Source organism: Bos taurus, chromosome 12 (assembly GCF_002263795.3).
Source record: "Bos taurus isolate L1 Dominette 01449 registration number 42190680 breed Hereford chromosome 12, ARS-UCD2.0, whole genome shotgun sequence".
In the NCBI taxonomy this organism is placed as follows: Eukaryota; Metazoa; Chordata; class Mammalia; order Artiodactyla; family Bovidae; genus Bos; species Bos taurus.
In genome coordinates, this window is record NC_037339.1 from 71,906,213 (window position 1) to 72,151,502 (window position 245,290).

Sequence of the window (245,290 nt, forward strand, 5' to 3'; positions counted from 1 at the left end):
GGAGTGGAGAAGTGAGACAGAGAAGGGAAGGAAGCCAATAAAAGTGTGTTAACAAGCAAGTTACTGCTCAGGCAACTAGACTCCTTCATGCTGGGTCACCCTGGGAGACAGAATTATTCCAACTGAAAGGCAAGGGCACTAGGGCATTTATCTACCAAGTCCCCATCCATCTCTGAAGTGAAGTAAAGTGAAAGTTGCTCAGTCGTGTCTGACACTTTGTGACCACAGAATTCTCTAAGCCTGAGTACTGGAATGGGTAGCCTTTCCCTTCTCCAGGGGATCTTCCCAACCCAGGGATCGAACCCAGCTCTGCCGCATTGTGGGCAGATTCTTTACCAGCTGAGCCACAAGGGGAGCCCAAGAACACTGGTGTGAGTAGCCTATCCCTTCTCCAGTGGATCTTCCCAACCCAGGAATCGAACCAGGGTCTCCTGCACTGCAGGAGGATTCTTTACCAACTGAGCTATCAGGGAAGCCCTCCATCCATCTCTGGCTGAGGTTGAATCTAGGGGTTTGACCTTCCTTGCATATGACCCCAATGTTCTTCCACAGCCAGGAAATGGTCCTTCAGCAGAGAGTTGCTGATAAGGAGTGAGCTGCTTTAATTCTGAAGGAGTGTCAGAAGACACAAGTTGGAAAATGACAGCTTCTGCTCCAGCAGGTCACACCATCCAAGAAGGGATGTTATTAGCCTCAGGAACCCTGGAGACTTGATTCTAATAAGAATCTCCTTTACACCACTCATCCTACTCACTTAGGTATCCCTTACTCCTGGATCAGTCTTGCCCACAGTGAAAAAAAGAAAGTGTAGTCACTCAGTTGTGTCCACCTCTTTGCAATCCCATGGACTGTAGCCCGTCAGGCTCCTCTGTTCATGGAATTGTCCAGGCAAGAATACTGGAGTGGGTTGCCATTTCCTTCTTCAGGGGATCTTTCCAACATAGGATTGCCACACAGTAGGTATTTAATAAATAGCTGTTGACTGGATGACTTTCCCTGAGTACCTGCTATATTCTTTCAGGCCTCTTCATGTAAATGGGGCATGTGGCTACCAGCAGTTACAGGCCATACCCTTATCAGTTCCTCATCAGGAAAGTGAGGTTTTTCCAGAAATAAATTAAAACAACAACAACAAAAAACCACCACCAAATCAACATTGTCAGGGAATAAAGTCAGTTGGCCTGGGCCATGAGGTTATCTCTGGGCCACGCCCTTTGGACACAGACTTGGCTAGATTTGAGTTTGGTGCCCACTCCTGAAGTTACAGAGGTGGATGTATTACTAAAAGGTGGGGTGACAAAGAAATTGTCACCATATTCAGAACGGTAGGTACGCACTGGAGAATGTTTAAATTGTGAATGCCATCCGTCTAAATGCCTTGGTACTGCTCTTATACCTACTGCAGATTTTACACTTGATGCTTTGACTTTTTGATAAGATCCTGAAGATCATTTAATAATTTATAGTTTGCACAGTCACAATTTGTGTCATGTGTCCCTGAGGTTTTTTTCATAATGAATCATCAAGTTCAACAAGATTGAATCTCCTTAGATGTTGTCTCATTATCCTCACCAGAGCCAATGGCTGGCTTCATTAACTCAGCATAATATTTTCGATGTTCATCCATGTTGCAGCATGCATCAGTATATCTACCATTCCAAATACGATTTCATTTTTTTCATGTAATACATTTCATTTATCTATTCATCAGCTGATGTACACTTGATGTGCCTTGCCCACAACACACTTTTTGGTTTTTATGAATATTGCTTATCTGACATTTATATCTAAGTTTTCTTGTCAACAGATGTTTTCATTTATCTTGCATTGATACCTAGGAGAACTGTTGAAATATATGGTAACTTTGCAGCTGTATCATTTTACATTACCACAAGCAATGAATGAGGATTCCAGTTTCTCTACATTCTCTTCAACACGTGTTATTGTCTTTTTAATTGTAGTACTGAACCATTTAAGATCAATAAACAAGTGTGGATAGAGGCCTTATGACATCTTCCCCATGTTTCTAAGTTCCATGCTTGGCCTAGTGGTCTTGCACCTAGCAGGCATTTGCTAAACATTTTTTAATGAATGAAAAAAAAAAGAAACAAATCCCAAATCTTTTGTTTGTATGTTGCCTCAGTTTTAGGTTTTACAAAATGTGTTCACAATATCTGAGCCTCAGGATGACCCTTCAGGTCTTAGGAAGAGTGGGTATTTCCCATTTTAGACCTGAGAAGGTTGGGTAAAAAGTGAAGAAGCATCAAGATCACTGGTCCCCTGGCTTCATATCCAGCCTTCTTTATACAATTCAACACTGATTTTCAATATTTATTTCTTCTAAGCACCTATTGGTTAATGTTTGGAAAAGAACACTAAGAAGTTTCAAAAAATCTTAGGCTAAAAAAAAAGTAAGATAGCAGAAACTGAAGGGAATGAATGTATCTGGCAGTTTAGAGATGGCTAGTTATAGTTCTAAGATAGCAGTAGGGACTGGAGAGCATAGTATGGGCCGTCTGAAAAGGGAATTCTCTAGATTTCCAACTTTAGCAAGCAATGTCTTTATCTTTGAAGTAGCTCTAGTAGCATTAGCCAGATTCATCAAGAAACAAAGGGGGAAAAATCAAATCAATAAAATTAGAAATGAAAATGGAGAGATCACAACAGACAACACAGAAATACAAAGGATCATAAGAGACTACTATCAGCAATTGTATGCCAATAAGTTGGACAACTTGGAAGAAATGGACAAATTCTTAGAAAAGTACAACTTTCCAAAAGTGAACAAGGAAGAAACAGAAAATCTTAACAGATCCATCACGTGTACAGAAATTGAAACTGTAATCAGAAATCTTCCAGCAAACAAAAGCCCAGGTCCAGACAGCTTCACAGCTGAATTCTACCAAAACTTTAGAGAAGAGCTAACACCTATCCTACTCAAACTTTTCCAGAAAATTGTAAAGGAAGGTAAACTTCCAAACTCATTCTATGAGGCCACCATCACCCTAATACCAAAATCTGATAAAGATGCTACAAAAAAAGAAAACTACAGGCCAATATCACTGATGAACATTGGTGCAAAAATCCTTAACAAAATCCTAGCAATCAGAATCTAACAACACATTAAAAAGATCATACATCATGACCAAGTGGGCTTTATCCCAAATCAATCAATGTAATACACCACGTTAAAAAATTGAAAAATAAAAGCCATAAGATTATGTCAATAGATGCAGAGAAAGCCTTTGACAAAGTTCAACATCCACTTACAATAAAAACTCTCAAGAAAGCAGGAACAGAAGGAACATACCTTAACATAATAAAAGCTATATATGACAAACCCACAGCAAACATTATCCTCAATGATGAAAAATTGAAAGCATTTCCCCTAAAATCAGGAACAAGACAAGGGTGCCCACTTTCACCATTACTATTCAACATAATTTGACAAGTTTTGGCCATAGCCATCAGAGCAGAAAAAGAAATAAAAAGAATCCAGATTGCAAAAGAGGAAGTAAAACTCTCACTGTTTGTTTGCAGATGACATGATGATCTACATAGGAAAATCCTAAAGACTCCACCAGAAAATTACTAGAGCTAATCAATGAATATAGTAAAGTAGCAGGATATAAAATCAAAACACAGAAATCCCTTGCATTCCTATACACTAATAATGAGAAAAGAGAAAGAGAAATTAAGGAAACGATTCCATTGCAACAAAAAGAATAAAATATTTAGGAATATATCTACCTAAAGAAACAAAAGACCTATATATGCTGCTGCTGCGGCTAAGCTGCTTCAGTCATGTCCGACTCTCTTCGACTCCACAGATGGCAGCCCACCAGGCTCCCACATCCCTGGGATTCTCCAGGCAGAAACACTGGAGTGGGTTGCAATTTCCTTCTCCAATGAATGAAAGTGAAGGTGCTCAGTCGTGTCCGACTCTTAGCGACCCCATGGACTGCAGCCTACCAGACTCCTCCATCCATAGGATTTTCCAGGCAAGAGTACTGGAGTGGGGTGGCATTGCCTTCTCCTATATATATAAAACTATAAAACACTGATGAAAGAAATCAAAGAGGGCACTAATAGATGGAGAAATATACTGTGTTCATGGATCGGAAGAATCAATATAGTGAAAATGAGTATACTACCCAAAGCAATCTATAGATTCAATGCAATCCCTATCAAGCTACCAATGGTATTTTTCACAGAGCTAGAACAAATAATTTCACAATTTGTATGGAAATACAAAAAACCTTGAATACCCAAAGCAATCTTGAGAAAGAAGAATGGAACTGGAGGAATCAACCTGCCTGACTTCAGGCTCTACTACAAAGCCACAGTTATCAAGACAGTATGGTATTGGCACAAAGACAGAAGTATAGAACAATGGAACAAAATAGAAAGCTCAGAGATAAATCCACACACCTATGGACACCTTATCTTTGACAAAGGAGGCAAGAATATACAATGGAGAAAAGACAATCTCTTTAACAAGTGGTGCTGGGAAAACTGGTCAACCACTTGTAAAAGAATGAACCTAGAACACTTTATAACACCATACACAAAAATAAACTCAAAATGGATTAAAGATCTAAACATAAGACCAGAAACTATAAAACTTCTAGAGGAGAACATAGGCAAAATACTCCCTGATATAAATCACAGCAGGATCCTCTATGATCCAACTCCCAGAATATTGAAAATAAAAGCAAAAACAAATGCGACCTAATTAAAATTAAAAGCTTCTGCACAACAAAGGAAACTATAAGCAAGGTGAAAAGACAGCCTTCAAAATGGGAAAAAAAATAATAGCAAATGAAGCAACTGACAAAGAATTAATCTCAAAAATATACAAACAACTCCTGCAGCTCAATTCCAGAAAAATAAACTACTCAATCAAAAAACTCAATCAAAGAACTAAACAGATATTTCTCCAAAGAAGACATACTGATGGCTAAGAAACACATGAAAAGATGCTCAACATCACTCATTATCAGAGAAATGCAAATCAAAACCACAATGAGGTACCATTTCACGCCAGTCAGAATGGCTGCTATCCAAAAGTCTGCAAGCAATAAATGCTGGAAAGGGTGTGGAGAAAAGGGAACCCTCTTACACTGTTGGTGGGAATGCAAACTAGTACAGCCACTATGGAGAACAGAGTGGAGATTCCTTTAAAAACTGGAAATAGAACTGCCATACGACCCAGTAATCCCACTGCTTGGCATACACACTGATGTATGTGTGTATGCATATGTATGTATGTGAATACATACATTTTGTATTGAAGAATTGAAAGAGACACATGTACCCCAATGTTCATCGCAGCAATGTTTATAATAGCCAGGACATGGAAACAACCTAGATGTCCATCAGCAGACTAGTGGATAAGAAAGCTGTGGTACATATACACAATGGAGTATTACTCAGCTATTAAAAAGAATATATTTGAATCAGTTCTAATGAGGTGGATGAAACTGGAGGCTATTATACAGAGTGAAGTAAGCCAGAAAGAAAAACACCAATACAGTATACTAATGCATATATATGGAATTTAGAAAGATGGTAATAATAACCCTGTATGTGAGACAGCAAAAGAGACACAGATGTATAGAACAGTCTTTTCAAGTCTATGGGAAAGGGTGAGGGTGTGATGATTTGGGAGAATGTCATTGAAATATGTATAATATCATATGTGAAATGAATCACATGATATAGGATGCTCAGGACTGGTGCACTGGGATGACCCAGCGGGATGGTATGGAGAGGAAGGTGGGAGGGGGGTTCAGGATGGGGAACATGTGTACACCCGTGGCGGATTCATGTTGATATATGGCAAAACCAATATAATATTGTAAAGTGATTAGCCTCCAATTAAAATAAATAAATTTATATTTAAAAGAATAAAATAAAGGGCCAAAACTGTGTGAAAGTCATTCAGTTGTGTCCACTCTTTGTGACCTCATGGACTATACAGTCCATGGAATTCTCCAGACCAGAATACTGGAGTGGGTAGCCTTTCCCTTCTCCAGGGGATCTTCCCAACCCAGGAATTGAACCCAGGTCTCTCGCATTGCAAACAGATTCTTCTCCAGCTGAGCCACAGGGGAAGCCCTTGGGGGAAAAAAAAATCAAACTATATTTGTTAATTTGAAGGGAAAATGAGGGGTAGGGAATGGAGAAAGCATAAACACTAAGTAGCCATTACAAAAAATTAAGAAAACTAAATGCATTGATATAATCTGAGATATAATAATAAATGAAAACATCAAGGAACAACTATCATTTATGTTTAAAAAGAGGGAGACCACATATGCCCAAGTTTCTTCACTAATGCACAGAACATGTCAAGAGGGCAGTCAGAGATGGAGCTGGAGCTCCACCTGGGGGAGGAGTTGTGTGATGACCAGAGTGGGAGAGCAACTTGCAATTTATCAAATGTTAAACCATTATTATTATCCCCATTTTTAAAGAAACTGTCAAAACTATAAATATTGACCTTTGAAAAATTTAAATTGGTATAAAAGTTAATTAAAAATAAAATGAACAGCCAAACTAAAAAAAAAAAAAAAGAAACTTTTAAGAAAAAATTTTGGAGTTTTGTAGCATTAGGTATGGGCTTCCCTGATAGCTCAGACAGTAAAGAATCTGCCTGCAATGTGGGAGACCTCGGTTCAAACCCTGGACTGGGATGATCCCCTGGAGGGGGAGGGCATGGCAACCCACCCCAGTATTCTTGCCTGGAGAATCCCATGGACGGAGGAGTCTGGCGGGCTATGGTCCATAGGGTCACAAAGAGTCAGACACAACTGAGCAACTAAGCACAGCACAGCATCAGGTATATCATTTGTTTAAAAACTGACAATTAAAAATATATTTTAATTATTTTGGGTTTCTAAAGCTTAGAAGAACTATGGGTACATTTTTTTTATTATTGGGAGGTAAGGGTTCAATGTAAGCATTTATAAAATGATCCCACCTTTATATTATACTCTACATTTGCACACAATATAAGTACTTATGAAAAGTTCAGGACACAGACTTCACTGCCCCTAAATCTAGGTTTGAACTCCGACTCTGCCAACTCTTCAGCCAGTTCTGTGACCCTGGACAGTGTCCTACCCTGTTAACAGTGGTAGGTACTGCTCTTCATTTCTAAGGAAGAGGAGTAAGATGAAAGAGTGACAGAGGGAACTTGGGATACATTATTAGATACATCTTTCATACAGAAGTACTTAGATACTGGGACATCTTTTCTTTAAGAGATGTTTTAAATACTACATAAGTAGTTTTATTCTACTCACAAGTGAAAATCTGGGAAATGCAGAAAAGTATGAGCAAAGAAAAGGCACCCACCATTTAATGCCCAGAGATAAAGTTATGACAGGAAACCTCACCACATACAAGTAGAAGTCTCATCCCTCCCCAAGCCACGCATCTCAAGGGGCAGGAACACCAGACTTTCCTTCCCTCCATCCCCCATCAGTCCCATTCCCACATTGTTCCAGAAAAACATCACAGGAAGGAAGCTGCACAGCAATGGCCAAGGTCCTTAAGCCAGACCTCAGTTACCACATCTGTACAATAGGACACCACCACCTGACCACTGTTAGAAGCCATGTGACCTGAATGCTACTCATCTAGCACAGTTCTGTGGTCACCCTAGCGTGAAAGAGCAGATAAAACCAAGGAGGGTCTTGGAATGCAGGAACAGAAAAACCAGACCCTTTTCGTCTTTCCCTCACCCATGTTGTGACTATTAACAGATTTCAGGTCCTCCTGAGCAGTATAACCTGTCTCCCCTCCTACCCCATATAGGGAGAAGGTATTTGCCTTACTTTTCCCCCCAACCCAATATACCTGCCTCATCCAATCAGCAAATGACCCACATAACCCCTATCCCATTCCTTGTATCCTGGGTATAAAAATGGATCAAGGACACCTGTTCAGCATTGGCTCTCTCTAAGGACGCCAGCCCACTGTGATGGCAGTGACTCACCACTCCCCCACTCAAATAAACTTTATTCTCCTTTCAGTCTGCCTCGTGTCTGGAAATTCTTTTCCAACCCACACTGGGACCACAACAGTCCTCACACATGTACAGGGCTTAGTGCTTTCACACATCTCATCTCTGCGGAAATGCTTTGCAAACCATCAGACTCCATTCAGAACACAGTGTTAAGGTATTGTGAATTTCTGATTTGTCCTGATGAAAACTGCATTTTCCACAAAGTAGAAGCAGCATGTGGAGGCAAATCACCTCATTCTGAACAACAACAACAACAAAAAACTAGGGAGAAGGTGACAGTATCACAAAGTAGTTTTCTTTACATACTAGAAAACAGAAGTGACCTACACTTGACCTTCAAGATATTCCCTAGACCCAAAATATTCCATAATTTTCCCCACAAACTCTCAAAACTCCTAGATGTTCCCTGAGAGCCCTTGAATCACAAATGTACTGAGCACCAATCAGAATGAAGTATAAGGGGTGTACAAAAGGTGAGTGTTCCGTGTTCCATGGGAATCTGAACCTACAGTCCAAGTGTGTGCTAAATCCAATCTGAAATCTCTCAGGCACATGAGTATTTACACATCCTACACCCCTCTCACAGCACTGCTGCAGATTCTCAGCAGACCTGCCTTTAATCTGCAACGTGTTGTTAAGACCCAGTCATGAAGCTTTGTCTCTAGAGGCTTCTGACTGAAAAGGGCACAGAGTGCTTGTTACTAGACCCCTGGTGGAGATTGTAAGGAGTGAAACCTGGAGAAAAACTTTCATTACAAGTTCCTGCAGCTCACCTGTCTTGCTCTTTCAGTGAGGGCGGTGGCCTCGCTCTTGTCTAACTCTTGCACCATCTTGTGAAATAGTCTGTCTCTATTTTGCACCAAAACATACGGCTCATCATATTCTTCCAGGCTCTCTGAATCCAAAACCTGTTAATTAGCAGAAAGAAACCCATTGACACACAATGTTTCTCAGTAACAAAACTCAGACAATATTTCTGAAAGGGGTAGGGCAGGGAGAATAAAATCTACTGGGTTTTAGACCTAGTAACTTTTAAATGGTTTGATTTTACCCTTTTTGACTAGGCAGATAGAGGCCTAAGTTGACCTTTTATTATTATAGTGTTATAGGAAAGGAAGACAATGAAAGTTTTAGACTCTGATTATGGACACTGAGCTGTCTGTGGCATTTAGATTTTTGCCAAGGGCATTTGGGGTTGTTACAATTAATTAGTGCTTTTAGCTCTCAGATTTTGAGCTTTGAAGCCTATGTATACAGACATTCAAAGTTGGGAAATCACTTTATTCAAGAAAATCAAATTCAATACACCTAAAAATTAGGGCTTCACTGGTAGCTCAACTGGTAAAGAATCCATCTGCATTGCAGGAAACCCTGGTTCAATTCCTGGGTTAGAAAGATCTGCTAGAAAAGGGATAGGCTACCCACTCCAGTATTCTTAGGCTTCCCTGGTGGCTCAGCCAGTAAAGAATCCACCTGCAATGTGGGAGATCTGGGTTCTATCCCTGACTGGGATGATCCCCTGGAGAAGGGAATGGTTGGCTACCCACTCCAGTATTCTGGCCTGGAGAATTCAGTGGCATGGACTATACAGTCCATGGGGTCATAGAAGAGTTGGACACAACTGAGTGACTTTCACTTTCAAAAATTAGATTCATGTCATACAGTGACCTGTATGACAGTGACCTGATAGCAAATGAATTGTTAAGTTGTTTTGACAGCATACATGCATATTTGGGGAAAAAATAGTGCTTCTGAATTTCTTTGGCATCCTGGAATATGTCAGTTGCTAAGAGGGCTTTCCCAGTGGCTTAATCAGGAAAGAATGCACCTGCAATGCAGGAGATGAGGGTTTGATCCCTGGGTTGGGAAGATCCTCTGGAGTAGGGTATGGCAACCCACTCCAATATTCTTGCCTGGAGAATCCCACAGACAGAGGAGCTTAGAGGGCTACAGTCTATGAGGTCACAAAGAGTCGGACATGACTGAAGCGACTTAGCACGCATGTAATAGGGGACCAAATCTCTTGCTGGAGAGGTTAAGGTGCTTCTTGAAGTTGATGTGGTTGTTCTTTATTTACGTGTGTGTGTGTGTGTGTGTGTGTGTGTATGTTTTGTTCTGAGAGTGAAATGCTGGCAAAAGAGCTGCTACATAAGTAGCTTGAACAGGACTGTGTAGCACAGAAGGAATCTGTAGAAATTCAATTTTTCTCTGTAAATAAGACTAAAGAAGTAAGAAATTGAGCTCCAAATTCTACAGATCATGGTGTGCACAGCACAGCAGAGTAGCTGAATCTGAATGCTGAAAATCTGAATCCATTTTCAAAAATTACCTTTCTTTGCTTCTTTCCCTTTCTTCAACTGCTTACCTTCCAAGCGCTTTTATACACAGTAAGATATTGTGTATCTAAGGCAATACACTAAAACTCTAAACAGGACACAGGTCATTTTTCCACATCTAGGTATTGCAGTTAATTTTATCCATGGTATTTAATTGAAAACATTTATTAAGTCTCACAAAGCCATCATCATGTTCCTCTTTTGTTTACTACTGTGAATTACTTCCAGCGGGTGGCTTTCTCAAAAGAGTTTAACAATAATTGAATCTATCACATCTACATGATAATTAAAATGTCCTATGATTTGGCATGCCTGTCTAGATGCCCCAAGGGCTTCTCAGGTGATCTAGTGGTAAAGAACCTGGCTGCCAGTGCAGGTAGATGTAAAAGCTGTGGGTTCGATCCCTGGGTCCGGGAAGATCCCCTGGAGGAGGGCTTGGCAACCCACTCCATTATTCTTGCCTGGAGAATCCCCATGAACAGAGGAACCTGCTGGGCCACGGTCCATGGGGTCGCAAAGAGTTGCATATGACTGAGTGACTAAGCACAGCACACTCAACAACCTCCTGGCAATTTAAAGGAAAGGCTAATTTTTTGATTAAGGGAATCCAAAAATGCTGAAACAACTGACACAGTGAAAATGACTGTATTCTTACCACTCAAATATGAAGACGCATCTTGGATTTGGAAAATTTTTATGGTTGGCTGTCTTAAAGAAAGATGACAACCCAAATAAACTTTATATGAAACTATGAAATTACTGGATATATTATTTAATAGAACAGTTTGAATTTATAATTAAATACCTGAGTCATTGTCAGGAATGAGAGGAAAACCTGAGAGAAAAGTAACTTACTGGAGGTTCCTATTAAGTTTTACAAGGAAAAATACATTGAAAAATTTCATATAAATGCAAACTGAAATTTCACTAGTGAGGGTCTTACCATTATTGTGTCGCTGTCAATAATGGTGTTCAATCTGTGTGTGATGGTCAGCACAGTGCACTGGGCAAATTTCTCACAGATTATTTTTTAATCAACTCATCAGTTCTGAAATCAAAGAAGTTGAATTTAGTTTAGCAAAGACAGAAAAAGAAGCCTTATGAATTAAAAATATCATGTGGTATCTTTAAAATTTTTGAAAACTCAATACTTTAAGACATAATCTTGTTCTTGAAAAACTAAGTATGATAAGACTACTTAGAAATTTACAATTTTGCATTAAACAATGAGAAATAGACTTCTCTTGAAATTGCTTATAACTATCAGAGCTGGATTTAGGAGTCTAGCTCTCTTAGGATGCCTCATAACAACATTAACACCCTATAAAATATTTTGGTTTCTTTCTTTGTTTCCTGGAATTAATGTTTCTGGGGTAAAAGAGCACTTAGAAACACTTCTCAGCATCATTAAGTGTTTTCTGATTATCACATTTAAAATGCTAATTCCAGGTTTCATGGACCTCAGCTCCATACCTTGGATCCACATTTGATGTGGTTTTGTCAATAATCAGTATCTTGTTTTTCCTGAGAAAAGCCCTGGCAAGGCACACCAGTTGTCTCTGTCCAACACTCAAGTCTGAACTTGATTCTGCTAAGTTGGTATCTATTTTACCAGGAAGATCTTCAATGGCTTCTTTCAGTTGTACCCGTGGATACAGAAAGAAGGATGACATTTTATAAAAGAATTACTACTGAAATAGATGACTTTTAGACATTAGAGCTTTGATGTCCTCAGGACTTCTTATGTATCTTACATGTACAGGCACATGATGGGGAGGTCTCTTTCCAATGACCATTCCCTGAGAAAGTTGGTGGAGTCAGTCAGGACAGAAAGATCTCAGTGTCCCCCATCCCTGCCACAGGACATTCACCAGAAACACACCAAGGGATTAAAGAAATTTCTCACAGATGAAGCTATTTCTCTCAATGTGGTTTAAACAGAAAAGTTAAAGGATCTTCATGGTTCAGTTGTTTCCCATAGTACATTCTGTATAGGAGTTGGTACAATAAAGAGAAAAAAATATTTTTAGTTACTGCAGAAGGTTTGGTTCTCTGAAGATATAAACTTATCACTACTTTATGATTTTGGAAGGTGTAAAGTTTTAATCTGCCTACAATGTAGAAGATCTGGGTTTGATTCCTGGGTCAGGAAGATCCCCTGGAGGAGGGAAGGGCAATCCATGCCAGTATTCTTGCCTGGATAATCCCATGGACAGAGGAGTCTGGCAGTCTATAGTCCATGGGGTCACAAAAAGTCAGACACAACTGAGCAACTAATACTTTTACTTCACTTTCAAAGCTTTAAAAAAAAAATACAAATTCAAACAGTGACAAACTGTACTTCATACATTAGTAAACCTACAGTGTATTTTGGCTTTGGTTCTTTCCCAATTTTAATCCCTTAAGTACTGGCCCAGTCAAGTGCATTTTCTTCAATGTTATAAATGTTTTTGTGGTGAATGAAAACTGAGGAAAAACAGTACATGATATAACATCTTATTTCCCACATACCATGGAAATAGGTGATGTTTGGATTAATCTATCTCATAAAATCATAAACACAAAATCTTAAAAAAACAAAATTTTAACCATCAATTTTAATCTGAAACTACATTGGGTGGCAGGAACTAGTGAATATTTGTTTTGGGGAAATATAGAATAAAAACCAATCTCAAGCTATACTTGCAGTTAAAGAACAAAGAGTAACTATACTTTGTATTAAGAGACCAATAGATTATATTGATGAATATTGGCCAATAACCATGGTCACAGAAAAACAAAATCAAATAAGAAAATGCCAAGGGTGAGTGGGCAATGTTTTTGTGGTATCCTAAATGCTTGAACACTTCTTTGAATGGGATCCTGAACTGTGCTCTTGGAGTTCAATCCTGGGAAAAGGCAATTCTCAGTTAGGGTTAAACATGGTATTATCATTCAGTGATAGCATGAAAGGTATTCAAAATCTAAAGGGCAAGATTTGGATTGTGGTGCAAGTGGTTATACTTAAAATTACAAAATGGAAGATGTCAGCTTGGTTACCCCCTGCCCCACCTCCATTACAGGGAAGACAACTTACTGAGTACTCTATGAAGCATATTCATAGGTCTACACCAGGTGATGGGACTGATAAAAAAGCATGACTGTGGCAAAGCTTTTAATCTATTTTCCTTCTGAGTTGAATTTGGCAATCCTTGTATATGTAAACAGGTCTTTTATTTATTTATTTTTTTTGACCTTGGGCAGTAATTATGAATTTATTTGGGAATTTCATAATCCTCTATTGGAATATACATAATATGTAAAAATATTGATTTACACAATAGTAAAATTATAATTACCATGTTCATATATTTTGGTTTTTACATTTCAATTCCCAAAGCAAACTTCATTAAAATTGGTAGTTCTTGCTTGACTATGATGTTCAGCAAGTGCAGTTATTTTATTTTATTTATTTTAATAAAAAATTCAGAATTCTTGAACAGTAATTCATACCAAGTAACAAAACTCGGATACTATATCACTGATTTAGATAAAACCTTAAATATTAAACAGAAGTCAGCTTACCAGGCTCTGGTAATAAAAGTCCAAAAAACCAATTCAGTTTACTAAATTTACTTCCCTGTCCAAGCCCTGACCAAATTTCTGCTTTGAGCCTACAGTAGACAGTACTTTAAAAAGCAGAAGCAATGAGAATGAGAAAGGGAAAAAAATGTATTACTTTTATTTTAAGGTTGCTTTTAAGTCTGAAGTTGCACTGAAAGGTTCTCAATGCTTAGTTCAAATAGGTTGTTGTTTGATCAACAACCTTAGTGTGTTGTCACACACTAAGTCATGTGTGACTCTTTGTGACCCCATGGACTACATGTAGCCCACACTAGGCTCCTCTGTCCATGTGATTCTCCAGGCAAGAATACTGGAGTGGGTTAAACTGGTCTTTGTTAAGACTGACATCCTGACTTTGAAGAAATAAGCTCACACTTGTGCCTGACTCATGCCATTTTATCACTAATCTAATTTATTTTCCTTCAAGTTATCCATATTGGCCTGATAATGAGTAATAGTTGTAAGGTGAAAATGTTTTTCAGAAAATACTGTTTTCTGAGACTCTGTCTTCATTTATGAATCAGGATTGTTATGAGAATGATACAAATATGAAGACCCTCTGTAGTGTAATCATATAATCAAGTTATAACTAAGTATTAGAATGGAAAAAAGGCAACAGAGTCAGTAGGAGTTTCAACCAGAGAATCTTAAAACATATTTGATAATATTGTAATATTATTATTCTACTTATTGAATGAGATAACTGTACTATGTAAATGAATGTCCTTTCTCTTATAAGGTATATATTAATGTATTTAAAGGTGAATTGCAACTTTTAATGAAAGTGTCAGTGACTTACTTTCAAACAGTTTAGCAAAATGTAGATTGTAGAAGCAAAGAAGCAAATATGGAAAAATATTAACATCTGGTAAATCTTAGGTGAAAGTGTGTGTATGTGTTCATCACACTACTCCTTTTGTGTTCTTGTGATCTGAAAATTTTAAAATGAGAAATTAGGGCCTTGAAGCTAGGCAGCTGATGCATAAGTCCTGCCTGGTTCTGCCAATTGGATAAATTCCTGAACTTCATTTATTTTGGATTTATAAAATGTAAATAAGCCATTAATGCTGTAATAATAAAGGTGTGTACCTACTAACATTGTTAGAATGTGGAGAACTTACAAAACTTCTTGATACAAAGTGATCAATAGAAAAGTGTAAGTGAAGTCACTCAGTTCTTTGTGTCCAATTCTTTGTGAACCCATGGACTGTAGCCAGCCAGGCTCCTCCCTCCATGGGATTCTGCAGGCAAAAATACTGGAGTGGATTGCCATTTCCTTCTCCAGGGGATCTTCTGACCCAGGGATTGAACCCGGGTCTCCCAGATTACAGACAAACTCTTTACCATCTGAGCCACCAAGGAATCCCAGATCAGTAGATCAGTTGCCCATAATTAATAATGCTGTCAGCTAGCCTCTCTTCATGTTGTGATTTATTTTTCTCCTTTGCATGTATCAGCACTGAGACTATTACATATGCACTGGATGTTCTCCATCTTCTCCACAAGAATTTAAGCTCCAAAAGGGTAGAGATTTTGCCTCTTAATGACTGTGACAGCCCCAGACTCTGCAACCATGCCCATCTAAGAATTTCTTAGCAATATTTGCTGGCTGGTGTGAACGAAGCTAAAAGATCATCTCATTTTGTGACATATCTGTTCCTGTAAATTAGAAAAGAAACTTGTACAGATAGATAATTTATATGTAACATTGTTTTCTTATTAAATGTCAATGTAAAATGAATATTGTTTTATCATCATACTTTAAACTGTGGAAACCATTTTTTAAAGTTATTATTCAAGGTAGAACAAATAATACTATTCAAAACTATACATCTTAGTATAGACTTCAGATTGTTTTTGAGGTTGGGCAAAATAATAAGCTATGACAGAACCAAAATAGTAGACAACTTATAAGATGCCCTGTTTATATCACTATAAACATTTTCAAAGTATCCTGCTACATGTACTGTATCTAGCAGGTGTCAGCACCCTTCACAGAAGGTCAACGTAGATGTCAGATGGTTTCCATGTTTTGTGGAACCTTCTTACTTATCAAAAAGAAAGGCTGGTATGGGCTGGAAGGAGATGCTGAAATGCAATCAACAAATGGGGAAGAGTTTTAAATAGAGCAGAACCAACAGTAAAGTAAGTAAAGGGAGAGTCCATTCACCTAATACAAGGCCCAGGAAGTGAACATGTGACCTGTCGCCACAGCAAGGAGTGAACCATGTGTTCCTGATGCAAGGCTGCTGAAATCCAGATTTCTGTATCTTGATTTTCTGTGTGATGAGACCTACTTATGTCCTAACGGTGATACTATCAGTGTCGAATATTTAACTGCATGATTTCTTCCCAGTTTTTACATGACAGACCATACTCTTAATTCCATATCCCAGTATCTAAGCTGTTTTGTTTTTGTTTTTAACAGAAGAAGCACATCTATGACTCATAGTTTTATCCTTTAACCTTTGAGGGATAAAGTGCTCTATCTTCAGTCACTGCTCATGTTATATTTGTAGAGCTGCCCTTTCTTTTAAGGTGCCCCAATTGGCACTAACTTCTGATGAACTGTCAGCTAGCTATTCTTCAGTATATGGAAAAAAAAAAAAAATGTTCAGCCTACTTTAAAAAAACAAGATGAGATTGTTTTCTCAGGTTTGTTTTCAGCAACTTTCATAGTACTGTCTCTCTTCTGAATGTCCACTACCTCCAAGGGAGAAGCAGGAGCCAGAACTGAGAGGACTTTTATTAAAAAGCATTCTTTCCTTTTAATTGAACTTTTAAATGAAGAAAACATAGCAGTGCACTCTTACTCTCAGCCAAGTCTATGAGTTTGGGTTCACATTTCCAGGTTGGCATCATTTAGAAACCAATGACTGGGGGTTTTAGTTCTCTTAAAAATTGACCTCTTAAAAAAAAAAAAAATTGACCTCTTTGCTGTAGTGATACTCTTTAGATTGAGAAATCATCCCACCATTCTGTTTTTCTAAGAATTATTTCTTTATGACATTCATATGTTTTTCAGTGAAAGATTTGGCAGATTTTCTAAAAATTAAGATACCAAATCCTTGATTAAAAACACACACAAAAGTCTTAAACATTTCCCAGAGAAACACAATGATGGAACGATGTCTCACTCTAAATGATATCCCTAAAGTAACTGTCAATTCCAGGAATGACACATGGAAACCACACACTTCACTTGTGAAATAAACTCATGTTTATTTCCATTTACAGAAACTTCCAAATATAGTTTAAATAAAGGTAGATCTTAGTATCATACATCAAATCCACCATTTTATCATTTTCAGAACTGGGAGGCTACTAAATTTCATTTTCATTTTGACTCCTACAGATGAATATAAATTGTGGTCAAGTTCTAAGTCAGGTTTTAGCCAAATTTGTCTTCCAATTAACATACCCCTCTGCAAAATTCCAGAGTAATTTTTCCACCTGAGAATCTGTGAAGAGATATCTCAAGCTTGGAAACAAATAGGAAAATAAGTTACTAGTACTTCCAGGTTTTTTGTTTTTTTTTTTTTTCAGGTGTCTAATAATTTCACCATTCACTCCTTCCTGTGAGTTCGACAGCAGTGGATCGTCCTATCTTTACTTACATTTGATAGTTCACTGCTCTCCTCACCTCTTCTCTTCTAGAATTTCACTGTAGAAAGACTCACATGCTTAAATGAAATCAGAGATCCACTGATTTTCAGGTAGGAGAAGGTAAAGCAATTGATCTGATTTAGGAAAATAAAATCCCCACAGTTGCTGGTAGCAGGGTGGGGTTGTAAAGACAGTGCCCACATGTCTTCAGAAACCAGAATGACAGGCAGAAAACTGTCCAGTCTCCAGATATGCTTGCTCACAGTCAAAGCTCGTCTATAAATTAGAGATTCCAGAGCCATCTCTGGAAGACTGATACTAAACGACAAAGCACACTAATTCAGAATAGCAGTGTGAGCAATCAGCCACTGGGATTTGTGTGATTTTTTTTTTTTTTTTTTAAAGAATATAAGTCACACTTCTCTGAAGTAAAGAGATCAAGCAGTCAGTACCTATTTATTAAATGGTTATTTTTTTGTTCACTTTTCATTTTATTTATTTTTCCACTGTTTATATTTAAAATTTTATTTTTATATAATTCTAAAGGTAATTTTCCATTTTCAGTTATTACAAAATATTGGCTATATTCCCTGTGTTGTACAGGGCATCCTTAAGCCTATTGTATGTGCAATAGTGGCACCTCTCACCTCCCAACTACTATACTGCTACTCCCCTCCCCCCACTGATTACCACAACTGTGTTGTCTATATCTGTGAGTCTGCTTATTTTTTGTTTCATTTCCTAGTTTTCTGTAATTTTTAGATTCCACATATAAGTGATACTGCATAGTATTTGTCTTTGTCTGATGTATTTTACTTACCATAATACCCTCCTCCGTGTTGCTGCAAATAGCAAAATTTCGTTCTTTTTCTAATGAAATAAATTCAAACTGGATGAAAAGCCTAAGTGTAAGACTGGGTACTATAAAACTAGAGGAAAACATTTTTTTGACTTTTGTTGTTGTTTAGTTGCTAAGTTATATCTGACTCTTTTTGAGAAGCCATGGATTATAGCCCACCAGACTCCTGTCCATGGGATTTCCCAGGCAAGAACACTACAGTGGGCTTCCATTTCCTTCTCCAGGGGATCTTCCAGACCCAGGGATAGAAACTGCATCTTCTGCATTGGCAGAAGGGTTCTTTACTGTTGTGCCACCAAGGAAGTCCTAAATCATTTTCATTTTAGTAAATTTCACTTATACTATTACAATGGTCAATTAATAGGGGTAAAAATAATGAAAATGTTTAGTATTTTTAAGTGGAAAGAGAAATTCTATAAAGTTTCAACATCTCAAGTATAAAAATTATCTTTTTCAACCAAAACCCATATAAACTGATTTATATATCACACTTTTTATACAGTTAAACTAGAACAAACATGCCCCTTAAGATCTGACCCTAAGCTCTATTAGCACATTTTTACTACAATTCCTTCTTCACTGCTGAAGTAGAATTCAACCTAGCTTACTTATCCATCTATGTTGAACACTAGAAGATAAAGGTTGTGGAATATACCTTTTATTTTCTTAGTTATATTGAATACCACAGCACTAAGACTCATATTTATGATTATTAAAATCCACCCCAAATGTGTCTTCACTGTAGATTTTCCAAAGAGAATTGCATGAATGAAAGTTGCTCAGTCATGTCTGACGCTTTGTGACCCCAAGGACTGTACAGTCCATGGAATTATCCAGGCCAGAATAGTGGAGTAGGTAGCCTTTCCCTTCTCCAGGGGATCCTCCCAACCCAAAAATCAAGCCAGGGTCTTCTTCATTGCAGGTGGATTCTTTACCAACTGAGCTGTTAGAGAATTAGCAATTATCAACAAAAAATTAATTTCTTATAAATAACTTGGATATTAAAAGTATTCTCAAATATAATAAAGCTTAGTCTTTTCTGGTTATTCCAAAATCATATAGGTTATAGTGTTATTTATATTTTGTTATCTGATATGATTACATTTATATCTTTATTGTTTGTAAAAACTTCGAATCTTATATTTTAGAAGGAAAATGGGATTGCTTTCACCTGTAGTATATCTGTTTTCAATTTATGATAAATTTTCTTTCCATAAGAAAGCACTTTTGCAAGTTTCATAAAAGTCTTATTTAGGTTGGAAATATTATAATAAAAATTAAAAATTAAAATCTTAAAATATACATTGATATTGGTAGCATTCTTTAGTTAAAAGTCAATGTAAGCATGTGGTATCATATTTTTATGGGCTTCCCAGTGAAAGGTTGTTTTTGAATCACGTGAATACACCAGGATTCTTGGCCCCCGGAGGAGAAGAATTCAATCCGGAGCCAGAGACAAGGCTTGATCGCTCAGAGCTTTTGTGTAATAAAGGTTTATTAAAGTATAAAGGAGATAGAGAAAGCTTCTGACATAGGTATCAGAAGGGGGCAGAAAGAGTACCCCCCTGTTAGTCTTCAGCTGGATGTTATATAGTCACTAGCAGTCTGTTAATGAAAGAAAGGAATGTCTTAAAATTCAGAATGGCACCAGGCCCCTCACCCATAAGATGCATTTTGGGATAATCTTGGCACCAAATGGTTTATCCTGGGCCATAAAATGATTAACTTGAATCTTGAAGAAGGGCAGACCACCATACAAATAGTTTCATTTACATAGATTAGGGGAACAATATCCATACTGGTTTGTCAAGTAGGTTCTGGGCCAAGAGGTGGAACCGACTTGGAGACAGAGTTTGGGGTAAAGGCATAGTACATTAGCATAGCTTAAGACGAACATTTCCATAAGAAAAAGGCATTGGTTATCTCTCCACGAAACCAGGTGTCATTATGGCAACACAGTATTTTAAGAGAAACCTCCCTTTAAATTTGTATAGAGAAGGAAAAAATATCGCTAGTTTGTTTCCTCCTGCCGCTTAAGAGAGATAAAAATGTCTGACACTTGCAGGCTATTTCCTCCATTTGGAGACCCCTGGCCTTCCTGCCTGTTACCCTCTCACCAGGTGGTGCTAGTGGTAAAGAAAGTGTTAGTCACTCAGTCGTGTCCAACTCTTTGCGATCCCATGGACTATATCCCACCAAACTCCTCCATCCATGGAATTCTCTAGGCAAGAACACTGGAGTGGGTTGCCATTTCATTCCAATGGAGACATAAGAGACATGGGTTCAATCTCTGGGTCAGGAAGATACCCTAGAAAAGGGAATGGCAACTCACTCCAGTACTCTTGCATGGAAAATTCTATGGGCAGAGGAGCCTTGCAAGCTACACTCCACATTGGGTCACAAAAAGTCAGACATGACTGAAACAACTTAGCACACATGTACAACACACATAACAGATAAGAACTACATATTATGCTTTTTATTGCTATATACAATGCTCCTTATCTATTCTATTTTTATTTCTTATTTGTATGTCTGTTGACACTTCTCTCCAGTTTTAGAGATTTAAAGGAAAGGATATTCACACTTAGAAGAGATTTTGAAATAGTGCTTACTACAGTCACCAAATAGAGAAGGAAATGGCAACCCCCTTCCGTACCCTCGCCTGGAGAAGCCCATGGACAGAGGAGCCTGGTGGGCTACAGTCCATGGGATCCCAAGAGTTGGACATGACTTTGTGCCTAAACCACCACCACCACCACAGTCACCAAATAATAGATTGTTGTTAGCTTCACCTCTGTATCATACTTTTTAAAAAAATAATTTTATTTATTTATTTATTTATTTTTGACTGTGCTGTGTCTTTGTTGCTGTGTGGGATTTTCTCTAGTTGTGAACAGGGGCTACTCTCTAGTTGCTGTGTGCCAATTTCCTACTGTGGTGGCTTCTCTTGTTGAGAAGCACGGGATCTAGGGTGTGGGGGTGAGTAGTCATGGTTTCCACGCTCTAGAGCACAACGCAATAGCTGTGGGGCATGGGCTTAGTTGCAACTCAGGACATGGAATCTTCCTGACCCAGGGATCAAACCTGTGTCTCCTGCACTGGCAGGCAGATTTCTTTTTACCACTGAGCCATTAGGGAAGCCCCTGAATCATAATTCTTTTAACATCGTTAAACAGATCCTAGGAAATTTTGGAAATAAGTCATGGCACAGCAGAATAACGAAGACAAATATACAGTAGATAACAAAATGTAAGTGCTTACTTTTAAAAACACAGGACTGAGTGCCAGGAGCCAGCATGGGAGTTCCCACCCATGACAAGGTCATGTGGGAGAGCCCTGATGGGCAAGCGAGTCAGGGCTCAAGGGCCGCTCCCCCCACCCCCACCCCTGAATCTGCCTGAGCATCTACCCTCAAACCAGAATCTGTCTGTTTTACTATTTCACGACTTTCACCAACTCTTCTGACATTAACGGGGGGCTATCCCTGACCACCTTTCTCTGTAAGAAAATCAACTTAAAAGTCTAGTTAATAAGTCTCCTGGGCATAATAGGAGTGTTTCAATTCAAACCCCTCTGATGACTTTCTAGCTTGCCTGACAGGTTTGTTCAGATTCACAGCCTCCCAACCACGAGAGGCACAGGAAGCTTAAGATATTCTAACAATGCAGAGCTTCTCAGAGAGTTAAAATTGTTAGAATAGAACTAGTAGAGTATTTCTTTGTTGAGCTAATGCTTGCTGCCAAGTTTCCATATCCCTTACCTACTGTGTCCCTGGGAGTGTTTTGATTAATATAGTTGGTATATAGAAATGTATGTAGTAGTTTTAATGTTTGTAACCTTGGACCCTTGAGTTAATTCTTTTCTTGTTATAGCCCACCACACTTCTGCCCTATAGGAATGCAACTTTATCTAATGCTTTCAGAGGGTGGCACCTGACTTTAGAATAATCACCTTTAGAGAAAAATAAGTTTTCTGAAGAAAGGGTCATAAAATGTTACCAGGCCTCCTGGCCAGAAGATGATGTAAATCACCTAAAGCTTTTGCATATGATAAGTTTGCAGAAAGAAAGCCTGGCTTCGATAAGGATCAAGGACTGCTGACCTTGCATGACTCTACCCCCCTCCATTATCCTCTATGCACAGCTTAAGGTATAAAAACTACTTTGGAAAATGAAGTTGCGGGTCTTGCTCACCAAAGCTTGGTCTCCCCATGTCGTTCTTTCTCTTTCCTTTTCCTTTTAAGGCTGATTCCCTGGGGCACAGGGGCCCTCTGCATTCACTTCCCTACCTGGGCTTCTAAGACCCACTCGAGAAGGTGCCTAAGGTGGGGCACCTTCAGCGATTCGAGAGGGTGCCTGCAGCCTACGTGAACAGAGCAAGTCCCGTGCTGGGGGTTTATTGGCTTTCTGCATAAACCAAGGAATATCAGCCTCTTTTCTCTCCTCTATTTTCTTTACTGCAAAATTCTTTCCTTATCTCTTTCTTTATTTCTATCCTTTTCGCCAATGCTGTACTCCCAAGGGAATCCCTGGTCCAACCAGGGCTGGTCCCTGGTAAGTGGCACCCGAACCAGGCTCCCAGTAAGGTAAGCCCCCAATTCTGCAGTTTTCGGATAGCTAAGACCCCACTCAGGGTGCCGCGGACCCCCCCTTCAGAAAATAGGTAGGGTAAAGAGGAGTGGGAAGTAGTGAAATCTTTTCGAAGAGAAAAGTAGAAAAGATAGTAGATTTTCTGACACGGGTAACACTAAAACTAAAGAATGGCAACTCTTTATACCAGTACTCTTGAAACTGTTAAAAAATATTCTCAAAAAAAAAAAAAAAAAAAAAGGAGGGAGACTGTGCTCTATCTCTCGAGGATAGAGAAAGATCTAAAGATAGAGAAAGAGCTAAAGATAGAGAAAGATCTAAAGAGTGAAAAAGAAGAGAGGGAGGAGGGAAGAAAAAATTAGAGAGAAAGAGGGTAAAGGGAAAGAAACAAAAGAAAGAGAAGGGTACCGAGAAAGGAAGGGGGAGAGAAAAGTGAGAAATGCAGGGAGACAGGGAGAGATAGAGAGACAGTAAAAAGGAAGAAGGGAGAATGAAAGAGGGAAACAGGAAGGAAATGATTGAAAGTGACAGAGAAGAGAAGAGGAAGGAAAGAAGATAGAGTGAAGAAAAAAAAAAAAAAAACTTGAGAAAGATTGAAAGAGAGGAAGGAAGAAAGAATCAGCAGAGGACAGAGGAGAGGACTTACAGGACACTGCGGCCGGGTGTCCTGACGAGCTCCCTCCCCCTGTGCGCAAACCTTTAAAAACTTACCCACCACTTTCTGATTTAAAGCGATCACCGCCGCCTCCGTTTGCACCTCCCAGGGCCCAGGAGTTCCCCACTTTGCCCCCAAATCCTCCCAAAGCGTTGCCTAAGCCTGAAGAAGATAAAAAGTTTTTTTGAACAAAGGAGCTTTTAAAACAGACTGCATACACAATATGCAGAGTGTGCTTCTTGGAGAAAACCCCCTTAGGGGGCGCCTCACCCAGGCTAGGAGAAAATCGGAACTGGTAAGGGGATTTAGCAACAATATTAACCCCTGACCTGCCAGTTACTCCAATTCCAAAGGGAGTGGCTGGCCCCCTACCTGAGGGCATTGTAAGATTTGTGCTGGGGTGTAGCTCGCTTTCTTTCCAAGAAATTTCGGTGGTGCCTGGTGTAGTAGATTCTGATTATGTTGGGAAAATTAAAGTTTTGATCTTGCCGCCTACCAAAACTGTGCAAATTAATAAAGAGTAACACAGCTTTTGCTTTTACCTTATTATCAGACAGGAAAAAACTTGACTTCTCAAGCTAGGGGCCATAGAGCATTTGGATCTAGTGATCTAGCCTTTTGGGTGCAGGAAATTACAGCTCCAAGGCCTTTAAAAGATCTTTTAATTCAAGGGAATAAAATGTAAAGGCTGAGTTATGAGCAGTTATTTAGGCTTTTCAACATTTAAGAGACCACACCTTCAATCTTTTGACTGACTCCCCATATATTGTAGGGTTCTTTCCTCATATAGAGACTGCTAATATTCCAGAAAATAAAACTACTATCTTCTCCTTGTTATCTGATTTACAAAAAGGAGATTAAACACAGGGATAAAAAAATATTTTGTGGGACATATTAGAGCCCATTCTGGCTTGCCTGGCCCTTGACATGAAGGAAATGCTTTGGCAGATGCATTGACTAAAGTAATTGCTTTAAACTTGCATAAAAAGATTGATAAGGCCAAAAATTCTCACAAAATTCACCATCAAAATGCAGCTGGTTTAAGGTATGAATTTCATATCCTGGCCAGATGTGTTGCTAACTTGTGGGAAAGGGTATGCTTGTATTTTTCCTCAGGATGCAGATTCGCCGATTTGGATCCTGGACAGATTAAGAGACCAGGTCTGTGGCGAGCGCACTTGCTCGCTCGCCACCCCGCAGCCAGCTCTCACCTCCACACCCTGCACCCTCCTCGCTGCACCACGTGACCTAGAGCTGAAAATGTTTGTGCAGCAAGTGAGGGTCAGAGAAGAAAACGCGCCTGAAGAGTGCCATCCAGACCAGCGTGGCCCCGCCAGCAAGAGGGGAATGCCCTGAGCCCAGGCGCCAGCTAGCCCGAGTCTGCGAACCTCACCCATCCACCAGCCATGGGCACTGCAGCCCACAGCCTGCTGCTTGCATCCTGCTTCCTGCTGCTGGGGACACTGCTCCCCTGAGCCGACACCTGCAGCTGCTCCCCAGTGCACCCGCAACAGGCATTTTGCAATGCAGACATAGCAATAAGGGCCAAAGCAGTCAGTAAGAAAGAGGTGGACCAAATATAGCAACTTGTGAACAATGTATGCTTTCATCTTGTTTAAACCCTCAATATAATGTTTGCTCCTTTGTGGTGTTGCAATGCCCACCCTATCTTATGGTGCCTATGAGATAACTATAGTCTTTCTGTATTACAACTACAGGATTTAATGCAATCACAGTGGTTTGTGGGCTTACTTATCTTGGGAATATCAGCATTAATAACTGCAATTACTTCTGTTACTATGGCAGCAATATCATTGACTCAACAAGTACATACTGTTCAATATGTTGGTACTATGTCCAAAAATCTTTCTTTAACATTGGCAACACAGGAAGCTATAGACAGGAAGCTAGAGATGAGGATAGATGCCCCAGAAGAAGCAATAATGCATATTGGAACTGAATTTCAGGCTTTAAAAGTGAGAATGGCACTGTCCTGTCCTGCCGACTACCGATGGATTTATGTAACACCCCTAAAAGTAAACGAGACAGATTATAACTGGGAAAAAATTAAAAACCATATTTCAGGTGTCTGGAACAGCTCTGACATTGGTTTATATTTAGGGAGACTTCATAATCAAATAATGACCATGGAACACTCCTGATTAGATTTTACTGCCGCAGGAGTAGCAAATGACTTCTTCCATAAATTCTCTAACTTTATTTCAGGAAAAAACATGCTTTCTACTATTTTTAGCTATGCTGCTGTAGCTGCTCTAGTTCTGCTTCTCATAATTATTCTTCCTTGTTTTGTCAGAACTCTTCGACAGAGCACTCAGAAGCTCGCGACTGAATTATATCTGGCTGTCTTAAGAAATAAAAAGGGGGGAGATGCCAGGAGCCAGCATGGGAGTTCCCACCCATGACAAGGTCATGGGGGAGAGCCCTGATGGGCAAGGCGAATCAGGGCTCAAGGGCCGCCCCCACTCCTCCCTGCTGAATCTGCCTGAGCATCTACCCTAAAACCAGAATCTGTCTGTTTTACTATTTCACGACTTTCACCAACTCTTCTGACATTAACGGGGGGCTATCCCCAACCAACTGGACATGGAACAACAGACTGGTTCCAAATAGGAAAAGGAGTACATCAAGGCTGTATATTGTCACCCTGCTTATTTAACTTATATGCAGAGTACATCATGAGAAATGCTGGGCTGGAAGAAGCACAAGCTGGAATCAAGATTGCCGGGAGAAATATCAATAACCTCAGATACGCAGATGACACCACCCTTATGGCAGAAAGTGAAGAGGAACTCAAAAGCCTCTTGATGAAGGTGAAAGTGGAGAGTGAAAAAGTTGGCTTAAAGCTCAACATTCAGAAAACGAAGATCATGGCATCTGGTCCCATCACTTCATGGGAAATAGATGGGGAAACAGTGGAAACAGTGTCAGACTTTATTTTTCTGGGCTCCAAAATCACTGCAGATGGTGACTGCAGCCATGAAATTAAAAGACGCTTACTGCTTGGAAGGAAAGTTATGACCAACCTAGATAGCATAATCAAAAGCAGAGACATTACTTTGCCAACAAAGGTCTGTCTAGTCAAGGCTATGGTTTTTCCTGTGATCATGTATGGATGTGAGAGTTGGACTGTGAAGAAGACTGAGCACTGAAGAATTGATGCTTTTGAACTGTGGTGTTGGAGAAGACTCTTGAGAGTCCCTTGGACTGCAAGGAGATCCAAACACTCCATTCTGAAGGAGATCAGCCCTGGGATTTCTTTGGAAGGAACGATGCTAAAGCTGAAACTCCAGTACTTTGGCCACCTCATGCAAAGAGTTGACTCATTGGAAAAGACTCTGATGCTGGGAGGGATTGGGGGCAAGAGGAGAAGGGGACAACAGAGGATGAGATGGCTGGATGGCATCATTGACTCGATGGACGTGAGTCTGAGTGAACTCCGGGAGTTGGTGATGGACAGGGAGGCCTGGCATGCTGTGATTCATGGGGTTGCAAAGAGTCAGACATGACTGAGTGACTGAACTGAACTGAACTGAGACATGTTAGAACTGGAAGGTCCCTTCAACTGCACATTTTCTGAGCATCTGCTCTCCATGAGAAGTACAAAGATGAACAAGGCATTGTATCTGCCCTTTATATAAGTCTGGAGTTCAGGGAGGGAAAGAAATCCATAAATATATGGCTTAGTGAGGACAAAGTCACATCCAGTAGCTCAAAGTAAGAGTTGGGGATTCAAGAGGGTGTGATGGTTAATTTTATGTCAATTTGGCTGAATCACAGTCCCCAGACACTTGCTGAATCACATATTACAGTGAAAGTATTTTTAGATGAAATCAACATTTAAGTCAGTAGACTCTGAGTAAAGCAGATGATCCTCTATAATGTGAGTGGGCCTCATCTAATCAATCAAAGGCTTTAAGATAAAAAAGACTGACCAGCTCCAAAGAAGGAATTCTGTCTCAAGATCATCTTCAAACCAGAGATGTATTTTATCATAAAGGCTTGTGGTTTTATACCATATGACTCAGAAATACCACTTGTAGGCATATACCCTGAATAAACCAAAACTCAAAAAGACACATGTACCCCAATGTTCATTGCATCACTATTTACAATAGCTAGAACATGGAAGCAACCTAGGTATCCATCAACAGATGAATGGATAAAGAAGCTGTAGTACATATATACCATGGAATACTACTCAACCATAAACAGGAACACATTTGAGTCAGTGCTAACAAGGTGGATGAACCTAGATTAGAGCCTATTATACAGAGTGAAGTCAGTCAGAAAGAGAAAAACCAATATCATATACTAATGCATATATATGGAATCTAGAAGGATGGTACTGTTGAACCTGTTTGCAGAGCAGCAATGTAGACCCAGACAAAGAGAAAGACTTAGGGACAAGGACTGGGGAGACAAGGGAGAGAGTGAGATAAATGGAGAAAGTAGCATGAAAGCATATACACTAACATATGTAAGTAGATAGCCAATAAAAATTTGCTGTATGGCTCAGAGAACTCAAACTGGGGCTCTGTCATAACCTAGACCCATGGGAATAGGCACAAGGGAGTTTCAAGAGGGAAGGGACATATGTACATCTATGGTTAATTCATGCTGATGTATGACAGAAATCAAACAAATATTGTAAAGCAATCATTAATCAATTAAAAGCACATAATTTTTTTAAAAGTATTATGGTTTTAATCTTATTTCATGATGACCAGCAAGACAGACTAACTTTGTTAACCAAGTAATACAGAGTGTTTCTAATTATCTACAAGACCCAAGAGCCCAGCCCAAGGTACAGGCCAGAAGAGCCTGCATGAAAACCAGGCCATGCAGAGGACCACTATTCTCTTTAGACAGCAGGTCCATCAAGTCCAGTTGGACTGGTTTGAGATACACAGATGATCACATAGAACAAGGGAGGGGGGATTCATTTCTATTACCACTCTGGATAAGATCCAGCTCTCCTGAGTTGAGGCCCCCTCCCTAAAGCCAGATGTTGCAGGAATGCCTAACTCCAATCTGCTCCCTCCCCCTGCATTTCTCCAGCTTCTAGAGCAGACTGACTCACCCTGGGCCTCTGTGGGGTCCCAGCTATTTCCTGGAACTCTACTTTCAGTCAGTCCAGTGTTTATTCAATGCCCAGGATGTGTCCAGCATGGACCGGACACTACACAAAAGAACCACCAGACACAATCTGCTGTCATGGGGCTCAGAACATTCCCAGGGAGAAAGCATCACCCCACCTGACACAAGGCTGGGTGGTGTGGGACTCATCGTGCACTAGACGGAAGCCCTGGATCAGCATGAACAAAAGTGCTGGGCGAGGGTCATGGGACTGTGGGAGGCTCAGCAGTATTTGCTTAAATCAAGGACAGAAGAGAAGGTAACCCAGGGGACCAAACAGAGTGAGCCAAGACCCCAAAGTGGGGGTGAATGTGGAGGTCACAGAGACAAACCACCTTCCCCACCAAAGTGGAGGGTCACAAGCAGGGAAACAGAGAGGCTAGGGAGCTTAAAATTTAAAATGCTGATTCTGTAAGGAACAGGTAACCTAGTAAGACTAGATGATGAAAACTACACTTAAAATGATGTGATACAAGCCAGAAGCTATCAAGAAGGTAGTATAATGATGGTTAAGAATCCTAGTTCTGTCACTTACATGCTGTGTGAGGATGGGTGAGCTATTTTACCTGTTGCAAGAACCTGTTTCCTTATCTGTAAGAGGGGACATTAATCCTTATCTCATTCAGTGGCTGTCAGGAGGAAATGAGACTACATGTAAAGGTTTCAAGAGTGTCTGGACCACACAGCAAGCCCTGGCAGCAGAGATAGAAGACCATGGCTGCAGGGGCAGCAATAAAATCACAGCAGCAGAATACACATGTGAAGCTTTCATCTGGACAGGTCACCGTGTGCACTGAGAACATTACAATGGTCCAGGGATATTCCCAAATGTTCTCTTTCAGTATGTGAAACTTCATAAAAGAAATTCTATTGAATTGCATGGACCATCTGTTCATAATGTTGCTAGAAACCCCTGTCAGAAGGAATGATAAACTCAGGGGACCAAAATTGACGAAACTCAGCTTTTATGGAAAGACACCAAAATAAAATATAATCACACCTAGAGCTATTTAACTTCCATACAGATCAGTTACTGGGCACCCATCACTGTGAAGAATTAGGTACAAAATGAATCAGATTTTTCATAAAGCTGAGACACTTAAACTCAAGCCCAGGCTGGCTCACAGAGCCAATTTATCTTCATTTTAGACCTACTCATAAACACACTAAAACTTGAACACCTACTATGTGCCAGACCCTTATCCTGGTGATGTAAATTATCTGCCTCTGGCAACTGAGAGACAGTTAGTTAGGAAAAGGAGACAATGGGTATGGTAATGCAAATTATGGAGAGGGTCACAAATTGGAAAGATTGAGGCCAGCAAGAGATAGGATTAAACAGTAAGTGAGAAAAGGACAGGGATGATAAAGCAGATCCAAAGAATAAGCTCAGACATCAATAAGCAAAATGTCTATGGAGGAGAGAATCTAGTTTTAAATACAGAGAGCTAAGTGAGTCTAAGGCTACTCTTCCTGAGCCCAAGGAGTAGGGAGATCTCAGCAAGTTCCTTTCCTCTCAGTCCCAAGAGGAGTCCTATTCACTCCAGGACTGAGAGCAGTCACTACCTAGTGGTTCCGGTCAGCACAGGAGATGCAATCTGTTTGCTGCTCTGGCTTTCAGACATTTTAATCATCCTGCAGCCATCACTGCATTTCAAGAGTCTGTGCCACTGCTACTGGTGCCCATAAACCAGCAGGGATCTTATAATATTTGTAATGTACTCTACCTAAGAAGAGAAGGGAATATGTATGACATTTTGAAAAGACTGCCATTAAAAAGAATACATTTGAATCAGTTCTAATGAGGTGGATGAAACTGGAGCCTATTATACAGAGTGAAGTAAGCCAGAAGGAAAAACATAAATACAGTATACTAACGCATATATATGGAATTTAGAAAGATGGTAACAATAACCCGGTGTACGAGACAGCAAAAGAGACACTGATGTATAGAACAGTCTTATGGACTCTGTGGGAGAGGGAGAGGGTGGGAAGATTTGGGAGAATGGCAATGAAACATGTAAAATATCATGTAGGAAACGAGTTGCCAGTCCAGGTTCGATGCACGATGCTGGATGCTTGGGGCTGGTGCACTGGGACGGCCCAGAGGGATGGTATGGGGAGGGAGGAGGGAGGAGGGTTCGGGATGGGGAACACATGTATACCTGTGGTGGATTCATTTTGATATTTGGCAAAACTAATACAATTATGTAAAGTTTAAAAATAAAATAAAATTGGAAGAATAAAAAAAAAAAAAAAAATGAAAAGACTGCCAGCTTGGGCACTGAGAAAGCTAAATGTCATCTAACAGGAACACAGTAACACCAAATAAAAGAAGTCATTTTGCATAAAATCCACCTACAACAGAAAAATGTTATTTGTCTCCAAACCTTGATTCTTCTGATGCTGACGATGGCCTCTGACAACTTGTCTGCAGCCATGGGGAGGTAGAGGGTACTTGAAAACTGCAGAACCTCAAACAACATCACTACCACAAACACACGACTGGCTGTGATAACAATGCCAAGGAGCACATTGGTAATGAAGGTGACAAAAATCATGATTTTTCTGATAGCAAAAAATGATGCCAAATTAATGCCTCTAAGGTAGGAACTTCTCAGAATCTTGGAAATTTCCTTCCTGGAAAAGAGAGTAGGAAATAGATTTTAAAAGAGGCACTAACATCAATCCATGAATTCAGTGCCCTGTGTGAGTGGCACCTTTCTAGGGAGTGAACACAGATTAAGATAAACCATCCCTCATATCATGGAGACACTACACAGTGCATACTCGGGGGTCTGCCTGACACCAGGACCACACCCTTCATCACCACTCCACTCTCCCAACTAAATGGGAGGTTTAATAATCAAGCTTTTAAATATTTTGGGTCAATCAGCCTGGGTTTGAACATGTATTCAACAGTTTGTAACTACAAATCCTGGGCCAGGCTCCTCACTGATGACAGAAAGAAATAGTTCATCCCATCCAGGGGCTCATGAACTTGTGGGGGAAGAGAATAGGCAACCCCAAAATTGTGAGACATCAAGACAATAGACAGAAGCAGTCAGCACAGCCCCTATGGGAACTCAGGGCAGAGGTGTGTTAAGTCAGATAAGTGGAGTTAGGGCAAGTCACAGACACATGGAACCTGAGAAGATGAGTAGGAATCAGGCTTGGTGGAGATCAAAGAAGAAGGAAGTTGAGAGTGTATCCCCAGCAGAGGGAGAGGCCCCCACAAAAGTGCAAAGTGAGAGGTGAGAGGGAGCAGCCAGAGAATTCTAAGCACCCTGTGCTAGAGTATAAACATTCATCAGAGAGTTAAATTTAGATTTTTTTTTTAAGTCTACAAATATAAACCAAGCCAAAAGAATAGTATTTTCATGGCTGTTTTGAATGAAGAAAACTGATTCATATGGTTTAGCCCAGTAGAGATACACTCATTTGATTCATCTCCTCATTTGTGCTACACCAAAATAAATTAGAGTTTCAGTATAAATAGTAACATTTTACAATTATTGCTTATTTGGGATTTGCAGTTTTAAGAAATATGGAGTTTAATTTCTTTATATGTAAGTAGTATATATTCTTTCCTTTAAGAAGATAGTAAGTGGAAGAGCAGGTTAAAATGACAATCCATTACTCCACTTAAAATTACTGCCACATTGCAGGGGATGAAGTGGATAGTATTTCAGTTCACCTTAATATAAAAACTTAATAAGCTTTTAAAACTCATTCAATAAAAAAAGAAGTGAAAAAGTACAAGGTTATGGTGTAACACTACAAAAAGTTACTTCCTGAGATGGATAATAAGGGCTTCGAATGACTTTTCCCAAGCATACATTTTTATTGTTCTGATGCCAGCTTTAACTTCACTTTTGGCCTTGATCCTGTTGACTGTGAGATCAGCGGTCATACTCCTGAGGGGAAAGATGTGAGAGATGAACCTTAGTGGAAAACCACAGCCTAGTTTTCCTTATCAGCAAAAATAGCAGGGGGTGCAGGCAGAGACCAAAAATCAAATGACTCCCTACAGCTGTTTGTGCTGACAACACAGGCAAGACCTACTCAGAGTACAAGTGGAGACAAAGACTTCAATTAAGAAGCCATCCGTTCAGCCCATTTCAAAAAGTAACTTGGAGAACTTGCAGCATTGGCTAAGGAAGACCTGAAAAGAGTCAGATATAAGCCATGTGTCCAAGAAGGTAATGGGGAGCAGGCAGAAAGGCACCCAAATCTACAGGAAGAACTTCTCTATATTGTAATAAAATGGGAGTAAAGTTCTGAGGAGCAGAAAAGATGGGGGTGTTAATTCCACCAGGAAAGGAGAGCAAAAAATCTTCAGAGACCTGGCAGCATTAGAATAGGGCCTAGAAGGGTAAGAAACATCTCTCCTCAGCAAAGACAGGAAAGGAAATTCCAAGTAGAGAAATACACCACACAGAGGTATGTGCACACACATACACACAAGAACTCAGAGCTTTAGATAGTACAGCATCTCCATCACCTGACAACCTAGACAATGACCCACTTCCAACCCTCTAAGGCCTGCTTCAAGTCTAACTTGGCACCATTAGGCCTTGCATCACCAGCCACTTTTCTATCACATACAATGCTGAGACTGTGGGGTTTTATAAAGATGTAATTAATTAGGATCAACCCTACTCTTGGGGTGCCTATAATTTAATGAGAACATTGAATTAAAAACAAAACAAAAACACACATAACTAAAAATGACTCAAAATAAGCATAACAAAAATATATGCAGCTAAAATTGAGCCTATATGATTATTACAATTCAATAATGTTTAAATAACCTGGACATGGGTAACTTCTGCTTAAAAACACTCTATTTATTCAGGTATGGTACTAGGAGGAGCAGCTAATGCTGTCACCTTTCCGGCTTCAACATCAGCCTTCAGCTTAAGGCTGGAACCTCTGCTGGCTAAGCCTGAAGGGTCTGCAACCTGTGCAAAGAAGAGACCAGAGAAGGCATTCATTTTGTTTTTGAATAAAAGCATCGAGCAGACTGTGGATATCACCAAATATATGTTACCTTTTTTAAAACCAGTATTTCTCTTACCAGAGTGATGAAAACAACATCCTGAAGCAGTTTTGCAAAAGCAGAAAAAAAATGAGAACTGACATCCCTGCAAGACACAATATGCCTGTTTCCATCCAGAGCAGGGCAGTCACTGCGATAGCCTGCAGTGGCCCCACCCACAGGTAATGGAAGAATATGGTCACCTAAAAAGAGAAAGACAAAGCCCTCTTAGGATTGTATAAAAACAACACCACTAAGGATACAGTGGAGAAATAATCTCCTCCAAAGGAACAGACAGGAGTCTAAACAGAAATGATCTCAGTGGGTTTTACACCTGCTGAAGCAGAAATCCAAGCGTCCATCTGATGATGCTATTCCAGGGTAGCATAGGACGGGTTCCAAGGAGAACCCAACCAGCCGCACTGAAGGAAGATATTGATTTTGTCTATACCACAGTTGAGCTCAAGGTGTCCCCAAACTCTCTCTGTCCCTAAATTCAGCCCCTATCTCCTCTAGCACTCCCCAGGAAAGCCTAATTATGGTACCTACCATACTCTCCAGTAATTTGTCTATTTACTTCCCTGACAGGCTATGGCTTTTCCAGGGTAAAACCTAAATCTTATTCATCCCTGAAACTTAGTAGGGGCCTTAGTTTATGTTTGATGAATTAAAAATTGACAGAGAAGTGGTCCAGTGTGATACAGATCTGACCAACAGCTACAACTCCCTGGGTAATATGACCTATTCATAAGTGTAAACAAAATAGCATGGTGGGTCAGGGGAGAGTAGGTTGTGTCTTGCTGGGGACAGTCCCCCTGGAGTTATTCCTCAAAGGCTTCTTATGCAGCAGGTACTGAACAGGGAGCAGAGGAAAGAACAATCCCTGCCCACCAGGCCTTCATAACCCAGAAGAGGAGGAAGACAGGAAGTATAAAATTAGCATATGGCACAGCAATTCCATTTCGGGGAACGTACTCAGGAGAACTGAAAGCCCAAGCTTGAGCAGATATTTGTACACACATTTTCACAGCAGCAATGTTCACAATTGTCAGAAGGTAGAAGACAGTTTAGCCACAAGGCACAGTGACACCACGTGCCAAGAAGGGCTACTCCAGGAAGACCACTCAGAACCTAACCAAGCTGGGCAAGAACATTGCTGCCTGTTATTGGAGTACGTTGCAGACAATGTTAGAAAAATAAAATTCTCATCTTCCAGACAATGCACATTATTACTTCTAAATTATACAGAGAAGAAATAAGCATTGGATAAAAAGAACCATTGTCTTAAGTCCTCAACAGAATCCTGGCTGACACCAAACCCATCCCAGTAAGCTGAATCCAGTGAGAAGAACAGGACATGGAGGAGGATCCCTCTGGGGCAGCTCACCTGATCAAACATGTTCATATCATTGGACAGCAGGTTGACTATCTGGCCTGTGGTGGTCTTCCCCATGGCTGAGCTACTAAGGCGAAGGGCCTGAAATGAAAGAAGGAAACAGACAATAGGATTCCTATGATGATACCAAGTCATTCTCAGAATATAACAAAACGAAGCACATTTTCATGGGGTCTTGAGTGGTGTCAGGAGGAGCAGGATGGCCCCTGATGGCAGGGCTCTAGGGACACTCATTCATCTTTCATCTCCTCAGTGTGGAGGCAGCCCACCCACAAGGACTGCAAAGGGTGGAATAGGGGCTCAGAGGGTAGAGAATCCTCTTGCAATGCAGGAAGAACAGGAGATGTGGGTTCAGTTCTTGTACCAAGAAGATCATCTGGAAGAGGAAGTAGCAACCAACTCCAGTATTCTTGTCTGGAAAGTACCATGGACAAAGAAGCCTGGCAGGTTACAGTCCAAAGGGTTGCAAAGAGTTGGACATGACTGAGTGACTAGGCATGCATGCAAAATCATGCACCCTGTTTTTCAGTGAACTTGGACTTGCCTGAGGTATAAAGGGATATAGGTTTAGAGTTAGGAGCCAACTAAGGTAAATTTGAAGCTAATTAGATGACAGTAGAGAGGCTGCCTTAAGGAAAGAAATTAGGGGACTTAGACTATAAATCTGGAGTAAATCATTAATTCTGTGTGTGACAACATTAAACATTTTGGTCTTAGTTTAATTCTGAAAGAAATTAAGCATTCAAAACATTAATTCCATAAGGATCCTGTGTTCTTAATGCCAGTCTACTGACAAAAATCACAGTCTGTGTTGTACAAGCCCTTTATTTGGTAAAAAGTTCTTTAAAATATCCTAGAGATCTGAGGAACCTGAAGAGACCATCTTGAGTATTTCAGTAAATCACCAACTGGAGGCTTTGACCGCCCCCCCCCAAAAAAAGGTCATAGTTCTGAAAAACATCTCATTTAGTTCTCAAGTTAAACAGAAAAGTCAGTGATCAAGTGGGAATGCAAAATAATGTAGCCACGCTGAGAGTGTATGGGGGTCAAAAAGTTAATCATAAAATTAGCATATAGTACAGCAATTCCATTTTAGGGACTGTACCCAAGAGAATTGAAAGCACAAGCTTAAGTAGATATTTTAAGTACACCCATTTTCACAGCAGCAATATTCACAATAGCCAAAAGGTAAAAACAACCCGATTGTCCATTGATAGAAGAATGAATACAGAGAATGTTGTATAGACCTATAATGGAATATTATTCAGCCTTAAAATGGAATTAAATTCTGACACCTACTACAACATGGATGAACCTTGAAGACATGTCTTATATGACAAAAACCAGACACAAAATGACAAATACTGTGTGACTCCATTTATATGAAGCACCTAGAGTAGTCAAATTCATAAAGAGAAGAAGTAGAATGGTGCTGGCTCAGGGGAGGGTGTGGCAAATTTTAGGAAGTGGTATATGTACCACTGGAGACATGCCCCAGTCTGAAACCCACAGTGTAGACCAACTACGACTATGAACTTAGCAGCCATCCCATTTCTAACACCCAACCTGATTTCTCCTCAGAATCAGAGATCAGGATGTAAGCCAGAGAATGAACTACAGACATTCAGAGGGGCCTTTCAGAGCTGCTCTACAGCACCAGCTTTGCCCTAAGGAATCAGTCCACCTGTAACCTGCACAGAAGGAGTGTTTTATACCTGCATCTCAGAAGGATTCTAGATGCAAGGCTGGGCCTGAGGAAATTTGTCTTTCCCACATTTCTTGAATTTCAGATTACCTCTTTGGTTTAACCTCTGCAATTTCTAACTTCACACAGGGACAACTCTTTTAGGCATAATCAAGCCAGCAAATGAATATCTTTGGGAAATAGTTACATTCAAATAAGCAAACGTGCCAGTTCAGATCAGATTTTCCGAAGATGATGTTCCAAAGTGTTAGTGAGAAGAGGAAGAAAAACAGAAGCTCACCTGTGCAACAAAGACCAAGTGCTGACTGAAGCATCATCTCATACCTCACTTAAGATTTTCACAGTACAGTTCTGGTGAAATTTCCTACTTATTTATGGGAGATAAGCATGATCTAAGAATACAAACATCTAGTTCATGTGTGGGGAAATCTCAGTATTTGTCTCCTAAATGGCAGAAGACACAACAAAATAAAAAGATAAGGATGAACAAGAATGAAGACCCCAGACTAGAATGCATGGGTGCCACTTCCATTTCCTTGTCACCCAGGAGGAAACTGGCTCACGTGCTGTAGTCAAGCATAGACAGTGACATGAAGGACTCCCAGGTTCACACAGCCCCAAGACTGACAAGACTTTTCTAAAGGAAAGGTGAGGTGAAGACATCTAGCATCTTGCCAAGAAAAATATCCCAAGGAAAAGAAGCTCTAGGTAAGTGGTAACTGGGTAGAAGAAGTAAAAGTTTCAATTTAAATTGTTTGGTTTTAGCTTTTGATGAGGACTTCATATTTTTTATGAAAATTATATATATTTAAGGTGCACAACATGATGTTTTGATATAAATATACATTGGGAAATGATTATCATAGTAAAACTAATTAATATATCCCTTACACAGTTATTCTATTTTCTGTGTATGGTGAGAACACTCAGGATCTACTCCTTCAGAAAAGGGATTCCTTCTATACTGTTAGTAGGAATGTAAATTGGTGTAGCCACTATGGAAAACAGTTTGGAAGTTCCTCAAGAAATTAAAAATAGAATTGCCATATGATCCCATAATCCCATTCCTGGGCATATATCCAGAAAAACTATATTTCAAAAGGTATATGCATCCCTACATTCATAGCAGCATTGTTCACAATAGCCAAAATGTGGAAGCAGTGTAAATGTCTATTGACAGATGAATGGATAAAGAAGATGTAGTACATGTATATAATAAACTATTATTCATACATAAAAAAAAAATGAAATAGTGCCCTGTGCAGCAACATGGACAGCCCTAGAGATTATCATAGTAAGTGAAGTAAGTCAGAGAGAAATATCATATCCCTTACTTGTGGAATCTAAAATATTAATACAACACACTTGTGGGTGCCAATGGGGAAAGAGGTAGAGGAGGGAAGTACTGGGAGTCTGGGATTAGCAGGTGTAAACTAGTATATATAGGATGGATAAACAACAAGATTTTACTGTATAGCACAGGGAATTATATTCAATGTCCTGTGATAAACCATAATCGAAAGAATATGAAAAAGAATAGATATATGTATAACTGAGTCACCTTGCTGTACAGAAATTAAATGCAATATTGTATTAATAAATCAACTGTACTTCAATAATAGTTTTAAAAATAATAAAGAGATCTACTCCCTCAGCAAATTTCAAGTAAACAATATAGTTATATAAGGATTTTTAATTAGACTTTGTTACAAATTTAGTAGATATTATGCAACATCCTATGGTTGAAAGTCACCAAAAGCAGCCCTGACCTTATCTCAATAGAAAGTTTTTCATTATCTATTGGTAAAGTGTGCTTAAATGACAACAAACTTGGCTCGATTCAAATAGCAACCTTCTCTTGTAAGGTGTAAATGATCTCAGTTACAAGATATTTAATTTACAGAGAAAGTGAAAGTGAACGCAGTTCAGTCATGTCCAACTCTTTTCCACCACATTGACTATAGAGTCCATGGAATTCTCCAGGCCAGAATACTGGAGTGGGTAGCTGTTCCCTTGTCCAGGGGATCTTCCCAAGCCAGGGATTGAACCCAGATCTCCCGCATTGCAGACAGATTCTTTACCAGCTGAGCCAACAGGGAAGCCCAATTTACAGAGAACTTTCTCCAGATATTTCTGATGCTTCAGGAGAGGTACACACTTCAGTACCGAGTGACACTCACCTTGCGGTAGATCATATGGCACACGGTTACTCTCAGCCTCATCCCCATGGCTGCATGTGGTAGAAGCACAAGTGGTGCAGAATGGCCCACAGGAGCACGCAGGCGCTCAGTGCAGCCGCGTAGCCATAGGCTTAGTGAAAAGCGGCAGAATTGGTGGGATCCTTGTTTTGAACATAACTAATCATTTTCCTGAAGAATATGGGCTGAATTACTCTGGTGCCTTCCTAAAAGGAAAAAAAAAAAAAAAAAGGCCTTAATTAGAAATATAAGGCATGTCAATTTTTCTTAACTCAAGCTTTACTTTTGTTATTAGCATGTAAAAAGGCATTTTGACAAAATGCTACATTCATGGCTAATCTAAAAGAAAAACACACTATCACTTATAGGTAATCTACTATCACCTATAAGACAAGTAGATGGTAATTTTAACCTTATGTTCGAAGACAATAAAGCTTTAGTACATTGTGCTTAGAACACAGTGGATGTTCAATAAATACTAAGCACTTAGAATGCATTTGGCAAACTACTAAGTGACTCTGACTAAGATGAATAAGGAAAAAGGTGGCAGGAGAAGGTAAGATATTTGCTTTCATGTGAACAAGCCCTGCTGGCAGCCTGCCCCGTCCGATATTTTCTCAACATCTCAGCCCATCAGAAAGTCAAGATGACTCATGTGGGGGAGGCAAACTCTTACCTTCTCCTTTATGCTATCTCCTTCATAAATGCTTTAAGCCTTTATGAACTGAGACCAGTACAAATATGGATTCAACCTTCCCCACCCTGAACTTCTACTTGTCAGTAGATGAAGAAAATGGAGCCCGGCTTCTGCTGAAGTATCACAAAACAACCAGCCTTGAAAGGTTTGTAGACTCTCAGCCCCAGGGGATACTGTGTTCATATGTATATACCCACTAGAAGCTGTAATGTTCCTTGGAGTCAAAAATAAAACAAGGCAAAAGCCAAGCTAAAAAATGTTGTCTTCCTCTGTTCACTTAACAAGGTTTTATTATCTCTTTTTGCTCTTCTCTGGAAATATGCAATCAGTTGGTATATCTTTCCCTTTCTCCTTTCGCTTTCTCTTTTCTCAGTTATTTGTAAAGCCTCCTTAGACAACCGTTTTGCCTTCTTGCATTTCTTTTCCTTTGGTATGGTTCTGGTCACTGCCTCCTGTACAATGTTATAAACATCTGTCCATAATTCTTCAGGCACTCTGTCTACTGGATCTAATTCCTTGAATCTATTTGATGTTTTCAAACTGTAGTGCTGGAGAAGACTCTTGAGAGTCCCTTGGACAGCGAGGAGATCAAACCAGTCAATCCCAAAGGAAATCAACCCTGAATATTCATTGAAGGACTGACCCAAAACTGAAGCTCCAATATTTTGACCACCTGATACGAAGAACTGACTGATAGGAAAAGACCCTGATGCTAGGAAAGATTGAGGCCAGATGGAGAAGGGGCCAACAGAGGATGAGATGGTTGGATGGTATCACTGATTCAATGGATGAACAAGAGTTTGAGCAAACTCTGGGAGATAGGGAAGGACAGAGAGGCCTGGCATGCTGCAGTCTATGGGGACACAAAGAGTTGGACACAACTGAGCGACTGAACAACAACAATTCCGCCTGTATACATGGGAGATACCCAGGAAAACTAACTCCCTGAGATGACCCAAGTAACTACCTTAAATACTATCTTCAGCTAAAGACAAAAGAAAGGTCAGGTGGTATGAGGTGGGGAGGGGCACTTATAAGAGGTTAACAGAAAAAGCAGCTTAAATTAGGGTAGGGTTGGGTTTGTTAAGGAGATATAAGTCTTCTTAAACATTTCTCCACTGACAAGATTCTCTTGTGATTTAAAGTTATCTTTCTCTTTCTGGTACTGACAGGAAGATAGCTTTACAAAAGATTTCCTTTATCAATGTAAATGTCCCTCAGAGAAGGGTTAACTTCTACTCTGTCTTCAAAACTTTTCCTGTGTTTATTTCTCATTAAAATAATAATAATAATCAGGTCAAAATAATCTTTATGCTAAAGAGGCATATTCTGGTTATACATTCTGCTACCCTTCAATCCTATTCTATTTTTGTAGTTTTAAAATGTTCTCTAAAACCTACAAACTAAAAAAAAAAAAAAAAAATCCACCGCAGAAAGGAATTGACAGAGGAGTACAGAGCTGTTGACAGAAAAATGCCTACTCTTGGCTCTGAGCCTTCAGTGGAGGCTCTAGCAGGGAGAAAGCCTCAGAACAGAACAAAGAGAACACTGGTCCAGGAATCAGAATACTGTGCTTCAGAAATCAGGTCAGTCTCCTCCACGTTACATAACCAACCCTAAGCCCTCCTGTGCCTCCAGGTTTTTGCCTAATAAAATACTTGCCTGATCTACCGTGGAGGGATACTGGTAAACTAAATAAGTCACAACACCTCAAAGTGCTCTAAAACCATGATTTAAAAAGTAAGTGTAAGTTATGCTTAATTTTATTACATAAAAGTCCTGTGAAGAGATCTACCTTATCATAATGGCAGAGGCTGGTTTCACAAAGGGCTTGGAAAACTCATTGCTGCTCAGAGACCATCATGGCAGAACAATAACTCTTGAGAAAAGTAATGTAATTTTCTAGACAGTAATTAAAAGTTTCATTTCTAAGCAGCTTGCTAGAAATTTTAACCATTATGAATGGATTCTTTTAAAAATGAGTCACCTACTTTCCTGATGTCTTAAAGAAAGTGGATTGAGGGGAGTGAGAGTAATGAGTGAAACATGTGAGAGAGATTAAGAGAACAAACTTCCACTTATAAAATAAGTCATGGGGATATAAAATACAGCATAGGAAATACAGTCAATAATATTTGAAAAGCTTTGTATGGTGACAGAGGGTAACTAGACTTATAGTGATGAACATTTTATAATGTTTAAAAACATTGAACCACTATATTGCACACCTGAAATTAATGCAATATTGTAAGTCAATTATACTTCAATTAAAATAAATTTAAATGCTACAATAAAAACATAGATACATATGCTTTAAAGAAAATGAGTTGAGAAAGCATCACCCTCATTTATGACTCAAGGTCATCACTCTAGATATTACTAAGGGCTAATGCTATGTACACAAGAACCAGCACAGTGCACACAGCAAGTGTGCTCTGCAGGTCCCCTTCTGCTCTGCTCAGTGCTCCCTCTTGCACTCCCTTGCTGTGTAGTCCTCAGTTGTTGCTTTTGGCCTACAGTATCTTTGCCACCATCGGCCACTCCTTACTCTTCTGGGTTGAGTGGAGGTGAAGGTTGGAAAATAAATGCAAAAACTCAGAACAACTCTCAGGGAATGAGTCCTCAGTTAAGGCAAAGCCCACTCAGGACTCAGAAGATTCTGTATACTTCCTGTCCATCAGTTGATCTCCAAAGTGAAGGTTCAGGTTAACATGTGCTTCGTACAACCTCCACCTTGACCAGAGACAACCAGAAAAAGTGGAGTTGGACAAAGGCCAAGTGATGGGACAAAACCAGGCCATTTCTAAGGGTCCCAGAGAAAGGACATAAGCCCCGGTCACTCCTCCCCTCTCAGAGGAAGGGACTGGGTGAACCCACTCTGGCTCTCTGAGGTCACCCCACTCACATATCAGCAAGCAGAGACTTCACCTCTCAGAGAGAAGGCCCTGATGACCTGGGGAAGTGGTCTATCTGACTCTGGCTCAGGCATAGGCTTCTGGTCCCTCCTCTGCACCCTGAGGGCTCTGAGACATATCTCCTAACCCACAGTCTCCATGGAGATGCACACAGGGGCCAGTGTGCTGGGAACTCGCTGGCTGTTGTGTTCTAATTAGGAATGACTGCAAGCACTCCTTCTTCAACATCAGTCTGTACTTGTTCCTGAGTGTTAGTCATTCATAATTCCCATAGGACAGAGATTTTCATAGTTTGAATCCTAACCCTAAAAGCCTCACACTGGACTTAAATCACCTGCTGGTGCTGCCAGTAGTGCTGGGGAGGCTCTGCCTGTGCTGTGCACGGTCACAGTTCATGGCTTGGGATCATGGATGATCCATGAGGTGTTCTGTGCACCAGAGGAATTAAAATAAGGCTGGAGGTCACAGAGGAGATGTGTTTGTATTTTAGAGAATCCTGGGCTGAGTTTAGATCTTCCACTATCTAATATAGAAAGACCAGAAGGCAACATAGACAGAAGATCACAAAAAGAAAAGTTGCTCCATAAAATCAATTATTTAACTAATGTTCATTCCATCTGAGCAACTAGTTTTATTCATTAACATCTCAAAACAGCACCTGAAAAGTATCTTTGAAATGTAACAGCCCCTTACTAGTTCTGTCATGAGAAATCATTTATTAATTTCTCCAAACAGAATGTCAAAGGGCAAACCTAAGACAAGGAGTATTTGTGTTGGATTTCAGGATTCTTTTGACTATCAGAAAGAAAAATAAAAATCAGGAAAAAAAATCAATCTTCTCTAAACTAAGGGTAGTATAATACCTATGACTTAGCTGAATTAGCCAAAGGATTTAGTGATATTACACATAAAGTGCTCATAGCAGTTCCTGACATATAATATTTTTGAGTACTTAATGTTGTTATTTAGTTGCTAAGTCATGTCTGACTCTTTTGAGACCTACATGGACTGTAGCCTGTCAGGCTCCTCTGTCCATGGGATTCTCCTGGCAAGAATACTGGACTGAGTTGCCATTTCCTTCTCCAGGGGATCTTCCCAACCCAGGGATTGAACCCAGGTCTCCTGCATTGGCAGATGGATTCTTTACCACTGAGCCACCTGGGAAGCCCACTGTTGTCATTACTGCCCAACCAGCAGTACTGCTGTGGCCACCACCACTACTACTGAGTATGAGACCCTCTTGCTGCTACTAGTACTTCTAGTACTACAGAGAATGGGCCCCCACATCTGCCAGGTCCTCTACCCCCTACTTTTCTGCCATGACCACCCAGTTGTACCTTATGCAGCCCCCAGGCCTGGCCTTCCTGGATCCCCAGCAGGAAGCATTAGTGGGGCTGGACAACTTTGAAATCAACACTCTACCTTGTCCTTCTCAAGGCACTGCAGTATCTCAGTGGTCAGTGCCCTCTCAAAGGTGGCACTCTGCCCACATACTTATCCCCACCCTCTGGCACAATGACCAACCCACCTTTGTCATCAAGGACTCCATCTTCCAGGACCATCCAGTCACCTGTGAGCTGACAGATTCTCTGGTCTCTCCAGATGTGTGAGGCAAACTTCAGCTACCCAGCTGCCCACTACCCACAGTGCCCTTCAGTACAACACAGCCTTTAAACAAGAGCCTACCTGTAACACTGCCCACTAAACGCTGCCCACCTGTAAACCACCTGACCCACCCACCTCACCCCCAACACAATGGACTGATGACAACTCACCATCTTCTCCACCTAAAACACCCCTCTCTCAGTAACAGCATCTTCCACCCCTTCTGCTCTCACACACTCACAGGCCACCCGTGTCCCTAAGGCAGTGCTAAGGGACCATGGAGAGCACAAGCCACCCAGGGGGTTCTGCAGCAGACCCCCAGCAGGCTCAGCCAGAACAGGGGGCTGACGGCACTGTGTCCCCAGGTGGACTGTCCTCTGGGGGAACTTGACCCAGGTCCTTCAGGTTCACAGAGGTCAATGACCTCATGGTTTTCTGCCTTTGGTTTTCCCTGCACATTCCCTCCTCCACCCTCTGCCAAAGCTGGGCTCCCAGCAAATCATCCCCTCAGAGAAGACAGAAACCAGCATGGCAGGTACACAAAATTCATGGTGAAGCTGGAGCTCCTCCACATGGTGGGCCTTGGCTTCAAATAGCCAGCTCACTGAGAAGGGGACAGCTCAGGGAAGGGTTTGCTCTTGGGAACTTTGAGCAGCTTCAGTCCAGATGCAGGGCCCTAGCTTTTCTTTCCCTGGAAGGGGAGAGGCTCTACCAGTGTCTACTGAGATACTGCAGTGCCTTGTGAAGGGCAGGGTGGAGTGTTGATTTCAAAGTTGCCCAGCGCCAGTAATGCTTCCTGCTAGGGATCCAGGAAGGCCAGCCCTGGGGGCTGCATAAGATGCAACTGGTAGATACCTTCTTAAAGAAGCATTTGTCAGATGTGACCTGGTCAAGTTAACAATTATTTGCCAAGCATCTGTAAAATGTCTTATGTTACTGGGGCTCTGGCCCAAATTGCCTTCCTTAAAACCACAGGGAACATATTCCTTGAGGTTGTTGGATCTCCTGTTGGTCATGGATCACTCAGCATTTATAGCACTTACTGAGCACCAAAAATGTCCTAAGATGATATAAAATGGCTTTTATTTCACAGCCATCTTCCTACAACACTGTTAACAATCTTAAACAGTTAAGAGATAAATAGTCATCTGTAGAAAGTCCAGGGCATTTCTCATTCTAAACAGAATTGTTGAGCTATATCATGTTTCCTAGACATGTTTCATCCTCAAACCATTGGACTCTCTCCCCTCCTGTCTTGTCCATCTCAGTACTGATTCAAATACACTGAAAAGTAATGTACTGTATGTAAAAGATTTTACCTCAAGAAATATAAAAATTCCCCAAACTACATAGGATTTCCAGTAACACTTTATGATTGCTTTCATAAAAGAAGGCTCCCGTGCATCTTTCTCAGCTCTCTTCACTTCCTGATCCTAGTATCTGCGATGAGAAACAAAGCACAATAAAGAACAGCGTGTCCACCAAAGGGAAAACAGGGGAGGGGTGGAGTGGGAGACGGGCCTTCAGTACAGGGTGCTCTGCGGCTGCCCTATAGATGGTGGCTTACTGCTCACAGGGGTCCTGAAAGGTGAGCAGTGCAGACCCTGAAACACCAGAAAAACGGACCTTGAGGGAAAGTCTTAGTCTCAGGAAAGAAGTTCCAGCCAAGCTTTGCTGGACTTACAGCTCATGAGCAGCTCAGGAGGGCAGACAGCCTCCTCCAGGGACCCCACCTCTGGGGACAGAGCTCGGCCTCCAGGGCTAAGGCTGTGGGCTCCCTCCACGTCCACAGATGCACAGGGAACACGGGCTCCCTCAGTCTACAAAGTGGGCTAAGCCCAGGGTTAGCCTGAGGGTGGTGAGTGTGCAGTCATGACAGGGGGATTCAGAAGAACCCAGGGGAAGAAAAAGCCCCTCCAACATCTTTAGCCCCATGTGGAAATTCTCACTCTTTCTCCCTTTCTCCCTGCTGCCTGTGCTCACCCTTGCAGCTCTTCTCCAAGGTGCTGGGAGCGATCTTCTGGAAGCAGCGAGTACATGCCATCTTCTAATTTCTGTTTGTAACCAATTTTAAACAAGGGGTTTAGGCACCTGTTAAAAATTAAGAGAAGAGGAAAGTGACACATATCAACATTACACATCTTATTTATAACTGGAAGTTTGTCTTTTGGCCCCCTTCACCCCAAACTTGACATTTTTAATATCCTTTTTCCCTAAAAGGAGCCAAGGCTCCATGAATAAATGGCTCTTTCTAAGTTTGGGGCACTTTGTGTCAGCACCTGATAATTAGCTTTTTAAATTGTAACGTAAATAGCTGATATTAAAGTTTGGAGATGTCCACTTAAAATACATCTATCTCCAGTGAACATGTGCCAGCTACATAACTAGATAAAGAGCCAGGCCACCCCACCCGTGAAGTTCCCACTTTTAGAAAGCTCTGGTTGACCTGATAAAATAGACCATTTCTCTGACTACTTGCTTCTCCTTTCTCATAATTTAATTCTTGCTCTTATGTTTTAAAATCCTAGACATCCCACCCTCAACCCCAAAAAGGCAGAACCCCAGGTCCAAATTCACTCACTTACTAGCTTTCCCCTTCTCTCTTGCCCTTTCTCCCCAGGACCTCATTGTGTTGCCCCAGGTATGTCCAGTACCCTCCAGGACATGTGAGTGATACACCTTACCATTGCAAAGTTCTCTGATGGTTGTTGCTGAGACATGGCTCACAATCCTAAGAACCATAAGAGCCAGTCAAGCCACAACACTGGCTCCAAAAGGGGATGCCTGTGGGGGCTGCTATAACTAGTACAGGCCAAGATGAACAGAGCCCCAGGCATTCTCAGCCACAGCAGCAATGTTGAGAAGCTGAGACCTAAAGACAGAGTAAGTCCAAAGAAGGGCCTGTGACAAGTTGTGCCATAAAATAAGGAAGCACTCAAGGAATCACGAGGATGAGTAGAAGGGACAGAAAAGCCACTTTGAATGGCTCTTTGCTAGACAAATCTGGGATACTCTGACCATTAAAACAAATAAATGTCAATTAACCCTAACCCAGTAAACAATGAAAGAATCCATGCATCTCTACTGTTACATAAACAGGAGAGAAAGGGAAGTTCTTGCAAACAAATGCAAACAAACATAAGAGGAGCAACAGAGTCAGAACATCATCAAGGGAAGTTAAAACTAGTGGATCAAAGTTTGATGTGGAACATGATATTTATATAATCTCAAATTATGTCTCTGTAGTGAAGTGAAAGTGAAATCTCTCAGTCATGTCTGACTCTTAGCGACCCCATGGACTGCAGCCCACCAGGCTCCTCTGTCCATGGGATTTTCCAGGCAAGAGTACTGGAGTGGGGTGACATTAAATTACTTATTAATTATCAAAAGAAAAACAGTAACTATATAGAGGATCTGCTCCCATCAAAACCCTATTCAAATCCACTGCCTGCCTGCCAAGTCACTTCAATTTTGTCTGACTCTGTGCAACCCTATGGACTGCAGTCCCGCAGGCTCCTCTGTCCATGGGATTCTCCAGGCAAGAATACTGGAGTGGGTTGCCATGCCCTCCTTCGGGGGATCTTCCTGACCCAGGGATGGAACCTGTGTCTCTTATGTCTCCTGAATTTGCATGTGGGTTCTTTACCACTAGTACCACCTGAGAAGTCCCTCAAATCCACTATGCATTATTTAAATGACAATAGTTAATATGCAGAGATAGCTCAAAGACTGACACCATTTTTACTGATTTTTGCCACAGTAAGAATATTTTCAAAGCTAGACAATAATAATTCATGAAAATATGTTTCTCTCATTTATTGCATTATTCCTACCAAAATATGCTCAAGAATTTTTTAGTAGGAGATGCTCAAGAATTATTTAGTAAATAAATTAATGTCTCTGATTTATTAAAGAAGCAGTAAGAGACTGAACTTCAGATCTGGCAAACCCTGGTAGCCTGGCCCATCTAATGATACCTGGTCCACGGGCCAGGAGACTAGTTTCTAGCTCCAGCAGTGGTACTGAGGACCCAGTGTTTCACCTGTCCTCCTCCTATCTCCTTTTCCACTCCAGTTCAGCATCTCCATGACCCTCACCATCTGATAATCTCAGCTTACTTCCCAAACAAAAGTATAAATCTCTGAGCTTTACCAATAAGCAGATTTGAAACATGTTAGACCATTTTCCCCCATGTTTATTCCCCACAGAGAACATCAGGAAATTAGCACTGCAACTTACCCAGATTATAGCATCCTTCCCTGAAAGGCCCTTTTTAAAAATCTGCTATCACAGGAAAAGGTGCTCAACATCACTAATCAACAGGGAAATGCAAATCAAAGTCATGATGAGACAGCCCCACCCCCACCCCACACACATATTAGAAGGGGTAAAGAAGAGGAAGAAGAAGAAAAAGAAGAAGAGGGAGGAGGCAGAAGAAGAAGAAAACGAGATGGGAAGGATGTAGGAAAACTGGAACCCTTGCACATTGCTGGTGGAAATGTAAAATGGTGCAGTCACAAAGGACAAACACTGTATGATCTCACTTTCATAAAGGTGCTGAGAGCAGTCAAATTCAGAGAGAAACAAAGTGGCCCTGTGGTTGCCAGGGATGGAGAGGGGACTGGGGAGTTAGTGTTTGATGACACATTAGTGCAGGATGAAAAGGGTTCTGGAAAATGGTTGCACAACACATAAATATAGTCAACAACACTGAATTGTATACTTAAAAATGGTTAAGATGGTAAAGTTGATGCTCTGTGCTACTGCTGCTGCTGCTAAGTCGCTTCAGTCGTGTCCGACTCTGTGCGACCCCAGAGACGGCAGCCCACCAGGCTCCCCCATCCCTGGGATTCTCCAGGCAAGAACACTGGAGTGGGTTGTCATTTCCTTCTCCAATGCATAAAAGTGAAAAGTGAAAGTGAAGTCGCTCAGTCATGTCCGACTCTTAGCGACCCCATGGATTGCAGCCTACTAGGCTCCTCTGTCCATGGGATTTTCCAGGCAAGAGTACTGGAGTGGGGTGCCATTCCTTTACCACACACACACACACACACACAAATTAATGAGGAAAGAAATCCAACTGATGTGTCTCAGATGGAAATCTTCCCAGGTTAGAGTCTAGACTTTGTCTAGACTCTCTGGGTGTATGACCTTGAACTAGCCACATAGCCTCTCAGTATTGGCCTCTGACAAACAGGGGGAACATGTGGAGATAACACCTTCCTGGGCTGAGAGAATCAGTGTTGCTCTAAACGTAAGGAATTTCCCCCAGACAAAGAGCAGCCATCACCAAGACAACGCCCTTGAGTAATCACATGTGGGCTCCAGTAGGAAGCCTCTGAGGGATAAAGTTACACTAGTTGTTCCAGCGGGAAGGAAAAAACACTTCGCTTCTTTCCTGGATGAACTCAGTGAAAAGTCATTATAAAGCTTTGTTTACTAAAGCAGCCCACCCAACTTCCTTTTCTCCTCTATAAAAGAATTCTCCTTCCCTTGACATCTCAGTGGTAAAGAATCCTCCTGTCAATGTAGGAGACTCAGGTTCGATCCCTGGGTTGGGAAGATCCCCTGGAGAAGGAAATGGCAACCCACTCCAGTTTACTTACCTGGAGAATCCAATATACTTACCATGGACAGAGGAGCCTGGTGGGCTACAGACCATGGGGTCACAAAGAGTCAGACATGAATTAGTGACTAAACAACAATACCTCGCTTAGTTTGCTATGGGTGCAGATACAGAACTGCACTTCTCTGCTGATCCTGAATAAATGGACCTTGGCTGGAGAAATATCTGACAGTCTATTTGCTTCAGGTCAACAAAGGAAGGAAGTCAACACAATTGGGGGCCATAGGAAGACTTAGAAAGGCAAACTAACCACTTGACACATCTGAATGGATGCTAGTTGATACGCCTCAGGCTGATGAGATGCAGGACTATAAACACCAAAAAAATCAAGAATAAATTACAAAAAATTAACTTAAATTTGTTACACTATTTTACTGTAAGGAATTAGTAGTAAATTTTATACACCTCTGGGATGTTCTTCATCTTTCTTAGGGCGAGAATTATTGTATAAAATCACTAAAACTCATCAAGCTAAACACTTAAGGGCAACAGGCTGAGGTCTGAAAAAAAGCCCTGGAAAGCTCATCCAGCATCCATCTACAGCATGCAGATTCTGGCTGTTAATGAAAAACAAGACTAATGCAAATAGCATTCTGAAAGCAGTGCAAATAATCCAAGTTTGATATTAAACATTTCTAAGCACAGTGGCGGTTGCGACCAGCATACTAAATGCTGCCGAGAGGAACTATCCCATGTCCAAGGTCAGGGGCAGAAGCCGGGAGGACCCCATGCCCGAAGAGCGGTGGCCAAGAGGAGTTACCCCACATCTGAGGTCAGGGGCGGCAGCTGAGAGGAGATACCCTGCGAACAAGGTCAGGGGTGGTGGCCAGGAGGAGCTACCCCACGCCCCCACCCCCAAGGCCAGGGGCGGCGGCTGGGAGGACCAACCACACGTCCAAGGAGCTGTGGCTGCGCGGGCGCAGGAGGGCCTACAGGAGCTATCCCACGTTGTAGGTCAGGAAGGGCAGCGGTGAGGAGATATCCCTCGTCCAAGGTAAGGAGCAGCGGTTGCACTTTGCTGGAGCAGCCGTGAAGAGATACCCCATGCCCAAGGTAAGAGAAACCCAAGTAAGATGGTAGGTGTTGCAAGAGGGCATCAGAGGGCAGACACACTGAAACCATACTCACAGAAAACTAGTCAATCTAATCACACTAAGACCACAGCCTTGTCTAACTCAATGAAACTAAGCCACGTTCATGGGGCCCCCAAAGATGGGTGGGTCATTGTGGAGAGGTCTGACAGAATGTGGTCCACTTGAGGAGGGAATGGCAAACCACTTCAGTGTTCTTGCCTTGAGAAGCCCATGAACAGTATGAAAAGGCAAAATGATAGGATACTGAAAGAAGAACTCCCCAGGTAGGTAGGGGCCCAATATGCTACTGGAGATCAGTGGAGAAATAACTCCAGAAAGAATGAAGGGATGGAGCCAAAGCAAAAACAAGACCCAGTTGTGGATGTGACTGGTGATAGAAGCAAGGTCTGATGCTGTAAAGAGCAATATTGCATAGGAACCTGGAATGTCAGGTCCATGAATCAAAGCAAATTGGAAGTGGTCAAACAAGAGATGGCAAGAGTGAATGTAGACATTCTAGGAATTAGCAAACTAAAATGGACTGGAATGGGTGAATTTAACTCAGATGACCATTATATCTACTACTGTTGGCAGGAATCCCTCAGAAGAAATGGAGTAGCCATCATGGTCAATAAAAGAGTCCGAAATGCAGTGCTTGGATGCAATCTCAAAAACGAAAGAATGATCCCTGTTCGTTTCCAAGGCAAACCATTCATATCACAGAAATACAAGTCTATGCCCCAACAAGTAACGCTGAAGAAGCTGAAGTTGGAACAGTTCTATGAAGACCTACAAGATCTTTTAGAACTAACACTCCAAAAAGATGTCCTTTTCATTATAGGGGACTGGAACGCAAAAGTAGGAAGTCAAGAAACACCTGGAGTAACAGGCAAATTTGGCCTTGGAATACGGAATGAAGCAGGGCAAAGGCTAATAGAGTTTTGCCAAGATAATGCACTGGTCATAGCAAATATCCTCTTCCACCAACACAAGAGAAGACTCTACACATGAACATCACCAGATGGTCAACACCGAAATCAGATTGATTATATTCTTTGCAGCCAAAGATGGAGAAGCTCTATACAGTCAACAAAAACAAGACTAGGAGCTGACTGTGGCTCAGATCATGAACTCCTTATTATCAAATTCAGACTTAAATTGAAGAAAGTAGGGAAAAACCACTAGACCATTCAGGTATGACCTAAATCAAATCCCTTATGATTATACAGTGGAAGTGAGAAATAAATTTGAGGGCTTAGATCTGACAGATAGAGTGCCTGATGAACTATGGAATGAGGTTCATGACACTGTATCGGAGACAGGGATCAAGACCATCCCCATGGAAAAGAAATGCAAAAAAGCAAAATGGCTGTCTGGGCAAGGCTTTCAAATAGCTGTGAACAGAAGAGAAGCAAAAAGCAAAGGAGAAAAGGAAAGATACGCCAATCTGAATGCAGAGTTCCAACGAACAGCAAGAAGAGATAAGAAAGCCTTCCTCAGTGATCAATACAAAGAAATAGAGGAAAACAACAGAATGGGAAAGAGTAGAGATAGCTTTAAGAAAATTAGAGATACCAAGGGGACATTTCATGCAATGATGGGCTCAATAAAGGACAGAAATGGTATGGACCTAACAGAAGCAGAAGATATTAAGAAGAGGTGGCAAGAATACACAGAAGAACTGTACAAAAAAGATCTTCACGACCCAGATAATCAAGATGCTGTGATCACTGACCTAGAGCCAGACATCCTGGAATGTGAAGTCAAGTAGGCCTTAGAAAGCATCACTACGAACAAAGCTAGTGGAGGTGATGGAATTCCAGTGGAGCTATTTCAAATCCTGAAAGATGATGCTGTGAAAGTGCTGCACTCAATATGCCAGCAAATTTGGAAAACTGAGCAGTAGCCACAGGACTGGAAAAGGTCAGTTTTCATTCCAATCCCAAAGAAAGGCAATGCCAAAGAGTGCTCAAACTACCGCACAATTGCACTCATCTCACATGCTAGTAAAATAATGCTCAAAATTCTCCAAGCCAGGCTTCAGCAATACATGAACCGTGAACTTCCCGATGTTCAAGCTGGTTTTAGAAAAGGCAGAGGAACCAGAGATCAAATTGCCAACATCCGCTAGATCATGGGAAAAGCAAGAGAGTTCCAGAAAAACATCTATTTCTGCTTTATTGACTATGCCAAGGCCTTTGACTGTGTGGATCATAATAAACTGTGGAAAATTCTGAAAGAGATGGGAATACCAGACCACCTGACCTGCCTCTTGAGAAATTTGTATGCAGGTCAGGAAGCAACAGTTAGAACTGGACATGGAACAACAGACTGGTTCCAAATAGGAAAAGGAGTACGTCAAGGCTGTAAATTATCACCCTGCTTATTTAATGTGTATGCAGAATACATCATGAGAAACGCAGGACTGGAAGAAACACAAGCTGGAATCAAGATTGCCGGGAGAAATATCAATAACCTCAGATATGCAGATGACACCACCCTTATGGCAGAAAGTGAAGAGGAACTAAAAAGCCTCTTGGTGAAAGTGGAAAGTGAAAAAGTTGGCTTAAAGCTCAACATTCAGAAAACTAAGATCACGGCATTCAGTCTCATCACTTCATGGGAAATGGATGGGGAAACAGTGGAAACAGTGTCAGACTTTATTTTCTTGGGCTCCAAAATCACTGCAGATGTGACTGCAGCCATGAAATTAAAGGATGCTTGCTCTTTGGAAGGGAAGTTATGACCAACCTAGATAGCATATTCAAAAGCAGAGACATTACTTTGCCAACTAAAGGTCATCTAGTCAAGGCTATGGTTTTTCCTCTGGTCTTGTGTGGGTGTGAGATTTGGACTGTGAAGAAGGCTGAGCGCCGAAGAATTGATGCTTTTGAACTGTGGTGTTGGAGAAGACTCTTGAGTGTCCCTTGCACTGCAAGGAGATCCAACCAGTCCATTCCTTAATGGAGATCAGCCCTGGGATTTCTTTGGAGGGAATGATGCTGAAGCTGAAACTCCAGTACTTTGGCCACCTCATGCGAAGAGTTAATTCATTGCAAAAGACTCTGATGCTGGGAGGGATTGGAGGCAGGAGAAGTGGACGGCAGAGGATGAGATGGCTGGATGGCATCACTGACTCGATGGACGTGAGTCTGAGTGAACTCCGGGAGTTGGTGATGGACAGGGCAGCCTGGCGTGCTGTGATTCATGGGGTCGCAAAGAGTTGGACATGACTGAGCGACTGAACTGAACTGACTGATGCACTTATGATCACTAGTTACTGAGGGCTTAACAGGACCAACTTCCCTAAACCATCTTAGGACTCAGCCAGTTCACTTCCCCCTCATGTCATCAGCTTTTCTGACAAGGGTCTCTGGAGAGTCTGACTTGACCCCAGTGGCAGTTTCCACATCTGCACTCCCTTTGCAAGGGGACAGTTCGCTAACTGAGATGTGGCCAGAGTCCGGGGATTGAGGATGTAATGACTCCCTGATGGGTCAAGTGCATCTGGTCCAAGATGAGGTCCTGCCCCACCTTATCTCTGGGTCCTGCATTCACCCCCAACCTGCTGGCTTCTGGGACGAGAGTGGGAGAGAAATGCAGAGCTCACCACAGAGGCTGCAGTGCAGGACAGCAGGAACATCACCAGGGAGAGTATCAGCTGACTGGACAGTCTAGTCCCCAGCTAGACATGGTTCATAAACTAGGCCACTGATTTCCAATAATGGGTATGAGGGAGAACAATTCGATAAACTATGATGAGAAAATGGGTTGCTTTGGGAAAATGGAACCTATATTATATCAAATACTAAAAGAAATTCTAGCTGCCTTTATTGTTAGAAAGTGAGTGAGTGAGTGAAGTCGCTCAGTCGTGTCCAACTCTTTGCAACCCCGTGGACTGTAGCCCACCAGGCTCCTCCATCCATGGGATTCTCCAGGTAAGAATACTGGAGTGGGTTGCGATTGCCTTCTCCAGGGGATCTTCCCAAGCCAGGGATCGAACTTAGGTCTCCTGCATTGCAGGCAGACGCTTTAACCTCTGAGCCACCAGGGAAGCCTTTCTTTTCTTTTCTTAGAAAGGAAACAAGAAAAGAGCTGAAACCAAACACAGAGATTTAGATGATGCTAGGATTTTTAAAAGATATTATAGAAGCAACAGGAGAAACCAAAAAGAAAAAGCTGAATACAATTAATGACATATAACTTAAAACCACAAAGTGAAAGTGAAAATGAAAGTTACTTAGTTGTGTCCAACTCTTGGTGACCCCATGGACTATACAGTCCATGGAATTCTCCAGGCCAGAATACTGGAATGGGTAGCCTTTCCCTTCTACAGCAGATCTTCCTAACCTAGGGATCAAAACCAGGTCTCCCACATTGCAGGCGCATTCTTTACCAACTGAGCCACAAGGTAAAATCCACTGAACTAAAGGACAAATTAAAAGTTGAAAAAGTACTATACGCAGTATTGAAAGTTATGTTAAAAATAACTGCCTTATAGGAAAAACATATTAATAAACAATCAAATAAAGACAAATGGTCAATAGACATAAGAAAGCTCCATCTCCACAAATCAAATAAATTCAAGTTAAATTTATTTAACTTATCTATTTTATTTAGACCTAATAAAAATGTAAGTTCGGTACTCAAAGATGGCAATGAAATAAGCACATAAGAGCTTTAAGAGGGCAAACTGGTCCAAACCTGATCAAAAACATTTTGGCTTTTCACCAGTTTACCCTACTTCTGGGGATATAGCAAAAGGAAAGATGGACCTAAATATTAGGGTGAGGTAAATATATATCCCTATGGATATGGCCATCATATCATAATTAGCAAAAAACTGTGTTAAAAGTGAAAGACTGCATAAATTGCATTAAATACCATGTTTTGAACATTATCTAATTCAATAAATAAACATTAAGCATAGAAAATTAAGAAGGACTCAAGATTCAAATTTTTTTTAGTTTTATAGAAAAGCATGCACGCTCAGTTGTGCAGAAAGATTTCTAAGGGAAAGAAAAAACAACCAAAATATCAGCAAGTATATTTGACTAATAGAAAGAAATTCTTATTTTTTTCTTCTTCTATAGCTTTAAATTTCTTACAGAAATAGAAAAATAAATATTCTTTCCTAAAATTGACTGCTGCTGCTAAGTTGCTTCAGTTGTGTCTGACTCTGTGCGACCCCATAGATGGCAGCCCACCAGGCTCCCCCGTCCCTGGGATTCTCCAGGCAAGAACACCGGAGTGGGTTGTCATTTCCTTCTCCAATGCATGAAAGTGAAAAGGGAAAGTGAAGTCGCTCAGTCATGTCTGACTCTTAGCGACCCCATGGACTGCAGCCTACCAGGCTTCTCTGTCCATGGGATTTTCCAGGCAAGAGTACTGGAGTGGGATGCTGTCGCCTTCTCCAATAGGTCATATAACAGTCACAAAATCATTAGCTTCTCTCTGAAGCACATAGATGACAGTGTCTGATGGACATTTCTGAATTGTTCTGCAGATATTAAAACACCCCCCAGATGAATAAGGTCACTGCACCATGGCCTTAAGCAGGCAGCACCCAGACCAGCTGGAACCAAAGGACTGATGATGTTAAACCCTGTGATCCTACTCTGATATCTCACCCTCAACCAATCAGAATGGTGTAGAAGTTGATTACATTCCCTGGACTTTCTCCCTCACCTTGCTTTTAAAACCTCTCCCCTGAAATCCATCAAGGAGTTTGGATTTTATAAGGATGAGTTGCCTGTACTCCTAGCATGACCCCTGCGATAAACCTTTCTCTGCTCCAAATGCCAACATTTGCATTTGTTTGGCCTGACTATACCTTGGACACAGAAACTTAGGTAGAACACAACCACAGGTTGTAGGCAAGCATTTGATCTCACACAACTGCAGGGTTTAGCACAGATTGTATGTGTAGAGCTATAAGAGCTAAAGAAAAGTAAAAGGAATAGAGGAACTTGAATGATTTTGGAAGATGAATGAATGCTGCTCCTGGAGACAGGCTGTTGGCATCTCACATTTTGTACTATGTAGGGACCTCTGTGGGCTTTTTGCTGCCCTCTTAGATTGGGAAAGGAGAACATGGATGAGGGGGAGGGGAGAGAGACTGCCTTATGATTTTTTTATCATGTGCTCCAGGGCCTAGTGGAATGACAGTGACATATGTTACATAACACAGGGTATGGACGTTTCTGAAAAACTTACCTCACTACTTTTGTAACAATGCCCTATTCAAGAAGGTACTATCATTCCTATTTTTACACATGAGAAAGATGTGGCTTAAGGACAGTTACTTTTCTAAGTTCTTCAAATTAGTAAATGACAAATCCTGATTTGAAATCAAGTCCACGTCCAGTACTGGTAGATGGACAGTATGCATGAAAAGTGCCTAGAATACACTTTTGGAATCACTGTAGAACTGAAAAAAAACAAAGTCTTGGACTCCCACTCTTGTCTTTAGTCATTTGTGTGACCATCTTACCAGCTCAGCAGTTTCTCCTCCTTCTACCGTAAACAAAGATTAAAGTTTGTGGTGTTTATAACAAGATCATTTTGTTATTCTTTGATAATTTCCCATGTATCTTGGCTATTAACAACAGAGTATTGTTAATAATGGCTTTTGGCTTCAGTTATGCAAGATAAGTAAGTTCTGCAAAACTAGTATACAGCAGTGTGGCTACAGTTGGCAATATTCTGTGTATGTTTAATTTTTTAAGAGACTAGATCTTGAAGGCTCTCAACATAAAAAAGAAAAAAGGAAAATGGTTAAAGTGTGAAGTGATGGCTATGTTGATTGACTTGGCTGTGGTATTTCACAATGTATATATGTGTCTTAAGTCATTAGGTTGTACATCTTAAATATATACATTTTTGAGTGTCAATAATACCTCAATAAAGCTGGAGGGGAAATTATTTTAAGGAAAGCCTAATGTATTCAAACATTTTAAATAAGGCCAAATATAAGAATAACAGAATGCTGATAATTTCTACTGATGGACATGATGGAGATATATTATACTACTTTCTTGATATCTCATGCATGTTTAAAATTTTTTTGCTGCAAAAAATAAGACAATTAGAGTTGAAATTTGTAATTTTTCAGTTACATACTTTCTCCAAACTGCCAAATACACTCAGTCCTTTCAGCTTCTGTCTTTTCTGCCTTTAACCAAGATCTTTTGAAACTTTCTACTATTCTTTTCTTAACATTAATTAATAGGACATTTAGAAGAAATGTTGAAATCCATTGTTGAACTGTACAGAGAAGTCTGGGTGTGGAACCAGGGGACCAGAGCTCTAGATGCTTCATATATTACCTAAACTTTCTCAGGTCTACAATGGGAAACCCCTACTCTTCTAGTGGTAAAGAACCTGCCTGCCGATGCAGGAGACAAGAGACTTGGGTTTGATCCCTGGGTTGGATAGATCCCCTGGAGTAGGCAATGGCACCCTACTCTAGTATTCTTGCCTGGAGAATCACATGGACAGAGGAGTCTTATGGGCTACAATCCATGGTGCTGCAGCGAGTCAGACATGACTGAAGCAACAGCACACATGCCTGCACTCACCAACCTTCCCTCCATCTCTTCCAGCCAGAGGGCCAGGGTCATCTAAAAATTTGGAAAACCTACAACCCTAAGAGGAATGGACCCCCCTTGGTGATGCCAACTACCATCTTCCCAGAAGCTTCAGGGGTTCACTTCATGGGAACATCACACTTGAGTGAAGGGGCCCCTGAGCCCCAACCTCCAGAGAAACAACTGGGGCAATGGATCTTCTTGACTACTCCTGTGAACCTCTCTCTGACCTGAAGCTTCTCTTCCAAAAACCAACAAAATTGTGTTCCCAAAGAGTAAATGATTAACTGTAGGAATTGTTGCACTCAGAGGGGAGCTAGTGACCTGGGCCTAGTGACACATAGAACATTGTCAACATAAAAAAAAACAAACCAACAAACAAAAAAAAAAACAGCTACTCAGGTGAAAGTGGCCAAGAAGACCAGCCAGGATTTCTAGCTGTGACACAGGTCTGCTGCCTTCCTGGCTGGGATGGCCCTAGGGGACCGAGTTGCTCTGGATTACCTGTTTGCTGCCTGGGAAGGGGTTTGTGTACCAGGCAGCATGTGGACCTGTTTTCATGAGGATACACATAGTCTCACTGAAGGAGGCACAGATGGACCACTGGGAGAGTCACTCGGCTGCAGACACCAGACCACCTGGTCTGGGGAACAATCTGGGGGCAGGGTGATGGGGCCAACCGAGCACTACCAGAATTGTCCTTTCCCGGGCCCCTCCATGACCCTCAGAATCTAGAAAACTCCAGATGACGGTCTCGCAGAGACAGAACAGTTAGGGCCAAGGCCAAGGGGCACCAGACACATCCATAGGTGGTGGGAGAAGTCCTGCTCCTCCCCAGGGTCTGATGACACCACACTCAGCAGGAAGCAGCTGCAGGAGCTGGACCTGCACCCTCAGGCCCCTCAGGATGAGAAGCAGGACAGGCACAAAGAGGGGACGTGTCACCACAAAGACCAACAGTTCCCAGGGAGAAAGCACAGAATCTGGGTCATAAAGTAAAAGTCCAACCTTTTTTCTTTTCCTTTGTGCTGAGATATTTCACCTGCTCACAGGGCATCTTGTGCAGAGGTCTCAAACCCAGGCCTTCATACCAGAGACCCTGGTGTGAAATGGCTTCACTGACAACCTCAGCTCAGAGGGCCATGTCCAGAGACACAGCACCTGGCACTGATCTGCAATTGCAGCTGCATAGCTGAGTTCACTCCCCAAGAACTCTGTCCACTCCCAGTTGACAGGAACCACAGCAGCCTGGCTAGTTGTGGGGAGAATATGTCTTCTAGAGCTTGAACTCTCACCCCTCTATGCTTTGATTAAAGACTTTACTTCTGAAGCCAAATATTTACCCATCTATCAGTACATGAGTGACACTTGGCTGAAGTCACCTATTAGGGTCTGCCTCAGGATTGTAGGTAACAAAACAGAAAGAAATCAAACACTCTTCTGCCCAATAACGCTGTGTAATTCTCCTGAAGACCTGGAGAAAGGAGAAGCAGTGGACTAGCGAAGAGAATTGTTTCTTAATATGAGTGTGGTCTGCATTGTTCTCTTGAAAAGTGATATTTACTCTTGGAAACTTGAGTCTCCCCTCCTCATAGAAGCCAGGAGAGGTTCCTGTTCTGTCAGGTCAAAGAATTAAAGAACCTGACACTCAGCAACCTCTCAGAAGTGGGATTCTTGAAGGAAATCCATTGTTCTGGAGACCCAGGCTCACACTAGACCCAGGAGCCAACAGCATCAGAGCGTTTTCTCCTTCAGACACCCTACCCTACTGACCTGAGCCCCAGGAAACACCCCTGTCACTCCACTGAGTGATTTAGACTCAAGATTTGGTGACTGGCCAGGGGAGTGGAGCTTGATTCAGGAGATGAGACCTCCATGGCAATGAGATTTTTCTGAGGGTGGGTCTCCTAAAAGAGGTAGGTAGCAATTCCTGTGAAGAGAGTGGAAGGAGTGACCTCAGTTAAAAACCAGGCACCAGAGGAATGGTGTTGGCCTCTGGGGAGCTCTCACAAGGGGACCTTTTGGCAAAAGGCTCAATTCTTTAAGAGATTTCCCTTTAGAATGTGGGAAAGGACAAGTGGTCAAATCTTGAACTATTGAACTATTCTTGAACTATTTCTCTTTTGTACTGAAATATGCTTTTGGTTTACTGTAGCTCTTGAGTTAACTAAATTAGACCATCCCTGCCCAGTGCAGGGCTGCAGTTCCATGGAGGCTGACAGACAGGATGGTGAGATGGGAAGGGGAACAGTCTCCCCACCCCCACTCACTGACCTACTGGGGAGAGAGCATCATCCTGCCAAGTAGACCATGACTCAGAAACTCAGGTCCTGAGAGCAGTCCTGTAAACGGGACAGAGCAGGAGGTGAGGGGAGAATTCCCCACAGTATCAGGGAGCTCTCCATGCAGTCAGGAACACCAGGGAGAATGAATCTTCTGTCTGTCACTACATAAACCATCTGAGACATAAGTGGCCAAAAGCAGTGGTCACTTAATAGTTATTTGTGAGGGGGGCTTCCTAGATGGTGTTAGTGGTAAAGAACATGCCTATCAGTACAGGAGATGAAAGAGACCTGAGCTTGATCCTTGGGTCAGAAGATCTTCTGGAGGAGGGCATGGCAACCCACTGGTTGCCTGGAGAACTCCATGGATAGAGGAGCCTCGCTGGCAGGCTACAATCCACGGGGTCACAAAGAGTTGGACAGAAATGAAGCGATTGAGCACAACACAGCACAAAGCATTCTGCCAAAAAAACCCCCAGAAAACCAAATAGCTTTCCCTTCTTCTTATCTATTTTATATCTTATCAGAATCAGTATAAACTCCTGTATTTAAAAAAAAAAACTTTATTGTTGCAAAATGTAAAGTTTAAAAACCCTCAATCCTCTTGTTGTTACATACAAAACTTCTAAATGTGATATAAAATCAAACTGATCACATGGACTACAGTTTTGTCTAAATCAATGAACCTCAAAAAAGCAAGAGAGTTCCAGAAAAACATCTACTTCTGCTTTACTGACTATTCCAAAGCCTTTGACTGTGTGGATCACAACAAACTGTGGAAAATTCTTAAAGAGATGGGAATACCAGACCACCACTTGCCTCCTGATAAATCTGTATGCAGGTCAAGAAGCAATGGTTAGAACCAGACATGGAAGAACAGACTGGTTTCAAATTGGGAAAGCAGTACCCTGCTTTTTGGCACCTTGCTTATTTAACTTATAAGCAGAATACATCATGTTAAATGTCGGACTGAATGAAGCACAAGCTGGAATCAAGATTGCCAGGAGATATATCAATAACCTTAGAAATGCAGATGACACCACACTTATGGCAGAAAGTGAAGAGGAACTAAAATGCCTCTTGATGAAAGTGAAATAGGAGAAAAAAAATGTTGGCTTAAAGCTCAACATTCAGAAAACTAAGACCATGGCATCTGGTCCCATCACTTCATGGCAAATAGATGGGGAAACATGGAAAGAGTGAGAGACTTTATTTTTGAAGCTCCAAAATCACTGCAGATGGTGACTGCAGCCATAAAATTAAAAGACGCTTGCTCCTTGGAAGAAAAGCTATGACCAACCTAGACAGCATATTAAAAAGCAGAGGCATTATTTGCCAACAAAGGTCCATCTAGTTAAAGCTATGGTTTTTCCAGTAGTTATGTATGGATGTGAGAGTTGGACTATAAAGGAAGCTGAGAGTCAAAGAATTGATGCTTTTGAACTGTGGTGTTGGAAAAGACTCTTGAGAGTCCCTTGGACTGCAAGGAGATCCAACCAGTCCATCCTAAAGGAAATCGGAAAGACTCATGCTGAAGCTGAAACTTCAATACTTTGGCCACCTGATGCGAAGAACTGACTTATTTGAAAAGACCCCTATGCTGGGAAAGACTGAAGATGGGAGGAGCAGGGGACAACAGAGGATGAGCTGGTTAGATGGCATCACTGACTTGATGGACATGAGTTTGAGTAAATTCAGGGAGTTGGTGATGGACAGGTAGGCCTGGTGTGCTACAGTCCATGCAGTCACAAACAGTCAAACACGACTGAGCTACTGAACTGAATGTGATATAAACTCCATCTCAGAGGCTCATTTTCTGTCTAAGCAGTCTGCAATATTTAATTTTAAAAATATTTTCAATGTAATTTCCTCAAAATTTAAAGATGATTAGTTTTCATAAAAACAAAAAAACACTGGTTTGGAATACCCAAAGCTTCCACCTTTTGGAATGAATAAGTATGAGCATGGTTGCTGAGTGAAAGAGTGAATTTAGTCAGAACCATCCAATGTCAGGGCTTCTCTTGTGGCTCAGCTGGTAAAGAATCTGCCTGCAATGTGGTAGACATGGGTTCAATCCCTGGGTTTGGAAGATCTCCTGGAGAAGGGAAAGGCTACACACACAATCCCAATTTGACTCCTAAGGCAAGTAATCTGGGCCAGGTGTGTAGATAGACGTCTCATAGGGCTGGGGCATATTATTCCTTCCAGTAATGTTATTTTTTAGTTCTAAATTCAAAAAAATATGTTTGACCCACTTTTAAACACACATTGCCATTTTAGTTTTGGGGAAAAATATAGTTTTCTTAGACCGTTAGGTTTGGAAAAGCTCAGTTAATCCATATTCTCTGTTTTTAAAGGAAAATTAATAACTTTTAATAACAGCTTTTGCACATAAAAATGAAAGTCACTCAGTCATGGTCACTCTTTACAATCCCCTGGAATGCTCCAGGACAGAATACTGAAGCGGGTACTCTTTCCCTTCCCAAACCAGGGATCAAATCCAGGTCTCCCACATTGCAGGCAGATTCCTTACCAGCTGAGCCACCAAGGCTCACCTAAGCCCTTTACATATAATACCTAGTGCCCCATCTGTACTACCGTCTCAACCACTACCTTCTTTGTTAATGGTTCAGTTCAGTTCGGTTCAGTTGCTCAGCCGCGTCCTATCTGTGACCCCATGTACTGCAGCACGCCAGGCCTCCCTGTCCATAACCAACTCCCAGGGTTTACTCAAACTCATGTCCATTGAGTTGGTGATGCCATTCAACCATCTCATCCTCTGTTGTCCCCTGCTCCTCCCATCTTCAATCCTTCCCAGCATCAGAATCTTTTCAGATGAGTCTGTTCTTCACATCAGGTTGCTGAATATTGGAGTTTCAGCCTCCACCATCAGTCCTTCCAATGAATGTTCAGGACTGATCTCCTTTAGGATGGACTGGTTGGATCTCCTTGCAGTCCAAGAGACTCTTAAAAGTCTTCTCCAACACCACAGATCAAAAGCATTAGTTTTTCTGCACTCAGGTTTCTTTATAGTCCAACTCTCACATCCATACATGACTACTGGAAAAACCATAGCTTTGACTAGATGGACCTTTGTTGGCAAAGTAATGTCTCTGCTTTTTAACACACTGTCTAGTTTGGTCATAACTTTCCTTCCAAGGAGTAAGTGTCTTTTAATTTCATGGCTGCAGCCATCATCTGTAGTGATTTTGGAGCCCCCCAAAATAAAGTCTGCCACTGTTTCCACTGTTTCCCCATCTGTTTGCCATGAAGTGATGGGATGGGATGCCATGATCTTAGTTTTCTGAATGTTAATCTTTAAGCCAAATTTTTACTCTCCTCTTTCACTTTCATCAAGAGGCTTTTTAATTCTTCTTCACTTTCTGCCATAAGGATGGTGTCATCTACATATCTGAGGTTATTGATATATCTCGTGGCAATCTTGATTCCAGCTTGTGCTTCACCCAACCCAGCATTTCTCATGATATACTCTGTATGTAAGTTAAATAATTAGGGTGACAATATACAGCCTTGACATACTCCTTTTCCTATTTGAAACCAGTCTGTTGTTCCATGTCCACTTCTAACTGTTGCTTCCTGACCTGCATACAGGTTTCTCAAGAGGCAGGTCAGGTGGTCTGGTATTCCCATCTCTTTCAGAATTTTCCAGTTTATTGTGACCACAGACAGTCAAAGACTTTGGGATAGGCAATAAAGCATAAGTAGATGTTTTTCTGGAACTCTCTTTCTTTTTTGATGATCCAGTAGATGTTGGCAATTTGATCTCTGTTTCCTTTGCCTTTTCTAAATCCAGCTTCAACATCTCGAAGTTCACAGTTCACGTACTGTTGAAGCCTGGCTTGGAGAATTTGAGTATTACACTGTTAGAGTGTGAGTTAATGGTAACCATGATATTTATATTTAAAATGAGACCATATAAGCTTTCAGAAAGCCCTATTTACACATTATCAATATTTTTAACAGTGTAAAACAAGTTTTAACACAAGGCTTGTGTTTACAAAACTCGGAAGAGTTTTAAAGTGGTCTGTTGTGTTTTCTGGTATATTCTTCAACATTTGGACCATGGTACTGATTCAAGAATAGAATCATATAAATCAATGCACAGTATTGGCTTTAGACTTGAAAACAAAAGCTCCTCTATTTCTCACTTTTTTATGACTGAAGTGGGAGGTGCACAGGGTTGAGCTGCACACTAAAAAATCAAGAGTTTTTCCCACAGTACATCCTCATCACCTACCTCTGGAGCTGTGATACTTGCTGTGGGGACATGGTGATGTGCTGTCCAGACCTCCCTTTGAGGACTTGTTGCCCAGTTGCTGGATGTGCTGTCAGTGGGCAGTCTTCAGCCACCAGGTCCTCTGGGGATAGCTTTTATGCAATGACTCATCCAGGGGGAAGCATAAAAGCCTGGCCAGTGGACTTGTCAGGACAACCTCAAAGGACTATCTTCACTCCAGACCCCCATGGGGTCAGCTAAAGTCATCTGAACAGTGTTGCAGCTTGATTTTCCCTCTGCCCTACCCTGTTTCTTCTCTCCTGATTCTATAAATGTTGATCACAAGGGCACCCCTGATAAACATTCCAGAACTAAACTCCATCTGAGTCTGCATCCCAGAGAACCATTCTGCAATACGTATCCAAAAAAAAAAAAAAATCAGTACTTGGGGAGGATTTTTATTTGAACTTTACTGATTATACACATACTTTTAACACTTTAAAATAAAATAAAATACAAGTGGTGCAAACAGGAACTTTGTATGTAAACATGGTTACCTTTGGTTTAAAATCCTCAATTGAATATTGTCTGACTAATTCAAGTGTAGAAATTGTTATATGTTAATAACAAAATCAAATTATTATTTTGAACCATATTAAAATGTTATTATATAGGTGAAAAAAAAGATTGAATGTTAGTGGTTATACATGGTTCAGTCTAATAGAAAAAAATCCATTAGCACTTGAAATTTAGAGAATATTACCCTTATGAATAACTCATGGGTAAAAGATATAAATAATGAATTCAATTAGATATTAGAAAATACTTAATAGTATGGTTATTGATCAGTGCTAGTATCCAAACTTGTAGGTTATAGTTAAGTGGACCTTAGAGTAAAAAAAGAAAAAGTAGCTAATGTACTTACACTATAAAAATGATTAAGTTAAAAGTTGAACTAAATTTCCAATTTAAGAATTTTAGGAAATAAATCTCAAAATAAATGAAAAGTTGAAGGAAAGACAGAATAATATGAAGTAGAAAAGAAAACGGGAAATATCAATTCAGCAAAAAATGTGATTCTTTAAAATAGGAAAAAGTCATGTAAGATTACTCATTTTACAAAAGGCTCAAAAGAAAATTAAAAAGAAAAAAGAAAGAACACAATTATAGATGTTGCAGAGTTTAAACATATAGATATAGGGAGTAACTTTATGCCAGCTAAGTTCAAAACTCACAGGAAATAGATCCACCTTTAGAGAAATAAAACTTACCAAAAATGACTCTGTACAAATAACAAAATGAACAGTACTAACATAATTACCAAAAATAAAGTAAATATTCATGGCTGCACAATACTGTGAATGTGATTAACATCATTGAACTGTATGCTTAAAAGTGACTTTATGGCAAATTTTATGTTACACATTTTACTACAATAAAAAAAGTTAAAAAATAAAATAAAATTCTCTATCTAGAAGACAATAGATCACACATCTGTCCTTCATTCTCAAATCCCCTAGAAGGGCTTCTATTTTGAGAAAGCATATTTTCTCTTCCTTCTTTTTTAGAACACATAATATTGTCCTATATTTTAATCATGTATCAATTTTTTTTTTTTTTGAGAGAGGGACACCTTCCTCTCCCATAATTCACTTAAACTACACTATATTTTTGTTTTTCCTATTAGTTTTCTCTGTAGTGTTTTAAGTAGAGATCTTTGGGTAGAATAATGAATTCTAGTTATATTAAAGGAAATGGTGACACAAAACAGCTACTTCACACTAGTCTTCAAATAAGCGGAACCCCTGACATGAATGGAAAGTAGTAGGTAATTTGGGGAACAATATTTAAAAAAAAAAATCTGTGACAATTTTGTCTTGCACATTAGAAAATGAGCTTTGGCTCTGGAGTCTCTTAAGGCAGAAAACCTGGTACACAGCTTTTACTGGTGGCCTGAACCTCTGATTTGGAGAAGAAAATAGTATAACATAGAAATAAAAATAATAAATCATTTTGTAAGAGCTTGGAATCAGTTGGTGAAGTTGGAGGGAAAAAGATAGAAAAACTAACATCTTGTGTGTATAAATACTTTTTGGTATAAAAAAAAGTACAACATAGTTTATACATGTAAAATCTGTTGGAAAGATGCCTTTGGGCTAGACTTGACCTCATGGTAGAATCACAGTGTTGACTCAAAAATTGTTAAGACTGAAGGCTGTCCACTGTAAGTGTTCATAATCACATGGTCACTGTGAGTGATATCTTTAGAGGTGCACCTGAGGGAGAAAAGAAGACAAAAACAGCATGTTTAAAAGTTGCAAAGTCCTCCCTGAGGCAACACATTTCTACATCCACTTTTTCATGTTGGCACAAATCATAACATTAGTGGAGTCACCATTTTAAAAAGCAGAGATGTATTTATTCTATGGGGGAAGTAGCCCCATTAAAACCCTCAGTGGGGCTGGGCTTAATGTCAAACAACCTGTAGATCCACTAGAGTTCTGACCATTCTGATTCACAGATATATTTTATCACTATATTAAATTGATAAACAAAATCATTTTACTGACTCAAAGCCTGGAGATAAAAACAGGGTGACAAAGAGGCTGGAAAATCTAGTGAATGCATGAGGATTTGTCATTTTCACACATAAAATGAGCACAATAGGTTTGGATGCTAATATTTCCTTACAGCTTAGCTGGTAAAGAATCTTTCTGCAATGAGGGAGACCTTGGTTCAATCCCTGGGTTGGGAGGATGCCCTGGAGAAGGGAAAGGCTACCCACTCCTGTATTCTGGCCTGGAGAATTCCATGGACTGTATAGTCCAAGGGGTCATAAAGAGTCGGACACAACTAACCAACTTTCACTTTGACTTCACTTTCACCAGGTTGTAATCCCTATATTTTATAAACTCTGATTGACAAGCACTGAAACACTGGCATATATATATGAAATATACTGGCATTTAGTTTGTAAGGCAAAGCAGTCATAAGGAATGTAGAAAAGCTCTAACAAGGACTCAACCAACCAACCTCTCTTAAATGTAAGATGATGCCACAATATAGGATAGTTCTTTGCCAGGTCCCTAAGTTCTTCAATTCTACCAATTTCCAGCTGAACTAGAAGAGATATAGGTTTTCTGATAAGTGCATGATAAGAATAAAAAGGAAATGAAATGCTGGCAAATTCCAGAATCATCAGTTTTCAGTAACTGTATTGTATGTCAGTTTCTTAACAGATTTGTTGTTGTTTAGTTGTTAAGTCATGTCCAACTCTTTTGCGTCCCATGGATCCTCAAGGCTCCTCTGTCCATGGAATTTTCCAGGCAAGGATACTGGAGTGGGTTGCCATTTCCTTCTTCAGGGGATCTTCCTGACTCAGGGACTGAACCTATGTCTCCTGCATCGGCAGGTGGATTCTTTACCACTGAGCCCCCAGGGAAACCATTCTTGACAGATACACATAACAAAATGAAATAATGTCAAGACTTGTGAACTCTTATTTCTAAATGTGTTTGGGTGAAAATGGATTTAGACTGTCATTTTTTTTTTTTTACCTGAACAAGAAAAGTTTTGTTTGAGTCTTTAAAATAGAAAATGTACCATCTATTTGAGGCTGACTCATGTTATGAGCTGGGTCACTTGAATGTATGATTACAGATGCTTTATAAATCCTGGCTCTGAATACATCTGTGGGTGTTGTGAACAAAGTAATCATGGGAGAGAGATAATGGACTTCATAAATGAAACAGAAAACCACTGAGACATCCACCTTCATATCAACTGTACTTTATTTCTTTCTTATTGCTTGCTACCCCCAAAACAGAACTGGATATGAAATGTATATATTGCTGTGAAAGTGATGAACTCAATATGTCAGCAAATTTGGAAAACTAAGCAGTGGCCACAGGACTGGAAAAGCTCAGTTTTCATTCCAATCCCAAAGAAAGGCAATGCCAAAGAATGCTCAAACTACCACACAATTGCACTCATCTCACACGCTAGTAAAGTAATGCTCAAAATTCTTCAAGTCAGGCTTCAGCAATACATGAATTGTGAACTTTCAGATGTTCAAACTGGTTTTAGAAAAGGCAGAGGAACCAGAGATCAAATTGCCAACATATGCTAGATCATCAAAAAAGCAAGAGAGTTCCAGAAAAACATCTATTTCTGCTTTACTGATTATGCCAAAGCCTTTGACTGTGTGGATCACAATAAACTGTGGAAAATTCTAAAAGAGACAGGAATACCAGACCACTTGACTTGCCTCTTGAGAAACCTGTATGCAGGTCAGGAAGCAGCAATTAGAATTGGACATGGAACAACAGACTGGTTCCAAATAGGAAAAGGAGTATGTCAAGGCTGTATATCATCACCCTGCTTATTTAACTTCTATGCAGAGTACATCATGAGAAACGCTGGGCTGGAAGAAGCACAAGCTGGAATCAAGATTGGTGGGAGAAATATAAGTAACCTCAGATATGCAGATGACACCATCCTTATGACAGAAAGTGAAGAGGAATTAAAAAGCCTCTTGATGCAAGTGAAAGAGTAAAGTGAAAAAGCTGGCTTAAAGCTCAACAATCAGAAAACTAAGATCATGGCATCCGGTCCCATCACTGCACTACAAATAGATGGGCAAACAGTGGAAGCAGTGTCAGACTTTATTTTTTTTGGCTCCAAAATCACTGCAGATGGTAATTGCAGCCATTAAATTAAATGACACTTACTCCTTGGAAGGAAAGTTATGACCAATCTAGACAGCATATTAAAAAGCAGAGACATTACTTTGTCAACAAAGGTGTATCTAGTCAAGGTTATGGTTTTTCCATTGGTCATGTATGGATGTGAGAGTTGGATATAAAGAAAGCTGAGCACCAAAGAGTTGATGCTTTTGAACAGTGGTGTTGGAGAATACTCTTGAGAGTGCCTTTGACTGCAAGGAGATCAAACTCATCTATCCTAAAATAAATCATTCCTGGGTGTTCATTGGAAGGACTGATGCCGAAGCTGAAAGTCCAATACTTTGGCCACCTGATGCAAAAAACTGACTCATTGGAAAAGACCCTGATGTTGGGAAAGATTGAAGGCAGGAGAAGAAGGGGATGACAGAGGATGAGATGATTGGATGGCATCACTGACTCGATGGACAAGAGTTTGAGCAAGCTCCAGGACTTGGTGATGAACAGGGAAGTCTGGCATGCTGCAATCCTTGGGATTGCAAAGAGTCAGACACAACTGAGCGACTAAACTGAACTGATTCACAGGTGGGCCGGGACAAGCTCTCTCTCCAAGGGCCAATCAAAGGTGTTTTAGTTTACAGTTAGGAGGGACAGGGTCCTCCAGACAAGCCATTAAGTATGATTATAATAACAAGAGCAATGGAAAGCAAGTCAAAGAAATATTTTCCAACATGGACTCAGAATTGGCTTCCTCTCTGCAATATTATGAGTTCTTGATTTATCATGATGACAATTTCATCTTCTAAAAGGTAGAGGAAGCAATACTGGAGTGGGTAGCTGTTCCCTTCTCCAGGGGATCTTCCCAACCCAGGGATCAGACCTAGGTCTTCTGCAATTCAGGTGGATTCTTTACCAGCTGAGCCACCAGGAAAGCCCAAGAATACTGGTGGGTAGCCTATTCTTTCTCCAGTGGTCTTCCTAACCCAGGAATCAAACTGGAGTCTCCTGCATTGCAGGTGGATTCTTTACCAGCTGGGCTACCAAGGAAGCCCATAAGGGAGGCAACTGGACCTAATTCTAAATGACAAAGAATTAGGAAGAAAGTGACAGTATCAGGTAGGAGTTCTCTTTACAGATTAGAAACAGAAGTGATCTACATCTTTCCCTTGTACTTCTTCCTGCTGCTGCTGCTGCTGCTCCTGCTGCTAAGTCACTTCAGTTGTGTCCTATTCTGTGTGACCCCATGGACTGCAGCCTACCAGGCTTCTCTGTCCATGGGATTCTCCAGGCAAGAACACTGAAGTGGGTTGCCATTTCCTTCTCCAATACTTCTTCCTAGACCCAGAATATTACAAATGTTATTTCCTTCAAAATCTCAAGTTCCCTGGATGTTCCCTGAAACATTTGCATCACCAATATTCTGAGCATCATCTAGGATGAAAGTAAAGGGTCTGCAAAATGAGAGTATACTGTGTTCCATGAGAATCATGGAACCCAGACTCCAATCATGTGGAAACTCTAATCTGAAATCTCTCTTAGGTACATGTGCATGCACATCCTACACTCCATCAACAACACAGCTGCCAATTCTCAGCAGATCTGTGTTCTGCAATGTGTTGTTAAGACCCAGTCATGAGGTTTTGTATCCAGAGGCTTATAATTGAAAAGGACACAGAGTGCTTGTTACCACATCCCTTGTGCCACAGCATGAGGAGTGTGCTGTGGAGACGAACTTTAATTACAGCTCCCCACAGCAGGCTCACCTGTTTTGCCCTTTCAGTGAGAACAGTGGCCTCAGCTTCACCCAGTTGTTGCACCATCTTGTAAAACAGGTTGTCTCTATCTTGCAACATGGAATATGGCTCATCATAATCTTCCAGTATCCCTGAATCCCAAACCTGTCAATTAGCAGGAAGAAACCCATTAGTACACCATGTTTTGCAGTAACATATTATAAATCAGACAATAGTTTGTAAAGGGACAGGAAGGGAAGAATAGAGAAAATCTATTTGGGTGGTAGGCCTGGCTGATATTTTAATGGTTTGATTACCTTGATAATGGTTTTATTAGGCAAATAAAGGCCCAACCCAACCTTTTATTATTTTAATGGTATAGATGGGAAATGAAATATTTACTGCCGTATCAGTAAATAAAGGTCGTCACAGTCATCAGTGACTACAGCCACCATCATGAGCTGGTGAGCCCTGAGGGAACTCAGAAAGGAAAGAATACTTGCCATCTATCAGCCATCAGACTGTACCCACTCCCCAAAGTGAGCCCTGAGGAAACTCAGGATGAGAAAACACAGGATACTGGCCCAGATAGCTGAGGTACATGTCAGTGGAATGATTTCATTGAGCCCAGACTCTTATAGCTCCCCCTAAACATAGAAGTGCTAAATTCATTTACTTGAGACATCTGATTTTCTTTAATTAACAGTAATCTTTTGTTGTTCTGACTACCTAGTCTTTTGTTGCAAAAATTCCTATACATCCTGACCTTCTACCCTTGCCTCTTTAGAACAGTTTCTCAGCATTGTCTTAGATGCTCCATCCCTGACTTGAAGTCCTCAGGAAGTCCACTGACTATAACATAACTCTCAACTTCCAGACTGTGCATTTTTTTTCAACCCACAGGGCCCTGATTATGTCAGTTGCTAAGAAGGGCAGCATTCATTGTCTGACAAGTTAAGATGCATCTTGAAGTTGATTTTGGTTATGGTTGATTATTCTGAGAGTGAAAGGTTGGCAAAAGGAGCTCATATATATAAGAGCTACTTTAGCTGATCTGCTGTGAACAGAAGACATCTCTAGAAAACCAATTTTTTCTTTGAATAAGAATAAAGAAGCAAGTAAGAAATTGAGGTTCACATTCCAGTGATAAAAAAAATGTGGTACATATACACAATGGAATATTATTCAACCATGAAAAAGTTAAATTATGTCATTTGCAGCAAAATGGATGGTCCTAGAGATTGTCATACTTAGTGAAGCAAGTCAAACAGAGTAACATATCACTTACATGTGAAACCTAAAAAAGGGTACAAAAATGCTTTAAAATTTTTTAAAGGGTACAAAGAATTTATCTACAAAACAGAAATAGAGTCACAGATGTAGAAAAGAAACTTACAGTTACCAAGAGGTAAGTAGGGGAGGGATAAATTGGGAGATCGGGATTGACATATAGACACTGCTGCTGCTAAGTCACTTCAGTCGTGTCCGACTCTGTGCAACCCCATAGACGGCAGCCCACTAGGCTCCTATGTCCCTGGGATTCTCCAGGCAAGAACACTGGAGTGGGTTGCCATTTCCTTCTCCAATGTATGAAAGTGAAAAGTGAAAGTGAAGTTGCTCAGTCATGTTTGACTCTTAGCGACCCCATGGACTGCAGCCTACCAGGCTCCTCTGTCCATGGGATTTTCCAAGCAAGAGTACTGGAGGGGTGCCATTGCCTTCTCCGCATATAGACACTACTATATATAAAATAGATAACTAATAAGGACCTACTGTAGCCCAGGGAACAGTCAATACTCTGTAATGGCCTATATGGAAAAAGACTCTAATAAAGAGTGGATATACATATATGTATAACAGATTCACTTTGCTATACACCTGATAGTAACACAACATTGTAATTCAACTATACTCCAATAAAATTTTTTTAAAAATCAAATATTCTAGAAAGTACTTTATTTATGGTGTTTTTGCTGAATTGAAAGCCAACCAGTAATCAGAAGCATTAGAAGAAAATACAAATTTTACACCTGGGGTGCATGGACCATACAGAACAATCCCATGACTCTGTAGTTGGGAGATGCACATCTCTTGGGTCTCCTGATGTTTAATCCTACCATTCCTACCAGAGGAGTTAGTAACCGCAACCATCTCAGATCTAGATGTAAACAAGTGACTAAATTTACATCTCCTTGTGGGACCTCCCTAGGACATCACTGATGACCTTGACAAGGGAGTCCTAAACTGAAGGTCTCCCAACATAGGAGTGAGAAGGACTGCTCCTCAGTGAATGGCAAGGTCTACCATGGAAAACAAGGTCAATCATTATGAAGGTGACAGGCTCCAAAGTGAACCCTTGCATTTGCCTTTTCCCTCTATCTTCTCCATTCACCCAGATGCTCAGAACACAATCCAGCCACCAGCATCGACTCCCCTCTTTGCCCTCATATCCCACGTTCAACCCATCGCACAATCTGCTTGGTTTCACTTCATTATTTATCACAAATGTCTCTATCCCAACCACTTCACCATTTCTACTTCCATCACCTTAGTCTCAGCCACGACAGTTCAGAGAAGGCACAACTATAAGAGAGTGAACACTGCATTTGGAGAACTGAAAGAAAATCAATGTGGTTTTAGCTATAAAGGAAAGAGGGAGAGCAGAGTGGGACAAAGCTAGAAAGGTGGGAAGGGGCTGGGGTTGTAAACTGCTTTGTAAAACCATATTAAAGATTTGTTCAAAGACATTGACCAAGAGAAAAAAAATTGAGGTTATTGAGATTTACCAGGAGATGTTGGAGAAGGCAATGTCACCCCACTCCAGTACTCTTGCCTGGAAAATCCCATGGATGGAGGAGCCTGGTAGGCTGCTGTCCATGGGGTCGCTAAGAGTCGGACACGATTGAGTGACTTCACTTTCACTTTTCACTTTCATGCATTGGAGAAGGAAATGGCAACCATTCCAGTGTTCTTGCCTGGAGAATCTCAGGGATGGGGGTGCCTGCGGGCTGCTGTCTATGGGGTCACACAGAGTCAGACACGACTGAAGTGACTTAGCAGCAGCAGCAGCAGCATGGGTAAATAAAGGATTAACAAATGAACATATTTTGATAATAACAGCAAAACCAATGCCAAATAACATTTCTAGAATGTAAGAGTCACTGTCCTGCAATTTTGGAATGTCACTCTGTCCCTCATGAAAATCTGTAGGTGGGGCCTGCTTCCTACTGTGATGTTCTAGTCTGGGTGACTTGACACACTGACTAAAGCCTAGAGCATCCCTTTGGTTGCAAATGCCCTACTGCTGTTGTCTGCCACCCCAGAACTCACTCCTGTGTGTGTCCTGCTCAAGGAGTGAGACTACAGGCACTGCCTCAATGGTAACAATCTGATATCTACTCAACGTCCCCACTGATATCCCATCTGACAATGTATGTGCAGTAGGCTGGGAGGTGGTATTCCAGTAACTTCCCAAGTAGTCAAAAGAGAGAGTCCCATTATCACGGGGCATAAGGATTACTGGGGATTACTGATCACTTATTTCTGGATCATTATCTATTTTGTATGGACCAACAAAACCACTGGTTAACTCCATCTGTTGCTTCTTACACATTATGCAGGCCTTCTTTATCTGTTTACTTCATTACTAAGCAGCATACGAAAGAGGGCCATGAGGAGCCACTCTACGTTCAAGGTCAGGAGGGGCAGCAGTGAGGAGATACCCCTCATCCAAGGTAAGGAGCAGCGGTTGTGCTTTGCTGGAGCAGCCATGAAGAGATACCCCATGTCCAAGATAAGAGAAACCCAAGTAAGACACTAGGTGTTGCAAGAGGGCATCAGACGGCAGACACACTGAAACCATACTCACAGAAAACTAGTCAATCTAATCACACTAGGACCACAGCCTTGTCTAACTCAATGAAACTAAGCCATCCCTGTGGGGCCAACCAAGATGAGTGGGTCATCGTGGAGAGGTCTGACAGAATGTGGTCCACTGGAGAAGGGAATGGCAAACCACTTCTGTATTCTTGCCTTGAGAACCCCATGAACAGTATGAAAAGGCAAAATGAAAGGATACTGAAAAAGGAACTCCCCAGGTAGGTAGGTGTCCAATATGCTACTGGAGATCAGTGGAGAAATAACTCCAGGAAGAATGAAGGGATGGAGCCAAACCAAACACAATACCCAGTTGTGGATGTGACTGGTGATAGAAGCAAGGTCTGATGCTGTAAAGAACAATATTGCATAGGAACCTGGAATGTCAGGTCCATGAATCAAGGCAAATTGGAAGTGGTCAAACAAGAGATGGTAAGAGTGAATGTAGACATTCTAGGAATCAGCGAACTAAAATGGACTGGAATGGGTGAATTTAACTCAGATGATTATTATATCTATTACTGCGGGCAGGAATCCCTTAGAAGAAATGCAGTAGCCATCACTGTCAACAAAAGAGTCCGAAATGCAGTACTTGGATGCAATCTCAAAAACGACAGAATGACCTCTGTTCATTTCCAAGGCAAACCATTCAATATCACAGTAATCCAAGTCTATGCCCCAACCAGTAATGCTGAAGAAGCTGAAGTTGGAACGGTTCTATGAAGACCTACAAGATCTTTTAGGACTAACACCTGAAAAAGATGTCCTTTTCATTGTAGGGGACTGGAATGCAAAAGTAGGAAGTCAAGAAACACCTGGAGTAACAGGCAAATTTGGCCTTGGAATACGGAATGAAGCAGGGCAAAGGCTAATAGAATTTTGCCAAGAGAAAGCACAGGTCATAGCAAACACCCTCTTCCACCAACACAAGAGAAGACTCTACACATGAACATCACCAGATGGTCAACACCGAAATCAGATTGATTATATTCTTTGCAGCCAAAGATGGAGAAGCTCTATACAGTCAGCAAAAACAAGACCAGGAGCTGACTGTGGCTCAGATCATGAGCTCCTTATTTCCAAATTCAGACTTAAATTGAAGAAAGTAGGGAAAACCATTAGACCATTCAGGTATGACCTAAATCAAATTCCTAATGATTATACAGTGGAAGTGAGAAATAGATTTAAGGGACTAGATCTGATAGATAGAGTGCCTGATGAACTATGGAATGAGGATCGTGACATTGTAAAGGAGACAGGGATCAAGACCATCCCCATGGAAAAGAAATGTATAAAAGCAAAATGGCTGTCTGGGCAGGCCTTACAAATAGCTGTGAAAAGAAGAGAAGTGAAAAGCAAAGGAGTAAAGGAAAGATATAAGCATCTGAATGCAGAGTTCCAAAGAATAGCAAGAAGAGATAAGAAAGCCTTCCTCAGCAATCAATGCAAAGAAATAGAGGAAAACAACAGAATGGGAAAGACTAGAGAACTCTTCAAGAAAATTAGAAATACCAAGGGAACATTTCATGCAAAGATGGGCTCTATAAAGGACAGAAACTGTATGGACCTAACAGAAGCAGAAGATATTAAGAAGAGGTGGCAAGAATACACAGAAGAACTGTACAAAAAAGATCTTCATGACCCAGATAATCACAACGGTGTGATCACTCACCTAAAGCCAGACATCCTGGAATGTGAAGTCAAATGAGCCTTAGAAAGCATCACTACAGACAAAGCTAGTGGAGGTGATGGAATTCTAATTGAGCTATTTCAAATCCTGAAAGATGACGCTGTGAAAGTGCTGCATTCAATATTCCAGCAAGTCTGGAAAACAGCAGTGGCCACAGAACTGGAAAAGGTCAGTTTTCATTCCAATCCCAAAGAAAGGCAATGTCAAAGAGTGCTTAAACTACCGCAAAATTGCACTCATCTCACATGCTAGTAAAGTAATGCTCAAAATTCTCCAAGCCAGGCTTTAGCAATATGTGAACCGTGAACTTCCAGATGTTCAAGCTGGTTTTAGAAAAGGCAGAGGAACCAGAGATCAAATTGAAAACATCCGCTGGATCATGGAAAAAGCAAGAGAGTTCCAGAAAAACATCTATTTCTGCTTTATTGACTATGCCAAAGCCTTTGACTGTGTGGATCACAATAAACTGTAGAAAATTCTGAAAGAGATGGGAATATCAGACCACCTGACCTGCCTCTTGAGAAACCTACATGCAGGAAGTGGACATGGTACAACAGACTGGTTCCAAATAGGAAAAGGAGTATGTCAAGGCTGTATATTATCACCCTGCTTATTTAACTTCTATGCAGAGTACATCATGAGAAACGCTGGGCTGGAAGAAGCACAAGCTGGAATGAAGATTACAACTTGTGAATATATCAGTATCAATATTGATATATTGATATATCAATATCATTTGAAATATCAATAACCTCAGATATGCAGCTGACACCACCCTTATGGCAGAAAGTGAAGAGAAATTAAAAAACCTTCTTGATGAAAGTGAAAGAGGAGAGTGAAAAAGTTGGCTTAACGCTCAACATTCAGAAAACGAAGATCATGGCATCTGATCCCATCACTTCATGGGAAATAGATGGTGAAACAGTGGAAGCAGCGTCAGACTTTATTTTTGGGGGCTCCAAAATCACTGCAGATGGTGACTGCAGCCATGAAATTAAAAGATGCTTACTCCTTGGAAGAAAAGTTATGACCAACCTAGATAGCATATTGAAAAGCAGAGACATTACTGTGCCAACAAAGTCCATCTAGTCAAGGCTATAGTTTTTCCAGTGGTCATGTATGCATGTGAAATTTGGACTGTGAAGAAGGCTGAGAGCCGAAGAATTGATGCTTTTGAACTGTGGTGTTGGAGAAGACTCTTGAGAGTCCCTTGGACTGCAAGTAGATCCAACCAGTCCATTCTGAAAGAGATCAGTCCTGGGTGTTCTCTGAAAGGGCTGATGCTAAAACTGAAACACCAGTACTTTGGCCACCTCATGTGAAGAGTTGACTCATTGGACAAGCCTCTGATGCTGGGAGGGATTGGGGGCAGGAGGAGAACGGGACGACAGAGGATGAGATGGCTGGATGGCATCACCAACTTGTTGGATGTGTGTTTGAGTGAACTCCAGGAGATGGTGATGGACAGGGAGACCTGGCATCTGTGATTCATGGGGTTGCAGAGAGTCAGACATAACTGAGTAACTGAACTGACTGAAGCAGCATCAGCAGATACTATGGTTACCATCCACATGAGTGAAATCAGATTAGTACCACAGGCTAGGGTATTAATATTAAAATCCCTTGCATTCCTTTGAGATTATATTCAGCCAAAGGTTGTTTTTCCTTTGATTGATGGTCTCCTTATTATTTTAGAAGCCACACCCTAACATTTATTGAAACTCAGCAGGCAAAGAACAAAGAAAGAGATGAAAATGAGAATAAGGAAAAGAAATAGAGATAGGAAGGAAGGAAATAAAGCTAAGGAAGGAAATATCAAATTATAAGGAATAAAAAGCCAATCAAACCTGGAAAGAAGACACTCTAGATGTGTTTGTGTGTGCTCAGTTTTGTCTGACTCTTTGCAACCCTATGGACTATGGCCCGCCAGGCTCCTCTGTCCATGGGATTCACCAGGTAAGAATAATGAAGCGGGTTGCCATTTCCTTCTCCAGATGGTCTTCCCAATCTAGGGATCTAACCTGGCTTTCCTGTGTCTTCTGCATTGGCAGGCAGATTATTTTACCAATACCAGAGACAAAAACTTGGAGCCTGCCATGTGTGCAGTACCCAGATCTATTGTGTCAGGGACTTCCTAGTTGTTTATCTACAGTATTTCAGTCCCTGAGCTACCTTTCTTTCTACACTCTCATCTGTGATGTAGATGGTTGGCTATCTTTAAAAAATAATAATTAAAAATGGTAAATTTTTAATATGAGAATATGAAATTACTGGATATATGAATTATACTGGATATATTATTTAATAGCACATTCTGAAAATATACTTAAGTACTTGAGTTATTGTCAGGAATGAGAGGAGAAACTAAGAAAAAATTAAATTAATGAAGGTTCCTATCAAGTTTTACAAGGAAAGATGAGTTGAAAAACTGAACATGACTGGAACCAGCTCAAATTCCAGAGGTGAGGGTCTTACCATTATCCATTCGCTGTCAATAATGGTGCTCAACCTGTGGGTGATGGTCAGCACAGTGCACTCGGAAAATTTCTCACGAATGTTTTTTTGTATTAACTCATCAGTTCTGGAATCAAGGAAGTTGATTTAGTTCAGCGTAGACTGGAAAAGTGGACTTGAGGTTTAAAAATACCCTATGATATTTGTATAATGCTTTTTAAAATCAATACTTTAAGACAAAGCCTTATTCCTAAAAATTAAGTAAAAAAAAAAAAAAGGTCAACAGAAATTGATAAGTTTTCTTAAAACAAAGGAAAATAATCTTCCCTCAAAATTGCTTGAAACTGTATCACCACTAAATGTTTTCCATTTACCATATTTAAAATTCAGACACCAGGTTTCAAGGACCTCAACTCCATACCTTGGATCCACATATGATGTGGCATTGTCAATAATCAGTATTCGATTTTTTCTGAGAATACCCCTGGCAAGGCACAGCAGTTGTCTCTGTCCAACACTCAAGTTTGATCCTGATTCTACTAATTCAGTATCCATCTTACTGGGAAGACTTTCAATGGTTTCTTTAAGTCGTACCTGTGGATACAGAAAGAACAGCATTTTTCTAAACAAATTGCTACTTAAGTAGACAAGTCTCTTAAACATTAGAGCTTTGACATCCTCAGGACTTCTTACATATCTTACACATACAGTCGTGTGATGGTGGAGCTCCTTCCAAAGAGCATTCACTGAGAAAGACCATAGAGTCAGCTAAAGACAAAAAGATCTCTGTGTCTTCCATCCCTGCCACCTGCCACCTACCAGAAACCCCACCTAGGTACTAGTTAAGGAAGTCTCTCAAAAAAGGAAGCTATTTCTCCCAACGTGGTTTAAACGGAAATATTAAAGTGATCTTTATGGTTGAGTCAAGTTTCCTAAAGTACAGTTTTGCATATGAGTTGGTACTCTAATGGGAAACTTAAAAATATATATATTATAGAAAGTATGGTTCTCTAAAGATATAATCTTATCAGCACTTTACCATTTTATAAGGTCTAAAAGTTGGGGGAAAAATGTGAATTCAAACACTGGTAAACTGTACCTCATACATTAGTAATCCTAAAACCTATTCTTGCTATGGTTCTTTCCCAAGTTTAATCACATAAACACTAAGCCAGTGATGTACATTTTCTTCAATGTCAAAAATATCTTTCAGTGAATGAAAACCAGGACACAACATAACAACTATTTCCCCCAAGACTATGGGTATAGGTAGTACTTAAATTATGTTCTTAAAATAGTAAAAAAATAAATAAATAAATTTTAACTGCCAAAGATAAGCTGAAGTTACATTGATGACAGGGATCAGTTCAATGAATATTTTTGCAGAAATATTATAGAACAAGGACCAAACTCAGGTTATACTTAAACAACAAAGAGTAAATACACTTCAAATTAAGAGACCAACAGATTGATGAGTGAGGGCCAATAAGCAGAGACACAGAATTACACCATCACATAACAAAACATTGCCCAAGGGTGATTGGGCAATGTTTCCATGGTATCCTAAATGCTGGAGAACTTCTATGAATGTGATCCTAAACTATGCTCCTGATAGAGTTCAATCACAAGACAGGAGAAGCCAGCATTAGGATTAAACATGGTATTGGTATGTAGTATTAGTACGAAAGGTACACAGAATCTAAAGGGTAAGATCTGGATTGTGGTGCAAGTTTTTGTTTTTAAGACTGACTTCCTATACATCAGTGTCTCTTTTGCCATCTCGTACACAGGGTTATCGTTACCATCTTTCTAAATTCCATATATATGCATTAGTGGATGGGGAACACATGTATACCTGTGGCAGATTCAGTTTGATATTTGGCAAAACTAATACAATTATGTAAAGTTTAAAAATAAAATAAAATTAATTAAAAAAAAATCTGAAAAAAAAAAAAAAAAAAAAGACTGACTTCCTAATTTTGAAGAAATAATCTCATACTTGCCCCTGACTTGGATAAACTCTCATCACTAATCTGTTTTTTTTTTTTTTTTTAAACTTTCCTTCAAGTCCATATTCGCTTCATGAAGAATAAAGGTTGTGAAGAGAAATATATTTTCAGAAAATACTGTTCTCTGACTCTGTTTTCTTTTATGAATCAGGGATGGTCATGAGAATAATACAAATATGAAGGCCCTCTGTAGTGTAATCATATAATCAAGTTATAATTAAGTACTGCTGCTGCTAAGTTCTTCAGTCGTGTCCAACTCTGTGTGACCCCATAGACGGCAGCCCACCAGGCTCCGCCATCCCTGGGATTCTCCAGGCAAGAACACTGGAGTGGGTTGCCATTTCCTCCTCCAATGCATGAAAGTGAAAAGTGAAAGGGAAGTCATTCAGTCATGTTCGACTCTTAGCGACCCCATGGACTGCAGCCTACCAGGCTCTTCCGTCCATGGGATTTTCCAGACAAGAGTTACTGGAGTGGGTTGCCATTGCGTTCTCCATAATTAAGTACTAGGATGGGAAAAAAGGACAGTAGAAGCAATAGGCAATAATAACTAGGAATTACAATGCTCTATACAGTCAGCAAAAACAAAACTGGGAGGTGAGTGGGGCTCAGACCATGAACTTCTTATTGCAAAATTAAGACTTAAGTTGAAGAACATAGGGAAACTCACTAGACCATCCAAGTGAAAGTGAAAGTGAAGTCACTCAATCGTGTCTGACTCTTGCAGCTCCATGGACTATAGCCTACCAGGCTCCTCTGTCCATGGGATTTTCCAGGCAAGAATACTGGAGTGGGTTGCCATTTCCTTCTCCAAGACCATTCAGGTATGACCTAAATAAAATCTCTTATGATTACACAGTTGAAGTGACAAATACATTCAAGGGATTAGAGCTGATAGAGTGCCTGAAGAACTATAGACAGAGGTTTGTGACATTGTACAGAAGGCAGTGAGCAAGACCATCCCCAAGAAAAGGAAATGTAAAAAGGCAAAATGGTTGTCTGAGGAGGCCTTACAAATAGCTGAGAAAACAAGAGAATGGAAAGGAGAAAATGAAATAAATACCCATTTGAATACAGAGTTCCAAAGAATAGCAAGGAGAGATATGAAAGCCTTCCTCAGTGACCAATGCAAAAAATAGAGGAAAACAATAGAATGGGAAAGACTAGAGATCTCTTAAAGAAAATCAGAGATACCAAAGGAACATTTCATGCAAAGATGGGCTCAGTAAAGGACAGAAATGGTATGGACCTAACAGAAGCAGGAGATATTAAGAAGATGCACAGAAGAACTATACAAAAAAGATCTTCACGACCCAGATAATCAAGATGGTGTGATCACTCACCTTAGAGCCAGACATCCTGGAATGTGAAGTCAAGTGGGCCTTAGGAAGCATCACTACAAACAAAGCTAGTGGAGAGATGGGATTCCAGCTGAGCTATTTCAAATCATAAAAGATGTGAAAGTGCTACACTCAATATGCCAGCAAATTTGGAAAAGTCAGCAGTGGCCACAAGACTGGAAAAGGTCAGTTTTCATTCCAATCCCAAAGGAAGGCAATGCCAAAGAATGTTCAGACTACTGCACAATAGCACTTATCTCACATGCCAGCAAAGAAATGCTCAAAATTCTCCAAGAGAGGCTTCAACAATACATGAACCATGAACAACCAAAGGTTCAAGCTGATTGAGAAAATGCAGAGAAACCAGAGATCAAATTTCCAACATCCACTGGATCATTGAAAAAGCAAGAGACTTCCAGAAAAACATCCACTTCTGCTTTATTGACTGTGCCAAAGCCTATGACCATGTGGATCACAACAAACCGTGGAAAATTCTTAAAGAGATGAGGATACCAGACCACCTGTCCTGCCTCCTGAGAAATCTGTGTGCAGGTCAGGAAGCAACAAAACCAGACATGAAACCACAGACTGGTTCCAAATTGAGACGGGAGTACGTCAAGGCTGTATATTGTCACCCTGCTTATTTAACTTTTACGCAGAATATATCATGCAAAATGCCAGGCTGGATGAAGCACAAGCTGGAATTAAGATTGCCGGGACAAAAATAAATAACCTCAGATATGCAGATGACACCACCCTATGGCAGAAAGTAAAGAACTAAAGAGCCTTTTGATGAAACTGAAAGATGAGAGTGGAAAAGCTAGCTTAAAACTCAACATTCAAAAAACAAAGATCATGGCATCTTGTCCCATCACTTCAGGGCAAATAGATGGGGAAACAATGGAAACAGTCACAGACCTTATTTTCTTAGCCTCCAAAATCACCGCAGATGTTGACTGCAGCCATGAAATTAAAAATGCTTGCTCCTTGGAAGAAAAGCTATGACAAACCTAGACATCATACTAAAAAGCAGAGATATTACTTTGCCGACAAAGTTCCATCTAGTCAGAGCTGTGGTTTTTCCAGTAGTTATGTATGGGTGTGAGAGATGGACAACAAAGAAATCTGAGCACTGAAAAATTGATGCTTTTGACCTGTGGTGTTGGAGAAGACTCCAACTAGTCCATCCTAAAGGAAATCAGTCCTGAATATTCATTGGAAGGACTGATGCTGAAGTTGCAACTCCAATACTTTGGCCACTTGATGTGAAGAACTGACTCATTGGAAAAGACCCTGATGCTGGGAAAGAATGAAGGTGGGATGAGAAGTGGACGACAGAGGATGTGATGGTTGGATTGCATTACTGAAGCAATGGATTTCAGTTTGAGTAGGCTCCAGAATTTGGTGATGGATGGGGAAGCCTGGCGTGCTGCAGTTCATGGGGTTGCAAAGACTGAGCAACTGAACTGAACTGAACTGAACAGAGGAATTACATTTGGGCCAAGTTCTAAGATAGCGTTTGATAGGATTTGTATCCCAATTAACAGTTACTCTTTCCATGGAACAATGTGTCCTAAAATTCTAGAGTAACTTTAGTAATTGAGAATCTGTGAAGAGAGATTTCAAGCTGGAAAACAAACATAAAAATAGTTTAACAGTACTTTCATCTCTATATCACAATTTCACCATTAAATATGTGGTTTCAAGACCAGTGGATCATCCTATTTTTCTTTATATTTGATTATTAACCACACTCCTCATTTCTCTTCTAGAATTTAACTGTAGAAAGACTCACAAACTTAAATGAAATCAGAGGTCCACTACTTATCAAGTAGGGGAAAGTGAAGCAATTGTCCCAATGTAGGAAAATAAAATCCTCACAGTTGTTGAAAAGCAGAGTGGGTATATAAAGACTCAATGTTGATTTCCTTCAGATACCAGAAATAGTGGCAAGAAATTGTCAGGCCTCCAAATCTACTTGCTCACAATCAAATCTCATCTATATATTATAGATTTCAGAGTTATCTCTGGAAGAGTGACACTAAATAACAAACGCTAATTCAAACAACAACATGGACATGGACAGTCACTTGCCTTTGTACTTAAAATATTTTTTTAAAGAAATAAACCACACTTCTCTGAAATGAAGAGATAAATCAGACATTTAATACACATTTATTAAGTGCTTCAACAAACCATGGAAAATTCTTAAAGAGATGGTAGTACAGGACCACTTTACCTGTCTCCTGAGAAACCTGTATGCAAGACAAGAAGCAACAGTTATAACCTTACATAGAACAACTGACTGGTTCAGTATTAGGAAAGGAGTACAACCAGGCTGTATATTGTCACTCTTCTTATTTACCTTATACACAGAGTACTTTGTGCAAAATGTTGGGCTAGTTGAATCACAAGCTAGAATCAAGATTTCTGGGAAAAATATCAATAACCTTAATACCCAGATGATACCACTCTAATGGCAGAAAGTTAAGAGAAACTAATAAGCCTCTTGATGAGGGTGAAAGAGGAGAGTGAAAAAGTTGGCTTAAATCTCAACATTCAGAAAACTAAGATCATGGCATCTGGTCCTATCACTTCATGGCAAGTAGAAAGGTAAAAAAAAATTGAAGCAGACACTATGGATGGTGACTGAAGCCATGAAATTCAAAGACACTTGCTTCTTGGAAGGAAGACTATGACAAATCTAGATAGCACATTAAAAAAAGAGAGATATCACTTTACCAACAAAGCTATGATTTTTCTAGTAGTCATGTATGGATGTGAGAGTTGGAACATAAAGATGGCTGAGTACCTAAGAATTGATGCTTTCTAATTGTGGTGCTGCAGAAGACTCTTGAAAGTCCCTTGGACAACAAGGAGATCAAATCAGTCAATCCTAGAGGAAATCAACCCTGAATATTCATTGGAAGAACTGTTGCTAAAGCTGAAGCTTCACTACACTACTCTGGTCACCTGATATGAAAAGACAACTCATTGGAAAAGCCCTGATTCTGGGAAAGACTGAAGGCAAAAGGAGAAGGGGATGACAGAGGATAAGAAGTAAATGGCATCACCAACTCAATGGACATAAATCTGAGCAAACTCTGGGAGACATGGAGGACAGTGGAGCATAGCGTGCTGCAGTCTATGGGGTCACAAAGAGTTGGACAAAAGTTAGTGACTGAATAACAACTTTTTAAAATCTAAAGACTGAGCTAGGTCCAATGAGAAATTAGAAGTCTGTCTATGGTTTAGAAGCCTATATATAATTTCTGCCATCAGTACAATCAATTTGCAAAAGTAGGATGATTAAACAAAATAATTTGTATCAAAATATACAAATCAACAGCAACTTAACAGTAAACATTGCTTGTGTATAAGGGTGAGGAAATTCAAAGAAGTGGGCCAAATGGAAATAGGAGAAAAAATAACAGAAAATCCTCTAGAAATAAACCTATCTATATAAAAACTGAGCAAAATCTCGAGTCTCTTACCTGCATTCATGCTGCAGCATTAAAAGGACATGATTTCTATAAATAACTATAATTTATCTTTACAAATACTTTCTGATGAAACTTCATAGCATTTTATTGGTATGATGTCATTCGGTTTATAATGCAAAACTACTATTGTCTCCATTTAGTAGATACTCCCTAAGATCCAAGGAATAAAATGAACATTGTAGGGTAATTAAGGTAACTAATTCACTAGCTCATGTAGTAGAACTCGAAACCATAATTATAACTTCTAGTTTAGTGCTCTATTAAGGACAATATAATGTACCTAGCTACTTTGTGTTCTACTGTGGATGTGCTCACTCAGTCACGTTCGACTCTTTGAGACCCTATGGAGTATGACCCACCAGACTCCCCTATCATGAGATTCCCCAGGTAAGAATACTGGAGTGGGTTGCCATTTCCTACTCCATGGGATCTTCTTGACCCAAGGACTGAATCTGCGTCTCCTGCATTGGCAGGTAGATTCTTTACCACTGGGCCACCTAGGAAGCCCCCTGTGTTCTAGGGAAAATGCTAAAAAAAAGTATAAGGCATTTTTTTATTGGTTTGCATCACCATTAACATACACATTTTAATTTACACATATGCCCATGTCATCAATGTTTTCCTAAGAAGTAAACAAAGTCAGTTAAACAAATAAGCTCCCCTTAATTACATGCAATGCTGTAAATGTACACACATATATACTGATGCTAACATTTAATAAATTACCTCTTCTAAGGCATTCCACAACTCCTCATTTGTATGCTCATCAAAGGGATCCAGATTTTTCCTCATGGTCCCAGTGAATAAAACAGCTTCCTAAAAGCCCCAAAACAGTGAATGTTATCACATTAACATCTTTTCATTTTGTTTGAAGGCTTACAGAATTAAAATACAAAAAAGAAAAATTCACTATAATCATTATTAAGGTTTCAAATGCTTTTTTTACAAAATTGTATCTTTAATCTCCCATTGTGCAAAGTGTGCTCCAAAATATCTTCTAGATGTTTGACCAAAAATGAAAGAGTCAAGTTGTCTTAAGAATAAATTGAAGAAAAAAGAGAAAGATTTGACTTTTTAAAGATTGCCTTCCTGGTAATATTTGCTCAAACAAAAAATGAGGATATAATTATTTGAGGAATTTTACATCAAGAGAACTGGATAAATTGTCAATCCTAATGTAATACTGGAAAATATCAGCAGAATGATTAATTAAGGTTTATATCTCAAAGCAAGATTAAATTTTTTTCACATTGGCACTGAAGAATGAACTGGGATATTTTCTGCATTGGTAAAACAGACTTCTGAGATGGGGACTCTCTCCACAGGTGTGAATGGAAATCCCCACACATGCAAAAAGAACGTCAGATTCTGGGGTCCACGGTTCCTTTGTCCATGGAGAGAACTCCTCTGATTCTGCACCAGCTGGTCCCCACGTTCTCTCACCTGTGCGTCAGGATGACCTGCCTCACAGATCATTATTAACTGCAAGGTCAGGATAACCTGAAATCCACTGTGGTTTCTGTCACAATTAAAATTATTTTTAATTTAAATAGATCACCCCCCACCCCCACCATTCATCTGCTTTGGGAGGAGCCACATAATAAATTACTCTGGAAATATATATCTTTCTCAGTTTCAGGAAAGAATTTTGTACATAAGCTCATGTTGGCCATTTAAATCTCTTCTGGAAGGCAGGTCACAAAGGATTGAATCCAGGTCTCCTGCATTGCAGGCAGACTCTTTACGGTCTGACGTTGAGATCATTAGTAATACTTGTATAACTAAGTATTACTCCCCTTTGTTAGGGACTGTAATAAGCACTAAAGCAAAAGAAATGGGAGATACAGTGTCTGTCCTCAAGTAGAGGAAGAAAATAGTGGAGGATGTAGAGAGGGCTGAGGAAAATGCCAGAGGTTTTTGTCAGGGACCTGGAAAATAAGAGTTGGGGTATAGGACGGTGGTCAGGAAAAACCTGGTGGGAGGGGAGCCAGAAATCAAAGGATAAACAAGGCGATATTCATTCTTCTAGTTCTTGGTAGAAAACATTAGATATCTGTATTATGTTTTTCCCCCAAACTCCCACTGTGTTTTTATTTTTGCTTTACTCTTTAAATTTATGTAAATAATTTTTATATTATAAGCAATTAACATAGACAATTCACCAAGAACCACAAAAACGGAAATTAAAGAACACAGTTGGTCCAGAATGTGTTACTCTTTTTACTTAAGTAGAAATAAAACCTAAAGTTCAGTGTCTAGACCCTTAAGAATAATAATAATTCTTATTGACTGAAGGTTCCCAGAAGCAGCCATGAGCATATACATTTTTTCATCCAGTTACACCTTTACAACAAATCTGAGTCAGTAACTCCTAGACCTGGTAGAAGGCTGAGGACACTGAAGCATGGAAGCTGAGTGGCCTCATTTAAGCCCCACAGTCATATGAGGCAAAGCAGGAATAAAAATGTGAGTCATGTTAACACTAGGTCTACACTCTTAAACCTTCTAGCCCTGGCTGCCTCTTGAATAATTTCCTGGAACTCTTTACACCCTGCTCAGTCTCTCCAGATTATATCTATCAACCCACATTGTGACTTGGAGACAAATGCATAAAAAGTAGAATAATTAAGGTTCTGTGTTTACAATGCTCAGTGATCATTATCTACACAGATACAAACTTAGCACTGTTTTGTAAGCACACTTTATAGAGTGTGTTTACAGAGCATACTCAAAAGTAGGGTGGAAACCAGTGGAACAGAACCAAAACCTAGTGATGTCAATGGATGTTTAGTCTTTACTTACATGTGCTTCCAAACATTACTAGGAGAGCCAAGAATCATCTAATGTTATCTCTTTATTTATAGAATTTTTTTTTAATGTACACAAGCACTCTTTTATTATTGGTGGTGGTGGTTTAGTCTTAAATCATGTACAACTCTTGTGACCCCATGGACTGTGGGCCTTTAACTATTCAGTTCAGTTCAGTCCTGTCCAGCTCTTTGCGACCCCATGATTGCAGCACTCCAGGCCTCCCTGTCCATCACCAATTTCCAGAGTTCACTCAAACTCTTGTCCATCGAACTGGTGATGCCATCCAGCCATCTCATACTCCGTCATTACCTTCTCTGCCTGCCCCCAATCCCTCCAAGAATCAGAGTCTTTTCCAATGAGTCATCTCTTCGCATGAGGTGGCCAAAGTATTAGAGTTTCAGCTTTAGCATCTGTCCTTCCAAAGAACACCCAGGACTGATCTCCTTTAGAATGGATTGGTTGGGTCTCCTTGTAGTCCAAGGGACTCTCAAGAGTCTTCTCCAACACCACAGTTCAAAAGCATCAATTCCTTGGCACTCAGCTTTCTTCACAGTCCAACTTTCACATCCATACATGACCACTGGGAAAAAAATAGCCTTGACTAGATGGACCTTTGTTGGCAAAGTAATGTCTCTGCTTTTCAATATGCTACCTAGGTTGGTCATAACTTTCCTTCCAAGGAGTAAGTGTCTTTTAATTACATGGCAGCAGTCACCATTTGCAGTAATTTTGGAGCCCCCAAAAATAAAGTCTGACACTGTTTCCACTGTTTCCCCATCTATTTGCCATCAAGTGATGGGACCAGATGCCATGATCTTCGTTTTCTGAATGTTGAGCTTTAAGCCAACTTTTTCACTCTCCTCTTTCACTTTCATCAAGAGGCTTTTTTAATTTCTCTTCACTTTCTGCCATAAGGGTGGTGTCATCTGCATATCTGAGGTTATTGATATTTCTCCCAGCAATATTGATTCCAACTTCTGCTTCTTCCAGCCCAGCGTTTCTCATGATGTACTCTGCATAGAAGTTAAATAAGCAGGGTGACAATATACAGCCTTGATGTACTCCTTTTCCTATTTGGAACCAGTCTGTTGTTCCATGTCCAGTTCTAACTGTTGCTTCCTGACCTGCATGTAGGTTTCTCAGGAGGCATGTCAGGTGGTCTGGTATTCCCACCTCTTTCAGAATTCTCTGCAGTTTATTGTGATCCACACAGTCAAAGGCTTTGGCATAGTCAATAAAGCAGAAATAGATGTTTTTCTGGAACTCTCTTGCTTTTTCCATGATTCAGCGGATGTTGTCAATTTGATCTCTGGTTCCTCTGCCTTTTCTAAAACCAGCTTGAACATCTGGAAGTTCACGGTTCACATATTGCTGAAGCCTGGCTTGGAGAATTTTGAGCATTACTTTACTAGCGTGTGAGATGAGTGCAATTGTGCGATAGTTTGAGCATTCTTTGGCATTGCCTTTCTTTGGGATTGGAATGAAAACTGACCTTTTCCAGTCCTGTGGCCACTGCTGAGTTTTCCAGATTTGCTGGCATATTGAGTGCAGCACTTTCACAGCATCATCTTTCAGGATTTGGAATAGCTCAATTGGAATTCATTCACCTGCACTAGCTTTGTTCGTAGTGATGCTTTCTAAGGCCCACTTGACTTCACATTCAAGGATTTCTGGCTCTAGGTGAGTGATCACACCATCGTGATTATCTGGGTCATGAAGATCTTTTTTGTACAGTTCTTCTGTGTATTCTTGCCACCTCTTCTTAATATCTTCTGCTTCTGTTAGGTCCATACAGTTTCTGTCCTTTATCGAGCCCATCTTTGCATGAAATGTTCCCTTGGTATGTCTGATTTTCTTGAAGAAATCTCTAGTCTTTCCCATTCTGTTGTTTTTCTCTATTTCTTTGCATTGATCACTGAGGAAGGCTTTCTTATCTCTTCTTGCTATTCTTTGGAACTCTGCATTCAGATGCTTATATCTTTCCTTTTCTCCTTTGCTTTTCACTTCTCTTCTCTTCACAGCTACTTGTAAGCCTCCCCAGACAGCCATTTTGCTTTTTTGCATTTCTTTTCCATGGGGATGGCTTTGATCCCTGTCTCCTGTACAATGTCACAAACTTTCGTCATAGTTCATCAGGCACTCTATCAGATCTAGTCCCTTAAATCTATTTCTCACTTCCTCTCTATAATCATAAGGAATTTGATTTAGGTCATACCTGAATGGTCTAGTGGTTTTTCCCTACTTTCTTCAATTTAAGTCTGAATTTGGTATTAAGGAGTTCATGATCTGAGCCACAGTCAGCTCCCAGTCTTGTTTTTGCTGACTGTATAGAGCTTCTCCATCTTTGGCTGCAAAGAATATAATCAATCTGATTTCGGTGTTGACCATCTGGTGATGTTCATGTGTAGAGTCTTCTCTTGTGTTGTTGGAAGAGGGTGTTTGCTATGACCAGTGCATTCTCTTGGTGAAACTCTATTAGCCTTTGCCCTGCTTCATTCCATAATCCAAGGCTAAATTTGTCTGTTACCTCAGGTGTTTCTTGACTTCCTACTTTTGCATTCCAGTCGCCTATAATGAAAAGGACATCTTTTTTGGGTGTTAGTTCTAAAAGGTCTTGTAGGTCTTCATAGAACCATTCAACTTCAGCTTCTTCAGTGTTACTGGTTGGGGTATAGACTTGAATTACTGTGATATTGAATGGTTTGCCTTGGAAATGAACAGAGGTCATTCTGTCATTTTTGAGATTGCATCCAAGTACTGCATTTTGGACTCTTTTGTTGACCATTATGGCTACTCCATTTCTTCTAAGGGATTCCTGCCCGCAGTAGTAGATATAATTGTCCTCTGAGTTAACAATCTTTAAGTATCAAGAAGCATTAAAAATAACACAATGCAGATTTCTAGATCCTTTTATCCAAGGATATGAAAGAACTTTACAGACACATCCATTTATTTCTGCTAACTACTGATCGGGTTATTCCTGAGATGGGTATAATCAAAACCTAAAAACTGAGGTGCACAGTGATGGGATTCCCATCCTGTGCTTTTCCTCACTATTCTGTACTGCCTCTCTGGTTAAAATCATTTAAGGGTTAAATTTTAAAAGTTTCCCCCAATAGTCTATTAAATTCTAAAAGTTTCCCCGAAAAGTCTATATACCTTGTAATTCTCAAAGCCTCACAGTTTCACAGAAAGCACCCCAGGGGGATAACCATCTTTATTTCCCACAATAAAATTTCATCTTTAAGACACTTAACATTCATGTTTCTTTATAGGAACCTCTTCAACGCTAAACCAACTATTTATCATTTTGATCTCAGTATTACGTGGTTATCAGCAGATAAAACTGTGACACCTAGGAAGTCTGGGTCCAGAATTTATCTGGGTAAGTTATTAAATAACATGCATACAAAACAATAAAACAAACAAACCCTGGTATCTATTGAAAACATCAGATGCTAAAAATATACTCTCTTGGAAGGGAAAGGATCAAACCTTTCATGCATTTTGAAAAAATTAATCGAATTAAAAGCAAGTTAGCAAAGGTGCCTTATAAAAAGAACATGTGACAATGCTCTGACATGCATACCTGAGGTACAACTGACATTTTCTTCCTTAAATGGTGAAGTCCAATACTGGTTATTGAGATATTATCAATCCAAATGCCACCTTTGGGTTCTGACAATCTAAAAAGCGCAGCAATGAGGGAACTTTTTCCAGCTCCTGTTCTTCCCACAATGCCCATCTGTAAAGAGATCCAGGAGGTTTAAGAATTAACAATATAAAACAAAACTGGGAGAAACCTTGGTTGTTGAAGATGAACTTTAAAGTTTTACATAAAGAGTAGTCTATTAGTATTTCAACTATGGCACTGTAGATGTTGTTGGAAAGAGTATTCATTGTTGAGGGGTTGGGAGACTGTCCTATATATCATTGGAGTTTTAGCAATAACCTCGGATTCTACCCACTAGATACCAGAAGCACTCGCAACACTGTGAGATCCAAAAATATCAGATATTGACAAAGTTCCTCAGTTGAAACCCCATGTCCCCAGAAAGAGTTAAAAAAACAGAATCTATTAATATCTACTGGCAATAAAAAGACAGCAGTCTCCTAAGAGATCCATAAGAAGTCTGTTTGTAAATTTACTGTCTGTGCATTCTGACCTTGAGAATAATGTGGTAATTTTACAGAGATGTTAACAAGTCAAGTCAGAAGTGTTATACATGAACAAGCAATCATTTTTTCAGGGATTTATTATTTAAGGGGGATTATTCTTTTTAGAGAAATTAAATCACTTCCTGATGCTAAATATCTTAATTATGTTCTATCTAGATAGGAAACATCTTAAAATTGTAAAATTCAGGTCTCAGCATTGCAAAAGACAGTAGCCAACAGGCAAAATACACATGATGAGTCAACAACAACACAAACAACATTTGCTATTTATATGGGACCTTTCATCTAAGCTATTCAAAAGATAGTTTACTAACCAGTTAACAGTTATAATTGCACCTTGAGAAAGATACATGTCAAATGTCAGTCTAGTTAGTAAAACCGAAGCAGAGAGAAATTAAGTACATTAACAGTAAGATCAGAGAATCAGTATAATGCAAATAAAATGCTGGTCAGGAATGAAACTGTACTATAAAAACTAACATTTAGCTGTGTGCATTTAAACACGTATGTAGAAACTAGCATTTTCCCCCCAACCAATGAGATTATCCAACTGCAAATTCTCTGATGGGCGCTTCCCCAGTTTCATCTCTATTTAGGACTATGGAGCTGATGAAGGGTATGAGACATAATTTCAATCATTTATAAATTAATTCAGTCAATAAATTTTTTAAAAGTCACAGCTTTAAGCAGAGAAGAACTAAACCGTTCTGAGCACTGATTATATGCTATGAACTTTACATACTTTCTCATTTGAATATTTCCAAGTTTCCAAAGCTTAATCTGTAAAATCAATAATTGTAGTTCAAACAAGAATTTATAGAGATTACATGTAAGAAAAGTAGCTTATTTGATATATCTTTGCAGCCACCTTCTACTTTATGATAAGTTCTAATTTATATAATACAGGTGGGCCATTTTCTGCACATAGGCAGGCTCTAGTACATGTATACCAAGCTCATGTGTTTGTGTACAGGCTGACCTGGAAAATATTGCAGGTTCAGTTCTAGATGACTGCAATTAACTAAGTATCACAATAAAGCAACTCACATGACATTTTTGGTTTCCCCATGCATATAAAAATCATGCTTATGCAACGTTATAACCTGTTATATGTGCAACTGCATTATGTCTTAAAAGAGCAGTGTACGTATCTTAATTTTAAAATACTTTATTTCTAAAAAATGCTAACCATTACCTGAACTTTCAAAAAAAAATGTAGTAGTAACACCAAAGATCACTGATCACAAGTCATAAGAAATATAATAATTATGAAAAAGTTTGAAATATTGAATTACCAAAATGCAACAAAGAGACATAAAATGAGCAAATGCTGTAGGAAAAATGGTGCTGATGGATGTGCTTGACTCAGGGTTGCCACAAATGTTCAATTTGCAAAAAAAAAAAAAAAAAGCACTATCTGTGAAGCACAGTAAAACCAGGTATGCCTGTATTTCTGGGTGTTCTCATGTGTATATCAAAACACATCAGAACACAGACAAGGACTGTGTCTGTGAGAATGTCTGTGAGCTCCAAACTCCAGTGAGAAGAGTAAGAAAGAAGCAACTCAAAGAATACCCAGCTTTAGCTATTTCTACAATTCAGTCAGCTAAACTATAGTCTGGAAGTTTTCCCCAGGTCACCAAAGGCTTTTACTAATTGCTTATGGAAAGTATTACCAATATCAGTAGTTTTACATTACTAATACCAAAGACACTTGAAAATAGTCTTATTTTAGCTGCTTTGCAGCTGCCCCTTTGTTTTTTCCAAATAGGCCAAGGCTGGTTTCTGACAAATGCACCAACTTAACAAGACATTTGTAGCTGGGTCTCTTTTCATACATCAAACTCAATACCCAATGCCCCACGCAAAAAGCCCCTTCCTCTGACTCCCCTACTTTACTCTCATTACTTCATTCCTGGGCTCGAGGGCCCACCTTACTTCTGAATTTTCCTGAGTCCGGCATAGTGCCAAGTTCTGAAGATTCTACTTCTGCAATGTGTCATGGCTCACTTTCTTATTTTAAGGCCCAAAGTCATCACCTTAGTGACAGACTATATCAAGTTTTAAAAAACAAAGCAAATCTTTTTCTTAATCATAATTAGTGCAAATGAATCTGAAAAACGAATACATGCTAGTCATCACCATAGACTCTATTAAAATCATCCCTAAGATGTTGATGTATCTTTTTTCTGGCTTTGTATATGTGTGTGTTGCTCATTTAAACAAAATGGTATTAATATGAACATACTATTACAACCTGTTTTCAATAGGTATTTCATAAAAAATAATTATTTTAATGGCCATATAATATATAGTATTTATGATCATTTATTTATCAAACCCCCTCTTGGTGGACATTTAGGCAGTCTCTAATATTTTGCTATTATAAATAACTGTGTGTTAAATATCCTTGAAGTGAAATCTTAAAAGAAATCTTCATTATTCCCTTAAGATAAATTCTTAGATGTGAAATTGCTGAGAAATAGGTATGGACATTTTTAAAGGATATTCTTCAGTACTTCCAAATTACCCTCCAGAAGTACTATGCCAATTTCTGCTCCCACTCGTTTCCCAGCACATCACAAACCTGAGTCTTTTAGCTTTGTTTCAATCAGCACCAGTTTGTTTCAAAAAAAGGGAAATCACTTTCCCAGGACATCTTGTTGGAGGCACAACAACTCCTGTCTCCCTGCCTCCCACATCTGCCCACTCGGGTGCATATGCAGTCACTTCTCAGATTAAACTCCTGAAGGCCAGCTCTGTGCCTGTTCACTCTACCCTGGGACATCTCTTCTACAAAACCATCCCCACTAAGCTCTCCATCCTTCATCTTCACAAGTCAGATTCCTTGGGGTCATTCAGTAGTATTGAGGGCTGAACATGAAAATATCTTATACACCCGGGAGTTCATTTCCCCGAATGCTCTGAAGGTGTCTAGTTCTTCATTCACTGAATCAGAGCATCATGCCTTTGTTTAAGCTGATTCCATATCCCAGAAGGACTTCCACATGCATTTCCACCTGCTGAAACCCTATCACACATCACTAAGTCTGTCTAACATACATCACTAAGTCTGTCTCACATGGCTAATTCTTTGAAAATACTCTACTTGTCTTCTCATGTAGACTTCTCCCAACCCTATATCTTTTTCTAAACTTCTATAAAAATCATGACAGCCTTCTATCTTACAAAGCTAATAGATACATTTTCTTGCCTATCAAAATCAAACTGTGTGCATTGTCAACAGGATCTGTATTGGATTTTTTAAAATATTATTTGTATCATCTGTGGTGTCCTTTGTAAAAGAGGTTTTCACAGGGGGCTGAAATTTTTAACTGAGGGTGGATAAATGTATGAAAGATCTATTATTATATTCTCTAGGTATATGAAAAGCTGAACAGAGAGACAGACACAGTAGATAAATCCCACAGCTATAAATATAATTGCAAATGGCCAACCCTTCATTTTCACAGAACATACAAAATTTTACACAGTGTAAGTGGTTAAGGTCATTTTACAACCTATGAAAATGACAACTATCTTTGTATAAGCATTCATTGTGTGCTGGTCTCCATGCTAATTGATACACGGGTTTTAATCTTGTTTAAGGTGTACAACTACCCTAGAGGTAAGGTCCTATCACCACCATTTTGCAAAAGAAAAGATTGAGGCTTATAAGGTGAATTAGTCTGCCTGAAATAACAGAGCCCATTAGTTGCAGCATGGGACTCAAATCCACATTTGCCAGACCTTTTTCCATCTGCTATGGTCTCCTTATCACCTGGATGGCCTAAAGCCTTATCATGTCCTTCTGTCTAACTAGATGAGAGAAAGTGGGTAGAGGTGTAGTTGCAGGCCTAATATAGAGATCCTACGGCCAGAGAGTTAAAGTATAATGCCGATACAGGTGCCTATAATATGGTGCATGGGACAAGAGCTGACATCATTGAATAAAGATGGTACCTGAGGTCAGGTGGGCCAGCTGTCAGCAGGAAAAAACAGCACCCACAGTTGGGCTTGGAGAGAAACTTGCAGTTAAGTGGGGTACACGGTGCCTGAGGAACAGGCCAAACAGACCTTGAGCCCTGCTTAGGGCAGCAGGACTCATTTCTAATACCATCAGGTGGTGAAAAAGGCACACATGCTCAGTAACAACAGGGTTTTAGATGATTCATGAGCTCCACTTCAAATTGTCAAAGGGCATTTCTTGGAAATCATAGGTGATCACTCATCAAAAACTGCCCATGGGAAATAAAGGACTTTACTGGGAGGTCTTGTTCAAATGTGATGCTGAGTCAAGAGGTCTGGGTGAGCCTCTGCATTTCTAAGAAGCTCCAGGAGATGCAGGTGCTGGCTTGTACCACAGTCCAAGTCACAAGGAATTAGGAAACCCCCTAGGTAAGGTGGCAGTCTAGGAGTGAGGAGAGGGGTTGCTGAGAAAATAATATGTAAACAAGGATAAAAGGTAGGAAAATAATATTTTGGTACATTATAGCGAGGTCTAATAAGTGTCTGTAAAAATGAATTATCTAGGAAATAGCTCTAAGCAAAGAAACAAACAAAAAACAACCAAATTCAATCTACCTCCAGAGCTGGAAAATGCTTTAAAATGGCCCAGGACTCTCCAAAATGATCAAATCAACCACAGAATCTTCTAAATAAAAAATACACCCCAGAATCTAACCAGGAAACCTAGGGTACTATTTACCTTTTGAAATTGAAAGAAAGTGTTTGTCTCTCATCCATGTCCAACTTTTTGTGACCTCATGGACTGTAGCCCATCAGACTCCTCTGCCTATGGAATTCTCCAGGCAAGAATACTGGACTGGGCTACCATTCCCTTCTCCAGGGTATCTGCCCAACCCAGGGATTGAACCTGGGTCTCCTGCATTGCAGGCAGATTCTTACAAATGAGCCACCAGGGAAGCCTCATTTACCTTATACTAGTTCTTTATTTTTATTCAGTATTTCTTCCATGAAGAAATCTGCATAGTACTTACTACACTTTCATACTAACTCTAACTTCCAGGAATCAGAACAACAGAGGAAAGAGAATAAAGCCCGACTTCTGCTGAGCCGGCTCACACCCACATCTCTCTTTTCCTCGACCCCCCACAGCTACCTTTCCCAATCAAATTCCACGAAGTGATGGGGACTGGGACAAGTAAGCAGGAGTATAAACTGGGGGTTCAGAGAAGGCAATGGCAACCCACTCTGGTACCCTTGCCTGGAAAGTCCCATGGACGGAGAAGCCTGGTAGGCTGCAGTCCATGGGGTCGCTAAGAATCAGACACGACTGAGCAACCTTTCACTTTTCACTTTCATACATTGGAGAAGGAAATGGCAACCTACTCCAGTGTTCTTGCCTGGAGAATCCCAGGGACAGGGGAGCCTGATGGGCTGCCGTCTATGGGGTCGCACAGAGTCGGACATGACTGAAGTGACTTAGCAGCAGCAGCAGAAACTAGGGGTTAACAACTATGGAGTGAAATGGCTTCATGAACACACTCAGTTCAGTTCACTTCAGTTGCTCAGTCATGTCCGACTCTTTGCTACCCCGTGAATTGCAGCACGCCAGGCCTCCCTGTCCTTCACTCCTGGAGTTCACTCAAACTCACGTCTATCGAGTCAGTGATGCCATCCAGCCTTCTTATCCTCTGTCGTCCCCTTCTCCTCCTGCCCCCAATTCCTCCTAGTATCAGAGTCTTTTCCAATGAGTCAACTCTTTGCATGAGGTAGCCAAAGTATTGGAGTTTCAGCTTCAGCATCAGGCCTTCCAATGAACACCCAGGACTGATCTCCTTTAGGATGGACTGGTTGGATCTCGTTGCAGTCCAAGGGACTCTCAAGAGTCTTCTCCAACACCACAGTTCAAAAGCATCAATTCCTTGGCACTCAGCTTTCTTCACAGTCCAACTTTCACATCCATACATGATCACTGGAAAAAAAATAGCCTTGACTAGATGGACCTTTGTTGGCAAGGTAATGTCTCAGCTTTTCAATATGCTTTCTAGGTTGGTTATAACTTTCCTTCCAAGGAGTAAGCATCTTTTAATTTCATGGCTACAATCACCATCTGCAGTGATTTTAGAGCCCCCCAAAATAAAGTCTGACACTGTTTCCACTATTTCCCCATCTATTTCCCATGAAATGATGGGACCAGATGCCATGATCTTAGTTTTCTGAATGTTGAGCTTTAAGCCAACTTTTTCACTCTCCACTTTCACTTTCATCAAGAGGCTTTTTAATTCCTCTTCACTTTCTGCCATAAGGGTGGTGTCATCTGCATTTGAGGTTATCGATTTTTCTCCTGGCAATCTTGATTCCAGCTTGTGCTTCTTCCAGCCCAGCATTTCTCATGATGTACTCTGCATAGAAGTTAAATTTGCAGGGTGACAATATACAGCCTTGATGTACTGCTTTTCCTATTTGGAACTAGTCTGTTGTTCCATGTCCAGTTCTAACTGTTGCTTCCTGACCTGCATACAGGTTCTTTAAGAGGCAGGTCAGGTGGTCTGGTATTCCCATCTCTTTTAGAATTTTCCAGTTTATTGTGATCCACACAGTCAAAGGCTTTGGCATAGTCAATAAAGCAGAAATAGATGTTTTTCTGGAACTCTCTTGCTTTTTCCATGATCCAGCGGATGTTGGCAATTTGATCTCTGGTTCCTCTGCCTTTTCTAAAACCAGCTTGAACATCAGGAAGTTCACGGTTCACGTATTGCTGAAGCCTGGCTTGGAGAATTTTGAGCATTACTTTACTAGTGTGTGAGATGAGTGCAATTGTGTGGTAGTTTGAACATTCTTTGGCATTGCCTTTCTTTGGGATTGGAATGAAAACTGACCTTTTCCAATCCTGTGGCCACTGCTGAATTTTCAAAATTTGCTGGCATATTGAGTGCAGCACTTTCACAGCATCATCTTTTAGGATTTGAAATAGCTCAACTGGAATTCCATCTTCTCCACTAGCTTTGTTTGTAGTGATGCTACAAGTAAGGCCCACTTGACTTCACATTCCAGGATGTCTGGCTCTAGGTGAGTGATCACACCATCGTGATTATCTGGGTCATGAAGCTCTTTTTTGTACAGTTCTCCTGTGTATTCTTGCCACCTTTTCTTATTATCTTCTGCTTCCGTTAGGTCCACCCCATTTCTGTCCTTTATCGAGCCCATCTTTGCATGAAATGTTCCCTTGGTATCTCTAATTTTCTTGAAGTAACCCTATGATTTGGGAAATTTAAGATGGAAGAATACAAGTCTTCTATGTTCCTAAGTTGTACTACAGAGTTTCATATAATGATAATTCATATTTTTGGCTTTTGAGAAAATTTAAGATTAGTACAAATTAACAGAATTTTGTACAATGGGAAATCTGACAGACACATTGTCTACTGACAAGCAAACACTGACAAGCCTACAGTGCTATCAGGGACAGGATTTTATGAATAGCTGAGATTAATGTCTTTCCATTAACCTCACTTAGAGTGCGGCCCTCCCTTCTTTTCTGACCTACAATGGAACTGGAAATAATTTGGAGCCAGCTTTTGTGACTAAGTGAAGCTGCTCCCTGGGGATCATTTGGATATTGAGTTGATTATTCTTTCACATCTCAAGAGTATCAGTCATTAAATAATGGTTATAGTCCACTAAATAGGTCCATGGTAGAGAGTTTTATAGTGGTTATTTAAATATTTAACATGCTAGGTAATCAGTTGTTTACAAGCTGTCTTTTGTGTGTGTTTTGGTTACTGGTTGCTCACACCTGTTAAGCCCCCCAGCACCCTCTGTGTGCCATGCAGAATGCCACTTTCTGGGGAACAAAGATGACAACAAGATGCTCCCTGATCTTAAGAAGCCTCAGAGTTCTGCAAGATTCAGACCCAAAATTATAAAGCATGCCATAGATGTTACCTTTTTTTAACTGTAGTAAAATTTACATAACATAAAATTTACCAGATTAACCATTTTAAGTGGACAATTTAGTGTTAAGCACTTTCACATTGTTGTGCAACCAACTTCTAGAATATTTTTTTGCCTTTAAAAACTGAAATTTTATACCCATTAAACTACAACTCCCCATTGCTCCTCCCCCATCCCTGGAGACGACCATCCTACTTCCTGTCTTCATGAATTTGATTACTGTAGGAACGTCATATAAGTAGAATCATACAGTATTCATATATGGCTTGTTTAATATATCATGTCCCCAGGGTTCATTCATGGGTCAGAATTTTCTTCCTCTTTTAAGGCTGAGTAATATTTCATTTTAAGGATATAATACATTTTGTTTATCCACTCACTTTCAACATGAACATTTTGGTTGCTTCCAATTTTGGCAGCTATGAACACAAATGTACCATACACACTATCTTAAAAGATTACATAGATCCTGCGGAAGCATAGAGGGGCTTAAAGAGGCAGATGAATTAAAGTCGACTGAGAAACTGAGGAGATATCCACCATCCAGATGACAGAAGGGAAGGGTCTCTGAGGTATAGTGTCAGCATGCACCCTGGAAGTGGGAGGATTCAGTGTTTTGGGGGGATCTATACATGACCTGAGTACAGGGGTTGTGTGTATGTTAGGACTCCAGGCTGGAGAGGTAGGTGGAACTTCCTATCACCTTGTCTGTTCTGGTTCATTGTCTTTTTTAAGACTCTGCCCTGGTCCCAGGCAAGGGCCTCAACTGAGTGTGGAAGGAACATCACCAAAAGACATGGACATTGGCAGGATCCCTCTGCTGTCTCCCACATGGATCTTCCCCTGCTCCATTCAATTTGCTTTCAACAACTTTGAGTGAGTCTCTGGGCCCTGCCTCCAGCTGGGGACTCTGGTTCCTCACCTCTGAGTCACGATTCTAGACTCTTCTCTGATGGTCCCAAGCTAGCCATACCATCCCCTATTTGGAGTGGACCTAGGGTTGCACTGTGGTTCCAGAAGCAGCTTACCCAGGCCAGTAAGTACCAGACCTGTGCTAAAGAAAGAAGCAGCTTGTGCATGGGAGGTCAGGGGTATGACAGCTCAGTGTAGGTGAGTGGAAGACAAGTCTACAGAAAAGATGAAAGGACAGAGGGGGAGGCTGCAACTGAAGGGTATCACAGAGGATGAGAAGGTTTCAGAAAAACAAAGAATAAAGATATGTAGGAAGGTGATATTGGAGGGTTAGGGACAGGGAGCTAGGACTGACTTCGAAGAGTCTGCAAGAGTAATCAGGTGTCATATATACAGTGGTCCCCAGTCTTTTTGGCACCAGAGACCTGTTTTGTGGAAGATGATTTTTCTACAGACTGGAGGTAGGAGAAGATGGTTTCGGGATGATTCAAGCACATTACATTTATTGTGCAGTTTATTTCTATTATTATTATTATCTCAACTCCACCTCAGATTATCAAGTATTAGAACCCAGAGGTTGCAGACCCCTGACATATAGTATCCCAGGTCAGGTTAAATTCCAGATCAGGAGCCCAGAGTCCACTAACCACCATGAGCAGCTCATGACACGGGGAAAGAAATGCTGAGATCCCCAGTCCATGGTCAGTTTCCAGGAAAGAATCCCAACAATGTCACTGATCTAATCCCCATCCACAGAGAAATAGAGTCTCCCTGACACACCGACAAGGAAGCCAACAGCAGATGTTGCTAAATCTTTATCTGGATTTTAAAGCAGCAAATGGTGTAAACAAACCTTTTCTTTTGATTCAGTGCATTCTGTCAGGTCCTTCAATACCAGAGGCCCATCTAAGGTGTGCCTGAAGTTCACATTCTCAAAGGCAAGCTCTCCTTCATGGGGCCAGTCCAGTGGCGGACGATACTCGTATTCCCAGGGTGCTTCTTTCTCAAGCTCCGTATATTCAACCACCCTTTCTGCTGACACCATCTGAAAGACATATGACATCACGTGGGTTAGGAATGGAAAGTCTGGTTTATGCATGATCAGAGACTGTAAATGAGATGTTTTGCTTTTTTATCTTGATATCTGCATTTATGTGGTTAAGAATATCTCAGGTCTTATCATCTTCAAAGGACAGAAGTGGCAATCTAAGGAGGACTTTGATAATATGCCATTTTCTTGTAACACTCACTTATGGCTACTTCCTTCAACATGGTATTAAAACTAAAAGAATTAGAAAGATGAATGGTAAGATTTTATTGATCCACTTTTCATACCTGAATAAAAAAACAAGAGAATTTTGTCAAAGAAAAGAATATTTATGGACATCGGCCCATAATCTGTGGCTTCAGAAGGGCCATGTGTTATGGATGAGCAGAACTGAAAGATCATCAAACCTCATTTTAATAATTAGATCAAACTTTCTACTCTATCAGAAAATAGAAGTGGAATGATTTTATTTTTACTGTTTTTCTCCCTTTAGATGAAGGTGCAAATATTCAAGATAGGATATAATTTACATAATAAGGCCTCCTTAACAACCATAACTTGATACCTCTGATAGCACATTCTGAGAGGGAGTTTATCCTGCCCAAAAGAAGCGACACCAGCAAATTCAGGCATTCAGTACATACAAGAATGAATGCTAACATGGGGGGGGGGGGTGGCGAATACCAATTAATTAAACAACCAATTTTAAATTCTAATTTTACCAAAAATGAGGAATTACTCATTAAGGAACAAAAATAAACTAGTACTTAAGAAATTAACTTATATCCTCCCCAGGATTTCAGGGCCTCTCTGGTACAGAGACATTATTTTTGAAGACATCTTGTGATGAATATAAAACTTGTTGACATAGGACACATAAGACTGAGAAAAAGATGTCTATATTTTATTTTATATTCATTTTGAGGAGGAAGAATCAAAAAAACTATTACCCACAATGTAAAAATAACAAGTCTAATATTTTACATAAGAACTGCTTTTATGCCATTTAATAACAAGGAGACTAGAAAAGGCTAAGGACATCAAGATAAACATCACCATTTTCTCAACTTCAGCACTTTGCCTGATGCACCACTGGAATATCCACGTGAACGTGAGGGCAAGAGAAAGCACTAGGCCAAACTGCCCTGGATTCAAAGCTAAATGAGGAAGAGAAAGGGGAATAAAGTCAGTCCCAATATTTTTAAAAAATTTATTTTATTGAAGTATAGTTAAGTTACAATGTTTAGCAAAATGACTCAGTTATATGTACATTCATTTTCATATATTTTTCCATTATGGTTTATCAGAAGATATTGAATATAGTTCCCTGTGCTATATAGTAGGGCCTTGTTACTTATCCATTCTACATATATAATGGATTGCATCTACTAATCCCAAGTTCCCAGTCCATCTCTCCCCAGCCTCATCTCACTCTTGGCAACCAGAAGTCTGTTTTCTATGTCTGTGAGTCTGTTCTCTTTCACAGATAAGTTCAGTTATGTCATATTTTAGATTCCACGTGTAAATATTATCATATGTCTTTCTCTGTCTGACTTACTTTACTTAGTATGATAATCTCTCGGTCCATCCATGCTGCTGCAAATGCATTATTTCATTCTTGTTAATAGTTGAGAAATATTCCATTATATATAAATACCACATCTTACTCTATCCATTCATCTACTCATGAATATTTAGATAGTTTCCATGGCATGGCTATTGTGAATAGTGTTGCTGTAAACATAGGGATGGATATATCTTTTTGAATTATAGTTTTCTTCTGATATATGCCCAGGAGTGGAACTGCTCGGTCATATGACAACTCTATTTTTAGTGTTTTGAGGAACCTCTATACTGTCTTCCATAGAGACTGTACCAATTTACATTCCCACCAACAGAGTGGGAGGGTTCCATTTCCTCCACATTCTCTTCAGTTTTTACTATTTTTAATCTTTTCAGTGATGGCCATTCTGACTGGTATGGAGTGGTACCTCTTTGTAATTTTGCTTTGCATCTTTCTAATAGTTAGTAATGATAAACATCTTTTCACATGCCTATTGGTTATCTGTATGTCTTCTTTGGAGAAATGTCTATTTAAGTCTTCTGTCCATTTTTTAATTAGCTTGATAGTTACTGAGTTATATGAGCTGTTTGCACATTTTGGAAATTAAGCACAGTAGGTCATATCATTTGCAAATATTTTCTCCCAGTCTTCAGGCTGTCTTTTTGTTTTGTTTATGGTTTCCTTTGTTGTACAAAAGCTTGTAAGTTTGATTAGATCCTATTTGCTTATTCTTGCTTTTATTTCTATCACCTTGGGAGACAGATCTAAGAAAACATCAGTACAATTTATGTCAGAGACTGTTTTGCATATGTTCTCTTCCAGGAGTATTACACTGTCATGTCTTATGTTTAACTCTTTAAGACATTTTGGGTTTATTTTTGTGGAGGGTGTGAGAGTGTGTTCAAACTTCATTGATTTATATGTGCCTGTCCAACTTTCACAATACAACTTGCTGAAGAGACAACTCAGTCCCATTCTTAACTCCAAACCTGGCTCCTTCTGTCCTTTTACCAGAAAGACTCCTTTATGATATTTGAATCCCTTGCATATAATGCTAGTACATTACTTATACTTTTACTATGTTTTGATTGAGACCATGATACAATGGGAAAAAAGCAAACAAACAAGAAACCTCATTATAAATTCATGTTGCTGTTGTTCAGTCTCTAAGTCGTGTCCAATTCTTTGTGATCCCATGGACTTCAGCATACCAGGCTTCCCTGTCCTTCACTATTTATGAATTCATAAAGACTATTAGTTCATTAATCCCAAGAGGACTGAGGCAAACTTGACAGCATCATACAGGTGAGAAATAATGGGATGATTCAAACTTTGGTCACATGATTTTGAGAACTATTATCCAACACTTTCAACATACAACACAGCTATCAGTTCAGTTCAGTTCAGTTTAGTCGCTCAGTTGTGTCCGACTCTTTGCGACCCCATGAAACGCAGCACACCAGGCCGCCCTGTCCATCACCAGCTCCCGGAGTTCGCTCAGACTTACGTCCATCGAGTCAGTGATGCCATCCAGCCATCTCATCCTCTGTCATCCCCTTCTCCTCCTGCCCCCAATCCCTCCCAGCATCACAGTCTTTTACAACACAGCTATAGGAATAAAAAAAAAAAGAAAAAAAAAACAAGGCCCTGGGTTCTAAGAGCCTCTGCTTTAAAATCTAAAATACTACTCTCATTTGTCCATTATTAAAAACTGTGATTCAGTGTTGTTACTATGGAGTAATTACAGATGGTGAATTCATGCCACTCACACCAACATCTGCTCATCTGGTACCCACATAGTCATGAGGATAGTGTTCTATCTTACAGAGCATCTTCTCACTTCAGTGTACCAGGTACCTATAACCAAGAGATCTGAGTAGACCTAGAGCTAAAACCTAAAGCTCTGAACTGGAGAAAAAGCTTAATTGTAAACTTGGTTCTCTCTTCCCCAACTACAGGACACTACCCAGAATGTTCAGAAGTCTGCTTGCTACAGATGCGTAAACCTCCAATCATTCAAAGAAAGATAAAGGGATAGAAGGTCTCATCAAGACCCGAATAACTTCCCTCCTTGGCCACACTGTGGAATGAAATACTGCAAACATTTTAATACAACTCGTTAGAAACAAAGGGTATATGATATCAGACAAGATGTTCAGTTTAACAACTTAATGCAGGTATAAATTATAACTATACCACAAACAGTTATATTCATATCTGTACTTACTTTTTGCCAGCATCAGGGACCCAAAACAAATGACAATGAAAAAGACGGCACAGATGATATCCAGACGCACGGCGAACCATTGAAATGTGGTCAAAAGTAAGAACCAAGCCTCTGGATTTGTGAACCACAATAAACAAGTAGAAATATCATGTTAGCTGCTTCGAGCAAGGGAGAACACTTCTCTCAGTTAAGCTACAGAAGGTTTTTACACAAGGTAGGACAGCCAAGTAACACATCCAAGGGGCCTGAAGATCCAGGAAGCTAGGTTCTGACACCAGACAATGTATAGGACACATAGGAATCACTCCAAGGCTTCATGGAAAGCATGCATTGAAAATTTCAACCCACAGGTTATAAACAGAAATATTATAGTCATAAAGAAGATGGAAAAATGGTCTCATTGGTGTGTTTCCTGCAGTGTTGGGGCTAAATATGAAGATCGTCCTCTCATATGGTCTACAGTTCCCAGCTCTCTGACAGCAGACAGCACAGTTCACCCTGTTTCCAGCATCTCAGCACTTACTACAGGGCCCTGCACAGTGTTTAATCTTAGGTGTGCTTACTCACTCAGTCATGACCAACTCTTTGCGACCCCATGGACTATAGCCTGCCAGGCTCCTCTGTCCATGGGATTCTCCAGGCAAGGATATTGGAGTGGGTTGCCATTTCCTTCTCCAGGGAGCCAGTATCTAAATGACCATCAGGTAAAAGGATCTGAACGTGGCTTTCAAAATGATACGTTATCTTGAAAATGCAATAAAGAGTGTATAGATGAGGCAGGATTTTATAGACCTAGAGTATATTCTGAAATCACTATCTAGGGAAAATATTTCACTGACACACACAAAAATTATTTCTTTGTATCAAGTGGGCAACAAATCAGGAAACCATTTTCCTCAATCATGCCTGCCACTCTGCATGCTCTAAAAATAAAGTTGGCAAACTAGAGTCTGGGGCCAGGAATAATCCACCATGTGGTTCTGAAAATAAAGTTCTATTGGAACACAGCTAGGGCCATTTGCTGTCTTTGTGCTACAACATGAAAGGTGAGTCGTTGCAACAGAGATAGCACAGCACACAAAGTCTACCATGTTTACTATCTGGCTCTCCACAAAAATACGTTCATTGACTGCTGTCCTAAAGGGACAAAACCACAGGACGTGGTGACAATTGGACAATACAAGGCCATAAGGGGGAAAAGTAGGGGTGTGACAGGGGAATAGAGGAGCACAGAGAGGATGCTGAGAGGAAGGGGTGGGGGAGGTAGGTGTGCAGAGGGGGACGTGGGGCAGCATAGAGAGAGGTGCAGGCCAGCAAGACCACCTGAGAGGGGGGTCAGGCCTCAGAAGACAGCACATCCCATCCTTAGAAATCATCTCCAGAAACTTACAGACCTGAGTGTAAATCCTGGTGTGCATCAAACACTTCCTGAAACCTCTGTTCAGCTTTGTACGCCCGGATGCTCCACAGTCCTTGAAGAGATGATGCTAAGTGGGAAAATACCGGGCTCCGAGCTGGGGAAGACACATAACAGAGAAAGTCAGGGAGGCTCTATGCAAGAAAACCCACTGCCTCCCAGGCTCTGTGGTCACACATCCTGCCAAAAGGCACACCTGGGGCTTCCTGGCGGGCTGCCTTGGGGAGGAAAAATGGCATCATTTCTCAAGAGGTTTCTCTATGAGAACCCTCAAACTCTTGCTTAAAGCAAGCTTCACTTTAACAACCTGGAAATCAAAGATATGTTTTGAAAACATATTGGACCACATTCAAACTGGAACTAGATTTAGATAATAAAATTCTTTGCTAACTCATTCAGTAAGGTTCTCCTCAAATAAGGCCTCCCTCCTTATTCTTCCCTGATATCCCTCTGGGTGGAAATTACTGTTCATGAATGTTTGAGTTAGTGGAATTTTAAAATTTAATTCTCTGTGAGAGTACTCACGACCCTGAATTTTGATGAGCTACCTGCGTGCTGTCTCCACTTCAGATGAGTAGCCTAAGGGCTGGGATAGTCAGTACATCCCCAACCTCAGACGAGAGCCAGACCCAGTACAGGGTGAGATGAGTAAGGGGAATGGAAAGTCTGCAGCCTCCCCCGTCCTGGGCCTCTCCCTGCACCTGCGCCAGGAGCCTCTGTGTGGGTCATGGAGCACCCGGTGCTGCACCGCCCTTGTGCCCACAGGACCCAGCAGACAAGGAGCCTTTGAACAGCCTTGACTTCCATTCCAGGAACCAACTGCCTGCTGGACACCTATCCTGGTGTTTGGAGGTCACTGTGGCTGTGACAGTCATAATCACCCTTTTAGAATCGGACAGTGGCCTTAGTGGCTATTCTCTTGAATGATTTCATGTGGGTTTGGGGTCTGGTGTCATATCACTGGTCATCCATTTCCTTCCATCTTCTCTAAGAGCACACTGACCGTGAGTACCAGGGTCAGGCTCCTGCATGTCAGGGAACAGGTGGGCTGCAGGCTGCCAGGAAGGGAGGACCCCTTATGGTCTCATTCCCACTGTGGACAAGGCTGTGACCTGCTGTTGTCAGGGTCAGATAGTGAGCCTGTGACTTCTGTCCTGGATGAGTGATAGATAACTTGTGCTTTATCAGCAGGAAATACTGACTTCACTTTGTTACCTGTGTATCTCCTAGAGAAGACCTGTTAGTAAAACCTGGATGTTTAGGGGAAGTGAACATCATTTATCTTATAGGAGGCTACAGAGATTTTATAAAATGATGGGAAAAAAGAATCAAGGGCAAATCTCCAAATTATTTTCAAGTCCTCGCTCCTTAGCCAGCATCTTAATGCCTGTGTGGGTGTCGGTTCAGCCACTACTGACAGGCACACAGGCACTGCAGGTGTGTGTCGGGGCCGGGCTGGGGTACAGACAGGCAAAGACACAGAACCTCTTCTTCCGCTTAGTGTCACTGGTTCTACCAACAAGGAAGGAACAGGCTTCTTCCTGTGAGACACTGGGGCTCAGAGGGGGTGGGAAGCCCTGGGCTGGGGAAGGACAGCCTAGGCTGGGGGCCAGCTGACCATCCACTCAGCCCTGGGGCTACTTCCTGACTGGGACATCTGACCAGGAACCCTAACTGTTAGAGGCCCTCAGCTGTAATATTCCTTAAAAGATAAAACCTTATTTGAACCAGGACTTGATCTAACATTTCCTCTTGAATCTAACTCAGGCAAAGAGCCTAAAGTGATTTTCTGGTGCTTCTGACTGTCCAAGGGCATGTCTGTTGTACTACTTCAGCATCCACACTATTCTGCCTCTTTATTCTATTGAGTGACCCTCGATTTTTATTTATTTTAGCTTCCTTTAACTTTATACATTAAAGACAGCAACACGAACACAGACTAAGCTCCTTGTCCAGATAAGAAGGACTGGGAGCTCTGTTCAGACTTTTCTGAACCCCCAGCAGGTGTCCAACCAGACCCCAGAAAATCAGTCCATCTGGACACATGGTGCTCACAGGGATGATGCAGGTGATTTCCGGGGCCAGTGTACTGATGCAGAGAACCCAGTTTCAGAGAGTGCAGAACACTCACCAGAACCACACTTTCATTCCCAGAGCAAACATTGTGACATCAACACTATTCATCACAGACAAAGCTTCTGAGGAGGAAGTAGACGTGCCTGTTCACACAGGAAGAGTCCTGGAATGAACTAGTCAGCGTGGCCTCCCTCACCTGCTTCCCTCATCAGGAGATCAAAGTGCAGCTGACTCTCTCCAGCAGGGATGGAGGGTGGGGTTGACTTTAGAAACCAAGTATCATCTCAGCCTTGAACCCCAGGGAAGCCAAACACCCCATCACCTACCTCACCTCATACCCAAAAGTTACAGTGAGCCAGAGGGAATGCTGACCTGTGAAAAACCATCCTGCTTATTTAAAATCCCACTAGGGCTAAGCAGGAAGCCAGGATGAGTTAAACAGAGGATCTGCAAAGAAAATTAACTAGTACAGGGAAGAGAGAATGTGAAGGCTCTGGTCTTGTCTTGCCCAATGTAACATCCTCTTTTCCCAGAAGCACTGAGCTCACTGTCCTGAAGCAGATTAGGTCACAGCCATGGCATCAGTCCACAGTCACAGACACGTGTAATCTTACTATTTACATGACTGACGGCTGTGTTTTCCACAACCTTGGGAATACTTGGGGACACACCCCACAAGGACTGCTGATCTTCCCTGGCAGGGGAACTGCATGCAAGGACCCAGGGCTGACTTTCTTGTTGCAGGTCATCATTCAGGCTTCCTGAGACCTGCTAGTTGTTACTATGTTCCTAATTGCCTAATGTTCAAGCCTCTATGCCTTTGGAAATGGCCAGCAAGTACTTTATAAGCACTCACTCAAGAAATCCTCATAAGGACCCCGAGACTGAAGGACTAAGAGCACTCACTGTTCAGTGGTGAGCTGGGTGTCAGACACAACTCTGTCTTATTCCCAAGGCTGTGTTTTTAGTTACAGCTGCACTGTCTCAGAAGGAGAAGGGTTAAGGATGTCCATGTGTGACTAAATGCATTTTTCTCCAGACTTTGCTATTTATGTTCAGAAAACTTCAAAATCTTACTCAACTAATATCCAACAGTCTTAGACATGACTGCACATCTTACTAAATACCTTCAGTTGAACAAAGTCCCTGGGAATCTGGCATGAGAACCCCTTAAAATAGCAGACTTGAGGAGTCATGGTCTGGATATATGTGACACACGTGCTAACCCTTCCCTAGTGATGACCACGGCAGACATTGCCAGTTGATCACAGAACCTTTTCAGACAGAATTTGGATATGGCTTCATCATTCAGGCACTGCCAAATGGATAGAGTTGGCTAGAGAAAGGCAGCCAAGCATCATTTAGTTTTATGTACCTCTCCATGACTTATCATTGCTGTGCTTACTTTTGTAAAAATGTGCAAAAAAAAAAAAAATTATAATCAGCTGTAGATGTGTCATTCAGATGACAAAAATTAACCTGTTTTCAGAGGCAGCTAGGCACTTCAATCTGAAAATAAACCTCAAGATGCCAGTAGTCCTTCAGAGCACAAGGATAAAGCAAGCTTATGCAACTGAAGAAAGCAATAGGGTGTCTTTCTTTTTGCTGGTGCCTTAGCAGTGACTTTTTTACTATCAGTTACTATTTAGAGAAAACAGTGGCAGTATTTATGACACAGACCCATCACCTAAAGAGAAAATTTAAATAGCTCTAATCAACTGGCCACCATATTTGGTTATCTGGGGTGTGGAGGAAAGAGTACTTGGGTTGGGTTGAATTTATTGTCTAACATTGTGGCAGCCTGTTAGGCTGCAACAAACGCCAATATTCACAGGGATAGGGCCAAAATTCTCAGACTCTCCAGATCAAACACTGAGAAAATCCTGTACTGGTTCTTGAAAAAGGCTCAGGAGGTACCCTTCCTTCCATTTCCATATGAAAGGAAGTGCCCATTCTCCAGGCATAAATCTCAGTCACATGTTCCTTCTGGGACAATCCCTCTTTGAATGTACCAGAGACCTGCTTTGCAACAAGACTGTTGAATGACTCAGTTTCATGGGTGGCCTCAGATCATAAAACTGGATGGAGCTCATCATTTCCTCTTCTGCCTCCCCAGGTCCTACCAAGTCACATGAGCAGGACGTCACACACACCTGGACTCAACTGCTCCCCATCCATCTAAACACTTCATAAGACCAGGTCTCATGGGAGGTCAGCTGGTTCTCTTGAACAGTGAAATTTTTATAGCTTTTATAAAAATGACACTATCCTTTATGCAAATACTTAGGATAAATGTCTCTCAATAGTTTATTATTAAAAAAATATGCAAACGGTATAACCCAAAACTCCTTTATCTTGATGAATTTAGAGATTTTCCCCATTTAGTAAACACAAAAAACCATGGGATCAATATGCTTGTCTTTTTGGCTTGTTTTCCACAAAGTTAAGTTAGTGTGAATTTGCAATAACTATTTATCTTTGGAATTTCTGATACAAACATCTTTCCTTGCTTTTTGGCTACTATCCTTTTATACATTTTTGAAAAGATATGTAGCAATTCTACTTTCCTTATGATTTTTTGTTTTAATATTGATGAAATATGTTTATGAATTAATAGTGAGATAATCTCTGAATTATTTCATCCTCTATGATTACCTGCATAATGGAATAATTAATCATAAAATGTGTTCCCCATTATTCTAAAATGCACTGGGATGACCCAGAGGGATGGTATGGGGAGGGAGGAGGGAGGGGGGTTCAGGATGGGGAACATGTGTACACCCATGGCAGATGCATGGCAAACCATGCATCCGTGATGTATGGCAAAACCAATACAATATTGTAAAGTAAAAAAAAAATAATAATAATAATAAAAAATAAATAAATAAATAAGAAAAAATAAAATAAAACTTGAATGGAAAAATAGACTATATGCATACTAAATGGATCTCTTTCCTGTGTCCTCCTAAGGGGATTATTTTCAGCCATCTATTTAAATGAACAACTTTGGGAAAGGGAGACCAGAAACTGTGGCATCACCCCAAATACTGGCGATGATAAAGAGCAAATCCAAAAAATAACAGGGCTTATCTTTGCAAAGCATTTAACAACTGAAGTTTATTTGCCATCTTTGGAGTATATGAGAGAAAGTATTTTTCAGATATATCACCTCTAACATGGAAGTGTATTTCCTGATGCCTCTTTTTCTTTGCATGAGCTTTTTCTTTCTTTGTAATTTCCAGTAACTTCAGGGAGAAAAAAATCTCATAGTTTCCTTCTACATTAGGTTCTAATATGATGAAACATTTTATTTTTTTGAAAAGTGTTTATGGAGTTCCTGCTTTGTGTTAGGAAGCATGTCATGAACTAAACAAAAACAGTCTCAATCCTCGTGGTACTCATATTCATACTTACTGTGTTAAAATGAAAAGCTTGCAGCTGACCTGCCACCAGATCCATTTGCCTAAGGTCCACATGACTCTCGGGAGCCATAATATTTAATTACCTAATGTTAACTTAGTGAAAAATTCTGGAAGACAGTATGCAGAATTTCAGGGGTCTGGTTAATTATGTCATGAACAGAATTCAGCCTTCACTGCCATCCCAACCTGAGAGCCCTGGCACTCACTTGTACATTCCAGGCGTTTGATATCTCCATACGTCCATAAGAAATATATCCGAAGGAGGAAGAAAATGATGCTAAGGGGAATCACGGGTATTGCAATCCAAGGAATCACACCTACCATCACACCTGCGACACCAGTCATCAATATAAACATCTGAAATAGAGAAGATAGGTACAGAGGCCTCCTTATCAAGGATTCTTTTCAAAGATAAACTTGATTGTTTTGCTGAGATTCAACTCCTTTATTCAAAAGATTTGTTGGAAAGGCAGGAAATGCTTTACCATCCAAAGAAATACAATTATAGGTGGTCATTACAATATTTATTGCATGTGTCAAACACTCTGATAAGAACTTTCTGGGTATTAGCTCTTATGATACACTCAGTAAACTGATGAGGCGGGTATTACTATTTTTAACAGATAAGAATATTTGAGTAAGACTTGAATCCAAAACTATCCAAAGTAAGTAAGTGTTAGTAGAGGGATGAGTGAGCAGGCATCACAGGTGAGGAATCCAGAAGCGTCAGCTATGCATGTGGAGAGAAAGATGTAGTTAATTACACATCCAGTGTCCAGAAAACTAGGACAAAATTAAATGTTGAACATTGGAAACAGAAATTCTTCTTTCTTTCTCAGTTTTCTAACCATAGTCAACATTTACTAAGTGCTGACTGTGTACAAGCTGTACATTCAGTATTTCACATGTATTAACGTCTCACAACCAGCCCTATCTAGTAATAGTACTATTTCATTTTACAGATGGAAACACTGAAGCACAGGGATAGAAAAAGCAACTTGACGGAGACAACAAAGCATAACTCACAGAGCTGGGGAGCCCAATTTTATGACACATTTAAGCCTGCTCTCAACATATAATATCCAATCCACAGTGAGGGTGGCTATAGTATGACCAACAAGTAGAAGTAAAACTCTTAGAAAAAGTCCAAGAAGTTTTTTTGTTTTGTTTTAGCTTAAATACTCTGGTCCCTTTTTGCTCAAAATTTGTTTTTGAAACTTTATGACACATTTAAGCTTGCTCTCAACATACAACCAACTTTCTATCATTATGCTAAGTATTTAAAATGTTTATTTCAAAGGCTAATGATTATAACAACAACAGACAACAACAGGTACTTACTATATGCAAGGCACGGTGCTAAGAGGTCTATGAACATTCATTTAATAATCACATCATCCCCTGAGGTAATTTTATCTTGGAAAATGATCTTGGCCTAAAAAGATAGCAGGTAGAATAGAACCAGGCTTTCCCAGTGGCTCAGTGGTAAAGAATATACTTGCAGTGTAGGAGACACAGGAGACACGAGTTCAATCCCTGTGTTGGGTAGATTCCTGGAGAAGGGCATGTCAACCCACTCCAGTATTCTTGCCTAGAGAATCCCAGAGGAGCCTAGAGGGCTATAGTCCACAAAGTTACAAAGAGTCAGACATGACTGAAGTGACTTAGCTCACATGCACACAGTACAGAAAATCAAGGCATTGTTTGATACTAATTTAAGTTTCATCTTTATCAGGAAAAGTATGATATTATGGTATAAAGCTTTAGGTGGTAGAAATGTAATAAAAATTAGTGTCTGTCTGCTATGGAAGTGGGGTGGGGTGGTAGAGATGTGCAGATTCACACAGCCTGGGCCAAGGCCTCTGAAGTTTACAATCTCAGATGGATACAAATCCATGATGATCTGTACAAGGCACGGAGTGCTGGAGCAACAGGCAGAATACATGAATACTTTTTAGAGGAGTCTAAGAGACTGATGACTGAATTTCACAGGCTGGTTTAACAAACAAAATGAGTGGCGTGAATAATTTGCAGGTAATAATCACAGTTGATAAAAATTTTGAGCAAAAAGGAGCCAGAGTTTTGAGCAAAAAAAAAAAGCCTTTCTCTAAGAGTTTTATTTCTACCTGTCGGTCATACTATAGCCACCCTCACTGTGGATTGGATATTATATTATAAAAACACATATATACATACCATGTATGGGTTTACATTTGTATGTATCTATGTATATAAATTTCTGAATCTTTTGTTGTCAGCTGTCTCAAACTATTTAAGTTGGTAGAAGACACACATAGTAGACAGGAAAAAGCCAACATCTGAAGAAGGAAACAAAAGATTCTGGTATGAAATAAACATCCCTTCCCCGAAGCCAACCTCATTTCTTCCTTCCATATTCCCAGGAATTCCAAGGAGCCTAATCCAAGCTACACACACAATTCCCACCCTATGACTGGATTTCAGGCCAATCTGATGACTCACCTCACCATGGCCAGTGTTTCTGTACTTCTGTCACACTACGACAGAGACCATGACGTGTGCACACCAAGAAGAATGTTGACCTAGAAGCAAGTGACTCAAGTCCTGATGCCCCAAGATACAGGGGAATCATGTTGATATGTTTGTAACCTATTAGGTTATATGTTTGTAACCTATTACCAGTTGGGAAATTTCACCCAAAGTCAATGAAGCCACATGAACAAATACAAAAAATTATTGGATGAAATCTTTCACTTGAGAGTACATGGTGATTTTTCACAGTTCAGGATAATTCTTTAGTTTGCAGAGAATGACAACAGTCTGGTTAGAATATCAGATCACTAAGGCAGAGGGCCCACCACCACCACCTATGGAAGGAAGTCTAATGAGCACCTCTCTTCCTCAAGAAAGATGCTGTCCTGTGAGCAGCTATTTCTGAGAAACCACACTGGTCTCTAAATGAACTGTTCGTGAAGTATATATAAAAACAGTAAAGAAAAGAAAAAGAAAATATTGCTTGTTTAAAAACCTGATCAATCAAAAAAATTGAAAAATAAGACAGTTTATTGTTAGAGGCCACAACAGCAAGTTTTTGCATAAGACAAGAAATTCCACACTTATCTCGATCTCACAAAGAAATGATGGTTACCTCCACTCTCCCAAATACCAATAATGGACAACATTTTAAGAGGCTTGCCATGTACGCCACCTCACAAGCATTTCACAGGCATTATTTAATCTCATTCTCACATCAATATGAATAGGAGAGATTATCCTCTCTATTTACAAAGCAGGAAACAGATGCTCAGAGAAGTTTATTGACTTGTCCAAAGAAGGTGCTTTTGACCCCAAACCTCTTCTTTTAATTCCTGCTTGGTACTGTATCACATAGAGAAGCAAAATTTATATTTAAAAAGCTAACATCTAGAGAATTCCTGGGTGTCCAGTGGTTAGGACTCAGCACTTTTTCTGCCATGGACCTGGATTCAATCCCTGTTCAGAGAACTAAGATCCCATAAACCATGACATATGGCCCCCTCAAAATTAACATATAAATATACTCTCTTGTTATATATTTTCCCTTCTGTCTGCATATTCTAATTTTATTGGGTTTCCTGGGATCAGATCTGGTCTCTCCCAAGTGAGGATCCAGTCCTAGATTCCCAGTTAATCAGGGAATAACAGCCTACTCAGCTCATAGAGCACTGATAGCTCTTAAAGTGAAAATGAAAGTTGCTCAGTTAAGTCCGACTCTTTGCAACCCCATGAACTATAGAGTTCATGGAATTCTCATGGGCAGAATACTGGAGTGGGTAATCATTCCCTTCTCCAGGGGATCTTCTCAATCCAGAGATCAAACCCAGGTCTCCTGCATTGCAGGTGGATTCTTTACCAGTTGAGCCACCAGGAAAGCCTGAAAGCTCTTAAAAGTGCTCACTAATAGAACATACTAACATATGTTAATTTAAGAATCATTCTTTAAATAAAAAAAAGAAAATTTCATAAGAAAGATGAGTTCTAAGCCCCAAAAGCAAGATGACTTGGAAAAAAATAAAATTTAATAAATACATAAACCCTAAGGACAGAAAATGAGGCTCAAGAGCTTAAATGTTTAACATCTGTATGGTGTTTAACATCTGTATGGTGTTTAGCATCAAGATGGTGGTAAAAACATTAAAATTTCACCAGGAAGTCTTGACTGCAGAATTAACACTGTATTGCAGTACTGCAGATTTTAACATACTCCTTTCACAAGCACAGTTTGAAATATAAGAACCTATTTACCTCCTGTGCATTTAATTTACAAATTGCTTACAGTCCTGTAGAAATTCCTAGGTATCTACTACATGTTACTTTAAACTTCATACTAAGGGATTCTGTTCTTGATAGTCTCTGTGAAGCTTGTGCCAAAGAACATGTTATCATTAAACAAGAGTAAAAATTTGCTTTTCTTATTTTATGCAAATAAATATTCCATCCATACTTTTGGTTCACTCCATCCAACCAATCCATCCTAAAGGAGATCAGTCCTGGGTGTTCATTGGAGGGACTGATGCTGAAGTTGAAACTTCAATACTTTGGCCACCTGATGCAGAGAGCTGACTAATTTGAGAGATCCTGATACTGGGAAAGATTGAGGGCAGGAGGAGAAGGGGACAACAGAGTACGAGATAGTTGGATGGCATCACAGACACAATGGACATGGATTTGGGTGGACTGTGGGAGTTGGTAATGAACAGGGAAGCATGGCATGCTGCGGTTCATGGTGTCACAAAGAGTTGGATACGACTGAGTGACTGAATTGAACTGAACTGAATTATTATGTGAATTATCTCTTGCTTGTTCTTATATTAGGCAAAATGTGAGTGCTCAGTCACTCAGTCCAGTCATGTCTGGCTTTTTGCGACCTCATGGACTGTAGCCTGCCAGGCTCCTCTGTCCATGGGGATTCTCCAGGCAAGAATACTGGAGTGGATTGCCATGCCCTACTCCAGGGGATCTTCCCAACCCAGGGATCGAACCCAGATCTCCCACATTGCAAGTGGATTTTTTATAGTCTGAGCCACCAGCCCAGGCAAAATGTGAAATATATACTTAATCATAAAGCCATTAATCAGTAAGCAGTAGTTTTATTATATGTTTACAGTATTAAAAAATAAAATCAGGATAATTAAGATTGCTAACATCTCAAAAGAATTTCTGAACTTTTAATTCTGTATCAGACTCTTAAGAATTCTGTTTCAAGCTATGGTAAGTACAAATCATCCAGATAGCATTAAACTATTACTGATTTTGCAAAATATATAATTTAAGTGTAATAAACAAAGTAAGATTCACTTCTTGGCAAGAAAACAAGGCAAGATTTCCTTGTTATTTAGAGAGGAAAAAAATGATGACTAGTTTTTGATCTGTAAGCTGTTTGCTGATGTGGGTGTAGGACAAATTCTTCTACCTATTTACTCTGGAAACATGAAATTAAAAATAATCTCTCAATGAAATGGCAATCACTGTGCTACTACCCAGAGAAGGTGATAGCACCCCACTCCAGTACTCTTGCCTGGAAAATCCCAGGGACGGAGGAGCCTGGTAGGCTGCAGTCCTTGGGGTTGCTAAGAGTCGAACACTACTGAGTGACTTCACTTTCACTTTTCACTTTCATGCATTGGAGAAGGAAATGGCAACCCACTCCAGTGTTCTTGCCTGGAGAATCCCAGGGATGGGGGAGCCTGGTGGGCTGGCGTCTCTGGGGTCGAACAGAGTCGGACACAACTGAAGTGACTTAGCAGCAGCAGCAGGAGCAGCAGCAGCAGCAGCAGCAGTGCTACTACCTAACACAAGACTTTTGTGGAGTCGGTAAAATCTTGATTAGACTACATGAAAAGATTAAGAAAGAAAATGTACTTCATATTAAACAATACTCACTACCCTTCCATTACAGGAGAAATAGAAACAAAGGGAAAACATGGAAGGCTTTTAAATGTAAGCTCCTAAGCTTAATACCTTGGTTGGTAAAGTAATGCCTCTGCTTTTTAATATGCTGTCTAGGTTGGTCATAGCTTTTCTCCCAAGGAGCAAGCGTCTTCTAATTTCCTGGCTGCAGTTACCATCTGCAGTGATTTTAGAGGCCCCCAAAATAAAGTCTGACTCTGTTCCCACTGTTTCCCCATATATTTCCCATGAAGTGATGGGACCAGATGCCATGATCTTAGTTTTCTGAATGTTGAGCCTTAAGCCAACTTTTTCACTCTCCTATTTCACTTTCATCAAGAAGCTTTTTAGTTCTTCTTCACTTTCTGCCATAAGGGTGGTGTCATCTGCGTATCTGAGGTTATTGATATTTCTCCTGGCAATCTTAATTCCAGCTTGTGCTTCATCCAGCCTGGAATTTTGCATGATGTACTCTGCATAATAGTTAAATAAACAGGGTGACAATATACAGCCTTGATGTATTCCTTAACGGTTTGGAACCAGTTTGTTGTTCCATGTCCAGTTCTAACCATTGCTTTTTGACCTGCACACAGATTTCTCAGGAGGCAGGTCAGGTGGTCTGGCATTCCCATCTCTTGAAGAATTTTCTACAGTTTGTTGTGATCCACACAGTCATAGGCTTTGGCATAGTCAATAAAGTAAAAGTAGATGTTTTTCTGGAACTCTCTTGCTTTTTTGATGATCCAGCAGATGTTGGCAATTTGATCTCTGGTTCCTCTGCCTTTTCTAAAACCAGCTTGAACATCTGGGATTTCATGGTTCATGTATTGTTGAAGACTTGCTTGGACAATTTTGAGCAATACTTTGCTAGCATGTGAGTTGAGTGAAATTGTGTGGTAGTTTGAACATTGTTTGGCATTGCCTTTCTTTGGGATTGGAATGAAAACTGACCTTTCCATTCCTGTGGCCACTGCTGAGTTTCCCAAATTTGCTGGCATTTTTAGTGTAGAACTTTCACAGCATCACCTTTAAGGATTTGAAATAGCTCACTGGAATTCCATCACCTCCACTAGCTTTGTTTGTAGTGATGCTTTCTAAGGCCCACTTGACTTCACATTCCAGGATGTCTGGCTCTTGGTGAGTGATCACACCATGGTGGTTATCTGGGTCATGAAGATCTTTTCTGTATAGTTCTTCTGTGAATTCTTGCCACCTCTTCTTAATATCTTCTGCTTCTGCTAGGTCTGTAATATTTCTGTCCTTTATTGTGCTCATCTTTACATGAAAATTTCCCTTGGTATCTCTAATTTTCTTGAAGAGATCTCTAGTCTTTCCCATTCTATTGTTTTCCTCTATTTCTTTGCATTGTTCACTAAGGAAGGCTTTCTTGTCTCTCCTTGCTATTTTTTGGAAGTCTGTATTCAACTTGGTATATGTCTCATTTTCTCCTTTGCCTTTATCTTCTCTTTTTTTCTCAGCTACTTGTAAGCCCTCCTCAGACAACCATTTTCCCATTTTGCATTTCATTTTCTTGGAGATGGTCTTGATCACCGCCTCTTGTACAATGTCATGAACCTCCATTCACAGTTCTTCAGGGACTCTGTCTATCAGATCTAATCCCTTGAATCTATTTGTCGCTTCTACTGTATAATCATAAGGGATTTGATTTAGGTCATATCTGAATGGTCTAGTGGTTTTCCATACTTTCTCTGTCTAGTCAAAGCTATGATTTTTCTAGTATTCATGTAGGGTTGTAAGAGTTGGACAATAAGAAAGCTGAGTGCTGAAGAATTGATGCTTTTGAACTGTGGTGTTGGAGAAGACTCTTGAAAGTCCCTTGGTCTGCAAGGAGATCAAACCAATCAGTCCTAAATGAAATCAATCCTGAATATTCATTGGAAGGACTGATGCTGAAGCTGAAACTCCAGTACTTTGGCCACCTGATGTGAAGAACCAACTCATTGGAAAAGACCCTGATGCTGGGTAGGATTGAAGGTGGGAGGAGAAGGGGACAACAGAGGATGAGATGGTTGAATGGCATCACTGACGCAATGGATATGCATTTGAGTAGGCTCCAGGAGTTGGTGATTGACACAGAAGCCTGGTGTGCTGCAGTCCATGGGGTCTCAAAGAGTCGGTCATGACTGAGTGACTGAACTGAACTGAAACTTAATGCCAGCCTCGGGTTATTACTGATTCTGCATGTAAGCAGATATGGTACTGTGCATATCTCAGGAGGTTCAGAGATCAGCTCTGGATCCAAGATCCCTCCTTTATCACCTCTGTTTGCTCTGACCTCACCCAACTCAGTTAACTATGTTAAGTCAGAACACTACAGAACACTGGGGTATCATATGTCTATGATGGGATTTATACAAACATAGGAACCCTAAGACTCAGTTCAATTCAGTTCAGTTCAGTCACTCAGTCGTGTCCGATTCTTTGCAACCCCATGAATTGCAGCACGCCAGGCCATCACCAACTCCCGGAGTTCACTCAAACTCATGTCCATTGAGTTGGTGATGCCACCCAGCCATCTCATTCTCTGTCGTCCCCTTCTCCTCCTGCCTCCAATCCCTCCCAGCATCAGAGTCTTTTCCAATGAGTCAACTCTTCACATGAGGTGGCCAAAGTATTGGAGTTTCAGCTTCAGCATCAGTCCTTCCAAAGAACACCCAGGACTGATATCCTTTAGAATGGACTGGTTGGATCTCCTTGCAGTCCAAGGGACTCTCAAGAATCTTCTCCAACACCACAGTTCAAAAGCATCAATTCTTTGGCACTCAGCATTCCTCACAGTCCAACTTTCACATCCATACATGACCACTGGAAAAACCATAGCCTTGACTAGATGGACCTTGGTTGGCAAAGTAATATCTCTGCTTTTGAATATGCTATCTAGGATGGTCATAACTTTCCTTCCAAGGAGTAAGCATCTTTTAATTTCATGGCTGCAGTCACCATCTGCAGTGATTTTGGAGCCTAGAAAAATAAAGTCTGACACTGTTTCCACATCTATTTGCCATGAAGTGATGGAACTAGATGCCATTATCTTAGTTTCCTGAATGTTGACTAAGCTTCTGTAAACCCACCCTTTCCTTGGGATACACTAATCATACTCTTCATCCCTCATTTGGCTGCCTTGTATCTTTTCACAACCATACCAGCCCTGGGATCTGAGTATCCTTCAATTTGCTCCCATGAGAGTCACAGCTAACTCCACTGAAAAATGAATGGTGGTGCCTGGTTTATAATTTGTTAACCAACTCAACAGAAAGCATTAGGGAAACATGGTACACTTCTTCCTTCATGTTCAGCATAACTCATTGATCAATAGTTTTCTTTCTACCTTTTGTCAGGGTTCAAGCTCATTACAAAATTCAAAACTGGAGTCTATCTATTTGCTACTTTAAAAAGGCACACCTGAAAAATAATAGCATTTAAATGTGGAGATAAAACATTGAAAAAGGTTCCCCATAAAAACACTAAGCAAAAGAAAGCTGTAGTACTATCTACACCACTGTGAACATGAAGTAAGGTAGGATTCTTAGAAATAAAGGGAAATATTTAATGAGAATAGAGGGTCAATTTATCCAGAAGATCATTTTAAAAACTACATTTATATAAAATTTTAATAACATAGTGCCAAAATATAAAAATGAAAATCTGACAGAAGTCAGGAGAAATAGTCTATTCAATACTTCAATACTCACAGTGTGATATTTAAACTGATAAAACAAGAAGATAAAATAAAGAGGGATATAGAATGTATTAAAAACATGATTAGTAAAAGTGACTGAATTAAATACACAATACTGCAGTCAATAACTACATAAAACATTATCTTCAATTACATATGTGCTATACTAGGGGAAGAATCAATAAACTTCAAGGGACATAAACTGTATACAACATATTCTAACTTACATACATTTAACTAGAAATCAGTAACAAAAAGGTAACTAGAAAATCAATAAATGTTTGAGGCTAAATAACACACCTGAAAATATTGCCTTATTAAAAATTACAATAAAATTAGAAAGCATTTGACATAAAAGGAAATGAAAATCCACTAACATTCAAATCTGAAGCTTCAAACTAAAATTATGCTTGGCAGTAAACTTACGGTTTAAGCACTTTTTAAAAGGCTACAGAGAATATATGGGAAATCTCTGTATTTTCCTCTTAATTTTGTTGAGTTAAAGTCAAGAGTTTTAAGATACATTTTCTAATTAAAAAAAAAAAAAAAAACAAAAAAAAAACCAGAATATAACACCCGGCATATTAAACTAAAGTATGTATAAGAATGGAAATAGGAGAAAAGCAAACATGAATGAAACAGAAGATGAACTTCTAAGCAGAAAAACCAACAAAACAAGTTCTAAATCCACAGGGCCAGCTGTTACAAAGGATAGGTGAAACTTCTGGCTAGGAGTTGATGCTGTTCTCCACAGGCAGAATATCTTTTTCTCAAAGGAAGCTTTAGCTTTTAAGGCCTTTCAGCTGATTGAATTGTGCCTACCAGACTATCTAGGATAATTCTCCTTACTTAAAATCAACTGATTATAGACTTTAATCAAATCTACAAAATACCTACAGAACAACACCTAGATCACCTTTTGATTGAGTAACTGGGGAATGCAGTCTGGCCAAGCTGACAAATAAAATTGACCTTTACAAAATATAAACCTTTCCTATGTCTTTTTAAGAGGCCTGCATAATTCTGATACCAAAAGCTGATAAAAACATTTTAACAAAAGCAAATTACATACCAATATCCTTCAAGAACAACAGATACAAAAATTCTTGACAGAATATTAATGAATTACACACAATGATACATAAAAAAATAAAAAGATGCTATACCATGACCAAGCAGAGTTTGCTCCAGGAATGTAAGATTAATCTTCAAATACCAATCACTTAATTCACATTAAAAGAGTAAAGGTGAATAATCATATGATTATCTGAAGATATGTAGAAAAAAATATTTGTCAAAATTTAACATCTATTCTTGATTTTTTTTTAAAGTAAAATTCTTGGCAATTAAGGAATTAATAGAAACATGTTCAATCTGATAACAGATATCTGCTGCTGCTGCTGCTGCTAAGTCGCTTCAGTCATGTCCGACTCTGTGCGACCCTAGAGACGCCCGCCCACCAGGCTCTGCCGTCCCTGGGATTCTCCAAGAAAGAACATTGGAGTGGGTTGCCATTTCCTTCTCCAATGCATGAAAGTGAAAAATGAAAGTGAAGTCACTCAGTCGTGTCCAACTCTTATCGACCCCAAGGACTACAGCCTACCAGGCTCCTCCGTCCATGGGATTTTCCAGGCAAGAGTACTGGAGTTGGGTGCCATTGCCTTCTCTGAACAGATATCTACCTGAAAAAAATGGCAGTTAACATTATTCATAATGAAAAAATGTTGAAAATTTTTTGTCCTAAGAGTACAAGAATGTCTTAGCACTTCTATTCCACAGTGTACTGGAAGTTCTAGCCACAAAAAATAAATATTTGAAATGAAGAAGTAAAACTGTCATTATTTACATTTGACATGATTATTTATGAAAAAAATCCTACAGAATTTAAAAAAACACCAGCACCAACTCCAGAATGCAGAGTGAATTCACAAATAAATCAACTGTATTTCTATAAACTAGCAACAAGCAGTTGAAATGGTATTTAAAAAAATCCAATACTATAATGAAAAAACATCAAATATTCAGGAATAAGTTTAACCAAAGAAGTATAAAATGTCTACACTAAACATTAAAAAACATTTGTAAATTAAAGAAAATCTAGGTAAGCAGAGAAAAAGACTATATCCATAATTGCAGATTCAACATTGTTAAGACTCAGAATCCTCAAATTGATCTAGAGCTAAAAGAAAATGTTAATAAAAATTCCACCATACTTTTATTAAAAATCAATTGAAAGGCTTCTAAAATTTACACAGAAAAGTAAAGAATCTAGAATGATTAAAATAATCTCGACAAAGAAGTACAAAGTTAGAGGACTTCAGCTACTGGATTTCGTGTCTTACCAAAAAGTACAATAACCAAGACTGCAATATTGCTACAAGGATAAACAGATCAGTGGAACAAAGTAAAGTATACAGACACACACCTCTTTACATCGATTCAAAGGATTTTTAACCAAGTGCCAATTTTAATGAATGTGGCTAGAATAACTGGAAAAAAATAAACATCAACCACTAACTATTCTTCCATTCACAAAAAATAATGCAAGATGCATCAATTTCTAAAAAGGGAGAACAATAGGAAAGTATCTTCACCCTCCTAAGGATACCCAAACATTTCTTGGGATACAAAAACATGAACTACAAAAGGAAAAAAAAAATGATACACATTAAACTCCATCAAAATTAAAACTAGATCTCCATTAAAAACATAAAAACATTATCCTCAATGGTGAAAAATTGAAAGCATTTCCCCTAAAGTCAGGAACAAGACAAGGGTGACCACTTTCACTATTACTATTCAACATAGTTTTGGAAGTTTTGGCCACAGCAATCAGAGCAGAAAAAGAAATAAAAGGAATCCAAATTGGTAAAGAAGAAGTAAAACTCTCACTGTTTGCAGATGACATGATCCTCTATATAGAAAATCCTAAAGACTCCACTAGAAAATTACTAGAACTAATCAATGAATATAGTAAAGTTGCAGGATATAAAATCAACAAACAGAAATCCCTTGCATTCCTATACACTAATAATGAGAAAATAGAAAGAGAAATTAAGTAAACAATTCCATTCACCATTGCAACAAAAAGAATAAAATACTTAGGAATATATCGATCTAAAGAAACTAAAGACCTATATATAGAAAACTATAAAACACTGGTGAAAGAAATCAAAGAGGACACTAATAGATGGAGAAATATACCATGTTCATGGATTGGAAGAATCAATGTAGTGAAAATGAGTATACTACCCAAAGCAATCTATAGATTCAATGTAATCCCTATCAAGCTACCAACAGCATTCTTCACAGAGCTAGAACAAATAATTTCACAATTTATATGGAAACACAAAAAACCTTTAATAGCCAAAGCAATCTTGAGAAAGAAGAATGGAACTGGAGGAATCAACCTGCCTGACTTCAGGCTCTACTATAAAGCCACAGTCATCAAGACAGTATGGTACTGGCACAAAGACAGAAATATAGATCAATGGAACATAATAGAAAGCCAAGAGATAAATCCACACACCTATGGACACCTTATCTTTGACAAAGGAGGCAAGAATATACAAGGGAATAAAGACAATCTCTTTAACAAGTGGTGCTGGGAAAACTGGTCAACCACTTGTAACAGAATGAAACCAGAACACTTTCTAACACCACACACAAAAATAAACTCAAAATGGATTAAAGATCTAAATGTAAGACCAGAAACTATAAAACTCCTAGAGGAGAACATAGGCAAAACACTCTCCAACATACATCACAGCAGGATCCTCTATTACCCACCTCCCAGAATATTGGAAATAAAAGCAAAAATAAACAAATGAGACCTAATTAAACTTAAAAGCTTCTGCACAACAAAGGAAACTATAAGCAAGGTGAAAAGACAGCCTTCAGAATGGGAGAAAATAATAGCAAATGAAGCAACTGATAAACACATAATCTCAAAAATATACAAGCAACTCGTACACCTCAATTCCAGAAAAATAAATGACCCAATCAAAAAAATGGGCCAAAGAACTAAATAAACATTTCTCCAAAGAAGACACACTGATGGCTAACAAACACATGAAAAGATGCTCAACATCACTCATTATCAAAGAAATACAAATCAAAACAACAATGAGGTACCATTTCACGCCAGTCAGAATGGCTGCGATCCAAAAGTCTACAAGCAATAAATGCTGGAGAGGGTGTGGAGAAAAAGGAACCCTCTTACACTGTTGGTGGGAATGCAAACTAGTACAGCCACTATGGAGAACAGTGTGGAGATTCCTTAAAAAACTGGAAATAGAGCTGCCTTATGACCCAGCAATCCCACTGCTGGGCATACACACTGAGGAAACCAGAAGGGAAAGAGACACGTGTACCCCAATGTTCATCACAGCACTGTTTATAATAGCCAGGGCTTGGAAGCAACCTAGATGTCCATCAGCAGATGAATGGATAGGAAAGCTGTGGTACATATACATAATGGGGTATTACTCAGCCATTAAAAAGAATACATTTGAATCAGTTCTAATGAGGTGGATGAAACTGGAGCCTATTATACAGAATGAAGTAAGCCAGAAAGAAAAACACCAATACAGTATACTAACGCATATATATGGAATTTAGAAAGATGGTAACAATAACCCTGTATATGAGACAGCAAAAGAGGCACTGATGCATAGAACAGTCTTTTGGACTCTGTGGGAGAGGGAGAGAGTGGGATGATTTGGAAGAATGGCATTGAAACATGTATAATATCATATATGAAACGAGTCATCAGTCCAGGTTCGATGCACGATACTGGATGCTTGGGGCTGGTGCACTAGGATGACCCAGAGGGATGGTATGGGGAGAGAGGAGGGAAGAGGGTTCAGGATGGGGAACATGTGTATACCTGTGGCGGATTCATGTTGATATATGGCAAAACCAATACAATATTGTAAAGTTAAAAAATAAAAAACAACAAAAAAAGGCAAGACAGACTGGAAGAAAATATCCACAAGGCACTAAAATATAAAAGCTGCTGCTGCTGCTAAGTTGCTTCAGTCGTGTCTGACTCTGTGTGACCCCATAGACGGCAGCCCACCAGGCTCCTCCGTCCCTTGGATTCTCCAGGCAAGAACACTGGAGTGGGTTGCCATTTCCCTCTCCATTGCATGAAAGTGAAAAGTGAAAGTGAAGTCGCTCAGTGGTGTCCGACTCTTCGTGACCCCATAGACTGCAGCCTACCAGGCTCCTCCGCCCATGGGATTTTCCAGGCAAGAGTACTGGAGTGGTTTGCCATTGCCTTCTCCACTAAATGTCCCCAATGGGAATTTGAGGGAGAGGGTAAAGGATGGGATCAACACATCACAGAGATCTCAGAATGACAAAGTCATTGCTCAGGGACAGAGGCTAGAATGCTTTCTACACACTTTCCCTGACATCTCTATACAATGAAATGCAAGGGTCACTGGTACTGATACAAGTAAAGGCAGTTCCACTCTGTGCTTCTATAAAAGGAAGTGATTCAACCTATTAGGCTAAATCTTAGGCTTGCTTTGTTCTCAATATCCAGATGCAGCAGCTTATTGTTTTGCACTGTCTTTTATGGAAAGAAGTAACTGAGGACAACTCCTTCACATTTTCTTTTTCTTGGGCACTTTCACTTCATAAAACTGCAGCCAGTGCATTCTGTGTGTCCTGAGGAGGGAATGACATGGTCCCTGGTGGTCTCACCACAAGCAGCATTGGTGGCTCAAGTAGCCCCAGATTAGCCCTTTGTGTCCATGAAAGGACGTGAAGAGTCAATCATGTGAGCTCAGCCAAGCTGCTGATGTTGTGTATGTGTGGATGAGGAGTGTGAGGGAGAGAAATGTTTTGTAATTCAACTTTCCTCAGTAAATTACAGCAGTTTGGTGAGGGCAGTTATGTGCAAGTTCACATGCTCAGTGCAGTCCCCAACATTTATTTTAAGAAATTAAAATGCCTAAATCTGACTTCTATACCTTATCTTCATACTTGTTTTGCTAACAGAAAGACTTCTTGGAAGTGATGATTTTAATGAAAAGAATTGTAGACAAGATAATTGAGACACCTTACTCAATATTATCTGGAACTTTGGCAAATTGAATGAAAATTAAATTAATTTGAAATAGTTAATTTTCAATGGTTTATCTTGAAAACAATATATTTTTATTGTGACCCTACATGAGAAAGTATACATTAAAATTTTCAAGGATGACAAACCTAGAATCTGTGATACAAACTCACAAGGTGGTATTTATGGGCCTGGAAACTGTCTGAGACAATATCAGGACTTCCCTGGTAGCTCAGCTGGTAAAGAGTCTGCCTGCAATGCAGGAGACCCTGGTTCGATTCCTGGGTCAGGAAGGTCCACTGCAGAAGGGATAGGCTACCCACTCCAGTATTCTTGGGCTTCCCTGGTGACTCAGATAGTAAAGAATCCACTCGGAATGTGGGAGAACTGGGTTCGATCCCTGGGTTGGGAAGATACCCTGGAGAAGAGAAAGGCTACCCACTTCAGTATTCTGGCCTGGGGAATTCCATAGACAGAGGAACCTAGCAGGCTACAGTCCATGGAGTTGCAAAGAGTCACACACAACTGAGCAACTTTAAGAAACAAGAGAAAGAAACCCATTATTTAGTGCTCAACATGCACGTAGATATTACATGAAGAATTTTAATAAAACAATTTCATTTTGTTTTCTCAAAAAACCTTAAGAAGTTTGTATTATTTTCTCTGTTTTACAAAGAAAGAGAGTGTGGTTTTGTGGGACAGAGGCAGGATGAGAGAGAACTAGGACTCAAGCTTGGAAAGGAAGGCTGTGGGGCTCTGCACTGCACTTTAAACCTGTTGATATCATAAATGATTATCAGGTAGAATTATACTTCATAATTTTTTTTTTTTATGCTACTTTCCTTCTTTTGGAATTGCAAACGGCTCCACTTTGGCCAGTGACTATGTCACTGGACAGGCAACATTTCTGGTAGCTGCAAGAGTCAATGCACAGGATGGCATACAAACTCATGATCACCCCTCTGTTGGGATATGGTCTCTGAGTGACATAATCTGCTGGGGTGGACTGTCCTGCAGTGTGGACCACTACTCAGTATCCGGGGTTTTCACTAGCCACACTTGGCATCACTATTACAAAATATTAAATTATCTGAGATTTATTTAAGGGAACAAGAAGGAACTAGATGAGGAAAAGTATATAAAATAAACACTTTAAAATTAATAAAAATGAAAATGATCAAGTATCAAATACACCAAGGATGAGCAGAGTTACCAAAAAGTGAGTTTGAACATACTTGGCACTGTGTCCTTTAAAACAAAACTGAACAACCCCCTTCAAGACCCTTCCCTTCCCCACTCTCAGGTGATGACAGAGAGAAAAGATTGGATCCCATGTGGGATCTCAGCTTTAAGGAACCCCTCCTGCCCCACCATCCACAGTGGCCTTTTCTTTTCATCTGGGATCAAAGGTAACCTCCTAGAAGCTCCGCCCACCTCCTGAAGCAGGCTCCCTCATTGCCTCCAGCCTGCACATCCAGTCTGCCTTCCAGGCCTTCCACTTGCACAATTAGGATTCCAAAGGCAGCAAGGGGTGAATCTCTGAATGTCTTCCTCCCGTGGGTGAGGTGGAGGAGACCCCTGAGGGGAGGGTTTCATGCCTGGCTCACTGCTGTACCTCAGGGCTTCAACTCTAACCCTTGTTTGATGAAGGGAAGGAAGGTGGTGGAATATCACCCACCACCTCACACACACCCCCAACTCACAAACTACAAATCCCAACAACTAGCAACACCTCCTTGACTCTACATTCCAGATGGACCTCTCTCTTTTGGTCAGACTCCTACCAGCAGTAGCCTGCCTTCACCTCAACTCCCTCCATGCCTCCTGCATTTGCAGCCCTTTGCAGTCTGGCTTCTTCACATCTGAAATCTGCTCCTTGGCTCACCAGACACCTCCTGATTCCAAATCAGCTGATAACTTTGCATGGACTCACCTCTTTTGCACTGAGCAGACTTGTCCATCCTCAGTTCCCTAACTTATCTCCTCCTCTTTTCCTTGCTCTTCATTGTGTGTCTCCTCTGCTTCCCTTCCCTCTCTGCTTCCTCTCTGAATACTGAGGCTTCCATAAGCTTCTGATCTTGGCCCCTAAAAAAACTTCACTCTCTAGGCAACCTTATCTATCTTCATCAATCCAGCTATGACCCGCTCAGTAAACAATACTCAGGTGCCACGCTCATCATAGGTCTCTCCCTCAAATACCAGACTCTTACTTCCAATGACCTACAAGATGCCTCCACCTGGAGGTCCCAAACTTCAAGACAAACTAAAAGTGGAAGAGCTGGGACTGGAAATCAGTGAGATTAGAATTTTCTCTTCTCACACAACTGAGAATGTTTTACACTGAAATCAGGTAGCGGTATCTCTCCCTGTCCCTCTTTACATCATGCAAAGATATGTGACAAATTCTGACTGTGAGGCTAACCATGTGCTAAACACACAGGGGACCAAACAGCTTTGGAAACTCAACCTTGGCCCAGCTAGCAGTAGCAAAGAAACACAAAGATTTCACAAAATCTTAATGTAATTAACAATCATAGTCAAAACATGGCACTGCTATAGTGAAAGATTGTTTCTGGGGATAAATCATATAGTTAAACCCAGAAGGACATATTTATAAAATAAGTTTGCAGAAGAGAAAAAAATTCAGACATTTTCACAGCAAAAGTGCACTGCCTCTGAGTCTCAGCTCACTTCACACTGGTCAACCATAGAAGCCTTTACCAATAAGCTGTGTTGTCTTAAGTCATATTCATTGCTGCATTTCTCTGTGCATGTTTTGATAATGCACTTCATTTCCAAAATTAACATTTAGAAATGAAGAAAGTCTGCATAGACTGAATCATTGAAAAGTAGACAAAATGAAATAATAAAAAAAACACCCCACATGAGCAATGACACTGAATGTGAGGATGAGAGATGACATGATCCAATGTCATTTCTTTAGCCCCTCAAGTTGACAGACAAAATAAAGGCTGGATACAAGATATTCCTGTAGGTATTTGTCTTTTTTTTTTTTTTCTTAAAGACACCTTAAGCCATTGCCATTAAAAAGAATACATTGGAATCAGTTCTAATGAGGTGGACAAAACTGGAGCCTATTATACAGAGTGAAGTAAGCCAGAAAGAAAAACACCAATACAGTATACTAACGCATATATATGGAATTTAAAAAGATGGTAACAATAACCCTGTGCACAAGACAGCAAAAGAGACACTGATGTATAGATCAGTCTTATGGACTCTGTGGGAGAGGGAGAAGGTGGGAAGACTTGGGAGAATGGCATTGAAACATGTATAATATCATGTACGAAACGAGTCGCCAGTCCAGGTTCAATGCACGATACTGGATGCTTGGGGCTGGTGCACTGGGACGACCCAGAGGGATGGTATGGGGAGGGAGGAGGGAGGAGGGAGGAGGGTTCAGGATGGGGAACACATGTATACCTGTGGCGGATTCATTTCGATATTTGGCAAAACTAATACAGTATTGTAAAGTTTAAAAATAAAATAAAATAAAAAAAGAAGCAATCAACATGTGAAAAGTAAAGCTGCCTACAAAAACATTTTCTGAGATAACTTTCATTCTGTAATTGAATTACTGGCTTTAAGACTTTGTCTCTTCAATAACTGCTCTCTATTGTCTTTGTTCAAGTGCAATTTTCTCCTTATTTTTACTAATATTTTATTTGTAACCACACTTAGCTTTATTAAAAAAAAAAAAAAACAACAAAGCACTACAGTAAATATTTGTCCTTTGTGGTAATACAATGCCTAATTTAGTTCATATAGGCTATCTTTCCATGAGAGGTGACTGTTTTTGTGAGCATATGAAATGTGCTCACAGTAAAGGGAATCCGGTGACACACCTGGAAGGCAGAGGGAGAACCACTTACCTAGCATGTCACTGCTTCAGACCAACCTTGATGTGACTGTAGAGCCACTCCTGGCCCAGGGGTTACTTGTGTTAACTCAGCCTCCCAATCACAGCCGCCCCTTTCTCTTACAAAGCATGACCTTTGCTGAAGGTAACAGGATACACTGCCAGGCTGAAAGGCCAACCCTCAGCCCCTGTGAAAAGGCCTTGAGAAACAGGTACTCTGCTATTCTCTGGGAGAACTCTGACAGGACTGATACATTACCTGGATGAAATCAAGAAATGTCAGGGGCAGCGAGTCATCCATATGCCCGGTGTCTTTGGAGAAACGATTTAAAATTCTTCCTATATGAAAAGGATATGAGAAATTATTCATTTCCCCAGACAGATCCTGTAAGAGGAATAATCCATGATCAAAACAAAACAATATTTTTAAATTATATATATTTATTATATTATACATTCATATGAAACACACCGATGTCAGTGGTGAAGAAAGAGAAAATAGGATGATACCTAAAGAGAAGCAAAAATACCAAATGACCTTGGGTGGGAAACTGAAATTGAGGCATTATTTTTTAAAAGATTTGGTGGGGGAAATCTCATGGCTATATCGGGAAGAGTTGGTGGATTTGAGAAAATTTCCTTCTTTTACATCCATCCCACTTGAGACACTCACCAAAAGCCAAGTTGGTAAACTACCAGTTTCAAAATACTTAAGTTAGTCCTGTGACTCTAATTTTGCTTTAGTTAAAAGCAAAATTGTCAAATTAATTTTTATAAGTGATACTTTTTAAATAAATTTAACTATAACTACTCTAAAATTTTTTCCCTCAAGATGGTTCACAGAACTTCACATTTTGGGAAATCTGGGGAAATTGTGGATTCCTGCCATATCCAGGTTGTGAGTTTACTACCAGGGTGGAAGTGGAGTCGCTCAGTCGTGTCCAACTCTTTGTGACCCCATGGACTGTAGCCTACCAGACTCCTCCATCCATGGAATTTTCCAGGCAATAGTACTGGAGTGGGCTACCATTTCCTTCTCCAGGGGATCTTCCTGACCCAGAGATTGAACCTGGGTCTCCCTCATTGTAGACAGATGCTTTACCATCTGAACCATCAGGGGTGTAGTGGGTATGATAAATATAATCATGTTTAAGCAACCAAGAAGACCAGAGGAATGGAGACAGAAAAACCAAAATATCGATTAATGACTAAAAATCACTTATCATTGCTAACTTTACTTACTTTCTTAGCATCCATGAAAACAGTATATCCTAGAGGCTGTGGGTTTAGAAGATAAGAATTTCTAATAAATATCTGCTGCTGCTGCTACTGCTGCTGCTAAGTCCCTCCAGTCGTGTCCGACTCTGTGCGATCCCATAGACGGCAGCCCACCAGGCTCCCCCGTCCATGGAATTCTCCAGGCAAGAACACTAGAGTGGACTGCCATTTCCTTCTCCAATGCATGAAAGTGAAAACTCAAAGTGAAGTCACACAGTTGTGTCTGACTCTTCGCGACCCCATGGACTGCAGCCCACCAGGCTCCCCCGTCCATCTAGTGTGAACTAAAAATGCCACCTGTCATATCAGTAAACAAAGGATGCCACAGCCATAAGAACCCTGCAGCCATCTTCCGATGGTGCACCCTGAAGAAACTCAGGATGAAAAACATAGGATATTGACCCCAAATAGCCAAGATACATCTCAAAGGAATGATTTCCCATATACAGAAAAGTGCTAAACTACCTAACTGGAAGAATCTGGTTTTGTTTTTATTCACAGAAATCGTTTGATGCTCTTGGAACAGTATCTGAGCGTTATCTCAGAGCCTGTGTCCTGGGCATAAATCCTTAGTTTTGTCCACAGAATAAAGCATAATTCTCAATTTTTAGGTTGTACTTTTTTTTTCAGTTAACATTAGTCTTTTCATGATTCAATGTGAAGAAACTGAAGCTACACACACACACACACACACACGCATACACAGAGACTACTTTGATGTAGCAACTCTTGAGAAATATATTATCTAGGCTCGTGAACTTCTTTTATAATTGAGGCTTTGGGAAGACAGCCTACAGGTGAGATGTGGCATCTCTAGGTGCTCTTCCTGACCTCTGTCACAGGTGACTTCTTTCCAAGGCCCTTCAGACAAAGCCACAAAAAGACCGTGAATGACCAGAGGCTGGGGGCTGAGTTTCCACTGCCACGATGTGTGACTCTGCTGTTCTCCACAGGGCACCTGGCTCACCAGAAGCACTGGGTGAGCTGGAGCCACTGGAGGCTGTCGCCCTTGGCCAGGCCAGCATTAGAGACTGAGCTTGAACTTTGCTCTCTTAAACTTAGGAAATACAGACTCCAGAAACTTTTAGTGACACCTTTATACGTATCAAGTAACAACTTTTCTGAGTCTCTATGAATGCCTGCTTTAGAGGGTGAATCTCAGGATTAAATTGGCTCATGCAGGTAAAAGAACCAAGTCATAACACCAGGAGCATTAACAGGTATCCAAATCACCAAGACCTAGAGCCAGACATCCTGGAATGTGAAGTCACGTGGGCCTTAGAAAGCATCACTACGAACAAAGCTAGTGGAGGAGATGGAATTCCAGTGAGCTATTTCAAATCCTGAAAGATGATGCTGTGAAAGTGCTGCAATCAATATGCCAGCAAATCTGGAAAACTCAGCAGTCGCCACAGGACTGGAAAAGGTCAGTTTTCATTCCAATCCCAAAGAAAGGCAATGCCAAAGAATGCTCAAACTACCGCACAATTGCACTCATCTCACATGCTAATAAAGTAATGCTCAAATTCTCCAAGCCAGGCTTCAGCAATACGTGAACTGTGAACTTCCTTATGTTCATGCTTGTTTTAGAAAAGGCAGAGGAACCAGAGATCAAATTGCCAACATCCGCTGGATCATGGAAAAAAGGCAAGAGAGTTCCAGAAAAACATGTATTTCTGCTTTATTGACTATGCCAAAGCCTTTGACTGTGTGGATCACAATAAACTGTGGAAAATTCTCAAAGAGATGGGAATACCAGACAACCTGATCTGCCTCTTGAGAAATCTGTATGCAGGTCAGGAAGCAATGGTTAGAACTGGACATGGAACAACAGACTGGTTCCAAATAGGAAAAGGAGTACATCAAGGCTGTATATTGTCACCCTGCTTATTTAAGTTATATGCAGAGTACATCATGAGAAACGCTGGGCTGGAAGAAGCACAAGCTGGAACCAAGATTGCCAGGAGAAATATCAATAACCTCAGATATGCAGATGACATCACCCTTATGGCAGAAAGTGAAGAGGAACTCAAAAGCCTCTTGATGAAAGTGAAAGTGGAGAGTGAAAAAGTTGGCTTAAAGCTCAACATTCAGAAAACAAAGATCATGGCATCTGGTCCCATCGCTTCATGGGAAATAGATGGGGAAACAGTGGAAACAGTGTCAGACTTTATTTTTCTGGGTTCCAAAATCACTGCAGATGGTGACTGCCGCCATGAAATTAAAAGACATTTACTCCTTGGAAGGAAAGTTATGACCAACCTAAATAGCATATGCAAAAGCAGAGACATTACTTTGCCAACAAAGGTTCGTCTAGTCAAGGCTATGGTTTTTCCTGTGGTCATGTATGGATGTGAGAGTTGGACTGTGAAGAAAGCTGAGCACCGAAGAATGGATGCTTTTGAACTGTGATGTTGGAGAGGACTCTTGAGAGTCCCTTGGACTGCAAGGAGATCCAACCAGTCCATTCTGAAGATCAGCCCTGGGATTTCTTTGGAAGGAATGATGCTAAAGCTGAAACTACAGTACTTTGGCCACCTCATGCGAAGAGTTGACTCATTGGAAAAGACTCTGATGCTGGGATGGATTGGGGGCAGGAGGAGAAGGGGACGACAGAGGATGAGATGGCTCGATGGCATCACTGACTCGATGGACTTGATTCTGACTGAACTCTGGGAGTTTGTGATGGACAGGGAGGCCTAGTGTGCTGTGACTCACGGAGTTGCAGAGTCGGACACGACTGAGCGACTGAACTGAACTAACTCACCAAGGTGGAAGAATAACTATTCCTCCAGGTTCTGCAGGGGGAAGAATGGGGTGAAAGAGAGGAAAGGAGAAAAAGAGAAGAGGATAGAGTGGAGGGGGAGGGAGGTACCCCCACTGAATGGCCACGGTATCCAAGAAAATATCAGGTTCCTCCTAACTGCTCTGGTTCACAATTTTCTACCTTTTCCACAAGACAAAATATCATTAAAGATGACACTAAACTTGTATTCTGAGTGTCAAAGTACAAAGTCACAATAATCACATTTTAATAACTGAGTCCAGAATCTAAGGTGGAATCAGTCACTTCTTACATCTGACTCATACCCTGCTTACTTATAACCAACTGTAACTTAAAACTTGGAAGTCCCTATCTCTAGTCTGGGCAATTATTATTATTTTTTAAACAACCACAAAAAGGTATATTTATAGATCATAGAATACCAAAGTATATTTTTATTAAGGTATATTTTACATCTCATAAAATTTGCCCATTTCAAATGTACAATTCAATGGATATTTTTAACTTTATTGAGTGATGCAACCACCACCAAAAATCAGTTTTAAGACATTTTTATGTCCCCAATTAGATCCCCTCATGCCATAGTAATACCCTGTTCCCACTCACAGATCAGGCAAACACTAGTCTACTTTCTCTATAAACTTGCCTTTTCAGGACATAACATACTAACAGAATTGTACAATTTGTAGTCTCTGAGTCTGACTTTTTCCACTCAGTGTAATATTTTTGAGGTTCACCCATGACATAGGGTATGTCTTTTTGAGCCCCATTCTTTACCACAAAAGTGGTGCTAGGCACCAGTCCAAAAGATGCCATATCAGGCCACACCTGACCTTGAGGGTAAGTAAGAGAAGATGTGTTATTTGAACACTCCAGTGTTGTGACCTTCTTTATATGCACCCACAGTTAGCTTCACCTATGGTTCTAGAATCTAATTCCTTTGATAAGAATCATCTGTTGGTTTGACAGTCCTGCAGAGTCAGAAGCCAGGAGTGTTGGGTTGAGGTGAGGCTCTGAGTTCAGTAGAGCATGGAGGGGTGGGAAGAACAATAAAAGACCCACTGTCCTGGTAAAAAGTGGGATCTATATCCAAGCAACATATTGAAAAAAAGATCAGAGTCCCTCCAAAGGGGCAAAGAAAACACACCTGTACTTCCAGGTACCATGCAAGGGGAAGGGGACAAATTGGCCCAATGGATAAGTGTTCAGTGGAGCCTGGAGGTGGAAGGTAGTTCAGGGGACTTCCTGTATTGTTCTACATAAACTAATTCACCAACTAGACTAAGAAAAGGAATAGGAGTTGTAGAAGGCTGGGAGCTCCACAGTCTCTTTATCTTTGCTGTTAGAATAGGTCATCAACGTGGTGGCAGCTCAAAGAAATTGAAAGAGCAAAAAAAAAAAAAGAAAGAAAGAAATTGAAAGAGCAACAGAAATAGGAAACACCAAGTTCTGGTCCTCCTTTGACCCTCAGCAGCAAGAGGCCTTAGGCCACTCATTCAACCTCTACTGAGAGTCAAACCCCTTTTCTGTAAAAGAGAAATTATAACATTCACAGAATAAAAAAAATGATTATACAGATATCTTCTAAATTATGAAGTAGCCTACTTGTGAAGGGTGTTGTTCATATTGTCCTTATGGGATTTTAGAGTTTAAAGGGACATGAAAGGTCACCAGGGTTAGTAATTTCCAAACTTTGTCCTGTGAGGCATCTGAGATTCAACAGAGGCTCCCTGGAGAACCAGGCAGAAGAGGACATGAAGGATAAGACACCCCATCCATCTCTCTCATTGACTGGCCCATACTAAACAGAACCCCTCACAACCATATGGACATTCACATAGAATCGACCTTTGAAGAAAGGGTTCTGCAGCTAACAGAAATGTTAGAATTCTTTCATAAATCAGACTTCCAGTGATGGAGGAGACAAGGTCCAAATTTGCTTAGGGTGATGCAATAATATTTTATCATGGGCTGGGTGTTACTGTCGAGCCATCCTGAGATCTTCACCCACCAGAGAGAGGAGGCATGAAAACCCTACTTTTCAGGGCAACCTCCTGCAAAATCCCTTGCTGCCTCTTATTTTTTCCTAAGGATGGTGCGTTGACAATTTTTTTCCTATTCTCTTTCTAACTTTCTTGGCTGCCCTACAGAACATCTTACATTTAGCATATCACAACTACACATACCCTACACATACACATATCACAACTACACATACACATATCACAAGCTCTGCCTTAGACCTCTGCCCAAATTGCCAGCATGGAAACTTTTTATGCACTTTTGACTTCTCTTGATTTCACATAATTATCAACAGACCTTAACTTGTCATTTAAAATAATTTCATTTACAACGTCCTTTCTTTATCAAATCATATGTATCATGTTTTTAGGAATAGTGAGGAGAGAAGAGACGGAAGAGAGGAAGCCACTTTACCTCCCTTCCATCACTCCTGATCCCATATCCTTATTTTAACTGGGGGTCCTCCTCTCTTTTCTATTCACCCACTACGCATGTCCTCAGTCCCTGTCCTATCTGTTCAGATCCCAGCCTTAGCCCTTTTCTCCTCCCTGAGACTCTTGTTGACAAATGTAGCTCCTGAGAATCTACCACTCTCTAGAACTCCTTTATTTTAGTGGACAGGCTTGGAATAATGGTGTTGGCCTCTCAGGAACCCTCCACATCCCTGGCTATTGCTAAATGATCAAAAGTGCCCAAGGAGTCCTAATCCAAGATTAGTCACCAAGTCATTCAGATCTCCCATCTCAGGAACTGTGAAGAAGTAGTTCTCCTGCAAGGAGAGAAGCAGGAAAGTGGATCAGACCCACCATACCCAGAAAAGGTGAGAGGCAAAGGGACTTGAGAACATGCATAAGCCCTGTGACAATGGCCTCAGCTCCCAGGAGGACCGCGGCTCCCATCCCCAGATATAGGACAGTCAGCATCCCTCCAGCTCCATGAGACACGCATTTTCTTTTAATCGAGCCCTCCTCCTCTGAACTAACCTGGGTAGATTCTGCCACTAGAAGCCCAAAAGCCTGGACTAGAACAGTCATCACAGGTATATCAAGAGACCTGCTTACCAAAATTAGTCAGGGAAAAGACAAATTTCATTAAAGTTAAAATTTCAAATTGGTAAGTACCTTTTAAATAACAAAACTTACTTTAGTCATTTTACAGAACCTTTTTTATGAAGATAAGAGACTTCTGATACGTTTTTATTTGTTATTTTAACTTATGGTTTATTATAGAATATTGAATATAGTTTCTTGTGCTATAGAACAGGATTATTTTAAACAAAATGCACACAAAATAAACACAATTTTTCTTGACAATCCAGATATAATATTTTGAACACCAATGAATGATTTAACTGGTTCTAAACATGGCAATGTCCCTTGGGGTTACTTACGGTTATTTAAAACGCACTCCAGCCCACCCATCCAACTATGATATATATATATTTTTTAATTGTAATATTGTGCTTTCAGCTGACAAATTTTGCTGTTGCCCAGCACCTGCCTCCAACCTCTGTTTCTCCATTTTTACATTTAGTGCTGAGGACTGAGGAGACCCTGCAACCCAGTGGGACCTAAAATAAAACCACATGCTCTCAGCAAAGATATAAGCAATTTTCATGTTTAAAGACATCCTGACACTTTTTGAAAATGAAGAACATGCTTCCAGATTCTGCCTGGAGTCTGGGTATTTCTCAGACCGCATCATAGTATAATCTATTTGGCTGTCTAACTACTTTTCAGGTTTATTAGTCTTGAGTTTACAGCTAGATTATACACCCTTTGTAAACATGGGCCACATTTCACATAAAATCTATAACAAAATGCAAAGTGCCAGGCAGGGTGGAGAGTGATCAATAGGATTTACTCATAAAACACCATAAACCCAGTGGCTTTCCAACTTTCTTTTTAAGATGGGAAACCTTCTGTGCAGATGGACTCATATAAAAACGTAAAACAAATATAAAAAATGATTATTTAAAATTGGTTCTTCATGAGGAGAGACTATGAGCCCTAGAATATACTCAGTGACCATTTTGTTACACATCAATCAGGGGACACAATTATTGGAAAGATTAATTCTGATCATTACAGAGTTCATCAACATCTAGTCATCTTCAATTTATAAATTCATGGGGGAAACTACCAGTTCGCAGAAGATTCCTGTGGATCCAAGTGAAGTTAGCCTCTTACAGAGTTATCGCTCAGTCGCATCTGACTCTTTGCAATCCCATGGACCATAGTCCACCAAGCTCCTCTGTCCCTGGGATTCTCCAGCCAAGAATACTGGAGTGGGTTGCCATTCCCTTATCCAGGAGATCTTATTGACTCAGGGATCGAACGTGAGTCTCTCACATTACAGGCAGATTCTTTACTGTCTGAGCCATCAGAGAAGTCCACTCAGAGTTATTGAAGTTAGCTTCTTGTAAATCACCAAATGTCCACTGTAAAACTACAGAGTAAATTTCACTGAAGAGGATGTTTACATTCAACAATCTCACATTTTCATTAACTTTTCATTACCATTTTAGGTAAACCTCAAAGAATAGGCACATGTCAGAATTTTGTGATCCTAGAAATGGATGGGAAATGAAAGACAGTAACACACAGCCTGTCTCAGGTAGAGATTCATTGTAAGAAGGTCCTTCCTAATGAACAATCTAACTTAATGTTAGGTAACACAGCCAAGGAGATACCCCTCGTCCAAGGTAAGGAGCAATGGCTGCACTTTGCTAGAGCAGCCGTGAAGAGATACTCCATGTCCAAGGTAAGAGAAACCCAAGTAAGATGGTAAGTGTTGCAAGAGGACATCAGAGGGCAAACACACTGAAACCATACTCACAGAAAACTAGTCAATCTAATCACTCTAGGACCACAGCCTTAGCCATGCCCGTGGGGCAACCCAAGATGGGCGGGTCATGGTGGAGAGAGAATGTGGTCTACTGGAGAAGGGAATGGCAAACCACTTCAGTACTCTTGCCTTGAGAACCCAATGAACAGTATGAAAAGGCAAAATGATAGGATACTGAAAGAGAAACTCCCCAGGTCAGTAGGTGCCCAATATGCTACTGGAGATCAAAGGAGAAATAACTCCAGAAAGAATGAAGGGATGGAGCCAAAGCAAAAACAATACCCAGCTGTGGATGTGACTGGTGATAGAAGCAAGGTCTGATGCTGTAAAGAGCAATATTGCATAGGAACCTGGAATGTCAGGTCCATGAATAAAGGCAAATTGCAAGTGGTCAAACAGAAGATGGCAAGAGTAAATGTCAACATTCTAGGAATCAGCGAACTGAAATGGACTGGAATGGGTGAATTTAACTCAGATGACCATTATATCTACTACTGCAGGCAGGAATCCCTCAGAAGAAATGGAGTAGCCATCATGGTCAACAAGAGTCCAAAATGCAGTACTTGGATGCAATCTCAAAAACGACAGAATGATCTCTGTTCGTTTCCAAGGCAAACCATTCAATATCACAGTAATCCAAGTCTATGCCCCAACCAGTAACACTGAAGAAGCTGAAATTGAATGGTTCTATGAAGACCTACAAGACCTTTTAGAACTAACACCCAAAAAAGATGTCCTTTTCATTATAGGCGACTGGAATGCAAAAGTAGGAAGTAAAGAAACACCTGGAGTTACAGGCAAATTTGACCTTGGAATACAGAATGAAGCAGGGCAAAGACTAATAGAGTTTTGCCAAGAAAATGCACTGGTCATAGCAATCACCCTCTCCCAACAACCCAAGAGAAGACTCTACACATGGACATCACCAGATAGTCAACACTGAAATCAGATTGATTATATTCTTTGCAGCCAAAGATGGAGAAGCCCTATACAGTCAGCAAAAACAAGACCAGGAGCTGACTGTGGCTCAGTCCATGAACTCCTTATTGCCAAATTCAGACTTAAATTGAAGAAAGTAGGGAAAACCACTAGACCATTCAGGTATGACCTAAATCAAATCCCTTATGATTATACAGTGGAACTGAGAAATAGATTTAAGGGCCTAGATCTGATAAATAGAGTGCCTGATGAACTATGGAATGAGGTTCATGACATTGTATTGGAGACAGGGATCAAGACCATCCCCATGGAAAAGAAATGCAAAAAAGGAAAATGGCTGTCTGGGGAGGCCTTACAAATAGCTGTGAAAAGAAGAGAAGCGAAAACCAAAGGAGAAAAGGAAAGATATAAACATCTGAATGCAGAGTTCCAAAGAACAGCAAGAAGAGATAAGAAAGCCTTCCTGAGCGATCAATGCAAAGAAATAGAGGAAAACAACAGAATGGGAAAGACTAGAGATCTCTTCAGGAAAATCAGAGGTACCAAAGGAATATTTCATGTAAAGATGGGCTCAATAAAGGTCAGAAATGGTATGGACCTAACAGAAGCAGGAGATATTAAGAAGAGGTGGCAAGAATACACAGAAGAACTGTACAAAAAAGATCTTCATGACCCAGATAATCACGATGGTGTGATCACTCACCTAGAGCCAGACATCCTGGAATGTGAAGTCAAGTGGGCTTTAGAAAGCATCACTACGAACAAAGCTAGTGAAGGTGATAGAATTCCAGTTGAGCTATTCTGAATCCTGAAAGATGATGCTGTGAAAGTGCTGCACTCAGTATGCCAGCAAATCTGGAAAATTCAGCAGTGGCCACAGGACTGGAAAAGGTCAGTTTTCATACCAATCCTAAAGAAAAGCAATGCCAAAGAATGCTCAAACTACCACACAATTGCACTCATCTCACATGCTAGTAAAGTAATGCTCAAAATTCTCCAAGCCAGGCTCCAGCAATATGTGAATCTTGAACTTCCTAATGTTCAAGCTGGTTTTAGAAAAGGCAGAGGAACCAGAGATCAAATTGCCAACATCCACTGGATCATGGAAAAAGCAAGAGAGTTCCAGAAAAACATATATTTATGCTTTATTGACTATGCCAAAGCCTTTGACTGTGAGGATCACAATAAACTGTGGAAAATTCTGAAAGAGATGGGAATACCAGACCACCTGATCTGCCTCTTGAGAAATCTGTATGCAGGTCAGGAAGCAACAGTTAGAACTTGACATGGAACAACGGACTGGTTCCAAATAGGAAAAGATGTCAAGGCTGTATATTGTCACCCTGTTTATTTAACTTATATGCAGAGTACATCATGAGAAATGCTGGACTGGAAGAAACACAAGCTGGAACCAAGATTGCCGGGAGAAATATCAATAACCTCAGATATGCAGATGACACCACCGTTATGGCAGAAAGTGAAGAGGAAATAAAAAGCCTCTTGATGAAGGTGAAAGTGGAGAGTGAAAAAGTTGGCATAAAGCTCAACGTTCAGAAAACGAAGATCATGGCAACCGGTCCCATCACTTCATGGGAAATAGATGGGGAAACAATGGAAACAGTGTCAGACTTTATTTTTCTGGGCTCCAAAATCACTGCAGATGGTGACTGCAGCCGTGAAATTAAAAGACGCTTACTCCTTGGAAGGAAAGTTATGACCAACCTAGATAGCATATTCCAAAGCAGAGACATTACTTTGCCAACAAAGGTTCATCTAGTCAAGGCTATGGTTTTTCCTGTGGTCATGTATGGATGTGAGAGTTGGACTGTGAAGAAAGCTGAGCACCAAAGAATGGATGCTTTTGAACTGTGGTGTTCGAGAAGACTCTTAAGAGTCCCTTGGACTGCAAGGAGATCCAACCAGTCCATTCTGAAGGAGATCAGCCCTGGGATTTCTTTGGAAGGAATGATGCTAAAGCTGAAACTCCAGTACTTTGGCCACCTCATGCGAAGAGTTGACTCATTGGAAAAGACTCTGATGCTGTGAGGGATTAGGGGCAGGAGGAGAAGGGGACGACAGAGGATGAGATGGCTGGATGGCATCACTGACTTGATGGACGTGAGTCTGGGTGAACTCCGGGAGCTGGTGATGGACAGGGAGGCAGTGATGGACAGGGAGGCCTGGTGTGCTGCAGTTCATGGGGTCGCAAAGAGTCGGACATGACTGAGCGACTGATCTGATCTGATCTGAACACAGCCATCATTTTAGCAACCAGTCAACACTGATTTATGTTTGCATCAACTGTAGTGTGTTTCATATGCCTCTGCAAAGTGAACATTCATTTATCTTTCCACATATACATGAACTGGAATAAAAGTTTATATGCTTCTATATTGAGATTTTCCCTGGTAGAAGAAGACATCAGGAAAGCCTTTTGTAGAAGATGGATCAACATGCACAGTGATTTTCTTCTAAGAATCTCCTCCAGTTTCAAACATCAAATGTAACCAGGTACTAAATGCATTAACAAGACAGGTTTGCTAATAAGCTTGGTGTCTGACTTACCTATTGGATTTCTATCAAAGAACAATACTGGAGCTTTCAAAATAGACTCCAACATTTCATTGTGCAAAGTTTGTGAAGAATTAACAAGGACGTATATTAACAACATAGATCTCGCGATGCTGAAAAGGCCGGTAGCTACCATTAAACCTGAAATAAGAAACATCACTCAGAATATAAGATCTCTGCCTTTGCTTCAATGATGCTAAAACATGTTATGCACTTTATAAAGATATTATATGCTGTATTCTATAAATATAATTTATATGCAAATTTATATGTAGAATAGATGTGTATATATACAATAGATCCTATAAGAGTTTAATTTATAAGGAAGAATATAAAAATTACTATGTTTTCTTATTAAATAGAAACCACATGGGGAAAAGATCAGGTATAAGCTACAATTTCATTGTAGGCTTTCCTAATACAATTACAAGTTTTAATAAAAACTCAGAAGAAAGAAAATTATATCAATAAAAGTAGTTGATCTTCCATTGCTTCTATTTCAAATCTTACAAATTACATGTCCCACAATCTAAAATTGAGGAATGCTTTAGTATCAGCTTGAATTAACAGGGAATAGGAGAAATGATTTACTATTTCCTTGAATTTGTGTAAAGTAGCTATCTCCATGCCTAAATAGCTGTAAAGACTGTGAAAATATTGCATTAAGTTGCAAGCAGAAAATCTCACAAATAATTGCAAGAAAATACAAGTTATATTTTAACATGACATAATAAACCTAAACAAGCAACTAATCTCTAAGTGTTTAATAGAAACATGAAGCATTTGGAAATGAACATAATCTTTTAAACATATTTTATTTAGTGACATAAATGAGTGCCCCCTATGCATATAATTTTTTTAATTTGTGGTTTTATGTATTTAACTAATTTTAATTGGAGGATAATTACAACATTGTGATGGCTTTTGCCATACATCAACATGAGTCAGCCACAGGTATACATGCATCCCCCTCAGCATATAAAAATGAAAATAGCCCTTCTAGAACTTCCCTGGTAGTGCAGTGGATAAAAATTCATCAGCTAATGCAAGGGATATAGGTTTACTCCCTGCACTGGGAAGATTACAGATGCCAGAGTAACTACTCTTGCGCCACAATTACTGAGCCCGCATGCTCTTGGGCCTGTGAGTCACAACTCCTGGGCCTGTGTGCTGCAACTACTGAAGCATATGAACCTAGAGCCTGTGCTCTGCAACAAGAGAAGCCACTGCAATTGGAAGCCCAAAACTGAAACTAAGAGTAGCCTCTGCTCGTGCTACTAGAGACAGCCTGCACAAAGCAATGAGGACTCAGTGGAGCCAAAATTAAAAGTATATATATATATTTTTTAATAGCCCTTCTTAAATCTCTTGAATTCACAATGCTAGAGTGGACATGACTTCTGTAAGAAGTATTCCATCCAGTACTTTTTTTTTCTCCTTCAGCTGACATATGACTTCAGCTCTGAAAGTTGCTCAAATTCCTGGATTCCATCTATGGGTATTTGTCTTATTCCACCATCCTATGTGAATGCATAATAGAATCCCTTCCTTACTTTTCTAAGTCCCCATAGTCCACCAATTTAGAAGATAAACAACGAATGGATTTATGTTTCTTAACAGGAGATCAATGTAATAAACACCAAATTTCAATGAGTGGGTTCTTATAAAGATATCACACTCTGTAGAAAGCTTGTATGAAGGTTTCCCATGGGAATATTAATATTTTAGATGAGACTTCCTTTAAAAAGTGTGTACTATATATATATACTGCTGCTGCTGCTGCTGCTAAGTCATGTCAGTCGTGTCTGACTCTGTGCGACCTCATAGACGGCAGCCCACCAGGCTCCCCTGTCCCTGGGATTCTCCAGACAAGAAACACTGGAGTGGGTTGCCATTTCCTTCTCCAATGCATGAAAGTGGAAAGTGAAAGGGAAGTCACTCAGTCATGTCCCACTCCTATCGACCCCATGGACTGCAGCCTACCAGGCTCCTCCATCAATGGGATTTTCCAGGCAAGAGTACTGGAGTGGGTGCCACTGCCTTCTCTGACTATATATATACTAAGCACTCTTTTGAAAGTAGAAAGCAGTGTTAATATAAGTCTGGCAAGCATCTAAGTTAATCACAGTTGCAGACACAATAAAATTGTGATCTCTAAGTAAGAAAGAGAAGGAGTCTTAATTCTCAGACACTGGATTTCCCCTACTTAGTTTCCCTCTTAAGCAATTTGTGAAGCTCAAGAGATGAGCAGTATGGTGAAGGGGAGCTTTGCATACCTGTGAAGAAATAATGCTCTTATCTGGGGGCCCATGCTGCCACAGGATTTTGCCCAAATTTAATAAAAGCCAAGGTTTATTTAGACAGAATTGAAACAATCTAAACCACAAAGTGAGGATCCGTTTCTAATTCCCTTGAGCATCCATATAGCCTAGTTGCTCAGTTGTGCCCAACTATTGCAACCCCACAGACTGTAGCCTGCCATGCTCCTCTGTCCATGGGATTCTCCAGGCAAGGATACTGGAGTGGGTTGCCATTTCCTGCTCCAGGGGATCTTTCTGACCTAGGAATCAAATTTGGGTCTCCTGCATTGCAGGCAGTCTCTTTACCAACTGAGCTATGAAGGGATAAGATTTAGCTAAAGCACCTACTAGAATACACAATAGCTACATATTTCCAGTGGCTGATTTTCTCAATATACAATCCTGGTGTAACTTCCAAAATCCAGTACTGAACAAATTAAGAGACTTCAGTCAACCTCTTTCTTCTAGTAGATCTAAAAATTAATTATTCTTTTTTTTAATTTTTAAAAATACTTTATTGCTAAAAAAACATTAACCATCATCTGAGCCTTCAGCGATTTAGGTCTTATTGCTGGTGGAGGATCTTGCCCCAATGTTGATGGCTACTGACTGATTGGGGTGCTAGTTTCTGAGAAGGGGATGGCTATGGAAATTTCTTAAAATGAGACAGCAATGAAATTTGCCACATCTATTGACTCTTCCTTTCATGGACAATTTCTCTGTAGTATGCAATGCTGTTTGATAGCATTTTACCCACAGTTGAACATCTTTCAAAATTGGAGTCAATTCTCTCAAACCAGGCTTTGTCTTATCAATCAACTATGTCTATGTAATATTCTAGATTCTTTGCTGTCATTTCAATAGTCTTTACAGTATTTTCACCAGGAGCAGATTCCATCTCGGGAAACCCCTTTCTTTGCAAGTTTGCAAATATTGCAAGTTTGGTTCCAGACTACTACAATAAAGTGAATATGATAATAAGTATTCTAATTAATTCATGGAGAAACTGCAACTCAGACTTTTAACCCACTAAGATCTTACTGAATTACTCCTGGAAGCCCTAGTTGCTCACACAGGCTCATTGTAAGCACTTCAGATAGAGCAGATTACTCAGCTTTACCTGAATAAGTTCCTAAGTACCAGTCAGGATCAGGCATCACAATCATGTTTCCTTGTCCAAAGACCATGGCATATAGGGTACTCTTTCCATTCGCCCTATGGAATGGGAAAGAAAAAAAAATAGTATGTTATAGATAGAATTTAGACAAACACACAAAAAATTGTCAATATTGGAGATGTGTTTCATGCTGAAAAATCATTCCCAGCTCATAATGTCCTGTGTCCATCTACCTTATAAAAATTCAATTTGAATCATGACTTCTGGTTCGCAAAATTGTCTGTGAGGAAGCTCCTGAGGGTCAGACACAGAGACCATGGGAGGGTCATATGCCATCAGCAGGAACTTTAGTTTTTCTTTAGGGAAACAACGTGAGGGTCAGAGAAAGAGACTGAACAAACCCCACCTCCCTATCCCAACTGGGAAAGTGACGCTTCATGTAGATTTCACAGCACTTTGGGTCAGATCAGGAATCACTCACCAGTCTGCAAGCCACCAATCTTGCAGGAAATAGGCAACCTGGAGCAGAAAACAACAGTCACTCATACACTGATATTACTGAACCCTCACACCCTGCTCACTAGGATGGGGGATGGAAAGACTCCAGAACACAGAGACGGTTCTTCTGGCTCAGGTCTGTGCCAAGCCCCACACCCCAGATGACCACAGGTCAGGGAGGGCATGCTACATTTTAAAACCTTTAAAAGATACCCCCTTTTCCCTAGAAAACTTTGCTCTCCACATATAATGTATTTCAATGCAAATCCAAGTGGACTGCAAAATGCAACAGTACAAATATTGGGATTCTTCCAAGGGAAAAAGCTTGACAGGTACAGCAATGATCAGTTTTCAGTGTCAGCTTGGTGAGGTCAGTCTCCAGTGATTCAACCAAACACCCATCTAGATGTTGTTGTGAAGTGTGTTGTGGATGTGGTTCACACCCATCATCAGAACTTCAGTAGAGGAGATCACCCTAAACACTGTGATGGCCTCATCCAGTCAGATAAAGGCCTTAAGAGCAAAACTCAATCCTTCCTATTCCCGGAGGAAGAAGAAATTCTGCCTCAAGACAGCAGAGTCAGGTCCTGCCTAAGGTTCCAGGCTGCAGGCCTGCTTTTCTGATTTCAGGTTCACCTAGCAAGATCCCACAACCTCACGAAGCCTTGGAAACATATCTCTTAATATACATATTAAAAATAATAAAATAAACATGGTTTGAATTAGCACATAGGTATCAAGCTGAAAGCACAAACCAAAATAAATGTTATTTACCTGAGCTGCAACATTTATTAGAATAAGGAAAACGATGATGAACCAGTGAGCACCAGCTCTGAAGCAATTTTTGTAGATCTTAAAACCAACCATTCCTATCGAACTGCTCTCCAGTGATGGTATAGCCTGTATATTCTCAGTCTGGGAGGGGAAAATGGCAATGAGAGACAAAATTTTAAATAATGAACCCCCAAGTTTCAAAAGTTAAACAATGCCATCCATTGCAAAGGTATAGGAAAATGGATTCATCTCATACAGTTGCAGGAGTGCAAGATGGCACACCTCCTACAGAGCAGGATATGGGAATATCTAGTGAAAACATGTGTACATTGACCCTCGGATCCAGCCATCCTATTCCTAAGAATCTATTAGAAACAAAGAAACATGATTCACATAAAGTTATTCATTGTTGAAGGGCTTTGCTTGAAGTTGATCATGACTCTCAGCACATGCACACTATACTTGATTCAAGTATAAGTGCAGAAGCTTGTTCCAAAATAATACACAAAATTATATGGAGCTAATGTATACTTCTAGATTATTTGTGTCACTCAAGAATGGAAACATAAAATGTACCTGGGCCTCAAAATATTAACCTAATACAGTAAACTGAGTTCACATAGAGAATTGGAGTAATGTGAGTTTGGATCTCAGGGACAAGCATGGGATCAGAATTTATTTGGTTCCTGAAATTTAGAGAGTGATTCCTGAGTGTAGGGATGTGAGGAAGACTAATCTGAACACTTATCAGAATCATCCAGGCTCTTAGGTCCGGATAGTGAGGATTTGTATATAGAGGAATACCTGTGTATGTTTTTAAGGAAGATCTAGTGTGTTTCTGTCTGGAGGACTTAAGATGCATTATAGAGTCATAGGAGCCTAGGATGTCCTCTGCTCTGTCCTGATCACTGAAAATTGAAGGTGGGTGAGATGTGGTTCTCAGTCTTGAAGGATAAGAAAGGAAGATGGGAACTAACTCCAAAGTGTCTGCTGAGTGATGGGTCCTTTGCACAGGCTACCTCTGGCCTATCATAAACCATCTGATGATGGAGCAAAATACTACTATTAGTCACCTGCAGGGCCAGAACATTCCTACCTATAGGAAAAGTAGCTGATTCAGTGTGGTCACAGAAGGACTCACTCTAAGGGGGTCTTCACATTAAACCTCTGGATGTATAAGGGAAGTTGGAGGCCACCAGAGTAAGTAGGATATAAACTACAGTAAATTGAAGGGTTTTCACATCATTATGAGCCACATAAGCTCATGAAGTCATAGCAGTACACCTGCTGCTGGTCTCCATAAGATCCTCCATCCTACACCCAAGGGAGAACCCCAAGCAGGGAGCAATTTAATTCTACCAAGTCCATGGAATAAGGTCTTGGAAACTTAGGATCTACTTTGGGACAAACAAAGATGTCATGAGAGAAGAAGACTGAAGGTCCATGAGGCCACCAAGAAGAGACAGACTAGGGCATGTTGCAGGATGAGAAACTCACATCTTTGTCTTCTGGAGTTGCATCTTTCAATGAGGGGCTGGAAGACTGTAGTGACTGAACTGAAGACTCAGAGGAGGACCAGTTCCTCAGAGTGGGAGTTCCTGGACCTGGAGATGGTTCAGCCTCCTCATCCTCGTTTGTCAAAAGGATATCTTCAAAATCTATCCCAGGTTTTGGAAATTCAGCATAAATTCCCTTTTGCACCATTCTTCCCTAAAATAAAGAATTTGAGAGGAATACATTTGCATTTGAAAATATTAATGTGGTCTAAATACTAATCAAGAAAAGTTAACTGGGTTTAAATTACAATTTTCCTAAGAAAATAATCCTTAGGAATGGAATTCTGGCTGACAATTCTAGTTTGGTTCAACTCAACACAGAACTGAGCATTCTGTTCTCTGAAAAAACCTGTGTTAGGTATTGAGGAATATGAAAGAAATGAGTGCTTGTGTGTTAAAATGTAGGCCATTAATATAGTTACCCTGGGCATGTATGAAAGTAAGAAGCACGGAGGTTGGTGTGAGGATCAGCAAAGTCTCTATAGACAACATGGGAATTGAGAGAAGCCTTGTGTGAGAAAAAGAATTTTAAAAAACAGTCAACTGGGAAGGATATTCTAGGAAAGGAACTTAAATCTAACCCAGAGGTGGACACAAGCACATCTCCATAGGTAAGGGTCATTCATCAAACATTCATTGACCACTGTCACTGTCATAATATCATGTGTCCACCTGGAATAGGATGTATAGGAACCATCTCTGGACAGAGAACCCATGAGCTGTGTCTTCATGGTCTTTACACTATCCCACACACTCAGGAAGTTCCAAACTGAAAATTCAATATTTTACCTTATAAAATAGCTCATAAACAAGGAGGCCATGAGATTGGTGGCTCTAATGTTTTGGAAGCCCATGCCAGTAAACCAAAACCTAAACTACAATCCATGCACTCAGATCCAAGAAAAATTAAGAACAACCAATCATAAGAAGCCAACACAACTTCCCTAAATCAGGCAACTAGCAAAGCTATGGCCAATCTAATGTTCTTTGAACATATGTGGTACATCATTGCGGTTTCCCTCTCTTACAAAGTTATAGAAAATAATGTGCAAAGTTTTCACTATTTCTGACTCCATGAATCAAAACTCGGCTGATTCACTTAGAGGCAAACAAAATATTAGGCAAAATCCCAGGATGAAAAACTAACCAAAGGAGGGCATGTCTGGCTGAGGCAGGTCAGGTGGAAAGAAGGTGGCCCAGCATCCTCATTGGTAGCCCTGTCAATCCACACTCTGATGTGGTGCCTTGGGAGAAAACCAATGAAGCCTTTGGGCAACATCTGATACTGCAGAGTTAGTTATTCATGATGCACTGTGTCTTGTTCTACTTGGGAGGAAAAAGTCATCAGATCAGATCAGTCATTCAGTCGTGTCCAACTCTTTGCGACCCCATGAATCACAGCACGCCAGGCGTCCCTGTCCATCACCAACCCCCGGAGTACACGCAGACTCATGTCCATCGAGTCAGTGATGCCATCCAGCCATCTCATCCTCTGTCGTCCCCTTCTCCTCTTGCCTCCAATCCCTCCCAGCATCAGAGTCTTTTCCAAACAGTCAACTCTTCACATGAGGTGGCCAAAGTATTGGAGTTTCAGCTTTAGCATCATTCCTTCCAAAGAAATCCCAGGGCTGATCTCCTTCAGAATGGACAGGTTGGATCTCCTTGCAGTCCAAGGGACTCTCAAGAGTCTTCTCCAGCACCACAGTTCAAAAGCATCCATTCTTCAGCGCTCAGCTTTCTTCACAGTCCAACTCTCACATCCATACATGACCACAGGAAAAACCATAGCCTTGACTAGACGAAACTTTGTTGGCAAACTAATATCTCTGCTTTTGAATATGCTCTCTAGGTTGGTCATAACTTTCCTTCCAAGGAGTAAGTGTCTTTTAATTTCATGGCTGCAGTCACCATCTGCAGTGATTTTGGAACCCAGAAAAATAAAGTCTGACACTGTTTCCACTGTTTCCCCATCTATTTCCCATTAAGTGATGGGACCAGATGCCATGATCTTCGTTTTATGAATGTTGAGCTTTAAGCCAACTTTTTCACTCTCCACTTTCACCTTCATCAAGAGGCTTTTTAGTTCCTCTTCACTTTCTGCCACAAGGGTGGTGTCATCTGCATATCTGAGGTTATTGATATTTCTCCCGGCAATCTTGATTCCAGCTTGTGTTTCTTCCAGCCCAGCGTTTCTCATGATGTACTCTGCATATAAGTTAAATCAGCGGGGTGACAATATACAGCCTTGATGAACTCCTTTTCCTATTTGGAACCAGTCTGTTGTTCCATGTCAAGTTCTAACTGTTGCTTCCTGACCTGCATACAAATTTCTCAAGAGGCAGATCAGGTGGTCTGGTAATCCCATCTCTTTCAGAATTTTCCACAGTTTATTGTGATCCACAGAGTCAAAGGCTTTGGCATAGTCAATAAAGCAGAAATAGATGTTTTTCTGAAACTCTCTTGCTTTTTACATGATCCAGCGGATGTTGGCAATTTGATCTCTGGTTCCTCTGCCTTTTCTAAAACCAGCTTGAACATCAGGAAGTTCAAGGTTCACATATTGCTGAAGCCTGGCTTGGAGAATTTTAAGCATTACTTTAGTAGCGTGTGAGATGAGTGCAATTGTGAGGTAGTTTGAGCATTCTTTGGCATTGCCTTTCTTTGAGATGGGAATGAAAACTGACCTTTTCCAGTCCTGTGGCCACTGCTGAGATTTCCAAATTTGCTAGCATAATGAGTGCAGCAGTTTCACAGCATCATCTTTCAGGATTTGGAATAGCTCCACTGGAATTCTATCACCTTCACTAGCTTTGTTCATAGTGATGCTTTCTAAGGCCCACTTGACTTCACATTCCAGGATGTCTGGCTCTAGGTGAGTGATCACAGCATCGTGATTATCTGGGTTGTGAAGATCTTTTTTGTACAGTTCTTCTGTGTATTCTTGCCATCTCTTCTTAATATCTTCTGCTTCTGTTAGGTCCATACCATTTCTGTCCTTTATCGAGCTTATCTTTGCATGAAATGTTCCTTTGGTATCTCTTATTTTCTTGAAGAGATCTCTAGTCTTTCCCATTCTGTTGTTTTCCTCTATTTCTTTGAGTCATACACCTTTTCAAAATGAGATTAACAGTTTCTATTTGTATCTGTAAGATGCAAGAGGAAATGACTAGTGTTAAAAATATAGCAATTTGACTCAGCAGCCGAGGAGTAACAATTCTGAAGGGTTTAAGGGGTAGCCATCCACTCTCTGCTGTTAGAAAGGGACTAGACAAACAGGAAGGATAGACTCCAACTCATCCAGGGGTGCTCACCAGTGGACAAATCATTCCAATAGTACTAAATGTGGGGATGGTGTCATCAATAGAAGCAATCAGAGAATACCAAAACATCTAGGGATGAGCTAAATAATGTTGAGGTTTTACAAACTACTATCACTCCCTCTGGAGAAGGCAATGGCACCCTACTCCAGTACTCTTGCTTGGAAAATCCCGTGGATGGAGGAGCCTGGTAGGCTGCAGTCCATGGGGTCACGAAGAGTCGGACACAACTGAGCGACTTCACTTTGACTTTTCACTTTCATGCATTGGAGAAGGGAATGGCAGCCCACTTCAGTATTCTTGCCTAGAGAATCCCAGGGATGGGGGAGCCTGGTGGGCTGCCGTCTATGGGGTTGCACAGAGTCGGACACGACTGAAGTGACTTAGTAGCAGCAGCAACTATCACTCTCTCTGTACATGGAATTAACTGCTTTCGAGCCTGAGAAATCGGAAACCCCTATTGCTGGAGGAGTGGAAAAGAGTCAACACATGGAACTGCTTCTAGAGAAGTAGAGGTGCTATATTTTAATAATCTAACTTGGAGCAGAAATTTACCTCATAAGTGAGAAATCTGACTAAGGCCTGTTGGAACAGACATGGGTTAACAAAGGAGATGCTGAGGTACAGAGGCAAACAAGCCAAGGACTGAAGCATCAAACAACCACTAGGTCTGAAAACTTCTAATCTTCAGCCCACCCTCAATTACATCAAGTGCAGTGGATTGCATGGTGTCCCCCTAAAAAGATATGATCAAGCCCTAAATATGACACCGGTGAATGCCAGGGTCTAGCCCCAGCTGATCCAGGGAGTTCGAAGCGGGGACGGCATAGGCGAGGATCAAGATACAATAGCTTCAATTAGATATTAATTAGAGATATAAAGAGCAATAGAATGAGGATAGCTCAGTAGGAAAATTCAGTGGAGAAAAGAGGCTGAGTAGCTTGGTTTACGTGGGAGACCAATAAAACTTCAAGACAAGAAGCTTGCACCACTTACGTAGGCTGCAGGCGTCCTTCCGTTCTCCCGAAGGAGAGAAGACACTGAGGCCTCCTCAGTCGGATCTTAGAAGCCCAGGCAAAATTAGTAAGCTTGGTGGGTTCCATGCTCCAGATGGAGACTCAGCCAGAGTGAGAGAGAGAGCAACATGGGCAGACCAGTCTTTCGAGGAACTGATCCCAATCCTTTATTTTCCATGGTCTACTTTTATACACTGAGATGTTATGCAAAAGTCACGCAGGGTCAGCAGTCCTGACTTTTATCAAAGTCAGGTGCTTCATACAAATGTATATAGAGGTCTTAGGAGTGTTACATTATCTTCTGGCCAGGGGGCCTGCTGACAATTTATGACCCTCTCCTTTTGACAGCGGTCAGTCAACCAGGACACTTATTTCTCCAGGGGTGATTATTCTTAAAACAGACGCCACCCAAACAAAGTTACATTCCTATAGGGTGAGGGTGTAGTGGGTTTTAGTTAAGGAAAGAATTTACTTAGCCTAAGGTCTATTGTGATTTATATCAAAGGTTAGTACTTATTTCTTCTATATATTCATTAATGTGTGTAAGAGCAGGGGATGTGGAGTCTTAGCAACAAACATTGGCTCAACAAATGAAAAACCCTTCACCAATACAATTTCTAATCAGCCCATTATACTTATACTAATAGTTTTCTAACTTTTCTAAGGAACCTGTTTTTAGAAGGTTTAAAGCATCTCGTGCCTCTCATAGTTGGGAGGCTGTGAGCAATCACATGTGGCCAGGCGAGCCTGTCAGGCAGGCTAGAGAACCTTCAGAGGAGTTTGTAGGTTGAAACACTCCTATTACACCCAGGAATTATTATTAACTGGAGCTCTAAGTTAACTCCTTCTCCAAAAGAGGTGGTGGGGGACAGCCTCCATAAAGTCAGAGGTGTAGGTTAGAGCACAAGGTAGCAAAGTAGGCAGACTCTGGTTATGGGGGTAGATGCTCGAGGATTTCCAGGGGGACTCCTGAGGCTCGATCCCGCCTTTGCGTATGTCGCGCCTCCTTCCTCATGACCTTTGCCATGGGTGGAGTGCCTCACGCCGGCCCCAACAGATGAACATGACATTATTTAATGGAAACAGTCTGTGTAGATGTGATGAAGTTAAGATGAGGTAACACTGGAGCAGAGCAACCCTAAATTCAATGTGACTGACATTCTTATGAGAAGAGAAGAGACCCAGACTGACATGGGGACAATGGCCATGTGACAAGAGAGACAGAGACCACAATGCTGCTGCTGGAAGCCAAGGAACACAAGGAAGGCTGGCGAATGCCAGAGGCTGGAATGAAGGGTTGTCCCCTGGAGCCTTCAGGGGGAACACACTCCTGCCACACCTGGATTTGGGACCCATAGCCTCTAGAACAGGGAGACAATAAACTTCTATTGTATTAAGTCACCCCGTTTGTGGTGCTTTGTTACAGTAGCTCTAGAAACTGACATCCTAGCCTGAGCCTGTATTTCTGCCTTCCCAACATTACTAAGATTTCAAATTGCTTCTGCTGTTGCTCCCCCAGCAAACATGGAAAGAATCTTTTAAATCCCACATCAGACCACCTCCATCCTCTGCTCTGGACCATCCAACGGCTTTAATTCCACTTCCAGGCCTGCTGCCCACTGCTTGGAAACCAGCTCCCTCCTGTCCCCCTGCTCACTCTCCTCAGACATGCTGGTCTTCCTGCCATTCCTCCAAACTGCCAGGTCAGCTCCTTCCTTAGGACCCCTTGCCTCAGATCCGCTTCCCCAGGTGACTCCATGGCTCCCACCTTCATGTCACTCAGAGCCCATGAGGCACCAGATCCTTAGGGAGGTAGCCAGGATGTCACATCTTCCCCTTAAGAACAGGAGCCCCATAAAAGCAAGGCCTTGTCCTCCTGCTGCACAGGCTCCCACACGTTTCAGGCACATAGAGACCTAGGCAGGAATACCAGCAACGGGCAACACCAGCAGAGTGGGCATCTCTGACCAGGGTGCTCAGCACACAACCTCGCTTCTAGTGCTAATGGAAGATGATCTTCAGGCAAACTGCACATGACATCACATGTGTACAAACAGGTCTTAGTATTTCTAATTTCCAAATACTAATATACTTTGACTTAATTTGTGGAAAGTGAAAGTGAAGTCACTCAGTCGTGTCCGACTCTTTGCAACCCCTTGGACTGTAGCTTACCAGGCTCCTCTGTCCATGGGATTTTCAAGGCAATAGTACTGGAGTAGATTGCCATTTCCTTCTCCAGGGGATGTTCCCAACCCAAGGATCAAACCTGGGTCTCCTGCATGGTAGACAGACACTTTACCTTCTGAGCCAAATTTGTGGAAGAGGAAATAAATGTTCTAAATAAAATAGCATCATTATCTTTAAAAAAAGTTTCACTAGAAGTGATAATTCAGTGATTCTTCAGTAGCACTTTAATATACTTTAGGCTTTATGTGGCTTAGAGTGACATTTCTACAGGTCTTTTTATTCATCCTCAAAGATATGAATATCACCAGTTCTCAGAAGAAGGGGATATAACTGAGGGAGAAGAGGGTGTTTATCACATATCCAAGGAGAGTGATCTGCTTGGAGGATCTGGCCTTCAATACATCTGAGTGTGAGCAAGCTCCACAGACTTCTAGAAATTACTTACATCTTTCAGTATCAGAATCTGAGTTGCATCTTCTAGGTATTGCAAGTGATGCGTCACTAGAATTGTGATCTTCTCACTCAAGAGTTGACAAATACACCTACAAATGTAAAAGGTACAGTATGAACAAAACACATTAATCGGGGTGCTCACAACTGAAAATTCGTAAATTGAAAACATGAGACAAAGACAAGACAGCCCTCAAAAATCTGTAAATACCAAATAAAACAAATTAAACACAAATATTTAAGTTGATGCAAAACTAACTTCAGTTTTTGCATTGTTGAAATTTGTCATTTGATATCAGAATACATTCTAAATAAATATAGTTATGTTAAACATCATTTTAATGCTTATTTCTCACTTTATGTTTCTTTGATAATGACTTATTACTTGCTATTTATTTTATACTTCTTTAAACTATGGAAATGATGTTAGACAAAAAGCAAATCCAAGCGAGTTTCTTATTTGAGTTCAAAATGGGTTGCAAAGCAGTGGAGACAACTCACAATATCAACAACCCATTAGACCTAGGAACTGCTAAAGAATGTACAGCACAGTAGTGGTCAAGAAGTTTTGCAAAGGAGATGAGAGCCTTGAAGTTTAGGAGCATAGAGGCTGGCCACAGAAATTGACAACCACCAACTGAGAGCAATCATCAAAGCTAACCCTCTTACAACTACACAAGAAGTTAGGGAAGAACTCAACATCAACCATACCACAGTTGTTTGGCATTTGAAGCAAACTGGGAAAGGTGAAAAAGCTCAAGAAGTAGGTACCTCATGAGCTGATCAAAAATATTGTTCTGAAGTGTCATCTTCTCTTATTCTATGCAATAGCAATGAACCATTTCTCAGTCAAACTGGGATGTGCGACAAAATGTGGATTGTATATAACTGGTGATGACCAGCTCAGTGGTTGAACTAGGAGCTCCAAAGCACTTCCCAAAGCCAATTTTGAATCAGAAAAATTGTGATCACTGTTTGGTGGTCTGCTGCCTGTCTGATATACTACAATTTTCTGAATCCCAGTGAAACCATTACATCTGAGAAATACACTCAGTAAATCGATGAGACGCACTGAAAACAGTAATGTCTGCAGTACTGATCAACAGAAAGGGCCCAGTTCTTCTCCATGACAATGCTCAACTGCGCATCACATTACCAACACTTCAAAGTTGAACAAATTGGTCTATGAAGTTTTGCTTCATCTGCTATATGCAGATGACCCCTCACCAACTGACTACCACTTCTTCAAGCATCTTGACAACTTTTTGCAGGGAAAGTGCTTCCACAACTGGTAGGAAGCAGACAATGCATTCCAAGAGTTCATCAAATCCTAAAGCACAGATTTTTATGCTACAAGAATAAACAAACATATTTCTCATTGGCAAAAATGTGTTGAGTGTTTTGTTGTTGCTGCTGTTCAGGTGTTCAGTTGTGACTGACTCTTTGTGCCCCTTTGGACTGAAGCACGCCAGGCTTCCCTGACCTTCACCATCTCCCGGAGCTTGCTCAAACGCATGTCCACTGAGTTGGTGATGCCATCTAACCATCTCGTCCTCTGTCATCCCATTTTCCTCTTCCCTTCAATCTTTCCCAGCATCAGAATCTTTTCTAATGAGTCATCTCTTCATATCAGGTTGTCAAAGAATTGGAGCATCAGTCCTTCCAATGAATATTCAGGACTGATTTCCCTTAGGATTGACTGATTTGACTCACAAGAGTCTTCTCCAACACCACAGTTCAAAAGCATCAATTCTTTGGCACTCAACTTTCTTTATGGTCTGAATTTCACATCCATACATGACTACTGGAAAAACCATAGCTTTGACGATACAAACCATTATTGGCAAAGTGATATCACTGGTTTTTAATATGCTGTCTAGGTTCATCATAGCTTTTATTCCAAGTAGAAAATGTTTTTTATTTGCATAGCTGCAGTCATCATCCACAGTGATTTTGGAGCCCAAGAAAATGAAGTCTGTAACTGTTTCCACTGTTTTGCTATCTATTTACCATGAAGTGATGGTACCAGATGTCATGATCTTAGGTTTTCGAATGTTGAGTTTTAAGCCATTTTTTTCTCTCTCCTCTTTCACCTTCATCAAGAGGCTCTTTAGTTCCTCTTCACTTTCTACCATTAGGATGATGTCATCTGTATATCTGAGGTTGTTGATATTTCTCCTGGAAATCTTGATTCTAGCTTTTGCTTCATCCAGCCTGGCATTTCACATGATGTACACTGCATATAAGTTAAATAAGCAGGATGACAATATACAGCCTTGATGTACTCTTTTCCCAATTTTGAACCTGTCCACTATTCCACATCCTATTGTAACTGTTGCTTCCTGACCTGCATGCAGATTTCTGAGGAGGCAGATCAGGTGGTCTGGTATTTCCATCTCTTGAAGAATTTTCCACAGTTTATTGTGATCCACACTGTCAAAGGCTTTAGTGTATTCAGTGAAGCAGAAGTAGATGCTTTTCTAGAATTCTTTTGCTATTTTTGTGATCCAACAGATGTTGGCAATTTGAACTCTGTTTCCTCTGCCTTTTCTAAATCCAGCTTGAATATCTGGAAGTTCTCGGTTCACGTACTGTTGAAGTCTAGCTTGGAGAATTTTGAACATTACTTTGGTACTGTGTGAAATGAGTACAATTGTGTGATAGTTTGAACATTCCTTGGCATTGTCCTTCTTTGAGATTGGAATGAAAACTGACCTTTTCCAGTTCTGTGGCCCCTGCTGAGTTTTCCAAATTTGCTGGCATATTGAGTGCAGTCCTTTAACAGCATCATCTTTTAGGATTTGAAATAACTCAACTGTAATTCCATCACCTCCACTACCTTTGTTTTTGGTGATGCTTCCTAAGGTGCATTTGACTTCGCACTCCAGGATGTCTGGTTCTAGGTGAGTGATTACACCACTATGGCTATCTGGGTCATTAAGATCTTTTTTGCAAAGTTCTTCTGTGTATTCTTGCCACCTTTTCTTAATATATTCTGCTTCTGTTAGGTCCACACCGTTTCTGTCCTTTATTGTGCCCATCTTTGCATGAAATGTTCCTTTGGTATCTCTAAGTTTCTTGAGGAGATCTCTAGTCTTTCCCATTCTATTGTTTTCCTCTATTTCTTTGCACTGATCACTGAGGAAGGCTTTCTTATCTCTCCGTGCTATTCTTTGGAACTCTGCATTCATATTGGTGTATCTTTCCTTTTCTCCTTTGCCTTTCACTTCACTTCTTTTCTCAGCTATTTGTAAGGCTGCCTCAGACAATCATTTTGTCTTTTTGCATTTCTTTTTTTGGGGGATGGTTTTGATCACCACCTCCTGTACAATGTTACAAGCCTTTGTCCATAGTTCTTCAGGCACTCTATCATATCTAATTCATTGAATCTATTTGCCAATTCTACTGTATAATCATAAGGAATTTGATTTAGGTCACACCTGAATGGTTTAATGGTTTTCCATACTTTCTTCAATTTAAGTCTGAATTTGGCAATACGGAGTTCATGATCTGATCCACAGTAAGATCCCAGCCTTGTTTTTGCTGACTGTATAGAGCTTCTCCATCTTTGGCTGCAAAGATGTTGATTGTAGTGGCCCCTAATTTTGATTAACAAAGATGTGTTTGAGCTGAGTTATAATGATTTCAAGTTCATGGTCTGAAACCAAAAGTACATTTGCACCAAACTAATACAAGTCAATGATTCTCACAAGATCCTGAAATTCATTAGCGGCAAACTTGAATCTTGCTCTGCTAAAAAATTCTAAAAAGTATTCCAGTAAAATAGGCACCAATAGCTAAATTACTTTTTTCTTAAAAAAACTCAGCTTAACAATTATTTACATGTTTCATAATGGAAAACAATTAACACTGATATTCCAAATCTTGACTGAACTAAAACACTATCTTATTACTATATAGGAATTAGAGAAAGACTCATGTCGTATAAAATGTGTACATTTTTCTTAGATAGTTTTCAAGGTGATTATTTATGATAGATGACATACATTAACAACAAAAAAACTGACAGGTTTTTGGTAACCTTTGCCAGAGTACATTTTCTAGAAACTTCTCAAATAGTATCAGATAAAAAAAGAAATCTAACGTTGCCTCCATCAGTCTTTGTAACATCCCAGTCCCACACAGGAAGGAAATATTTTTTTCATTAGGACTGGACACCCTCCAAACATAAAAATGAAAGAATAGAATCCAAATCACAGTGGGAATCATCCAACAGCTCAGAAGACACACCAATTCTCTATAGCCAAGACATGTGTATGAACAGGCTACCCAAGATGGCTGCTCTCTTGCTTTCTTTACATCTCCTGCTTGACCTAGTGCCTGCTTCACCTACACCTACTCACATGACTTACCTTTCTACACACTTGCCCCAGAGCCTAGCTAATGATTATTCTAGCTTTAGATCAGAACCCTCTACTATTCTTATTAAAGGGGAGGGAAGAACATGGCCCTCTGCTGGTTTCCATGGTAACAGAAGAGCCAATCTAATGTCAATTCCCCTGTAACTAGTAATCTTCCCTCCCCAACTATGTCCCCACTAGGAGCACAGACTGCTGCTATGTCCTGCCCTGCTCCCCACTGCACACAGTGGGGTGCTGGTTAGGTCCTTGCTTCAGACATGGAAGCTCACCCTAGTCATTAAACCAGTTGTGTCTGTGGTGTTGACTCCTCACTCTTTCTTCAGTCTAGCTGGGCAAGCACAGGCCTAGCAGGCCAGCAGGATGCAGCCCAACAATCCCCCTCACTTTCCTCACTTTCACTTCAAAGTGAAAGTGTTAGTCACTCGGTCGTGACTGACTCTCTATGACCTCATGGACTATAGCTTGCCAACTTCCTCTGTCCATGGAAGTCTCCGGGTAAGAATACTGGAGTGGGTTGCCATTTCCTACTTCAGGGGATTTAACCCAGGTCTCCCGCACTGCAGGCAAATTCTGTACCATCTAAGCCACCAGTGAAGCCCAACCTTGTTAACCCCTCAATCTGCTCCTCCATTTTAAAAGCAGACCCCTAGGAACTCAGCCCCAGTCTCATCTCACAGGGTTTACAACTCCTCCAGGGAAGCGAGTAGCTAGGTCTGGGGCCCCAGTGATCATAGATGGGGTTCCACGCAGGTATTTTGGGAGCCTAAGCTCCTCACAGAGCAAATCTCAGGAACATGGACCAGAGCTCAGCCTGCTGAGTGAGTCATGTGGAGAGTCTGGAGGCAGCAGACTGCAGCTCAGTCCCTCTCACAAGCGTGATGACGTTGGCCAAGTGACTAAACCTGTTTCTTCATCTCAGAACAAGGTCAGTGACAACTCATCCACACATTCTGAGAAATCAAACCACCAATCCACTCAGTAAATGTCAGCTTCCTTCTCCACTCCTCCCTAACCACAAGCGGTCATATGCTTTGGACTCAGGAAGAAAAGTCCCAAAAGGATACTTTGGGCTTTTTTTCTTTGTATTTTTTTAATTGTATTTTATACTAGAGTATAGTTGATTAACAATGTGTTAGCTTCAGGTGTACAGCAAAGTGATTCAGTTATACCTACACATGTATCTATTCTTTTTCAAATACTTTCCCCATTTATGTTATTGTAGAGTATTGAGCAGTGTTCCCTGCTTTAGAGAATACAGTAGGTCCTTGTTGAATATGTATTTTAAATATAATAGTGTGTACATGTCAATCCAAAACTCACAAGAGGACACTCTAGACACTGGATCTATAATCAGAAGCAAGGGACCAGGATGTTAACACATACACCTCATTATGTCCAAAAAATTTCATTTATTTCTTTTGACATGTCTGAGTTCAATATTTGTACCTAAGACCTCTGACTGAGTAAATCTCTCTTCAGACTTAGTACTAAAGCTTTTAAAAGTGAAATTTCTTCTCCTTAATATAAAAGTACCTGCCAAAAGTCCCTTAAAGTGGATTTTAATCAAATCTAGTGGGTTGCTCTGTCCAAGGTAGTGTGTATGCTTAGTCGCTTCAGTCATGTCAGACTTTGCAACTGCATGGACTGTAGCCCACTAGACTCCTCTATCCATGAGATTCTCCAGGCAAGAATATTGGATGGATTGGCACACCTTCCTCCAGGATCTTCCCGACCCCGACCAAGGGGTAGAACCTGAGTATCCTGGCAGATTATTTAATGCTGAACACCAGGAAGCCCATGTTCAAGACAGACCAACTCAAATGTTGTAAAATGGTTTCTTCCATTTTACATGGTAACATTCCATTGTGATTGAAGTAATACAAATCATTACAATGAAGTTATCAGTTGATGACCTTGAATTTTTCCCAAATAATGCTTTTTTATCCAAATCTCTAGGAAAATCCTCATGATGCCAGGAGGGTAGGGGTGAGGAATCCTTGTCATAGCACTAACACCTGTCACTGAACTCATGACAAGCCATTAGGCACTTCTCCAAGGGAAATTCACCAAGTCATGATAAGGAGAGGGTAGGAAAGGGAGGTCAAGATCAGAGAGCTGGAGGCCCTGCCACATGGCAGTTGCCTTGCTCTCTTGTGTTCTGAAACAATCAATGCCACTTTGCACTTTTTTTATTGTGGTAAAATATAACATGGAGTTTACCATTTTTAGGTATATGGTTCAATGGTCTTAAGTACATCCACATGGTTGTGTAGTCGTTACCATCATCCATCTGCAGAGCTCTTTCATCACCCCAACACTAAGCACAAGCTACACACAGACTTTGGTGGAAGCCAAACCCCCACAGTGGATGTGGAATCCCAGCTCCTTGTGTCCAGAGCTCAGAGTTCCTCACACATTTCCCTGTAACAACCGCTGACTCTGTTGAAGTCTCTTCACTTTGCTATTCTGGACCTGCTGTACGTCAATCATGTTGCCCCAGAATTAAACACATTAACATAACATGTTAGCCATCAGTAAGGCAGTCATTAATACTTTAGAATTTGGTGACAGACTTTAAAGAAGTAATTAAGTTACCCTTAATTAGGTTGGGCCTGATGCACTCTGACCTTAGAAAGAGGAATCTAAGACATAAGCACAGAGACTCGAGGATACAGATGAACAGAGGAAAGACCATATGAGGACACGGCAAGGAGGATTCCATCAGGAGTCGAGGACAGAGGTCTCAGAAGAAACTGAACCTGCCCACAACACCTTAAGCCTGAGCATCCAGCCTCAAGAACTGTGAGAAAATTAATTCCCATTGTTTAAACCCTCCCACACTCCATCCATGACAGCCTGCTACAGACTAGGCATTTGCGTCCTTAATACTCATTTGCTGAAACCTAATCCCCACTGTGAAGGTCCTGGAAATAGGACAGTTGGGAGGTGACCAGGTCATGAGGGTGGAGCCTGCATGAATGGGATTAGTGTCCATATAAAAGGGACTACACAACTCCCTCACCCTTTCCCCACATGAGGACACAGGAATCGTGCCCTCACCAGACGCTAAATCTGTCAGCACCCTGAACTTGGACTTTCCCAGCCTCCAGAACGGAGATAAATAAACTGTTACTTCTAAGGCGCTTAGGGTCTGGTATCCTGTGAGAGCAGCCTGGATGAACACAATCCCAGCAAACTAACACAGGACCTGAGAGTGAGAATTTCCAAACTGCTTCTCTCTGGCAAACAACGCACCCCCTAAGGCAAGGACGTGTCTGCTGTTCTCCTCACAGCCCTGCTTCCTCCTCCCTCCACACCTGTGTTTCTACTCTTCCTTCAGCAAAAGAACTGGATACTCTTCTCAGCCTCCACACACCTGCCCAGCCTGCAGGCCCCCAGGGCACTTCCCGCCCAGCCCAGGGCACAGGAATCTTTTCAATTTCACTGAAAGCCTACACCTGCCACTTCTGCTTTCATTTAGCATTTCTTATCCTGCAGCAAAACCCTCTAAACTTTGACTCTGCTGACCTTTTCCCAGGCATCCCTCTTAACAAGCTCCACATAGAGACAGGTTACTCAGAGGCAGGAATGAGAGCTGGGCATCCTAGTCTCCCTTATTCTACATAGTGGGGGTCTTTCCTGTCTCCTGGCTGACTGCCCTTCTTGTAAACTAAGAGGTTTTGTGCAGGGCATCTGTAAAGGGCAGCAATCTCAGTATACACAGCAGGACATTGATAAGTGCAGCTGGAAGGCTTATTGGCTTTAATGAGGTGAACAACAGCAAGGGAACTAACCATGGGGGAGATGTTGAGGATGTTTTAGGAAAAAAAACAAGCTCACAAAGCTTTCAAAAAAACAAGCTCACAAAGCTTTCAAAAAAGCCAGTCTAGACTCCATAAGAGGGCTTAGTCAGTGTGTGTTAAGGACACATTTTACATAGAAAAGCATCAGAGTTGTTTTACATTAATCACTGTGTGGCCAGCCAAGAGCCACTGACAACAAGTTCTAAATTCCAGAAACAGGAATGAGAGTTAAGACTCAAGCCAGATTATAGACACCTTTTTTAAATTCAAGTTGACCCCACATTGTGGATCTGAATATTAATTCTAGTAAGCATCCATGAAGCAATGTGAAATGATTGAAATAATATTCAGGTGTGGAATAAATCATCCTCAAATTCTATTAAGATTTTATTACTAGACTTAATAAAGGTTTTATTTCCAAACTGAGAATAGTAAGCATAAACCAACAAGGTCTTTCCATGGAAGCCCTATGTTAGTACCGAAAAGTTCGCTTCTAATGTGCCTTTAACAAATAATGGAGGAAAAGAACCAGCAGTCAAGTACCAGGTTACCAAGTCCTACTCTCTGATTTAAAAAGTGTACATCATCTTTCTTCTTCCTGGGGTCTGGGTCCATCCACAGTGTCTGTTATCAACTGCAGGTCACAGGGGTAAATCTCCCATATATCCCTCACTCCCTAAAGCACAGACCCACTGTCTTCCATACACTAGAAGCACCTTCTGTATGTTCCTGTCCTAACTTCATCATGATACAAGATTTCTCTATGATGGATCTTCTGTGGCAGGAAGGAAGGGGAGAAAGGAACACCAGGGCAGAGTGAGCTGAGTCTCCTGAAGCACCAAGTCTTTTCTGAGCTCTCTTCCCTGATCTCTATGGGGTTCTTGGAAAGAAGAAATGACAGAAAACAGGAGCAAACTCACTGTTCAAACAAGTGTCTGCTGACTTCTGCATCCACTGCACTGAGCGGATCATCCAGGAGGTAGATGTCTGCGTCCTGATACACGGCTCTAGAAAACATAGAGAGATGTCAGGAGAGGACACTTCATACTCCCTGGGTCTCATCTCTGAATCATGATGGCGTCCAACAACTCCAGGTTCATTCTAGGAGCCCAGGGAAAGGACTAAGACCCAGCTTTACACAGGCCCACATGGTGAGCGGGATCTGTGTGCTTACATTCACTAGGAACCACGGAGAAGGAGGGGCAGGATGGCAACTTAAGCCCCATTTACCTTGCAAGGTTGATCCGGGCTTTCTGCCCTCCACTCAGTGTGGTTCCTCTGTCTCCTATCTCAGTTAGATCTCTATCCTCAAAAGACTGTAAATCCTATATGGAGATAGAAAAAGGGTAAAAGTAAAAGATTTAAAATGTGTTCTACTACCGTCTTAAACTTTTAGCATTAGTTCTCCATACAAGTATTTAATCAACATACATTCATGCTCAGTTGCTAAGTCATATCTGACTCTTTTCTGCCCCATGGACTGTAACCAGTCAGGCTCCTCTGTCCATGGGATTTTCTGGGCAAGACCACTAGAGTGGGTTGCCATTTCCTTCTCCAGGAGATCTTTCCAACCCAGGGGCTGAATCCATGTCTCTTGCATCTCCAGCACTGGCAGGAGAATTCTTTATCACCGAGTCACCTGGGAAGTCACAGCAGTGGGTATATATCATAGTGACTAAACTGTAACCAAGAATATTAAACAAAACCTCTGTGTTTTATTTGTTTTCATTCTGTCATTTTTCACAGCAGCTATGCACTGGACCATTTTAACAAAGATTTATTGAGGACTTACTGTATGACAGGCATTGCTGTGGGCACAGTGAATTCAGTTGTTTTTTTTTTTGAATTGAGTTTTGAGGAAACAAAGCGCCTAGGGTTTCTTTCCATGATGGAAGATGGATAGTATGGAAAATTAACCTGAGCACAAGTACTGAGGACAAGAAGGAAAAGGAAGCTGCTCAGGGGGATGGAGAGTGAAGGAGGGAAGAGAGTCCACACTGTGGGGGGCAGGCTCCGTTGAGAGGGGGTGTGAGCAGATCTGGAGGGGAGCTCAGGCAGACCTGGAGAGGCTGCTCCTCACAGAGGGAGGGGAGAGTGCAGGGGCCACAGGGCAGATGCCTAAGGTGTTCAGGACAAGCAAGGAGGCCAGGAGAGCAGGAATTGATTAAGAATGAGGTGGGTGTGAGCAGAGACAGAGCAGGAGGATCCTGGGGTCACTTCAATAAAAGGTGGAGGTGGGTGACAGGTCTGGTCTGAAGTTTTTAAGGAGTCACACCTGTGCTTTATGGAAAACAGTCAGGGGGGATGGGTGAGGGTGGATACAAGTGAGAAGGCTACTGAAATAATCTAGGCGAGAGATGACCATGGTCAGGACCAGAGTGAGAGCAGCAGTAATGGAGAGAGGGGTCACACTCCAGACACATGTTAAAGGTGGAACTGATAAGACCTGCTGAAGGGATGGGTGTGGGTATAAGAGAAGAGGACTGTGGTGTCTGGTACATGAGGAAGGGGAAGGGCAGGTTCTCCATTTACTGAGTTGGGGAAGATGGTGGATGCAGGTTTAGGAGACTTTGCTTGTGGACAAGCTGAGATGACCTGTTGGTGATGTCATGGTGCAGCTGAACATGCAAGTGTGAACGTCTGTGCTAGAGGTACAGGTGTGAGAGCCGGTGGCCCATGGTGAAGGCACAGAACTTATTTTATCAAGAAATGAGTGTGTCTTAAACTGAACATTTTGCTGATCTCAGCCTCAGCATTCCACTTTCAGAGAAGGGATAACACCTGGCTCATGTCTTCACAGTGATACTTAAGGCAAGTGACAGAGTGACAGACAAGGTCTGCTCAAGAAAGAGAGTATAAAGAGCAGGCTGGATAGGAAAAACCAAAAGGAAAGAAACAGTGTGCTCAAGGGACACCTAGCAGATCAGCTGGACTAAGTAGACGCTTGTCTATAGAAGCAGGAAAAACTCAAAGCTAAAAAGGAAATGAAGTTGTAACTTGAGGATCTGGGAAACAATCCAAAGTTACCTTTGAATATTATTTAAGGAGTAAATAGACAAGTCAGTCTGTATTCCCCAGGGTACTGGGGGAAAAAAAAGAATAGATGACAAGAACATTCCCAAAATGACAAGATAAAAATCAGGCCTAAGTTATGCAGCATTATATTAGAAAACTTCAGTTCAGTTCAGTTCAGTTGCTCAGTCGTGTCCAACTCTTTGCGACCTCATGAATTGCAGCATACCAGGCCTCCCTGTCCATCACCAACTCCTGGAGTTCACCCAGACTCACGTCCATCAAGTCAGTAATGCCATCCAGCCATCTCATCCTCTGTCATCCCCTTCTCCTCCTGCCCCCAATCCCTCCCAGCATCAGAGTCTTTTCCAATGAGTCAACTCTTCACATGAGGTAGCCAAAGTACTGGAGTTTCAGCTTTAGCATCAACCTTCCAAAGATATCCCAGGTCTGATCTCTGTAATTATCACTTGGCCCATCCCAACATAGACAGAGTTTGTTAGAAGTTTATCCACTAAACCCCTCAGGCATCAACCTATGATGCACAGCAGTACCTCTCTGCAGATGAAGCCCTCACTTCTCTGCCTGTACTTTAACAAACCTGGGGAGAAAGCAAGTAGCAGACCAGTTCCTCCATGATAAACAAGTCCTTTGCTCTCCCTAAGTCTCATTTGGAAATGACCAGAGATCATTCTGTCGTTTTTGAGATTGCATCCAAGTACTGCATTTTGGACTCTTTTGTTGACCATGATGGCCACTCCATTTCTTCTGAGGGATTCCTGTCCACAGTAGTAGATATAATGGTCATCTGAGTTAAATTCACCCATTCCAGTCCATTTGAGTTCGCTGATTCCTAGAATGTCGACATTCACTCTTGCCATCTCTTGTTTGACCACTTCCAATTTGCCTTGATTCATGGACCTGACATTCCAGGATCCTATGCAATATTGCTCTTTACAGCATCAGACCTTGCTTCTATCACCAGTCACATCCACAGCTGGATATTGTTTTTGCTTTGACTCCATCCCATCATTCTTTCTGGAGTTATTTCTCCACTCATCTCCAATAGCATATTGGGCACCTACTGACCTGGGGAGTTTCTCTTTCAGTATCCTATCATTTTGCCTTTTCATACTGTTCATGGGGTTCTCAAGGCAAGAATACTGAAGTGGTTTGCCATTCCCTTCTCCAGTGGACCACATTTTGTCAGATCTCTCCACCATGATCCACCTGTCTTGGGTTGCCCCACAGGCATTGCTTAGTTTCATTGAGTTAGACAAGGCTGTGGTTCTAGTGTAATTAGATTGACTAGTTTTCAGTGAGTACAGTTTCAGTGTGTTTGTCCTCTGATGCCCTCTTGCAACACCTAATGTCTTACTTGGGTTTCTTTTACCTTGGGCGTGGGGTGTCTCTTCACAGCTGCTCCAGCAAAGTGCAGTAATCCAAGTCTATGCCCCAACCAGTAATGCTGAAGAAGCTGAAGTTGAATGGTTCTATGAAGACCTACAAGACCTTTTAGAACTAACACCCAAAAAAGATGTCCTTTTCATTATGGGGGACTGGAATGCAAAAGTAGGAAGTCAAGAAACACCTGGAGTAAAAGGCAAATTTGACTTTGGAATACGGAATGAAGCAGGGCAACGACTAATAGAGTTTTGCCAAGAAAATGCACTGTCATAGCAATCACCCTTTCCCAACAACGCAAGAGAAGACTCTACACATGGACATCACCAGATGGTCAACACTGAAATCAGATTGATTATGTTCTTTGCAGCCAAAGATGGAGAAGCTCTATACAGTCAACAAAAACAAGACCAGGAGCTGACTGTGGCTCAGATCATGAACTCCTTATTGCCAAATTCAGACTTAAATTGAAGAAAGTAGGGAAAACCACTAGACCATTCAGGTATGACCTAAATCAAATTCCTTATGATTATACAGTGGAAGTGAGAAATCAATTTAAGGGCCTAGATCTGATAGATAGAGTGCTTGATGAGGTATGCAATGAGGTTTGTGACATTGTACAGGAGACAGGGATCAAGACTATCCCCATGGAAAAGAAATGCAAAAAAGCAAAATGGCTGTCTGAGGAGGCCTTACAAATAGCTGTGAAAAGAAGAGAAGTGAAAAGCAAAGGAGAAAAGAAAAGATATAAGCATCTCAATGCAGAGTTCCAAAGAATAGCAAGAAGAGATAAGAAAGTCTTCCTGAGCAATCAATGCAAAGAAATAGAGGAAAACAACAGGATGGGAAAGACTAGAGAACTCTTCAAGAAAATTAGAGATACCAAGGGAACATTTCATGCAAGGATGGGAACAATAAAGGACAGAAATGATATGGACTCAACAGAGCAGAAGATATTAAGAGGAGGTGGCAAGAATACACAGAAGAACTGTAAAAAAAGATCTTCACGAGCCAGATAATCATGATGGTGTGATCACTGACCTAGAGCCAGACATCCTGGAATGTGAAGTCAAGTGGGCCTTAGAAAGCATCACTACAAACAAAGTTAGTGGAGGTGATGGAATTCCAATGGAGCTATTTCAAATCCTGGAAGATGATGCTGTGAAAGTGCTTCACTCAATATGCCAGCAAGTTAGGAAAACTCAGCAGTGGCCACAGGACTGGAAAAGGTCAGTTTTCATTCCAATCCCAAAGAAAGGCAATATCAAAGAATGCTCAAACTACCGCACAATTGCACTCATCTCACATGCTAGTAAAGTAATGCTCAAAATTCTCCAAGCCAGGCTTCAGCAATACATGAACCATGAACTTCCTAATGTTCAAGCTGGTTTTAAAAAAGGCAGAGGAACCAGATCTGCTGGATCATAGAAAAAGCAAGAGAGTTCCAGAAAAACATCTATTTCTGCTTTATTGACTATGCCAAAGCCTTTGACTCTGTGGATCACAATAAACTGTGGAAAGTTTTGAAAGAGATAGGAATACCAGACCACCTGACCTGCCTCTTGAGAAATCCATATGCAGGTCAGGAAGCAACAGTTAGAACTGGACATGGAACAACAGACTGGTTCCAAATAGGAAAAGGAGTCTGTCAAGGCTGCTTATTTAACTTCTATGCAGAGTACATCATGAGAAACGCTGGACTGGAAGAAACACAAGCTGGAATCAAGATTGCCAGGAGAAATATCAATAACCTCAGATATGCAGATGACATCACCCTTATGGCAGAAAGTGAAAAGGAACTAAAAAGCCTCTTGATGAAAGTAAAAGTGGAGAGTGAAAAAGTTGGCTTAAATCTCAACATTCAGAAAACGAAGATCATGGCATCCCATGATCCCATCAGTCCCATCACTTCATGGGAAATAGATGAGGAAACAGTGGAAATGGTGTCATACTTTATTTTTCTGGGCTCCAAAATCACTGCAGATGGTGACTGCAGCCATGAAATTAAAAGACGCTTACTCCTTGGAAGGAAAATTATGACCAACCTAGATAGCATATTCAAAAGCAGAGACATTGCTTTGACAACAAAGGTCCATCTAGTCAAGGCTATGGTTTTTCCAGTGGTCATATATGGGTGTGAGAGTTGGACTGTGAAGAAGGCTGAGCACTGAAGAATTGATGCTTTTGAACTGTGGTGTTGGAGAAGACTCTTGAGAGTCCCTTGGACTGCAAAGAGATCCAACCAGTCCATTCTGAAGGAGATCAGCCCTGGGATTTCTTTGGAAGGAATGATGCTAAAGCTGAAACTCCAGTATTTCGGCCACCTCATGTGAAGAGTTGACTCATTGGAAAAGACTCTGATGCTGGGAGGGATTGGGGGCAGGAAAAGAAGGGGATGACAGAGGATGAGATGGCTGGATGGCATCACTGACTCGATGGACGTGAGTCTGAGTGAACTCCGGGAGTTGGTGATGGACAGGGGGGCCTGGCATGCTGCAATTCATGGAGTCGCAGAGTCGGACATGACTAAGCGACTGAACTGAACTGAACTGAACTGAAATCTCATTTTCCTCTTCTACAGAATGTGCGGCAGAAACCAGAATCACTAAATTCAAGAATGCTGTGAGAATCTAAAGAAGTGTGTGAAGACCCTCCATAAATGGGAAAAGGACATGTATTAATTATAACTTGTTATTGGTGGCTGATTCCTATTTTCTCATCAAGCTAACAGTGGGACCCTGTTCACAGTGTTGAATCGCAACATGCAAAACGCATGACACAAGATACATAACTCTCCCTGACATCCACAGACACACAGGCACACACAGGTTTCTAGCTCACTCAAAGCTTAATGGGGTGCATTCAATGAAAGGCAGCAATTACTCTGTTATGATTATTTATAATTACTTTACCTTCTTTCTTTCTTTGGCTTAGAAATTAATACCATCTCTTGGTCTTGGTTTTCATTTAAAAAAACAACAACAAAAAATGAACTCTGTTCTCAGCCTCATGTGAGTGTGCACACACACACAAACACACAGAGTCACTTGGTATCTTTTCACTGTTGACAGTCCTTGAAAACTGTTTCACTTAGTTTTTATGCTTTGATTTTATGTTGTTCAAATGGTTTTCTTCTTAAAATAGCACCATGTTGTAACACAGCAATCTTAACCACATTCTTAAGAAACTAGCCCAAAGTCTGGTAGTAATACTTCAAGTGTGTTGTTGACTCTGAAAATTATTTATGAATAAGTCACCAGTGGGAAAAATATCTTCAAGTATTTGAAGTAAAATCAAGTCAAACTGATTTCTCATCTATGGTTTATTGACTAAAGGGGAAAAGCCTGAGTTGAACATATATTAGAGCTCCTCCAACTGACAGGAGGTGTTCTTATTCATGTTGGTTACCTCTAAGTTAAATTTAACCAATTTTCACTGAATGACAGACTCACAAACTAGAGGTAAACTAGGAAATGCTGATGCTGGCTTGCTGCCATCCATCTAGAAGTACATCCAGGGCTCTTCAGTAACGGAGGAAACTCAGCACTAGAAACACTATAGAGCAAACTGCTGAAATGATTAATGCTGGCTACACATGAAGCTCTGGCAGAGGAGGGCTGGACTCCAGAGTCAAACAACAAGAGGACCTGCCTTTCTTCACCATTTTTCTTCCATTTAGAATTTCCCCTCCTCTCACAGCCTGTCAATATCCTGCCCATGCTTCCAGGCTCAGTCCACACCCACTCTCCCATGGAACCATCCTGGACTCATCTCTTCCTGCTGGGTTCCTAAGGCCCTGTTTACATCTCTCATTTCTCTTGAAGGACCCGTCTTACTATGCTCCATCATTTGTATACGTGCACACAGCTTCTCTCAGCTCCTGCGGGGTAAGATCTGTGCACCAAGCTCTGTGTTGGACCCTGACACTGCTTATCTCTAATTCTTACAATGAGCTGCACAGTAAGTACTGGCCCCATTTCACAGATGAGGAAATTTAGACTAAGTGAGGTCACATCACTGGCCTGAGGACAGTCAGCTGTTAAACAGAAGAGCAGGAATCTGAACCAGCTCATGTCAGTTCATAGCCTTCTGCTCTTTCACATCAGGCTACCCAGGTGGTGACAGAAGAGTATATTTGAAATGAAGACAACACTAAAGTAACTCAAGTCTTGAAGGTCTCTATATCTAGACCCAAAAGGATCAATGAGTTTATTATCCTATGACTGTCAAAGCAATCTGAAAAGAAAATATTCAAGTAAGTGATTTAAGTGGAAAAATATTAAACTTGAATTTATCAAAATTTGATAGCTTTAAATGTGAGTTGACTAAAAGTTTTCAAAAGCCTTCAAATGGTTAAAGATAACATGCAGGCAAATGTTTCATACTATATTGCTTATGTTATGGTAACAGCATATTGTTATTGTTGATTTATATAATGTACTGGAGACCTGGGTTTGATCTCTGGGTCAGGAAGATCCCCTGAAGAAGGGAATGGCAACCCACTCCAGTATTCTTGCCTGGAAAATTCCATGGACAGAGGAGCCTGGCAGTCTACAGTCCACGGGGTCACAAAGAGTTGGATACAATTGAGCAACTAACACACGTGTAGTGCACCTATAGAAATATCAACTCAAATAAAGGAAGTTAAATCCTCAGATACCTTCTTTCTTACATGTCACATTTTACAGATGTAATTTTACCAAAACCTGGCTGAGTTTATAATTAAGTATTAATTTATTTTCAAAATTATTCTAATACTTACAGAGTACTTGTTATGTCCATGGCAATCAGGTGTTTTAAAATCACAACCATATTTCATCCTCAAAACAACCTCATGAGGTTGATAGTATTATTGTTTCCATTTCACAGATAAAGAAAACAGCTTTGTAAGGATTAATCAGCCAAAAACCACACACCTTGCAACAGAGAAACTGAGACTCAACCCCTGAGCCTTTTGACTCTTGGACCTTGGAGTTGGTGTCACCAGCCTGAATCAATGATGCCAAGGTCATTACTTCATGTCTCCCTATTTTGTTACAGAAAAGTTTTCAGCTCAATGACCTTAAGCAATTACTTCAATTAGATCTAGTTTAACACATCTAGTTGTTAATATATGTAATATAAAAAATATTGCTTTTTCTGTTTTTTTCTCCAGGATTTGGGGTAGGTGGGGGCAGGGAGAACAGTAAGGAGAAATCTTTATTATAATTATATGGATGGATGCATGGATGGAGAGAAAAAGGTTAGAACAATAACAACAGCCACCATTTACTGAAACCCTGGCTTGTTCGCATTTCACAGGCATGGCTTACAGTAACCCCACCCCTCCCCCATTTAATAAGAAAGGAAACTGAGACAAACATCTGGATTTACAACCCAGGACTGTTTTTCTCCAAAGGCCAAGCCTTTTCTACCACACGTAGACATCTCTGTATCTACAGGTCAGACTAACTCCAGGATGCCACTATTTCCTGTGCCTGCCTTATGTCCATCCACTGATACCTGGAATCCAAAAGGAGATAAGCAGATGCTCTCATAACTTACTAAGTGGTTCTTAGGTGTCGTAAAGACCTTGCTTGATTTCTTGCTAATTAGTCACAGATGACATTTCAGAGCTAGCTCCTAATCCTCTGACCCAATGTCCTCGTTTTACTGCAGAAACGTCAGAGGCACAGAAAGGTAGCAGGAAGTGTCCAAAGAGATAGCAGGCAAGTGACAAAATTGGGGCCAGGACTTGGCTCTCTGCTACTTCTCTGCACTGGGACTCTTTCCTGCCAAGGGAGGAATGGGCATAAGGGGCCTCGACTCTATGTTCTGACCACGCAGAGAACAGGAGAGCAGTCCATGTTTATAAATGTCACATCACATACAGAAGAATCGCTGTGCAGCCCAGTCCTCTAGGGCCCCTTCCCACCAGAGTCTATGTTGCACACATGCCCTAGGGTGGGTAAAGCCCCAGAACACTGTCCATGTTACTGGTCTAATCACCCCATGAGGCTTCAGTAGAGCATTGGCCCCGGGATCTGAACTTGAGCTGTAAATGTAGAGATGAGGTGTCTCATCACTTCAAGCCTCAGTTTTACTACTTCTAAAATGAGGATGGGAACATCGAAGATAGTCATAAAGAATGAATAACTCAGAAACCTCTTTATGTGTGTGCATGCACACATGTGGGACACATAAAAATAATTTGCATGTGGACTCCTGGTGTCTCAAATGGTAAAGAATCCGCCTGCAATGCAAGAGACCCAGGTTTGATCTTTGGTCAGGAAGATGCCCTGGAGAAGGGAATGGCAACCAATTCCAGTATTCTTGCCTGGAGAAACTGATGGGCAGAGGAGCCTGGTGGGCTACAGTCTGTGGGGTCGCAAAGAGTCAGACATGACTGAATGACAAAAACTTTCACTTTCTGTTTTGTCCACATCATCATAAAATGCTGCCTGATACAATTTATGACACTCAAGCCATTGTTCAAGGGGAATTACTATTTCCTCAGAAAGTGGTTTGGAGCCTTCAATATCACACCTTTGAAAGTCCGTCCCTGTCTTTTCCTCACAGTACAAAAGAATAGTGGGATATCCAGACTGCACTGAACAGACCCTGGGGGTGGGGGTAGGGGGAGCCCTTTAATACTATTATTCACTGGTTTTTATAACCCAAGAGAGTAACATAGTATTTAATGTTATTTTCCTTTTTTTCCCTCTCTTTTTGCCAAACTGTATTCTCCTATCAGTTAAGTTTAGTTCTCATAATTTATTCACTAATTTCATTTAAATTCCAATGTACAGTTAAGCCTTTCACCTTGCCACTTTCTGTAAAACTCAATGCCATTTCTGAAAATAATCTCTCCCTTGGTGAAATGACACATCATTAAAAAGAAATTTCAAAGCATTCTGCTTTCCTTAAATAATAACTTACAAGTCAAAAATGAAGTGGTGAAAGAAACCCACAGACTCAAAGGGACCAAAGAGGCATCAGCCAAGTGCAGGGGGCAGACCTTATGTGGGTTCAAACAGTGGTGAAGGAGATTTCTCAGTGAGATCATCAACAACATGTAAACATAGACTCGGCTTCCCAGGTAGCACTAATGGTAAAGAATCCACCTGACAATGCAGGAGACACAGAGATGTGAGTTCAATATCTGGGTTGGGAAAGTCCCCTGGAAGAGGGCATGGTAACCAACTCCAGTATCTTTGCCTGAAGAATCTCATGGACAGAGGAGCCTGGTGGGCTGCAGTCCATGGGGTCACAAAGAGTTGGACACGACTAAAGTGACTTAGCACACACATATGTCACTCCTAGAGCACAATGTACGTGATGCTCTTGGAGTCATGCAGAGAAGGTGCCCAAGTGTGGAAGTGTGGGATGAAATGTTTCCAAATAAACTAATCTGAGGTCTAGAATCTGCTCCAGAATAATCTGGGGTGGGGGTGGAGCTGGCAGGGGGCAGGGGTAGAGATGCAGCAAGACTGGCCACCAGCTGATTCTGGCTGAAGCTGGGAGTGGGTACCTGAAGGTTCATTACACTATGTTTTCTAATTTTGCAAACTTTGGTAACTTTCCATTTAAAAAGTTAAAAGGGAATGAAATTTAACAGAATGAAACAACCTTCCCCTCCAGAAAAGGTATTCTGTATCATTATCCCATAAGGATTAAAACAGCAGCATATAGATATATGCCTGCTTATTTACTCATAAGATCAGCTTATAATATTAAGCAACATTCGAAAATCTTTCCATTTTTTAAAAATAAAAGCATTTAAATAAACCTTGAAATTTAAACCAATACTATCATTATTTGAAATCTGAGTATATGCAGCTCAAAAGTCATTACTTACCTCTTCCAAAGCACAAGCCCTAATTACTTCTTCATATCGCTGTTTTTCATATTTCTTCCCAAATAAAATGTTACTCCTCACAGTTCCTGAGAATACCCAGGGCTGCTGAGAAACATATGCAATCCTCCCAAGCACGCTGACCTTCCCCTGGCTCGGGGGCAGCTCCCCCAGCACAGCGCTTAACAGTGACGACTGCAACAGACGGGAACACACACACATGAACAGGGTACAGTTAGGACAGAACACGCCCTGTAACACAGTCCCCACCCTGGCTTGATCAAGGATATTAGAATGGGATAAATGACAGCTCTGGCAGTTGGGACAAGAAAAACTGAAAATAACACTAATGGTCAAAGAAAACAATGACTGATAGGGAATATTAATAGTATAAACAATTTACTCTGCCCAAGTATCCCCCAAATGAATTTCTACTCAGCAAAGACTAATTAAGAATGTTAACATCCTTCTCTAGCAAAGCAGCCGAACAAGATGTGTATTTTATGTATCTGATGCTTAATGCAGTTGCTTCTGCATCTGGCTATCCTTTACTTGACAAACACTTGTTCTTAAAAAGTTATGTGTGAATAGTGTATTCAAAGATGACTAATTGAAAGAACTCTAAAGTGAGTTTATCTGAGAAGCAAAAGTCCATCATAGAGGAAATGAGCACACTTTCATGTGTACATCCCACACTGATTTTTAAAAAATAATTTTATTTATTTATTTTTAGTTCTTTTATTTATTTTTTATGATGTATTGTTTTCTGCCATACAATCTTAATTTTATTTATTTTTTGTTGTGCTGGGTCTTCTTTGCAATATGCAGGCTTATAATTGGGGTGGCTTCCCTTATTGAAGGGCACAGGCTCTAGTAGGCAGGCTTCAGCAGTTGCGGCCCATGGGCTCAGCAGATGCAGCTCCCAGCCTCTAGAGCACAGGCCCAACAGTTACGGTGCTCAGGATTAATTGCTTCACAGCATGTGGGATCTTCCCAGACTAGGGATCAAACCTGTGTCTGCTGTATTGGCAGGTGGATTCTTTTACCACTGAGCCACCAGGGAGGCCCACATCCCACATTTAGGTTTCTGTATTTTGTTGTTTCAGACCAAGTGCATATGCACCTTTCCTTTCAATCTTCAACATCACAAAACATGGCATGTGTGTATGCACACCAACAGAGTGCTCACCACACTGGGCTAAAATAATTTGCCTACATATCTGTCTCGCTCTGGAACCTAGTAGCCTCTGAAAGGCAGAAATCTTGGGGTCTTGCTCACATCTGTGAGCTCCAGCACGTGGATACACATGCACTGATCGGATCAAGTCAAGTCATGTGAGGAAAGGCTCAAAGCTTCCAGAAAGAGTCTTCACAACCTCCAGACTTCCTGGAGGGGCTCCTGTGACAAAAAGAAGTCCCCACTGTCTCTGTCCATCCCAAACAGCTGTCACATAGATAGTTTCCTGCACTGAGGCATCCAAATTCCTGACAATCGATTCCCAACTGAGCACTGTGAAACACAAAGAAGGAAAACACAGTGTGCATTTATCCTGATGTATTTAGCATGAAACCTTCTTGTAAAACTAATGTTCCATGAAACACACCTAGAGAAACACTGTTTTAGGTACACCCAAATCAGACTGAGGCACACTCAGCTCTGGGCTCCACTGTGAGAATTTAACAGGGCCTGTAGCATTGCATCAAGTTGCCAAAAGGCATCATAATTTACCTTTCCTGTTCCCACAGGTCCAATCACAGCTAGCAATTCACCAGGTCTGACAGTAAATGAAAGGCCTTGTAGGGTTGGGCTTCCTGATTCCTGAAAATTAAAGTTAATAAAAATGTACCCATTTCAATAAAATGACACAAGTTGTTTTAGAAAGTGGAAAAGATAACAGTAGTCAACAAAATTGATATGCAAACATAACCCACATTTTCCCCTTTCCTATTTTAAGATACTATGTCCTGGAGGCCTCTTTGTCCAATCTTATCTCTTTAGGGGTTTGAGGCAGCTTTAGGTGACTTTAGGAAGGTTCCTTCTTTTACTAGATTTCCACACAGCTAGAAGAATGTTCAAACTACTGTACAATTGTGTTCAGTTTACATCTTAGCAAGGTAATGTTCAAAATCCTTCAAGCTAGGCTTCAACAGTACCTGAACTGAGAATTTCTAAATGTACAAGCTGGATTTAGAAAAGGCAGAGGAACCAAAGACCAAATTGCCAACATCTGTTGGATCATAGGAAAAGGAAGGCAATTTCATAACAACATCTACTTCTGCTTCACTGACTATGCTAATGGCTTTGACTGTGTGGATCACAACAAACTGTGAAATATTCTTAAGGAGATGGGAATACCACACCACTTTACCTGTCTTCTGAGAAACCTGTATGAAGTCAAGAAGCAACAGTTAGAAGCAGACATGGAACAATGGACTTACTCAAAATTGGGAAAGGAGTAAAAGAACCTCAGATATGCAGATGACACCACCCTTATGGCAGAAAGTGAAGAGGAACTAAAGAGCCCCTGGCAGAGGCTGGAAGAGGAGAGTGAAAAAAGCTGGCCTAAAACTCAACATTCAAAAAACAAAGATCATGGCATCTTGTCCCATCACTTCATGGCAAATAGAAGGGAAAAAAGTAGAAACAGTGACAGATTTTATTTTCTTGGGCTCCAAAATCACTGCAGATGGCGACTGCAGCCATGAAATTCAAAGATGCTTGCTCCTTGGAAGAAAAGCTATGACAAACCTAGAGAGCATATTAAAAAGCAGAGACATCACTTTGCCAACAATTGTCCATATAGTCAAAGTTATGGTTTTTCCAGTAGTCATGTATGGATGTAAGAGTTGGACCATAAAAAAGGATGAGCACTGAAAAATTGATGCTTTGGAACTGTAGTGCTGGAGAAGACTTTTGAGAGTCCCTTGAACTGCAAGGAGAGCAAACCCTGAATATTGATTGGAGGGACTGATGTTGAAGCTAAAACTCCAATACTTTGGCCACCTGCTGCAAAGAACTGACTCAGTTGAAAAGACCTGATGCTGGGAAAGATTGAAGGCAGGAGGAGAAGGAAGCCACAGAGGATGAAATGGCTGGACGGCATCCCTGAGTCAACGAACATGAATTTGAGAAAATTCCAGAAGACAGTGAAGGACAGGGAAGGCTGGCATGACACAGTCCATGGGGTCACAAACAGTCGTAAATGACTTAGTGACTAAACAACAGTGGCAGCAGCACAACAACAAAACATGTGGAATGAAGAAATTAATTATGACATCATAGGTCAGAGTGATAAAGCCTCAATTTTATACATGTTACACGCATTTCTTGCCCTGACAAAACAGGGGTGACAACAAGAACAAAACAGAGCTATGCTGTTTGTTGCATGTACAATCCAATTCGAGGGAAAAGGACAAAAATCACATCATTTCAGTCACAAGTCAGATTACTGCACAATCTGTTAAGTTCCAAGGTAGAGAGACTTAAGGGTGCATGCAGCTTTATGTATACTGTTGAGAAAATTCTCAATAAGCTAGTATGTAAAACAAGAGTGCTTATGCATGATTAGTAAAATGCCTAAAAGATTAAAAACACAAGGACTAGATTAAAAGGTCTGGAAAACCTTCTACATGAAAAGTTTCTCTGGAAATAACTAAACCTATTATGGAACAGTCACCTCTAAAGCAACAACAGTTACTTTAAATCGTCAAAAAACTAGCCCCATATTTTCTAAGAATTACAAAAACTAGCAAGAAGAAGCTAGATTTTAATATGTGAGAAACATTTATTTAAGCATATCTACTTCTTTATTCTTATCTGACACCTAGGGTTCCTATTTTACTACTTTATATTTGGTTATGAAAACCAAACAATGATCCACACACAGATAATGACCCACGCCAGCTCCTGTCCCAGCCCCTACAGTCTGTCAGGGCCAGAGGAGTCCATGCCCTGTTCAGGCTTCAGGGTTGGGCACTGCTCTGTCATGACCAGAAGAGGGAAACACTTGACAGCCTAGGGGTTCTGGGGATCTGCCTCCCCCTTATTAGGGTTCAGGGGATAATGATTTAACAGGGCTCAGAGGATAATGATTCAGCAAGGATCATCAGCTGAGTCCCCACTCTGTGCCAAACACAGTTCAAAACACCTGCCTCATGAATCTGAAAGCTCCCATAGGCTACTTATTTTAAAAGTCAAAGATGGTACTCTGGGACAACCCAGAGGGATGGGGTTGGGAGGGGGGTTTAGGATGGGGGGACACATGTACACCCGTGGCTGATTCATGTCGATATTTGACAAAAACCACCACAATATTGTAAAGTAATTAGCCTGTAAATAAAATAAATTAATTTAAAGAAATTTTTACAAGTATAACTAACAATATTCCATAAGACTTAATATTGCACTGTAAATTGTTTCTTTACCTTATAAAGACAGTGTTTAATCATTTCGATATTTGGCAAAACTAATACAATATTGTAAAGTTTAAAAATAAAATAAAATTAAAAAAAATAAAAAAATAAAAGTAAGAATTTAAGAATCAGAATTAAATAAATTTGGATGGGTTTACATTTCAGCTCTACAAACAAACAAAAAAAGACTAAGACAAAGTCCCACCATTTCATGAATGAGACCTGAATCCCTGAGACCTTCCCCCACCAGCCCACCTGGCTCTTTAGGGAAGCAGGCTCATGTCTGTCTCCTGCCTCCCCACCCAGTAGGGGTTTCATTCAGACTCAGCTTCTCTTCAAAACTCCCAATGTATTTTCCCCTCCCCATCCCAAAGTCTCTCTCTCTCTCTCTCTGCCCCCCTCTCCCTCACCCATGACCTAACTTGACAGCCCCTAATTACTAATGACCCCAGGAAGGGACACATTCCTTTCATAGGAAAGACCAGGATGACAGAATAGGCTGTTCAGTACTCTAATGCAAATTGCACAGATGTATCAGAACATGCTATTAATTTCTTTGAAAAAAGAACAAAACAGTTCATTTTAAAATGCTGCAGTTTCATACAAGAGAAATTTAGTAACGTTAGCATTCACATCAGTTCAGTTCAGTCACTCAGTCATGTCCAACTCTTTGCGAACCCATGAATCACAGCACGCAGGCCTCCCTGTCCATCACCAACTCCAAGAGTTTAACCAAATTTATGTCCATTGAGTCAGTGATGCCATCCAGCCATCTCATCCTCTGTCATCCCCTTCTCCTCCTCCCCCCATTCAAGGAAATTAGAAATACCAAGGGAACATTTCATGCAAAGATGGGCTCGATAAAGCAGAGAAATGGTATGGACCTAACAGAAGCAGAAGATATTAAGAAGAGGTGGCAAGAATACACAGAAGAACTGTACAAAAAAAATCATCACCCAGATAATCACGATGGGGTGATCACTGACCTAGAGCCAGACATCCTGGAATGTGAAGTCAAGTGGGCCTTAGAAAGCATCACTACGAACAAAGCTAGTGGAGGTTCTGGAATTCCAGTTGAGCTATTTCAAATCCTGAAAGATGACACTGTGAAAGTGCTTCACTCAATAGGCCAGCAAATCGGAAAACTCAGCAGTGGCCACAGGACTGGAAAAGGTCAGTTTTTATTCCAGTCCCAAAGAAAGGCAATGACAAAGAATGCTCAAACTACCAATTGCACTCATCTTACACGCTAGTATAGTAATGCTCAAAATTCTCCAAGCCAGGCTTCAGCAATATGTGAACTGTGAACTTCCAGATGTTCAAGCTGGTTTTAGAAAAAGCAGAGGAACCAGAGATCAAATTGCCAATATCCTCTGGATCATCGAAAAAGCAGGAGTTCCAGAAAAACATCTATTTCTGCTTTATTGACTATGCCAAAGCCTTTGACTGTGTGGATCACAATAAACTGTAGAAAATTCTGAAAGGCATGGGAATACCAGACCACCTGACTTGCCTCTTGAGAAAGCTATATGCAGGTCAGGAAGCAACAGTTATAACTGGAGAAGGAACAACAGACAAGTTCAAAATAGGAAAAGGAGTACGTCAAGGCTGTATATTGTCACCCTGCTTATTTAACTTCTATGCAGAGTACATCATGAGAAACGCTGGACTGGAAGAAACACAAGCTGGAATCAAGTTTGCCAGGAGAAATATCAACCTCAGATATGCAGATGACACCACCCTTATGGTAGAAAGTGAAGAGGAACTAAAACGCCTCTTGATGAAAGTGAAAGAAGAGAGTGAAAATGTTGGCTTAAAGCTAAACATTCAGAAAACGAAGATCATGGTATCCGGTCCCATCACTTCATGGGAAATCCATGGGGAAACAGTGGAAACAGTGTCAGACTTTATTTTTTTGGGCTCCAACATCACTGCAGATGGTGACTGCAGCCGTGAAATTAAAAGACGCTTACTCCTTGGAAGGAAAGTTATGACCAACCTAGATAGCATATTCAAAAGCAGAGACATTACTTTGCCAACAAAGGTCTGTCTAGTCAAGGCTATGGGTTTTTCCAGTAGTCATGTATGGATGTGAGAGTTGGACTGTGAAGAAAGCTGAGTGCCGAAGAATTAATGCTTTTGAACTGTGGTGTTGGAGGAGACTCTTGAGTGTCTCTTGGACTGCAAGAAGATCCGACCAGTCCATCCTAAAGGAGATCAGTCCTGAGTGTTCATTGCAAGGACTGATGTTGAAGCTGAAACTCCAATACTTTGGCCACTCATGTGAAGCATTCACATAGGGACCCTTATAATGAAATTTTAATGGTGTCTTCCATCTATGCTTCAAGTGTATTATGATAAAAAATACCAAGCAGGAGTTAAATCTACTATATTAAGGTAGGAAAAGCTGTCAGGGTAGGTAAGGAACCCTGTGTGACTGTCCATGTACAAAAGATACCGGGATGTGATCTTATGTATTTGGGAACATATTACTGTTTTGATGGTGGGTATTGGAAAATCACCAGTTCTCCCTGTCAGCTTGCCACATAGTACAGTCCTTCAACTGAGAATCACTAGTGCTGACAATGCCCACATGCTATCTCCTCCTGTCTCCAGCAGCCACCAAAGTAGCCAGAACCATCCAGAAGCTCAAGATGGGGAAGCCCCACACTACACCACAGCAAAGATCTACATCATGGCCTCACTCAGTGTATAGTAAGAACATCATGGCAAAAAAGGTACACTGATTCCTCAAAGCCTCTGATCTATAATGAGTAGTTATGTATTTGTTAGTTAACTCATTCAATACTGCAGTATTTTGTCTGTCTAATCCTTCAAATTCTAATTTATGTACTTTATAATCATAAATAACTCCAAAATATATTGCCAAGTTTAAAAAGAGTTAAACCATTGATGCCCAAAATATTAGATTTTGGTTTTCAAGAAAAGATGTATTTATGCTCTTTTTCTTTTGTTTAAGCACAGGAATTACATTTAATATTCTGTAATAAAACATAAAGAAAAATAACCTAAAATTTTTTAAAAAGAATTTATGTACCTTCAGTTCAACATGTGCTAATACTTTGAAAGCTGTTTTGAAAATGAGATAAAGAGCAACATGTCAAATGCCTCAGGCTGATTTTATACTTAACTGCCATTCAGTGCAAACCTTATTCCTGATTCTGAGAATTTTCATAACATATTTTCAATAAATGGGCAAGTCACATAATATATGTAAAATCTCAAAATTCTCTAATAAATCTATGTCACAGTTGTCTTTGAGCAGTCACAGTTTTGGAATGAGTTTCTTACCTTTTCCCAAAAAGCTGTAAAGTCTTGAACATCCACTATCATTTCGCCATCTGATGGCAGCTGAGGGTAGCACTGTGATATCTCATCAAGTAACAGAAAGTTCTACAGAAAAAGGAAAAACATAGATTGTTTATACTGCAAGAACAAAGCATAAGCAAAAAGTTGTTTCCTTGGAATTTGCAATAAAAAGTTTTATGTTGCCTAGCATTTATTTTAACTACCATTTATATCTACTTATCATTTACAACTGTATTATATTAAGTCTTGTTTCACCTGAGAAATATTAAATAATATATGGCATGCAATATACTATTATTACAATATATTATACATATAAGTATATAAAATATTATAGTGATATATAATATGTTGTTCAGTCATCCAGTCATGTTCAACTCTTTGCGACCCCATGGGCTGCAGCATGCCAGGCTTCCCTGGCCCTCACCATCTTCTGAAGTTTGTCCAAATTCATGTCCATCACATCAGTGATGCCATCCACCCATCTCATCCTCTGAGACACTCCTATCCTTCTGCCTTCAATCTTTCCCAGCCTTAGGGACTTTTCCAATGAGTAGGCTGTCTGCCTCAGGTGACCAAACTACTGGAGCTTCAGCATCAGTCCTTACAATAAGTATTCAGGGTTGATTTCCTTTAAGATTGACTGGTTTGACCTCCTTGCTATCCAAGACTCTCAGGAGTCTTCTCTAGTACCACAGTATATATACATAAAGACTATACTCTCTGCTTTCCCCCTCATGTGTGTCAAATCCATATCACTGCTTGTCAACAGCTATCATTTAAGTCATCACTCTAAAGTTTCTATGCCTTAAAAAAATACTTCACGAGCATCTTTTCACAATCACTGTTCTATTCTCCTTAGTCAGTGTCCTCTCTCCTCCACAGCAGGAATGGTCGCACCTCTCACTTGTTATTTTCTACACCACTTAGCAGCTAGTTGATGAAATTTAGCTGAATAAAACAAAGCCCAATGAACCACTACAAAGCTGACAGACACATAAAAGAAAAGTCCTTCTTGCTTTGCAAATGTTAGACATAATTCAGTGAGAAAAAGTAGAGTGGTAGAGAAATTGAACAAACAACTTAGACCACTCCCACTCCCCAAGGTCCCCAAAAACTGTAAGGGGAGAGACTTAAGAGAGACTGCTGGCTGTCCTCAAAATCTGCTCTCTTTCTTCTGAGGTAACAAACCCCAGATTTTAGCCAACACGTGGCAGCCTGGAAGGAGGTCCTCTGTTTCTAGACTCCTGAGCAGATAGGAGCAGCCACGTGACTAAATCCAGGTCAGTGGAGAGTGACAGCAACCAGAACCTTCCTCCACCCCACAGTCTGGGTCTTGGAGGCTGCCAGCAGGGTCAAAGTCACATCCAGTGGAGTAACATAATAAGAGAGGTAGAGTCTGGGTCCCAACACCACAAAGGTTCACATTAGCCATGCGACTTATATACTGAAGCCCTAACCCCTGTTACCTCTAAACATGACATTATTTGGAAATAGGGTTGCTGTGGATGTAATCAATTAAGGTGAGACTAGAGTGGAGTAGGATGGGCCCTGAATCCAATATGACTGCTGCCCTTGTGAGAGATGCAGAGACAGATATACACCCAAAAAACAGTTACCTGATGAGGGAGACAGAGGCTGGGGTGATGCAGTTACAAACCAAGGAACAGCAAGGTTTGCCTGTAACCATCAAAAGCTAACAGAAGCAAGAAAGGATGCTCCCTTATCAGATTCAGAGGGATCCTGACCCTGCTAACACCTTGATTTCAGACTTCTAGCCTCCAGGACTGTGAAAAAATACATTCCTGTGGTTTTAAGCCACCTGGTTTGTGGTACTTTTGAACCGCAGCCCCAGGAAACTCGTACAGAGCCTTACAAGGATTCTTGCATGAGAAAAAAACAAATGACCTGTGTAAGAATCTATAACATGGGTAGCTCTAGGACCCACAGGCAAACCAAATCCTAACCAACATGGGGCAACTGAAACAAGCATGTGAAGATGTTAGAGAAAGAAAACAACACACAAATAATAATCTTCCATGCTAAACATGGTAAACACCATTCAAGTCCTTGACACACCCCTCTATCATGCCCCAAAGTCATAAATGTGATTGCAAACTTCTACTTCAAAAGAAGAACTGGTAAAAACTGAAAAGGAAAACAGTTGTGCAGGGAAAAAAACAAAAAAACAGGATCCTTGCATTTCTCTTTAAGACCAGCTTGTGGGAGACGTGATTCATTCGTTCTGTCCTCCTCTCATCCAAGTTCACTGAAAACCTAACACCAGGCACAGCAACTCCTATCAACTCTGAACCCGTGTCCAGCAGGAGGCAGGATGAATGGACAGCGGTCTGAGGACTCCTCTTCAGACTCCCAACCACCACAGCCTGAGTTTTCTCCCCACACCACCTCTTCCATTGTCATTCAGGTACCAGCTCTCGCCTGTTCTGACACAGCTTATCTCTCTGCCAATTCTCTTTTTCTCTTGAAACAACACAATTTCAGAATATCACTTGCTATTAGTTGTTGCAAATACTGATACATCTTTTTGTTTTTGAATGGTTCCTTCATCAGCCTTCCCCAATATCACCAAACCAACTCCAGAAGCACTCCCTCCTGACCTCTTTACAGCCCCTCTGAGAGTGTCCACCACACTAAACAGCCTCTAGGAGCCATCAGCACCTAAGTGCACACTCTCTAAGTGGTCTCTGCCTGGACACCCAGAGTACTAATCCCACTCACCCTTCCAAGCCATCTCAAATGCTAATCCTCCAGGGAACCAGGTCAGGACATTCCAGATCGGCACCACCTTCCCTACCTTTGAATCCCCAGAGAAATAGTATGTCACAAAGAGAGGAGACACTCCATCATTCAAGCACTTTCATATTACAACTCCAACTAAGACTTGTACAGAGTCTGCCCATTGTGGGTATGAGGTAAGAAAAGGAACAGATTGTAGGGCTAGTTCAAATCAGTCCAACCATTAATCTCAGATATGCCAATGACACCACACTTATGGCAGAAAGCGAAAAACGAAAGAGCCTCTTGATGAAAGTGAAAGAGAAGAGTGAAAAGTTTGCTTTAAACAACACTCAGAAAACTAAGAACATGGCATCTGGTCCCATCACTTCATGGAAAATAGATGGGAAAACAGTGGAAACAGTGACAGACCTTATTTTTGGGGGCTCCAAAATCACTGCAGATGGTGACTGCAGCCATGAAATTAAAAGACACTTGCTCCTTTGAAGAAAAGCTATGACCAACCTAGACAGCATATTCAAAAGCAGAGACATTACTTTGCCAACAAAGGTCCATCTAGTCAAAGTTATGGTTTTTCCAGTAGTTATGTATGGATATGAGAGTTGAACTATAAAGAAAGCTGAGCACCTAAGATTTGATGCTTTTGAACTGTGGTGTTGGAGAAGACTCTTGAGAGACCCTTGGACTGCAAGGAGATCCAACCAGTCCATCCTAAAAGAAATCAGTCCTGAATATTCACTGGAAAGACTGATGTTGAAGCTGAAACTCTAATACTTTGACTACCTGATGCGAAGAACTGACTCATTTGAAAAGACCCTGATTCTGGGAAAGATTGAAGGCAGGAAGAGAAGGGGATAACAGAAGATGACATGGTTGGATGGCATCACCAACTCAATGGACATGAGTTTGAGTAACCTGGGAGTTGGTGATGGACAGGGAGGCCTGGTGTGCTGCAGTCCATAGGGTCGCAAAGAGTCGGACACGACTGAACTGAACTAATTGATGACAAGGCTACAACCTTACATAGTCTGAGCTAATACAGCTGGAACAACATTGTGAGACAGGCTGGGACCTGGGATCCTTTAGTGGAACACTTGCACCTGCACAAACGTCTCCTCCAGCAACAGAATACAAAGGAACTCTAAGGGACTAAAACTAACTGCACAGATGCATAAGCCAACTGCCATTTCTGAGATGCTGAGAGGAAAGGCAGGGCACTGCATATGATCTTTACACACAGTGCCTACTAGGAGGTGGGCAGACCATCTAAGCCACCTCTGTGATCCACCCCCACTCTCACTCCTTTCAAGGAATCAGTCTACTGTTCTCAGAGTGAACAAAGGCACCTGTTACTTGTTTTTCACTCCCTTGTGCTGCAGCATGAGCTTCAGTAAAGCCTTGCTTGAATTTCTCTTCTGGCCCCTTATCAATTTATATTGATTAAAAAGTTCAGGGTCCCCAGTCAGTAATGTATATTATATATGTATGTTAAATGTACAGTTATGCATATATGTTATAAATCTTGTCTAGACAGAATCAAATTCCAATTTTAAATTCCAATTAAATGTACTACCAAGACATAACAAATTCAATATTCAGTTTGTGCATGTTAGAATAGAAATTCCCACTTTCAAAAAAAAAAAAAAAAGAAAGAAAAGAAAAATCATGCCCTAAGTGAGGAAGTAAATACATCGAGCATTTGTCCACAAATCACAGGTCTGAGGGGGAAGACATCACAGTCTTCCAGGGGTTAAATGAGACTCCACTCAACACCTGATCAGCTTGTAATGGTACCAGAAGTGCTGACTGCATTTTTCTCCAAGAGTCAGGCTTAAGAAAAAAGCTGAAATTAAATGGCCCTTAGAGCCATGAAGTGCAGACCCAGAACAAGTCACACAGGAAGGTATCAACATCAGAACAGCAGTCAAAAAGATTGACATCTGAGTGGCTGGTAATGGAAACCTAAGTAGCTTTGTGAACAATATAACCTCAGAGAAACATTTTACTGGATGCAAAAGTCACTGAAAACTTCTAGTGCTTTGAAGTTAACATAAGATCTTTTCTAATTCTGTTAGTTGTTCAATTCCAAGATCATTGTTCTCTTTCCTTGCTAAGAGAAAAATAAAGGGAATTCTTAGGCATATAAGATCGTAATAAATCCTTATTTTCTGTACAGGGAAGAAAGGAAATTGCTTGGAGCTGGTACACTGGGACGACCCAGAGGGAGAGTATGGGGAGGGAGGAGGGAGGAGGGTTCAGGGTGGGGAGAATGGGTATACCTGTGGCAGATTCATTTTGATGTTTGGCAAAACTAATACAATATTATAAAGTTTAAAAATAAAATAAAATTAAAAAAAAAAAAGAAAAACCATAAAAAAAAAAAAAGAAAAGCATGGGTTAACAACAAGACACAACACTATGAAGCCACATGTAGATCTGCCCTGAGGGTATAAACAATCATCCCTCCAAGGTAGGCAGAGGTGGAAAGTTTTCTTCCAAGGGATCCCAGACATGATCTGAGTGAAAATCCTGGGAGATGATCATCCTCGGAGATGACCATCGTGACAGAAACACAAGTCTACTGAGTTCCAGGCTGCAGGAGGCAGTAGGGCAGCAGGGCTCAACACTACACTGTGTTCTAAACTCTACGTGCCCACCACACCTCCAAACTACCTATGGTTAAACCTTGTCCAGTTCTGACGACATGGTCAGTAAACTCAGCTGACTTTTTCTTCTACTCGTGTTGCCCTTTTCACCTTCTAACTGGGCATGAACACATCTAAGTGAGACACAAAGTTGAGGAAAAAAGTGAACATCCAATCTGTTGATTATATTCAATATCTACTACCAGTTTTAGTAAGAAAGGAGACTTAATCAGGCCAATGGGTGGTCAGTGAGGTGGGTCTTATAACAAATACCAGGTATTTGAAAAGCCTCTCAGAATTCAAAATCAACTTCAGATTCTTCTCCTCCCCAAATCTAGTCTTCTTTTATCATTCTATATTTCAATGAATCCAGAGATTTTGCAGCCCCCAAAACCCAAAGCAGCCTGAGATCTACTTCTCCCCTTCCACTTCCATACCGAACTAAAGACTTGCCTTGCTGCTGCTGCTGCTAAGCGGCTCAGTCGTGTCCGCCCCATAGATGGAAGCCCACCAGGCTCCCCCGTCCCTGGGATTCTCCAGGCAAGAACACTGGAGTGGGTTGCCATTTCCTTCTCCAATGCATTAAAGTGAAAAGTGAAAGTGAAGTCGCTCAGTTGTGTCTGACTCCTAGCGACCCCATGGACTGCAGCCTACCAGGCCCCTCCATCCATGGGATTTGCCAGGCAAGAGTACTAGAGTGGGTTGCCATTGCCTTCTCCAGACTTGCCTTGAGTAGCTCTCAAATCTGACCAAGTCTCTATTTCACCCTAAATCAAACCACATCTTCCTGTCCCTGGACCATATATTGCATTAGGCTCCTGATGCATCTCCCCTGCCTCTGCTCTGGATCTCCACCTTACCACACTGCCACACTCCCCAGGTTGCAGCCAGGCTGAGCTCTGAAATGATAAAAACCTTCATGTTTCCTATAGGGTCTTATACAGTCTCCTTCTCAGGTCTTCAGTACTTTCTACTCTGCAGCCTTAGACATTTTTGATTTCCCAAAAGTATGGATCCCTCTCTTGTGCACTAAAAGTCTGTGTCACATCATCATCCCCAGGAAACCACAAAGCATCAGTGTCCCATCTCCCTCACCCCCACACACGGAATTCTCCAGGTAACTTCCTCAGCCTTCCCAGGAAGCACGAGCTCTAAGACTACACCAATAACTCTGCCAAAGCACCCCCTGGCACCTTGGAGTTATCCTTCCAAGGACTAATGACACACAAATATGTCCACAGTGAGTTTCACTATTTGATTCTTTATTAAACCACCCCTACTTGATGAACATAAATTCCAAACAGGAAGAGCCTTTCTGCATCTAGCCTGCCTTTAGTCTGCACCAGGCTTCAGGTAGGTACTTAGGTATTTTGTGGAATAAGTGATTGAATGAATGAATAAATTCCATATTTGCACCCCCAAAAAGTCTAGCATAAACCAAGACAGGTTTTCCTCTCAACTAATTTTAGTTTACATATGATCCTGACATCCTTTATACTTGCTGAAGCACATTTTGGCTTTATGTGCTTTTTTCTGCAACCTGGGCAATGTTTCCAAAATGGTGCTTATTTTCAGGTACACAAGAGTGTACCTTTACTAAAGGTATCTTTACTAAAGATATAGATACCCTGGGCAGCAGCTAAGGCCTAGTGAATCAGAATCTCCAAGGTGTGACCATATAGGTTTAAAAAGCACTCCAGGTGATTCTGATGAACTAGAAAACTAGATTTTTAAAGGATTATAGAAACCATATAGAGAGTGGAAACCATATAGAAACTATATAGTGATCAAAAAGAAAAAAAAAAAAAATCACCAGTTACTTCAACCTACCAGGAAGCCATCTGCCACACTAACACCAATCCTTCTCACCATTCTTATTCTCAGCCATTAGTCCCTCCTTTACTGAAAATAATTACCGCTGACAAATCTCTAAATTCCCAGATGAACTTCCTACAAGACATTCTGTGTATTTAAGGAAAAACTTAGGTTTGTTGCCCAAATCAAAGATGCTTCCTTCATCATGACACAAAGCAGCCTGACAAAGTCAACCCTAGAAAATTCAAAGTTCTTGGCAGTTCATTGTATTGCTGTACACATCTACAAAGAAAGGAATTTTAAGCCTCAGACACAATTCAGTAGCAGTTTGGGGTAAAAGAAATAAAAAACCCTACCTGAAAATTTAAGCAAAATTCCCTGGAAACTTTTTGCAGGGCCTTTTTCGTGTTACACTCTTTGGTGCATCACATAATCCATTAAGGAATCAGAGTTAGTGTTTTTCCCACTAAAATCATGCTTAATGGTTATGATGGGTGTGATGGTTGACTTTATGTCAACCTGGCTAAACTACAGTTTTCAGACACTTGCTTACACTCATCTAGTTATTACAGTGAAAGGGTTTTTAATGAGATCAACATTTAAATCAGTAGACTCTGAGTAAAGCAGATTATCCTCCATAATGTGGGTAAGTCTCATCCAATTAGTCAATGCCCTTCAGAGAAAAAAGACTGACCAACACCAAAAAGGAGGGAACTCTATCTCAAGATCTTCTTCAGTCTATAGATGCACTTTAGCATAAAGATTCATGATATTGATCTTCTTTCATTTCATGATGGTCAGCAAGACAGTCAAAATAACTTTGTTAACCAAGTAATACAGGCTGTTTCTAATTATCTATAAGCCCCAGGAGCCCAGCCCAGGATCCAGACCAGCAGAGTCTCATGAACACCAGGCTGTACAGGGTACACAGTTCGTCTCTTTAGACATCAGGTCCACCAAGTCCAATCAGGCTGGTTTGAGATAGACAGATGGACAGACATAACAAGGAGAAGACTTCCCTGAGTTGAGACAGCCCAAACACACACCAAAACCCAATGTTGCAGGAATGCCTAACCCCAGTCTGCTCCCTCCTCTGCATTTCTAAAGCTTCTAGTGCAGGATGGGCTACCCTGGGCTTCTGTGAGGTCCCAGCCATTTCCTGTAACTGTTGTCTCAGTCAGTCCAGTATTTATTTGATGCCCGTGATGTGTCCAGCATGGACAGGCACTACCAGACACAGTCTGCTGTCACAGAGCTCAGAACACTCCCAGGGAGTCAACATCACCCCACCTGACAGGATGCTGGAAGGTGTGAGACTGGCCATGCACATGTATGGAAGCCCTAGATCAGAGTGAACAGAAGTGCTGGGAGAGGGTCATGGGGCTGCTGCAGGCTCAGCAGCATTTGGTTAAATCAAGGACAGAAGAGAAGGCCACACAGAGGGGCTCAACAGAGTGAGCCAAGATCCCAAAGTGGGGGTGAACGTGACATGTCACATGTGACCTGTCTCATTCAGAGACAACCTCTCCCCCAACCCAACCAGAGCAAGGGTCATATGCTGGGAAACACAAGCTTAAAATTTTGATTCTGCAAGAAACAGGGAATTAAAACTTAAGGAGAAATTCCACATACCTGAAAGTACTAAGAAGACAATAATGTAATAATGTAACAAAGAAACTTTGGACAGAATTCTAGTTCTGTCATTTGATAATATTAACACAAACTGTATGAGGATAGGTGAGCTATTTCACCTGATACAGGAACCTGTTTCCTTATCTGTAAAGTCGGGACACTGAAGCTTATCCCATTCAATTGTGGTCAAGATGAAATGAGTGAGTTATTGAAAGTCATTCAGTCGTGTCCGACTCTTTGCAACCCCATGAGCTGTAGCCCACCAGGCTTCTCTGTCCATGGGATTTTCCAGGCAAGAATACTGGAGTGGGTTGCCATTCCCTTCTCCAGGGGATCTTCCCGACCCATGGATCGAATCTGGGTCTCCTGCTTTGTAGGCAGATTCTTTACAGTCTGAGCCACCAGGGAACCCAAGGATGAAATGAGACGATGTGTAAAGGCTTCAGGAGATCTCAGACCACACAGCGAGCCCTGGCAGCAGCAATTGAAGACAGAGGCCGTGTCAGCAGCATTAACAAAACCATAGCAGAACAGCACATGTGTGAAGCTTCCATCTGAACAGGCTACCGTGTCACTGAGGACATCACTGTGGTCCAAGGATATTCCTAAGTATCTTATTTCAAGATGTGAAATCTTCATAAAAGAAATTCTATTGAATACATTGACCACCTCTTACCAGTATTGCTAGAAGCTCCCATCAGAAAGATTGATACACTCAGGGAACAAGAACTGACCCTGTATGACTGATCTATTTTATGGGTAATAGTTTTTTTTTTATATATATAAATTTATTTTAATTGGAGGCTAATTACTTTACAATACTGTATTGGTTTTGCCATACATCAACATGAATCCGCCACAGGTGTTCCCCATCCTGAACCCCACTCCCACCTCCCTCCCCGTACCATCCCTCTGGGTCATCCCAGTGCACCAGCCCCAAGCATCCTGTATCCTGCATCAAACCTAGGCTGACAATTTGTTTAATATATGATACTATACATGTTTCAATGCCATTCTCCCAAATCATCCCACCCTCGCCCTCTCCCACAGAGTCCAAAAGACTGTTCTATACATCTGTGTCTCTTTTGCTATCTCACATACAGGGTTATCATTAACATCTTTCTAAATTATATATATATGCATTAGTATACTGTAAACTACCTCACAATTGCACTCATCTCACATGCTAGTAAAGTAATGCTCAAAATTCTTCAAGTCAGGCTTCAGCAATATGTGAACCGTGAACTTCCTGATGTTCAAGCTGGTTTTAGAAAAGGCAGAGGAACCAGAGATCAAATTGCCAACGTCCGCTGGATCATGGAAAAAAGCAAGAGAGTTCCAGAAAAATATCTATTTCTGCTTTATTGACTATGCCAAAGCCTTTGACTGTGTGGATCACAATAAACTGTGGAAAATTCTCAAAGAGATGGGAATACCAGACCACCTGATCTGCCTCTTGAGAAATTTGTATGCAGGTCAGGAAGCAACAGTTAGAACTGGACATGGAACAACAGACTGGTTCCAAATAGGAAAAGGAGTACATCAAGGCTGTATATTGTCACCCTGTTTATTTAAATTATATGCAGAGTACATCATGAGAAATGCTGGACTGGAAGAAACACAAGCTGGAATCAATATTGCCAGGAGAAATATCAATAACCTCAGACATGCAGAGGACACCACCTTTATGGCAGAAAGTGAAGAGGAACTAAAAAGCCTCTTGATGAAAGTGAAAGTGGAGAGTGAAAAAGTTGGCGTAAAGCTCAACATTCAGAAAACGAAGATCATGGCATCCGGTCCCATCGCTTCATGGGAAATCCATGGGGAAACAGTGGAAACAGTGTCAGACTTTAGTTTTTTGGGCTCCAAAATCACTGCAGATGGTGATTGCAGCCATGAAATTAAAAGACGCTTACTCCTTGGAAGGAAAGTTATGACCAACCTAGATAGCACATTCAAAAGCAGAGACATTACTTTGCCAACAAAGGTTCGTCTGGTCAAGGCTATGATTTTTCCAGTGGTCATGTATGGATGTGAGAGTTGGACTGTGAAAAAGGCTGAGCGCCGAAGAATTGATGCTTTTGAACTGTGGTGTTGGAGAAGACTCTTGAGAGTCCCTTGGACTGCAAGGAGATCCAACCAGTCCATTCTGAAGGAGATCAGTCCTGGGTTTTCTTTGGAAGGAATGATGCTAAAGCTGAAACTCCAGTACTTTGGCCACCTCATGCGAAGAGTTGACTCATTGGAAAAGACTCTGATGCTGGGAGGGATTGGGGGCAAGAGGAGAAGGGGATGACAGAGGATGAGATGGCTGGATGGCATCACTGACTCAATGGACGTGAGGCTGGGTGAATTCTGGGAGCTGGTGATGGACAGGGAGGCCTGGCGTGCTGTTATTCATGGGGTCACAAAGAGTCGGACACGACTGAGTGACTGATCTGATCTGATCTGATTGGTGTTTTTCTTTCTGGCTTACTTCACTCTGTATAATAGGCTCCAGTTTCATCCACCTCATTAGAACTGATTCAAATAGTATAAAAATGCATCATTAAAAAATTCAGCTTTTATGGTAAGACTCCAGAATAAAATACAATCACACCCAGAGATATCTAACTTTATTAGAGATATATTACTCTCCCATCCATCATTGTGGAAAAGTAGGAAAATAAAGTCCAGACAACTCAAGCTTGTGCCCAGGCTGCCTCACGGAACCAATTTATCTTCATTTTAGACAGAAACACTTCAGTGTCTATTGTGTGCCAGGCCCTGTCTTGGTGATGTAAATTATTTGTCCCTGACTATTTAGGAACAGTTAGTTAAAAAAAAAGGATACCGTGGGTATGGTGGAAATCACAAGTTTGAGAGGAAGAGGGGAGTAGAGAAAGGCTTAGACAGTAGGTAAAAAAGAGGACAGGGACAAAAAGGCAGATATCAGAAAACAACAAGAAAGCATCTGTGGAGGAAAGAACCCATTTTTAAACATAGAAAACTAAGTGAAGCTGAGGCTATTCTCCTGACCAAGGAGCAGGGAGGTTTCAGCAAGTTCCTCCCCTCCTGGCCCCGAGAGGAATCTAGTCACCCCAGGACTGAGCACAGTCACTGCCTAGTCGTTTCAGATAGCACAGAAGATGCACTTTGTTTGCTTCTCTTGTTATTAGGCATTTTAATCCTACTGCAGACATCACTGGTACATCATCAGCCCTGTATCACTGCTATTTACACCCCTAAATGAGCAGTGGGATTATAATTTTTGCAACAGACTCTACCTAAGAAGAGAGGGGAGTACATACGATATTTTGGAATGACTGCCAGCTTTGGCACTGAGAGAGTTAAATCACATCAAACCAAAACACAGTGACAACACATAAAAGGAAGCAATTTACAAAAATTCACCTACAACTAAAGAAAGTTATTTGTCACCAAACCTTGATTCTTCGGATGCTGACAACGGCCTCTGAAACCTTCTCAATGGCCATGGGGAAACAGAGGATGCTCGTAAACCGCAGAGCCTCGAACAGCATCATCACCACAAATACTTGGCTGGCTGTGATCAGGTTGTCAAGGATATCATTGACCATGAAGGTGACAAAACTCATGATTTTGCTTACAGCGAAAAATAATGCCAAATGCATGCCCCTAAAGAAGGAACTTCTCAGAATCTTGAAAATTTCCTTCCTGGAAAACAAAGTAGGACATAGTATTTAAAACAAGCATCAACATCAAAGACATGGATTCAAGTGCCCTGTGTGAGTGGACACAGATTAAGATAAACTATCCCTCATATCATGGAAACACTACACAGTGCCTACCCAGGGGTCTGCCCTGATCCAAGGACCACACACTTCATCACCACTTCACTCTCTCACCTAAAAAGAGGCTTAGTGTCACTCTTTTAGACATTGTGTCAAGCAGACCGAGTTTGAACATTCATTCAACAAGCGTTCATAACTACAATCCTGTGCCAGGCTCCTCACTGATGACAGGAAGACATAGCCTGCCCCCTCCAGGAGCTTATGAACTATTGGGGGAAGAGAAAAAGACACCCCAAAATTGTAAGACACCAAGACATTAGACAGAGGAAATCAGCACAGCCCCCACGAGGTACAGAATAAAGGCATGTAACCCAGAGCAGAGGAGTCAGGGCAAGTCACATGGACGTGGATCTACCCTGAGAAAATTAGCTGGAGTCAGTCAGAGCTGGCGGAGGCCAAAGAAAAGAAGATGAGAGTGTATCCCCAGCAGACAGAGGGGCCCCAACAATGGTGCAAAGTGAGAGGTGACAGGGAGCTGCCAGAGAATTCCCAGCACCCTGTGCTGGAATATAAACACTCCTCAGACAGACCATGGGGTCGCTAAGAGTCGGACACGACTGAGCGACTTCACTTTCACTTTTCACTTTCATGCATTGGAGAAGGAAATGGCAACCCACTCCAGTGTTCTTGCCTGGAGAATCCCAGGGACAGAGGAGCCTAGTGGGCTGCCGTCTATGGGGTTGCACAGAGTCGGACACGACTGAAGCGACTTAGCAGCAGCAGCAGACAGTTAAATGAAAGATGGGGAAAACATCTACAAACACAAAGCAAAGCCTCCCCGCCACTGCCAAAATAGTATTTTTATGGCTTCATTTGGAATGAAGAATACTGATCCTTAAAGTTTGGCCAGATACATGTATATCCAGTCTTTACAATCTCCCCATTTGTGCTCCATCAACAAAAATTCTAATTTAAGTTTAAATATCACCTTCTCGGATACTAACATCGTGCAGTCATTGCTTATTTGGAATTTGTGTTATAAAGCATATATATATATATATATATATATATATATATATATATATATATTCAATTAAATTTAAATTAAAAAGAAAAAAAGAAGAAGAGCAGATTAAATGGTTGTCTCCACTATTCCACTTAACCCTCTTGCCATATGCAAGGGGTGGGTAGTATTTAAGTTCCCTTTCATATAAAACTTGGTAAGATTTCTAAATTCATTCTGTAAAAATAGGAAATAAACAAAAATATGGTGAGATATATACAAAAACTTACCTTCTCAAACGGGTAATAAGATCTATAAATGACTTTTCCCAAGCATACATTTTTATTGTTCTGATGCCAGTTATAATTTCACTTATGGTCTGGATCCTGTTGTCTGTGAGAGCTGTGGTCTTACTCCTGAGGGGACAGACGTGAGAGATGAAATTTAGTGATCACAACCCAACATCCCATAGCAGCAGCAGGGGGCACAAGGAAGGACCAGGGATCAATGATTCCCTACAGCTCTTTTGTGATAACAACACAGGCAGGTCCTACTCAAAGTGCAAATGGAGACAAAGAAACTAGGAAGTCAATCTTTCAGCCTAATTCAGGGAGTAACTTGGAGAACTTGCAGCATCTGATAAGAAGACCTGAAATGAGTCAGATACAAACCCTCTGCCCAAGGGCGTCCTCATGGTTGGGCAGGGAAGGCAAAAAGGAATCTACCAGGAAGATAGTGTCTGTGCTGTAATAAAAAAGGAGTAAAGTGCTGGGGAGCAGATAAGATGGGGCTATTAAATTCACTGGGAAAAGAGAGCAAGTAAAGCTTCAGAGACCTCATAGCACTGGAACAGGGCCCCAAAGGATAAGGAACATCACTCCATAACAAAGAGAGGAAAGGAAATTCCTAATAGAGAAAAATACCACACATAAAGGCACATGCAAACATTTATATAAAATAACTCAACTAGCTTCATACAGCACATCATCTCCCTCATCAACATCATCTGACAACCTGGACAATAACCCACTTCCAACCCTCTGGGACCAGCTTCAAGTCTAACTCATCACCATTAAGCCCTTCATCACTAGTCATTTTTCTATCACATATGCTGCTGGGACTGTGGAGCTTTATAAAGATAATATTTAATTAATATTAGCCTTGCCCTTGGGGTGCTTATAACTTAATGGAAACACTAAATTAAAAACAAGACAATAACACACATTTTTAAAAATGCTGTAACACAAGCATAACAAAAATATATGTAGCTAGAAAAAGGCCTATAAAATTACTACTACTGAATAGTGTTTAAAAAACATGGACATAGGTAAATTCTGCTTAAGGACACTCTACATATCCAGGTATAGCACCTTAGAAATTAGCTGTGAGGAAAGAGCAAATGCCATCACCTTTTCTGCTTTGACATCAGTTGTCAGTTTAAGGCTGTCACATCCACTGGCTAAGCCAGAAGGGTCTAAACCACACACATATCACCTATTTTTTAAACCAGTGTTTCTCTTACCAGAGTGATGAAAACAACTTCCAAATGCAGCTTTGCAAAAGCAGAATAACAACAAGAATTGCCATCCCAGCAAGACATGACATTCCTATTTCCATCCAGAGCAGGGCGGTCACGATGATAGCCTGCAGTGGCCCTACCCACAGATAGTGCAAGAACATTGTTACCTTAAAAGAGAAAGACAAGTCTTCTTAGAATGATATAAAAGCAAAATTATTATATACACAGTGTAGAAACAATCTGCTCTGAAGGAACAGACATGGACCTACACAGAAATGATCTCAGTGGGTTTTTAAACCTACTAAAGCAGAAACCCAAGCATCTACCAGATGATGCTGTTTTGGGACATCAAAGGGCCAAGCTAAGGGACGTCCAGGGAGAATCCGACCAGCAGCACTGAAAAAAGATGTTTTTTGTCTACACCACAAATGAGCTCAGGGCATCCCCAAAATCTCTATGCGCCAATGTTTAACCCCCATCTCTCCTCAGCATCCCAGGAAAGCTTATTTTATGGCATGCACCATGCTCTTCAGTAACTACTTATATATTTACCTCCCTGACAGGCTGTGGCTTCTCCAAGGAAGAAACTAAATCTTTTTTCAGCCCTAAAAGTAAGTAGGAACCTTACTTCATGTTTCATGAATGAATAACTGAAAGAGAAGTAGTCTAGTACAAAAAAAGATCTGACCAATAGCAATAATGCCCTGGATAATGCAATCTATTCGTAATTGTAAAAAAGACTGTGGTGGGAGGACAGCAAGTAGTAGGTGGTGTCTGTCTGGGGACCAGCCACTTGGCATAGTCCTTGAAGGCTCCTTATGCAGCAGGCACTGAAGAGGGCACATGGGAAAGAACAATCCCAGCCCACCAAGCCTTCATCATCCAGAAGAAGAGGAAGATTGTTCAGCAACACTCACACCACGTGTCAAGAAGTGCCACTTCAGGAGACTCCCCAGGGACACTAACCAAGCTGGACAAGAACACTGCTGCTTACTTATTATTGTCATTATGCTGTAGGTAACCTCAGAAAAAAAACAAAATTCTCATCCACAGGACAATATACATTATTACATCTAAGTTGCACACAGAAGAAATGAGAGTTGGATTAAGAGAACTCTTGTCTTATGTCCACAACAGAACGCTGGCTAACACCAAACCTGGACACCTGGCATCCCAATAAGCTGAATCCAGTAAGGATGGGAAATGTAAGAGGATCCCTCAGGGGAAGCTTACCTGATCAAACTTGTTCACATCATTAGACAGAAGATTGACTATCTGGCCTGTGGTGGTCTTTCCCATGGCTGAGCTACTCAGGCGAAGGGTCTGAAATAAGAAAAAGCAACAGCAAACTGGATTCCTACAGTGATAGCAAGTCACTCTTAGAACATAACAAAATGAAGCATGTTTCCCTGGGGTCTTATGTGGTGTCAGGATGAGCAGTATGGCCCCTGAGAGCAGGGCTCTAGGGATACTTGTCCATTCTTCCTCTCCTCAATGTGGCGACAGCCCCGTCCACAAGGACAGCAAAGGGAGGAATAGGAGATAGAAGCAAAATACCCCATCCTGCTTCTCAATGAACATGGACCTACTCGAAGTGTAAAGTGTGTAGCTTTAGACTTAGGAGCCAACTAAAGCAAGTCCATATCCATTGAGTTGGTGATGCCAACCAGTCATCTCATTCTCTGTTATCCCCTTCTCCTCCTGCCTTCAATCTTTCCCAGAATAGGGGTCTTTTCCAATGAGTAGGTTCTTTGCATCAGATGGCCAAAGTACTGGAGTTTCAGCTTTGGCATCAGTCCTTCCAATGAATATTCAGAACTGATTTCCTTTAGGATGGACTGGTTGGATCTTCTTGCAGTCCAAGGGACTCTCAAGAGTTTTCTCCAACACCACAGTTCAAAAGAATCTATTCTTCAGCGCTCAGCTTTCTTTACTGTCCAACTTTCACATCTATACATGACCACTGGAAAAACCATAGCTTTGACTTTACTCAACTAAAGTAAAGTTGAGCCCAATTAGAAGAGAGTGTTGAGGTCACCTAAAGGAAGACATTAGGGGACTTGAACTATAAATATGGAATCAATCATTAATTCCAAATATGACATCATTCCACATACATTGGTCTTAGTTCCTTCATTCTGAAGTAAGCGAGTACAATGTTCAAAACACTACTCCTGTGAGGAATCTGTGTTCTTAATGTTGGTCTGCTGAATTTACAAATATACAACCTAAGTTGTACACTCCCTTTATTTGGTTAAAAAAAATTTATGAAAAATGCCCTAAAGATCTGAGAAACTTGAACAGACCACCTTGAGCTGTTTCAACAGACTATCAACTGGAGCCATGGATCCAAACAAAATGTCATATTTCATAAAAACTTGTCATTTACTCCTCACATTAAACAGAAAAGTCACTGAAGTGGAAATGTAAAATGATGCAACCATGATGGAAGAGAGTATGGCAGTTCCTCAAGATATTAAACATAAAATTAGTATATAGTACAGCAATTCTATTTCTGGAAATACACTCAAAAAAGCTGAATGCATGGACTTAAATAGATATTTGTACACTCGTGTTCATAGCAGCATTACTCACAATAGTCACAAGGTAGAAACAACCCAAATGTCCATTACGGATGATTGGATACAGAGAATGTTGTATAGATCTATAATGGAATAGTATTCAGCCTTGAACAGGAATTAAACACCTGCTCCAACATGGATGAAACTTGAAGACACTGTTCTATATGACATAAGCCAAATGACAAACATTGCACGATTCCACTTACATGAAGTACCTAAAATAGTCAAATTCATAGAGAGAAGAAGTAGAATGCTGATGGCTGAGGGGAAGGTGGGGAGTTAGTGTTTAATGAGTTCAGAGGTTCAGTTTCGGAAGAGGAAAAAGTTCACATAGCAGTGATGTCTACACAACAATGTGAATATACTTAATGTCACTAAACAGTGCACTTAAAGAGTTAAAATGGTGAATTTTATATTACATGCATTTTACCACAATTTTTAAAAAATCAATGATCAAAAGGCAAAAGTAATTTTTCCAAAATTGTGGAAAGGTAAATAAGTGACAAGTCATTTTTATATGCGATACACCCCCATGAAATCATTCAAAATTACAAACCATGGCTCTGAGCTTAGTAGCCATCCCATTTCTAACACCCAACCTGATTTCTTCCCAGGACCAAAGATCAAGAGGTGGAGCCTGAACTTGAACCACAAGCATTCAGAGGGGCCTTTCAGAGCTGCTTGGCATCATCAGCTTTTGCCCTAAGGAATGAGCCCACCTGTAACCTGTAAAGGAGTATCTTATTTCTTCATCTCAGAAGGATTCTAGATGTAAGATTATGCACAAAGAAACTGTTCTTTCCCATGTTTCTGAAATTTCAGGTTATGTCTATGGTTTAATCCCAACAATACCTGACTTAGTAAAAGGACAATTTTCTTAGCCTAATCAAACCAGCAAATTAATGGCTTTGGGAGATGTTTATATTCATCTAGGTAAACATTCCAGGTCAGATCAAGTTTCCCAAAGGCAATGTTCCAAATGTTTCTCTTCCAATGTAAGAGAAAGGAAGACAGGTGGATAATGGCTCATCTCTGCAATGGAGAGAGAGAGCTTTAACTGAACCATCACCTCAAACTTAACTTAAGATTTTCACATTGCAGTTCCAGAGTAATTTCCTTTCTCTGTGTTTATGAGAGCTAAGCATTATCTGAAACACAAACATCTAGCTAAATTGTGTGAAAATCTGAGTATTCATCTCCTAAATGGTAAAAGGTACAATAAAATAACAAATCAGATCAGATCATATCAGATCAGTCATTCAGTCGTGTCCGACTCGTTGAGACCCCATGAATCGCAGCACGCCAGGCCTCCCTGTCCATCATCAACTCCCGGAGTTCACTCAGACTCACGTCCATCGAGTCAGTGATGCCATCCAGCCATCTCATCCTCTGTCATCCGCTTCTGCTCTTGCCCCCAATCCCTCCCAGCATCAGAGTCTTTTCCAATGAGTCAACTCTTCACATGAGGTGGCCAAAGTACTGGAGTTTCAGCTTTAGCATCATTCCTTCCAAAAAAAACCCAGGACTGATCTCCTTCAGAATGGACTGGTTGGATCTTCTTGCAGTCCAAGGGACTCTCAAGAGTCTTCTCCAACACCACAGTTCAAAAGCATCAATTCTTTGGCGCTCAGCCTTCTTCACAGTCCAACTCTCACATCCATACATGACCACAGGAAAAACCATAGCCTTGACTAGATGAACCTTTGTTGGCAGAGTAATGTCTCTGCTTTTGAATATGCTATCTAGGTTGGTCATAACTTTCCTTCCAAGGAGTAAGCGTCTTTTAATTTCACGGCTGCAGTCACCATCTGCAGTGATTTTGGAGCCCAGAAAAATAAAGTATGACACTGTTTCCCCATATATTTCCCATGAAGTGATGGGACCGGATGCCATGATCTTCGTTTTCTGAATGTTGAGCTTTAAGCCAACTTTTTCACTCTCCACTTTCACTTTCATCAAGAGGCTTTTTAGTTCCTCTTCACTTTCTGCCATAACGGTGGTGTCATCTGCATCTGAGGTTATTGATATTTCTCCCGGCAATCTTGATTCCAGCTTGTGTTTCTTCCAGTCCAGCGTTTCTCATGATGTACTCTGCATAGAAGTTAAATAAACAGGGTGCCAATATACAGCCTTGATGTACTCCTTTTCCTATTTGGAACCAGTCCGTTGTTCCATGTCCAGTTCTAACTGTTGCTTCCTGACCTGCATACAAATTTCTCAAGAGGCAGATCAGGTGGTCTGGTATTCCCATCTCTTTGAGAATTTTCCACAGTTTATTGTGATCCACACAGTCAACGGCTTTGGCATAGTCAATAAAGCAGAAATAGATGTTTTTCTGGAACTCTCTTGCTTTTTCCATGATCCAGCGGATGTTGGCAATTTGATCTCTGGTTCCTCTGCCTTTTCTAAAACCAGCTTGAACATCAGGAAGTTCATGGTTCACATATTGCTGAAGCCTGGCTTGGAGAATTCTGAGCATTACTTTACTAGTGTGTGAGATGAGTGCAATTGTGCAGTAGTTTGAGCATTCTTTGGCATTGCCTTTTTTTGGGATTGCAATGAAAACTGACCTTTTCCAGTCCTGTGGCCACTGCTGAGTTAAGCTGATGAATGAGAAGGAAGACCCCTGACTAGAGTGTAGGAGTACCTCTGCCATTTCCACATCACCCAAGAGGAAACTGGCTCAGATACTACAGCCAAATACACATAGTGAGAAGCCAGGCCCCAAGGTCACACCCCACAAGACTACAAGTCTCTCCTCAAGGAAAATGAGGAGACATCTCTCACTTTGCTAAGAAAAGTACTCCCAAGAAACAGATCTAGATAAGTAGGCAAAAGAAGCAATTTTTTCCATTTTAATTGTTTGGTTTTATCATGCTGTTTTAGTATCATATTTGTGTGTAGATTATTTCCTACCTTTATTGTATGTTTGCCTTTACTGGTGAGCTTCTCCATTTGTAATTTTCTTGTTTCAAGATGTGGCCTTTTCTTTCCCACCTAAAGAAATTTGTTTAGGGTTTTTTGGAAAGCTGGTTTGGTGGTGCTGAATTCTCTTAGCTTTTGCTTATCTGTAAGACTATTGATTTCTCTGTCAAATCTGAATGAGAGCATCGTTGGGTAGAATATTCTTGGTTGTAGATTCTTCCCTTTCATCACTTTAAATATGTCATGCCACACCCATCTGGCCTACAATTTCTGCTGAGAAATCAGCTGATAATCTTATGTGAGTTTCCTTGTATATTACTTGTTACTTTTCTCTGGCTGCATTTTTTCTTTTTCTTTGTTGCTATTTTTTCTTTTTATTTAATTTTTGTCAGTTTTATTATTATGTTTTAGTATATTCCTCTTTGACTTTATCCAGCCCAAGACTCTGTGCTTCTTGGACTTAGGTGACTATTTCCTTGCCTATGTTAGGGAAATTTTCAGCTATGATCTCTTCAAATATTTTCTCAGGTTCTTTGTCTCTCTCTCTTCTCCTTCTGGGAGCCCAAGAATGCAAATGTTGGTGTATTTAATGTTGTTCCTAGGTCTCAGACTATCTTCCTTTCTTTTCATTCTTTTTCCTTCCTTCTATTCCATGGCAGTGATTTCCACCACTCTGTCTCCAACTCACCTTTTTTCTGCCTAACATTCTGCTAGTTATTCCTTCTAGTGAATTTTTCAGATTTTTTATTGTTCATCTCTGTTTGTTTTTTTAATTATTCTAGCTCTTTGTTAAACATTTCTTATATTTTCTTTATCTGTGCCTCCATTCTTTTTCCAACATCATGGATCACCTTTACTATCATTACTCTGAATTCTTTTTCAAGTAAATTGCCTATCTCTACTTTTCTTAGCTGTTCTTCTTGGGTTTTACTTCTTCATTCATCTGGGACATATTCCTCTGCCATATCATTTAGTCTGATTTTCTGTGATTGTGGTTTTCATTCCACAGGCTGCAGAACTGTACTTCTTGTTTCTGTTGTCTTTCCCCGGTGAATGAAGCTGTCTAAGAGCTTCATTAGACTGGGACTGGTTCTTGTCCACTAGTGTGTGGAGCTGGGTCTTGTTCCTCTTGTGAGCTGGCCATGCCAGTGGGTGTGGTTATTGGGAAACTTTGTGCTCAGGAAGACTTTAAGCTGCCTGTTGCTGATGGGTAGGGCTGTGTTCCTACCCTGTTAACACTGTTGATTATTTAGCCTGAGGTGTTCCAGCACTGGATGCCACAGGCTGTTGAGTGGGGCTAGGTTTTGGTAAGAAAATGGCAGCTTCAGGGGGTCTCACATCAGTGAGTACTCCCCAGAACTATCACTGCCAGTGTCTTTGTCCCAAACAAGCCATATCCCACCTCCACAGGAGGCCCTTTAAAACCAGCAAGTAGGTCTGACCCAGGATCTTATGAGGTCACTCCTTTTCCCCAAGAGTCCTAGTTTTACAAGGCCTTGTGTGCAGTCTTGTGGAATTCCTGCAATCAAACCCCACTGGGCTTCAAAGCCACATTCTCTGGAAGTTCCTTCTCCCATTGCCAACTCCCCAGACTTGAAACCTATCTGGGACTCAAGATTTTCACTCCTATGGGAGAACTTCTGTGGTATAATTATTTTCCAGTTTGTGGGTTGCCCACCCAGCAAGTATGGGATTTGATTTTATTGTGACTGTGCCCCTCTTACTGTTTTGTTGTGGCTTCTTCTTTGTCTTTAGATGTAAGATATCTTTTTTGGTAGTCTCTTTGGACAGAGGAACCTGGTAGGCTGCAGTCTATGGGGTCGCTAAGGGTCAGACACAACTGAGCAACTTCACATTCACTTTTCACACTCATGCATTGGAGAAGGAAATGGTAACCCACTCCAGTGTTCTTGCCTGGAGAATCCCAGGGGCAGCAGAGCCTGGTGTGCTGCTGTCTATGGGGTCGCACAGAGTCAGACATGACTGAAGTGACTTAGCACCAGCAGCAGCAGCAGCATTTTTTGTCAATGATTGTTCAGCAGTTACCTGTGATTTTGGTGTTTCTGTAAGAAGAGGTGATAGTTATCCTACTTTGTCTGTGTGGTGGGAACACTTAAGATCTACTCTCTTATGAAATTTCAAGTGTAATATACAGCTAAATGAGTTTTTTTTTTTTTAAGCAAACAGTATAAAGAGATATCGAGAATCAAGTTTATAAAGAGCCCTTTACATTTGACACTGATGTATCTGTAGCAACTCTTTGTAAATACATCTGAAATCCTTACTCCTCTTACACTAGTTGAGACCAGAATAAAGTGTTTACAATAATTTCATGGGATTTCTCAATGTAAGATAACTGAGCACATCAAATCAGGTCTTACTACCACATGGTAGGTCACAAGGAGAGCCTTGGTATATTTAAGAAAACTGAAATAATATCAAGCATCTTTTCTGATCCCAATGCTATGAGATTAGAAATAAACTACAAGAAAAACTAGAAAATAAAAACATGTGGCAGCTAAACAATATGCCACTAAACAACAAATGAATAACTGAAGGAAATCAAAGGGGAAAAAAAAAAAAAAAAAACAAGAGACAAATGAAAACAAAAGCACAATGGTCCAGAATGTATGGGATGCAACAAAAGCAGTTCTAAGAGGGAAGTTTATAGCAATACAATCTTACCTCAAGAAACAAGAAAAATCTCAAATAAGCAATCTAATCTTACACCTAAAACAACTAGAGAAAAAAAGAATAAACAAAACCTAAAGTTAGTAGAAGGAAAGAAATCATAAAGATCAGAGCAGAAATAAATGAAATAGAGGCAAAGAAAATAATCACAAACATCAATGAAACCAAAAGCTGGTTCTTTGAAAAAACAGACAAAATTGATAAACTTTTAGCTAGACTCATCAAAAAAGGAGGACTCAAATGAATATAATTGGAAACGAAAAAGGAGAAGTTACAACTGACATCACAGAAATACAAAGAATCGTAAGACTACTAAAAACAACTGTATGCTAATAAAATGGACAACCTGGAAGCAAGGGCCAATTTTTTTGAAAGGTACAGTCTCTCAAGACTGAACCAGGAATAGAAAAAGAAAATATTAAGAGACCACTCACAACACTAAATTTGTGATTTAAGTCCCCCACAAGACAAGGATTTCCACTCTTATCACTATCATTCAACATAGTAATTGGAAGTCATAGTAATCGGAGAAGAAAAAGAAGTAAAAGGAATCCAGATAGGAAAAGAAGTTAAATGGTCACTATTTGCAGATGACATGATATTATACATAGAAGATCCTAAGCAGGCTATCAAAAACTACTAGAACTACCAATGAATTTGGTTAAGTTGAAGGTTACAAAATTAATACATAGAAATCTGTTGCATTTCTATACACTAACAATGAAAGATATGAAACAAATTCAAGAAACAATTCCATTTACCATCACATCAAAAAGAATAAAATACCTAGGAATAAACATACCAAAGGAGATAAAAAGACCTGTACTCTGAAAACTATAAGTTGCTGATGAAAGAAATCAAATAAGATACAAACAGATAGAAAGACATATCATGTTTGTGTGCTGGAAGAATCAAGGTTGTCAAAATAACTATACTACCCAAGACAATCTACAGATGCAATGCAATCCCTTTGAAATTACTAATGGCATTTTTCATAGAACTAGAACAAAAAATATCAAAATTTGTATGGAGATACAAAAGACCTTGAATAGCCAAAGTAACCTTGAGAAAAAAAAATGGAACTGGAGGAAACAGGCTCCCTGACTTCAGACTATACTAAAAAGTTACAGTCTTCAAAACAGTATGGTGCTGGCACAAAAACAGAAATATTGATTGATGGAAAAGGATAGAAAACCCAGAAATAAGCCCATGCACCAGTGATTAATTAATCTATGACAAAGGCGGCAAGACTACAAAAGTTTGGAAAGACAGTCTCTTCAAAAAATGGTTCTGGGAAAACTGGACAGCTATGTGAAAAGAAAAAAAAAACAAGTTAAATCATTCTTTAACACCATACATACAAATAACCTCAGAATAGACTAAAGACTTTCTTCTTAGAGGAAAGCATAAGCCGAACAGTCTCTGACATAAATTGTAGTAGTATCTTTTTCAATCTATCTCCCAGAATAATGTAAATAAAAATAAACAATGGGACCAACTTAAACTCAAAAGCTTTTGTAAATCAAAGGAAACAAACAAAGCAAAAAGACAATCCACAGATTGGGAGAAAATTTGCAAATGATGTGACCAATAAGAGATTAATCTTCAAAATCTACAAACAGCTCATGATGCTCAACAGCATCAAAACAAACAACCCAATAAAAAAATGGGCAGAAGACATAAGCAGACATTTCTCCAAAGAAGACATACAGATAGACAAGAGGCACATGAAAAGATGTTCAATGCTGCCAATTATTGGAGAAATGAAAATCAAAACTATAATGAGATATCACCTTACACAAGGCAGAATAGCTATCATCAAAAAATCCACAAACAATACATGCTGGAGAGGGTGTGGAGAGAAGGGAACTCTTCTACATCATTGGTGGGAATGTTAATTGGTTCAGCCACTATGGAGAAAAGTATGGAGTTTCCATAAAAAATTTTAAAAATATAGCTACCATATGACCCTTCAATACCATTCCTGGGCATATATCTAGAGAAAAACATGATCTGAAAGGATACATGAATCCCAATGTTCATTACACCACTGTTTACAATAGCCAAGACATGCAAGCAACCTAAATGCCCATTGAAAGAGGAATGGATAAAGATGTGGAACATAGATACAGTAGAATATTACTCAGTAATTAAAAATAATGAAATAATGCTATTTGCAGCAACATGGATGGACCTAGAGGGCATCATACTGAGTGAAGTAAGTCAAATGGAGAAATATGGTATGACATCCCTTATATGTGGAATCTAAAAAAAATGATACAAAGGAATGTACTTACAAAACAGAAAGAGACTCACAGACTTAGAGAATGAACTTATGGTTGCCAGGGGGAAGGATGGAGGAAAGGGATAGCAGCAGAGTTTGGGATAGACATGTACACACTGCTATATTCAAAATGGATAACCAGCAAGGACCTACTGAATAGCACATGGAACTCTTCTTAATGTTATGTGGCAGTCTAGATGGGAGAGGAGTTTGGGGGAGAATGGATACATGTATATGCATGGCTGAGTCCCTTTCCTGTTCACCTCAAACTACCGTAACATTGTTAATTAGTTATGCTGCTAAGTCACTTCAGTCGTGTCTGACTCTCTGCGACCCCATAGACGGCAGCCCACCAGGCTCCCTCATCCCTGGGATTCTCCAGGCAAGAGTACTGGAGTGGGGTGCCATTGCCTTCTCCAATGCATGAAAGTGAAACGTGAAAGTGAAGTCACTCAGTCATATCCGACCCTTAGCGACCCCATGGACTACAGCCTACCAGGCTCCTCCATCCATGGGATTTTCAAGGCAAGAGTACTGGAGTGAGGTTCCATTGCCTTCTCCGGTTAATTAGCTATACCCCAATACAAAATAAAAAGTTTTTTTTTTAAAAGAGGTAAACTTCCAGTTACAAAATAAACAAGTCTGAAGGAGGAAGCATGTAGCATGGGAAAACAGTCAATAATATTTTAATAACTTTGTATGGTAACTAGACTGATCATGGGGATTATTTTGTAATGTATAGAAATACAAATCACTATTTTCTGCATCTGTAACTAACAGTGTTTCAGGTCAGTTAAAGTTCAATAAAACTTTTTAACATATGAATAAAAAATCAGGTGGTTATTAAAAGTGCTACACTGCATATTAAAGATAAAAGGAAATATTGTATTAAAAACAGCTTGATCATGGTATCTCCTTCACCAGGTGTATACCTATGGCTGATACATGTTGATGTTTGGCAGAAACCAACACAGTTCTGTAAAGAAATTATCCTCCCATTAAAACTTAAAAAATTTTTTTAAATAGCTTGAATGAATAGCAAAAAATTCTCTACAAAATTAATAAAACAATGTAGAATTTCAAGTTTTCTATCAAACACCCTAAGATTTTCTTTAATACCATTAAAAACATTCATATCTATAGAATATAGTGAATGAGTTTGCATTTGTGTGGATTTCATTTACATATTTCTTTAGTTAACACAATTATATTGAATGTAATTAGATGGATCTGTTAAAATTATTATCATTCTCTTTCTCAAATATACTTTTTGCTTCTTAGTCTAATTTTATAGATCCAATCACTGAAGTTCACCTGTAAATAAAACTTTGATATAAGTGAGGGTTTTAATAAACAACATTAAGAATTTTCCATAAATATCATTATGAGATTTAGGCATGAAAATATTGAAAATCATTGTGATACTTAGTTTTTAATTAGACTTCCTCATTATAATTTAGTGAATACTATGCAATCAGTTCAGTTCAGTTCAGCTCAGTTGCTCAGTTGTGTCCGACTCTTTGCAACCTCATGAACCACAGTACGCCAGGTCTCCCTGTCCATCACCAACTCCCTGAATCCACCCAAACCCATGTCCATTGAGTCAGTGATGCCATCCAACCATCTCATCCTCTGTCGTCCCCTTCTCCTCCTGCCCTCAATCTTTCCCAGCATCAGGGTCTTTTCAATTGAGTCAGCTCTTCACATCAGGTGGTCAAAGTATGAACACCTAGGACTGATCTCCTTTACGATGGACTGGTTGGATCTCTTTCCAGTCCAAGGGACTCTCAAGAGTCTTCTCCAACACCACAGTTCAAAAGCATCAATTCTTCGGTGCTCAGCTTTCTTCACAGTCCAACTCTCACATCCATATATGACCACTAGAAAATCATAGCCTTGACTAGACAGACCTTTGTTGACAAAGTAATGTCTCTGCTTTTTAATATGCTGTCTAGATTGGTCATAACCTTCCTTCCAAGGAGTAACCTTCTTTTAATTTCATGGCTGAAATCATCATCTGCAGTGATTTTGGAGCCCCCAAAAATAAAGTCAGCCACTGTTTCCACTGTTTGCCCATCTATTTCCCATGAAGTGATGCTTTTCACTTCTCTTCTTTTCACAGCTATTTGTAAGGCCTCCTCAGACAGCCACAATTATGTAATAGTGGATAAGTTATTAAAGACTGCCCCCACATGATCTCAGGAGAAAACTTTTCATTATATTTTGGTGAACTTTGCTTAAACAGCAACAAAATTGGCTTGATGTAATTAACAAGGATCTCTAGTAATGTGTAAATGATGAGAGTTACAAAATTTTTAATTTACAGAGAGCTCTCCCAAAATGTTTCTCATACTTCAGGGAAGGTACATACTTTGGTACCTAGTGACACTTACCTTGCGGTAGATCATATGGCACACAGCTACTCTCAGCCTCATCCCCACGCGCTGCATGTGGTAGAAGTACAAGTGGTGCAGAACGGCCCACATGAGCACACAGGCGCTCAGCACTGTGGCATAGGCATAGGCCTCTTGCAAAGTAACAGAATCAGTGGAATCAGAGTTTTCAACATAACTGATTATTTTTCCCAAAAATATGGGCTGAACTACTCTGGTGCCTTCCTAAAAGGGGAAAAAAAAGCGCCTTAATTAGAAATGCAAGCTCTACAGATTTTATTAACACAAACTTTTATTATTTGCATGTTAAAAAAACATTTTGGCAAAATGCTACATTCAGGGCTAAACTAAAAAAATATATATATGCAGATGCACTATTTTCTATAAGACATGAGACAATAGTTTTAACCTTAAGAATAATTTTACATTCAAAGACAATAAAGCTTGTGCTTAGCACATTGTGGATGCTCAATAAGTATTACAAGCAGTGCTTTAGAACCCATTTGTCAAAATAGCAAAAGAGTCTTGGTCTAAGATGGATAAGTGAAAAGTGGCAGAAGAAGGTAAGAAATTTGCTTCCATGTGAACAAGCCCCTGTCTCCTGTACTCGCAACATTTTAGCCCAATAGAAAGTCAAGATGGCTCATGTACTGGAGGCATGTTCTTTCCATCACTTTCTGCTTTAAAAGCCTTTATGAACTGAGGCATTGGCACAAGCTCAGATCCAGTCTTTACCACCCCAAACTCCACATGTTACTAAAGCAAGACAAGCAGAGACCAGCTGCTGCTAGAGTATCACAAAGAAACCAGGTTTGGGAGGTTCCCAGATTTTCTGCCCAAGGGGACACTGCATCAGTGTATCTCTACCCCTAGAATCTCAGATTATACTTAGAATCAAATATTAAACATGGCAGAAGTTAAGCTAGAAAACAGTGTTATCCATGATTTGCCACCAGTCATAAACCTCAGGTGCTGGTTTGGAAGAAATGTTATCAATTATCTATTCCTCAAGGAAAATATTCAAATCCTAAACCAAGACTTAGCAGGTAACCAGGCTTACTTCCTGAGTAAGACTCAGGGAAAGCTATTTTATTTTCCATAACTAAAGGCAAATAAACAGCAACACTTGCCTACCCTGCCAAATGGCCACTCTACCCCACAACCTACTTCCTCCCTCTAGTCATCCCTTGAAGGACCACTTCGAAAACCAAACAGTTAACACAAATTGAAGTCACCAAAAATTAACACCTCCACCGTCAACACCATTTCTTCCACAGACTTCTCAAAAGAAAAACACCAAGAATTTAGAAATCTTTCAGGAACTCAACTTAGAAACAAGGTTTTCCTTTGAGGGAATCCCTCTTTACTAACACAGATCTGGAAAATGAACGGTGGGTTTGCTTTCATAGCTCTCTTCTGTCTCCTTGAAGACGAGGAACCCACATATAAGAGGAAGGGAAGGAAAATTCAAAACAATAAACAAAACACAACACTAACAAGCATTTTCTGCTCAACCAAATAGTGCGTGATCCAGTTATTTACAGAAAGTTGTCCCCATTCCTCAAATATGTGTCACATTGAACCTCAACACCTCTGCCTTCCTCTATACACATGCACACACACACTCGTAGAATGCACTAACTGCCTCACCTTCCCTGAATTCACGGAAGTTTTCATCTATTGTAGAGAAGTAAGGGGATGCCATTTAGTTGAATTATGATTAAGATGATCAGATCAGAGTAATTTAATCAGTTCTCAAGAACACAAAGACTCACTGTAACATTTCTAGCAAGCCCTATCATTTATTCCAAGAAGCATTAAGAGCTCATGGAAAAGTCCCGAATACAGTAAATTGTAAACTACACTCTTTACAGAGTTTGAAAGTGAAAGTGAAGTCGCTCAGTCGTGTCCGACTCTTAGTGACCCCATGGACTACAGCCCACCAGGCCCTCTGTCCATGGGATTTTCCAGGCAAGAGGAATGGAGTGGGGTGCCATTATAGAGTTTACTGAGATGGAAATCTCGAAGCTTACACAGAGAAGTAAGCACATCAAACTGTACACACAGGCAGTCCCATTTCAGGTGTAGTCAAGGGCATTTGAGTGCTACAGACTATAAAACTAGGGCTCTCCACCAGAAGCCAGGCACTAACACCTACCACCTCAAACTTTCCAGAAACCTATGGGTGTCTCTGAGAATCACTGTTACCTGTTACTCAGCTCTCCATTTAAGTCTAACATTTTATAATTATAGAAAAAAGAAGTAAGAGTAACGTCATCCACCAAAGAGAATACTGATAGATGCAACAAATTTAGGGGAAAAAATGCAAAATAAAGGCAGGTCACTACCATCTAAACACCTGGAGTTTTCTGCGCAGAGACAGTATTTAACAAGTCAGCAGGGCAAATAGCCTCATTAAGGTATAATGCCAGTTCATGGCCCAGATCTTCCACTCATCTGTCCATTTTTTCCCCATAATAATTATTATTCTTTATTTGCTATTTAAATTTTCAAAAAGATAACAAAGGTTTTTGAACAATAACCATTACAGTAATTTGAAATAATTTGAGGGTAGAGTCATTTGTTATCCTTAAGCACTGCTTTGCCTCCAGCAAGAAGTAGTTATGACAATTTAGAAAAGTGGTGAAGAGCATAAAGTACAAAGAATTTCCACTCAATCATAAGTTCCAACTATTGAAATTGAAAAATAGATTTTATACTCCATATAAAATATGAAAATAAGAACAATTTCACAGTAATTTCTCTCAACAAAACAGAAAACTAAATAGTCAATAACACAAGGAAACAAAACCCCAAAGTATATAAAGAGAGAATAAGAATACAAGTACTAAATACGATTCTTTAAAGCTTCCAGAACACACAGGGAAGAAGTGATTGGGCCATCAAAGCTGGACTGAGAAAATCTATCCCCTCCACAGACAAGGAAAGGTTAGAGATAAAGAATCATTTAACAGGACAGCTGGCAACAACATTTTATAACCTGTGAATGTCTCCATTTATGGAATTTGGTAGCAACTGGCTGAGGCAAACCGGGCAAAAGGTTTTCCAGCTGCCAGAAGATTCATTCCTCATAGGCTCAATGTTCTGTTCCAAGTATTAACTCCAAATAGAACAGTGGTGTGAATGCCAAGGGAAGGCACAATTTCTGATGACTCAGCTTGCCTTGGAGAGTCTCCCAGAATCCCAAGGGGTGGCTCACCCTGGGGATTCAGACAATGGGAGCAGCCATTCCCGGGAGCTACCCTTACTACGTGTTCACTAGTGTGGGCAGATACCACCAAGGAATTCTCTCATATATCTATTCCTGATCCTAAACTTCAAACTGGTAAGCAATGAAACAACTGAGAAAATACTCATTATCAAACATGAAACTAACCAAATTAGAACTTTCTGAATAAGTAGTGTGTGTATGAGTGTGTGTGTGTGTGTGTGTGCGTGTGTGTATTAGTTGCTCAGTCATGTTTAATTCCTTGTGACCCCATGGACTGTAGCCCATCAGGCTTCTCTGTCCAGGGAATTTTCCAGGCAAGAATACTGGAGTAGGTAGCCATTCCCTTCAGAACATGGTCAAATATTGTCTCCATAAACCCTTCATCTTTTATATCAATCTGTGACCCCGTGAATATTCTTTCTACAAACTAACTGAGAATATAGTTCTTATTCTTTCACAAAAATTGTTCATAACTGTTAAACCATATGAGATTTTTAAAAGAGTCCAAAATAATATCACATCATCCATCATTCAACATTCTACAAGAGTCTCAGAGTCTCTGAGGCTGACATTTCTTGATAGTCCTTGGTATTCAGCCTCCTGAAGGACTGACATTAATCACCACCTCCTAGTCCTTAGGGGAACTTCTTAGACAGTTAGATGCTAGAACTGCTGGACTGGGTACAGTTCCTCCTCCAGGCTTCCACACATACTTGACACATTTCTTACCCAACTTCCTCATCTCTCATTCACGAGAAAAGAAAGCAAACACAGGAAATAGAAACATGCTATCAGAGGGAAAAAAAAAAGCTTGAGGGAAACAAGAAGAAAAGGGTGAGCTTCCGGGAAATGAAAAGCCAATTAAGTTTTAGAACTGAGTGAAAGATGACAAAGGTAGAGTTGAGAAGGATCCAGAGCTAAGGAAGAAAAACAGTGAATTAAAAAAAAAAAAAGAAAAGCAGTGAATCTGGGGAGATAATAAACATCAGGATCCTATATATGCATTCAGTCCTCTTTTACACAGTGGTCTTTATCCTGACTGCGTGTTAGTATCATCTGGGAAAGTAAATAAATAAATAAATACTATAAATATCCTATAAATACTATGGCTCAGGGTAACCAAAGAGTTTATAATGACAAAGCTTCTCTTTATGGAAATGTTTCAGCTAATAAATGAAGAAGGTAAGAATTAGAACTAGAGCATCACCATTTTGGAACCCTTACTGAATTAATGGATCTTGAGTAATAATCATGAATCACTCCTAACATCACACATACAAAAAAGATATTATGTACCTCATAAAGGAGGTACACAACCCTATAACCCTGTCTCCTACAAAGAGGAAACCTTAATGACTCAGATCAAGTTCTAGATCTAGCCCCCAAACCTAAGGTACCAGACGAGCAAGTTACATGACTTGGGGGAGAGGCAATTCACCAAACTCAAACTGTGGGAGTCTCTACAGGACAAGCAACCTGGTTTCTTCCTTTAAAAAATAAATAAATAAATAAACTAAATAAATGGTTGAGAGGAAAGGGGGGGAGGGATAGAGGGAGATAGAAAAGCAACCTATACAACCTCTATGAACCAAATGTAGCTTTTTTGATGCCGTTTCAAACAAGGGGGGAAAAGACAACAGTGAGCACTGGTTAAATACTGATGATATTAAAGTTAATGTTTATGCATAATAATGGAATTGGAATTATCTAGGGAGAAGAGTCCACATCTTTTAAAGATACCTACTAAAACATTTATAGATAAAAATGATATGATGTTTAGGAACTGCTTCCAAATAATCTTCAGAAGTGAAAGCAAGTAGGGGTTCAGATGAGGCAAGACAGCTCATGAGTTGACAATTATTGAAGCTGGCTTAGGGTGACATAGGTGCTTATTTCCCTGTATACTTCTGAGTTCTTAGCTGATACTCCCTGTAATAAATGACAGAAAAAAAAAAAGAAAACCAAACAGAAATTTATTAACACATGTATTTCTGGTACATATCAGAAATGCCAGAAAAACTGAGTAACTCCTTGACATGGCCCAAAGTGTTAGTCGCTCAATGATGTCCAACTCGTTGTGACCTCATGGACTGTAGCCCACCAGGCTCCTTTGTCCATGAAATTCTCCAGGCAAGAATATTGGAGTGGGTTGCCATTTCCTACTCCAGGGCATCTTCCCAGCCCAGGGATCAAATCCAGGTCTTGATCGAACCTGGATATCCAGCATTGCAAGCAGATTCTTTGCCATTTTAGCCATGAGGGAAGCCCCTGAGCCACCAAGGAAGCCTGAGATGACCCAAACCACACCTTAAATACCGTTTCCAGCTCAAGACAAAAGAAGGGAGGGGACATTTATGAGAAGTTGATAGGAAATCCAGCTTAAATTAGAGTCAGGTTGGATTTGTTATGCAGATTTAATTCTTCATGAAGACTTATCTATTAAGATTCTTCTATGATTTAGAGCCATTCTTTTCTTCCTGGTACAGAGATGGAGTGTGCATTCTAAGTCATTTCATTTGTGTCTAGCTTTTTGTGACCCCATAGATTGTAGCCCTCTAGGCTCCTCTGTCCATGGGATTCTCTGGGGAAGAATACTGGAGTGGGTTATCATCCCTCCTCAGGGGATCTTCCCGACCCCATGGATCAAACCTGCGTCTCAACTTCTCCTGCATTGGCAGGAGGGTTCTTTACCACTAGCACTACCTGGAAATCCACAGAGATGGAGACATCCTTATAAATGGAGATTTTTTTTATCAATGTAAATGTTCCTCACAGAGGGCAAACTGCTACTCTGTCTTCAGAACTTTTCCTGTGTCTATTTCTCAAAGAATAAGCTCAAAATAACCTTTCTGCCAGAGATTTGTGGGGGTAACACATTCTGCTACCCTTCTATTCTTTTTTATACTTTTGAAATGTTACTAAATATCTACAGGAATAAGAGAAGAAAAACAAACTATAGAAAGCAATTGACAGAGGACCACAGAGTTGCTATCAGAACAAACACCTCCTCCTGGCTCTGAGCATCAGTGGAGGCTGTGGGAGGAGAGGAAGCCTCAGGACAGAACGCAGAGAATGCTGGTCTGGGTGTTAGAACACTGGGCTTCAGAAACCAGGTAGGATGCCCGCAAGTCACATGACTCTAAGCCCTCCTATAGCTCCAGGTGTTCATCTGTGGAAATACCTGCCTTGTCTACCTCGGAGGATTCCTGGGACAGCTGAGTGAGCTACCACAGCTTAAAGTGCTCTGCAACCACCATTAAAACAAGTGGTTTTGATCACTTTTATTATCAGATGGTGATATGGCTTTTATTATCACTTCTATTATCAGATGGTGACTGCAGCCATGAAATTAAAAGATGCTTGCTCCTTGGAATAAAAGCTATGGCCAACCTAGATAGCATATTAAAAAGCAGAGACATTACTTTGCTGACAAAGTTCCATCTAGTCAAAGCTATGGTTTTACCAGGAGTCATGTATGGATGTGAGAGCTAGACCATAAGGAAAGCTAAGCACCAAAGAAATGATCCTTTTGAACTGTGGTGTTGGAGAAGACTCTTGAGAACCTCTTGGACTGCAAGGAGATCAAACCAGTCCATCCTAAAGGAAATCAGTTCTGAATATTCATTGGAAGGACTGATGCTGAAGCTGAAGCTCTAATACTTGACCACTTGATGTGAAGAAATGACTCATTGGAAAAGACCCTGATGCTGTGAAAGATTGGAGGCAGGAGAAGGGGATGACAATGGATGAGATGGTTGGATGGCATCACTGACTCGATGGACATGAGTCTGAGCAAGCTACTGGAGCTGGTGATGGATAGGGAGGCCTCGTATGATGCAGTCCATAGGGTCACAAAGAGTTGGACACGAATGAGTAACTGAAACGATTATCAGAAGTTCTGGGAAGAGACTTATTCTATCCTTAATGGCAGAGGTTGGTTTCACAAAGGGTTTGGAAAACTCAGTGCTGCTTACAGGCCATCATGGCAGGACAAGAACTCATCAGAAAAGTCATTTGTAAAAGCCACGTTTTCTAGATAGTAATTAATGTTTCATTTATAAGTAGACTGCTAAAAATTTTAACCATTATGAATGTAATCTTTTAAATATGAGTCACCTACTTCCCTAACTTCTTAAAGAAAATAGATTGAGTAGGTGGGGGGAATGAGTGAAATAGGCAAGGGAGATTAAGAGGTACAAACTTCTAGTTATAAAATAAATATGTTGCAGGGATACAATGTACAACATGGGAAATATAGTCAATATCACTGAAATAACTTTGCATGGTTACAGATGGTAACTAGGCTTAATCATGGTAATCATTTTGCAATGTATAAAAATATTGAATTGGGACTTCTCTGGTAGTCCAGTGGGTAAGACTCCACACCCCAAATCCAGGGGCCTGGTATAATATCTGGTCAGGAAATTGGATCCTGCTCGGTCTAAATAAATAAATTAAAATGGGAACTGGTATTTAAATAAATAGATAAAAATACTGAATCAAAAAAAAAAATATTGCATCACTATGCTGTACACCTGAAACTAACATAACACTGTAAATCAATCACACTTCAGTTTTTAAAAATTCTTTGAATGTTACAATAAAAACTTACATATTTTTTAAAAAAGAAAATAAAAGAGGTTAAAAAGTATCACAGTCATTCATGGCTCAGGGTCATCACTGTGGGTATCACTGACACCTAAGGGCTAACGCGATGCCCTCAGGAACCAGCAGGGCTCACGGCAGGCCTGCTCGGCAGGTCCCATCCACTTGCTCAGTGCCCCCTCCTCCTCTCCCTTGCTGTGTGGTCCTCAGTGGTTGCTCTCAGCTCACAGTATCTTTGCCACCAGCAGCCACTCCTCAGCCTCCTGGGTTGAGCAAAGTGAGGGACACATGGAAGAAAGTGTTGGGAAATAAGTGCAAAGCCCACTGTAGCTCTCTGGGAACCAGCCTTGAGTCAAGGCACAAAGCCCAAAGAGGAACTCAGAGGATTCTGTTTACTTCCTGCCCATCAACTGATCTCCCAAGTGAAGATTTACACAAACATGTGCTTCCTATAGCCTCCACCTGGACCAGAGACCATCAGCAAAAGTGACCTCAGACAAAGGCCAAGTGCCCAGACAAGGCTGGGCCATTTACAAGATTCCCAGGGAAAGGACATAACCCCCGGCCACTCCACCCCTCTCAGGGGAAGGGACTGGGTGAACCCACTCTGGATCTCAGGTCACCCCACTTAACACACCAGCAGTGGAGACCTCACCTCTCAGAGAGAAGCCCTGATGACCTGGGGAGGTGGTCTCTGTGTCTCTGGTCCAGGAAGAGCCTTCAGGCTACTTCTCTCCATCCTAAGGGCCCCGGACAGGCAGACACCTGTCCTCCCTACCTGTGGTCCCCATGGAGGTGCACACAGGGGCCAGGTATGCTCAGAATTTCCTGGCTGTTCTGTTTGAATTAGAGGTGACCTGAAAAAGCTCCACATTCAACTTTAGCCTGTACTTGTTTCTCTGAGCATTATAGTCACTCCTCTATTCTCATAGGACAGAGGTTTTCATACTTGAAATCCTAACCCCAAAAGCCTGACTTGGACAGGCATCTTCCTGTTGGTGCTGCCAGTGTTTCTGGAGGAGGCCCTGCCTGTGCTGTGGGTGGTAACAGCACATGTCTTGAGAATCATAGATGATCCATGAGGTATTTTGTGCATCAGAGGAATTAAAAGAAGGCTGGCAGTCACAAAGGAAATGTGTTTGAGTTTTAGAAAATTCTGGACCAAGTATAGATCTTCCAATATCTAAAATACAGAGACCAGTGAGTAGTACAGATAGATCACAACATGGAAAGTTGCTCATACAATCAATTGTTTAACCAACTAGTACTGCTGCTAGTAGAGAGAATGAGCCTCCTTATTTTCCAAGTCCATTACTCCCTACTTGTCTGCCATGACCACCTAACAACAAGTTTCCTGAAAGAGGGCCCAGGGCTCTACCAGTTGCACCTTATGCAGCCCCAGGCCTGGCCTTCCTGAATCCTCAGCAGGAAATATTACTGGGGCTGGAAAACTGTGAAATCAACACTCCCAGCACTACAGTGGGGAGGGTTCCCTCTCAGGAAGAACCCCAGATCCTGAAGCCCCTCTCTCATGATATCATGAGGCCTCTTCCTCTATGTCTGCTTCTCCCATGAGCTGCCACAGCCAAGACTCAGGACTCAAATTAGGATGGGCTCCATCCAAAGCTTAGTGACCCCACTCAAGGGGCTAACAGCCCAGGACAGCAAGAAAAACCAGCAGCTGAGTTCAAACTTAGCCTCATGGACCATCTATTGAGATGTACCTGACTTCAGCTTCCTCAGCATCTGGTACCAAAGGGAAATTAGAGAATCAGGGACAGCAGAGAAAGACCTGCTCCAGGATATAATCCAACATTAAACCCTGAGGCTACTCATCCAACCAGGCCCCTGGCATGAGCCACAGGCAGACACCAAGGCCCCAGGGTTTCCTGATAAGAATTCATGAGAACTCTGCTGTGTGAGGTCAGGAAATCCTGCACAAACAGGCCACACCAGTTTGTCACCTGTGTATTTCAAATGACAATGTACTGTGAATATGTGGAAACATCATCACTGGGACAACTCCAAAGAAGGGCTGGGACAGTCTAAGGAGCAACTGCCCCCTATCCCATCCCCTGCCCTTCATAAGGCACTGCAGTATCTCTGTGGTCAGAGCCCTCTCTAAGGTGGCACTTTGCCCCAAATACCTGTCCCCACCCTCCGGCACAATGGCCAACCTACATTTGTCATCAACGAGAACTCCATCTCCCAGGACCTGTGAGCTTACAAATTCTCTGATTTCCCCACTTGTGTGGGGTGGACTTCAACTGCCCAGCTGCCCACTGCCCACAGTGCCCTTCAGTACAGCACAGCCTTTAAACAAAAACCACACCGCCCACCAGTAAACCACCTGGCCCACCCACCTCACTCCCAACACAACAGACTGATGACAGCTCACACCTTCTCCACCTAAAGCATCCCTTTCACAGCAACTGCATCTTCCACCCCTCCTGGTCTCACACACTCACAGGCTGCCTGTGTTCCTAAGGCAGCGCTAAGGGACCACAGAGAGCATGAGCCACCCAGGGGGGTCTGCAGCAGAACTCCAGCAGGCTCAGCCAGAACAGGGGGGCTGACGGCACTGTGTCCCCAGGTGGACTGTCTCTCTGGGGGATCTTGACCAGATCTTCAGGGTCACTGACCTCACAGCTTTCTGTCTCTGGTTTGCCCTGCACATCCCCTCCTCCACCCTCTGCCAATGCCAGAATACCAGACTCCCCCTTCAACCAGGAATCTGCTCCCACAACCAGGAAAAGAAAGCAGCATGGAGGGTGCAGAGAATTCACGGTGAAGCTGGAACTCCTCCCCACGGGGGCTTTGCTCACAGTGCCAGCCCACGGGGAAGGGGGAAGCCTGGGGAAAGGTGTGCTCTTAGGAGTTCTGGGCGGCTACAGTCCAGATCCAGGGCCCTGGGTTCTGTTCCCCTGGCGGAGGAGAGGTGACAATATCTTCTTAGGAAAGCATTTATCAGTGACCTGGGCAAGTTAACAATTATTTGCCAAGCGTCTGTAAAATGTATCTTGTTCTGGGCTCGAGTCCAAGTGACCTTCCTCTAAATCACAGGACATATATTGCCTGAGGTTGTAGGAATCTTTTGGTCAAAGATCAGTCTTTATAATGAGCATCATGAACTTGCTAACGTAATATAAAATGTCTTTTATTTCAAGGCCATGCTTCCACAACACTGTTTTTTATCAGTTAAAAGAAAAATAGCAACCCCTGGAGTCCAGTTCTTGCCCATTCTAAAGATAAATACAACCTCTGAGCTCTATCATGTTTCCATGAGGGTTTATCCTCAGACCTTAGACCACTGGCCTCTCTCCCCACCGGTCTGTCCACCTCAGTACTCAGATACATACATCAAAAAGCAGTGCACAGTATGAAAATCTTTTACCTCAAGAAATGCAAACATTCCCCAAATTAAATAGGATTTCCAGTAACACTTTACGATCGCTTTCATTAAAGAAGGCTCCCGTGCATCTTTCTCAGCTCTCTTCACTTCCTGATCCCAGTGCCTGCGATGAGAAACAGCGCGCAGTGAAGAACAGCGTGTCCACCAAAGGGAAAACGGGACCGGGTGGAGTGGGAGAAGAGCCTGCACTACAGGCCGCTCTGCGGCTGCACAATAGATGCTGGCTACCTGCTCACAGGGCTCCTGAAAGACGAGCGGTGCAGACTCTGAAGCACCAGAAAAACAGGCCTTGAGGGAAAAGTTCCAGATTCTGGAAATAAGTTCCTGCCAAGCTTTGCTGGACTCACAGGTCATGAGCAGCTCAGGAGGGCAGACACCCTCCTCCAGGGGCCCCACCTCCGGGGACAGAGCTCGGCCTCCAGGGCCGTGGCTGCGGGCTCCCTCCACGTCCACAGATGCACAGGGAACACGTGCCTCCAAAGTGAGCTAAGCCTGAGGTCAGCCTGAGGGGACTGAGTGTGCAGCATCAGGGGAGGAGGATCAGAAGAACCCAGAGGAAGGCAAAGCCTGCCCCAAACCTTTAGCCCCATGTGGAAATTCTCACTTCCACCCCTTCTCCCAGCTGCCTGTGCTCACCCTTGCAGCTCTTCTCCGAGGTGCTGGGAGCGATCTTCCGGAAGCACTGAGTACATGTCATTTGGTTCTAGTTTCCGCTTATAACCCATTTTAAACAAGGGGTTTAGCCACCTGGTAAAAAAATTTAAAAAAAAAGAAAAAAAGAAAGTGACATATATCCAAATTACCCTCAGTTAGAATCCTACATTCACAGACTTTGTTTAAAAAAAAATAAAAGTCTACGTTTTCAATATAAAGATATGGGGGAAATTAGATACATGCTTTCAAACACATGCACGCATCTCTGAAGTGAATTGAAGCCGCTTAGTCATGTCCCACTCTTTGCGACTCCATGGACTGTAACCTACCAGGCTCCTCCAGCCATGGGATTTTCCAGACATGAATACTGGAGTGAGTTGCCATTTCCTTCTCCAGGGGATCTTCCTGACCCAGGGATCGAACTCAGGTCTCCCGCTTGCAGGCAGACACTTTACTGTTTGAGCCACCAGGGAAGTATATATCTCTAGGTATTGGAAAGTCACACTGGCTTATACATGATATACTTTAATTAAAGCAACCTGTTTGTGGCCTAATGAACATACATTGTACATCTGCTTTAATTATTATGTAAAAATACATTTAGAAATCAAAATAAAGTTACTGTGGTTCAGGCTTGCAGAATACAGCTGAATGGCCATTGTGGGTAAGGCTGCAGATATAGTCCTATATTACCGAGGACTTAAATCTTCTGAACAGTAGCAGATTCAAGGATACCTCCAGTCATGTTCGAAGCAGTTGCAACCTTGAAGTCTCAATATCTCCTTAGATTAACTGTCAACACATAGGAATTTTTACAGGAAATCAGATGGAACACAGGTCTCCTGCATTGCAGGCAGATTCTTTACTGTCTGAGCCACCAAGGAAGCCCAAGAATACTGGAAGGGAAGCCTATCCCTTCTCTAGGGAATCATCCTGATCCAGGAATCAAACTGGGGTCTCCTGCTTTGCAAGTGGATTCTTTACCAGCTGAGCTACCAGGGAAGACCCTGGATACAACACCCTGAGTCTAACAGGCTCTGGACCCTGACTTCCTTATGGCCCTGTCAGACTCCCCTAAGCCAGACCACTATGTGAGCCTCTTTCTGACCCCGAACTCCTGAAGACATCCTAAAGATAAGCAACACCTTCTGACATAAAATGCACAGTTGATTCTTCTTATCCCTGGCAGATTCATTTATTTTTAAAAGTAACGTTCAAAAGGGCTGGAATTTTATTGACTATTGGGTCTGTCACCATCAGCCTCAGTCAGAGAATAAATATAGCCCACCAGACTTTCAGGGAACTGCACTAACAGCTTACAGCATCACCAAACTATGGTTTAATTCCTCCACGCCCAGGCTTCTGCCCCGAGACATCAAGATTGCTCCATTGCCACCCTTCTGCAGCAAAGGCATATGTGTTAGTCAAATCCCTGCTTTCTAGGGGCCCAACCAAGCATTCAGTATGAGCCCTCCAACCTATAGGCATGGCCCACTCTAGACGGTTATCATGCTTAAGGGCTCTGGGAATAGGATCATACCAAACATGGAGAGGTCTGGCTATGCAGCCAGTGTGCCCTGGATGGAAGGACACCAACCATTAGCCTAAATGTGACTCAAGAAAACCCAAAGACAATGTGTGTGCACCCCTGAGGGATGTTTGTTCCTTAGGGCTCTTGTGGCAAGGGCCACCCACGTTGGGCCATTAACTGTTTCCAAGAAAACTCTACCAGGGGAAACTGGGCTATAGGTGGTTCACAACCCAATGCAGGTTACATTCAGATTTTAATTACACTCACACCACCTCTAAACCAAAGGGGTCATTCATCTAGTCAGGAAGGGAACTAGACTGGTAATAGCAGGACTTGTCACTCTTATAGGATCCCTGGTGAGCCTAACACGAGGAACAATTTATAATGCCATAAGTATAAAAGAAGTTGCTTGGAGAGTGGCCTGGGTAATAGAAAATCCAGTTCCAAACTTAGAATGGTAAAATCTTCACTGGACCCTCAAGCCCAGAAGACATTTGACCACTGCAAAGCTCCTGATTACCTGCTGGCTAATCAAGGGGGAATTTATGCCCCACTAACCATTTCCTGTTGTTTCTATGTTAACATGAATGGTCAGATAGAAGAGAGGGCATCCCAACTGCTAAAGAAAGCTGCTTGCAGACAGAGAAAGAGAAATATCATATGGTATCATTTACACATGGAATCTTAAAAAAATGGTACAAATGAACTTATCTACCAAACAGAAATAGAATTACAGATGTAGAAAATGAACTTATGGCTACTAGGGGGTAAGGGAGGAAGGGACAAATTGGGAGACTGGGATTGACATATATAAACTATTGTATATAAAATAGATAACTAGTAAGAACTTACTATATATAGCAGAGGGAACTCTACTCAATACTCTATAACTCTGGAATGGCCTATATGGGAAAAGAATCTTTTAAAAAGTGGATATAAGTATATGTATAACTACTTCACTTTTCTGTGCACCTGAAACCAACACAACATTTTAAGTCAACTATACTCCAAAAAATAATATTTTTAAAAAACAGAGAGAGGGCCACTTGGTTAAATATTCAGAACAAGAAGGCCTGGCTGAACTAATTTATGACAGGATCAGAAGAGCTATTCCCAGCTTCCCTGAGCTTCTAAGGCCATTCTTAGAACCTCCTACAGTTACTCTCCTTCTCTTGCTCTTTGGTCCATGATTCCTCCATTGTCTCATTAGTTTTATCTCTTGGAGAACCGAGTCAAGCTTCTGATGGTCTTTACTCAGGGCTATGAGAAACTGGGACTCTAGCCTGTTGACAATCAGATTCATTTTGGTTGAATCAGGAAAAATTCTGCTCTTGCTTAGCAATGCCCTTGCTTAGCAGGAAGTGGTATCAGAAGACTAACCTTTGCCCCTCAGAGTCCCTCAGAAACGAGGAGCAGTAAAAAGGAAAGGCTATTGCCCCTGAATTATATCCCTGCCCCTTTCTCAAATAAAAACCAACTGCTCTTATCTGAGTTTCACACTCAACCATAAAAAGAAAGAGAAAAATAAGAACTGATTAGAACTAGCCAGGACCCAAATGGCAGAAGACCTAACCTCCAGTAGACATAGAGCCTCATTACACATTGACTGTAATATATTAGCCTGCTAAATGACACACCCACCAGGACCACTACAGTTGACAGTGGCTATGACAACAACCTGAAGAGTTCATACAAGGACTAAAAAGGAGAGTCGCCTCAATTTCAGGTCCAAACCACACCCGGTTTTTGGGTAAGCCATGAATATTCCTTCCTCTCTTAACTTAATTCCCTTCCTTCTACCTTAACCCTCCTATATTCAGTGTCTAAGCCAAATTGGGCTAGAGGTTGATTTGCAAACTAAGTCTCCATCTCTCCATTCTTTGGTCACTGAGCAAAGCTTGTGTTCTACCAGTCTCACCATCAGTTTACTTATTGGTTGTTGGAATCAGAGTGAAAAAAGAACCTCCCCATCATGATAAGGGGTCTCAGCCTGGGCTAGGATCCTGAAACAAGTCCAGGCAACCAATTCCATGACAAGCACAGCAGTTACATACACAAGAAATGTAGACTCCAGAAACAAACTTCCTGGTTTGAAATCCCACTCTACCACTTACTAGCTGTGTGATGGTAGGCAACTTACTCAATCTCTCTGCTTCAGTGTCTTCAGGGAGAAGTAAGAGGTAATAGCTCCTTTCTCTCCAGCAGGAAAACTGGAAATGGATGTCAACCAATATCAAAGAGAAGTCCTCACTTTTCATTTCCATGCACGTATGTTTTGAAAGTCCACCAACAGAACGAGCTTGGAGAGTTCCTTGCCCTGCCTCAAGTTAAGGAGATGTTTGCCTGATTTGTTATTATTTACAGTAACCACATCTGTATTCCTTCTTCAAGATCCCTCTTTTCTTGTGCTGTGCTTAGTGAGTTGCTCAGTCATGTACGACTCTTTGTGATCCCATGAACTGTAGCCTGCCAGGCTCCTCTGTCCATGGGGACTCCAGGCAACGATACTGGAGTGGATTGCCATTTCCTCCTTCAAGGGATCTTCCGAACCCAGGGATTGAACTCAGGTCTCCTGCATTGCAGGTGGATTCTTTACCATCTGAGCTACCAAGGAAGCTCTCCTCTTTCCTTAGTGAAATGAAAGTAGCTCAGTTGTGTCTGACTCTGTGTGGCCCCATTGTAGTCCATGGAATTCTCCAGGCCAGAATACTGGAGTGGGTAGCCTTTCCCTTCTCCAAGGGATCTTCCCAGCTCAGGGATCGAACCCAAGTCTCCTCCATTGTTGGCAGGTTCTTTATCAGCTGAGCCATAAGGGAAGCCCAAGAACACTGGAGTGGGTAGCCTATCCATTTTCCAGCAGATCTTCCTGACCCAGGAATCAAACCAGGCTCTCCTGAATTACAGGTGGATTCTTTACCAACTGAGCTATGAGGGAAGCCCTTAAGGGCCATCAAATGGCCAAGAGATGTAGCTACACACACTGAATAAACCACCGTCAAAACAAGCATAGGAGCTCCCATGCCCCAGGGACCCCCTAGGCTGTCCCATAAAAGAAGGAAATATCAGAATTTATGGAAAAGATGAATAGGTTAGGGTCCAGAAACAAAAGACCTAATCACCCAGGTGTGATTAAAGTCCAAAGGTTCAGGCCTGCCTAGTTAGTAGTCCCAGTTATCAGATGAAAACTTTGGTTAAGAACTTCAGCTCTCTGCAGCGTTTTTTCATTGGTGCTTCCTCCCGGCTCAGAGACCTGTCAGTGGTTTCAGGACCACAAGACTCCTGGGCAGGACCACCTGCATCAAGACCATGCACTGCTTCTCTGAAGGCTAAAATCTAGATAAGACCCCACTCCCCGAGGGTTTGGTCTTCAAAGGTAGAAGTGGAGATATTTGCAATAGGGAAAGGGGCTGTGGCCAAATACACACTCTGCTCCTGTCCGTGTGTTCCAGATGAAAGCAAAACATGTTCCAGAAATAGTGTCCCCATTCATTTCATAAAAACCAATAGTGTTTGGTACTCACATGAATTGGTCATGACTAAGTACTAGGACATACAGTCAGTCACACAGGGAGAGAGGGAGGGAGAAAAAGAAAGACAGGGTCACAGAAGCGGGGAGAGAGGGAGTCCAAGGTAGCTGGAAGTCAGATGTTCACCTAAGGAACATGGGAAAAGGTGGGGACATTTTTGGAAGATGGCAAAGGTGCAGGGCAATAATTAGATAAAGAAAGTTGTTCATAAGCTGCTTGCTTAGCCGGGAAAGGTGCAGCTTTAGTTCAGAACTGATTGTGAATTCCTGAGCGGTTCTGAGGAAGACAGATAAGGTGGGGAGTAGGAGGCCCAGTCTCTTCTCCCACTGGGCTGTGACTCCCCCTTGGCAGCCTCCCTACCTCCTGCTCTTGCAGCATCAGCTCTCAGGCTCCTGAGACTGGCTGTGTGGAGAGCAGCAAGGCAGGTCCCCGGGTACCTCTCCCAGTCCTGTTGCCCCCTACCTTGGGCACCTGGGTGTACTCCCTCGCCTTGTCCCTTGGTTCCCAAAGGAGCTGTCAGTGTCAGGCATGCCGAATGTCACAGCTCAGATGGGGCACTCACCAGACAAACAGGCGCGAGCAGAAGTTAGCGTTCTGTAGCGGGTTGGGCTTCACCTCCGGGGACACAGGCAACATCTTGCCGGCCAAGGTGGACACGGACTCAGTTCGCCCTGCTTAGGAGGCAGTGGGGCTCCTGATGCTCCTGGAGGTGCTGGCAGGGATACTGGAGACTGGCCACCTCGCAGGTCCACTGGGTGGGAGCCTGAGAATACCTGCTTCTGAGAGTGGAGTTCGGGTTGCTCCAGGTCCCAACTCCCAGGACTGAGCAGCCTCCAGGGACCACCTCTGAGGCACCCACTCTGTGCAGCTGCTCCCACAGGCATAGAATGGAGGCAGCGCACCACGTGTGGGGCTGCAGGACCAAGAGACACCCAGGTAGATGTTTCCAGAAGCCCCACGCAGGTGGAAGGCAAAGCTACCAGCTCTTTGATAAAGGCAGCAGGCTGACTGTGGGGCACAACCAGCCCAGCTCCGTGGAGCGCACCTGGCTGCAAACTCTGCAGAAGTTCCTGCTCTGAGCCCAGGCACTCAACCAGAAGGTGGAGACGGGAGGCTCAGGCCCCACCCACCTCTGCTGCTCAGAGGCTCCCCATGGGCTGCAGAGGAAACCTGGAGAAAGCTGGCAGAAGGAGATAGCAACCCACCCTCTGGGCATGCTGCCCTCCTCAGGACCAAACAAGAGCGCTGTGGGAAGGTCTCCAACTGGAATGGAGCAGGACCTTGAGGGACTTTCCTGGGATAGACCCTATCCCCACCGCATGCCCTCTGCCTGTCTCTTGTTTGTAGAAAAGCTTCAGTCTCCCAGGCCTCCTCTGAGTTACAAAAGGCTGGCTCAAGAATTACTGATTGGAAAAATGTGAACATGTACTAACAAAAACTTTATCAATAGATTAGCCATACAGCAGTCACAGAATCTTTAGTTCCTCCCTGAAGCCTACAGATAACAGGGTCTAGTGCACATTCCTCAGTTGTTTTGCAGATGCTTAAAAGCCCACCAGGTGAGAAAAGTTAACTGTATGATGACCATGATAAACTGGAACCTAAGGATTTATGATAATAACCCTTGCTACATTACCCTGCTCCTCAACATCAACCTATCAGAAAATAGCACATGAGCTAATCAGGTACCCTGGACTCTCTCCCTCAGCTTGCATTTAAAAATCTTCCCCCAAAATCCACTGGGTAATTCCAGCCTTCCAAGCATGAGCATCCTGCACTTCTTGCTTGACCCTTGCAATAAACGTTTCTCTGCTCAGAGCGCCAGCATTTCAGTTTGTTTCTTCTCACTGTACCTGGGGCACAAGACCTTGGATTGGTCAATACAATCAGCAGCCAAATATTTGACCTTGGCCAACAACAGGGTTTAGCACAGATTATGTTTGTAGAGCTGCAAGATTTAAAGAAACGCAAGAAAAGATTAGAAGACTTCAAATGATCTCGGTAGATGAATTCATGCTGTCACGGGAGATCTCTGCAATATGTGAGATGTCTTTTGACATCTCAGGTTACATTGTTGGGGGACTTCAGTGAGCTTTTTCCTGCCCTCCTACAAGGGGCATTTGGGACAGAGAGATTGCCTTATGATTTCTTTCATGAGTTCAGGGCCTGCCTAGTAGAATAACAGTGGCATATGTTACATAATATAGGTTATGTGCATTTCTAGCGAACTTACTTCACTTTTAACTCCCACAATGCCCTATTCAGTTCAATCGCTCAGTCATGTCTGACTCTTTGTGACTCCATGGACTGCAGCATACCAGGCTTTCCTGTTCATCACCAACTCCTGGAGCTTACTCAAACTCATGTCTATCGAGTCGGTGATGCCATCCAACCATCTCAATCTCTGTCATCCCCTTCTCCTCCTGCCTTCAATCTTTCCCAGCATCAGGGTCTTTTCAAATGAGTCAGCTCTTTGCATCAGGTGACCTAAGTATTGGAGCTTCAGCTTCAGCATCAGTCCTTGCAATGAATATTCAGGACTGATCTCCTTTAGAATGGACTGATTGGATCTCCTTGCAGTCCAAGGGACTCTCAAGAGTCTTCTCCAATACCACAGTTCGAAAACATTAATTATTCAGCACGTGGCTTTCTTTATAACCCAACACTTTCATTCATACTTGACTACTGGAAAAACCATAGTTTGACTAGATGAAACTTTGTCAGCAAAGTAATGTCTCTGCTTTTTAATATGCTATCTAGGTTGGTCATAATTTATTTTTCCCAAGGAGCAAGCACCTTTAATTTCATGGCTGCCATCACCATCTGCAGTGATTTTGGAGCCCAAGAAAAGAAAGTCTTTCACTGGTTTCCATTGATTCCGCATCTATTTGCCATGAAGTGATAGAGCTGGATGCCATGATCTTGTTTTTTGAATATTGAGTTTTAAGCCAACTAAGAAGTTATTATGTCTGTTTTCCAGATGAGAAAAATGATACTCAAGGACAGCACTTTTCCAAGGTTTTCGAATCAGTAAATAACGAATCTTGATTTGGATTCAAGTCCAAGTCCAGCATGATCATCTCACTTGTGGATGGCCAGTGCATGAAAAGTGTCTAGAATATGATCTCTGAATGAATCAGTGATTGTAGGACTGAATGAACAAACTCTTGGGCTTCCACTCATGAGCATTATTTGTGTGGCCGTCTTACCATCTCAGCAGCTTCTCTTCCCCTTCACATTAAATGAAGAAAGATCAAAAAAAAAAAAAAAAAAATGAAGAAAGATCAAAGTTTGTGGTGCCTGTAACAAGATCATCTCATTATTCTTTGATAATTTCCCATGTACCTTGGCTAAAATCGTGTTATTAATAATGACTTTTAGCTTCAGTTATGCAAGATATATTCTGCAGAACTAGTGTACAACAATGTGGCTACAGTTGACAATACTGTACCATGTACTTTTCCTTTGTTGAGAGAGTAGATCTTGGGTGTTTTAAAAAATACAAAAAAATTTTAAAAAGTAAAATGGTTAAGGTGTGAAGTGACAGATATTGATTGGCTTGGTGTGATGAGTATTTCACAATATATATGCCAAGTCATCAAGTTGTACATTTAAATATATACAATTTTTGATTGTCAAGTATACCTCAATAAAGCTGGAGGAGAAATCAATTTTAAAGAAACTCCCTAATGTATTCTTACTGTATTCAATTTTTTATAACTCAAACATACAAGAATGTCAATACTAGTGTTGATGATTTTCTATTGATGGGCATGATGGTGGTTTCTTACACTCTTTTATTGATATTTCTTGGATGTTTGAAATTTTCTGTTGCAAAAAGGAAGACACAGTTAAAAATTGTAATTTTCAAATAGCTACCTTTCTGGTGTTAACTCCTTCTCAGATAAGGCAATCTACAACCTAAATAATCACTCCTGACCTAATTTACAGTTCTTTTTGCAATTCTCTATATTTTCCATCCTTAAAAATGTTCAGCTACTAGTGCTACTTCAAAGATGAAGAAATGTCTTGCTAAAGTTGGAAGTCTAGTGAATTCACTTGTCAGACTGCCCCAGGCTGTTCTCACCAGTCCCCAAACTATCTCTGTACCATAATTAGCCATCTCCAAATTGCCAAATACACTCAGTCCTTTCAGTTTCTGCTATCTTTTTAAATTTTAACTAAGATCTTTTGAAACTTCTTAGCATTATTTTCTAAACATTAACTAATATGACATTGAGAAGAAATGTTGAGATCTAGTGTGGAATTGTACAGAGAAGCCTGGATCTGGAGCTGGGGGACCAGAGTTCTAGATGCTTCACTTATTACCTAACCTTTCTGATCTAACCCTTCTCAGGTCTAAAATTGGAAGTCCTCACTCATCCTACTTCATACAGATTTACTGTGAGACTCAGAATTTGTGAAAGCATTTTGTAAAAAACTAAAACCTAAAGAACAACATACAAATAAAAGTTTTGTTGTGGTTGTTTTGATTTGTTTTGAACAGATGTTTAATGAATGCCTTCAGGGGCAGGACCACTAAGGTCAGGCACAGGCACAGAGCTTATAAACATGGAGGAGATGTCATAAGACTATCTGCGCTTGTTTACTGATCTGAAATGGTTCAATACTATAACTAAAGAAGCAATAACAAGTGATGGAGAGGATGCAGAGAAACCAGAATCCTCATAGACTGCTGGTGGGAATGTAAAATGGTACACCTATAAAGTTGCCACATAACCCAGCAATTCTGCTCCTAGTTATCTATCCAGGATAAATGAAAACATATGTCCACATGAAAACTTTATTACAAATGATATAACACCATTATTCATAAAAAGCAAATGTACACCACTTTATGAATGGATAAATAAAACCTGGTATTACACGCATAGCATATTATTTGTCAAGATAGATATACTGATGTATGCCACGTGGATGAACATTGAGTTAATGAAGCCAGCTACTGACTTTAGTGAGGATGACAAAACAACATCTAAAAAGAAATTCAGTCTTGTTGGGCTTGATGATTTATTTCCAAACAAACCTCAGTGATACATGATGGAAATCTGTATTTGTGCAAGCTTTTAGGAACTAGGCCACAGAGAAAGAGGTGAGCAATGGGTGAGGAAGAGAAGCTTGATCTGTATTTAGAGCCACTTCTCATTACTTGCGTAATTACCACCTGGGCTCCGCCTCCTGTCAGATCAGCAGCAGCATTAGATTCTCACAGAAGCACGAACCCCACTGTAAACTGCACATGTGAGTTATCTAGGCTGAGTGCTCCTTATGAGAATCCAATGCCTGATGATCTGAGGTGGAGCTGAAGGGATGATGCCAGCACTGGGGAGCACCTGCAAACACAGATTATCACGAGCAGAGAGGTTGATGACACAGAGACTAAAATAAGTCAATTGCTTGCAGACTCATATCAAAACTCTATCAGTGAGTGGCAAGTGACAAGCTGCATCTGCCAGCAAGCTGTTCAGTAACACATGAGTTGATATACTTCAATTGTACAGCTGCATTTCGGGAAAGACTTTAAATCAGAATCCGACACTAATTTTAATAAAGCCATGAAACTGTCCAAACTGTTTCACCAAATGGTGACCAAGTCCCTTGCTTCAAAAGACAAGGCTTTGGAGTTTTTCAAAAGGAAAAACATGAAAATGAAAAACAGAAGCAATTAGTGAAGGCCTTCACATCATCAAATACGTCTGCACTGAGAGCATTATTCTTAGTGGCAAACTTTATTGCTAAAGCTAAGAAGTCCTTTATTCTTACTGAAGAGTCAATCCTGCCTGGTGCTGAGGACAACTGTTGTGAACATTTTGGAGAAACTGCAGTTCAAAAGGTGGAACATTTCCCTCTTTCAGCAGTACCATAGCTAGATGAATTGATAAATGGCAGAAGATATTGAAACACAATTGGTAGAGAAGATGAATGAGTCACCATGGTATGCAATCTAGCTTAACATGTCTACCAGTGTTAACAACAAGGCAACAATGCTTGTTTCTGTGAGCTGTATTTTTCAGGAGGATGTGCATGATGATATGTTGTGCCCTTTTGTGCCACCCAATACCACAGCTGCAGAACTATTCAAGTCTTTTAAATTACATATCAGGAAAACTGAACTGGTCATTTTGTGTTGGTCTATGCACACAATGGTTGCCATGACTGGATGGCATTCCTGGTTTCACTACTCAAGTCAAAGAGGTCACTTCTAATGTGAGTCTATGGACAGTGTCATCCATACAGAAATGCTGGCTAGCCAAAAAATATCATCTGAACTTAACAGTGTTTTGCACGATGTGATTCAGTGACCAACCACATTAAAGGGCATACCCTTAGCTCATGTCTGTTCATATAGTTCTGTGAGGAGATATATGCAAAGCACACACATCTTCTCTTACACACACAGAAGTGAGATGACTTTCTAAAGGTAGATCCCTGTCCAGAGTTTTTGAGTTCTGAGAGCCACTCCAGAGATTTCTTTTAGGAAAATGGTCACCATTGGCAGTACATTTCAGTGACACAAATGGGGTTGCAAACCCTGTGTGATATAGTCAACCTGCTCAATGAACTCAATTTGTCACTTCAGGGGAGAGGACAATTGTTTAAGTTGGCAGATAAAGTGGCTGCATTCAATGCCAAACTTTGGATTTATGGGGGTGACAAATGAACACTGGGATTTTGACATGTTTCAAACATTAGCAGAGATTTTGAAAGATACTGAGCCAGGGTCTTCTTTCTCCCAATTGGTGCATGATCACCTACCTTAGCGTTCGATGCACAATACTGGATGCTTGGGGCTAGTGCACTGGGACGACCCAGAGGGATGGTATGGGGAGGGAGGAGGGAGGAGGGTTCAGGATGGGGAACACATGTATACCTGTGGCGGATTCATTTTGATATTTGGCAAAACTAATACAATCATGTAAAGTTTAAAAATAAAATAAAATTAGAAAAAAAAAAAAAAGAGTTTGAGCACTCCTTCCCAACCACAGAAGACCACTGAACTGGGAAGGCATGAATCCTTGACTCCTTTGTGAATAAGCCAGGTGAATCAACTTTGTCAGTGATAGAAGAGAATCAACTTCTTGAGACTGCAAATGATGATGACCTTAAAAGTATGTATGAGACAACTTCAAATCTCTATACATTAAAGTCAAGGCATAATATCCTGAGATTTTCCCAAGGCATTGAAAAGCCTGCTTCCATTTCCAACAACCTATTTTTGTGAAGCAGGGTTTTTTGCTGTGACAGCAAGCAAACGAGAATAGAGAGTAGATTGGATATATACAACACATTTCGGGGTCACTCGCCCATCAGCCCTGGATGAGACCATCTAGTTGTAGAAAAACAAGCTCAGGGCTCCCACTGATTGTGCAGTATGGTGAGTTGTATAATCACTTAAACATATATTACAGTGTAATAATAATAGAAATAAAGTGCACAATAAATGCCATATGCTTGAGTTATCATGAAACTATCCCACCATCCCTGGCCTATGGAAAAAAATGTCTTCCATGAAATTGGTCCCTGGTGACAAAAAGCTTGGATACCACTGGTCTACAGGATCTCTGTCAAATAGTCAAAGCTTTGTTAAATCTGCAGCAGGTATAAGAGAAGTACTGAAATGTTTCATTCAGCTGAGATGGTGCTGATCCTCAAGCATTTTCAATGAAGACATAAAGGACAAATGGCATTCACAATTTAAACATAATCCTTTTGGTATCCACAGTTCTGAATACAGTGATAATCTCTCTATCACGCCTCCTTCTAGTAATATATCCACCTCTGTAACCTCAGGCCTGCTCACCCTACTAAAATTTAGCCAATCAAAATATGCCATGCCCATGTCCAAAGGGCTTGGCCCAGAGATAACCTCATGGCTAACCAGACCAACTGGATTTATTCCTTGAGAATGATGAGCAGGGGGTGATTTTTTTTTTTTTCCCACTGAAACTAGAAAGGGAAACCCTCTCTTTCCTTTCTGATGAGGGAGTTTTAAGGGCATGACCCATAACTGCTGGTAACCATGTGCCCCCATTTACACTGAGAGTCTGAAAGAATAAAGCAGGTACTCAGGGAAAGTCATACAGTAACTATTTGTTAAACACTTACTATTCCAGGAGCTAGGGATACATAAGTGAACAGGATGAGTGGTATAAAGCAGAGTCTTTGTAACATCCTGAGGCTAACAGGATCCCTCCTTGGACAGTGTGACCTGCTGGAGCAGAAGCTGTCACTTTCCAGCTCCTGTCCTCTGACTCTTCTCCAGGACGAAGGAGCTCACTGCTTATCAGCCAATCTCCTACCAATGAAAGCACACAAGGGCCATATGCAAAGCAAGCCAAAAACCTTGGATTCAGTCCTTAACCAGTGATGGATGGGGAGTGGGTAGACAAATGCCCCAGTGCCCTTGCCTGTCAGCTGGAAAAATTCTGTCTCCCAGGGTGACTCCATTGCAAAAGCAGTAACTTTCTTGCTAACACACTTCTTATTGGTTTCCTTCCCATTTTTGTCTCACTTCTCCACTCCTCACACGTATTTTCCTAGCATCACTTCTAAAATAAACCAATTTCATGCAAATCTTTGCCTTAAGGTCTGCTACTGGGGAACCCAAACTATGACACCTATGCGGAACATACTTCCAATTACTGAAAAACACATTCACTCCCTTGAACCTATGAAAATCCTTATTAATATTGTAAAACCTGGGCTGTCAAATACAGTAGCACTTTTCACATGATGATTCTGAGGACTTTAAATGCATCTGGAACAAACTAAGGTGTGATTTAAATGTACAATACACCACAGATTTCAAAGACAGCATAAAATTTTTTTGCCTCAATGATTCTTTACATTTATTACATGTTGATATAGTATTTTTGACACATTGGTATAAAAATGTCTAATATTACTTTCATTTGTCCCTTTTAACTTTTTCACATGGCTACTGCAAATTTAAAATTTACAGATGTGGTTCATTATATATTTCTATAGATAACACTGCTGTAGCCGGTGGACATGCTTTAACACCACAAATTTCTCTCCCATTCAAGAAAGCAAATCAATAAGGTTGTTGTTATTATACAAATCTTGAATATGATTGAATTCATGAAAAGAAGTCATACTCACATTTCAGAACTTTGTTGTTAGTAATGAGTTACCTGTGTCACTTCCCACTGGCCCTCAGTCATATTTGCATTATTACACTATCATATAGAGCCCTGATGTAAAAAATTAGGCAAGACTGATCAATGTGGGCCAATAGAGTCTATTTGGTCTTCCTTTAAGATGTTACAGCTTCCCTTGTGGCTTAGACAGTAAAGCATCTGCCTGCAATGCGGGAGACCTGAGTTCGATCCCTGGGTCAGGAAGTTCCCCTGGAGAAGAAAATGGCAACCCACTCCAGCATTCTTGCCTGGAAAATCCCATGGACGGAGGAGTCCGATAGGCTATAGTCCATGGGGTCACAAAGAGTCAGACACGACTGAGCGACTTCACTTCACTTCACTTAAGGTATTATAATAATACTGGAAACATCAGTTATTTTGTTTTGAGCCTTTTGGAAAACTAGTCCATTACTGAGACAAGTTGTCCAGCAACTGCTAAGAGTTGATAAAGTTGTCCTCAGAAAATAATATACCTAAAAAGATGAAATCCCTGCTTTCATTAGGCTCACAATCTGAAAAAGAATAAGTAAAAAGAAAATTACAGCAAAATAATAAGGTAATAATATAAGGATACAAATATATTCATTCTCATCTATTAAATTAATAAAACTCTTTGAAAACCAGAATAGCCCATGCTAATTAAGGCAATGTGAATAGGCACTATAATATACTATTGGTAAACTATAAATTAGAATAGCTTTTACAGAACATAATTTGACAATATTTGTTAAGAGTCTTAAAAATGTTCATCCTCTTTGACTCAATAGGAGCTTTACTTATAAAATGATGAAGGCAAAAAGTCATTTATAAAAAACTATTCATATACAAATATTTCTCAGAGCACTGGTTATTATTAAATTATAATAGAACTTAGAAACTTCTAAGTTCAGCAATAGCAACATGATTAAATAATTATGAACTATTTTTAAACAAGTGTTTTTGAACATCTACCGTACATCTACCTTTCAAAGCACTGGGAATCAACTGTCTACAAGAAATGTAGTGTTTATCTTCTCACGGTGTTTACAATGAATTAATCCCAGGGATGGGGGAGCCTGGTGGGCTGCTGTCTATGGGGTCGCACAGAGTTGGACACGACTGAAGCAACTTAGCAGCAGCAGCAGCAACAGCAGCAACAGTGGGAGATAGACAGTAAACAAGTAAATGAATGAACAAGATAATATCAGTTTTGATGAAGACTATGGACAGGAAGTGAGAGTGGCTGGAGATGACTGAAAAATCCTGATTTAAACTGGGTAGTCAATGAGCCTGCTCAGAGGAGAAACTTAAGCCAAAACATGAAAACCAGGGATTCAGTCTTGTGCAAACCTGGGAGCAAAAAAAATCCCCAAAATGTAAAAAATAGATAAATCCATGGTATTGGAAAAGATAACTTAGGTGAGTGTAGTGTAAAAAATGAAAAAGGAAAGGGAGACCTGCTCTTGCATCTGTCAGAGGGGGCAAACTGCCACCCCAAGACTGGGGAGGCCCACAGGTGAACAGAGGAAATTGAGGCTTCTCAGGGTGAAACCACCATAGGAAACCTGCACTTGGGGAGGAAACAAGAGCCATAACCGACAAACTGCTGGAGGCTCAGTGTGAACAACTGGAGAGTAAAACCTCCAGGGGACCCAGTAAGTGGGGGAAACTCACAATCCTGTGAGATTTACCTCCAGGACTTCACCAGGATCCTACAGGAAATACCAGGGAAAATCCCCTCAGCCTTCCTGCTAGGAGGAGCCAATTTCAAATAGACCAGAGCACTCAGTCCTCTTAAGAAGGCCTGCCCTAAAGGAAAACTAGTACTAGAGTCTCACACTCCAGGGTATTAACTGAGCCCAACTTACTTAGGGGAAGGGAAATACCCAGCTCCCACTGGCTTAAGGCATTCTGTCCTACATAAGGGATGGGGTGGGAAGGAGAAAAATGAGAAACATTTGTGAGGTTCACGGTCCAGAGGAAGAGACTACTGAGGGACTGAGACCTAATCATGGGATCTGCCTGCACTCACACCTCTACTCCTCATTACTAAAGCCCCATTAAAGCAGTGCCTTTAGTCCAGGATATCATGTCTGCATTTCAAGAAAAAGTTACAAAGGCATACCAAAAGGCCAAAAAAAAAAGAAAAAAAAATTTTTTTGAAGAGATAAAGCATGCATCAGAACTAGACATAGTGGAAATGTTGGAATTATCAGACCAGGAATTTAAAAGCAACTATGGCTTCACATGGACCAACCCCACGTCCAAGGAGAGGTGTCTGCACGGGCGCAGGAGGGCCTAAAGGAGCTATCCCATGTTGAAGGTCAGGAAGGGCGGCGGTGAGGAGATACCCCTCGTCCAAGGTAAAGAGCAGCGGCTGCACTTTGTTGGAGCAGCCGTGAAGAGATACCCCACACCCAAGGTAAGAGAAACCCAAGTAAAATGGTAGGTATTGCAAGAGGGCATGAGAGGGCAGACACACTGAAACCATACTCACAGAAAACTAGTCAATCTAATCACACTAGGACCACAGCCTTGTCTAACTCAATGAAACTAAGCAATGCCTGTGGGGCAACCCAAGACAGGTGGGTCATGGTGGAGAGATCTGACAGAATGTGGTCCACTGGAGAAGGGAATGGCAAACCACTTCAGTATTCTTGCCTTGAGAACCCCATGAACAGTATGAAAAGGCAAAATGATAGGATACTGAAAGGAACTCCCCAGGTCAGTAGGTGCCCAATATGCTACTGGAGATGAGTGGAGAAATAACTCCAGAAAGAATGAAGAGATGGAGCCAAAGCAAAAACAATACCCATGTATATGGGTATATCCATATATATCCATATCCATGGATATGACTGGTGATAGAAGCAAGGTCTGATGCTGTAAAGAGCAATATTGCATAGGAACCTGGAATGTCAGGTCCATGAATCAAGGCAAATTGGAAGTGGTCAAACAAGAGATGGCAAGAGTGAATGTCAACATTCTAGGAATCAGTGAACTCAAATGGACTGGAATGGGTGAATTTAACTCAGATGACCATTATATCTACTACTGTTGGCAGGAATCCCTCAGAAGAAATGGAGTAGCCATCATGGTCAACAAAAGAGTCCGAAATGCAGTACTTGGATGCAATCTCAAAAATGACAGAATGATCTCTGTTCGTTTCCAAGGCAAACCATTCAATATCACAGTAATCCAAGTCTATGCCCCAACAAGTAATGCTGAAGAACCTGAAGTTGGAATGGTTCTATGAAGACCTACAAGACCTTTTAGAACTAACACCTAAAAAAGATGTCCTTTTCATTATAGGGGACTGGAATGCAAAAGTAGTAAGTCAAGAAACACCTGGAGTAACAGGCAAATTTGGCCTTGGAATACGGAATGAAGCAGGGCAAAGACTAATAGAGTTTTGCCAAGAAAATGCACTGGTCATAGCAAACACCGTCTTCCAACAACACAAGAGAAGATTCTACACATGGACATCCCCAGATAGTCAACACCAAAATCAGATTGATTATATTCTATGCAGCCAAATATGGAGAAGCTCTATACAGTCAACAAAAACAAGACGGGGAGCTGACTGTGGCTCAGATCATGAACTCCTTATTGCCAAGTTCAGACTTAAATTGAAGAAAGTAAGGAAAACCACTAGACCATTCAGGTATGACCTAAATCAAATCCCTTATGATTATACAGTGGA

The 245,290-nt window shown here is 40.8% G+C and overlaps 1 protein-coding gene and 1 pseudogene across 1 annotated transcript; both read right to left on the reverse strand.

Annotated features, from left to right (window-relative positions):
* Positions 1–7,155: 7,155 nt before the first annotated feature.
* On the reverse strand, positions 7,156–12,044 carry LOC100848914 (ATP-binding cassette sub-family C member 4-like; annotated as a pseudogene).
* A 54,830-nt stretch (positions 12,045–66,874) lies between these two features.
* LOC100337076 (ATP-binding cassette sub-family C member 4) lies at positions 66,875–233,518 on the reverse strand. Its single transcript, XM_025000154.2, has 31 exons — positions 232,989–233,518; positions 227,351–227,461; positions 226,697–226,817; positions 215,466–215,690; positions 203,824–203,913; positions 202,594–202,757; positions 201,362–201,487; positions 199,742–199,991; positions 187,447–187,548; positions 181,451–181,540; positions 179,725–179,916; positions 168,702–168,796; positions 168,392–168,478; positions 159,282–159,378; positions 152,258–152,470; positions 150,761–150,901; positions 149,970–150,007; positions 149,492–149,586; positions 146,066–146,212; positions 133,889–133,968; positions 114,276–114,426; positions 108,549–108,668; positions 107,155–107,265; positions 104,420–104,520; positions 103,169–103,360; positions 92,894–93,049; positions 87,220–87,309; positions 80,063–80,235; positions 79,663–79,768; positions 71,652–71,786; positions 66,875–67,482 (listed from the first exon to the last, which is right to left on the reverse strand). The coding sequence occupies exons 1-31, from the start codon at positions 233,060–233,062 to the stop codon at positions 67,471–67,473; spliced, it is 3,885 nt and encodes a 1,294-aa protein (XP_024855922.1). The 5' UTR covers positions 233,063–233,518; the 3' UTR covers positions 66,875–67,470.
* Positions 233,519–245,290: the final 11,772 nt, after the last annotated feature.

Coding starts and splice junctions, on each gene's coding strand:
- LOC100337076 (XM_025000154.2), bottom strand. CDS start 233,062: ATGTTGCCTGTGTCCCCGGAGGTGAAGCCCAACCCGCTACAGAACGCT. Junction 227,462..232,988: donor TGCTCGCGCCTGTTTGTCTG/GTGAGTGCCCCA, acceptor TTTTTTTACCAG/GTGGCTAAACCCCTTGTTTA. Junction 199,992..201,361: donor CTTATTACCCGTTTGAGAAG/GTAAGTTTTTGT, acceptor TTTGTTTTCCAG/GAAGGAAATTTTCAAGATTC.